The sequence below is a fragment of the Aythya marila genome (assembly GCF_965140915.1).
Source record: "Aythya marila genome assembly, chromosome: 11".
Taxonomy (NCBI): Eukaryota; Metazoa; Chordata; class Aves; order Anseriformes; family Anatidae; genus Aythya; species Aythya marila.
Genome location: NC_139052.1, coordinates 21671629 through 21950240, shown reverse-complemented (window position 1 = coordinate 21950240; position 278612 = coordinate 21671629). Strand labels below are relative to the sequence as shown.

Below are 278612 nucleotides of genomic sequence, written 5' to 3'. Positions count from 1 at the left end.
AACTCCGCATGAAAACATCTTTTCCCATTACTGTATTTTTTGCACTTTTTTAATTTTTGTTGTTGTTTTACAGGGTATAGGATTGTTATAAGAAGGTTGTTGGACTACATGACCTAGAAGACCGTGAAATTAACATTTTGGTGTGTGCATACACTTGTGTGGGTCCCTGTTTGTCTAGTTTCCACGTTACTACTCTTTTGACCTAAACAGGAAACACAGTGTCTATTTGGAGATCCAGGATGTAAGTTAATCAAGATAGCAGGCTCTGAAATTAAATTTTAACCCTCTCTAGATTATAGTCTTTTGAGGTGAGACAGCTCATCAACTACACAACAGACAGTGTGTAACAAACAGGGTAACTGTTTGTCTCAGCGTGCAGTGATGAACTTAATTTTCACCTCAGTGCTTGTGACAAACCTCTCCCCTCAACACATAAAGAAGGCTTTAAACTAAATATTACAAAGATGGCTTGAACATAAATGTTTTACTACTTGCAAGGTTTTCAGTACTAGTCATAACAAAAAAATCACAGTCCCTTAATGAAACTGAAAGCAATTAATAGAAAATTAAGATAGCTGCTGGTAGTGAACCTCACAAGGAGTTACCTAAGAATAAGTCTGCTTAATTGTGCTATTTTCAAAAGCTTAAGTATCTTCACTCCAGATTATAAATCAACTAATACTTTCTTGGAGAAAGGAGAATTAATTACCCCAATTCTCTGTTCACCTGAAATTTTTGTTACACTCAGTCCCAGTCTTTTATCACTGCTAAAAGACACTTATTACCATAAGGACCATTTAAAAATAGAAACGAGGAAAATGCATAAGTTATACAAGAAATACAAGTTCGGTTAACACCCATTTACATTTCTCAATTTGTAACAGAAATTTACTTTATGAGTATTTAAGAAATCTGGTACTCATACTTGATGCAAATATTTAGAAGTTCTATGGATTCCATACAATTAGTTCATATTAAAAGGAAACTTTTTTTTTTTTTTTTTAAACAAGTCAGAAAGTCATTTATCAGTCATTTCAGGTTTTACAGTTCCTGGCTGTAACATCTATTGGTCATACACAGCCTTAACACAAAATGAAAGCTTCTAATTTCCTTACAGAACTAGATGTAAACAAAAAGCTCTTAAAAGATCAGCACACTCCATTTCAATTCTAACTTGAGATTTGGGTCGCAACATCTGGAACTTATAATTTCAATGGCAAAACTGGCTTTTTAAGCCAAAACATTTGAATAGAGATTCTGGACTAATCCTAGATACTGAGGGCAGATCACATATTTTCCTAATGAAAGGGTAAAAATTTGGATTGGAAAGATTAACATGGTGTTTGGAGACAACGGTTTTCAATACCAGAAAAACTCCTGGATGCCCAATCTCTCCATCAACAGTTCTGCTGTCAAGACCCCTTTATCACAGACCACAAAATCTGGCTCATATCTTCCTAGATATCAAATGTATTGCTCAACCATAAGCCAATCAACAACTTTCTGTATTGGCATGCCCCTACTTGTGGGGCACCTTATGATCTAGGATCAGCCTAGTATGAATCAAGGTAAACTTACGTTCATGTTCTTCGTGCACTGCTAAATTCACACGATCCACACACGACTGGATATCATTCCACGTAATAAATTCATTTCCCTCTGCACGTGTTTGAGATTTCAGCTTTAACAAATCATCGATGTATCTATCAAAGAACAAAAAACAGAACTGTCAAGTGTCATGAAAAGCTAGCCAGGGAACACACAAGACAGCATGACAGAACTGAACACAAAATGGACAGAGAACACGAGGGTTGAAACTGGAGCAAACATGAAAAAGGGGGAGGATAAAGAGGAAAGCCTGTGTGAAAGATGTCCAGCCCAAGTGTGAAATAATTGCAAAAAGCACTAAAACACTAAATGAGGGTCCAGGGCAAAAAAAAACACTGTGGGTGAGCTAGCCTAGTGTCAGTGACAACCCAGTAGTATCAGAATGTGGCTTTAACTTGAAAGCATGAGAAAGCTTCAAGAGAGCACAGAAACAAGACTAGTAAGAAATGGTAATTTCAAAGAGAAGATACAAGTGCCAACAGAGAAGAAACCAATACTGTAGTAAGTAATGAAAGAGCCTGAAGTGTAAGAAGAAAAAAATACCACAAAATATAAGCAACATCAAGGACAGACAAGATTCTTGGAAATATCCACCTTTGAGAGTTCTCATCCTCAATGTTTGTGAGCCCTGTGACAGGACTGCTCAGTTGTTTCCACACAGTATTCACATCCCCTGAATCCAAAGCCCTATTAATCAGGGCCACAGAAGACAGCATCTCTACAGCAACAGATAATTCTGGATGTGTGAGGTTACCCTGCATACAGAGAGGACAAATTAATTCTACTTTCTCTTTGCAAACTATTGCTTGAAGAATCTTGAAGTACTAAATAGCTCAAGATTTAGGGATTAAACATCATATCAGAACAGACAAAGTATCAATACAGTTCTATGAATGCTCAAGACAGGCACATTTTAATGAAACAGACAAGGTAGATCTAGCGATGCATATCGATTTCCAGAAGTAAGAGAGAACGTTACTTACTTCATGACTCTGTTGCTGCAAGGTGGACAGCTCCCTTTGGTAAAGAGCTGCAGCAAATACATAAACTTCTGGTAGTTGGGCCTCTGGATTCATCATTTCTGCCACAGTCTTCTCAGCATCACCCATTCGAATTGCAGAATTAATTTTGGCCACTGCTGCCAGCCCTAGAAATTCCAAGAGGTAGCAAAAGGAATGAGGAAAGCAGGCAGTTGAGTCTCCAGTAATGACGGCGCTTTTATTCTACTCAATTATCAGACCCCTTTCACAAAAAAAAGTAATTCCTTTAGTGGCAGGAAATGAGTGAAGCTCTGTGATTCACTTTTCCCCAGTTAATCTTCCATTCTTGCAAACAACTAAACTATATAATGCCTTCTTTCAAATAAGGCACATTTTTAAAACAAGACTCATTTTTAAAACCAGTCCACCTTTTTGCCTGATTCTCAGAGGACTGTTTCACTAAGTCAGTCTTTCGATGAAAAGAAGTCTCATAATTGCCAATTTTTTCCATGGGTGATTAATAAGGACTTTTCCTTCCTGTGTCTATATAGGTCAAAGAAGTAACAAGCACTCGATAGCAGATGCACTTTGGCTAACTTTAAAATAGCACAAGTAGATAAGCAAATGCCAGGCTCTATGCTGAACCAGTAAGATACTTTGATGGTAGCTTCCTAGTTATTAGACATTCATTATTTTCTTGTAATCTAAATTCTCCGTACCCATGCCTTTCGTAGCCTTTTTTCTACATATTACAAATTGAACTAATTGCTCTTGCACAGCCAAAACTGAACGTTCTTCCCCATTAGAGAGCTCTACCTGATGTCAGAAGCACTGATCAAAAAACAGCCATTGTGATCTGTATATCATTTGCTACTTGGTATTTAGAAACAACTAGGCATACAAAAACAGCTGAAGTTCTGTAGCTCAAACCAAGTAAGACTTACATCAATGGTCAATAGATAACCTAGCTTTCACACCTCACGCAGTAATCCAGATTTCCTTCACAGATCCATAAAACTACATTAATACTAGCTGACTGGGAAATTTGTTCTTTAAGGTGGATGCAAAAATTTCACATTGCTTAGTGTTTCAACTAATGTGCTGTTTTCTCCAGCAGTATTTTAATAGCCGGATAAAAGGCACTACAGACGGTTGTCATGATTATTTTTTTACTGTTTTCAGTAGCCTTTAAGTACTTAAAGAACATTCATAATAGTCTGAAAGAAACCTGATGTATCTGCACATAAACACAAATATTATGCTCTCATCCTTCTGATGACATCCCACAGCTACTTTTTGCTGCAATAATTTCTGGTGCTCCTTACTTTGCTGATATTGTTGTGCTGCCCTGTTAGCAGCATCTACTCCCAACTGCAACTCTTCCTTTTGCAGAAGACCTGTAAGGCCAGCCTGAAAAAAAACAAATTGGTAGAGTGAAACAATGTCAGCTCATTCACTTCAAAAAGTTCTGCAAAAAGAAAAAAAAAAAAAGGCAGCTTTTCCCTTCTACAAAGAATGCCGCATGCATTCAGAAGACAAAACACTCAACAGATTCTCAGTTCCAAGCTGAAAGAGTACATGTGTACAACCTGATCCCTTTTAGAAGTGCAGTCCCATGAAAACAACGATTATTAAATGCAAGACCCCACTTCCAAATATTTTGAAATATGTAAGACAAAGGAGACAACTTTGTGGGGAAAAGATTTTCTGTATGAACTGTGTGCTGCAGGCAAGTTAGTATTTGTGTAGCTTGCCATGAACATACACATTAACTCATGTTCCATTTTACCTCCAACCAGTGAAAGAGCTATATGAATGTCAAAACCAGACAATATCCATTTTATGGCTTATATGTGATGCTTCTTGGACTATACGGTATCACATGAATAAAAACAGAAAATGAGACTGTGGAGCAGGATGGACAGAATAACTTGGGTACTACCTATACAGGCCATAACCCTTCATTATAGTTCACACAGGTAAAGATTTTTGTCCAGAAGCACCAACGACCATATTTATATATTAAGAGCTTTCAACTACTTTCTGGAAGAGCATGCAATCTGACTTTGCAGTTCAGAAAACAGCTGAATCTTGGTTTTGCTATGACTAAAACATTTGGTAAAAACCTTCCTGGTCCTATTTCATCCCTAGAGTTATCTTTGGAAAACTATGAAGAGTTTCTGCCACCCCAATGCTTGGTAGGACTTCAAAAAAGCCCAATTTTTTTCCTATCTGAAATGTAGCTCCCAAGAAACATCACTTGCAAAGTTATTTTTTTTTTTTTTCTTCAGAGCTAAGCGACATATCTTCTGAATAGCAGCAGCTGCTGAACTAAGTCCTATTATACCCACAGAAGAGCTTAACAGCTACACACATAACATACTTCAGTTTCATCTTTCGTGCAGAATCCCAAATAAGAAACACTAGCAAAGCATAGCAGTAGACTACTAACTGGTTGAAAGAGCATCCCAAAGCAGGACATTCACTTTAAGAAATTATTCTGAGGAACATCATTTAACTGTTCACGAAACAAAACTGGCATTTATAAAAATAAGTAACTCAAGAGTAACTATGAATTGCTGTTGTATCCCCTTTAGATCGAGGGATCCTTCTAAACACTAAAAAGCTGCTCTCCAGTAGAAAAAAAAAAAACTTTTAACATTCTATAAAAGAGAATTATTACATACACAGGCTAATCTACTGATCACAGATTGACATTGAGGGGGTTCAAGGAACAGAACACATTAAATTAGCAGAACAGTATGTCCTAATAAACTCTGTGCAGACCCCATCCAAAGTGGGAGCATAAATCAGCTCCCATACACCTTGCACTGCAAGTGCATTCAGTCCTGCTCCTGAAAAAAATACATACATAACATAATTGTTATATGTATTATAAAATAATGAAACAATATATAAATAATATTTGATGTATCAGAGTATATAAATATTTAAAGAGAAGACGTAAAGACAAACAACATTACAACACGTGAAGATGAACTGTTTTATTTGCTACATCACCTTCCCAGAGACTGATGTGAGGCTGACAAGACCTGCAATTCCTTAGATTCTCCTTCTTGCCCTTCTTGATTACAAGAGGGACTTTCACTCCCTGTTCCTCAGGAACCACCCCCAGTCTCCATGAACTTTCAGAGACTGCTGAGACCAGCCTCACAATCACACTGGTTAGCTCACCTCAGCACTCATGAACACAGTCCACCAGCTCACCTGTCCAAGCTGTTTAAGCATTCACTACTACAACCTTTGTGTCCCCTGTCACCTGCTCAAGTTTTTCCTAGTATTCCTTTTGCTGTTGATAAATACATAGTACTTCCACAACGTACAAGTACTTCTTGTTGCCCTTCAACATCTCCTGCTCAGATTCAGCTCCAGCGGGCTTTGCCTTTAACCCTGCCTTCATGCTCAGACAGCATCGCCGTGTTTTTTCTGAGTCACGTGACCATGCTTCCATCCTCATCCTCTTGTATGCTTCCTTCTCCTGTTTGAATTTTGTCGAAGGTGCCTTGTTCATCCAGAATAGAGCCTCTTGCCTCTTTTGCTCAGCAGGACAGGCATTATCAAGTTTGGAGGAGATGAGCCTTGAAAAATCAGTAAGCTCTCCTAGATCTCTCTTTCAGGACCATGTTTGTGCTTTTCTTCCAAGCAGTTCCAAGAACAGATTATTAGGCTCTCCTGAAGACTCCAGTAAGATCACAGCTCCTCTGAAACTGCACAGACCCCTAAATGCCTCCTCTTTGTTCCTCATCCTACATGCTTTGGTATACAGGCACTTCAGAGAAGCATCCAGTCATGATGCCTTCCCAGGAAGAGGGTAAGAGCTTCCCATATAACATTCTTCTTCTGGCACTTCTGACACTAGAAATAAGCCCCCTTCAGCCCCAATTTGTTGACTGTAGGGTCTCTCTCATCCATATCACTCTACACACACCCTTTGCTTGTCAACCCTGTCCAACACATCCTCCATCCAGCCTGGCCTTGAACACTTTCAGGGATGGGGCATCCACAGCCTCTCTGGGCAACTTGTTCCAGTGCCCTCACTACCCTTACAGCAAAGAATTTCCTGCTAATGTCTGATCTAAACCTATCCTCTTTTAGTTTAAGACCGTTCCCCCTTATCCTGTTGTTATGTACCTGAGTAACGAGTCCCCCTCCATCTTTTTCATCTTTTTTTTTTTTTTTTTTTTTATAAGACCCCTTTAAGCACTGAAAGGCCGCAGTGAAGTCTCCCCTGAGCCTTCTCTTCTCCAGGCTGAACAGCCCCAGCTCCCTCAGCCCTTCTTCACAGGAGAGGTGCTGCAGCTCTCTCATCATCTTTGCGGCCCTCCTCTGGACTCGCTCTAACAGGTCCCCATCTTTCTTGTGCTGGGGTCCCCAAACCTGGGCACAGGATTCCAGGTGGGGCCTCCCAGGTGGGGCCTCGCGAGGGCAGAGCAGAGGAGGACAGCCACCTCCCTCGACCTGCTGATCACACCTTTCTTGATGCAGCCCAGGACACAGTTGGCCTTCGGGGCTGCAAGCACACACTGCTGGCTCACATCGAGCCTTCCGTCCTCCAGAACCCCCAGGTCAACCCTGCAGAGCTGCTCAAACAGTTCTCCGAGTCCATACTCCTGTCTGGGGTTGCCCCGACCCGGGTGCAGCACCTTGCGCTTGACATGCTGAACCTCACGCGGTTCACGTGGCGGGCCCGCTTCTCCAGCCTGGCCAGATCCCTTTGGATGGCATTTCTTCTTTCTGTCGTACCAACTGCACCACTCCGCTTGGTGTCATCTGCAAACTCGTTGAGGGTGCACTTGATCCTATCGTCATGTCCTTGATGAAGATCTCGAAAAGCACCAGTCCCAAGACAGACCCCTGAGGGATACTGCTCGTCACCAGCCTCCACCTGGCCATAGAACCATTGACCACTACTCCCTAGGTATGGCCATCGAGCCAATTCCTTATCCGACGGATGGTCCACCCTTCAAATCCATATCTTTCCAATTTATAGATTAGGATGTCGTGTGGGACTGTGTCAAAAGCCTTACAGAAGTCCAGGTAGAGGACATCGGTCGGTCTTCCCTTGTCAACTGATGCAGTCACTCCATCGTAGAGGGCCACCGGATTAGTCAGGCATGATTTGCCCTTGGTGACGCCGTGCTGGCTGTCTCAGATCACCTCCTTGTCTCGCGTGTGCCTTAACACTGCCTCCAGGAAGATCTGTTCTGCGATCTTGGCTTGGAGCAGGTAATTACATATGATTACTTGATACCTGACACACAGTGTTTGCTACTTGCCCTGACAATATAAGACTTGTACTATCAATGATATCAGCTCCAGTACCTGACTATTTAGCACTTGAAAAATATAAAGCACTTATGCTCCCCAGAATTCAACATAACTGGTATGTTGTCTGTTCAAACCTGACATTTATCCAGGACCTCAGTGTAAACTGCCAGGCCCTACTACAGATTCAGATCTGTAACAGTTCTCTAACTACTTCTACTTCAAACTGTGATTCAAAGGTCTTATGAACAAATACATTTCTCCAGCCTTTTACTTTATCTACGTGTTCTGAACTTTTGGAAACTTTTTAATACTCCAACAGTGCAAAAGCTGTCTCTTTCTCTCTGATGTGTTTTCCAGCAGCCACTGTTGAGTTATATCGTAGCATTTTCTACTTATAAGTACATATGTATCCACCACAGTGCCCAAGATGTAGTTTGCTGTAACTGTACAACTGACTTGTCTGCATTTTTCCTGGATCCAAATGCATGCAATACCTTGTCTACTCGGCTGTAGCTTTTCAAAAAGTAATTCACTAAAGAAATGCAGTAGTAATAACCATCTATATAGCAGCATATTTTCCCCTATTAACATGATGACACTGTAACAATTGACACAACACTTTTTTTTTTTTTAAATCTATTTTGTGAATTTTATAAATAAAATAAGCATAAAATAAGCCAACCTGCACCTAAAATCCACTGGAGCTGGCTTTAAGTGAAAATCTAGTATCATTTTTGGTTATGGATAGGATTTTCCATAGTGAAAGTAGAATAATGCTTATCTGGATAGGTATTTATAAAACACAAATATCCACACTATGTGATCACTGACAACAGTAAAACAAGAGGAAAGATGCATCTGTATTATACTGTTCTGTGCATACACATACAAGTGAGTATTTTCAAGTTTTGTGAAAGCATTTTAATCTTATATACCTATATATAAAGTGTTACACTGGCCTTACATATGCAGAATTAAAATTAAACAATTATGTTTACTGTATGATCTGCCTAAACAATTATGTTTACTGTATGATCTGCCTATTAGTGCTAAGTTTTTCAAAACAACACTAAACTGTAATACAGGTACATTGCAAGCAATTAGTATACTACGGACAATGGTATGTCAAAAAAAGAAGTAAAAAAAACAGCAGTGATCTAGGCTTCTCCATACCTCCTTCTTCTGCTGTCTATCACTCAAAAATTGCTTGAAATACCAGTCACAGTTTTCTCGTAGCAGTCCTCGGAGTCCCAGGGCTGGCGTTGCCAAAGCTTCATAAAGTGCTAACGCATCTCCTTGTTCCAAAGCTAGGCCAATCTTTGATATGGCTGCATGTGCTAGTGACAGTAAAGTACAATTTTTAAAGAAACGTTAAATGAGAAAGTCCCATAGGTTATATAATCTACTGCTCAGAAAGAAATACTCCTAGACATGATGTGTGGCAAGTTAGGTATGTGATCTGAGCGGTAGACTTCCAAACCAATTGCAAAACAGTATTTTAACAACGAGCTGAAGGATGGAAATAACACACATTACTCAAGATGAATTGTGGGGCAGCAGAGTGGTATGTGAGGCTCCAGAAGCAATACAGGTAATCCATCCCCTTAAGGAAGAGCAGCAGAAGTCAAAATAAATTCATCTTACGACTATGTACCAATAGCACATTTAAAAAAAAAATAAAGAAGCAAAAAACAAACAAACAAAAACAGCAAGGGAACTGCCTTCCACTTCTGCTAGCACTACAGCAGCTTTCTTCTTGTTATAGAAAGCAAGGAGGAGGAACACAGGTATCATTTTAAAGTATTCTTTTAACCAGGACTATTACTTTAGCATGATACCTACTGTTCACTTTATTGATGTTTCCCTGAATCTCAGCTTGAGTCAGAAGTTCTTCATACACATCTCTCTCTCTCTCTGAATTTTCTGAGGCAATCTGAAAATGAAATAAAAACTAGTTAGTGTTTCTATGATCTCCTTTGTCTTCAGAGATCGTTCATAATCCCTTCATGTAAATAAGTCAGTGAGCACAATTGTTCATACAGAGCTGAGATGGGTCATCTATCCATGACCTACACATGCTAAAAGCCCTAGAAGTAAACACGTGGCATAGAAACACCATATTTCAATTTATGGACTCTACCTGAACACACGGCAGAGCTCCAGGACACGGAAAGCAGAAGACATACCTAGGCATTTGATATATAGTGCAATAAGCTACCTTGAACCCTACTGGGAGGGTCAATTGGTTATGCTCACCATTTCGTTGATATAAAAGTGTATTAATACAGTTTGAAGATAGACGGATAGCATTCCCAACATATAAAGGATGACATGAATGCTGCGTCTACATATACAATGCGTAATTCAGATAGCTGAACAGTGTAAAGCAACTAACTGCCGTCTTCTACCATAGGAAGATGGGTTACTGGGTGCCATATTAGAATATCATCAGGAATAAATATTAATAACCTAACACTATATATACAGGACTGTAACACATTCTGTGAATTCCCTCACAGCTTAAGCTACAATACATAATTGAAATGCAAACAAATAGATGAATTAAAATAATTGATTTACCCTGTTTTTAGCATTCTCCATCTTGTCTTGTTTTGCTCTGTAGAGAGTGTCCTGGTAAGTGGATTCCAGCTGATCATCAAGATTTATCAGCATGGCATTAGGGTTCTTCATTGCCATAAGTGTGTCAGCTGGAACCTGGTGGTCGATTGCTTCATTAATGGCAATGACCGCAGCATGTACTGAAAAACAAGCCACAGCCTGAGAGCCACAAACACAACAGCCCTGCTAAAAATTGAGAACTTGACTGAAAATAAAAGAATTATCTGCAAGTTAACCGGAAAGCAAAACCAGCATGTTTTTGTGTTCCTGACAGAAAAGGATGTCTTACTTCTTAGTAGTGTATTCTAGCAGAAAGAATTCACATGTAAACCCTCTTCCCTCTCTTCAAAAAGACCTATAATGTCTTAAAACAAGGTGCATTAAAACTGACCCTTATTATTTAATATGCTGATTTGAATAATCACATAAGATGACTCACATGCTGCTTCATCCACAGAGAGCTCATTTGCCAGAATTCCTCCAATTTTGCTGAAGGCAGGCATCTGAATACCATACTTCTCCAGTTCAAGCCTCATATTACTGATTTCTTCCTCTAAAATGTACATTAAAAGTGTTATATAGGCTAAAATGCACTAGGAAACAGCTATGTATATCAATACATATGATAGGAAGTCAGGAAAACGCACAAATGATACTTGAGCATTCCTTTTTCCTGCAGAGAGACTGCACTGAGAAAAGGGGATATGGAGGATATGAAAGGAAAATGGAAGATATTGAGACACGCTATTGCAAAACACCACATAACTCAAAAACAGTGCTGTTAGTTTAGCCTTTTATAGGTATAATCAATAACTGGTTTGCAGGAAAATAAAGCATTTAAATCTAGTGTGTGTCCTCAGGCAGTAATTTTGAAAACGCAGAACACACAATTTGACACTCCTGTACAAATCAAGTAACTGAAATCTTGATGAGGCATAGGGACATAAGCAGCTCTACTTTAAACTCTTAAGGGAACTCAGAACTGCTTACCAACTTGAAGATTAAAACTTCTCCCAATGGGATGAAGGCAAGCCTAAAGCATCCTACACCAACAGCGGTGAAATATTAAGCAACTGTTATTTGTGAAAGTAATGATTAGTGAACTAATGACTATTTAACTACCTGTCTTAGAAGCACTCAAAACAAATCTTTTGCTTTAACTACTGGAACTTCTCACAGCCACTAATATTGATTTTAATTTGCATTTAGGACTCCCACAGTAACAACCCTTTCACTGATCTATATAATGCCTACAACACAACATCAGCACAGTTTTTCTTTTTACCTGTAAAGTCTACCTTCCCATATAGGTCCTGAATCTGCGGGGCAAGACCCAGTTTGAACAGGTACAGGCTGCAAAAGAAAATAATCAATCAGAACTAGTAATTTTTCCTCATGGTTCTAACAATTTTAGGAAATAAAGATTTAAGGAACCATTCAGGTAAACCAGCATAATACATCACCAACAGAATGAGAGCTGACTCTCTTCTTCCTCCCTTTTCAGCTGCACGTGACTTCACTAAGCTGATCTAACTTACTAAAATGGTATTAACATATTAACTCAGTCTTTTTTCTTTAATTTCAGTGTATTGATCCAACTCACAAAGGAGCCTGACAAGAAACGGAACTGCTACTAAGGGGGGATAAATCCACACAGCTAAGGATAGCTAGGACTGGAGAAAGAGAAACAAGTTCATCCTTCTTGCCTGTCAGGCTGGCTCAGCACAGCTCATGTACCCTCTAGTAAAATATCTAATTATACAGGAACATTAAAAATAAATTATTTAAAAAAACATAACCATTCCTCAGGCTAAACTCAGTTCTGACTTGCATGGCAAAGAAAGGACAGACAATTTCACCTTTTCACATGACCTAAACTCATAAAAATCTAAATCTCCAATCTTTACAGATCTAAGCAATATTTTATTATTTTTATTAAACACAAGCACTAGGCAGAAACACCTATGACTTATGGAATGTGAACAACACAGTGTTCTACGTCTTTAACCAGAAAATAGTGGTACACAATGCCTGAAAAAATAAGAAGCTTTTTTTTTTTAAATATCCTTTTCCAAGTTTACATGTACATGGCATAACTATTTCTCTTTTGATGGTAAGCAAAATTATTTAAAAATCACAATCTTGAGAAGTCTGCCTTTGCAGAGAAACCAGCTATAGAACATTTCAGATGAAAGAGGTTGTTTTTTTTTTTCCAATTAAGTAGTAAAAAGGTATTATTAAAGATTATAAATTCTTCAGCTTTAACTTAAATACTATTCAATTTCCTCCCTGAATTATTTTTCTTTTCCTAAATATGATCTAGAAAGACTTCAGCAGCAAGCCTAATTTTCTAACTAAACTTGGTTATCGTCCACCATTCTGACTGCTGTATAGGAGGAAAAAAATAGAAAATGGCCAGGCTCTAACAAGAAACATGTAACAAGAACTTGTGCTAGCCAACTCTAGGAATAAAGTAGCTACAAAGCTGCTAGCAAGGGAGAAACTTCAACAGAACTTAAACAAAAAGGAACGGATCTCTTGATAGCAGCAGCATACCCCATCACAGGTCTACACAAACTCTTGAGTAACTTATTCTACAGTGATAACTCATTTTAGATATAATCTTGAATCAAGTTCATCATTTCTATAAATAACAACTTGATCTAAAACAATCCAAATAGCATTCAGATAAATGCAAGCTATCTGTATGGATTGTGCATTGGCAACAGATCAAACAGCAGAACAAGCTGTTCTAGAGAACTGAAACTGAGCAAACAGATGAAGATCCAAATGTATGCAATCCAGCATTAAATCACCCACTATATTCTACAGAAGGAATCCTTCTTATGTAAAAATCACATCTTCCAAAAGCCATCCAAACCAGGCTGCCAGGTGCCAGGAAGGGAGGGGGAGGAGGCAGAATCGGGAAGCCTAACGTGTCATCCCATCAAATTGGGAAGTATCAACAAAGGGGCCCCTACCAGTTTCCTCAAGGATATAAATTATCATACACTGTCTATGTGAGATTTTAAAATTTAAGAGACCTTTCAGCAACAGTTACTGCTTGATCACTTACTGTGATACACATCAAGATACACATACTACGGTACATAGCTGTGATCCTACTAGATTTTGTTCAGTGTACTGACTGATCTCTGAATAGACCAGTATGTTCTTTTACACAGCTTTTAAGGCTTCAAACTTTCCTTTATGCCCCCATATTTTATTTTATTGTTAATCTCTGGCTCAGAGAGTAGAGAGGAAGGGGAGAACTGTGTTGGGAAGGTAGTAGTCACAACATACTTGATTGGTTATTTTTCTCCTCAGCATCTGAATTGGCCACTGTCTGAGACAAAATACGGGCTACGTGGATCTTTGCTCCAATCAGGTACAACAGTTCTGCTAAAGAATTTGTCCCCATCTACCCTCCAGCTCAGCTCTCCACCCCTTAGCTTTCAGCTTTTTAAACAGATTTCAGAAGCAATTAGACTTCTGCCTAGTACACCTTACCTGAGTGCATGAATACAATAGATACAGCGTGGCATGTTCTTGCGATCATAGATATCTGTAGTTTCTGGGTAGAATATCTGAAGATAAAACAAAGTTAGCAGTCTGAACAATACTCACTCTATATACCTCAATGTCATAACTGTGATAAGCCCAGGTCTTCTGCAGTACATTAATGAAGCAGCCCACCAAACAAAATTCTTTGAGCTTCTCTGCCCCTAGCTCAACATCTCTCCTATTTTAAGTGTCAATCTTTCCTTTTGTTTCTTTCACCCAAACCAAGGCTTCCTTCTCCCTGCCCAAGTTCTACACACGTGAAAGCATACAATCCTTCCTTCGTGTGCCTACCAAGATACCAGGCCATAAGATGTTAACGGGGACTTTGGTGAAAGCTAAAACGATGAAAAAATACTTGCAGTAGAAGAGAGAATGAGGATTTTGTCTGGACAAAAATACTTGTCCAGGTCCCTCTGCAGGGCTTTCCTATCCTCCAGCAGATCGACACTTCTCCCCAACTTGGTGTCATCTGCAAACTTACTGAGGGGTATTTCGATATTTCCGAATCCCAAATTTATTCCTTTAACATCATCAAAAATCCCAACAAGGCTCAACTACTAAACCTCAACAAGTTATTTGAAAAACTTTGCCAAATATAAAATAACCAAGTTGCAAGCATATATCCAAATAAAACACAGCAGATTAAGTTATGCAACGCTTGCTTTGGTGATACCGAGTACGTTTTACAGAAAACAAACAAATAATACACTTAGAATCCATTAATGCAACTTGGTTATCAGTGCCGAACTACCACAGTTCCATATATGTTCAGACAATAGCGTTTATTGAACTCCTCTGAGGTATCAGGCCATTCTTTCCTTTAGTATAGCCAATAATTCATATTTAAGTTACACCAGGAACATATTTCAAATTAATTTAAAAATTTCATAGGCAAATCTGAAAAAATGGAGTATCTACTGTTTTCTGGTGCACTGCTTCTTTCAGTGTAGGTTTCTATAAAACTACCACAATCTAACTGTAGCTCAGAAATTGCTCGACAGAATGCAGATGGTATGCCAGACTTGTGATATGAAGGATACTGTACAGAAGAACAAATTATTTTTCTCCTAATCATTCTCTCACAGCAGAATGAAGTATGTCAGCATATTTTAGGATGGACTTTCTATAGAAATGCAAATCTAGAGAATGAAGAACCAACTATATAGAAGACTGACGATTTTAGTTAAACAGCAAATGCTTCCACAGAATGTAAAGCTTTTTGGGGATTATATACTTATCAACACATACAACATAGGAATTACCTTTGGGAGACCGATCTCAGCCATGGCATTCAGCCACTGAATTACATTATCAGTGTGCCGGAAATGAAGACCAGTTGCCTGAAATAAAAATAGGCAGAAACAAGAGGGAGGGCAGACAAAATATCACAACTGACAAGACAGATGGTGGAAACCATACTCTTACAGAAAAGGCATAAGAAGTCTTCTATGTACAATTATATTGCTTATTTATAATAGGGCAAGTTCTTTCATGAACACAAGCACAGACATAAAGCTAAGAGTCCACTCCCCTCACTTACCCAATGTTCTAAAGTGAAGGAGGAGTTTTTCAGGTAACACTAAAATAACGTAACTTTCTGCTTATTCAGTCCGCACATCCACGTGCACGTTTTCCTATTGTAAAACTATACCTAATCCAATACCCAGAGAGCAGCTCTCACCTTATATCTAGTTTGTTCCCTATCATAGATTTTCTTCACAGAAACGACTTTAGGAGAGAAAAAGTTTCCAAGTTTGGCCAGGTAGACGCCATTTCTCAAGCCTTCTTCGAGTTCTGTTGTGGGGGGCAGCTCCTCATTCAGACAGGCCTCCATCCATCTGTAAATGCAAGACGAACAAAGTAGGTCACTTAAATATAATTCTAATTTGTGAACACAACTCTATGCCAAGTAAGTGCCTTGCTGTTACCGCTATGTTACTCTCCAGCATACTATTTATTTAGCGCAGAGGCTGAAAGTCGCTATAGCACTATCGGAAAGTGTGTCATTAAGATACTAATCAGTAATGCTTCAGACAAAATATTAAGCCTCCTCATAACAACTGATTTTCTTGTTGCCTTCTGTCTCATTTAATTTAATGGTGCTATTGCAGTTCAGTCACACCACAGGAGGTTCAGACTGGGCATTAGGAACAGATTTCTTTACCACGAGGGCGGTCAAACACTGAAACAGGCTTCCTAGAGAGGTGACTGATGTCTCCCCCGTGTCCGTCAGTGTTCAAAAGGCATTCAGACAATGCCCTCAATAGTACGCTTTAACTTTTTGCTAGCCCTGAAGAGGTCAGACAGTTGGACTTGGTGATCTTCATAGGTCTCTTCCAACTGAACTACTCGATTCTACGTAAATCTGCTTCTGAATCTCCAATTTTCAGTCCAGCATTCAAGGAACGCTCAAGGGAAAGAGCTAAAAATTACATAACCTGTAACAGGTGAAAACATGACAAAAAAAAGTGATCTCTTGAGCTTGAGCAAGAAAATACGTGATGATTTCTTTGCATTAACTAAAATAAATACGTTAACAAACATTTATTTTCAATTTTGGCGATATTTTTGCACAGTTTACTCTTGATTTCAATTACAAAACACTGTAGAAGTAGCCTAAGGAGATGAGATGCTTCCGAATTCACCCGGGCATTTTTTATTCTCTCCTGAAAAGGCCAGATAAGGCAGTAAACTGCATTTCTAATTACCTAAGGCAGGTAGGCACTTGTGAAAATGGAAAATCTCACAGGCTGCAACATTTTAATGATCAAATGAAATATAACTTTGACTAGTGCAGATACAGAGTCTTAGGTAGTCTTCTTAACTGTCTTGCCTGCATTTATTTTCAGCTATTCCTAAGGCTTTCCTTCTTTTGTAAGCTACCACAGAGCCACCCTCTTCTTCTGTGACAACTCCTCCATTTTTAAGTCTGCTAACATAAACAGAATATTTGGGAAAACAAATTTCAGATAAACTGTACACCTTTGCTACTAAAACTCAAGAGGAATGCCAGTCAAGTTCTCACATCTGAATCTATTTTTTCTTGGTCTCTACTTGAAACATTAGTATACAATGTTGTCTGTCAGTGCATAAAGTAGCCTTCTGCCTTTTAAGATAAACAAGCCATTGTTCTTTAAAAGAGAAAGTATAACACTAGTGCTTTGTTCTTTGCTCAAATTCTGTGTTTGATTAAAGGTACAAGTCAAATAGAAAAAAACATCTGAGGATAAGTAAATATCATCTGTGAATTCTGTTGCCTACACCAAAGAGCATCTAGAAAAGAACCATAAAGTAAATGCAGCATTAAGTCCCCACATTCTTAATTCATACCTCCTGCACTTCTGTTTGAGTTTGGGTTTTTTCTTCCTTCAAGATCTAGTCCCAGACGTTTTTTTTCCAATTTGTGGATTCTTCAGCAGAGAGCTATTCTGACGGACTCATTATAGAAAGGATTCTCATGATTCAATATAGGTTTTATAAACAGCTTGATTTTACTGTTGTTGCTTTGGTTATTCACATTATTTTAAGTATCTGCATTTCTCTCCAGAGGGCACACACTGTGAAAACCTAATTCAAAAGGAAACTTATGAAATTTTCACAGCTGCTCATCATTAAGTACCTAGAATAAGCCACTGTTACTGTCCCCAAATCTTAGTTCTACTGATTCTTCCATCTGAATGAAAACAACTACGTAATTTTAAGGTTCTTCCTCTTTGCCCAGGAAAGCCTTTTCTTCACAGTTGACGCATCTACAGCTCCAAACAACTGAGGTGACACCTCTGAAAAGCTAACACAAGCAAGAAAAAGTGCCAAGAAGCTTTTCAATGAGCTTGCCACACTAACTGATCATAAAAGCAGGACAGCAATGAGATGTCTCCAAAAGTGACAATTTCAGCAGAGCATGGAATGATGGGGAAGGGAAGGGAAACCACATTTCTCAGGAACTAGCACTCACAAAACAACATCAAGAAAACAGTTTTATGTTCCTGCTGGCAGCCCTCCCATAACAGCAATAGTTCAAGGGAGTGGTTCTCAGCAAGAAATGGACAACACACCAGAATCTTCCAGCTTCTGTCAACTTCTCATTCTCCAGCCTCCTCACCCACTTCTAGTCTTTCTCACGTTCCCAAACTTAAGTTTCTTAATAAACCATTAAAAAAAAAAAAAACTCTTTAGAAAACGTACACCATGGCAGTTGTCGTCTCTGCTCTGAACATTCAGATTATAAAAACTCCGCATGGAGGAACTTTCAATCAGGAAACAAGTAGCTGGTTGGAGTAGTTGTGACAAATTACACAAAAATGACTAGACTCGAGCACTGCTTGAAAAGTCCCTTGAAACAGGACATTGCAACACCACATCCAGAAAGGGAAACACCTTTTTCCTCCATTCCAAAAGAGTAGATACTCTAGAAATACAGAAGTTGCCTTCCATGTTCTGGAGAAGCACACAGAAGTTTTTGGAAAGATACATAAATACAACAACATTTCCAAGCCTCAAGTCTCTTACGCTTCTTGTCAGTTTTACTTGCTTTCCTAAAAAAAGAAAAAGAATTACTTGAAGTCAGAGGACTGACTTATATGACTAACTGGAAAACAAATACAACCCAAAGGTCATGTTAAGGGAGTAAGAAACTGAGTAAAAGTACGAAAATACAAATTGCAGAAAGACAAACAGTTCAACAAGTTTTGACATCGGTTTGGTATTCGATATGAACGGCTTACAAGTCTTATGTAGTAAAGGGATATGAGTGCAGAAGGCATCAACTCGGGACACATACAAGTCATAGACAGAGACTACACATGAGAAAAGACAAAAACCAAAACACCCTGTCTGTATTAGAGAAACTTTCACAACGCAAAGGATGCTCAGTCTCTCTAGTACAAATTTAACAGAACTAATAATCTCAAAGTCTCAGCTACCTTCTACTTATCACATCAGATATGGTGCACTTAGATGGTAACAATTTTGAAGTGGAAAAAGTATATATATATATAGCAGGTTGCTAATTTGAGTCTAGTCTAGCATGGAAAGCAAAAGCTTTCCTGTAAGCTTCTGAACAGGCTCCGATAGTGAAAGACCATACTTTCCTTTCTGATGTGAAATAAATGCAGTACTTTGAGACTTAGACTGCTGTATTTCCTCAAGTACTTTTTAAAATTAAGAATTCAAACACTACCAAAAAGATTAAAAGCATACTAGTCACCACATCTTCTTGAACAGAATGTTCTCAAGGCTGCTTCTGCTGCAAATCAAGAATTGGGAATCAAACAGTAAGACTGGGAGAGCACCTCAAATCCCAAATGAGACATATTACACTGTGGAGGGCAGTCTGAGTCTGAGAAAAGGTGGGGCTTCCAACTGCAACCAGTATATGGAGACTGGAAAAAGCATCAAGGAATAGCATTACAAGGAAGAAAAGGTTTCTGGGAATACCTGGCCAGCTTCCATATGTGAGCTAAAAAAGGAAACTCATTTTTTTGCAACTACTAAATTCCTGCTTTTTGCTGCTTTCTTCTCAGAAACTTTATTCTTCTTCAAGTTCTAGAAAATGTGCAAAGCAACTGAATGAGTAATAGAAAAGACATGATGTAAGTTTAAAAATTCTGGCCTGTTATCCAAAAGATATTGTAAAGCAAGCTCATTACTATCATTTAAATTATGCTCTTCCCCTATCCCACAACACACAGCTGCATTTCCTGTGCTACTCAACTTTCAGAGTCTCTGAAGTTGGAAGGGTCTTCTTGAGATTATCTAGTCCAATCTCCCTATAACCAGCTCAAGCAACCATCTTTTCCCTTCCTTGTGAGTGGGACAAGAATTTTCTTTATTGTGAGTGTGACAGCACTAGAACAGGTTGCCGTGAGAGGTAGTGCAGTCTCCTTCTCTGGAGATATTCAAAACCCGCCTGGATGCCATCCTGCACAATGTGCTCTAGGTGATCCTGCTCAGCAGGTGGGTCAGACTACGTATCTTCAGAGGTCCCTTCCAATCTCGGCCATTCTGCGATTCTGCAATGTCACTTACACACCTTAGATCATTAGAGCCAAAGACTCTTGAGAGGACACTGAGTCACTTGAACCCTGGAAGAGTCCAAATGCTAATAATAAAGCTCACAATTCTCTTCTGAATAACCTTGGGAGTGGGGGGAACACTCACCTTGCTCAAAGGTAGGAAGACCTAAAAGGAAAGAGGGAGCATACAACCACCTAACTTAACACCTTACTGAAGAACACAGTTGCAGCAAGTTCTGCTTAAGCACCTCCATGAAGACAAATAATGCGTAATGAGAACATAAACTGTCTCCATGTTCTAATACCTGTTTCAACAAGTTCCTAAGTGGGTGTTAATGTAACTACAAAACCAGAGCAATTTACATATAATAATGCTCCCCCTTCTTGCAGCATAGTTTAACCCTATGCTAGACCTGAGGACAGAATGTTTGTGAAAAGCATTATGCAAAAGCGTTTGTATTTAAAACTTTTTATGCTCATGTTAAAACTAATACTTATCATCCTTAAAAAAGACAAAAATAAGTGAAAGGCAAGCATTTTTCAAGTCTCATTGAAAAAAATAAACGTGGTTGATAGGCAGCAGTGTTTAGACATTAGAACACTATGCCATCAATAAGGTTTCCACAGAAACCTTGTTTGGTTTTTTTTTTGTTTGTTTTTTGGTTTTTGTTTTTTTTGCTTGTTTGACTGTAGTTTAACAGCATTTATTCAGTTGCTGTATTAGGCTTATGTGGCAAAGTTTAGGTAGCAGGGGAGCTGCACGGGTGGTCTCTCTGAGGAGAGTCTAGAAGCTGCCCCACATTAGATAAGAGCCAGTTCCAGCCAGCTCCAAAAGGGGCCTGCTGTGAGTAAATGCAGAGAAAAACAATTCCACAGACACCAAGGACACTGAAGGAGGGGAGAAGGTGCGCCAGGCACTAAGGCATAATCACAGAATGGTTGAGGTTGGAAGGGATCTCTACAGATCATCCAGTTTGACCCACCTGCCAAGCAGGATCGCCTAGAGCACGTTGCACAGGATCACATCCAGACGGGTTTTGAGTATCTCCAGAGAAGTAGACTGCACAGCCCCTCTGGGCAACCTGTTCCAGTGCTGTCACCCTCACAGTAAATAAGTGCTTTCTCATATTCAGTTGGAACTTCCTCTGTTTCAGTTTATGCCTGTTGCCTCTTGTCCTGTTGTTGGGGACCACTGAAAAGAGAAAAGTTCCCCTGCAGCTTGCAGAGAGGTCCATGATGGAGCAGGCTATCCCCCTTGTGGAGAACAGTCAGATTTGTTCAGATAAGCACCAGCTTTAAGTGAAGGGGAATTAAGCAGTTTTTCTCTCTTATACAAACTTTGTGGATGGAGGTCTGCAAGCTTCATATGAGAGGCTGCTGAGGAAGGAGTCTAGTATTGGTGAGACAGCCCTATTTTGGCAGCAGAACAGAATCTTGAGGGCCCTAGTACCCTAGTGAAACCTTTTGATTCGATGTGTAAAATGAATATTGAAGTTCACACCCCTGAACATGCTAATGAGCTTAAAGAAGCATATGCTAAACAGATATGACTACAGTACTCAACTCTTCACCCAAATCATCACCACAGGGAGGGAACAGATAAGGTCAGGATATAAAAGAACATTAGGAGTTAGTGTAAACAGATTAAAAAAAGAGAGAAGATGAAGTTAGAGAGAAGAAAAAGGAAAAGCTGGGGCGGAGGGAAAGGAATTGGAAACCTAGAAGAGGCTGTGACTTTCTCTTCCACCAAGACTGAGGTCAACTGCATGAAGTTCAACAAGGCCAAGTGTCGGGTCCTGCACCTGGGGCGCAATAACCCCAAGCAGAGCTACAGACTGGGAGAGGAATGGTTGGAGAGCTGCCAGGCAGAGAAGGACCTGGGAGTGATGGTGGATAGTCGGCTGAATATGAGCCAGCAGTGTGCTCAGGTGGCCAAGAAGGCCAATGGCATCCTGGCTTGTATCAGGAACAGTGTGACCAGCAGGGCTAGGGAGGTGATCGTCCCCCTGTACTCAGCTCTGGTGAGGCCGCACCTCGAGTACTGTGTTCAGTTTTGGGCCCCTCGCTACAAGAAGGACATGGAGATGCTTGAGCGGGTCCAGAGAAGGGCGACGAAGCTGGTGAGGGGCCTGGAGAACAAGTCCTACGAGGAGCGGCTGAGGGAGCTGGGCTTGTTCAGCCTGGAGAAGAGGAGGCTCAGGGGCGACCTTATCGCTCTCTATGGGTACCTCAAGGGAGGCTGTAGCGAGGTGGGGGTTGGCCTGTTCTCCCACGTGCCTGGTGACAGGACGAGGGGGAATGGGCTTAAGTTGAGCCAGGGGAGTTTTAGGTTAGATGTTAGGAAGAACTTCTTCACTGAAAGGGTTGTGAGGCATTGGAACAGGCTGCCCAGGGAAGTGGTGGAGTCACCATCCCTGGAAGTCTTCAAAAGACATTTAGATGTAGAGCTTAGGGAAATGGTTTAGTGGGGACTGTTAGCGTTAGGTCAGAGGTTGGACTCGATGATCTTGAGGTCTCTTCCAACCTAGAAAATTCTGTGATTCAAGACAGGGACAACTTCTTGGTAACCTCTGCACCTCCACCCTTTGGTGAGGAATATCAGGGATAGCATTTTGCTAGCACTATTATCATATATTAGCACTACAGCGGTAAGTGTATTTATCAACAGCAATTGCAAATCTGTTATATCTGTTGCCTTATTAAATACATTCAACTTTGTGAAGCTGTTTCAGTGAAAGCTCTTAGCAGGGATCTGAAACAGGCAAATGCTGGACTCTGATAATCATCCTTTAACTCAACTCCCCTGCAGCCCATGGCATACCACAGCAAAGCAAATCTCCACACTGGAGCCTGTGGAGGTGGCGGTATAAGAACAGGCGATCTGGCAGGAGCTACCACCCAGTGGGGGTGTGGACATGACAACCCATACTGGAGCAGTATGCTCCTGAAGGAGGGACCCCGTGGTATAGACCCATATTGGAGTACTTCTTGAAGAACTGCAGCATGTGCGAAGCCCACGCAGGGTAAGTTTGAGAATAACTGCATCCCACGGAAGGCACCCCATGCTGAAGCAAAGAGATGAGAATAAGACTATGCTAGAACAGAAGAGGAAGTGTTAGAGACTGACCACAGCCTTAATTCCCCTGCACTGCTCAGAGGGAGGCAGAAAATGGGGGGGGGGGGGGGAGGAGGAGGCGTTTTTTGTTTGCTTTTAGTTTCTCACTGCTCTAGTCTGTTATTAATAAGCACTTAATATTAGTCTCACCCCGCTCCTTTGAAGAGGGGCAATGAGAGAGAGGTGCTGCCCATCAGGGTGAAACCACTAGAGGCATTACAGTCTATAGAATTCCCACTCTGGTTCCTCCATCTCCCTAGCACAGAAACGATCATCTTTAAGCCAGAGTTAACTCTCCAATCTCATCACACAACCTCATGGGTAATGTAGGCCTTCCAATTTTACTGAAGCTTGTCCAAATTAAATACATTCACCTTTCTAGTCAGTCAGCATAACTAGTATTAAATGCATACTCCCCTCCAAGACAAGATCCTTGAGTATCTACAGGCAGCTAGTACCATTATTTGCACTTTAGAACCAGGCGTTCCTTCAGAAGACACAAAAGTAAATATCTAAACAACAGGTATTGTCAGGCAGCCAGTCTCTCAAATAACGTTATCTTCAAATTTTGAAATAAGGCATTGTTCCACTAGCAATGATTGGGGAAAAAAAAAAAGAAGAAAAAAAAAAAGCATCAGTCTCTCACCTACTGACTTATTCTCTCCCCCAGCACAGTATTATCAAGGATTGTGACATTATACGACAGAAAGAAGAGAAGCCATCCAAAGGGGTCTGGACAGACTGGAGAAGTGGGCCCACATTAACCCATCAACATGATATTCATATCATTTTAGTTGCCCTTTAGGTGCCTTTATGTTCTATAAAAAATGATATAAACTACCCAGTCTGAATGGGATATTATATTGTAATATGATGGGGAGGTGGGGTAGGGATAAGATTTGTTCTTCAATCACCTCCCACTGTCTGAACAGACGTTGATGTTAGAAAATTCACCTCTTCGGCTTCTGAGAGTGTGATGTGCACTAGATACCTTGCTCCACTATTAAGTCTCCTCAGAGATATAGCTTCATGTGAAAATCTCTCACTATGAAAAAAGATGAGAAACTCTCCAACCCATACCTAAAGCTGAGACACTGCCATTAGCAGCACAAGCAAAACGCTGCAGTGCCTAATTCACACATTACATCTCAGTTACACTACCAGCAAAGAAGTAAATACAGAAAATCTCAGGACAATTACATAAATTTTAAATATAATAAACTGTTTGAATTCAAGGTGTTGTTTTTTTGTTTGTTTAAGTTAAAACTCTTTTCCAGCAATGCAGCCCAAAGCCCTCTTTTTGGCTATACTAGCAGTAATTCATAACAAAAAACAAAAAAGACAATTTATAAAGACTGCTCAGTAATGAAAAACATTCTTGGAAATAGAGCATGAACTCAAGCCTGTCTGCTCTCACCTGTGTATTTTAATCACTAAACAAAGGACTCCTGATTCTTTCCTTCTGGTCATGCAATCTTTAACTCTTATGCAAAGTGGTATGGCTTCAGCTATAGGAGACAGGAATTCCCTCGCATGTGTATAGACAGCCTGTAGGCCATTAAGCAAAGTAAGTGCTCTGACTGCCAAAGTGGGAGACTGTATTACCGCTACTTGTGTTTTGAATGACACATCTGTCACTCCCTTCTTCGAAAAAGATAATGTCAACAACTAGGCTTGTCCCTGGGACAAAACAGGAAAAACATAATTCCTGACAAGGTGCAGCAAAAACAAATGCTTAACCACTCAGCCTTGTCAATGCTGAGGCAATAGCTGGAAGCAGACGCAGGACAGCCAAGAAACTTTAGTTAAAGATTATTTATCCAAAGGCTAAGTAAGTCTCCACGAATAAGCATCAGCTTAATGAGAATATTAAAGCTGTGGCCTGTATTAGGCATTTTTGCCTAACTTTCTTGTCAAGTCTGGACAAAGAATTGAATAGAATACAAGCATCTCAGAAAGCATCCACTCTGAAGCCAATGTCTAAGTGGTTTTTCTGGGGCTCATTCAAGCATGCATGGTGACTTATAATGGCATTCATCTCTCCCTGTAGCTCAGCATTCGATCCTAAAGATTTTTTATTCAGAGGGACAGGGTGATTTTGAGATACATTTCTATCTTTCTCACTAGTCCCACCTCATCCAAGTCTGCATGGAGAGAAAATTATTATCTGCTAGTACCTAAGCAACCTCTGTAGATGTGCAGTAGTGACAATTGCTATGAAGTACCTGAAAGACTATAGTATAAGCGGAGTCCTCCTAGCCCCTTCAAAAGTATTTTACAGCGGCATGAACTATTAAAATCCTGGAATGAAGTACTGAAAATGAGTCCTCCTTTATACTCTGCCAGCACTGATCTTGTACAAGATCTGTTTTCTTTCCTATAAACATGAGCCACAGTGTGCCCTGGCAGCCAAAAGGGCAAACTACATTTCGCGGTGCATTGAACAGCATAGTCAGCCAGTCAAGAAACATGACTTCCTTCCCTGCTGTATTTAGCACCGGTGCGGCCTCATATTGATTACTGTGTGCAGTTCTGGGCTCCAAAATATAAAAGGGATGTTAAGGTCCATGAAAGCAACCAGAGGAGGGCAAGAAGGCTGGTAAAAGAGCTGGAAGGCATGTCCTACAAGGACAGGCTGAGGATGCTTGGGCCATCTGGTCTGGAGAAGAGGAGATCAAGAGAGGACCTCATTGCTCCTTGCAGCTTCCTGAAAATGGGAAACACCAAAGGAGGTGCTGGTCTCCGCTCCCCAATAACCCATGACAGGACATGTAGGAACAGCAGAAAGTCACACCACAGGAGGTTCAGACTGGGCATTAGGAACAGATTTCTTTACCACGAGGGCGGTCAAACACTGAAACAGGCTTCCTAGAGAGGTGACTGATGTCCCCCCCGTGTCCGTCAGCATCCAAAAAGCATTCAAGACAATGCCTTCAATAGTATGCTTTAACTTTTTGTTAGCCCTGAAGAGGTCAGACAGTCGAACTTGGTGATCTTTGTAGGTCCCTTCCAACTGAACTACTCCATTCTATAAAACACTGCAGTGGAACACGTCTGTCTTGCTGGGGGAGACTTATACAGATGCTCCAAAATATATCACCAGTCAGAGGAAGAGAAAGTTTTCTGGCTCTTAACCTGTACCATCTTTCAAATGACAGACAGAACTATTGAGCAAATTCTAGTTAGAACACATTTTTTCATGTTCCTTACTTTTCTGCTGCAACAGAAGTTACTTTCTGTGTCATACTAGCTAGATTGCCTAGGTCTTTGTGAGAACAAAGAAACTATGTTCACAATTCGTTTCTTGACTAATTACAAAATGCAAACTGAAACACTAGCATTATTTTTAAGTCTTGTAGGAGTCACTAACAGAAACATTACCTCACCTCTTTTTCTTCAATCTTGTTCTTTAAAACTTGCCTTTAGTCGCAATCTCAGTTTCAATAGTCATTAAAAATTCAAGTAAAAAAAATCAATTTATACAAAGGCATGAAAAGACATCTGTCAGGAAAGGAAACAAATAGGCAAACTGGTCTGTCTCATTCCTATTCTCCACATACAGCATATAGGATTGAATGTTTGCAAGAAAGATTTTGAGAATATTAACAATAAGACTTCACAGATTTGTTTTTAGTATTAGTTTTGTGGTTTTTTTTTCCTTTAATAGCAAATACATAGCATCTACTATCTTCTGATCATACTTTCATTTTGTATGAAGTAACACAGCATACTTTCACGCTTACTAAACATGAAGATGACATAAAAGCTACATACATGCTGGAGGCCAGGAATAAGTTCAACATTTTTTTCAACATATTAAGCAAAAAGTCAGAAAAAATAAGTTCAGTAGTAATCATTCCCCTCACCAAATATCCATTTATTTATTTATTTATTTATTTATTTTTAAATCACCAGCAATTTCAGTCCTTCTTCTTCTTACCTCTTTGCTTCCTCCAGATGACAAAGGTATTCATATGCTACATTCTGGCGTCGTCTTTCATCCATTTCCTCTGCTGTTAATCTCTCATTATCCAAGACAGCTGCAAATAGTCAAAAACACATTGTCAGGTGGTTGAAGACTGAATGCAGCCAGACAGGCACACAAAAAAATCATATCCAACCCTTCCCCCAGGAACTCACCACACGTTTTATTTGATTCAGAAAAATGAGGGACCAAACACACCTGATCTTTGCAAGCAACAGAAGAGACCTTGTTTCCTTACCCTTCCTCCCTCATCACGTAAGTTTGATGTCTTCCCTCTGCCTGATTTCCCCATTTGATTCTGAGCCCGCTTTCTCCCCATCTTCCACTGAGCAAAGTCTTCTCTTTTCTTTCTTTCTTCTAGCTTTGCCTTCCTCTTTCTCAAAGGCACATCAGTGACCACGCATCTCTCCACCTATCTTCTGTTTTAGTACTCAAAGATTAAAGAAGGCTAACAGCATATTTTCACGTCATATAATCTCTTCTATATTGTCATACTTCATCTCTAAAAAGATGGAAATGCTCATGGACCCTTATCTGGAGGTGAACCTTTCAGATCCACAACCTGCATATCATCTTTTGATCAAGCTGAGGACCTACCTACGGGCATATGCCTAAATCTTTCAGATTCTATACATTCAAAGCCTTCGTGATATAGCCTGTCCTTTCCACTCTTACAACTAAGTACCTCATCCATGCTCTCATGAGGAGAAAAAAAAAAAAAGCACATTTTTTTAGGTTTTACAGATCAACTTGACAAATAGGAAGTGTCTCATACCACAATTAATCAAAGACTAGCTTACACCTAAAATGCTTTAATAAAAACAAACAAAAACTGATGTGGTAGTAACCATAGCATTTGGGACCAAGCAAGACCTTGGTTGAAACTGCAAAGCAATTTCTCTCAGAAACCTGTCCGAAGTACCTCAGAAGCACCTTCCTGCTTCCATCAACCCCTCCCAAAGCTATAAAAACCTGCCCCAAGCCACAGAGTAACACCTAATACCACGGGAAAGTTCTCCCTCCTCCCGATTCCCCCTGCTCCGTCCTTCCTTCCGACAATACACCGAGTGCGGTGCGCCCCGCCCCGTTCGCGGGACTCTACCTGCTGCTGCCCTCCCCGCCCGCCCCAGGCCTCGCCGCGGCACGGTCGGCACCGCGCGGTCCGACCGGCCGTCGCTTACGCCATCTCCCATCCGCCTCACAGCCTCTTCCTCATCTTTACTCATTCTTGACGTGACAGCTTGCACAAGCAAGCGTACATTTCGGAACCCTTGAGCTAAAGCCTCCCTCTCTACTGTGAGCGCGTGTCCAAGGAAGTGAAGGCGTTCAACCTAAACGCTTCCGATCGCGTTTCGGACGGTACGTCAGGCACCTTTACCGGAACGAACAGGAAGGCAGACGGAAGGGTCCGCCACCGCGGCGGCTCGCCGCGCCCCTTCCCTGCCGAGACTCCGCCGCCGCCGCGCCCCGTCCCGTCCCACCAGAGGCGCCCCCGCCCTGCCGTGCTCCCCTCCCCGCGGCGGACATCTTGGGCGAGGCGCGGGACTCGCCCGCGGGAGGCGCGGGCACCCCCCGCTCCCCGACGGCAGGAGACCGCCCCAGCGCCGCGCGCCCAGCACCTTCTCCCAGCGCTCTGTAGCGCCCGGGGAAGAGACGGCGGCGAGACCCTCGGCGCCCGCCCCGTGGGAGGCGCGGCGGGCCGCGCCCAGGGGCCCTCGCACCCCGCCGGTAGGGCCCGCCGGCCAGCAGCAGAACCGAGACCCCACGCTCTCCCCGCGCCTGCGGCGCCGCAGCCTCCGCTCTCAGCACCGGTCCCCGGGAAGGCACGGGCTGCGCAAGCCGGGCTGGGCGTCGCCGGGTAGGATGTTACTTGGCGGCCCCGCCGATTCCCGGACCCGAGCCTGGGAGCCCCGGTACTCACAGCCATAATGCGGCCGGGATATGGCCAGCCCGTCCACCTCCTCCGCCGCCATGGCGCTGCGCTGGACCAGGGCCGGCCGGGACCAGGGCGCGGCCGTTCCTCTTCCTGCCGCACCGGGTGTGGCGGGGGCGGAGCCGCCGCACCGCGCTCGCTCCCTCTCTCCCCGCCCCGGCCGCCTCCGCCAGCCTCATCCGCTGCCGTGGCCGGGGTGAGAGCCTGCCCCGTCTCGGCCGCCGGCTCGCCCCTCCTGCCAGCCTTGTGGTTTCAGCCGGACTCAGCGACCGGCGCGGCCCAGTCCGCATCCTTCAGCCCTGCTGGGACTTCGGTCCGCCCACTCGCAGAGCACTGTGCTCCCGCGGGCCCCACCCTGCCTGCCTCGGGGTCCCCCTCACAGGGGACCAGACTTTGTCCCACTTGTAGCACCCTGAGATTTCCTGTCAGCCCCGCTGGCAACACTCAGCTAATCCCTGGCCTGCCAGCCCTGTTACATGGGATGCAGCCTAGGTCGAGCCAGCCAGCACTCCACAGCCACCAGGCCCAAAACTTCCAACCCTTACACACGCAGCACTGCCCTGCAAGCCCCAGTGGACAGATACACTGCAGCCAGATAAAAATCAGCCTTGACAGTTATCCCACCCCTCCCCCTTACATACACTCCGCCAGGCCAGGCTTACGTAGACTCTCTTGTGTATCTGTGTGTTTGATCTATTGCCTCTCCTGTTGCTTGTCCTTTTTTTTTTTTTTTTTTAAATGTTGAATATTTACTAGTCAGCCTTACAAACAGCATTACAGAGATACCTATTTTTTCCTTTTTTTTTTTTTTTTTTGAAACTTTTTCAGTTTCAAAATTTCAGCTAGATTTTTTTTTTAAATAGTACTTGGCCTTAATGCCTAGTCATTAGTTCTTCCCTGAGGAAATGAAGAGCTCCAAAATTCAGTCCCTTATTTAAACTACTATTATATGTTCTTTTGAAGGTGTTTATTTGTCACTTCCTTTACAAGATAGATGTCTATAAATGGTGCTGGGAGAAAAAAAAAAAAAAAAAAAAAAAAAAGATTTTTAGAAAACCTGAAGATTCTGAAGCTGCAATTCTATAGTCACTTCAAGACAACCTAGCTGCAGGCTATCACTGAAACAGAAGGTATCTCTAACCTCCTCTGTCCTCCTCCAAACAGTATAGTATATACAATTATTCCACCCGCCTGTGCAAAGTATTGTAAGGCCTTGCATTCCAAGAAAGACTGGGAAATAATAGCCTATTCAAACAGTTTTCCACTGAAGAATTTTTCAGACATATCCTAATTTTTAGCAAAATAAAGGCTGAAGAGGGAGTAGGATCTGCTCTATGTTCCATTTAGCACTAAGAATTCTAAGTCATCACTTACTCTCTTTGTAGTACACATGGAGCCGGCCCAGATCGCTGAAATAAAAATAACATCTAGTGCCACACCACATCTTAGCAGCCTTCATTCTGATGAATCTTCTCATCTTCATTAGTCATTTTTTCTTAACATTATTTTTTGCACCTCATGTGTTTACAGACATATGTGACCTTTCCCTTTAGACCACATTCATTCAAGATACGTTTAAATCTTATCCTCTATACCTGTACTGAGGTTTAGGTCCGTATTCGTTTTTGTTGTCTTCTCTAATTACCCAGTTTAGCTACATTCTCTGTTCTTACAGGCCCAGAATGCCCTGCATGAATCTGACAGAATTGCCTCAAATGACCCAGTGTATGTTTTAAACACACATGCATGTGTGTTATATACACACACACACTTAATGTGCACGTGCGTATATATACACATAAAATGCATGTATACAGCCGGGAGCTGCCTGGCACACAGCTCTAGATGCACACAGTCTGCAGGACTCCTCATGGAAGACTGAGAGCAAGCAACAGACAAGGAGGAACCCTAACCCTGCCCAGTCCTGCTATAGTCAGGACATGCAGCTAACACACAGCCACAGGCTGATGAAATAGCAGAGGAGCACTTACTCTTTGTAGGAAGGTGAGCAATCTCTCCATTCACAGAAACCATCATGAAAACCTCTCCTTTTCCCTGTGACAGTGCAACATGGGCAAGCTGGCAAGAACACTTCTTGAACTGCAAACACTGTGTACTTGTTTCCAAGCACCAGGTACAATTTCTTTCACTTGAAGCATCTGTAAGGTCCAGGGAAGCCCCACAGCTACCTAGAGGAAGGAAAACATGGGGCGATTCAAAATTTATTTTGTCTGTGGCACAGACATCCTCCCCTTCTTTTATTTTTTAACACCTTTTAATGTTTTTTTTTTTTTTTTTTTTTTTTTGCCTGTACTTGTTCTCATGTAGCCTACCTACAAAGGCACTTTGAGAACCAATAAAGTAATTTAAGTCTTAACCAGCCCACTATATTTAGTGGAGCTCAAACCCATACCTCTCACCATCAAACAAGAAATTCCAATGACAAAAAAGCTGCCATATCTCTATTTCAAATGCTTTCATAATTAATTCTAGCTTTACTTTTAGTATGACTCACTTCCAACAAATCACTAACTTTACCTTCCCAAAAATTAGCTTCCCCCCACCCACAACTGCAATAGGCAAACGTTCCCTCTGCAGAGGGAAATGTTACATCATTTCCTTCTGCCTTGTTCTCAAGAAAGACACCTGACAGTCGCACTTTTTGTGACAGAATGCTACTATAACCTTGATTTATGGGTATAGAAGACTATTATGTTCAGATTCAAGAGTTCCCTGTCAGATTAAATTAGTATGTATTTACATAAATAAAAGCACCATGTTATTAGCAATGTACAATATACCACTAAATTATATATTCGGCATTTACAGGCAAAGCATTCTAGGGTCAAATATTGAGCCATCACTCCCCACATATTTAACTATATATAATCTTACTATAACATGATTAGCTTTATAGTCAGTTAACAATCGTATTTCAATTTAGCGTTAATCATAAGCCGCCTGTTAGCACAGAACTTTGAGTCAGAAGCATGGGATTGAACCACAGCCTCTAACGAATACGGAAGGACTGTGACTGCTTTCAGCACCACAAGACTGAAGCTAACAGTGCTAACCCTCAAATACAGCTTCCTAAAAGCAGGAGTATCACGTAGTTTTCCTGGCACAACTGCACACTGTGACATTCATGTCAATGATGAACAATTGCCTAGCTAAACTCCAGTCTTTGTTCAGCCAATAGAAGCTTTGTCAATATAAAGAGAATGGTTTGATTGTATTGATACACAATAGAACAATACTGTTGGAGCTCCCAGTATACTGCAAATATAGCTATAGGAAAATAAATGCATACATGTCAGAGAGGGTATTAAGAGACAATTTTATTTAGATAGTTAGGCTACGTACTTGAACATTTTTCTTCCCTGTAGGAACATAACATGAGAACTTTCTCCTACAAAACAGAGCACACTACGACAAACTGATCACAAACCAAACACACTTGGACAGTAAAGTTATTTATCTGTTGCAAATAGTAAACATTATGCTTAACGCTACTTTCTACTGAATGAAGACATAATGAGTAAAAACGCACAGGAAGAAAAGCAATTCGGTTGTCCCTCAAGTTTCTTCTTCTCTAAGTTGAGGAAACCAAGTGACCTCAGCCGCTCCTCGCACATCTTCCTCTCCAGCCCCATCATCACCTCTGTTGCCCACCTGCAGAGGCTAATATTTTAACGCCCTCCTTATGCTGTGACACCCACAACTGTACACAGTACTTGAGGTGAGACCAACATATAACAGGTAAGACCAAGGTCAAACTAACGTGGATAGAACAATGCCACACATCCTAAGAAAACAATAAAGAAACTTGACAAGAAATGCCAAAAACAAAGACGAGAAAACAACCTAGAAGGTTGCGAGCTTGCTGCTGTTCTGGAAGGGCCCTTCTGGACCAACACTTGCCACCACAACCACCCGAGTCACTCAGCCGTCCTCCTGCGGCCACGCCAGAGCGCCCCAGGAGCGGAGAGGAGGGCACCGGACTAGCCCGGCCCAGCCAGCTGCTCCCGGGGACTCTTCCGGAAAGCCGGCGCGCTCGCCCATCCTCCCGTTACTTCCCGGGCCCGGCGGGGAGCCGCCCGCGGAGCGCGCCCTGCCACCGCGCCGCGCGAGGCCAGCGGCAACCTCCGCCGCTCCCCGGGGCCGAGGCGCCGCCCGCGACCCCTCCGGCGGCCGCGGCGCAGACGCGCCCTTCCCGGCAGCCCTCGCGCCCCTCCCGGCAGCCCGCGCGGCGGCGCGCAGCGGGATGATCCACGAGCTGCTGCTGGCGCTGAGCGGGTACCCGGGGGCGGCCTTCACCTGGAGCAAGCGCGGCGGCCTGCAGGTACGGCGGGACCCGGCCGGCCCGCCCCCGCGCCCGCCCTCCCGCCCGCCCTCATCGCTGTCATTCCCCGCAGGTGTCCCAGGAACTGCCGTTCTTGCACCCCAGCGAGACGAGCGTCCTGAACCGGCTCTGCCGCCTCGGCACCGACTACATCCGCTTCGCCGAGTTCGTGGAGCAGTACACCGGGCACGTACAGCAGCAGGTGGGGCCGCCTGGCCGCGGTTTTCCCGGGGCGGGGCGGGGCGGGGCGGAGCAGAGCTGGGCGGGTGCCGCTGCGCCCGAACCGCGCCGGGCACGGATGCGCCGCGGCGCCGGCCGGCACTCGTCCCAGCGACCGTGCTGCCTCGAACGGGGCTCCGGGAGGCTCCGCGCGGTGAAAGTGAAGGAGGGTCCGCGACAACCCATGTGGAAAGGTGGACGGAATGTAAAAATCTCGGTCCTGGGGAAACATAACGCGCTAATTCGCGATCGCTGCAGATTCTCCAGGGTTTGTGGCGACCCTTGCGTGCATACACAGAAGAGCTAAATGAAACTCTGCTGTTTCTTCTCTGGGCGCTTTCTGGGGGGTTGAGGTGCATTTCAAGATGCTGCGATCATTGGATGCTGGTGTAAAGCTGCACAGAAATTCCATCACTCTTTAGACCTGCACTGAGGAGCTGATGTAGATTTTATTGTTTGCTTTTAGGACCATCATGTATCTCAGCAAAACCAGGGTGGATTACATGGGATTTATTTGCGAGCTTTCTGCACAGGTCTTGATTCAGTATTGCAGCCATATCGACAGGCACTACTTGACCTTGAACAAGAGGTAAAGGAGAGAAAGTTGGAACAAGAGGCTGTCCTGCTGCTGACAGATTGTGAAAACTTGTCATTTCTGCAATTAATGGGCTATGTGGTAGGAGTTAAAGAGGCGACAAGATAGTTTTCTTTCCCCTTTAGGAATGGTTTCCAAATTATTCCTGTGAGGTGCCATTATAAATGACTGTTCATTCTAATAAGTAGTCAGTCCCTTTTTATATACAGTTCAGTAGGTGCCTCAACAGCCTCAGAGCCCATTGCTGTCTCAGACTATTGTGACTTCTGTTTTCAGTTGTGAGGGTTCTGATTAAACCCTTGGTGGCTTTGTAGCTGTTACACCTTTGTACAGTCATTGTGCAGTGGTTTCATTAAAAGTTACAGCCTAAATGGGACATGACACAAAAAAGCCGGGGGGAGGAGGGGGGAAAGCTGTCGGAACTAAGGGTATGGAATATAGAATCAAACCTGCTTTTTTACTTATCTATAACTTATTTTAATTTTCATTAATTGCTTTGTTCTTACAGTTTTTGGCTGACCCGCATCTTTCCATCTCACATGTTAATTATTCCTTGGACCAGGTATGTCATGTTAATAAACATGTAGTATTCTTCGGTTACTCTTTCCGCTCTGTGATATGTCTAATGAGAACATGGGTGGGATAAACAAAGTTTATTCTTTCATGTCATGTCACTTCTCTTTAATGCCTCCAAATTTGTAGTCCCCTGATCATGTTTAGAGGATTACTTGCACTGTAACACATATCTTAGGTTTTTCACTTTTACCCTTGCATATTCCTTGCTGCTTGTGCTTAGTCTGAACTGCAGCTGGAATGCAGTAATTTAGTGCATCTTGATCCAGGCGAGGGAGTGTATTCTTTCCGGTGATTTTCAGATCACAGAATGGTTTCCGATTTGTGGGGAAAGCATGATGATGGCTTGGTTAAAATACTGTAATCAGGTGCTGTCCGCACTTACCCAATCACAATTTCTCTCTCCCTTGCATAGCAAACTAATTCAACATTTTGTTCCTTGTTCTGCAGTTTCAGTTACTCTTCCCATCTGTAATGGTAGTGGTGGAACAGATCAAGACTCAGAAGGTACAGCAAAATTGTAGCTAGTCTCTCTTAACAAGTTTCTTCCTTAGCTGATAAAAGTATCTTCTGACCTCACACCACAATAGAATGCTAGGAAAGAATCTGGTTTCAGTAATGGGTGCCCCATTCCTAGTACTACTGTAAGTATTGAACGTTTCACAAATCCATTTAGACTCAATTTAACTCTCTTTTCTGTTTCATTATTAGTAAGATCTCTGACAGATATTCTAATCACAGCACATTTCAAAGTACAAGATGCTGCTAACTAGACTTTCTTCTTTTCTGAGCCTGTTTTCTCTCCCACCCTCACCAGAGTTTAATAAATAAAATAAAATAAAAGGTGGAGGCTAATGTTTTCAGAGTTACGAGATGCTTATTTTTTTTGTTAAGGGAATCTTTTGAGAAAAAACTTGGGTGTGCAGCCTCACACAGGCTCACAAAGGTCATCACCTCTTTTTTCACTATATAGAGTATGTTTCATCTCTTTCTGCCAGACTTGTGCAGAAAATGCTTTTTCTAAATGCTTTTTCTTTCTGCAGATTCATGGATGTCAGATATTGGAAACCGTCCACAAACATAGCTGTGGGGGGTTGCCTCCTGTTCGCAGTGCTCTTGAAAAGTATGTAGATGCAATAAAACTTCTTAAGTAGTAACTGGAGTTAGTGTCAGTGTGTTATCTTTCTTGTAAAAGCAGATAATACTTCTCAAAATAGGACTGCATGATCTAGAAATAGGAGTAGCATGCAAGGCAAATTGTCACAGTCCCCGTTACCTATCTAAAGCAGGTTAATGGCAGGAATTAAGGCTTTCTCCATAATTTCTATTTTTGGATATCTTACTGAGGTATCAGTGCTGAGGAAAGTTCAGATCCTATGTTTATTCTTCTTTTGAAATCTACGTGAAATGTTTTCGATGTAGCAGACCTATTACTCTTTTTTTCCATCCTTCAGGAAGATGTATTTCACTGGGTGGATGTTGCTATGTTTTTGTGTCTTTGGTGAGAAAGTCAGGCCATTGGCTCTTAAGGGATGATTCTTTTCAGTGTTCACGCTGAAATAGTAATAGAGTAGAAACAGCAGAACTGGGAAGCCACTGTATATTATATATATATACAGATATATAGATATATTTGCTGCTTTGTTTGTTTGGTTTTGTTTGTTTGTTTGTTTGTTTTTGAGTGATCAGTTCATCTTTCTCTGATTAAAAAAATTAAAAAAAAAAATCTGTGTTAGATATTTAACTAACTGGACTTACCAGAATGAGGCACATTGAGGTTTTGATTAGTGCATGCAGAAACTCACTGTCCTATTTCTCTTGATCTCAGGATTCTGGCTGTGTGTCATGGAGTCATGTATAAGCAGCTATCTGCCTGGATGCTACATGGATTGCTACTAGACCAACATGAAGAGTTCTTTATCAAACAGGGTCCGTCTTCTGGAAATGTCCTTGGCCAACCTGAAGATGATGATGATGACCTAGGAATTGGGGGACTTACAGGAAAACAGCTACGAGAACTGCAGGACTTGGTAAGGCTGCAAGTCATGGCTTGGCACCTTTGTTCCGTAGGTAACTAAAGAGGAAACGTATTGCCTTGTTTCAGTGCAAACTATGCTGGACTCGTCATTATTGCGACCTGGTGTACTGGGTCTGGCAGAGATGCAGTTCACTTTCCCCACAAAACAGCACTGATATTACACCGGTGTTTTGGCAGTTGCTAAACAGTGCTAGCACAGCATCAACACTCTCTCCAGCCCCCTCAAAGCCAGGAGGCTGGGGGTGGGCAAGAGGTGTGGGGAGGAGACATTGCCAGGGCAGATGACCTAAACTGACCAAAGGCATATTCCATACCGTATGACTTCACACTTGGCAATAAAAGCTGTGGAAGGGGAAGGAGAAGGGGGGTAGGGGGAGTCTTGTTTAAATAAAAAATAATAAAAATAAAAATTTTTTTTTCTTTCTTTTTTATTTTTATTATTTTTTTATTCATTTATTTTTCTTTTCCCTCTTTTTTTCCCCTTAATTAAATTGTCCTTATCTCAACCTGTGTGCCTTTTTAATTCCTTCTTCCCCCCTCTTCCTATTAGGAGGGGAGTGAGAGAGCAGTGTGGTGGAATTCAGCTGCCCATCAGGGTGAAACCACCACAGCTGGTAGGATGGCAGATCAACAGAATATTGTCATACGTTGCAGCTAGGCATAAAGAAGAGAGACATACTGGTGGGCATAGCTGGATAATCTGGAGGCAGAAAGCCGTATTGATAGAATCTGTGTAGACGCTGGTGTCAAGTAATTTCAAGTGTGGTACTCACCCTGCTCGACTCTTTTCTGATTCGTTAGTCAACTCTTTGATTTTCTCAACCTGGACATAGATGATAGCATGAACAATTGCAGGGGAAAGAGTGTAAGAAGCTTTGGTGTAGTTCGTTTGCACCCTTTCTGGTGGTAGCTGGCTCAGGTACTTATTTTGCACAACCATTGGTGCAAATAAGAGTGGAAATGTTACTTAACAGGGTAATGCCATTGACACTACTGGGGAAAAAATTGCTAAGGAATAGTCAAGAGACTGCTAACATGTCCAGGGTGCTAAGTTAAGCAAGGGGACAGCCTGCCAGAATACTGGTGAAATGCATTAACTCCTCATGTAGATGGCATACCATTAAATTGCTCTTGTGCAAAGCAGATTTCCCAATGGAGTGATCTTCCACGCTTTATGCGTCTGAATATTTTTCACATCAGGTGCTAGTGAGGAACCACTCTGTAAATTCACATTCTCTAATTTACTGTGAGAAAACATTTAATGGGCATCAATGGTGTTAGTTTGTTGCATGTAACTCCAGCTGTGAATGCATAAAAGATTCATCCCCATTACAACCTGCCTTGCGTAATTATTAAGTGCCTTGTATAAACAGTCTTTGCTGAGGAAAGACTATACACAGTCATAAACAAGGAAAAACTTCAGAAGACGACAGAGAATCAGCCATTTTGCTGTATTGGATGTATGATCTATGTGAAAATTGGTAAGTCTTCTAGATCCCTGGTGGCAAATGTATGCACATCAAGAAGATAACAAGAAAGCCTAACTAAATCTCTTGTTCAGTATTATTGACTATTGATGTTGGCTGTTCTGCTGTCACATAGTAAAATAATAAACCCTTGGTGCTGATGGGATAGACCAATTCAAAATTCTTGGGTATCTCCTCATCTAAAAGTGTCAGAAGAATCTTAAGAATTGCCAAGCTGTTAACATCCATATGCAAACTCATACTGAACTCTCCTGTTAAAATGAAGAATTCATTCCCAAAACAAACGTTCTCAAAAATTTGGTACAATAGTGTTTTTTGATTATGGTCTAACGAACCTAATTCTCCAATAACAAGAAAACCAGATGAAATAATCCGTATTGCTATGATTGCTTCTCTGAAAGAAAATATAGCATCACTACCTGGAGTTCTAATATTTACTTATACCTTCAGGAGGAAGTTAATAACATACTGTGTCTTTGAAGAACGTTTTGCAGGAAATAATTGAGAAAATTCATATACGTAAGCCTTCAGATCCTTAAGCTGTCTGTTCACTAGTGGAGGTATTTGTGTTTGTGCATCTGTACCACAAATGTTCTAGTTGTGCTAAAACATGGGAATAGGGATAAAGGAGGATTATTTTTGCTAATGCTAATTAGCATTGTTATGGCAGCGAAAAACTAATGTGATGCACTTGCAAGAATAATTCATTTTGCTGTTGTGGCATTATCCTTTGGGAGAGCCAATTTACTGCTGTTCAACAAAGGCTGCACTTCATTTTTCCCCACTACCCCCCTTTCTGATGAAAACATCTTCTGTAGAGAGATCTGCTAGTATGCCAGAAGTATCAAGAAGTTTACAGCCTTATTGAAATTAGGCAGACCAGATCTGCTACTTTTCTGGTTGCTTTTAATGTACTCTGTTTAATTTTCAAAAATTTTAAGCCTGTTTTTCTCAACCTTTTGTTTCTTTTGCCTCATGCTCTCACTTTTTTCCCTGGGGTCTCTGACAGCGCTTGATTGAGGAGGAGAACATGTTAGCTCCATCTCTAAAACAGTTTTCTCTGCGAGTGGAAATGCTGCCATCATACATTCCTGTGCGGGTTGCTGAGAAAATCTTGTTTGTAGGAGAATCTGTACAGATGTTTGAGAATCAAAATGTTAACCTGACCAGAAAAGGTGAGAAACCTCTTTCTTGTTTTCTTTGTTCACCTGTGAATGACTGACGAGTATCTTCCAAAATGTTTTATGAATGAATTCCTTAACAGTTGCTGATGATCAGCTGATACTCTTCAGAAAGTATGGATGTCTGTGCCAGGTCAGACCAGTGGTCTCAGCGTTCTGCTTCAAAGTGCTAGGGAAGGATGTAAGGAATGAATGAAAAAAAAACACTCTCCAAACATCAGTTCCAAGTTCCCAGCAACAACTCACCATGTGCTTTACTCTGAGTAAATACAGATATCGTAAATGTCATGTTGCTTTTTCAGTTTGTATCCCTGTCCCTGAATGGTGCAAACAGGCACAGGAGCACATCTGGCTCTGAGTATGTATGTTGCAGGATGTGTCAAAGACTCGTAGAATCATTAGCGTTGGAAAAGATTCTATGACTCTCTGATCGGCCAGAGGGTAGGAAGGCCCTGCACAGGGACCTGGACAGGCAGGATCGATGGGCAGAGGCCAATGGGATGAGTCTCAACACGGCGAAGTGCCAGATCCTGCAGTTTGGTCACAACAACCCCATGTAGCACTACAGGCTTGGGGCAAAGTGGCTGGAAAGCTGTGCAGAGGAAAAGGATTTGGGGACATTGGTCAAGCTCAGCGGAACATGAGTCAGTAGCGTGCCCAGGTGGCCAAGAAAGCCAATGGCATCCTGACTTGTATCAGGAATAGTGCAGCCAGCAGGGCCAGGGAGGTGGAAGGGGTCTGCAATTTTCCAAATGGTATTCCTTAGTATTGTCCAAAACACTTTTCTTACTTGCACAGGCTCCATCCTAAAAAACCAGGAGGACACTTTTGCAGCGGAACTACACCGACTCAAGCAGCAACCACTCTTTAGTTTGGTGGACTTTGAATCTGTGGTTGACTGGATACGGAGCACTGTTGCTGAGGTAAGGATCCCAGGAAGGATAACTATACAGTCTGGGAAGCTTTAGAGTTTTGTGAATGACCAGAGGAAGGGAAGAACTTTACAATTAGTGATTAAACAGGAGCGTGGAGGCTGCAGGTAGCTTTCAGGTTCCTATGGGACTCAGAGTGTTGTGTTACTCCAAATTCTAATGATAAAAGGACACTAACAAGTACCAGTCATTTGCATGGAGAAAAGCAGGGAATTTGTACGTAACGGTTGTTTAACTCATGAAGACTTTTCATGCCATGCTTTTGATGTAACAGTTGGCCTTTTACTTAGACAAATGCTTTGCATTGGTGCTTTTTTTTTTAATTTGGAAAAATACCAAAAACTGGAGAAGGTGGGGAGCTTAGAAAAGTGAGAATATAACTAGGATGGGAAAGAATTCATAAGATTTCACTTATTTTTTGACCTGAGGCTTCATGTTTTTTGCTGGTATGCATCAGCAGTGTTCTAATTAGTAGCATGGGTTGACTTCACAGTGTGTTCTTGTATTTTATATGGGTGCTTTTTTGTGTGAATCTAAAGTATTTTAAGACAGCTACTGATCTTAGTTAATGGGTTTAGATAAATCTGAGAAGTGGTTACTTGTGTTTTGTTTGTTTCTTCGCTAGCATCTTTGGAAACTGATGGTGGAGGAATCTGATTTACTAGGACAACTGAAGGTAATACCAATTCTAGCTTGTTCTTGCTAAAGCAGCTTAAAATTAGTGCTGTAGGTTTGTTGTTGTTGTTGTTGCTTTTTTATGGCTATTCCCCCAGTAAATTCTTTACCGTCTTAGGTTCTGCATTTTTTTATTTTAGGTAAAGCTATTTTCATTTTCCAGATCTCAAGAATGAGTGCGGTGATAGAACTTGGTCAGACAGAGTTAGAGGGTTTTGTGGTTTGCCTCTTGAAGCAAGGCCTTGTAAACCTTTTGGGCAGTGGATGAATTTCAGAGCTCTCCAGCTGTTTTGAAATGGCAGAAGTTGTCTAGTAATAAATGTTATCAGTTAGGACACCTAGTATTTGTTAGGTTTTTGATATGCTTATATACAAAAACTTATCTCCACAGATTATAAAAGACTTTTATCTTTTGGGAAGAGGTGAGCTGTTTCAGGCTTTCATTGACACTGCACAGCACATGTTAAAAACACCACCTACGGCTGTAACTGAACATGGTGAGTGCTGCTTATTCACGTACAAACTGTACTCTCTATGGTATAGCAGGCAGATGGTTAGCTATGTCCAATACAGAAGAGCTCCCCATCTTATCTTCTAAATGTCTTCATTAGCTTTGAAAGAGCAGCACTTCTGAATTAAATTGTCCCACAGAGAGAGTAAAGAAAACATCTTTTAGAAACTTTCAGATGGCAGGTTTCTCTCCATATCTGTGAGTGGAACTAAATGAAAAGGGTATAAATAGTGCATCGCTGTTGTCTTTTATGTCCCTGCATAAATAATGAATGAGTGCAAAATTAACACTAGCTGCAATGTCATGAGTATTTGGTATCTGTGCTCTCTCTCTGTCAGATGTCAATGTTGCATTTCAGCAGTCTGCTCATAAAGTACTGTTAGATGACGACAACCTTCTCCCTCTGCTTCACTTGACCATTGAGTATCATGGAAAGGAGCATAAAGGTACCTACTTGCATGTTCAGTAATGAGTAAAGAAGAAACATGATGATCATGTTTTCAAGCCTATTAATTACCCTTCTTTGGAGTTAAAAAAAAAAAATAAAAATTAAATCTGTTCCCTTCACAGCCCTCCGTGATGGCCTAGCTTGCTTTTGCTCTTCTCATTCTGTTCTCTCCCCTTTTTGTCCTTCTGTGGGCTGCCTTGATGGAGAGGAAGACTTAATTCAGTACCATATTTGTTTTCAGATACTCCTCAGGCTCGTGAAGGGCCTACCCGAGAGTTATCTCCACGTGAAGCCCCTGCATCTGGCTGGGCAGCTCTGGGTCTTTCTTACAAAGTTCAGTGGCCGCTGCACATTCTCTTTACTCCTGCTGTTTTGGAGAAGTAAGTACTAGGTGTGGTCTTTGTCTATGTCTGTAGGCTCCCTGATCTCAGACACTCATTTTTTCCCCCTTCTCCTGAGAGAAAGGTAGATCTATAACACTGTAGCTTGCTCCCTGAAATTTAAAATTACTCTTTCCACTTAGTCATATTGAAGGTACAGTTGTTGCTAGTGACAGTAAGATCCTGGCAGATCTGTCAACAAAATAGATCTGTCAAACTTTGACAGCTTTTCTCTGCTTATGGTGAAATTACTTTTTAGGTTAATAACCAATACAAATAGAAACCTGTTACTCTGCGACGGGCCATTTCCTGATCTACCCTATTGGCAAACAATCGCATCCCATTTCTTTTTCCAATCTTGCACTGTTATCTTCTCCAGTACCTGTACCCAAGGAAGAGTTCCCTCTTCAACAACTTTGTATTTTTTGAATGTAGGTACAATGTTGTGTTCAAATACCTGCTAAGCGTGCGACGGGTCCAGGCTGAGCTACAACACTGCTGGGCTCTCCAGATGCAACGCAAACACCTGAAATCTAACAGAACTGATGCCATCAAGTGGCGTCTGAGGGACCACATGGCTTTCCTTGTGGACAATCTTCAGTATTATCTGCAGGTCAGGATTATACAGAATATTAAACCCATATCAGTTAATCAGAAACTGGCAGAAACTCATGGTGGGAGCACTGAAGTCCTAAGCTAAAACTTATGAGTTCCCAGATTCAGTGCTACAATTATAGTTGTTTTTTTTTGGTTGTTTGAATCAGTAGAGTTTTTGAGTGGTAATGGAAATGCAAATGTTACGGCTCTCAAGTGCTACTAAGCATTTGTGAGAGGCCCCACTCATCCCTGAAGTTGCATCATTAAGGTACCATCCTATCTTCTTCCCTTGCCCTGTTAACTGAGTTCTAATTTCAGTTTATTTTTATCTAAGAATTGAAAGAAGCTGTACTCTTGACCTTTTGAAGTTAAAAAGAGATGTTTCAAATCTAAACACTAGTTAGTAGCAGCATAATTTTGTGAGAATCAATTTAATAGCAACAACAGCTGAATTGAGGGGGCTCGACTTTCTAGATTCTACACTAACCTGGCTGAGCTGTTGCACTGCAGCCTTTGCCCTGAGCCTCCAGATAGCATCTCCCAGTGTTCCAATTCAGAAATGAAGATAAATACCTTTGTTTACGCATTAGCTGTACATTTTTTCACTAGTTAATCTTAAAGAAAGTGACCAATTTCTTTTCTACTTCGGTAATACTTAAGCATCTATTCCCCCTCCCTTATATTATTGTACTATTGTGGTATATAGGTCTCCATTCTGGGGGCAGAGAGAAGGTGATGCTCAGCCTCTTAATCTAGGAGTAGCAATAGGGAGAGTAAGTTTCTTAAATAAAACTTGTAGCTGGTCTGAGGTACTCCTTATTCCTCATAAAGGAAGATACTAATGAGATTTTTTTACATATCCATCAGGTGGATGTACTGGAATCTCAGTTCTCACAGCTTCTCCAACAGATAAATGCCACACGAGATTTTGAGAGTATTAGACTGGCTCATGATCATTTCTTAAGCAATCTGTTGGCTCAGTCTTTCATCCTCCTAAAGCCTGTAAGTAGATCTTCACTTCTTTTCTATGAGTTCTCCAATTGCCCCAGGAAGTAGCTTTGCAAACAGATCAGACAAACAGTCTCCTCAAAAAACAGATCAGTGGTAATCTCCTGCAGAGTATAGACTGCAATTCTAAGAATAAAGCAGGTATAAACTAGAAGAGATAAGTTAATTAAGATCACTTAAGTTACAGTTGGTGGGAGTGGTGAACAATTTGCCTTAACTTGAAAAACAAAAAATGTTGCTGTGTTTTTCTCATGGGCAATGGCATTGAAGAGGTACCAATTAGCATAGTGCTGGGAGCTGTACTCCTGAGGGACTCATAGAGAAATGCATTAGCTAGGGAAAAAAATCCCGTCTCAAACTTTAGGAGGATAAAATATTTGAGATGTTCCACAGTGGACTTCAAGAATGGTCTTGTATTGTTACTCTACTCAAAAGTATATTAAAATGTTGCTTCTGTTTTTATTAAATACGTAGCCTCACAGAAAACATCTAGAAAGATGGTTGGTGCCAATGAGACTCCGTGATATCCTGGGTCTTGTCTCTTTCATTATTTTGCTCAGTGTTTGAGGTGGTAACATACTACATTTTCCAGTCTGGAACTTACAAATATTCCAGTAGTCATGCATGTGAGGTGTTTAGGCTTTTTCTTAACATTCTTGAATGCAAATTACCTTGCCCAATTGACATAAGACATTCCGAGTTTAGCGAACAGTAGAACTAAGCCCTTGAACTATATCCCTTGCTGTTCTTTAGTCTTATTCTCAACCTTGAAGCTGCAGTGGTGGCCTGCTGGTTGGATAGGATAGCCAATGATCAACTTCTGGGCCTATGTTGATGGCTGGTAGACTGATGCCAATGACTGTTTCCCCAGTGACGTCTGCAAAATGTGGTTGTTTTGGGGGTACAGGACAAGGGGAGAAGATGTAGTGCATTGTGCAAGTCTTATTTCATTCAGGAAAAAGGCCTTAAAATGCTACAGCTGCTTTATCATCTTCCTTACTGATTGTTTAAAAACACGGTATTAGTAACATCTTAAGTTATGAACGCTGCAACTTCTTAGATACTAAAAATGTTCTCTGGGGCTGAGCTGCATTTAACTGCTGTCTTGTACTTCTTTTTCCATGCAGGTTTTCCACTGCTTAAATGAAATTCTAGATCTTTGTCATAGTTTTTGTTCTCTGGTGAGTCAGAATCTGGGCCCATTAGATGAGCGGGGAGCTGCACAACTCAGTATTCTGGTGAAGGTGAATCTATATTTATATGTACGTGTTTGTCTCCCATGCAAACATCTGGCAAATAGTCATCTTGGCTTTAAACTTACTTTTGTTCTACAGCCGTTAAGGTGAGATGAGACTTTCTGAATGAGTGCAACAACTTTAATTAATCAATAACTCCTGGGTAGAAAAACTACATATGCACAGAAGGGAAGAATGTGGGCAGTTATGCAGAAATCACTCTATTGAGTAGAAAGGAGGTGTACATCAGATTGTACCTTTCTCCCTCCTTTTGGATACCCAACACCTAATAATTCTTGTGGCTGACAACTTACCTTATAGTGGACTGCAAGCATCAGTTCTTCTGCAGTGATTCTCTTCTTCAGGCTGTTAAATGTTTAGGCAGGACAAAGAGCCTTCCTCAGCATGCCTTGAAATGACTTCCTGTAATTTGTAGGGATTCAGTCGTCAGTCATCGCTGCTCTTCAAGATTCTCTCTAGTGTTCGAAACCACCAGATAAACTCTGACCTAGCTCAACTGCTACTACGCTTGGATTATAACAAATACTACACCCAGGCCGGAGGAACCTTGGGCAGGTAGGAGTATTTTCAGGAGTGCTCACAGCATTATTATGAGACACCTGAAACACAAAGTGATCTAAATGATCATTAAGATATTTTTATCAGTTAAGCTATAATTATTAGAAACAAAACATTGCTAATACCCATGACAGAAAAGTAACAGAGCCAGAACGATTTAACTTACAGTTTCCATGTGCTTTTTTCGCCCTGCAGAATTTTACCTGCTATTTAATGTTGGCTGAAAAATGGTGATGTGGGTTGTTGGTAGAGGGAGCTCCTTTCAATGTAGCTAATACAGTATCCTTCTCTTGCAGTTTTGGAGTTTGAACACCAAGACCTTTTCTTCAGACTGTGACCAACAGCATGACAAGCAGTGATGCCTCTGGTGCTCTTGGAATTTTTTCCTTGTAGTTGGTACTTGCCTGATGAGCCACTGTTTAAGTGGCACTTCCTGCCAATTCTGTACAATTGCCTATTGAGTGCAGAAAGCTTTTTCTTTTACTCTGAACTAGTAGAACCATGCTTTCTGCAGCTCAGCATCTACTCATAAATGCTTCTAGGGAGGCAGTCTGTGCTTCTTCTGAAAGTGGAGAAAAAACAAGAATTATGATGTCAGAATTGCAATATCTTAACTGGAGCTGGGCTATGATCCGTTGCAAGCTGGAATAGGGAGGAAGTAGTCCGTTCTCAACTATGACTGAAGTTTTGTCTGTCTTCAGAACTTTCACTTGTGCAATAAACTGACTTACAGGAGACAGTGTCTGCTAATCAAATACATACTTCTCTGTACACGAAACAACTGCAATAGCAATTTGAGGTAAATTGGGAGGATTGAAGGAATGGATTTTACTAATTTCCCTCAGCCCTCAGCTGAGTGAGGCACATAAATCCAAATAAAACAGGAGATCCAGTAGCTACCACAAGAGATTGAACATTTATTTCATGATAAAAGTTCAGCAGATAAAACTATATACAGTAATCCATGCACACTGTCCAATTACACAAACATTTAAAATCTGATTAAAACAAGCCTGCACAACAATGGAACAGGAGGGCAATGCTTCAGTTTAGTCGGGGACATAGTCATGTTTATATTTCGGATGCTTGTTGTAGCCTACTCTCTCCCCAGAAATAAGGCTCTGGATCACCCACTCCTGCGAGACAACAGGCAGATGTAATGCTTCTGCACACTTCAAGACAACAGCTGGGCAGGAAAAATCAGTCACCACCACATCATAAACACCCAAAGCAATATCTGCACAGGAGGAAAGAGGCATCGGTCAGGTTAAATAAAAGAAAAAGGATCTTTTAGCAGCAGATCAGTGTGTTTCACTACTATGGATTTCTCTACCACCCAATCTCTCTCATTCCTAGCCCATGAATTCTCTTTGTTAGAAGACATGCTCTCTAGCAACTCTGACCTTGCAGGTACATTTGCTCTAGTCCAGATAGAAATTAACAGAAAACTAGTAGCCAAGATTACTGACAGGAGTAGATAACTACAAGTCCTGACTGGAGGCTGCATTTACTAGGGCCTACATCCCGTATGGAGAAAAGACAGTTGGGTATGTACACAGGAATTCAGAAGGATATGGAAACTCAATTTTAGTGGCCTGGAGAAGGCCCAGGAGCGACTCTTGACTAAGTTTTCCCTTTTAATATAAGCTGGAGGCTGATGGTTTGTACCCTGAATCGCTGCAGCATATCTTTTCACTGGAAGGTAGATCTTCTAGATGCAAGCTTCTACATCACATTCAAGCAGCGAGCTAGTGTCAGCATTTTGCCTTCTTTTATAGACATCATTGCAAGCCATCATAAAGGTTTTAAAACCATACTAGAGACCACAGTGGCAAAGAATTCCCAACTACTAGGCCTGAGAAAGCTGATGAATACCTTTGTTGTGAGCATTTGAATAATGCTGTCTAACAGATGTTGCTCCCCCTGTCATAAGGATTTCAGACCACAGATCCAGGAAGTTCTGCTGCTGGTCTGATACCAGGAGAACCTTCAGGTTATGAAATGGATTTTCTCGTGGGTGCCTGTGGAAGAAAGGGAATTGCAGATTGCTACAAATACCTGATAATCTGAGCTTTTATTTGAAGACCGTTATCTACTTCCCCTTGTCACCTTACTGGCTCCCATATTAGTTCTTTGAGTATCTTGTATACAGTGACCTGCCCTCTTACCACCACCCCAAAACACCTGGAACAATTCTCTATTTATAGGTAATAAAAACAGAGCTAGACCACACTGGCAACGTGCATGGCAGCCTAAATTCAGAGTTAGGCTAGCCTACTCCTTGATCCTGAATCACCTTTCCTGTGCATGTCCAAAACATCTCCACTTTGACAGGGCTGAGCAAGATGATATCAGTCTCCTGCCCAAAAGCCTACGGGGATTTGAAAACTGCTTTTGTCTGTTCCTCACCTTACCTGAGAAGTTTGACCTGACATCTGTTCTCTTCGAACAGACCTTCCGGATTAAATTCCACAGAAAATACAGAACCTGACTTCAAAATGTGCCAGCTCTCCTTTGTCCATTTCTGAGCAATTAGAGAGGTCAGCCAAGTGTGTGGGAAATCTTGCCCGATTCTTCCTTAAGAGGAGACTGAAATCTTTCTTCCCAGGAGACTTTTTTGTGTATATGGCAGCCACCTTGGCATTAGAGGTAAATCTAAGGAAAGAGGTGGAAATGCTGTTTCTATCTGGAAGGGAAAACAGGGGGAGCAGTACTAGGGACACCTTCAGAACCTGCAGTATTCAAGAGCCTCCCAAGCATAACGCTTCTCTCTCCTTACTTAAATCCTCAGCCTGTGCACTCAGATCACGGTTATTACTTATGGCACTTACCATTCTAGCAGTTTTTGCTCCTGGAGGCTATAACCAGCTGGCAAAAGGTAATTCCGGTAATTTTGAAGCTGGTTAGCATGACAGCTATCATGGACCCAGATATGAGACACACAAGGGATTCCTCTGGCAAGGCACAGCAAGTATTTCCGAGTTCGACAGTGCTGGTCCGCAATTAAAAGACACTGATACGCTGCATTACACTTCAGGTGAGATAAAAAAGACATGTAAACTGGAGACAAAGTGCTTAGAAAAAAAAAATCTGTTGAAGTTATCTTGCTGCTAAACACTAAGGAAGAAAACAATCAAAACTCTGCTTTCACAGCTATATTATGAGAAAAGAGAATTAGATAAACAGATTCTGAGATCAGAAGTACCTATAATAACCACCTATTCAAAGCTATGGCTATGCAGTACAGGCAAAAACTACCTGGTAAAATTTGTATAACTGCCTGCCGCTTCAGATAAAGGAGGAAATTCATCATTTAAATTGTTACTCTAAGTCAGTAGAGAAGACTACATCTTCAGGCAAAATGCTCCAAGAACAGTTTACCTTTTTTATTAAAAATCTGAACCTTATTTTCTGACTTGAGAAAAAGTACGTGTATAATAAGTAAAAAAAAAAAACTACCATCTGCCTCAAAGTCTGGCTTTGTCTTTCTGGCTTTGTCTGCTATTTTATGTTCTCTACATAAAACTACAGGAAAAGACTTGTTCTGGAAGCCATCATTACTTGTAATTTCATCATCACTACATCATACAAAGCTTCGATACAGGTGTGCCCACATTATTCATGCCTACATGTTTCACATATTATCTAATCTGACCCATGTGCATACCAGATCCCTCTTCACAAAGAGGTTTGCTGCCTCCACAGGGCTTCAGGGATGCTACTACGAAGTGTCTGAGCATAATACAACCTTCAGACTATTACCCTCTCCTTTTTCAAGTGGGTACCAAAAACATAACAACAGGAAGTCTAAGGTCTATCAGGAGGGACTTCAGGGTGTTGGGGAGAAAACTAAAGGACTCAGGAGCACAGATCATGTTTTCCTCAATCTTCCCATAATAACAGGGAAAGATTGGAAAAGAAAGTAAGTCCAGGTCATCAATGCTTGGCTCCAAGACTGGTGCCTCTGCAAGAATTTTGGGATTTATAATCACGGAAGAGTCTTCAAGAACAGAGGTTTGCCGGGGCCTGATGAGACCCACCTGTCTTGTTGAGGGAAATGTTTCTTGGCCCATAGCCTAGTGAGACGGATTGAGAGGGCTTTGAACTAGGATCAGTGCAGGAGGCGAATACCATTAGGAGCACTGAGGTTAAGCCAATGGATGGTGCAGCACTGTCTCCTGGTGGCAAGGCTAACAGGAGCATCTATGCTGCTCCAGGGAGCACTGTGGGTTCAGGAGCACGTCTGATACACTTGTATACCAATGCAAGCAGTATGAAGAACAAACGGGACAAGCTGGAAGCTTCTGTCCTGTCCCAGAGCTATAATATATCTGGTATTAGTGAGATTTGGCAGGACAAGACCCACAGCTGGAGTGCTGGGATGGAGGGCTATCAGAAGTTCAAGAAGGATATGCAGGACAGGTGAGGTGGAGGTGTTCTGCTGTATGTCAGGGAGAGATGAGACTATATGGCCATTGCCGTTGGGGACGATGCCATAGAGAGCCTCTGAATGAGGATTAAGGAGACAGATATCAAAGACACCGTTGTGGGTGTCTACTATCAACCACCTACCCAGGACAATGGCACAGATGAACTACTCTATAGGCAATTTGGGGAAATTTCTGGATCAGTTACCCTCATCCTTATGGGACACTCCAATTTCCTAGGCATAAACTGGCTATATCATACCACCACAGCAAGCAAGTCTGGAAAATTCCTAAAGCATCTTGAAGGTAACTTCCTGTCACAAGTACTGAGGTTGCCAACTCAGAAAATCGCACTCCTAGATCTGTTTGAAATTAGAGATCTTCTCATATATAAGCTAGCTGTTGACTAACTAATCATTCTTCAGATGGGAGGGAATACTTTCAGCTGATTCTTGAGGCCTGGTCAGATTCTGACAGAATTGTTTTTCATCATACAAGTAGTTTACCAGTTGTAAGTCCGTTGCTTTTCAGTTTCAACTGCTCTGTCTCCCATACCATATTGTAACAGGAGCTATTCTGCGCATCCCATTTTACTTGACTCCTATTTAGACTATGCAACATTTCTCAGGGAGACAACACTGAAAAATGCTGAACTGTCTCTAGTTGCCCAAATCCCCCAGGAAATGCCCTAGAATTATTACCAATAAATTACAACACACTGTATTACATGAGAAGTATAAGTTACTCTTTCCTATGAGAACTATGCTTAATTTACTCATAATTTACCTGCCATTCATCAGAAGTACCAAAAGAGAGGAAGATGAAAAAAGGGGAGATGGCTCTATAGGAGCCTTCCTGTACATCCAGTTCATCTCTTCAGCTTACTTTTACAAAGCCAAACACTGACACGCAAGAAACACTTGTATGTATGGAGAAGCGTAAACGATGCTTAGCTTCCCCACCATCTATTCTTGCCTAAAAGAATTCAGTTTTTCAACATTCTACTGAAAAACATTGTAGACGGTGCTGCTTTTCAGGAGGGACTCAACAGGCTGGAAAAATGGCCTGACAGGAATCTCATTAAATTTGACAAAGGGAAATGTTAAGTGCCACACCCAGGTAGGAGTAACTCCATCATCAGTATGTGCTGGGAACTGACCAAGTGAAAAGTAGCTTTGCAGAGAAGGACCTGGGGTTCTGGTGGAAGACAAGATGAATATGAGCTAGCAGAGTGTCTTTGCATCAAGCCAACCAGCATCCTTGTCTGCGTTAACATTAAAGCAGGTCAAGGCTGGTTATCCTGCTGCTCGCTCTGTCTATCTATCATACTGCTCTATTTGCAGCACTGGTGAGACCACATCTGCAGAACTGCATCCAGTCCTAGGTTCCACAGTATGAGAAAGACATGGACAACCTGGAGCAGACCCAGCCAAGAGCCATTAAGATGATCTAAGATTTGGAGCATCTGATCAAGAGACTGAGAGAACTGGGTGTGTTTGGCTCCAGAGGAGATGGCTTAGGTAGTCTTACCAGAGCATATTAGTAACTGACAGGAGGGTGTAGATGGAGCCAAACTATACTTCCTGGTATCCACTAAAAGGATGAGAAGATACAAACCTAAATACAGGATTTTTTTTTTTAATTTATTTATTTTTTTAAATTGGGGGTGGTCAAACACTAGAATAAGTTGCCCTGTCAGGCTGTGGAGTCTCCACCTTCAGGGGTGCTCAAAAACCAACTGGACAAGGTCCTGAGCAACTTTCTCAAGTTGATTCTGTTTTGAGCAGGGGGAGTAGACTAGATGATCTATAGAAAATTCCTTCCAATCTCAATTATTCTGTGACTATCATCCTAAACTATTACCCAAGTCCTTACCTGGGTTTCATTAAAGTCTTCCAAGATATAGCCGGCTCCTGCTCGCAGCTGTTGTGCTATATAATGTTTGTTGTATGGAGTCATATCTAAAAATTCTAGAACAGAAATAGAAGGTTAAATTTTTGGCTATAACCTGTCCATGTCCATACCCTCCTCAGTCTTCACAACTCATCCATTCTAATAAGGGATCCGCTCCCCTTTCTCCCAAGTACATCTACAAAAATTCTCAGAGGAGTCCAAAAAAAAGGACATCAGTAAAGGCAGCGCAGCAATGGCCTAATTAGCCAAGTGAGCACTTGGTGGCTTTCTTCATGCCGCAGTTAACTGCATGAAACATGACTTCAGTGAAGGTAAACTGCTGCAATCCATTCATGCTTTCAAGTCCTGTTTCTCAGCACTATCTCTTTTCTTAAAACCTTCTTTCTTATATTACACTAGTGATATATTCAGAGTCTGCTGATCCTTCTGTCATACCTTTCTTATTTTGCTGAACAGCCTTATGATCATCACTGATGTTTGCTACATTTCAGGTTGTAAATTCTCTAAGAGACTGACAGTTATCTCCTTTCTGCAAAGGATTAATGAGCAAGAGAAAAACACTCACACCAATGCCTGATCAGACAAAATCCATCCCTTTTCCCAAAGCAACAGCATTCCACTTGAAAATGTGATGGGTAAGGTTCACCTCACCTTCTTCTTCTTCACTACTCCCTGCAGGACCATCTGATGTTTTCTGGCGATTGACCAATTTGTCACTGGGTGTTGCCATGGTGAGAAGAAAGGCATAACCCAAAAAGAGTGTCTTATTGTGGGGCAATGGTCCATGATGGTCCTCCAGAACTGGGGGATCTACAGTGTCTACACCTTCACAGGTGCTCACAAACTCTCCTGCTCTCACAGCCCCTGTGGGAAGATGGAAGCACCATGAGTCTCACAAGTCAGGTTCAACACAAAGACCTGAGGAATGATTTGGGATATGTTCAATTTCAGTTGTTTTACTGGAGAAGAAAGGGAGGCAGGACTTCGTTATGATTAAGCTAGGATAGGTTGGCATCTTTTACCCGTGTAGCTGGAAAGAATCTTTAAATCAAAACCCTAGCGACTAATAGAACAATGTTTGGCAGTTTGTCAATATCCTGAAACAAAGGGACCCTTCACAGCATTAACTGTGAAGGCGTATCAGGACTGACTAAACAGGTAAGAAAGAAGAGAGGCATTACGGTCAGAACAACATGCTGCAAAGAACACTTCTAAAAGGCAGAAATGAAAAGATGGCAGACAAACACTCAGACTATGCTAAAAATATCTCTGGCTACTGAATGTATCCAGGGATAATCTATCTCAAATCCTACAGGCCAAATAAGCAAAAAGTAAGAAAGATGCTTGTGTGAAGTGGAAAGACCAACTACAATAATATATATATATTATATATCAAGGAGGAAAAAAAAAAAAAAAAGGCTAATAAAGATTAAGAACAGAAAACAATGTTCTCACCAGGCTTCATTGTTGCTGACTTGCGGCCACGTTTAGCTGGGGATCTCTCTTCTTCAGAAGCGACAAGCTTCCTCTTACCAGACAGCACACCTGGTGGGATGCGTGGACTCTCCAGACCTTTACGAGTGGGAGTTGTGCTACTGCTGGAAGTGCTGGGAGAAGCAAGGTTACTACGTCGCTTCCGCTTCCCCTCCACAAGATTATCTGTAATACAGTATGCAGAGATTATAACAACTGATTTTCATAGAACATCTGAGTTGGAAGGGACCCACAAGGATCACCGAGTCCAACTCCCTGGTCCCCAAAAGACCACCCAAAATAATAATAATTAAAAAGAAAAAAAAAATCAGAGCATGTGTCTGTCCAAACGCTTCTTGAACTCCTGCTGTTACCTACCCCTATCTATTTGTCCAGAGATGGCTACACTCAACAGTATCTAGCAGGTACATACTACCACCCTCTGTTAGAGCAAAACAGCAGAGAGGAAAAAACAAAAACAAACAAAAAAATCCACCCTTGCTTGCATGTCTCTTCTCTCAAGCCAAGTACTCTGCCAGTCTCTTTTCCACCCAGCATAACCGAACAGTTTATATCACAGCAGTCACCCTACATACCAAGTGTAACTGAGTACAGTAGGCACCACTACCCTGGAAGCAGGTTGCTCTCCACAAGTCAGTCAATACCACTATGTTTCTGAGCAAGAGATACAAACAGGAAAAGGGTCTCAAAGATCTCATATATTCAACAAACATGCTGTCACAGGAAAGCTGAATAAGTTATTTGTATGTGTGATAGAGAGGAACTTAGGGATAATGGAAGAAAGATGAATTAATAAGGTAATCCAATGCTTAGCAAGTCGTATCAAGGAATTCAAGTCTGGAATTGCTAAGTTACAAACAGCTGCACGTAACCTGTTGTTTAAAAATCACCTCCATACAGAGGTACACACTATAGTACTAATGAAACATTTTCTTAGCACCTCCAGCACAATCCAGAGAACTACAAAATGGTAGCTTTGTGGCTTTTTTTTTTGTACCAACAAATTCACTGAAACGATAATAAGGATCTGGTAGATTCATGAAGAAGTGACCTGGTGGGAAACAAAAACTTATTTGTATTTATCATCTTGAATACATTAGCATTCTTTGAAAGAATCAATGAGAATATGGATGATGATTGATCTGCATGAGTGACTGAAGAGTTGTTGTTTTTAAATAAAATGTTTATGTGTATGTATGTGTGTGTGTGTATATATATATATATATATATATATATATATATATATATATATATATAAAATGATCTTACCAAAAGCTTCTCTATAACTTAAGCTACTAAAGCAAACAGGAGCAATGTCCTCTCATGTGTTAATAACCGGTCATCACAAAGGATGATCACTGGGCAAGAATACATGGAACAAAGTTACTTATATAGCACTTCAAGTATTTGTGTTCAGGCATATACTGCTCAACATGCTAATAAGATATTTAGAAAGGAGAAAGAATTGTGAGATAAAGTCTACTGATGACATAAAATTACTTAATGCTTATCCAAACTAAAGCTGACTACAACAAGCCACACTGACTGTGCCACTACAACTCTGTTTTAATGCATCAGACAAAATTCAGGTCTGCTGCTAACCGATAAAAACCATGGTCCAGAAGCAGCCTCTGATCCAAAAGATTCAACAGACTTGACTACTGAAAGGCTGTATTAGACCAAAGATCAAATCCAAACTTGCTTTTCCTGTGTGATCCCCCCTAAGATACACAAAAAGCTGCTGTTTGAGGCAGCACACAGGGTTACAGGGTTAGATGGATCTTGACTTGGCTCAGTGCAATTTGTAGGTAGTTGTCAATGAACTCCATGAACATGTGAGGAGCTGCTGAAGCTACTTGGTTTGCTCAGCATGAAGAAAACAAGACCGAGGGGGGACCTCATCATGGTTTACAGCTTCCTCACGAGGGGGAACAGAGGGGAAGGCACTGATTTCTCTCTGGTGACCAGCAATTGGACCTGAGGAAATGGCTTGAAGCTGCAACAGGCAGTTCAGGCTGGTTATCACAAAAAGGTTCTTCACAGAGAGGGTGGGTCTGGCAGTGGAACAGGCTCCCCAGGGAAGTGGTCACAGCACTAAGCCTACTGGCGTTCAGTAAGTGTTTGGACAACACTCTCAGGCACATGGTTTGATTTTTTGCATGGTCCTTTGGGAACCCAGGAGTTGGACTTGATGATCCTTGTGGGTCCCTTCCAACTTGGGATATTCTATGAACTCTGAAAACATTTTCGAATATCCAGAAAGATATAAAACATGGGTAATTGGGATTAGGAAGCAGAAACATCTCAAAGGCACAAAGATGTGTGACAGCATAGCCCCGGAAGAAAAACAGGAGCACTTCAAACTACATAGAGTCAGCAGCTCAATGGCACCTCCCCTTACCAAGACTGATGTCAGCTGCCTTCGTCAGGGGGGTGACAGGTTCGTAAGGGCCTAGCCCAAACTGCTCCCGGAGCTTATTTCCTTGTTCCAGAGACAGGATAACAGCCATTCGTTTATACCACTTCCGCTGGCCTTCCTTTTCAATGCAATAATATAGCTCTCCTGACTCTTTCCGGTGTCCTTTCACTACACCTGATAAGACAGCAAATGACACCTGTTAACTACACCTAGGCTTCCCATCCTCCTGAACAAACACCCATCTTCCATTGGATTCAGCACCTCAAGAGAACTCAGGAACTGACCTCAAGCACTGCTCTTACCTGCACTGAAGTACTCATCCTCTGAGAGTGCAGTCACCTCAGTTTCCAGTGGGATAGGGTCACACAGTAGAATATCTTTTCCTAGCACATCACATTCATACCCATCATCAAAAAGCAGCTTGTACTTCCCTGCCCCAACATCTTGGGTTATCATTCCAGAATAGAAGTACCCATTTGAAGACCACTTTGCTACAACCCTGAGGCCCACAAAGCTGCTCCCAGAGGATGAGTCTGCACAGTCTGAAGGACCAGTCACCACTTGTAACGGGATTTCTGGAGAGTCACTTCGACGTAAGGCACAGAAGCCAGAAGTGTCAGATTTCTCCCCTCCATCTGGCTGGCGAACTGCACGAACAAATGATTTCTCCTCAGGTGATGCTGTAGTTGAGAGATCCTCTACACCTGGAATTCCAGCTAAATCTCTGTAGAAAAGACAAAAGCAGACCCAGAAGGATCAGGAAAAACAGTTACTAAACAAAGAATATTTAGGACAGATTCTTGCTGCTGCTACATGCTATCACCAAAAACTAACTCCTGAAATACTTAACTCTCCATTTTCTCTGTCACATTAATACAGCAGGCCCCCCTTCTCTTCCTTGACAATATTAAAATTACAGAATCCTTTTTCCAGGGTACCTTGTTGCTGTTGTTCGAGATGGTGGGCGGCCTCTTCTTCCTCGCCCACGAGGTGTAACAGGTGCTCTGCCACCCTGACGAGTACCAAGCATAGAGTCCTCCTCTTCCTCACACAGAAGCGCTCCTGTCTGGCTAACTCTGAGAGGAGATGCTGGCTGACCAGCTCCTTTCCTAGGGCTAGAGAATTCATGAGTTCAGTTAACCATTCTGAAAAGAGTTATCACCTTGCTATAACACCCCATTTTCCCTGTGATCTGCCAACTGGACAAGAACTTTGCCTCATCCTTCCTGAACTGCTCAGAGCAAAAGCAAAGCTATGCATCATAAGGAAACAACCATTACTCCTTCAGGAAGAAAAGATGGGACTACAAAGACTGTTCCTTATTTCTGTTCATCAAGACAGATCCTTTCTTGAATATTCTTGGTTTGGGGTCTACCTTGCTTCACATTTCACCCAAGCCAGCTGTTGACTTCTGCAAAATACCTTCTCCATTCTCAAAGCTCTGCACATACCTTAGTTTTCCTAAGATACCTCTGCCAATGGGTAAAACAAACTCTCCAGTTTCCGCACCACACATTTTCCCTTTGACAGCTCCAGTTCCTCGTGCTGAGCTGCTGCTGTGTGTTGCAGAGTGACCACTGCTTGCTCCACTGGATGTGCGGTGGAGGCTTGAGGCCTTAGATGAGAAGGAGCTGACATCACCAAGGTCCCCTGAGGTCAGTGATGAGCCCACTGCTGTTCTAGAGGAGGATGTGTCTGTCTCACACTCCTGGCACTCCACTATAGGCTCCTCAGTTTCCTTAGAAGAAAAAAGAGGCCACTTCAAAGGTGATGAACTTGCTAGATGGAAGCTACATTGTAGAAGCATCAGACACAAACAAGCTGAGAATACATTCATGAAATTGAAGACAGCTACGCAGATTGAATCTGGACTAATCAAAGGCAGACAGCAGCTCTCTCCCTACAGGCCTGTAGCTGTGCTCCATATGAAGAAGTCACATTAAGAAATCAGTCACCAAGACAGAGCTTGGACGGCTTTGATTTCAAAGCCAGAAATCAGCCTGGCTTTGAATGATTTCCACCCTTTTAGAGCGTAAGAGTGCAAGAACTACATGACACACTATCAGCCTTTGGTTACTAGTAATACAAGATCAAAATCAGATGGTTGGTCATTTGGAGCAATTCAAGTTTTATGGATATTTACAGGTCTGTCAACACAACACTGATATCAAACGTAGGTAGATAAACTGGACATGGTTATACGATTACGATTACATAGCCTGTGAAAACACATTTAAGAAAATCTAATTCTCTATTTTAATATTACAATAAGCAATTTTGTGTGTAGTGTCAGGTGTGAGAGCGTAAGTAACTGAACTAATTTATCCATTTGTACCTTTACTCATTGCAAAGAGTAATTACATTATTCACTGTAACAAAGTTAGCACAAGACACTTATGTTATTTACCTGTATAGCAGAATAGCAGTAATATGTTACTACTGCAAGCAGGCTGGTATGTTTACCATGTATATCATATCAGCATTTGTTGACTATTCTTTGAGTTTCCCGAAAGATTTTCCAATAAAGGAATGGATTGTACAGCAATACAAGCATAGTAAAAATAGGCTTGTTTATTTTTTGATTTCGAGATGCTTTTTGGAGATCTCTTACAGAATCTGGTCGACAGGACTCAAAACCCCATGGACTACAGGTGAAAGATAACACTGAATTGCAAAACAGGCTGAACAGTCTTATATAGTTCAATTTTACAGATAGAAATGATTTTTGCTGACTAATAGAATTTCTGCCCATTCTGAAATCTCTGCTTTGACAAAAACCCAAGAATTTTACAATAGTTAGAAGCATATTATAAAGTCTTTTGTCCATTTTTGTCTCCCAGAGAAGTGTGTCTTCAGAACGCAGTAACAGGAATGAAATACACCAGCAACAAACACACAGCTTTCAATATGCACTGAATGGTCTATATGTTCACTCATTGAAAAAAAAAAATTGTCATCACGGCACACTGGTTTGCCCACTCAGCTCACGTTTTCTGCAGCCACAATACAATTTATTTTTTCAGCCAACATATTAGTATATTTAGCCCTGAAAACAGGATCTTACCTCAACTACTTTTCGTTCTACCTCTGCGCCATTTACATAGTAAACATCTGTTATAACACGGGTAACAACAGTGCGCACCTCTCGAACAGTTCGCATGTGGCGACGTTGAACCTGGCCTCTAGGTGGATGAAGAAGGTTAAATTCCTCCTCTCCCTGTATAAACAAGACAAATTAAAATGAAAACAAACCACATCCAAAAGCAAATAATTTCTGTGAACAGCTATCTCTGCAGTACAGTTTTTTCTTATCGCATTTGAGTACTGTCGTAGGGAACCTTTCAGTATCTTGCTGCAAATTAGATGCAACAACATGAAAGACCCCGAACAAGGGAAAACTGAACACATTTTGCTCATTTGTTGAGGGGCAGAGGAAGGGAAATCACAGCAGTCCAAGGAAGAAACACCAAACTGTCTTAGTATAGCTTCTGATAGTCATTCAGTGGGCTCTCAGATCTCATAACTATTACAGAGTGTATTTATGGCCCTCTAACCTCCTATTTCTCAGAGGAGGCACAGTTCTTATTTCAAGTCTAGAAAAGATCATTATTCTAGTCCTTATATTCATAAGAAATATGCAAGCTCTAACTTCAAAGCAGTTATTTTTCTTGAGTCTGCAGCAAACTTTCTGAAACACTAGTTCAAAGCTAATTCATCTTATTAGAATGTTTAACTAGAGGAACTCTCCCCTGATGTGTTTATCCATTGTATTCTGCTGCTCCATCCAGTGAAAGTGCCAGAAGTTCACTGGTGCAAATAGGAGACATCAAAGCATTCCTTCCAGATTTCATACAACTTCCTCCTCCATCCAAAAAAAAGTTTTTTTTTTTTTTTGTTTTTTTTTTAATAGCGTTAACTACATCTAGACATACACAGACAGACACAAAATCACTTGCCGTAGTTTCTCAGAAAATATCAAGACATTTACTTCCCAAACTTACTCTGTCCACTGAGTACTGCAGTCCCTTAACAGCTGCCTACAGTTGATAAAGGAAAGCTTAAGCCATTTATGTTTTGAAGAGGTCTCTTGGCTTTTTTTTGACAGAGGAATTATTGTTAGTGAATTTATTGGCTGAAGGGATACTTCACTGTTCTAAAGCAGTAAAATTAAATACAGGCAGCCTTCATCCCACCTGACTGTGCAGAGAGTCTGTGTCTTCTCCAGATGCATTCACAAGCTTTTCCCCACTCTCCTCAGTTTGGATGTTCGCATCTTGTCGACCAGGTCTTTGCCCAGACATACTGGTTCCCACATCCACTCGCCTACAGATTCCTTCTGCTGTTTGTGTTGCTACTGTAACAGTTGTTGGGGTAAAATGAGAGTCTGCTGCAGTTTGAATCCCTTTATTATTAGTATTTGCTTGCTTCTCTTGGCTTTCATTAATTGCAACAGCTTTACTTGGTTTCTTCTGCGTTCTTGTCCCTTCTTCCATCTGAGTGCTAACAGTACCAGTCTCCACACACTCCCTCTCCTCTGCACAGGGAGGTTGTTGATGGCAGCCCTGTTGCATCCTCCGAGGAATTAGGAGCTGTCTACCACTGTCATCTGCTCTGTGTTGCCGGCACTGCTGACTGGGATTTTTACATAATTCATCATCTTCTTCTGTGCCAGGAAAACTGAATAGATTCCCCCTGCAAACCAGTTATATATAGGTCAAAATTATTGATTAAAAAAGCAGGAAGGCCAATATTCTGCTACTCAGGTCAAAGCACTATTCAAAATACAACAATGCATTTTTTCAATTGCTTCTTAAGCTTACAAAGAACTCGGTGTGTTTTCAAATTGTAAAACATTTTGCAACATCTCTCAAGTGATCCATGTGGTGGCAGGAAGAATTGCTGACACCTATAGAAAACTAGGAGCTTTTGCAAACACTAATAAAGCAAGGTATGCTCCAAACAACAAGGACCACATATGCGAAATGCTTCTCAAAGTCACGCCATCTTGAAGTTGCTACAGTCTGCTTCAGCACTTCCTTGACCTGAAAGAGTTAATCACACCTAGGAAGAGGAGGCAGGAGTGTGAACACAAATGCTGTTTAACACTTTCACTAGGATTTCTCTTCCCCGTCAATAGTCTTACCAGGTTTTATATGGGACTGTATACCGAATCTTACTAGAAGTACACATTTATCCTCCCTCACCTCCCTCATACCTGAGAGGCTTTGAGGAGTGACTGTCTTCCATTCTGTCTGTACACTGCCCAGCGCTAGAAGTTCCTGGTCATCGCTGTCTACAGTATAACCGTTCAATACTCTTGCAATATAAATTACTTTTTCTTCATAGGTCAAAACTTCAATCAAAAGATAGAATTTCAAAATCCTCCTGGATGCGATCCTGTGCTATGTGCTCTAGGTGTCCCTGCTTGGTAGGGGGTTGGACACTGTGTACTCTCCAGGGTTCCCTTCGAACCTCAACCATTCTGTGATTACCATGTGAGATATAGACATACAGTACTTAATATATTCATTCCATTGTGCCCAACCTTTTAAGTCATCCAAAGACAAAGAGACTACACTGAGTCATTAATGTTAAAAATGCACACGTGTGTAAATCCAAAATCTAACCAGGACTGGCAGTCAAAGACTGTAAGTAGTTACCTATATGGAGAAGCTGAAAGGTCATGGCCTCTGGCCTCATCCTCTCGCCGAACTTCACAGACACGACTGAACACAGATGATGCTTTCTGGGAGCTAGCAACGCAGATTAAAAAAAAAAAAGGCATTAGGGATTGTGAAAATACAGCATAACGAGTTTTCTAGCCCCCTGGGAAAACAACTACTGGCATTAAACATTCAAATTGAGTTTGCTGATGTAGGCAACAAGAAAATGAGTGTGATGGTCAGACACTCAAAGGTCAAGAAATTACCCACAATTATATAAGCACTTCTATTATTTCTGCAGACACTCTCACAGCCAAGAGCAATCTAGCAATTCCAGAAAACGTAGGGTGAAGAACTACAGCACCATCAGGAGTTTCACCATCACTATTTCTTGCAGCCACTGGGGAACACCATTAGACCATTTATTGCTTATTTAAAATCTTCATGACAGAGCAAAATTATGGGGAAAGACTTGTAAAGCAGACTCTGAGAGATCAAGTTCAACCTGCACCTACAAAGGCAACCCAACATCAACCAGTGAGGACTGATGACCATTCATCCTCAGCACTGAGGCATAATTACCATCCAGCACCTAATTCTGCGACAAGAGGTACTAAGTTTATTTCAAAGTTTTCTCACTGCTTCAAACCCTTATACTTCACTCAGACCACTATAGATAGTGTCTTCTCACTCAGATTCTTATTAGTACTTACAAATCATACAGTCTAAAAGACACAACCAAGCAACCCTAGGCGATGTGGGAATACAGTACATGATAACAAGCCTGTTTCCAAAACTATTTTTCTTACATGTGTGGTAAGACAGATACATACAGATTAAAAGATCAAGGAAGAAAACTTATATTTTGGTCAACGCGTTAAACTGTGATCTCAATCCGTCAGTGACTTTGTTATGTTTCTATCAGCCTCATATCAAACAGAATTTTCTTTCAGAACTCCTCAGAGCTGAGACTATTTGCAGAAAATTGCACAATAACAAAGAAAACCACGTTTGAAATTTCAGAGGTTGATAGTGCAGACCTGCATTCTGGACTGCACAAGACATGAATTTCTGCTCTGACTATAATCAAAAGGAGGTAAAATGCTGATGTTAGTAGGAAAGCACAAAGCCTACAGCAAAACAGCAGGTAGGAAACCTGCTGTTTTGGACCCACCTCGCATCCACATCTACTCACTTAAAACCTGATGCAAGAACTAAAGAGTTGATGCTGTTGCTACCTTTAAAAGAGCTCCCTACTTCTATGTCTCATTTTAACTGTTATTCCCCCTTCCACTGGTAATGAGCAGAAAAAGGATCTAACCAGACCTCTGTGTTGACTCTGCACAGCAACAAGCCCAGTTACCTGGCAGCAGCAGCAGATCCATTTTTCCTGTCACTGGCTGTAGGCTCTGAAACAAGAGGGAAGGGAAGGACAATTTCAGTGTCACAGTCTCTCCTGTCCTTCTAAGCACCCCACACCCAGTGAGCTGAGAGGTTGAGTAATGTCAGACAAAGAGTCCTCAGGCCTCCCCACCCAACTTACCATCACAGCCCTGAGCCTATATACATGTACATATGCAAGTTTTAGGCTATTTGACTGAATGTCACTGTTCTGATTAAAATGCTATCAAACTTGTTCATTCAGATCATACTTTCAGTATCTTTTCATTCCTTAACATAACCAAACTCTTTTTCTGTCTTGTGATTACATGTCTCACAGAGCACCCACAAACAATTGCAATGTACATTGCAAATGCACATCACAATTTTCAGTCTGCTGGAAATATCTTTCCCCCACAACAGAGGCCTCTCTTCTCACTGCCCAAGAAGAAAAACTGCAAGATTTCAGAGACCATCTCAGGGAATGCCATGGAGAGATTCTAAGTCAGGGTGTTGAAGTCTAGTACAACCTGTATGTTCCAAGGTTTCAGTCTCTTACTTTCCAAGCAGAACCGCAGGGATTCCTCACTCCCATCATTCACAGGGGTAACAAGGTTCATTTGCAGAGAGAGTTTTGCATCAGCCTCAGGAACTACATGAGAATCTCCTTTTTCACACACTTCTGACACATCTGTTGATACCACTGCACTTTCCATGGTGACATTGTTGGTCCCCATTGTACCCTCAGCTGTAACATCACTAGTTGCTATAGTGCTGTCTGGACAACTATCAGCCACTGAAAATAGGAAAACAAAGAAGTAAAAATGGAAATAGCCATTGTGGTTCCCACTGCTGTGGTTCAGGGCCCAGTTTGGTTTTGAAACTGCTTCACTGCATGCATTATTAGTGATAGCGCAGTAGTGGAAATTCCTCTCTGGTCATCCTAGAGTTCTGAGAGGATCAAAGTTTTTTAGCACAAGTATCATCCATAGCTTGTGATGAGAGCAGAATGATTTACTATTTACCAGAAATATGCAATTCCTTTTCTCCAACACATGCAAGCTGTTATTTTGTGAACCCAGCAGAGAAAGTCTTGCAAAACGACGAATGCTGGGAACAACCTTCTTTTAATTTAAGTGCTTTCACTACTCAAAGGGATCTTCTGCATTCTTTAATGGAGTTATATATGGGAATGCAATGAAGGAAGGTATGTTCCATACAACCCCATACTAAGGTAGCAAACATCTTCATTACAGACCGAGGAAAGAAAAAGAGGGATGAACCCTCCTCAAACAGCAGCAATGTTTTTTGCCAAGACAGGTTTGAGTTATCCTATGATCCTGCATCTAGAATAAAAAGTTCCAAACTGAAGAGAACCATTTGGGTCAAACTCACCAATTGGCGTGCTGTGTCTTCTAGGTCCCATTTTAAGCTGGCCAGTAAGAGGTGGTGTTATGCTGGTCAAGGGCTGAATGATATCACCCTCCTTTGGCAAAGTAAAATGAAATGGGGTTCCTAAAAGACAGGGAGAGCCAGGATTAGTGATTTCAGGAGTGTACTCCAGTCCACGTACAAAAAGCAAAAGTTCACTGCAGTGTGGAAATGAGGAAAAGCATAACCCTTGTGCTATCCTGTACAAAAACTTCCTGAACAGTTAGTGGACTCAGGGTTGCTGCTCTAACTGATCTTCCTCACTTTTCATGTGGAAAGTCTCTCTCGGTCGAAGTCTGGACTGTGGTCTACTTTGACGCAGTTGTCTCCAGAAGCTAGATGAAAGCGAGACTAAATATCCTCATGTGAAAAGGACTTCTGCAGAACGCAGGTTTTCTTGAAAAGTGCTCAGGATTTTGCACAGGGAACAGAAACAAAGCCAGAAACAAAAATGAAAGATAGGACACAACTGTATTGGCAGAGCTATGTGTTGCCTGAATTCATAACCTAACCTTGCACAGAATGGTGTATTATCATCATGGATAACAGAAGAGCAACTGACGTCATCTACCTGGACTTGTGCAAAGCATTTGACACTGTCCTGCATGACATTCTGGTCTCTAAATTGGAAATACGTCAATGTGATGGATGGACCACTTGGTGGGTAAGGAAATGGCTGGGTGGTTGCACTCAAATAATTCTGTTCAATGACTTGACATCCATGCGCAGACCAGCAATGAGCAGTGTCCCTCAGGCGTCGCTACCGGGACAGGTGCTCTTTAACATTTTTGTCGGCAACATGGACAGTGAGATCGAGTGCACCCTCAGCAAGTTTGCAGATGACACCAAGCTGAATGGTGCAGTCGACATACCGGAGGGAAGGGATGCCTTCCAGAGTGGCCTGGACAGGCTGGAGAGGCTGGAGAAGTGGGCTCACGTGAACCTGATGCAATTCAACAAGGCCAAGAGCAAGGTCCTACACCTGAGTTGGGGCAATCCCAAGCATAAATACAGGCTGGGTGGAGAACAGATTGAGAGCAGCCCTGAAGAGAAGGACTTGGGGCACTGGTTGATGAGAGACTCAACACAAGCTGGCAATGTGCACCTGCAGCCCAGAAAGCCAACTGTATCCTGGGCTGCATCAAAAGAAGTGTAGCAGGCTGAGGAAAGTGATTTTCACCCTCTGCTCCGCTCTTGTGAAACCTCATGTTTAGCTGTGGGGTCCCCAGCCTAAGAAAGACATAGACCTATTAGAATGGATCCAGAGGGCTGGAACACCTCCCCTGTGAAGACAGCTGAGAGAGCTGCGGTCGTTCAGCCTGGAGAAGAGAAAGCTGTAGGGAGACCTTATACCAGCCTTCCTGTACTTAAAGGTGGCCTGCAGGAAAGATGGGGAGGGACTTTTCATCAGGGTGTGTAGTGACAGGACAAGGGACAACAGTTTTAAACTAAAAAAGCATAGATTTAGATTAGACATTAGGAAGAAATTCTTCACTACGAGTGTGGTGAGGCACTGGAACACATTGCCCAGAGACACTGTGGATACCGCATCCCTGAAAGTGGATGTTGGAAAAGTGGAAAATTGGATGAGGCTCTGAGCAACCTGATCTAGTGGAAAGTGTCCCTGCCCATGGCAAGGGTTTAGAATTACATGAGCTTTAATGTCCTTTCCAACCCAAATCACCATATGATTCTAAATAGCTAGCCTTGGGTCAGCAGATATACCCCACTTGGACATAGTCCTGTGCAACCTGCTCAGGGTGATCTCAACTGAGCAGTGGGTTGGACCAGATGACCTGCAGAAGTCCCTTCCAACCACAACCGTTCTGTGATTCAGATAGCTACCTATGAGCTTGAATATATAGCAGCAGTCAATGAACAGTTACACAATAACATCGGAAACTTGCCATCAGAGTAAACTTTTAAGGGAAATAACAGATATTGCAGTATTATAACCAGCTGACAGCTGCCACCAGAAGGACATTAATATGCAAGCATCAGTCTTTACAGATTACATGGAATTTTTAAATAAGATTAAAAGAATAACCATTTCCTCCCCCACATTATGGTCAAAATTGGTTTTCATCATCTTTAATCCTAACCTTCGTTTTCACAAAGCATTGCTCAAACAATGCAAATCACATTATAACTTCTAATTTTAATAGGCATGTATTAAAAAATAGCAAAACTAAACAGTATTGGAAATTTTCTAGTAAAGGTTTCAAGAGCTAGCACCAGATACTCACATACAATTTTTATTTATCGCAAGACATAGTGTATCATTCTGCAGTTACACAAGATGCTCACATATAATATACACAACTGCCTTGGGGGAAATTATGCCATAAATACATGACAAAGACATAACCCACTCATGGGGGAAGGGGGAGGGAGAAAGAAAAAAAAAAGATAGCCTGTAAAAAGTTATTTACTGTCCTTTTGGAAACTCATCTTCACCATCAGCCACTATACCACCACAGGTTTTGAAGATATGGTTCAGCAACTGCAATATCCTTAAGATCATCTTAGGGACTCCAGAGTGTTTTTGCAGTGGACAGGTATTTCACAGAACAATGATATTCATACTTTGTGGGTTCACTGCATATCAAAAGGCCAATTACCATTCCTCTCAAATGGCTTTTGAATGCCTGACCTGAAAAAATGCATAGTATGCCTGAAAGCTTAATTACTTTCACCTATCTGTACCAACCATTCAAACAATGAAAGGTTGTATTTCTCTAAAATCTTCTCCTATATCCTTAAGACCATCATCCTGTAACATTTGCTTTTATCTTTCAACATCAAAAGATCCAGTCTTTCTTTGGCTCACTTTGCCGCTCTCCAGTTTGCTAATGCTAAGGTATAAAAAATTTCAATTTCTTAGATAACTTTCACAGGGAGAGTTGGATGTTTTACAGCACAGTGCAAATAGCAACTACCAGCATAGCACAAAACTACACCCTTAGGAGACAATCGATTCTTCCAGCTGTGCATCAAGCTAAGCAAAGCAGATTTGTTATCCTCTTCTCCTGTAGATGAAAATTTAAGTCTCACTCCATTTTCTACATGTGGTGATGCCTCTTGCACACTATTACTGCATAGATAGCCAGCCTGAAGCTCAGGCCCCTCTGCTCTACTTCTTCTCCCTACCCATCACTTCTAAAAGGGATGTGGTGCATACTATGGCTCTCAGCCACATGAAGATGTGCACAGAAGACTATTAGTGGATGGCCATTTTGTCTTCTGTGCACACATCTACCCAATCGCTCTTACAGATCGTGCTACAGGATTATTTTCAAAAGAAGAAAGCAGAGAGGAAAGACCACTATGTGGAAGACCTAGGAACATTTTACTATCTAAGCAGCTAATAAAACTAGAGCAATTACTTATATTCAAACTGGTACAGTGTGGGGGAGGCAGGGCCAAAAATATCCATAACCAACACAAACCATGACTTACATTTAAGAACTTCCGCTTTCTCTTTCAAAAAGCCATCTCTTACCTCTGCTCTTAACTCACTCACTAGTGCTGCTAGACAGGACAGAAGCTTGATTACATCAGTGTTCTCTGTTGGTATGTTATACCTACCTGTGATACATCAAAAAGGACTAGATTAGCAAATAAGAAAGAACTGTATGTACTTCTAGAAGCCTTCCAGATCATCCCTTTTCTCCCCCTACTCTATCATATTCCATCCTATGAGTGTTTGGGGTTTTTTTGTAGAATAAATGAACAGTTCACTTAAGCTCATTCAAGGCAACTTCATAAACAGGAGGATGTGCCCCTACCCACCTCACCATTGGTTTCTACTCCTGCTTCTTGGACTCTTCAAGATCCTTCTAGTCCTCACCCAAAGTTTGTGCATACTAATGTATGCTTCATTATCTGAGGATTTGCCTCCTGTTGGAAATAACTGTTATGAGAACAAACCTGCTTAAAGAGAAGTCGGATGATGCTTTAAAGCTCTTCATACCTTAGTCAGTGTGATGGCAACAACAAAAAAAAAAATTACGATGCATACTTTTCCATTGCAGCGCAGGAGTCTGAAGGCAGCAGGCAGAACATCTCAAAAGCCTCAACTCTCTCGTAACATAGAGCAATCCTACGTGATCTCAAGGGACATGGACCTGGCTAAGAGCAAAGTCAGGACCCTGAACTTTAGAAGAGTGTACTTCCACCTGTTCGAAGAATTAGTGGATGAGATCCCATGGGACAGTCTTTAGGGACAGAGGATCCGATCAGAGCTGGCAACTCTTTAAGGATATTTGCCTTAGAGCGCAAGAGCTCTCTATTCCCATACACAATAAATCAAGCAGGGAAGGTAGGAAACCAGCATGGTTGAACAAGAACCTTCTGGTCAAACCTAGGCAAAAGAAGGAAATGCACAGACGGTGGAAACAAGGCCATGTGCCCTGGGAAGAGTACAGAAATACTGTCTGGATGTACAGGGATGGGAAATGGATGGATGTCTGGATGGGGTCAGGAAAGCCAATGCACTGACAGAAGTAAACTTGGCAAGGGATGCAAAGAAGAGCAAAAAGGGGTTCTACAGGTACATTGGACGCAAAAAAAAAAAAAAAAAAAAAAAAAAAAAAAGACTAAGGAGAGTGTTGCCTCTGACAAATGAAGACAGTGAACTGGTAACAACAGATGTGGAGAAGGCTGAGATACTGAACAACTTTTTTGCCTCAGTCTTAACTAGCAGTCAGGCTTCCCATGTCCCTTGCGTCCCCAAACCTCTACGCGGGGGAAAAGAGAGCAAAGTCCCTCCCACTGTAAGTAAAGAGCAAATTCAGGACCTCCTGATGCAATATGAGTAAGTTCTGGGGAGAATAAGTGCTTTATATTTTTCAAGTGCTAAATAGTCAGGTACTGGAGCTGATATCATTGATAGTACAAGTCTTATATTGTCAGGGCAAGTAGCAAACACTGTGTGTCAGGTATCAAGTAATCATATGTAATTACCTGCTCCAAGCCAAGATCGCAGAACAGATCTTCCTGGAGGCAGTGTTAAGGCACACGCGAGACAAGGAGGTGATCTGAGACAGCCAGCACGGCGTCACCAAGGGCAAATCATGCCTGACTAATCCGGTGGCCCTCTACGATGGAGTGACTGCATCAGTTGACAAGGGAAGACCGACCGATGTCCTCTACCTGGACTTCTGTAAGGCTTTTGACACAGTCCCACACGACATCCTAATCTATAAATTGGAAAGATATGGATTTGAAGGGTGGACCATCCGTCGGATAAGGAATTGGCTCGATGGCCATACCTAGGGAGTAGTGGTCAATGGTTCTATGGCCAGGTGGAGGCTGGTGACGAGCAGTATCCCTCAGGGGTCTGTCTTGGGACTGGTGCTTTTCGAGATCTTCATCAAGGACATGACGATAGGATCAAGTGCACCCTCAACAAGTTTGCAGGTGACACCAAGCAGAGTGGTGCAGTTGGTACGACAGAAAGAAGAAATGCCATCCAAAGGGATCTGGCCAGGCTGGAGAAGCGGGCCCGCCACGTGAACCGCGTGAGGTTCAGCATGTCAAGCGCAAGGTGCTGCACCCGGGTCGGGGCAACCCCAGACAGGAGTATGGACTCGGAGAACTGTTTGAGCAGCTCTGCAGGGTTGACCTGGGGGTTCTGGAGGACGGAAGGCTCGATGTGAGCCAGCAGTGTGTGCTTGCAGCCCCGAAGGCCAACTGTGTCCTGGGCTGCATCAAGAAAGGTGTGATCAGCAGGTCGAGGGAGGTGGCTGTCCTCCTCTGCTCTGCCCTCGCGAGGCCCCACCTGGGAGGCCCCACCTGGAATCCTGTGCCCAGGTTTGGGGACCCCAGCACAAGAAAGATGGGGACCTGTTAGAGCGAGTCCAGAGGAGGGCCGCAAAGATGATGAGAGAGCTGCAGCACCTCTCCTGTGAAGAAGGGCTGAGGGAGCTGGGGCTGTTCAGCCTGGAGAAGAGAAGGCTCAGGGGAGACTTCACTGCGGCCTTTCAGTGCTTAAAGGGGTCTTATTAAAAAAAAAAAAAAAAAAAAAAAAAAAAAAAGATGGAGGGGGACTCGTTACTCAGGTACATAACAACAGGATAAGGGGGAACGGTCTTAAACTAAAAGAGGATAGGTTTAGATCAGACATTAGCAGGAAATTCTTTGCTGTAAGGGTAGTGAGAGCACTGGAACAAGTTGCCCAGAGAGGCTGTGGATGCCCCATCCCTGAAAGTGTTCAAGGCCAGGCTGGATGGGGCCTTGGCCAACCTGACCTAGTGGGTGGCATCCTTGCCTATGGCAGGGAGGTTGGAACTAGATGATCTTTAATGTTCCTTCCAACCCAAGCTGTTCTATGATTCTATGACAACTCTACTATTTAGTGTAATATAAATATGCAAGATACAACCACAAGCATTAATTTTCAAGTTAATTTTCTCCAAACATGGCTCATTTTACACCTCTCTTCGGAATGTAAATCAAGCTAAATGTGATGTTTTTAAGTTGTATTTAGATTTATCTAAGAAAAGATGTGTTAAGTATGATATGCAAGAGAAATATTACCTCAAGCTAAAAGAAGTTTTATTCATGCTCTCTTGAAAAAGAAGCTGGGGATTGTGAACTCAATGAAACCCCATACAGAAGTGGAATATAACGTTCAGCTTCAGTATATAATTATAGCTATTCATCTTTATCATCATTCCAGCAGTGTCCTGCCAAACAGTTTATTTAATAGAACCAATACTCTTGTCAAATTCGAAGACCTATACTGTTCTCTTGACCATGCCACATCATCTTCAGAGATATCCAGTCCCAGCATAGCAAATGCCCCATGCTAGTTAACATTAAAGTCTTTTTTTTTTTTTTAATTCAATTTTAAAAAATGTATTTTCTTCTACACAAAAAGTTATTTTCCTTCTTTCAGTTAGAGGAAATTAACAACACAGTATCTAAAACATCATCACTCACCTTCATGTTAAATAATATTTGATCTCCTCTGTATCTTTACACTTCCCTAATATCTAAAATGGCTTAATAGAAAGGAAATAGGTTTTACTATACTGATATCAAGTACCTTCATTCTTGCCATATACAGGATTCTACACAAATTGAAGTTATCAGATTTTTAAGGTTTCAGAATTAGGGGTCATCAAATGAAACTAATACCTGGTGAAATAAAGACAGTTGGGGTATTATTTTTTTAAAACTCAGAATATAATTTAAGATGTCAATCCTCCTATTGCAAGAACCTTTGATGCCTAGAACTTTAAAGAGGTTAAAAAAACACAGTGAGAATTTTCATGGAGGGAGAGAAGAACACCTATTCAAGAAAAAAAAAGTTCCTAAACCGTACATTTTTGAGTGATGAAACAGAGGCTTCTGGAGAAGTATCTCCCCACTACATTTTTGCTCTTATATTCATCCATATGCATCTGCCATTCAATATTGGGGAAAATACAGGGGGAAATTGTATACCAAAGTAGACTGATTCTCTTCTGACTGGTTAATTCCTCAGTTCACAGAGAACATGATTTTCAGTCTTTAGTTTAGTACTATTACATGGGCACAATGAGCTTACTGCAAGCCCCTAAATGGGAAGGACCAAAGAAGGGAAAAAAAAAAAAAGAAAAAAACCACAATAGAACATCCATACCATTAAATGGCAACAAAATAATCTAACAAAGAGGCTGGTATTATTGGTCCACAGAATATCTAAAACCCTGGAAATGCAGATTTTGTGCAGAGCCTCCAAAGTCTGATACTGATTGCACACAGGAACAAGCTCCCCAGGGAGGCAGTCACTGCACCAAGCCTGTCTGAATTTAAGAAGTGTTTGGACTGTGCACTTAGTCACATGGTCTGAACTTTTGGGCAGACCTGTGCGGTGCCAGGAGTTGGACTTGATGATCCTTACGGGTCCCTTCCAACTCGGGATATTCTATGATTCTGTATTTTTTTCCCCTAATTTGAAAAAATGAATCATGATTAAATCAGACCACTTTTAAACAATAGTGAAAGCTTTCCCTAAATCTCACTGAAGTGGCAGCCCCCAAACTTTGTACAAGAATTTGTGGAATTCAGATGTACCACAGCAACATACCCTAAATCTGAAACTGATGACACTACTGTCTCAGTTGACAAAACAAATGCTACCAAATTGCCTCCAGCATGCCATTTGCTTAGTGCTTGGTTCCCCATGCAAACAAAGACCTTAAGTCAGAAAACACATGAAATCATTGCATTTCTAGTTAACTGAAACGCTCTTCTTTCTTGCTCAGCAACAGCCAGAATTTTGTTATAACATTCTGAAAGAAACTGTTTGTCGCTAGTTATGGGATGTTAAAGAAAGCAAAACCAAAAAAACACTTAAACGCTTCATTGGTAAAACCGCATTCAGAAGAATGGGTGCAAAAGTTACATCAGTTAAACTGGTATGATAGCTGGCATACTAAACAGTGCTCAAAAATACAGACTGATTCATATGAGTTCATTATTGAGAAAGTGGAGTTTTTAAATCTAAGCAAAGAGATCAGAACCCCCTAAAGCAAGGGAATTTTTGTATGACTAAACATATACTTAGCTCAAAATAAAGCAATCATGGTAGAAGTGTTTCTCAGATGTCAGTGATATTAAAAAGCTATGGCCACAAGGCTCCATGTGGCTTGAAAGTAATTTAAGCTTTATTTTGCTTTAAAATAGGTCAACAGATATTAATAGTAAAGTCCAGCTTGAAAAATGCTACTGTCCTTTGCTGGAAATCTCTCCAAAACTGATGACACACATAAGCATTCAAATCTCTCTTCTCTACCGCACTGTAATCTAACTTCTACAGATATGAATATTTACCTGTCATTTGTAATTTACAACGCAAAATACCTTCATCCTATTTTTGAGTATCTCAAGTTTTTGTTACCAGACAGTTCCATACTATTAAACAGCTTTTTGGGGGGTATTTTCCAAACTTGTCAGAAAATTTGGTATTAAAAGCACACAAGTATTACACTCAATCCCTTTTCATCCAAATCTCCATCTAGCACTTCAAAGTCATCTCACCTACGTCTGCTCAGACATAAAGAAGAAAGCTCTTCATCTTGTTCCTTTCTGAAATCTGCCATTCTGACCTTTCCGAACAGGATCACATGTTCCAGAAGTCAGCACGGTTCAAGGTCACAAGAACTGAAGAAAAGGGGAGGGAAGCATATAAGAATGCACTCAAAAAGCTATCAGGAAGAAACAGCCAAAGCTGTCATAAATGGCAGGATCAGTTCATAAGTGGAAAAAGTAAACAAGTAGTTCAGAAAATAGCAAAAAATATTGGACTAGTGAGACTGATCAGAGAAGTTTTGAAGAAATATACAGGTCTTGATAAAAAACAAACCGTAAGTTGGCAGAGGACATAAGTGAGATATCCCCCACTGACAAAGAATAGATCTCTCGGTGACAAAGAATAGAAAATTGCTCAGACCAGTTATCAGCTCTGAGTCCATAAAGGGAAAAATAAGACTGAACATTAGGAAATATGTTTGAGCTGTATATCTTACACTAATTTCTCAAAATAAAAACAAGAAAACATTGAACAAAGCTCTGAAGAACAGACTATAGGACAATACTACAATACCACAACCTTCAAGTGCTAGGAGTGATTCAAATCTAGTCCATGGTTGTATAGGTTCCATAAAACAAGATCATAGACTGGTCAATCTGAATCTACCAGGTGGTTCATAAACATCTTCCCTGTTGAACATCTCATTTAATTTAAATAGCACTCCGCAATTATATTAATCTTCTACTGTACTATAATTGAATGACTTAGATAATTCAGAGCAAAAACTACCCAAATCACTGTAGAGACTTAAGTAAACATAAACTAACATACTGGTCTGCTCAGATGTAAAGACAATCACCTATTGAGAGCTAATGTTTCCACACACTCAGCTTTTAGTCACCAACTTCAGGAGACAGGAAGTTACCTACTGCCATCACAAGATGGGGAAAACTCTCTCCTCTCCTTCTCTCTGATCCTGCAGTTTATAATGAAAAGTTACATCACAAAAATGTGTATGACTTAATACCAACTAAAACACTGTCTTCTATTATTTTCTCATTTGAGGAGAACAGAACTGCTTTAAAACAGAGCCAACGAAGAGGCAGAATCTCCACAAAACTCAGGTACAGCGTTCCAGATTCCTTAACTACACAACAGCAAGTTAAAGAGGTTTCAATACTGAAATGAAACCACGGTAACATTATAAAGAGTTCATGGCTCTATTCAGACAAACACTTTAAGGCAGCATTGTTGGGGTTGCTCCCTTTCATTGTTTCCAGACACTTATTTCCCATCCTTGACCAGCACCAGCAGTTATGCAGAGCTGCATGGCAAAACATGAAAAAAAAAAAAAAAAAAAAAAAAGCAAAAAAAAAAAGCAAAAACAAACAAACAAACAAAAAACACTTTTCAATCTGTTGTTGGTTAAGCTTCAGACAGAACTGTTCCTTATTCTATCTCACTTCAAAAAATCTTGTCCCAGATTTAAAAAAAAAAAAAGGGGGGGGGGAGGTGGGGATACACAAGGATACGTGCAAAATAGGTTAAACTTCTGTCAGTTTTTACTTTGCTTCATGACAATGCCTACTGAAGAGCAGCTTATGTGAAAATAAAAAGCATTCATCTTTAAATTACTCAAGATAGATTTGCTATATTAATGTCTCGCTTAAAGCTGCTCTGTATGTCTCCACAAAGAAAATCCTCCCCTGAGAATGAAAGGAGAAAATAAATAAATAAACAAACAAACAGTAAGGACACCTAAAAGGGAAGTATAGACTACCACAGACCCTTTTCCTTTCAAGGACACTACCATTGTTGCTTCAGGAAAAAAAAAAAAAAAAAAAAAAAGCGTTACAGAAATCCATCAGCATTGCCAAGGTCAGAACATTCCAAGTTTTCAAAGTTGCTCAGAGTTTCTACCGTAAAACAGGAAGGGGGTGTTAGGAGTATGAATTACTTTTCATCACTGTTGCCTGCAGCAGTGCTGCAACGGTGAAAAAGGGAACAGCACCTTACACACGTTAACAGTAACTTTCACTGCTGCTCTGAAGATAGGCTGTTCAACATCCATTCAGAACCAGCGCTTCCCAAAAACTCTGAGGACTGTACACAGCCCCCTTGACATTATTCAAAGTATACACATCTACAAACTACTAACCTAAATTCACTTACCATTGGAAGGACTGGGAGACTTAGCAGCTACCCTCTCCTGTGGCTGCATCTTCTCTTCTTGCTCCAGATTCCTTGTCATAGCAGTATCCTCTGTACTCTTCTGTATACAATTCTCCTGCTGAGCCACAAGCATGTCAACCCCTTTCTCCTGCAGTGGTGTGTGATTCTCCATTTTCATTGCCTGGTCTAATTCTGAACCATCTGGGTGGCTTTTCACACACAATACCACTTCTGATGGAATGTCAGTCTTTAATCTAGGAAACAAATTATTATGCTGTTCCATTAACTCCCCTACAGAAGGCTTAGATAAAACTTTACTGAGTTTTGGCATGTTTTCTGAAGCAGCTTTAGAGGACAGTTTATCCATGTTCTTTGCCTCTCCAATGCCAGAAGTACAGTCTTGTAAAGTTTCTTTTACACAGCATTCTGGTCCAACCTTTCCTAATTCTTCGGTATGACCAGACAATTTTTTGCTATTTTTACCAGAGCCACCAGCAAAATCCACTTCCATGTCTTCATGACTCTGTACTTCCCTTTCAAGGATAAACCTCTGAGAAAGGGCTATGTTAACAAGAGACTCATCTTTGTTTATTTGTTTCTCTTCTACTTGCAGCTTTTCTTCTTGTTCTTCACATTGAGTCTCAGGAACTGCCTCAGGTTCAGAACTCTCTTCCAATGGATAACCCTGAGACCGTGCTTCTCTGCCCTGAGTACAGGACAAAATCTCAGGCTGACCAGACTGATGTTCAGCAGCTTGACTTCCAGAAATACACCCATGATCCTGATGAGCTGTAAGGGCTAGTGACTCATTTCCTGTTTCACCTGCACTAACTAACTGCATTACAGGCTTTCCTGCAGTTTTTATACCCTCTTTTTTTGCTTTTTCACAGTTCTCAGAGAGGGCTTGATGGCCTGCATCCAGTCTCAGTTTTGTGTTGTCATTCTCCACAGCACAAAGGCTCAAGTCTGAGGCCTTGCATTCAGGAACCTTCTGTACCCATAAAGTTTCACTATCTTGGCTAGTTTTCAGAGAGCCTGAACTGACTTCTGCTTTTGTAGACTCGCTACATTCACTTACAGAAAGGATCAGACTACAGGACTCAGAAGGCTGTGGCACAGAGTCCCCCATAGGCACCTTTGACAAAACATCTGTGGTTCCAGAGAGGTTTCCTGGTAAGCACGAACAGGTCAAAGCAACAGTTTTTTCTTCTCCTTCATGTCTCTTCTCTGGGCTCTGAGTTGGAACAAAAATATCCTAAAATGAAAAAATTGGCATTCTGAACATCAGGTTATCCCAAATTGGGCTGTTTATTATTTCCAAAAGATGATGCTAGATTACAGAGCAGAGCAAGCTCAGAACAAACCTATGGATTAAAACAAGTTTTGTTTGTTTGGTTGTTTTTTTTTATCCATTTAAATAAGTGTTAACTGCCACATTCTTGCTACAAGAAATTATCATCATTCATTGCTTTTCAGTACCTCTGCCAGTCAGACATGATCCTTGGCTCACCTTTCCTACTACCAAATCATGAAGTACAGGGCAAGTATGGCAAATCAGTAGCTGTTCTCAGTCAGACAAACAAGGGTTCTGGAAAGATTCTCTATAATAGTTATATTAGCATGAAGACCACTTTCAGATAAGGAAAAAACTCTGCCTCAACTACTGAAGTCTACTTCAACCTGTATTTTCTGCCTTAATTTAATTAGATTTGTTATATTGAGCTATAAAGCCACCAAGTGTCTGTTAAATCCCTTTGAACAATATTAACTTCCAGAATCAAAAAGCAAACAACAGATGGTAAGAATAAGCAACTTAAAAGAAATTTGCGCTAAGCGAGATCAAGCCTTGTTCAAGCCTTCTCCGTGACAAATAACGATTAAATCTATCTTTGTAGAAGTCTAGTTTCTGACGCAGTTTGAGATGCAGAATGCCTGGTTCAGCATGAGAAAGTAGAAGCCTTTCAAAGAAAGGAAGAAAAAAAAAAAAGCACAAGGAAAGTTTTTAGTGTAGAATAAAAGACAAAAAATCTACATTCAGTAACTCCCTATGCCCTCTTAAGCTGTTCTATATTTTCTCTGCAGGATAAACTGCCACACATATAGAGAAATATCATCAACATATAACCGTGACTGGTAGGAACAGAGAAGCTCATGACAATCAGTTTAGTAGGGAAGCCCCACACAGAAGCACAGAGGTTCGCTCAAAAATGCATTTTCTGCAATACCCCCCCAAAAAAAAAGTCGGGATAGATATTTACATGAACCCTCACATGAGAGAACTCTGGTTGTGATGGTATAGGTAAAGATCCAGGAAAGAAGGCTGGGGCACTCTGGGATACTGGAGTTGAAGCCTGTGGGAGGACAGAAGGTCCTGGTGGGATACATGGGATAGCTATCTCCACTAGCGCCTCTCCCCTCTGCTGCTCCTGCATCAGCACCTCTCCCTGCTGCTCCTCCTGCATCAGCTCTCTTGCTTGTGATGGGATAGAGATATCCATCTGTTCATCTGGATTGAAAGAGCAGAAAATAAATTACTAGCAGATCTCTATGTTGTACCTACTTTCCAACATTCCATTAAGAGATTTTTATCTGCAGTGGTTTATGCAACTCTCTCATACTTCAATGGGTGAACCTGAAATCTTGGGGCGGGAGGGAGGAGTGGGGGTAAACAATAAATAAATAAACAAACAAACAAAATTAACACAATTATCTGTATCTTTAAATGAACAGGGTGAAGGGTTGGGGAGAGTTCATAACTATTTTGCTACCACAGGTCTACATTTCTACAATTAGAAATAAGTGTCTAAAATTTATACAAATTATTCTCTGAGGACATGTTTTTGGTTTTTGTTTTGCTATTTCTATTACAACGCAACCAAATTCAGACCCCACTAACTAAACATCTATTCTAAAGGTACTTCAGATTTTGTGCAGCAAATGAGATGGCAATCTTGCAGAAAGGAATGGCGATTTGTACTAGAAGTTCATGGATACGTTAACCCTGACAGCGAACGGGTACTTAGAGAAAATGTGCAAGAACCAAGGTATACAGAACAAGCTGTCTTTTGGTATGACCTTCTAGAATACATACATGTAACATATAAAAGCTTTTTAAAATATTGTATTAGCCATTTCACTTAGGGTAAGATGACTTTTATGACCCAGTTCTCTTTCCTACTGCCCTAACAGCATATATTTAAGCCATACCTACCTGTAGCAAAAGAATGGCTTGCCCCTAAGAAAGGAGGACAATGGCAAGAAGCACTCTCTTTTCCATATGAAGTTTTCCTCATCTTTCATGTGAAGGAAATTTTATCATGATAGCTATGCAGGAAATACTGACAGTATATTGGGATCTGAATTACAAATACAGATCTCCCTGCATCTGCCTCTTTCAGCATTCTCAAACCCACTTTACACTTTAAGTGTAATTTAAACAAGTTTTGAAAAGGCTAAAGGCTCAGACTAAACCACGAAGTACAGAAACAACCACAGGTGAGTATGCAGAAGACTTTACCTTTTGCTTGCTCCTGTTCAGTAGGACTGCTAGGGACAAGAGCACTGGATCCAAAGGCAACAGGAGATGGAACGACTAGGCCTGAAGAGCCACTGCAGAAAAAGGTAACATGGAAAAAGAACGTATATCACTAGAAAATTGATTAACTTCTCAAATGTAGATCCAGCTTGTCACATTAGGAGTCTTCTCACAAGAGCATGTCAGGTATTCTCTAGCAAAGTCTTGTTTGTTTGTTTGTTTAATTGTTTGAAAACAGAAATGCTGAGGTATTAACAGGCCAACTCCTGTTCTTACCCTTGCCGTCAGAGTGGATCCAAAGAGTGTTTATCAATATGGTGATAGGTGCTTTATATATATGTAAATATATAAAGACCTGAGAAATCATCATTGACCACACAGGCATCATTAGTTGATATCCCTGTTGACTGGAAGCTGGCAAATGCTGTCCCAGTTTTAAGAAGGGTGGTCCGTTTAAGAAGGGCAAGAAAGAAGACCCTGGTAATCACAGGCCTGTCAGTCTCACTTCAGTGCCTGGTAAACCAATGGAAAAAATACTCTGGGAGTTATTGAAAAACACACGAAGGACAATGCACCCACTGGTCATGGCCAACATGGATTCACAAGGGCAAAGTCCTACTTAATTTATTTAATTTCCTTTTATGACAACATTACCCACCTCGTTGAGCAAGGGAAGGCACTTGATGTAATCCTTTTGGATTTCAGCAAAGCTAACAATATTGTTTCTCACAGAATCCTTCTGGACAAGAAACTCAAGCATACAGCTAGATAAATGCATAATACGATGGGTGAAAAAATCAGCTGACTGGTCAAGCTCAAATGGCTATAGTAAACGGAGTTACATCAGGCTGGCAGCCAGTCACTAGTGGGATTCTCCAGGGCTTCATTTTGGGGCCAGTTTTCTTTAATGTTTTTATAAACGATCTGGATGCAGGACTCAAAGGTATACTAAGTACATTTGCAGATGATATTAAATTAGGAGGAGCTATTGACTCCCCTGAAGGTAGAGAAGCCTTGCAGAGAGATCTTGACAAATTAGAGCCTAGACAATCACCAACCACATGAACTTCAACAAGAGCAGGTGCTGGATTCTGCACCTGGGATGGGCCAACCCTGGATATACATACTGACTGGAAGACAAGAGGCTGGAGAGCAGCCTCAGGGAAAGAGATCTGGGGGTTTTGGTTGATGGTAAGTTTAGAGTGACTCAATGGTGTGTCCTGGCAGCCAAAAGGACCAACAAGCCCAGCATTGCTAGCTGGTCGAGGAAATTGACTGTCTCGCCCTGCTCTGGTGCAACCTCAAGTACTGTGTGCAAGCTTGGGCGCCACAACATAAGGAGGTCATAAAACTATTAGACAGTGTCCAAAGGAGGGCAACAAAAAATGTGGTTGGTCTTGAGGGGAAGACATGAGGAGCAGCTGAGATCACTTGGTTTGCTCAGCTTAGAGAAGAAGATACTGAGGGGCAACCTCATTGCAGCCTACAACTTCCTCACAAAAGGATACAGAAGGGCAGCCAGGTGCTAATCTGCTCTCTCTGGTGACCAACAGTAAGACTTGAGGGAACAGCATGAAGCTGCACCAGGAGAGGTTCAGGTTGGGTATCAGGAAAAGGCTACTCAGAAAGAGAGGAACCTCACCACTAAGAGGTTGGTCAGGCACTGGAACAGGCTCCACAGGGAGGTGGTCACAGCACCAAGCCTGCCAGAGTTCAAGAGGCATTTGGACAACAATCTCAGACACAGGGTTTGATTTTTGGATGGTCCTGAGTGGAACCAGGAGTTAGACTCAATGATCTTTGTGAGTCCCTTTCAACTCAGGATATTCTATGATTCTATACTATAATTGAGGAAGACAAAGCACTTATTTGAGCTCTGGCTAGGAAATGATGATTAGAAAGTCACCTGACAACACAAACTTAATGAGAAATTGAGGAGACAAGACTCTGTCACTGCCTGCAACAGCACTAGTTAACATGTCAGCCATGGCCCGGTCATCTAACGCAGTTATTTTGAGAGCACCTCCTTGCTCTCCACATTGTACAGTACGAAAGAGATAATTACAGATAATTGCTACAGTGTATTCAGTCAACTTAGAGATAAATAATGCAGTAGCTAAGAAAGTACAAGTGTCAAGGGCATGGTTTTAAGATAGGAAAGACAAACATACACTGATAATGTGTGTGACGGGGAAACTGGAAAGTGAGGATCCTCCGGGGGAGGGGAAGTAGAGAGAAAGGAATAACCTTCAGGCTTCATTGTTGGTGGGCTGTGTGGGGAGGAAGCGTGAGAACACCACACTGAACATGAAGAAGAGAATTTTGGCGGGTGTTCTCAAAAGAACAATCAGCAATTTAGGTTCAAAGGTCACAGAGACCTTGCTAGAACACAAGCTGAACTGCTTTCTGCTTTGACAACTTCCACCTAAGACCATGCACATGCAAGAAGAGGGAGTAGACAACAGAGAAAGAGCCAGCACCAACTGTGAGACAGCAGAGCAGGGCAAAAAGTCAAAGGCAGAAGAACGTACATAATATCCACTATCATTAAAAAAAAAAAAAGAAAAGTCATCACAACAGGGTAAGTCAAAGAAAGAATTACCAACAGATAGCTGGTGCTGGAATAGAGCTGATAACCCCAGCAGGAATCTTGTTGAGGCAAAACAGTTAAGCAAAGAGCTCTTTTCAAGAGTTGCCCCGGGGTTACAAGCTAGAAGCCGCAACTTCATTCTATATTCAGCTATACATACACCTTTATTCAGTGAACATAATCAAGGACACCACAGTAGCAAGATGTGAACACTCTCTCCTAGCTTACATGCTCTCCTAAGCGCTTCCACACAATTTCCTTATGCCACACACACATTCACAGTCGAAAGCGAAGATCTCAGAGTTCTAACAACAAAAATGCACTATCATTCACTAGACCAGAACTACGGTGATGACCTTTAAATAACAGAATTCATTCCTTTTGCGCATAATGCCCTCTCAAATACATCTTCTCTGTAAGATCTACTTATTAACCATAAAATTTTCTATCCTATAACTGACACTGTAATTTTTAACTATAGAACTACACGTTATAATCTGTAATACCTGTTCAAATCATGTGCACGGAAACTTGAGAACTCTATTTAACTACGTACCAGCTCCAAATTGCAAGGTACAAACACAAACAGGTGACATGGAATCCAAACTAGCTTAACTTGCTTTTGTTGCACAAATTAAGGTAAACAGATAGCATTAGCAGTCTTTGAATAAAAGAAAGCATGGTGGAAATGGTACAGAAGCTACTACAACATAGTTTTGTGTTTTTGGGGGTCTTTTTTTTTTTTTTTTTTTTTTTTTTTTTTTTTTTTTTTTTGCTTACATGGAATGACTCTGCTGTACAAGAGATCCCTGTCCAGAGAGCTGCAGGAGGTGCAGACTGCGGGCAGGGGTGCATGCCAGAGAACTTCCCTCTTCCACCCTGGTTACAGGACAGCCATTCCCTGAAACAATTTTGAACAAAAGGAAGTAAGATTAGAAATCTGGCCATTAAACAAGTTGATCAGAAAGTTTTGATGAATGATGTACACCTTACTGTAAAGTCACAGCCTATCCTTGTCTGCCTTTTTCACACAAAGGTGGAGAAGGACAGCATGTAGAAGTCCAGCATGTGAAATGTGATCATCATACAGTTCAGACGATAAAGGTAGTTTATAACTACAGAATAAATTTTTTTTCAGACCAAAATGTACATATCTTTGTACTTGGTAATTAAAAAAGAAAAATTCCCAATGGCTCCAAAATTACCCCCCCTCCTTCAAAGACATCACATTGACCAGAGATTCAATTTCCGTAAGCGGTTACTGAACCTTCCGGGTACAGGAGGTTCACACACGAAAACATACTAGCATAATCACAGTTGTACGCAAATTAAAGCTAAACAAAAACCACTAAGTGAGACTTAATTTAGTACGTGCTTTGTAGACTGTGACAAGCTTCCCTGTCAAAACTTTTATTTTCTAGACCTGTAACTATAAGCATTGCTAAGAACCCTACTACTTCTTCTCGAACCTTTTAATTATGGATACCAAAACCAGACCTAGACATCCTCATACCATGATAATACAGCGATGACCTCTTTCCTGATGCAATTTCATAATCTCTTCTCTTTCAGGAAATGAACACTAACCTAGGTGGCAAGTAAGATCGACTGAAAGCATGGTAACATTTTGGTTGCAGGGTACTGTCCTATCCCAAACAGGAACACCAATGATGCTAAATGATGCAAAGGAGTAAGGTGGAAACTACAAGAAGGATATTGAGTTGCTAGAGCATGTACAGAGAACAGCAACAAAGCTGGTGAAGGGACTAGAGAAAACAATGCTTATGAGTAACAACTGAAGGAACTAGCGGTGTTTAGCCTGGATAAAAGGAGGGATGAGCAGAGACCACAACACTCTACAACTAACTGAAAGGAGACTGTAGTGAAGTGTGCGTCAGTCTCTTCTATCAGGGAACAAGTGATCAGACATGAGGAAACGGCCTCAGGTTGCACCAGGGAGGTTTAGATTGGGTATTAGGAAGAATTTCTTCATAAAGAGTGATCGAGCCTTGGAATGGGCTGTCCAGGGAAGCGGTGGAGTTCTTGTCCCTGGAGGTACTTACAAGACATGTGGACATGACATTAAGGGACATGGTCTAGTGATGGGACTCAACAGGTGAGGTCGATGATCGGACTTGATGACCCTGAAGGCCTTTTCTATGTTTTGCCCAAGTTACGCAATGTAAGGAAGCCTACAACATTTGCCTACAGTATTTAACCACACTTTAGATTGTGTGTCACTACAAGGCATGAGCATCATTATTACCAGTTTCAGAAGACCTTTTTATTATTATTACTTTTGTTCTTCAAGGGAGACGAGAAAGGAAAGGAAACATATTTAACAAGCAACTGTCACTGTTCTATCAAGAAGTGACATTTAGACACTGCTCCACAGTCCAGTGAAAGTTGTGGCCTTTCATTTCCAGTGTTCTCGATTTTATTTGAAATTATGTGAAAAGTACTCACAGCACTCCACACCCTAAATACTACACAACTGAAAATACCAAGCAGGAATGATTATGATGACCTCTGGGATGGACATTCTTGCTCTATTTGTCTATTGTTACCTGTTACATTATTCTCAGGAAACATCTCCTCCTGAGTTGACAAGATATCCAACTCCTCATGACAAATACCAGAGGATTTCTCACTTTTAAGTGGATCAGAGACGGGCATTTCTTTCGTGGTATCCTCTTCCCCTTCCTGCAGAGCTCTGGGAAAGTAGGACACAGTCACTGGCCTGAGAAACTCAACATATCAACTGCAAAACTGTAAAGTAAATTTACTGGAATAGATTAAAGCTATGCACTTCTATATACCAGTCAGAAAAGTGGAAAAAAAAAAATCAGAAGTCAAAAAACACACACAAAACAACTTCTGGAATTCCAGCAAGAGAAATACAAAGAACAGGGACTGTTTTACCTTTCAAACTCCTCTGGCTGGCTCTCCAAAGCAGCATGCGTTTCTATGCCTGAGACAATTTGCCTGTCATGCACGTTCAGTTCTAGCAAGGTAAAGAAAAAAACAGAAGAACATTTGTCACTCAGAGGTCAACTGGACTAATACAGAGAACACGTGTAGCTCTCTAAGTTATGTATGTATATATAAAGACAAATTTTATATGAAAAAGATTTAGCATTGAACTATCAATAGAACAAAGAAAAGGATGGAATGAGGTTTCTGCCAGGCATGGAAGTCAGTATCTGATTGTCTGAATGTTTGTTCTAGAAATAAATTTGGAAAGACAGGTTCCAGAATCAGTGACAACATTTGGGAAGCAACAAGCAAACAAATAAACTAGCCCAAAGTAAAGACAAGACAAAATTCTATTCAACTAAGAACTGTGAACTCATTGTTGCACACTACCAATATGGTATTCAGAGAATCGTAACATCTATTAGTTTAAAAAAAAAAAAAAAAAAAAAAAAAAAAAAGCTACAGAGCAACAAAAACACATCTAAGATCATTTTCACATACCATCTTTAGAATCACTCTTTGAAGGTCTGGAAGAAGATGGGATAGCAGCTCCAGAGCGAAACTGATGCCTAGCATCTTCTTCATTGGGCACAAAGTCACTCTCAAAGTCCTGGCTCTGTGAGAGCTCTAGAGCTCCAAAAGGCAGCTGTGACATGCCTGTATCTAACATCAAACATCCATAAGTAATATATGTACCAAAAAAAAAAAAAAAGCCATTTTTGCCATGGCAAAAGATACGCTAAGATACTGCCAAAGCCCCAAATAAACTAACAGACTCTCAATTCAGCTGTACCAATTAAAACTATAGTAATAGTACAGGGACAGCGACCATTACATCTAAAGCCAGTGTTAACTAGCAAGGTCTTATACAATGCCATTGGGTACTACTGTATATTTGGATACCAGAAAACAATCCTGATAATATAGATTCTGTCCCTGAAAGTCCTTTGATGACAACCATTATGCCAGTTATCTCCTCTGCCATAAAACGGCTCCATCTCCTAGTGGTCACCACGCATATTCTAAGCCATCCCTTGTCTCCAAAATCCTTGGTAACGATGATATTAAGTCCTCACGGATTTTCAAGCTCCAAAGCATGCAGACCAGATGCCAATGGAAAAAGATAACAGTAAGATGCAATGGAAAAAGATGCCAATTTCTGACCAATTATTGCAGGCATGACTACCCTGGTGGGACAAGTGAGGGAACAGAACTGAAAGCTACACAGAAGATTGATCAGATTCACCACCCAGTGACCTGAGGCAGAGAAGATACCTTCTACACATGGCGAGGTAGGACAGTCCTCAACATCGCTTCCAGCTCTTTCTTCAGTCTTTACAGGGGCACTGCAACAGAAAGACCTACTCACCTCGGGGGTTCCCGCGGGCTGCCTTCCGACAGGCCGCTGCTGCTCCAAGGAGCTGCTTCACGGCGGCAACGAGCCCGGCGGCTCCCGAGCCCGCCGAGGAGCGCAGCCCGGCACGGAGGCAGGCCCCGCGCGGCTGCGGCGCCGGAGCCCCCGCGGACCCCGCTGCCGCCGCCCGTGCCGCAGGCCGCTCACGGCGCGCGGCCGCCATTTCGTCGGGCGAGAGCCCCGCGAGGGGGCGGCCGGCAGCCGGCGCACCTCGCCTCGCCTCGCCTCGCCCGGCGCCCACCTGCTCTCCCCGCCGGGCGGCGGCACCTCCTCAGCGACGCGGCTGCGCGGGCCGGCAGCGTCCGGGCGGGCAGGGCTCTCCATCGGCTCCGCAAGCACGGCGCGGCCCCGCGCCCCGCTCTCACCTGCGGGTCGCTCCCTGTCCGCCCCGCCGCCCGCGGGCGCCCGGCTGCCGGCAGGGCCGCGGACGATCTCCTGCAAGACAGGGGCACGCGTCGCGTCAGGGCCGGGCCGGGCCGGGCCGGGCCGAACCGAGCCGGGCCGGGCCGGGCCGCCGCTCACCAGCACGGGGCTCGGGCTCCTTCGGACCGGCAGCCGGCGGGCGAGCACGCCGAGGCAGGCCTGCTCCGCGTCCTCCTCCGGGCCCGCGCTCTCGGGCTGCGAGTCCGCCACGATCAGGCAGGGCGTGCCTCGCTGCGAGAGGCCGGGGTCCGGCTGGCTGCCGCCGGGATCCATGCGGGGCGCCGCGGGAGCAGCAGCGCGCGGCGCAGCCCACCCGCCGCGGCCCTACGGCGCCCGCCCGCCGCCGCCGCCCCGCGCCACGCTTCCCGCAGCCGCCATCTTGCAGCGCGCGGATTGGCGGCGCGCGACCGGCCCGGCCCGCCCCGCGCCGCCGTTCCGAGGGAGGCGCCGTTACCAGGGAGACGGCGGCTGGGGCGCCGCGGGACGAGCGGCAGCGGAGATGCCGCGGCCCCCGCGCCCTTCAGCGGGAGGCGCCGCGCACGCGGCCTCTCCGTGAGAACCGGGGAGAGGGGAGGGGCGGGGGCAGGACAGCCGGCCCGCCAGAGCCCCCCTGCCGAGCGCCCTTTGTCGTTACTGGCACGCGAAAGCCCGGAGCTCCTCCAGGTCCGGCACGGAACTGAACGCCGCTCATCCCGGACAGCCGTGATGCTGTTCTATGTAAAATTCTAGGCACCCGAGGGAAGTGAAATGCGATTCATTTTCCTGCGTTAATACCAACGGTTACTGGAGAAGCTTGGGCGCAAGTTAAGACCACGTGGTTGTCTTTCAGCTGTAGAGCTAAACTTTTTGCTAAAAATTAGTTTGAACAGACTAATTCAAATCCTCTTTTGCAACTCTTCTTTTTTACTGCTGCATCTCTCCATGTGTTATAGATGAGAATTCTATGTATTTTATTTAAAAATCTGTTGTAGAACTGAGAACAAAGAAGACTGAAAAATAATACCTGGCCTGGAAAAAACTGGTAGTATTCAAAGTTATAGGCGTGAAGTCGCACATGGTAAAACCCTGAAAATAAGAGTTCATGTTAACAAATTTAACATGTAATGTGAAATCCAAGCTTGGACACTCATGTTAAGAATGTTAAACGAGCTATAAATATTTACAGTTCTCACGGAGGAAGGATGCTTTTTTGGCTGGCTGTTCACCTCTCAAAAGATGCTCCTTTAGCACACATTAAATTGTGTTAGTAAAGCTTTTTCTGATACACTAGCTTCCAAAATATGTACTACTTTGGATAGCGTGTGAAGTTTGTCCTGATGCTGAAGCACGCCGTGAGGCCTCTGACTACTAAATCCTCTTGAAAGCTGAAGTTGTTGATAGGCTTTTGCTACCCATCTAGAGAAGCCAGAGTTCATCTTCACAACATGCTTTATCCCAGGGACCCAACAAGAATACCAGGTTCCTTAAAGGACGGTTAGCAGTCTGTGATCCCTAAGTGGCTCAGAAGTTTTAGAATGGGCTCTTGCAGTCTGTTCATTTTTTTTTTTTCATGCAGAATTCTGCCTCCATCAGACTGAAAGCATTTTAGATGGTCTTCCTTTGTGCTTACTCTCAACATTAAAACCGTAAAATTCCACAGTGTTTTGGTGAAGTAGAAAGTAAAGCTGCCTTCTAAAGCATAGGTGTTTAGCATGAGCCCTCATCTTTGGGGAAAGTTTGTGGTACACCACTACTGATCCCAGCTGGACTTACTAATGTTTCTAACCTTGCTACTGTGTTCCACTTCAGTGTTTATGAATATGCTCCTTTTCTTATAGACAGAATATTACACAACTGTATCTTTCCTCACATCATCTTTTCCAATTCTATCATGCCAGCAGCACTTTTTTTATTAGCTTTTCCTACAGAATACATGTTCTTCATTAGAGCACTTGAAATGTCTACCTAAGCCAAGTCCTTCTTCAAAATCCAGACCTTCATTTGAAGGTGCTTTTACAGTAGATACAGTTAACACTAACAGGGAGGGAAAGTCAAAGGAATTGTGTTGTAACAACAGAAGTACATGTAAGTGGACAGAATTTATCTCTGGAAAGAAAAAAAGGGCAGAAAAAACAAAGAATGGATCTTGAGAAACAGACAACAATAAAACGGTAACTGGCAGGAGGTAAGATCTTATGCCACAAAAGAAGTTACAAAGGGATGGCAGTCTTTACTAAAGGTACAAGTGCAAACTATCTTAATACAAAGAAAGGATAACCCTGTACACCACAGGAAACTAATTTGACTCAGGTATGACATGCAAACATGGAGGAAATCATTCTGGCTTTCGTAAAAGATCAGTGTAAAAGAACGTCAGAAGCATATAGGGACAAGAATGAAAAAAGCAAAGGCCCAAAGATAGAAACGGTCCAAGAGCAAGAAGAAAATTATTTTATGGACATATTAGCAGGAAAACAACAACCAGAAGAACCATTGGTCTGCCATTTTCTGAGGGGATGCTGCTGGGAGCTCAACGTCAAGAAGGCTGAAGCATGTACTGCTCTTCTCTAAAATGGTTATCAGAGAACAGGAGCTAGCTCAGTTAAAAGACAATGACAATGGCCAAGACTTCACCCTTAAAGCCAGGATGAAACTTTTTAAAGAGTGCTTATCTAAGCCAGATACTTTAAAATCTGTTGAGTTTTCATTTTAAAACATGTTGTCTTAGCAGTTACCTTCTAGAACTCCTGGAGGATAATGGGGTATCTGAAGACTAGAAGTGTCAAATGTACCAGTCTCTCAAAATTCCTTTAAGATCTCTGAAAACGTTGATAACATATCAAACAAATTACCTGTTTGTACCTAGAAGGTAATAAGGAGATGAGTTAGCAACCAACATAGATTTGCAAAGACAAAGCATATAATACCTGATTTATTTTCATGCCAGAACAGGCCTTACAAACAGAAGAAAAGTGGAAGAATAGCAACTTGACTATAGTACAACTTTCAGCAATATCTGTATGGGGTGATCATAAGCAAAAAAGGGATGCATACCTGTGATGAAATTTCAGTAACATAATTATAAAACTTACACTTTGACATTGATTCCATGTCAAAATGTAAGTAAGTTAGGATGAGAGTCCAAACGTAGATGTGCTGTGAAGGGATGAAAGACACAGACAATATGTCCTCGTTGGAGTTCTTGAACCAACTCCTGCAGCGCCGCGACCTTATCTCTTGTGAGTGGCCATTGATCCACCCATACTGGAGATTCCCTTTTCCATGCGAGATGGAGCATCAGTTGAATTTCTTGTATCTTAGAGAGTTTGCAATGGACAGTTGAAGCTATAGTTTATTTTATTCTGAGCATTCCTTTCTAACATAGTCTACTAATTGGGATGGAAAAATGAGAACCAGGTCTCCTAGTACTCATAATTACTTTCACTTTGAATCTATTTCTCTGTGTCTCAGAGCAGCCTCAGGTCCTATCCTCAGATGAGGATAGTATTCAGATGGAGAACACCGAATTTCCACAGGTATCTTAAAGGTGGCTGTAGCGAGGTGGGGGTTGGTCTGTTCTCCCACGTGCCTGGTGACAGGACGAGGGGGAATGGGCTAAAGTTGCGCCAGGGGAGTTTTAGGTTGGATGTTAGGAAGAACTTCTTTACCGAAAGGGTTGTGAGGCATTGGAACAGGCTGCCCAGGGAAGTGGTGGAGTCACCATCCCTGGAGGTCTTTAAAAGATGTTTAGATGTAGAGCTTAGGGATATGGTTTAGTGGAGGACTGGTTAGTGTTAGGTCAGAGGTTGGACTCGATGATCTTGAGGTCTCTTACAACCTAGAAATTCTGTGATTCTGTGCATACCAGATCTTGATTTCAAGTGAGAGTTAGATACAAGAACTAAGGCACCTAATAAGATACCTAGGCTTACTAAAGGACTAAGGGTGTTACCTGTCTTTGAAAATCTAAGTTTAAGTATCGTACTCTATTATCACAGTTGCTATTGTTCACAAGGGAAAAAAAAACAAACAAGTAAACAAACAAAACCTGCCTGGCCGATTCCTATACAAATTATCCTTTGCTCTACTAACCCGGGAGTAAACACTGCATAGTCTACAGCATTCTCAAGGCCTGCGAGTCCGACGGCAAATAAGAACGCCCGGTATGCTACAGACCCAGAGGTCACTAAAGGCTGCCGTGCTGTTTAACATGGAAGATGCCTGGAGCTAACTGGAAGCCCTTGCGCTTACAGCTGACCTGGGGCAACTGCAGAGGCAGCGCGGTCACCGCCGTCTCCGCGTGCACGTCCCACAGCTCGCTGCTTGCAGCGCGCGGGTCAGCCCTGCTCCCCCCCACGGGCCGCGTCCCCGCGCCTCCGCAGCCGCCCGGGACCCGCCCCCGCGCAGAGCGCATCGCGCCCGCGCCGCGCCCTGGCCGCGTCCCTGCCCCCCCGGCGCGGCGGCCAGGCCCCCTCGCGCCCCCGGCCCGCCGTCGGAGCTCCCCGGACAAGGCCTGCGCAGCGCCCCGAGCCGCGGCGGCGAGGCCGTCCGGGGCCGGCCCGGGCCCAGCGGCGCCCCGCAAGCGCCGCCGCGGAGCTGCTCCGCGACTTCCGCGCGCTTCTCACGCCCGCAGGGACGGAGCCGCCCCGGCCGCAGCACGGAGGTCGCGGCGGCCGCGAGCGAAAGGGGGCGACGGAAGGGGGAGGCCGCGGCGCCGCCCCAGCCCCGGCCGCCTGTACCTGGTCGCAGCCGGGAGCCCGCGAGCGGGGCCAGCGTCGGCGCTTCGGTCTGGGTCTGAGGCGCCCGAGCCGCATCCCCGCCGCCGGCTGGACCCGCCCCGCTGGCGGTAGGGGGCTGGGCCCCGCCCGACGCCCGACGCCCGCACCGCGGCTTTGCGGCTGGGGCCTGGGGCGGCCGGGGCGCTCAGGCGGACGGCGGGGCCCGGCCGGCCCCGAGGCCCGGAGTAGCGGGGCCCTCCCCAACGCCTCCGAGCCGCGGCGGGCAGCAGGGAGCCGGGGGACGTACCCGGAGGCTGGGGCCAAACGCCAGGCCTGGGTTCACAGGAGCTGGTGTGGTCTGGGCAGCTTGGGGCGTGTGGGTCCTGCCGCAGGCCGGCAGCCCTGCCACCTCTACTGCAAACACAGGCCACCAGAGCGGGAGGCTCGTCACCCAGCAGAAGGTCTCCGAAGCACTAGAGACGCAAAACAGACCGTGTCTGCCTTCCCGCATCAGCATGGTGACCCCAGGGCCGGCAGCCCCCAGCACAGCACTCTGCTCTGTGTCTTTATTATCTGCCAGATGGCAAAAGAAGAGCCAGACCGAGTACTTCACAACTTACTGAGGTGACAGAGCCAGGAACTTGGTGCTTTCCTCCAGGGTTCCGGAGGACATGCTGAGGCACAGCAGCATCCTTGGTCATTGCCCTGGCCTGCGACCAAAGGCCTTGATGCCATCCCCACAGTGTGGAGAGTCAGTGAGCTTTTACAGTCTTGGCCTGTACTGGCATCTCACCAGCACCACAGTGCTGACAAAGTGGCACAAGCTGACCAAGAAAAATGGAGGCATTTAGGTATGGGTGTGGGAGAGGAGCTTTTGGAGAGCTGATAGAATTTTAGACGTGGAGTCCCTCCTCAGAACACAGAATCAGAAAACACAGTGTATGACATCACACATTGCACATTTGATCCCTACCAGAGCCTGGAACTCTACTGTTTGTTTCCTGAGCTAAAATACCTTCATCATTCTTGGAGGCCATGGCTGAAAACAAGGTCATGGGTTTTCTGATAAATTTACGTGGGAATGTGGGAGAAGGAAAGAGATCAGTGCATACGCCATTTTGGCCACTGTCATCCCAGAAAGCCACATGCCATCCAGCCATGGATAGTGGACACAACCCATACTCATCCCATCCCTGTGCTTTCATTAAACCTAGTCATGCCAGTACCCAAAGGGAGTTGCTCATGGTGGCAGCCAGGAGTGACAATCCCCTCTCAGCTGTCTCACCTTTAGCCTCATACCAGCTCCCTGCTGCACTGTCCTTGTCACCTCCTCCAGGACCATGCCAAAGCTTAATTAATAATTAAGAATGATTAACTTGGCATTTGTTTTTAACATTAAATCAGTTTCAGAACAGTGTACAAAAATTACACAATGGCCCCTAGAGGGTGCCCTGCTGACATTGATGTCCTTTTTTGTTGAGAAAGATTAATTCTGGATCCTGAGAAAACGCTTCCTAAACTTCCAGTGGCTCGATTCAAGAGTAATATATGGCCAAGTGACACTATGTTTCTATCAAACTTTAAAGGAAAACTAAGATAATTTTAAATAATTTCGTACAGATGGATACATGACTGCACGACTTAGACACATTACTCTGACTTGTGCTATAGGATAAATATATGTAAACAATTACTTTCCTTGTGTTACCTTCTGAGACATGAAAGTGGAGGACTCTGCTTCCCTTGATGTATTTGTGGTATCATGAACTCCTTAGGCAGCAGGCCTGAGGACCGCTTCCTTAGGTCACAGCAATGCCCACCTTGCAGGATGGTCTCTAAGTCAGTCCCAGAGGGTAAATGAAACAGCATTTTTTGTAGATACTCTGTTCTGATACCTTATTCCTTATTGCACTTCTTTGTCAAACTTAATTTTAGTCAGATATTTCTTTATTTAACGTTGGCTTATTTCGCCTTTTGTTAATATTGAATTTCAGTGCAAACATAGAAGAATTGATCACTTAACCACTGTTCAGAGGCTGTGTACTCTAGAAGTAGTAGAGCACTGAAAGGTATACAATGGGACAAGTGTCAAGCATTGGTATTCAACAATGCAGTTTCTTGCTCTCCTATGACCTTCAGGCAAAGGGCCTCAGCATTAATCCAATATATGTATATTCTTAAGTTGTGAAAAGACTGACCCCAAAGATGTGCTCATCACGTGAATGTAACCAAAGAACAAACAAACAAACAAAAAGGGTGGGTACTTAATCATGTATGCCGTACATAGCTAGCAATACCACAGCCAATAAGCTTCCTTCTTGGGCATGCGTGTTAGTTATTGGCTTACATATCACTTATGTTAGGCATAAATATGCCTAATATTCAGTAACATAAAAAGCACCATGTAATACCGAAGTTTAACTGTTTACCTGCAAGCCAGGATCACACAGTTTCTCTGCTCCTTCTTCTGGAGAAATCTTAGTATCACAACCTGGCTTTACCAAGCAAGGGAAATTGTGAAAGACATGCACAGATATGGTGGAAAGTGTAGTATCATAATTTCTTTGCACTGTTCAGTGAGGTTGCTGGCAACATGTACAGCTCAGTCTTCAAAAATCTATTCCATTTCTGCACATTTTTTATGCTTGTGCTTTGCCTGACTGTTTCAAGTACATTATTTTAATTGTTTTTAATTACGAGGAATGATTAAACAAAGAGGTAAGAATTCTGGCCACTTTGTATTTAATATTTAATGCATTAAAAATCACCTTGGGTTCAAACAGGAATTGCTGCATCAGCACAAATTAGTACCTTCCTTGGTCTGATAAACATCTACTTTAATTCAAAAGCTCTGCATCATTGGAAATGACACAATGAATACACAGTGATAATTTTATAGGTAGGTAAATCCCTGTCTTGATCAGAGCTGCAGTCATTCCAAATTTCACAGGAGACATTCAGTATCTTGCAAAGCCTTCTGTACAACAGAAGTTGGAAGAAAAGCAGGACTGCTCCAATAAATCATCCAGAGGGCTGAAGAGAAGCAAAACATATTAATTAAAAATATATATCAAAAATTAAAAAAAAAAAAAATGGTTTGGTCAAACTGAAGGGCTTAGCTGTCTGTTTCTCTTTCTGTATCTTACAATACAACTTGGAAGTGTCAGTATAAATGGCAAAACAGTTCCATCTCTACAAGGAAGCATTATGAATGCCGGGCTCTTCTGCTCCAAGGACAGCTGTGATTCCTGCAGGTGAGATCAGGACCTTTATAAAGAGCAGAGTCCCTTTAGGAAGTCACCTATTGTTCTCTGCTACACAGAAAGGTCACAGCCAAAATTAAATTATATTTTACCTTGGTTAAAGGCAGTAGCCTTATTCAGATACTGCCATAGATCTCTGGCTCCCAGAAGTAATTTTATTCATATGGTCATTTTTAGCTAGGGAATAGAGAAAGTCAGCATTCCAGGCTAAAGGACTAAGATAATGAAATTAAGTAGATTGTTCTTCCTTTGATATTATGAAGATCCTATTTATGCTCTTTTGAGCCTGTTTTTTAAATCCATTTTTATAATGGTCATTTACCCGTGATTCATCAGCTACCTCTGTTCAGAGATACTCCTGTCTGCTTTTGCAACCTCTCATTCTGTCAGCACCTGATGCTTGTCAGGACCTGTGGTATCTGCACTCAGCCCCAGTCAGCTTGTGATGCTTCACAGGGGTGCCTATTACTGCCATGGTGCTTGAAAGCAGAAATTTGCACGTTAATTGCTCTAATCTATTGGATGCATCTAAAATGTGGATTTACAGGGAAAAGGAGGAAACTCTTAGGCTAGAAATCCCTCCTTTCGCTACCTGATGCAGAGCACACACACTAGGGCTGATGAAATGTAACACCAGTATGGCTGCACTGCTACTCCATTTCTGTTGTGACCACAGAGAGATCCGATTTACATCAGAAAACAACAGAAACGACGTGATTCTATCATTTGCTAAAGAACATGCATTGATCACGCTATGAAAACGCCTTTCTTAACTGTCCTCCCAAGAGGTTCTTGTCACTATGGTACAGGACCATGCTTGGACGTTCTTTTTAAGCTTTCACTATAGTTTGCGTGCCTCCTGTTTCTTTTCCCCTTGGCAGAAAGCCAGCTGGAGGAGTCTCTCTGCACTGCAGTGGAAAGCTGCAGCTCTGGAAAGCTACCATGTCAAAAATAAGCAGCAAATGTTAAGACTGAATCACCTGAAAACAGAAGGCATTTCTACCAGCTGGTGTAAAAATCTCCAAAAATCTTGCATCTTCATATTTGCCCTCCGTGATCTACAATCCTACTTTCAAGATAGAATTTATTGTACGCTGATGTTTATTTGCAGGTTTCTCTCTTTACTCATGTATTTACTTGCTTCCATACAATCCCTTGAGACAAATCAAATTAATGATGTTATGCAAGGTACAACACACAAAAGTAAGTTAAACTGTTCTGATGCACTAATTCTCTATTTGTAAGATTTATTTATTAAATATCATAGCCAGCCACGTCGCCACAATGTAATGTAAAAAACAACCTATTGCAGCATCCCCTCACTCATCTGTTGAGAGTGAAGATCTCCTTTTGAGTAAAGATCTCAAACTGAGAAACTGTGTAAGCTAGTTACATCTCCAGTAGTCCGCAGAAATAACTGTTCTGGATTTTTCCCTCTTTCTGTGGCTGGCTGTTTTCCCAACTAGCTTCTCACAGAGGCTTATGACAGTACGGATTTTCAGATTAATATATGCTTGCCAAAATGCTGTCTGAACCTTCTGAGGTTTCAGCTGTGTCCCCTCGGCAGGCTTGGCAAGTCACAAAGGAACAAAGCAGGACAAGACACCGGTTTATCGTCAAGCCTCTTAGACTGTAGCTCATCTCTGTGGAAATCTTGCAGACTGCAGGGGGCAGAACCTGACGCTGCTTTAGGAAACACTGCAGATTATTTCTGACTTCAATCTTGTTTTAAAGTAGCTGGGATGCCTTTCCACTCAGCTTCATCAGCACAAGATGTCTCTCCATTCCTTCGTCACAAGAGACATGGATTTTACTACTTTCCGGTGCTTCTCCCTCGCTCGGCACACCGAAGTCTCATACTCTGTGTTTGCTTGGTTGTTCCACATACTGCACTGAAGTGCTTTCAAGATGTGGCTAGCTAGAACAGATTGTTAGGGTTGTGGATCTGTGTCCTGAACTAAGGCCCTCTCTGGTCACTCTGCATGTTAAGAAGTCCTGTCTACACAGCAGGTGACTGCTCACAACCACTGTTTTACACCCGAGGGTAAAGTTCAAAGAGATTTTTCTTGTATACCCTGCTTCTGGAATCTAGGAAAGCTCATCATGTACCACTGGAGACAAGTACACGTCTGCAACTGAATAGGGAAAAGAATCGCCAGGAGACAACGATCTCTCTGTTCTGTTTACTACCGCGGGACAGAGAAGAAGGAAAAGTAAATGATGGCAAGCCTGGGCATCTTTTAGCACTGCTGGCTTCCATGATTTTATTGTGGATATTGCAATAACCCAATACGGGGCACTTAACAACCTCTGCGGAGTTTAAGCAGTACTTAAGCAACTCTCTCCCGTCAGATCAACAACGATTATTCTTTCACAGGCCGTGAGTTCGACTCACGGCTCAACCGGCTCACGGAGCGCTGCTGCGCCTGGCCGGGGACCGGCAGCCCCGCCGCCCTGCGGCCCGGGACAGCTCGCGGCAGCCGCCGGCCGGGTAGCGACGGCGCCGCGCTTGGCGCCTGCGGACGGCGCGGGTTCGGGCAGGCCGGCTGCGCGCGGCCCGCGGCACGAGCTCCCCGAGCCGGCGAGGAACCCGGACCCGAGGCTGATCCCGGGCCGAGGCGCGGGGCCCCGGGCCGCGGAGGGGCGCGGCGCCGCCGGGCCCGGCTGCGGCCTCGGAGGCCGCGCCCCCTGAGGCCGCGCCCGCGTTCGCCGCAGTAGCGCAGCAGCGCGCGCCGGCCGGGCCAAGCGGGGCGGAGCTCGGGGCTCTTTAAGAGCCGTGCGCCAGTCACGGCGCGCTGCAGCAGCGGCCGCCGGGTTGCCATGGAGACGACGGCCGGGCCGGTCGCTATGGAGACGGCAGCGCCCTGGCTGCCGGGCGGGCCGCGCGGCCGGGAGGCGCGGAGGCACGCGCTGCTGGCGGTGATCGGCGAGGTCGGGACGGAGCCGGAGCGCGGGGCGCTGCGCGGCGCCCTGGAGCGCGGTGAGGAGCGGGGCCGGGCGCCGCCGCCGCCTGAGGGGCCGCGCGGGGTGCCGGCCCTGCCGCCGCGCCGCCGGGAGGCGGACGCCCGGCCCCAGGCGGAGCCGCCGCCGGGTCGCAGAGCTTCGTCCTCGGCCCGGGGGGACGGGGCGACGGCGGAGCGGGGGGGCAGGTGTCGGCCGAGGCGGCGCGGAGCGGGGCGGGGGGGCCTCGGCGGCGGGGCCGGGCGTCATCTGCGGGCGGGAGGCGGCCGGGGCTCTGCTGCTGCTGCAGGCTGGCGTGCCTGCGGGCGTTCGGGCCGCGATCGGCGGGGGTGCTTGCCCTTTTTCCTTTTTCCCCTCTGCGAATTCTTCTACTTGCGTTAGCCAAATGCCTTCAGCGCTGTTCGCAAATGTCCGGAGTTTGAAGGCGTTCCGTGGTTCTGGAATTTCCACCTCAGTAGAGGAGCGGTAGACCGGGCCTTGCTCCCCTCGCCCCCGAGGTTCCTCCTGCCGAGGCTTTGTCTCGCCCGAGTGACTTCTGCAGCTGCCGGCGGGGGCCTGCGGGCGGAGGGGCTGCGGGCGGCCAAAGCCCGGCACATCGCAGGGCGAGGCGCGGTGCCGGCCGCCCGGCTGCAGCTGGCGATCGGCGCTGGGCGCTGCCCGGCGCCCTTGGCGAAGGGTCGTTGTCGGTGCGATTGGCCGCGGGGCCGTTCCAAGGGCCGGGGGCCGGGCGGTGCGGCGGGACGGTAGTTCTTGCTTTGCGGCAGCTTCTGATGGTTCCGAAGGAAAAAGAGAGGTTGGATTGCCGGCTCCGTGAGGACCTTGCGGCGGGGGAGGGGGTCCTGTTTCATCATGCAGTTTAGCGCATCACTGAGAAAGGAGGGGTAGCTCATACGCTTGGAAGTTGGTATGCGCTCCCCTCGTTTCCAAGGTGCGTTGTCTTAAAAGATGCCAGTGATGTAAATATTGGCCAAACTGCGCTATTGGGAGATACTTCTGTGGGTGTGTGCCTTTTGACCATCAACAGTACTAAGGGACAGACAGACGGTGTGATTTAAGAAGGGGGTGTAAAAACGTCGTGCCGTGTCCAGTTTCTCCACTTCAGCATCTTTACCATCCACCCGTCTTTGGCAGGCCACTTACCAACTACTGACAGTGCTTCATTCCATTTTCCGAAGGACAACTCTATTCAGCAGGGATAGACTGGATTTTGACCACTTAGGCTCTGAGAGGCTTTGAAGGGCTGCTCCTGCTTTCTGCACATCAGGATGGCTTTATTTGCTTGGGACTTCACTGAAATGGTGTGCCAACTTCCATCTCGATCTCATTTTTGAACGAATCTTTGAAATAGTGGCTGATTGGACTGTAAACTAATGGATTGAAATGCCAATACCCTAGGAATTCCAGAAAAAATAGATGCAAATTTTGCAATGCAGATTGTTAAGTGCCATAACACATACAAATTCTACAGTTAATTGTGTCTGACCAGAAATGAAATCCTGTCAAGTGCAGCCATCTTTTGGCATAAGAGCTATTTAAGCAGGAGTATTGGTACATCTCTCCCAGTAGAAGTGAATGCCTTGCTCAGTAGCAAGTGAACTGCTGAAGAAGGTAGGAACCTGGATTACAGGCTTCCTTTTGTCACTGATGGGGTGCATGACCTCCAGCAAGCCATAGAGGAGTTTTCTCCACTGTGGAAACTGAGGGAATGGCCTCTTCTTGAAATAGATTGAGATCTGTAAGTTGAAAATTGATATAAATAACAAGAATCATTAAAATGACTGTGTGCGTGTCTTGAGATCTATCAACACACAGCATGTTATAAAGGTGGAGGCAGCTATACCCTTGGTCAGGGAGTTCTGGAAGCATGGAAACAGTACAAAAATGATGTATCCCATTTCTTAAGGGTAGCTTGCTGAAGAGGTTTCACATGAGGCTTGTGTAAGGGTAGAACAGGCTGCTAAGCAGAGGATTTGATTTCCTCAGGAAACAAAGCAGTATAAATAACAAAATGCTTTTGCCCTTCACAAAAGCATTTTTCTGCAACCTTGCAAGCCTAGGAAGAGGCTTATAGATCCAGTGAAAATCAAATTAACAAAACTGGCAAATAAAGTTGGTAAGCCAAACGTGTCTATCTATCTATCATTTAAGGATAAAACAGTTCGTATTTTGTTTCTTTCTGTTGGCTGTGGGGACCTGCCTGCACAAAAACTTACTGGGAGGAGATACTTGAAAAGTAAGTGAATAAATCTCTTACTCTGGCTGAACCAGAAAGTGTACTTTCCCTTTTCTTCTTGGTTCAGGAGAATGGAATAATGAATATAGGATACTGTGGGAACCTGCTTGTTCTCACACTTGGTGCTTCTTATGCAGTGGCATTGTGTATCTGTGGAAAACGTGAACAACACCTATTCTAAAATGCCGTCTAACAAATACTGGTCTGATTTCTCTGTTGCTGTGACTCTTGTCCAGTTATAAAACAACATCTGAAAGACATTCTATGATATTAGAAGGAAATGCCAAATCTTATGAGCCAGTTATGTTGGCAAGAAATAAAGAAGTTTACAAGGGCATTAGGATAGAGATGGGAAACTGAGTTCCATGGTACCTTACCCAAGCTGTGTACGTGTGAAGAGCGTGGGCACCTATAAACCTTGTTACGGTGTAGTCCACACTCCTGTATCTGGAAACAGGAAGCCAATCAGCAAAGACAATGTTCTGACTGTCCTGCCATGGTATAAATTGAAACTGTGGCAAGGGGAGTGAGATTCCTTTCCTGGAGGGGAAGGAAACATTGAATAAATTGTGACAAGTAAAATAATGAGTGAAATGAGAATTTCACTTCTCCCTTTCCTTAATCTGAAAGAGTGTCTCTCCTGTCTGTGTCTTAGAGGAAGTAGCAGTGCCTCAGATATCATCTATCTCTGCAGTAGGACACCAGGACTCTGGCACAGCAGCTAAAGTCAGCAGGATATGCCCTGCAGAGTGCCACCTTGCTCCTGTTTGGGTCGGAATGCTCATCAGCACTGCATTAAGAGGCACTTATATTTGACATTGGTTTAATCCATCATGCTTTCCAACGGTATTTCATAGGAAAACATTCTTTTCACCTTTTTGCTCCTTGTCTCTTATTGCACATCTTACTTTTACCTATTCCAAGGCTACACAGAAAGGAATAGATGTTCTGTGACACTGAAAGTGGCAGTAAGCTTTTTTGATGTTCAGAGGGTTTACTTTTTTATGCTCTGCTGTGCAGACTGTCGGTTGATAAGCTGCATTCCTCTGTCAGCTGCCACCAGAAAGAAACTAAGATCAAAACTTTCTTGAGTTTCTGTGGATTTTACAGGCCTCTCGACTACTGAACTGCGATGCAATGCTTACTAACTCTGTCTTGGTTTTGTGTACAAAGCTGGAGCTTGTATCCTAGAAGGTACTGTTTCCCACCAGTAGTCAGCAGCTCTTGTGTAACATCAAGTTACGGTGCTGGAGAACAAAAACTGCAGTAACTGGGAATGGTATCTGCATGAAAAGTCAAAGTGCTTCACTTGGAAAGAGAGCAGATACTGGATGCACAAACAATAAAACTTTTTTTCTTTATACAAGAGAGGACAGGTTTCCAGAAAATGGTGGAAGAATTGTCATCAAGGACCCCCCAAAAAATGGAGCTGAAACTCTTGTTGCAATAAACTCTTAGAAGTCTGTGATATTGTTCTTCAACAGCTGTGCTTCTGCAACCAGGAGCATAAGAGGCCAGAGTAGTGATTCATGGTGACTTTCCATTTCTGTTCTGTGGTACCACAATGTAGCATCACACCATCCAGGAGAGGTTGTTCCTTACTAGTTTGTGAAGAAGATCTGATCTGTAGTGTTTGGTGTCATCTAGAATGTACAGCTGCTCACGCTGAAGTCTGAAGGTGACTTCCCAGCACAGAGTGGTGCCATTTGCTCCGGGAGCAGACACTGTTTCCTGCTGATATGAAGGCGATTAGCTTACAAAGATTATGTAGATTAAAGAGCAAACTCAAAGGGTCTTTGAGTAGGATCAGGGGCTTTGAAGGAGTGATTAGGCAGAGGGAGTTGGGGGGGGGGGTGAGAGGGGAGGAGGCTCTTGTGACTTGGAGGATGCTCAAGCTATAAGAGCATAGAAACCAGAGTGACTGAGGTGTTGAGTAATTGAAACATTCAGTAGCCTGTCTCTATATGCAACCAGTGCTGGATAATGCAGACGATGTAAAGATAACATAGTGTAATTGCCTTGCTTGGGCAGTCGAGTAATTTAGCCACTATCCCTTGAACTTTTTTATTAGTTTCACTCATTTGAAGCCTAGGTTGAATGACGAGTTGCTTACTGCATGTACTCCAGGGATAGATGTGTTATGGAAGGGAAACACCTTCTGACCCTCTGATTCTGAAGACTTTTTCTCAGCCTGAAACATAGAATCATAGAATAGTTTGGATTGGAAGGGACCTTAATGATCATCTAGTTCCAACACCCCTGCCATGGGTAGGGATGTTTGGAAGACCATCATTGGTTCTTATGTGTCTTGTTAATTTCTGTCTCCTCTTCTGTTTCTGGAGTAAAAGTAACAACAGTTCACTGTTCTTCTTCTGTTGGGCAGGAATTCGTTCCTGGAATATTAACCTTCTCTCCTGTGACCTGAATCAGCAACTGCGACTCTTTGTAACCCGGCACCTGGCTCAGTTTTCTTCAGAAGTCAAAGGTCAGTTGTTAGTTTATCACCATTAACTTTTACTTTTTTTCTTTCTAGATTAGAAAAAATACAGAATACAGTTGATTTTGATTTAGAATGTCATAATCATTTAGTGAATTGTTTGCTCAGGATTCTGCAGGCAAACACTAAAGAAGAAAAACAGTCTTAAGGATCTGTTGGATGTAAGGAATTTAACTTAATTACTACTGAGAATAGAGTGAATACAAACGTGCCGTGTAAAAGTGTATTAACCTAGTTAGAATTTGTCTGTCTTCTGTACCTTATTCATATGGCACAATATAGTGTTACTTGAGTTATGTACTATCTACCTCTTCCTTTTGGGTTTTAGAATGTACTTTTGCATGTATAAAATGTGTTGCAAGGGGTGTGTAAGACTAATCAAAGGGCTTTCTGAATCACTTTTTTTGGAGGCCTGTTTCCTCCTCCTGAGAAGAATAATAAGTAAAAGCATTTTGACAGTGTCATTAACAGTCAAAGCTTGGATTCTAGTTATGCTCTTTATAATTTATGTAATGTATGTTAAAGTTGCTGTAATAAGCACTAATGATGCTGTTGCAAAACCTTATAACAACTCTCTTATAACTCACTGTTCCTTTTACACTCTTGTCAAAGCTTCTTGAATATATTTTCCCCAAACTGTTCTCTTAATGGATAGCTGTGAAAGAAGGTACTTAGACTCTTCTCAAATCTGCCACTGACTGAGGTCTCTTAACTTACTTGTGACTCTTTTAATATGGGGATAGAAAATCTCCCTCCTTGCAAAGCAGTGTGTATATTATGGGGTCTTTTCTGTGTGTGTATTAAAATACTGTTTATTAAACTTGCAAGCCAAGACATGGCAGAAGATCTGTCTGCATTTAAAGCAACTATTACAGGGGTTATGGTACAAATAGATTCAAACAAGGTAACAAAGTATAACGTTCACTGAAGAATTCTTAACTAAGGGTTGAAATATCTGGATTAATATTAGTAGCGTGTATTCTCTCACCTAAAACTTTTTCTTTCCTCCAGAGCAAGGGGGTGATAAATGCAATGCCAGTCTATAAAGAAGGTTCCAAGAAGGATCCAGGGAACTGCAGGCCTGCCAACCAACTGCTAATTCTATTGGGCAAATCAGTAGAAACTATAATAAAGGACAGAATTAGTGTCAATCTGAAAACAGTACCCACCGATTCTGCAAAGGGAAGTCCTGCTTGTAGTTCTTTGAAGGAGCCAGCAGACATAGATAAGTGATTTTTTTCCACTTGTCAGTGTTTTGGAAATCAAAGTCCATGGAGTCTGTTCAAGGAATCCTATTAGCCATAGAACAAGGGGCAAGGTTCAGATCTCTTGTCTGGATATTTTCCCCTATAACTGAAAATATTAAGCATATGAAATGTAATACACTTTCCAGTTACCATTATTTCTTCAAAAGTGATATGCCAAACAAATGAGCTGTTTTCTATCAAATATAATAAACTAATCAAAAGGAAGCGATTCTGCTTCTGCATACTGTAAAAGTAACTTCCGGCATGAATTCCTAACCACGTTTAATATGAGTGCACTATTGTAGCTGTAATGAGTTGGTTACATTTTAGGCAAGAGCTACAGGAAATACTTTTCTTTGGTAAGTTGAAGCAGGGAGAAAGGTAGGTGGTGGCCAAATTCCTTTTTCCTATGAAAAGACAGTGTGACTTAGAGCTATTGAAGTCTCAGCAGTGGGAAATAGTACTTAAATCTCTTGCCATGTTGCTTTTTTAGTATTATGGTATCACTAAGGATAATGATCATTTTAGTCATCCTGGGGTGAGTCCATTTGCACAATCTCAGCTTGGCTTGTTTCATTTCACTGAGGAAGTTGAAATTGCCCAGGCTTTGAAATTGAAGGCTTGCAGTTTAATGTGGTACTAGATATAGTAGCACTCTTTCTTAAAGCCCTTCTCCATAAATACACATCTGCAGAATTTCAAATAGATCAACACGTTTGTTTTGACTCCACACAAAAATCTCTTGCTGTAGTACTCCTTTGGGAAGGGAGAAGTACAGCTGGCCTTCAGCTGTTCCTGCTTGTGTGATGAAGCTGTCAGCAGTATAGACATGAGATTCTGGTTTGGTTATCTAAGGATTGATCTTAGGAGCTGATTAGTTTCCATAGGTGGCTACTTGGTTTGTTGCAAGTGTGTGCAGCTGGCATATGACTTCTCTAATAGTCCCCTGGCAGCACTTAGAGCAAGAACAGCCAGGTAGAGACAGTCTTAGGGGTTATGGAAGTTGAGAGAGCAGCTTTGCATCAAACTAGAACGTTGCATGTTCTTGTTGATCAATTCAGTAAACATGTTAGTCAAAATGCAGCAAGATGATTTCTCAGAGGGATCGCTCTGTGGGATCAAGAATCTTGAGGCAAAAAGAGTGAGTGTGAGGATAATAGCCACAACTTAAGTTGTATTAAGCAACTGCCTCGAGCTGTAGACAATGATGACAGTTCATGTAGTTCAAGATTATTGCAGAAGATAATGTAGCTTAAAGGTGAATGCCTTTCAGCTTGAAAACCGAGGAGTTAGGCTATAATACCATCATTTATTTGAAGGTGGTAAATCTTGAAGTGTAGAGAGATTTCTGGTGGTAGCTAGCAAGAAACTGGTTATGGTATGGTTAGGAGGAGAACATAGGAAAGATTGCAAAAACAGAAATTGCAGGTCACAACTGACATGATAATCTAGAAAAACTTTAAATGTGACCTGGGAACAGTCTTTATGCATTACATATATGCCATCAGATCATACCCTCTGGAAGATAATTGCTATCTTAAATGTTTTTAGCTGTGCCACACTTGTTTGAGCAGTTTTTTCTATACTAAGTACTTTCATGTTTAAGAATCCAACTTATTTTCTAACTTCTGTTTCAGCTTATTTAGAGATGAGGAACAAATGAGTCTAAGATGTGGCTCAAATGAGAGGAGATAAGCTGAGGGCAAAACCAATAACGGTGAGGCAGTCATAAATGATACCTAATCCACCTTACAAAAGGTGACTGTTTTGCTAACCTATCTTGCTGGCTCACTTCTGATTATCACAAACAACACGACTTTTTTGCTCTTGGGGTAATTGTGCAGCATAGTTTGCAGGAGAGAGCTATGGATGGTAGGGACAGCATGAAACAAAATAAGCGTCTGATGATGAACTGTCTACAGGGAAAAGGGATAGTCCTGATTGGCAGCAGAATAATGGAAGAAGGTAGGAAGAATTAGAAAGGATCTTGCATGACAAACTCTCCGTGTGTTATGGAGAATCTGGAAGCTAATAAATGTCCTGAAGGAGGGAAAGGGTAATGTGATGAGAAAAATAACTGTCAAACCAACTCAAGGTGAAATATTGAAGGCTTGTGTGCCCTTATGGTGAGGGTACCCCTATGTGCACTTTTGTACTGCTGTCAGTTGCCATTGGCTGCCATAAGTACTTGATCATGTACACTGTCTGGATGGTAATAGTTCTTTGCAAAACAGAGAGACTATGCTTTTCCAATAGAAATTGACATGTGGCAATGTAAAATGCTCAGAATAATTACTTCTCAGAACATGATAAACCTACTTCCTGATCCTTGTTTGAGTTTGTTTGGGAAAAAAAACAGTTACATTCCTGTAGAAAGCAGGAATAAAACAACAACAACAACAAAACTTCAGAAATAGTAGCAGCTGCTTTCGGCTAGACTGGTAGTTTAAGACAGTTGAATAGCTATACTAGTAATCTTTCCTCTCAGGTTATATTCTGTGGTAGTCTTCAGAAAACTTGTTATAACCAACTAATGACACAATTGAAAGTCAAGCTAGGCTTAAATAGTATAATTAATATTTCATAAGGTGCATTATATCAATATGATGTTTGAGGCTCTGACAAGCTTTTTTTGGCTTTATTAACAAGTAAGGTCCTGTAATGACATGCTAGTTGTTATTCATTATATAGTCCATGTAAATCCTTACTGCTGATAGGCTGTCCAGTTTTCTAGGACTTAAATGCCAGAGTACTAGATCTCAGGTTGGAAGCTGATTTCTTCTTAGTCAATCTCTTAGTTCTTATATAGAAATAATCTGTTTGTACAGACTGTTTAACACTATCACTATTTCTAAATTTTTCTTTAGAATAGAAATTGTTTCATTCTCTAAAATGATTTATTCCAAATACATAATAAATTCACTGAATATTTCCAGCTTTATTCAACCTGTAGAATGAGAGACATGTCATACAAATGTTATGAAGTCGTAAGACTTTATTTCAAAAATACAGCTTTTACAATCTTTAACATACTTCTTTCAATACTAAGTGAGCTCTTTTTGTAAAATAATACATCTTCAGGATTGTCCCTGATAATAATATTGGGCTTCATCTTACCTGTTTGAAGCCAGCATAATGAACCTTCTTTGTTAGGCCAGGTTAGGAAGTTATGAGGAATATTTTTTGTTTTACCTTAGTGTATTTTAAAGTGTTGCTTTGTTCATAAAGTATGCGTTTTAGTTCTTACTGTGATAGCCCAACAGACTGCTTGATGGAAAGTAAGAACCCAGAGCTCCAATAACATGTTCCTATATTTGAGCTAAGCAAAGGTTAAATGAATGTTGATTTCTTGTTTTCATGCTGTCGTATCCAAATGCTGGCTACCGATTGAAAGGGTAAATAGTGCTTCTCTTGCTCCAGAATTCTTATAAATGTTTAACCTGCATTTTACAACTGACACTTCTGTACGTATTTATTATATACTTGAAACTACTGAGGATTCAGTAAAATCATATAGGATTCACTCATGTGAAGTATCATTACTATGAAAGAAATTAATTTTCAGAAATGCTCTGATTCTGTTCATCTTCTCTACTGTATAGTAAGGTAAGAACTGAAAATTCTATTCAGTTTATTAAAAATGAGTAAGGTCAAAGGAAATGCCATACTGAATCAGATCAGTGGTCTATGTAGCCTGATATTCTGTCTCAAGAAGCAACAATAAGAGATGTATTTCAGGGAGAGCATATGAGTGTAGCTGCTTTTGATTGTCCTCTTTTCCTCATACTCACTCACTCTGCATAATGCTTGGATTTGGGATGTTAAAGGACATGTCCACAGCAACTCCTTTTAGTTAAAAAAAAAAAAAAAAAAGTTGAATCCCTTCTGAATACAAATACTGTCTGCATTCACAGCTGTGTAACAAGTTACTGAAATTACTGCTTGCTATCAAAAGAAGTTATTTATTTCTTAAGTTGATTTAGCTTCACTGAGCGTTTCCTATCATTTAGCATTTTAGAATTTGGTGAGTAGTGACCTGATCTATGACTGATTTTTTTGTAAGCCTTGAATGTATTTCATGCTCTTGCCCTTCCTCTCCAAATTGAAGGATTTGGGACTTCTAAGATTAAGTCAGTTGTTCAATCCCTGTGATCATTTTGCTTATCTAAGCTAAACTTGAATGGATAGGCGCACTACTTCACATGCTTTTGAAGATAACGCTGTGCCTTCTTAATTTATTGTTTGCCCTTTTAATAATGAGCGATTCATGAAACTATGCACCTAAAGAATGTGGGGGGAAAAAATCATCCCCTTTGAACAAGATCTATCAGATAAGAAATCTAGCAAAATACTGGCTTTCCCTATTTGAATGATTTCTTGGTGTTATTGCCTCTCTATAATTGCTGACCCTATTTGTAGTATGCTTCTTATGTGACTTCTTGTAGTACTTGAGCATTCAGCTAAGACTTCCAGTTCTTATCTTCAGCTGCTGTTCATGAGTGACATCACCACAAAATAAAAACACCTACCTGCACTCCAGACTTCAGCATCCTCTAGAATATGACTTGCTTCCATAAAATTTGGCTGAGGTCAGTGCACTACTGGCTCAAGTTCTGAGAGCTGGGTGCCTTTTGCTGGAAAGCTGAATTGGCTGTTAGGAGTCAGCATTTGCATACTGAGAGCAGTGTCTTTCATGACCTTGGTGAACACCCAGTTCTATTGTTCTGACAACCCAGGCATTTCAAGTGTTGCAGGCACTGTTTTTAGCAACTTATGTAAGGCTTTTTTTTTTTTTTTTACTCATCAGACAACTGCTATCTCTTACTGTGTAACCTATTTTAATTCTTTCTATTTTTTGCCTAGAATAGCACTTTTTTTCTTGACTGTCTGGCCTTATTCTCTTATCTCTACTTTTCTGAGCTGTGTTTCTTATTTAAATAAGCATTTAACAGCTCTGAGTGAGATGGCCAGTTAAGAAGAAAGAAGGGGCATGTGATTGCACTCAGCATCTCTGGAAAAACAGCAATAAAAAGTCAATACTATTTTCTCCATTTCATAAAATGAGCAGCTTTCAATTACTGGATAACTGTTTATGAAGGATCTATATGCTGCAAAATAGTTATGTTAATTATCTGTTCTCAAAGACAGGCTTGATGCTACTTTAAACAGTGCTCTGGTAACTAGTTCATGTTCCCTCACAGTGGCTACACACAGAAACTTTGACTTGCATGTTTTTCTTGCAGTGCTGTAGTGACACTTCTTTAACTTGACAAAGGCAACATTCTCCTGGTGGCTGTGCGCATTGTAAGCACAGCAACTACAGTGACAGTGGCCTCACAAATAAGAGTAGCTCTAGCACGCTCTTTTTTTCTATCTCCTACCCTTTGGGGAATTTCATGTTTGTTTTAGCAGAAATGGTGGAGCTAGATGTAGCTATTACAAGTTAATACAAGCTCTGGGTGACTTTGTACAAATGATGCTGGAATCCCAGCCATACTTGGAGATTGGTAACAAAAGCTTTGTTAATGTATTGCTAGTGTATTATTAGCTTACTGTGGCTATGAATGTTTCTCCTTTAGTGTCCCTGCCTTCAGTGGCTTACAGTAGGCTTTTCCAATCCATGTGAACTGGACCTTGCTAAGACATAAGATAGGCAAAAGGGAAGGAGGATTAAGTATGAAAATAATCCTGAACATGTGACAACAGCTGTGAATAACTTTCTGACAGATTTCTTGGTCTGTTTCACTCTACAGTAGTTTCACTCTACCCTGCTATGAATTTCTTCCTTTGCTTTTAAAGAATTCCTAGTATTGGCATGGGCTTGAGGAGGGAGCATCTGACCAGCAGCTCTCAATTCCTGTTTACCTGGGTGGTGTACTTAAACAGTTGGAGGTAAGTGGCTTAAGATGTTTCAGTGCCTTCCTCCTAGGAATGAGCACCTGGGCTGAGCCATTTGGACTGTTACTCTGCCTGAGATCATGAATACATCTAGAGAAGCTTGTTTTTTCAGAACGTCCCAGGATAGGTTCATAAAGTGGAAGGCATCGTTACTTACAGCCAGCAAATGTATCCTATCTCACTTCCCCACCGGAGGCATTAACGTGTAAGAAATGAGCGATGTCATCATCTTCCCATACTGGTACACGTGCTCGTGTGTTGCTCGGAAATGTTGTCCACCCATCAGTCTGCAGAGCGGCAGCACTGCTTCTGGCACTCTGTTGCATCCAGCTTGGATGAAAGAACTTAGCAGAGCTCGTCTGAAGTGATCTTTTCTAGGATTTTAGCTGCTATTTCAAAAAATATTTTTTCCCCTAGGTGTGGACTCAGAAAGCCAGCACTGAAGGAGCCTGTTAATCCTATTTTGCCATGAGATTAATTGTTGTCATGTGCTATTGTAATTTTAATGCCATAAGTCCAACCTCCTTAGAAGACAGATGTCCCTGACTCTGATTTGGCTCCATTCCAGGATTTTGTCTTGCCCTGTTAACCATGGTGTTGCCAGAGAATATGCTCTTTTTCCTCTCTGTAAGAAGTTAAAATTGCAGACTGGAGACACTATTTTCCTTTCCTGAACTGGTATTGCTCCGTACATGGGGAATCTGAGATGACATGCTTTCTATTTGATCCTGAAAAATTATAAAATTCTCTGAGCTATAAAATCACGAAGTTTAAAATGGACTTAATGGGCATTGGTAAAGACTGTGTGTCTAGAAGCATCTTCTGAAGTAGCACCTTTTATTCTTTGTAATGGAATGTCTTGCTACTTGATTTGGAAACTTTAGGAAACTGCAAAAAATACTCAGCTTTTCTTTATTTCTTGATAGAGCAAACATGTTTCTGTATGGTGTCCACACCACACACCTATTCCATCTGATTTCTTACATATTGCCTTATTCTACTAGCCTATATGAAGCAAAAAATGAAGCAAATTAGTCAATTTCTGAATTCAGGCTTTAGAATGCTAAGAGAACTGCAAGGAAAAGATATTTACTACCTGAAGACAATCTCACTTTTTTTTATTATTATTATTATTATAAACAAAGCAAATGTTTTAACTATTTTTGTTTGGTAGGTGAGAGTGTTGTGATTTTTGTATTATGCAGACAATTGTATTAAGGTGAGGTGCACTATGTATTAAGATGAGGCATTGCTTTTCATTTGAATGCATCAGGTTACAAGCAGTCTACCATAAACCATTGGTTATTACTTTCAGTGGTTATAATTGCCAGTGGTTAAAACTGTTCCTCACATCTAGGTTGAATTCATTTACTGTGCTTTGCAGTCACTATATTTCATTCTGACTGTATCTGCTATGTCTGAGTTCTCTTCTGGAACAAATTTTACTACCTGTAGATGCCTTCTCCCCTTCCCTCATAATGAATCCTTTTGTATAAATCAAACTAATTTTGGGGAGGGAGGGGACTGTTGACCTCAAGCAATACTTTGTGTTATGATACAACAAACAATCGTGTTACGATCTCTTCAGTTTAAAGAGCCTTAGAATCTGCTTTTCAAAAAGGAAACCAAAAACTACAAACTGTAGTGGTCTCTGACCATCCTATTGATCACATTCTTGCTCTTAACTAATAGCCTGCAATATATATCTACAGCTAGCTCTCTACCATGAACTGAATTTGTGTGTTCTCAGCCATGGTGTTGCTGTTTTCTAAATGTAACCAACATGGCACAAGTGTGATATAAATTCCTTGCTTTTTTCTATAATGTGTCTAGTCTAGTAGAAAGATCAATGGTTTTGGCACCAATCACAAGTTTCAGTTAATTATTAGTTATTTTAAATATTAATTATTAATTATTTTCTTGCAAGTAACTGAAGTCTTGATCACAAGTTATATGGAATTCCCTTAGAAATATGTTGAACAAATCTCTGCTCATCAGCTGTTTGTCACTTAAAACTGACTTTAATCTTTCTGACAGTGATTTCTGATCTAGTAGAACGTATAAATTTATCTTTTCTAACAGAGTAACATACAAATGCATCAGACCCATCCAGCCTTCTGAAAAGATTTCTCCATAGAGCAATGAGTTGTAGTCCCAGATCCTGTGTATTTGTTGTTGTTGTTGTTTGTTTGTTTTTGTTTTTCTTCAGGATGCTCAATGACTTGAGTTCAGGGATAGGGTAGGTCCTAAAACTGCAGGACAGCTTCTTATAAAAAATTTCTTGGGGAGCAGGATTATGCTGCGTACATGAAAATGATGCATGCATATGTGGTTTCTTGGGCTAAAATAGTAATGTAAGAGTTCCTACATAGTCCAATAGCTGTCACAAGATCACTTTTTTTTTTTTTTATTGCAAGTGTGATTCTTTGACCTTCTTTACCTAAAGTAAATGGAGTACTGCAGGCACACAGTTTAATTGAAAGAAAAAGTTCAGCAAAATTAGATTCCTGTTCTCTTTGGGGATGGGGTGAGGGGTGGAAATGGTAGAGGAAGTGCTATCTCCCATTGGTGCTGTGATGTTCACTTACTCCAGAAATGCAATACATGTAAGAAACCACTCTGATCAAAAATGTGGCCAGTATAGGTATCTATTTTGCTCCATCCGTATCCTTTCCTTAATTATCACTTAAGGCTGGTATGTATGGGAAGCTTACTAACAAAACTGTCAGTACAGTGCTAGTAGGTGAATTCCATATGCAGGCATACTTAGTCCAGAATAAACCTCCATTAATCAAATAGTGTTGATTGAATTATATAATGAGAAATAGATTTATATGGTTATATTTTGTACTCTTAACTAGTCTTAATACAGAACAGACAAAAATTAACACTTGGTCTGTTCTGTTCTTTCTATTTTCTGCTTTACCTTCACGCATACCTCTAATTTTCCAATTTTGCCAGTTTATTAGATAAAGCTCCCAAAGCCGAAATAACTGAAGTTGTGAATATTCACTGGTAGCTCTTCTGAAGTTAGTACTTGCCCTACTAAACTATTATTTTTGCTTCTAAAACTAAGTATCGTGGTTTAGTATTGTTGGTAGTTTGTGGAATTCAAATTCTAGAAATGTATATGGCATATGTGGAGGTAAAGAGTAAATGGGTGGGTTCGTCATGAAAGTCTTTTTTGAATTCTTCATGAAAAATGAAGGTAGAACAGTTCTGTTTTATATTTCACATGTAAATAAAGATTCCAGGTGTCAAGATCTGTTTGAATGGAACTAGAGGGATGATTAACACTTAAATTTGATAGAAAAGGAAAACTAATAATGAAATTGTTAGTAAAAGGTTGGTTATTTGTTCAGGACACAGAATGAAAGAAGCATATTGTCATTGTTGCATTTTCTTAGTACTTCTTGTCCCAGTGGATGTGGGTATTGTCTTACTTGATTTATTTTTAAATATGAGAATGCCAAGAAATATTAAATGCAGGCCAGTCTGTCCTTGAGGTAGTAGTGTGAATAACTGATTTGTATTTCTCAATCCTCTTTAAATGTGTTTGGTGGAATGCATTTTAAATACATCTAAAACAGTGTCTTTTTATCCCTACTGGTATAGGTCTTTATCTGTAGAATTACTGGGCAGACAAGCTGGATGAGACTAGAATTTTTCATGGTTAAAAATAAAAAATGAAGACAGCAAAAAGTCCCCAACCAATAGGACACAGTTATATTTTGCTTTCAAATGACCTCTGTTTAGCAGTTCTACTCATAGTTTATAAAACCGAGGCCTGGTCTGGATTTTGTTTGCTACACTTTGATGCTTGCAATCGTGGAAACTGGTTATGGCTGTTCAGTTACTTTGCCTTTAGGTAGGTGAATAGTGTGAATTTTACCAAAGCCTACAACTTTGCTTCTGAAACTTTGAGTATTAATGATTGTGCAGGAAAATCTGCAGTAGACAGTTTGACTCCTATAAAGAATATTCTTCTGTTCTGAAGATGAGACTTGCTTGTACTTTTACTCATATTTCATGGAGATTAATAATTCAGAAGTGGTTATTGATTTTTCCTTCCATTTGTCTTTTTTCGTCTTGGGTTTCATCTGAGCTGCATCTTTGCAAGAAAGCACGTGCTACAGTGCTCATCCTGCAGGATGGCATAAAAGCAGGAGGGAACAGTGCCTAAAATGGATGTCCTATTTGATTTCTGCTAAAAAAAAAAAAAAAAAAAAAAAAGCTTATTTCACATCTTTTCCTTTCTTGACTAGTAGGCCTTACAAGGAGCAAATAGCTGTTTACCATAATGCCCCCTACCATGCTTGCTATCTACTAATGCTAGTTTGGAGGAACTACATTTTTACTATTCAAATTTCAAATATGCCTCACAGAACAGTTTCTGTTCTGTAATCAAAGTATATGGCTGTTTCCTGTAGTATCTTTGCACATAGTAGCAACTAAATCCTCTCTGTTTTTTTCTTTTTTGCTTGTCTTTAAACTGCAATTCATTGTGAGAGAAGCTTCCATATGATGGCACTTAAATCTGAACACTGATAAGTCACAGGTTCTGCATTTTTCCAGGCATATGACCGCTGTTTTATGTTTCTTAAAGAAAATGCCTACATTTCAACATCTCAATGTTTTCCGACTCTAAATATCACACTGAGGAGAAAGGTAAAGGAAGACAGGTATGGGTTAACAAAAACTCTCTTTTTGAGAGTCTTCAGTAGTCTTTTATACTGAGTTGCATAACAGAAATGACAGGATATTGCAAACTTTCCCATGTATATTTTGTTCTGGAAATCTTACCTATGCCACTGCCAATTCTAAAAGTTGTTCTACCTTCTCCCCAGCCTTTCTTTTGCTTTGTCTATCAGGCTTAGCTTCCCATCTTCAGTTTGCATAATCTTCAGTCGCCACTGCTTGTTGCAGGTTTGCCCCTAAGGATCCTGCTGTGAATTTCAGAACTGTCCTACAGGTGTCCTCTATAACATTTGTTATCTGGACAACCGTATCTGGTAAATCAGTGCCTCTGATCTAATAAATACTCTCCTTAAAGATGTCAGCAGCCTTTCTGTTTCTGTTCAAGCCTAGGAGGCAGTTGAAAAAGCAGCAAGTCCCTGGGAATCTCATCCTTCTCAGGGTAGCTGTTGTCTATTACAAGAGATAAGTGGCTCTTTCAGAGAAAGAATGAGATAAGAAACTGTTAAACATATCTGGAAGAAAAAGATGCTCTCTACAGTAGGAAGGATCTTGCACCATAGTTTGGTTCTTGCAGCTTCTCTCACACTGCCTTAGGTATTTCTTTGTTACTTTTCAGTGCTAGACCTGGCTTATATCTTCTGTTGTTCTCAACATATGCTGAGACATGTGAAAAGACATGATGTGCCTCTGGCTGGAGAAGTCTGGTGGGTGTTAACTGGGTACTAATGCTGATGAAGGCTGCTGAGGATACACAGGCAGCATGGACTCTGTGTGTGGAAGACAGGAGTTTTTCTTCAGGTAGACGTATGCTACTTATTGGCAACATTTGGAGCAGTCTTTCCTTGAACTCCTTGTTATAAAACCAACAGGATTATATCCTAGTCCCTCCTTCCTCTCTACTGCATTAAGCCACCCTTTTCACAGAATGGCTGAGGTTGGAAGGTACCTCTGAAGATCATGTAGTCCAACCACCCTGCCAAGAAGGATCACCTTTTGGGTGCTATGAAGTCATCCTTTGCTCATGCAGGCTACACATTGGTTCCTACTGTGCCCCAGTATTTGCTTCAATCCCTCTTTATGTTCCTTCTGGTGTTTTAGTACTGCGCATGTTTGCTCCAGTTTTGCAGCCTTGATTTTTATGTCTCTTTATCTTTTCCATCGAGAGCTCTAGACAGGTCATCTTCTGTTATTTTCCCTAAAGCTTTTGAGTTGCTGAGTTAAATTAGGATCACCATTTTTAAAACCTTCTTTTCTGGGACAAGAGAGACCAGAGTGTTGCCAAAGAACTCTCAGGTTTCACAAATTTGTTTAAAGTAGGAATTGGAAAAGAGGTTGATAACAGGTGCTGACAGTCTCTCTGGACCTACATTAAGAATGCTATTTGGTGAAGAAAATGATAAACAGACAAATGTAACAGATGATTTGGCCTATCCACCTGTGAACTTTTTAAAAACCACAAGTCAAAGTCTAAAGAAACTATTTCTCAATAGCTCAGGTAATCACTCATTAGGCCCTGAGGCATCAGAAAGATGAAAAGATTACTCTCTAATTAAGAAGTGAGCATAAATGCCTAACAATAGTGGACCTGCAAAGCAGCTGAAAGAATAAAATACTTAAGGGATCAAATGTTTCTTGACAACTAACAAGGTGTGACTGCTTTTCAGATATAGATACTTTAAAAATATAGTCACTCAACAAGAGCACGAAGTAAATACTTAGTCAGAATTTAAGCAGTCATACAGAATGGAAGGGTACTCCTATTTGTAAGTAAGAAAGAAAGCTGGAAAGACACACAAAATAGTTACACAAAAAGATTCAGGTGTATTTAGCAAAAACAAGTATTTAAAAAAATCCTGGTAAAGCCCATAAACAAGAGCAAAAATCAGTGTACCTGGAGAGAAAAGAGGATAGGCAAGAGGGTTGTAGAAGTGATTTTCCAAAAGCTTGAAACAAGTAGTCAGTTTTTTTGTTTGTTTGTTTTGTTTTTTTAAGAAGAGAGCCTGTGGAAAAGTCAGTAACTGGGTAGTCAAAAAATAATCTTCCAACAGGATGGATGCAAACAAATCCTTGCACAACTGTGGTCTCCTTCATACAGTATGCTGCGGAGGTATCCTGCTACTTCTCTAGTAATTACATTGCCAGGCCAGTCTTCTGTAATGAGATACCAGAAGTCAGAATTCTTTGCATTGTAAACTGTGTGCTTTTCATTTAGAGGTGCTAGGAAATACCTGACCTTACTAATAAAAACAGAACTCAAATTAAAAGCATGGCTATGGCTTGGTGTATACATGGTAATCCTTTGTTCCACCAATCCAGATGTTTGTATGCTGTTTATTAGAATCTCTAGTCTCATTAAAGACTTGGTGTATGGTTATGAAGGAAAATCAGGTGCATTTGAGCCAAAGAAGCCTATGGAAGATAGCAGGCAATTCTGAGCCACTGTCTGAATATTTACTGTAAGCTCTATTCAGTATTATGCTTTAGCATAATGTTCTTGGAATTCTAATATTTCATCAAGAAACTCAGCCTTCACTTTATATAAACTTTTCAACATCATAGTATAGAAAAGCATGGAGGTGCGATCCTGGCTGTAACCTAATACTTGAAAATAACAAGAAAAAACATCTTAAGAAGTCATTTTTGTTATTTGTGCAGGCCTGGAGAAATAGCCAGTTTGTGACTTCCAAGTATTTATGATCAAGAACAATCCTATCAGTGCGATACAGACTGAGGTACACAGTGATGATAAATGTTCGTGTCAGTAACAGTTTAATTCCTTATGTAATTCTATGCTCTAGTCAGTGGAGATCTATACCTTATATCTCAGGAAGTTTCTAGGCCCTTTCCAAGCCCAGCAGACAGGGACTACAGTTTTCCAGCATAAAGAGAGGATCTTTGTTTCAAACCCTGGTGACTTGGTGGCTGTCATTATTTGACTCATTAAAGGAGAGTTTTTGTTAGTGTAAGTGGTAGAAACTCCATCCCTTCTCTAATTCTGTTAAAATAAATCTGTCCTTGCATCATAGTGTCCCTAAATACCAGTGTTCAAATGGTTCTTGGAATGGAACATCAGTAAGCCTTAGTTAATACCAAGAGCACTAGTTTTATTTTTTTTCCCCCCTCAATGTTTTGTGGTCCTGATGTTTGTGATGTCTTATAGGTGACAAGTGAAATGTACTTATTTCCTGAAAGAATGAAGAAACTGTGATGATGTTGATCATAGCTCTGTAGGTCTTTCTGGCTTTAGAAAGTAGGAACTGGAAGCTAGAAAATGGCCTTCCCTTTAGGAACTGGAAGAGACTTGAAGTTCAGTAAGTGCTTTCTTTCTTAGTGCACCTTTTCTTCTTTCTTTGACAGCTATTCTTAGGGGGTTGGCTTTTGTTTTTTCTAAATGATAATTTGTTGATCTCTTTAGAAGCTAAAAAGAAGAGGCTATCTGCAATTGTCATCTGATCACATAAAGGCAGGAGGGCTGCCTCAAAGAACTGTGCAGAAAGAAGGCTTTTTAGGCCAGTTAAATGACTGGTTTGTGGTAAAGGCAGCAACTGTTTTAAGAATCCCTTCTGCTTTGAACAAATGTTTTGCTAGTCAAGCAGCACAGATATGAGCTGATTGTACGCCATGAATTTGTACTTTGTGAAAACTGCCTTAACTCATAAGTAATTCTTATTTGTAAGAACACTTGTGATAGACAAAAACACAACCCTGCCTGCCAGGGCATAATCATATAACAAACTGGAAAGTGAGGGGGTAAATTAGAGGTAAGAGATGCATCTGTCTCCTGTTCATTCATTTAACAGAGAAAAACATTTCTGATATAAACTCTCAACAGCAACTGGAAGACTCAATTTTTTTTTTTTTGTGATTTACATGGAGGCAGATACATTGAGACAAAAGAGATAAGATCATGTTAGCATTTCTCACTTTATAGATTTCTCACTTTATAGAAAAGGCAGAGGAAAAGCACCATTAAAGACATGAGAGTATGGACGCACTAGTGAAAGTTAATGGGAAATAATTCTTTTTATTTTCCTCTCCTGAATTAGGGAGTATGACACAAAATCACTGGCCAGAAGTTACAAATCAAGTACGTAGGAGGAAGAACCTTTTGTACATGATGCGTTGCTAAACAGTTGCCACAGTTGAAAAGTATACATAGATTCAGAGCGCAATAGAGAAATCTTCTAAATGAAGATGGAAACAACCTTTGTTGGAGAGCGAGGGCTCCTAAGCTGGTGTCTTCCAGAAACTAAGAGGTATACTCACCGGTATACCAATCTGTCTTGTATCTTATGCTCTTGCACAAACTGGTTGAGTTTGGAAGGGACCTTTGGAAGTCATCTGGTCCAACCCCAATGCTTAAGCAGGGTCACCCAGAGCAGGTTGCCCAGGACTCTGTCAGAGATTCAGAGATCTTCTGAAGATCTCCAAGGAAGGAGACTCCACAACCTCTCTGGGTAGCCTGTACCACTACTCAGTCACTTGCACAGTAAGGAAGTGCTTCCTGATTTTTAGGTGGTACCTCTAATGCTCCAGTTTGTGCCTATTGCCTCTTGTCCTGGCACTTGGCATCGCTGAGAGGAGCTGGGCTCTGTCCTCTCTGCACCCTCCCTTCAGATGCTGATGAGATCCTACCTGAGCTTTCTCATCTCTAGGCTGAACCGTCCCAGCTCTCTCAACCTTTCCTCGTGACAGATGCTCCGCTCCCTTTATTATCTCAGTGACCCTTTTCCGAACTCCTTCCAGAAGCTCTATGTCTATATTGTTCTGGGAAGCCCAGAAATGGACACTCAGCTCCAGGTGTGGGCTCACCAGGGCTGAGTAGCAGCATGACCCCCTGGAGTATCAGCTGCTCCACCCAATTTTGTGTCATCTGCAACCTTCTTCAATCACTTAATTGCAGTTGTTGCTATTTCTCTGTGGCTGGAATGTTATGCTGTACTGATGATTCTGGTGACTGGAAAATAATTGTGCCTCCCACCACTTGTTAGTTGCCCGGTTTGACTGTCAAGTGCGTAGCTGGGCACAGAGCGACAGATCAGAACTGCTCCTTGTGGTGACTTTTACTTTGAAGGTGAAAGCAAAACTTAGAAGGCCCTGTCCTCACCTAGTGCTTGTCACAGGCATTCCTAGCCACCACAGTACGCTTACTGGCATGTGCAAGTAGCTGGTGTCACTGCCTCTGTGTTGGAACTGTCAAGCAGCAGACTGGGATGTGGCAGGTGTAACAGAGCAATTCAGCAGCTCCCATTGCACGAAACTATATATATATATTTTTTTCAATATGCAGCTGAAGTTTGTCTCTTTGAGTTCCTATTTAAAACATATTAAAAAAAAAAAAAAAGCCTCAGATGTTAGATTCCACTGTGTTAATGTTTCCTGAGGTTCACAGATATTAACCACTGATTAGCATCATCTGCAAGCTAGGGAAAGTAAAGTTGTAATTTATTGTTAAAATGCATCAGAATTTGGTTACAGTTCTATTCCTGAGCCTTCCATTGTCTCAGAAGGTCACCGAGAGGGACACTTGCTGTAGGGCAGGCAGGACGCCTTCGGCTTTCCTAGTTAACTCTGTAAGCTGGGACCTTGTGTAAGGCAAGCAGGACCCTGGTAGTGGTTTTCAGTGCTTGCTATGGATAAAAGGTTACTATTGGCAATTAACATATTATGGAGTAGTTACAGGCCCTGCATGGAGTGTTCCAAATACTGGGCTCTCATTCCTGCTCTGCTGGGCTTAGAAGCATGCTTCCCCTGCCTCGCAAGTCTAACAGATCAGGCACTGTGATATTGGTTAAGAAATGAGTTGCGAAGTTCTTAGCGAAATGCTTAAATCATTTTCTGAAAACCGTGCTGGAAATAATCTCCAGAGCTCAGGTTGCTGGCATTCTCGCGTCGCTCACTCAAACTCTGCTGCTAGCCAGGCAGCACTGTCACCAGCCAAGCTGCTCAGGCTGTACCGGCTCTCTCCCTCTCGGTTCACGGCTAGCCTGGCGCAAAGCCCCCCCTCAGACGAAGGGGGGAGTGCCGCTGCTCAGGGGCACCGCTCCGCGGAGCAGCCTGACTGGAGCCCGCGGGGGAACAAGCGTTCCGGCAACGCGGGGACCCGCTCGGCCCCCGCCACGCACCCGGCCTGCCCGCGCCCACGAGCGGCCGGCCCCGACGGCGGCGGGGCGCTGCAGCGGCGGGCAGCGCGCAGGGGGTTAAGGCAGCCCCGCGCGGGGCCGCGGGCGCGGCGGGGGCCGGGCGGCTCCGCCCTCGGCTCGCCCTGACACAGCAGCTGCCGCCGCGGGCCTGCGCCGCGCATCCCCGGCTCGCCCCGCGCCCCGACACGGCCGCCGCTCCGCGGGCCGCGCGTCCCGGGACACGATGGTATGTGCGCGGCGCCCGCCCCGCCCGGCCCGGCCCGGCCCGGCAGTCCCAGGCTTGGGCTGGGCTGGGTTGGGCTGGGCTGGGCGGCGGGGGGGCGGCCGCCGTCAGGACCCGCCGTCAGGACGGCGAGCCCCTCGCGGGGCCGGGGCAGCGCGGCTTTGTTCTGGGGCTGATGCCGTCCGCTGCTGTGGAGAAAGCTCGTCGGTCGGGGGAGGACGGGTTCCGGGGGGTGGGGGTGGGGGGGTACTGGAAGTGCAGGTACCCGGCCCGCGGACCGCGCCCGGCCCCGGCTCCCCGGCCATGGCCGTCCGCTGGCGGACCGGGGGGCCGGGGCCGCGCTGCCCTTGCGGAGGAGCGGCTGAGGGCTTCGCGGAGCAGGCTGCGGCGGCCGCGTTTGGCCTTCCTTGGAGTCTTATTGGAGCCGGGGGCCGACCGGCCGGTGGTCGAGGGGGCCGGGGTAGCGACAAGAGGGCGAGGGGGCTGCGGATGGCGCTGGTCGTTTATGACCCTTGTGAAGACCTCGCCCCTTTCAGCTGCTCCTGCTCCCGGGGTGTCGGGACAGACTGGATTCCCTAGCTGCTCAGCTGTTTACTGCGCTTGTGTCGTTAGCTCAGGCACAGAGAAGGATGCCCAGTGAATCTGGAGGAGGCTCTGGAGAAGACGGTCTGCCTGCCGGGGGCTGCCGGAGCCAGCGCTGCGGCGCTATGTCTGATCCTGGCGTGGTCGTGCCTGAAGATGCGGCGCTCGGGAGAGGGGCGGCGGCGGCACAGGGCACCTCGCGGGCGCTCCCTTTCGGCAAGGCTCGGTGGAAGCCGGCATTAATGCCCGCACCGCCGTCCAGCTCGGCGCTGGTGCTGGAACGAGGCTAATGCCTGGCAGGAGCCGGGAGGGCTGTAAAGGGGGACTGTCGTGCCGCCGATTAGATGAAAGAGAGATGCGGGCACCCTCCTGCTATTTCTCTTTCCTTCAGTGCTGCACACCCACGCACGAGTAGTCTCGGAGTAGCTGAAGTCTGGCTTTGAGCTGCTCAACGCTACATTCTTCCGCTACAGGAGGCCAAAAAGCATTCCAACTCTTCCAGTTAGTGGGGTAGGAAAAAGGGAAGGTTCTTGCAAAACGCAAGTGAGATGCAGCTTTTCTAGGGCAGCGGAGGAGGAGAAGAGATGTGGCTAGATTTGGAGTTGAATTTTGTTATAGTAGGCTACAAGGAGGCATTTTGTGCTTTAGAAGTGAAAACGACAAAGTGCTTTCTTTTTCCTAGTAGCAGTCCTTTGTCGTCCCTTCCCCTGCTGTGCTTCCCCGTGTAGCACAGTGGTGTATGGGGCCAGCTTTTCCCTTTTTGAGGAGGGGAGAAGGTGCGTTACCGCTGGTGCAGTGTGATGACACCTTTGCGGTCCATGGACACACAGGGATCTGTTTTTTTTTTGATATCTTTGTCCTCCGTTAGTATTGTCTGTAGTAAACATCTTGTTAAAAGTGTTAAATCATCTATGCTAGTGCTAAAATGTATTGAAGCATCTCAAAATAGGGCTTTTTATCTACAGCGTCCGGAGCTGGAGCAGGGTTTAGCGTGGTGCACATGTCAGGCTACATGACTGTGAATATCTATCGGAGACTGCTGTTTTGGCTGCGAGGAAGAAAGAGAGGCAAACCTCTTTGACTGAGGAGGGAGCAATTAAAAGTCGGTACTGATGCCAACAAAAGCTTTTTTAATAGAAAAGAGAGGGGCCGCTGTGGCTGGGGGCTGTGAGCAATCGGGCTGGGGCTCACAGTGATGTAGGAAGGAGAAAAAGGAGGGAGCTGGACATATTTATCGCACAGCGGGCTCGGAGGGGAGGAGCGTGGCTGCTGCACACTCACACGCAGAAACGCGCACACACACACTGCGGCAAATTCTGCAGCTGGTGCCTGCTGGCTTATGACTGCAGAAAAAACAAGCTCCAGTTTAAACTCTCTGATCTCAGAGACGAGGCGTTTCTATTCCAAGTATCTCTGGTTCCACTGCGAAAAGCCCTGCAGGCTGGGCACTCTTCCAGAAGGACAGGAATTCCTTTTCTTCTGATGGGGCAGGGGACCTTTGACTGCATAAGGTCAGTATCCTCCCTGTCTCCTTGACAGCTCTGTACTGCTTGGTTGCATCCAGATTGCATGTCTGCCCTTACACTTCCTCCAGCAAGTCGTGGTTGTATACAGGCCAGAAACTCTTTTTCTCTCCCCTCCTTTCCTTTGATCTGACAAGGCCAGGCTGTCAAATCTTCCACCTTGCTCCCATTTTGTGGACAGAGGGATGTGTAGATTTGCAGTAGTTTCTCTCCTGGCAAAACAATCCACGAGAGGAATGTCGTTCACATTGTCTTTGCCATTCTTCCACATGTCTGTGTTGTCAGTATACCTTAGTCATGTCCTCAGCAGATATGGAGGTAAACAGACGATGGACTTGAGCAGAGGAATACAGTCAGCAATAGCCAGCACAGGCTCTCCTTAGTGAAAGCAAGGAAGCCGTCTGTACGTAAACAAGAAATGCAGCGTGTCTCATTCAAAGGAAGGTGGCTGGGCACCAGACTAGGGGTAGAAGAGGGGTTCTACAGCATGAGCTTCTATGGGGCATGGTCTTGCATTCTTCTGTCTGTCTTCATTCACATACCATTCTAGGTAATTCCTGGGATGGCTGCATCTCTTAAAAGAATAAGAAACTGAGAACCAAGTAAGGATCCAGCAGTATGTCTTTGTGATAGGTGTCTGAGATCCCAGTTGGTTCTACTGCTGGCCTCTTGGCTAGCACAGCCAAATGTGCTATGTGCATTATCACAGGCTTTCGTTTGTGATTGATGGATAGGAAAGAGAGAGACCTGCAGGCCACTGAATGCTATTGGAGGACAAAGAGGACAAGGTTGGTTAATATCCAAGGACTTCACAGTAATAACTAGCTCAAAATGAAGGGTGTACTTTCCAGACTGTGAAGTGTTTGTGAAGCAAAACTACTGCGAAGGGAAGGAAGGGAGGTAGTATAGTTACTGGGCTGATGGATTGTCTCTGTGTATGGGAAGGAAAGAGAATAAGTTACATGTATATGAAAGCTTAGAAAATATTCAGGGGAAGATTCACTGCAGTGAAAAAAGAGGATTTGTTTTTCTTTCCCCTCAAAAATCCTGAATTAGTTACAGGTCCATATCATTCTACAGACACAAGTCTTGCTGCTGTTGAGAGGAAAGACTAGAAAAGGTATTGAGCTACTTCGGTTCTAACTTGGTTGGTATTTGTTCTTTTTCCATCCCCTTTGAATTGCTTGATTGAATTATGTGAATTAGAGCAGCTTGGATGAATTCTGTGGACTCCTCTTACAAATACACATTTTTCTTTGTCTAGGACAAACATTTTCCCCCTTGCTAAAGCATTCAAGGTAACAAATTTCTACAGGTTTAACGAAAACTGTGGGGCAGTAGAGGAAAGTGATCCAACTTAGTGCCTTCACTGGGACAGTACGTATTCTGTTTGGCCTGCCATCTGGGCAGTCAGCACTTATGCACCAGCTGGTCAGACAGTGCACTTCTATCTCTGAGTGTGCTGCCCCTTGACTAGTTGGTAGTTATGACTCATAAGAGGACATGAGGATATTGCAAGGAACGTGGAGGGTAGCTAGGATTATTACAGTGCGACAGTGCAGTGTGGACACATAAAATAGTCATTAATTGCACGGCTAATGGAACAACTTAATTGTATATCCGGTGCTTCAGGGAGCCTTCCTAGGCTTTATTCACAGATGAACTTGAACATTGGTGTCCTTGGCCAACAGGTTCTTAGTTCTCCTGAGACAGGCCTCTAAGTCTTGCTGAGTCAATCTTTCAAATGGATAGAGTAACACTGGGTTGGACTATTTTTATGGGAAGTGCAATATGGTTTCCCTTCTGCGTTCCAAAAAGACATCATCATGCAAATACCTATGTTTTGAAATAAATCAGAAAGCCCGTTCTTAGCTTCAAAAATAAAGGTTTGGATAGTTCCTCTAGGAGGATGAAATTTGAGAATCGCAAATGAAAGGAGGAGTGTAAGTCACAGATGGGATAGGCTTTAACATGCACGTCTGTTATCAGTATGACCTACTGAACTTGAGTCTCTTTGTATGTATTACTGTCTTTCATGGGCCTTCTTGTGAAGCACCAAAATCTCTTGCAATTTGCTAGAACCTACCTTAGTGTCCTGGGTTCTCAGTAGACCAGGTATGTAAGGTTCTTGGTGAATTTGGCATTCTGCAATACAAGGCATCTTTTTAGTGATTTTTTACTGGCTTTTGAGATCCTGGAGAGTAAGGTGCAACAGGAGGAGAACTGAACTATAGTCACTGGTCAGTGCCTGGGGCGTTTTCCCTCCATTTCTTTAGTGTGAAGCAAAGGTAAAAACAAATATCAGAGCTCAGGCACGGCAAGACTGCCAGACCATTCATGTGTGATGTCTGAGCCAGTTCTCCTTTATCTCCTGGGATCCACCTAAATGCCTCAGGCAGCAGTGGTTTAATAAATGGTTGTTACTGAATATGTTCATAGAGTACCTGACCTGAAAGTCTTTTAGCTCTTTTAACCTTGGGAAGGAGAGACCGTTCCTGTCTCAGGGGAACTGGACATGGTAAGAAAATAGAAATACCAGGTGGCAGGACATAAACAGCACAAGCTATAGCCTTAATCCTCACCAGGAGGCTTGTCCAAAAGTTGCATGGTACCACTGCTTGGGTGGGCTGACATTTTCTAGCTCTGTTTTTCAGGTATCTTGTTAGTCTTGAGAAAAGTCCTTCTGGTTCTTTCCAATGAAAAGATTAAAGCTGTAAAAACTTGGTTCTGTTTTTCACAATATGCTATAAGAAGAAACAGATTTTAAAAAAAAAAAAGTCTGGAAGCATAACTGGCGAGTCTAGATCATTTGTTTCCTCTACTAACTTTCAAGTTAAGAGATTCTGTTAGGAAATTTTGCAAAATTGTTTTTCCACTTCCTGTAGCTAGCCAGGGATTTCACTGGGATATAGCCATCTCACCTGTGCCATCCTCTGTTAAGTGCCCCTGCCAAATTCTTAAATAACTGAGGAGAAAGATGGGAGGAAAAGGCCCTTATCTCCATTTTGAATGTTGTCTGAGGAATGTCAGCCTGTCATCAGACACTTGTGATACTAACATCTATCTTAGAGGTAAAATGGGCAAGAAACCAGTGACTTCTTGTGGGCTAGATTTATGTTCTGAAAAGCCTAAATGGTGTGAAAGGGGTGGACTGCAGTACTTGGACGTAACAGAGAACATTGCCCAGGTCATATAAGAAGTAAATTGCTTCAAACAAGTACGTGGCATCTTTTTGAAGAACCAGCTTGCAGGCTGGTAAATATGAGTGCAGTTGGTGTTTTGGCCCAGTTCCTGACTGACAGATTTGCATGAGTGTTTTAATTGTTAGGGGTTTTCTTTTCTGCTGCTGGTCCATGTTCAAAAGCAAAGGCGGAGGAAATGGAATGCATGGGACTGTGGAAGGGGTCTGTGCCTGCACGACTCTGAGGGAGCCAAACAAGAGAGAGGCTCTGAGACAAAAGTATTCGTGATCTTAGAAGACTGTTCTAGTCCTTTTTATTCTTCCAAGTTGGTAAGTTCAGTCCCTGATTGCAGCATAATCTGTGAACTGAGAGAGACCTGGCTAACTGCATGGCATTAAGAAGTAGGGGCTCAGGCAACTTCAGTGCAACTTCAGTGAACTCAGTGCAAGGCAGACTGGTGAGAAACAGTGGCTGAGTTGATCTGTCACTGGTATTGACAGAAGATGTCTCTACTCTGACACAAGCCTCCCTGCCTTCTCTCAAATACTTCTCATTGTTGACCAGACAAGCCTTTTATTTGCTGGCAGAATGCTCAGGTGGCCTGGAAGCTCTGCACCTTTAAATAACTTTCTGTATCTCTTTCATTGTCACCATACTCCATGCTGTAAATGAAATCCCAGGAATCCAGACCATGTAGAGAACTTATGAAGTGGCAACTAGATCCAAGAGTGCAAAGTCAAAATACAGCAAGGAAAAATGTTGGCAGAGGACAGCTGCTTTTTCCTCAAACGCTGACAGAATACAGCCCTTCTGTGCTTTACCACTGCTGTCACACACAGTCCACAGCTGGATTCATAAACATGTGTTGAATAGAGATCACATTCAGCATGTCATCTTCAAAGAAAGCAGGTGAGAGAGAAGACGAGCTACTTAGAATGAGACTGTTAGCTTTAGGGCATAGGAAGGAAGTTTGAGGAGTCTAAACAGATGCTAGAAGTCAGGGGCAAAGAGCTTGCTAGAAACTTGGCATCTGGGTGGGCCAACAAGAGGAAATCTGAGATTGATTTGTGTCCTTATTTGTGACAGTTGTCCTCTCTCCGATACAACTAAGTTCTCTCTGCCTCAGGCAAGATCTTGCTTACACAAGATCAGCAGTAACATTTCATATTGATCAGTTGTCCAAAACAATAAACAAAAATCAGGGAGAAACAGGACAGATCATGAGCTATACCTCCAAGTCAGACAACTATCAGCCAAATACTTCAAAACTAGAAGGACATAGCGAAGATATGTTATGTTCTGCTTGTACGAACATGTAGTCTGTTACTCATATTCTTATTAAAATTAAGAAATTGGAAGCTGCCCAGCTCTGCTACTTACAGGAGTCTTTAGCACTGGTATCTGGAATGATGCATCTGCCTCAGTGACAAAGAGTTTTATGGGAGCCTCTGTTCAGGGACTGGTGGCAAATCACAGCTGAAATTCTACTGACAAGGAAAACGAGAAAAATTAATTTGTTTTCCAAAGGGAACATCATTAGTCTGTCAATAGTTGGTGGAGTGAGGACAACAGATAAGAGGGTGTTTTAAGGTGTTCTTAGGTTTCCTTTAGTGGATTTAGCTGGAGACATTTAAGAAGCTACATCTCTAGCTCCTCACAGCTGGACAGAATGCCCGAATGCAGAGTTGTGTTCTTGATTCATGTGAATGCCTTACACTATTTCACAGCAAAAGAGACAAGGAGAGCTTCAGTTAGCAAACAACTCCAAGAAGGAGAGAAGTTTCTCAATGGGAGTTTGAGTCAGCTGAAAGGAACAGAATCTCTCCTGACTGATTCTGCACCTGGCAAACTATACAGAAGTGCTCATCTTACCCATTATTGTAGCTCAGCTGTGGTGTAACTTCCAGTTCAGGGACGTTTAACAAACTGTTGCTGGAACAGTAACTTCTGGAAATAGATACAGCTGTTTCCAAAGTGAACATCTGTGTCTTCAATTAGAGGTTCTAAAATGGCTGAGTTGTCAAGTTGTTCTTTAGTATAAGAGTGAGACAGTATGTGCAATTGAAAAGCAATTAGATGGTTGCTATGGTTGGCATGGTATAGAAATAAAAGTTGTCTGGGAGAGGAGCTGTAGATGGCATGAAGATATTAGAGGCAAGGTATGGAATACAGAGGAAAATGATAGGAGGGTGTATCTCCTGGGATGTAGCAAGTACCCAGCACCTCCCATACCTTATAAAAAAAAAAAAAAAAAAAATCTCCTCTCCTTGTTCAGGCGCTGGCTTACCTTCGTATTTCCCCAGAAAGTTGTCAGGCATTCTGCACAGTCTGTTCTTATCCAAAAGTGTGACTGAATCTCCTGACGAGCAGTAGCAGTACGGTAAGGTGAGTTATTAAACATCTCTAGCAAGGTCCACAAAAGGAAAACTGAACATTCCTTCAGGCACCTCAAGCCTTTCAGGGTGCTGTGTGGTGCCTGCCACTCTTCTCTGTGTCAGTGCCTTGCATCATGAAACCCTTGAACTCTATTAGGCTTTAGTGCACGAGGTGTTGTATTCCTGAGGGGGTGCTCTTCTACCCTCTGCCCAGCTCCAGTCTAGCAAGAATACAAGTAATAATGGTAAATATGCCACGTATACATAAAATTCCCATCAGTCCGTGTCTGGGATGTTACCAAAACTAAAACCAATACAGGAAACTTCCACAGCTCATTATTCTCAGCTGCTGAATCATGCTAGAAAGCTAAAACTACAGCACTTTTCTCATAATATTTTTATTATATTAAGTAATTACTGTAACTGTCACTGTTTACATGTGTTGATAGTGATAGGACAAGGGAGAATGGGGGAATGGTTTTAAACTAAGACAGGAGATTTAGATTGGAAATTAGGAGAAAGTTTTTCACTCAGAGGGTGGTGGTGAGGCACTGGAACGGGTTGCCCAGGGAGCTTGTAGATGCCCCATCCCTGGAGGCATTCAAGGCCAGGCTTAATGTGACTCTGGGCAGCCTGCTTTAGTGGTTGACAACCCTGCCCAGAGGAGGAGGGTTGAAACTAGATGATCTTTAAGGTTCTTTTCAACCCATGCTGTTCTATGATTTTGTGTTGTGAATAGAAGCTGGTGGAGAAGACTCTGGGACAGCCCCTTTCAGATGTGATCCAATCCATTGAGTTGATAGCACCCTTTGCTTCCCTCATCTCTGGAAAAGAAACAAAGAGTTGGACATACCCAGAATTGCTGGGATCTCTACCTTTCTTTAGGCACCTGAAGCCAATGATTGGGCACTATTTTGCACTGCAGCCTCCCACCTAGCACTAAAAATATCTCCTAGTCTTTACTGAGCAGTTTACAACAAGCTCCAGCTTTAGTCTTCACCTGATTTTTCTCCACTTACACTGCATGAAAATCTCATGTCATCTGACACAATACTACCTTTTAAGAAAAATGAGCAATAGAGTGGGAAACATCCCCTTGTGAGGGGATCCACAAGCGGGTCCACTGGCACGTTAGCGATCCTGCTTGAATTCCTGAGCTGGAAGAAATGCACAGATTTAGGATTGCACCAAAGCAAAGAGGTCTCCCTAACCACAGGGCGCTGCCAGTACCAGTGTGCTCTTTGTGTCCCCTGCTGAAATAGCTGTGGCTTGTATAATTGAATAATTATTCCTTAGAGCTGTTGGGTGAGGGAGAAAAGACACTCACTGTACAGTCTGGCGTTTGGGACACAGATGTGTCACGATCTGTTCACATTTCTGTGCCTAGCGAGTGTTTCAACTATGTATACAAAAGAGACTAACTTCAGCTGGAGGGACCAAGAGCAGCTCTGTTCCGTCTCTGGCAGACATGGAACCAAACAGAGGTTTGTTCATATCCCGAGGGAGTCAGCCAAGAGCAGACCAGTGGCATCTTCCTTTGGGTTCTTTGCCTTCTACAGGACTGCTAGATACAAGCCTCCATGTGCTTCCAGATTCCTTAATACTTCTCTGTGGCAGATCAGGATCGGGATGTAGGCAACACCTTGATTGTGGGCATGGACAACGATGAATTGGAGGGTGTTTTGAGCAGTCAAGAGGAATAAAAAGGTAACTCCGACAGCCTGAAGAGCAAAGTCTCATGGCAAGAAAAAACAAAGTGGTTTAAACTGGCAAAGAGTAGTGACCCTATCTTATCTTCTCAGTCAAAGTGTACGCTGAACCCAATACAGCCATTTTTGTTTGAAAAAAGAATGAGTCTGGGATTTTATGTGCGTGAATAGAGTATCCTGCAAATAATTTTCTGAAAACTTTTAAGGGAGAGAAAGAAAAGTAAAAATAACTGACAAATCAGTGCAAGTTTAAGAAAAAAAATCTTTATCTTTTATCAATAACTTTAAATGGTATTTAATTCTGGCAAATATATTCTGTTGCAATCTAAAAAAGTGAATATTTTGCTTTGAAATTAAAAGTTTTTTAAGAACAGCTCATTAGTAAAATGATTGTTTTAATATAGTAGCGAATATGAGCACTACATTAGCTATGGAATCTAATTTACAGTCTGTGGAAACTGAGACTGTGGGTCATCTTCTCTCTTCAGAATCTGAGGAGCTGGCCAAGCTCCTTTCCTTGTGCTTGGGTGATTCAGTTTGGACGTGGGATGTAACTCTGAACATGAAGGTGGCTGCCTCCTATGTGGCTAAGTTCCCAGAAGTAGAAGCGGACTATTTTGCTAAGCCAGGCTGACACTAGCACTTTCTATGCTCCTGTTTGCCCTCTAAAGGTCAAACCAAAATGAGATATAGCCGTTTGCTCTCCATGCCATGTTTGTGGCAGTGGCAGTTACTGCTGGTTGTGTAGGGCCAGGCATTGTTGCACAGATGCTCTACTTACAGCAGCTGCCTCCCTCTGCCAAAAACTTTAACTGTCAGTTTTCTTTAAAATAGAATTTTCCCCAGATCTTTCCTTTCTAGATCCCACCACAAACGTCCACATGCTGTTCAGAATCTCTTCAGCCAATCCATCTGCAAAGGGATTTCTTCTTACATTTATTGGGGATGCTCCTCTTGAATGTGTTGAGCTCACAGGCAGCAGGATGAGTGCGTGCAAACTTTCCTATTGCTGCTCACATTTTAGTTCATACTGCCAGTGCTGTGGTTACCCACAGGTTGCCCATGCTTCTGCTCACAACTATGAAAGCACCAAAGCATGTGTCAAAGGTTGATGTAGCCCCCTCACATGCTACAGCAGGTCAGGGATGTTATTCCTTCAGTACAGCAAGGATACCCAGGTACAGAGATGCACAGGCAGTCGGTAGGTAAGGAGGTGCTGAGCTGTGATTTTGCGGTTGCTGGTTTGTGTACTGGCTGCCAAAGCAATCTTTGTGTTTATTTTTTAATCCCTGAGCCCATCTGACTAGCTGGCAGAGCTTCAAAATCTCCTCCAGCTAGAGCTGGTCCTACCAGCTGTATGCTGCTCAATCTGCATGCTGGAGGAAGGAACTTCAGCAGCTGCGTGCCCTTCAGGTGGTGGTTTTAGGACATTGCTTCCAGCAAGAGTGCACTCGCTCTTCTCCCTCGCTGCTAAACAATGCAGGGCTTCCTTGGGCTTGCTGGTAGGGTGGGTCTGTATTGCAGTAGAAGGTAGGAATATGTTTTTGCACAGAGGGGATAAGAAGTAATCTGTCTCTCAGTAATCTGTCTCTCTTCCAAGGAGCTGTAGCTTGCTGCACTCATTACAGTGTTGGAGTGTTTGTGAGGAAGACAAAGGAGGTAAAGAGGAATAAATAATATTCCCTGGATGGGGGAGAGTTAGTTTCTATGTGGTCAGATGAACAGCCTGCATTCTCTTTTTGCCAAGGTCCTGCTAGCTCTGTAGCACAGACTTTGCACGTTCCCATCAGATACTTTTCCAGGCTAAACAGTCCCAGCTCTCTCAGCCCTTCTCTCATCAGAGGTGTGCCTGTCCTTTAATCATTTTTGTGGTCCTTCTGTGCATCTTGCTTATTAAGGTTTGATGTACCAGTCAGAACATCATGACTGACTTTAGCACAGTCTCCCTTGAAAGATGCCTCTGTAGTGCTCTGGCCTAGGTGATTGTATTTTACAAAGATGAGAACCTGGGTACACTGGCCTGACAATTGATCTCTTATTTCAGGCAAGTGCGTTGTAGCTGTAGTTTCTCCAGTTCTCATCAACAGAATAATAAGACCTCTGAGATTTGGTGGTCTGAAAGATTACAGCAAATGACAGCCAACAGCCCTTGCAGCTATACTTGTTAGCCCTTCAGATCAGCCCAGAAATTATTATTCAGCTACAGTTTTTTATAGGTGCTTTCAATTAGAGTGGCATTGCACATTACATACAAGGATCTTATTTGGCAGCAAGAGCAACTTTTCTGCCTCCAGGGCCATCTGTCTGCTTCTGGGATCATCTCTTTACTCGACATTCTGCTTGTCACGTAGTGACCCTAGACCACTGTCCTTTGTTTTAGCCTAGACTGATCTTCCTGCATCGTCCTTTTTGCTTGACTGCTGATCACTAAAAACAGTGTCAGGTCCTTCATTCTCTCACAGTATGTGTGTTTGCGTATGTAGACAGCTGTGGATGGGTAACTCGCACCAAAATCTATATGGTTTTGCTCATCGCTTGCTTTCCTCCAACAAAACCAAATAAAGTCTACATCCAGTGGGCCACATAAAACAAGCAAACAAAACAAACAAAGAACACTTTTCTCCCTCATCAGTCACGATCCTCAAATGCAGCCTGCAAATTCTGAAATGCTCCTTAGTACTAGCTTTAGAAGTTCTGCTATTGCCTAGAAAAGCTGTTCATCACGTCTGGGACATTAATGTATAATGCTTCCCTGGACAGTTCCTGCTGACTTCTATTCAGAAGGCAACTGCCCTATAGAAAAAGAGCTTTATGCATGCTATCTGTGGTCCTTCAAGATGGAAGTGGCATTGCTTCTGCACAACGGTAAGTATTGTCATCTATGTAGAGGAGAATACCCCTCTCTGAACTTTCAGTGAAGTCATGAATGAGGCATTTATATAGAAAATCTTTACATATCATATACTGCAAGCAGTTTGTGCAGGTAAAAAGCAACTAATACCATGAGTAAAAAACTAGTTAAGAGACAGAAAAAAAAATATGTGGCCAGGTTTGTGCCACATGAGGGGGTGAAATATAAGGGCTTCATGTTTTCCTACTAAATATAAAGTTGATCAATACAGCAATGACCAGAAAAGGGTTTGGAATGAACACGGGGGTGGATCAATTTGCAGATGATTCAGTTGCTTATATCTAGAAATGACTGTTAGGAACTTATGCAACTAAACTGTACAGTCATCATGATATCCCATTAAATTTATTGTCAAAAAATGCAAGATCAAGTACACTGGAAATATTAAACCTTCCGAACTCCTTGTAAGAGCTCAGTTAATTGCATCATGGCAGGATGAAATTTGGATGTCACTGTATACCCCTAACTGAAAATCCTTATTTGATGCAAAGTTAATGTCAGGTTATGTTATGATGCCTAAAACAAAACAAACAAACAAACAAACAAACAAACAAAAACAAGATAGGGAATAATACAGAAGATACAATAATTCCACGCTGCGTATTTTTTGTGCTCCTTCTTGTTTTGATACTTGCACTCTTACTTATCATAAGGGCCGTAGCAGAACTAGAGGAGTTTCAAGAATTAGTGACAGTGGGATGAGAAACTCTAGAGAAACTCTCCTTTTAAGAAACAGATAGCAAAGACTATGATTCTGTGATTCTGTGACTAGGGCATTTCTGCCTTGGTGGGGATATAATAGATAGAAACATTCTTTGTAAGTGCAGAGGCATTGTGGTTACTGCAGTAATTAGTGTTCCTTAGCACACAAAGTGAAGATTCATGTGAAAGGGGGATTTCAGTGTTAATGAAATTTACTCCCAGAAATACTGGGGGAGAGGAGATTTTGTTTAATGTATGCAGCAGGTGAGCATGGTTTGAGAGGGCTGAGCAGGGATGGGGATCCATGTTCAGAATGCACCTGGAGATCTGTAGGCCTCAACCTGTGCTCAGATGTTTGTGCCGGGCAAGTTGAAAACAGCAATTTTCATGAGCCGGAGAAGGATAGTCTTCATACTGTAAATGTATTTAAAGTTTTTTCCCATTTGCAGTGAGATTTCCAGGCGTGCAGTTCACCATGCTAGGGCTCTAGTAAGGATCATGGCTATGACCCAAACAGTGTGCTTTCAATCACTGCCCGCAATGTAAGCCACACTGTTACTCATTTCTGTTGCAAGTAATTTTTGTTAGTAAGAAGAAGGATACCAGTCAATGTGTTTAAATCTTGGGCAGGCCTGTGCAGAGGGAGCTGCCAGCAAAGGGCTCCTCAGACTGATGAGCACTTGTATTCAAAGAGGCTTTGGAATGACTGGCATTCCCTTAGCTGCCAAGCCTGCAGCCACTTGACTGTAGGTCTGAAAGGAGTTCAGGAACAAAAGCCCGAGGGCCAATACTCCACAGTCTGACTGCTTTGTCAGACTTTCCTGCCAGTGTTGTGGCCCAGCACAAATATGCTGTCTTCCTGGCCTGTTCTCTACCTTTTGCCTCTTACTGGCCTTGTTCTACCATGGTTCTGTCTCTGAGCAGCCAAGGCACAGTTTCCTCTTCCTGCTGACTTCTCATCTGACTAGTGAGATACTGTTTGTAAAATTATTTCCAGACCCAGGAGATACCTTTTGTTCTAGAAGCCCACCCTAGTTATAGGCTTGCTTTCAGCTGATGTTTCCTTTTCTGATTTGTTGTGAGTGTCTAGGAAAACTACTATAAAACAAGTTAAGCAAAATTTTACCTAAAGTAAACTTTTTATTTTCCTATTCTTTTAAAAGAAAGTTGGTGTTCTTTCCTACTTTCTTCCCCTCTTTTATTGGTAGGATAGTGAATTCTAAACTCATGGTTCACATATCAGCCAGCTGTAGGAGAACCTCTCATCAGTTTGGCGTCAAGGTTCCTAATCCTGGTGAAATCCTAGGCCAGTGGGTTTCCAAAAAGCTGCAGTAACTGATTTTTACAGGTTTGCTGTGCGCATTCCTGCCTTAGGAATGTTCCTCTGGATGTTGAGTCCAAGCCAGATCAGCAAGCCCCTGAGTGGCAGCAATTGCTGATCTTTCGTTTCAGGGATACAAAGGGGAAACAATACTGATGATTGAAGTAGGACCTTGAGCCCTGCTTCTCCCAGTAAGCTACTCTGAAAAGGGTCCTGTTGTATCTTGGGCAGTCACCTGATGTCAGCACAGAACCATCATGGCAGGGGAGCCAAAGAAAGTATCACCCTTCTGGCTGTCCCAGCAGCATCTCTCATGTGAGACGTTGTGCCAGTAGAATAAAGCATAGTTGGGCCAAAGGAAGGGTGCTGCAGCAACAGAGGAATAGTGGTGCTGCAGGGCTGGACAAGCACCCCTTCTCTCCCTCAAAGAAACTTTTGTTTCTGCAGCCTGACACGTGCTGACAGTACCTGGCAGTCCAGTGCCAGCCGTGTGCAGCTGCCACAGCCCAGCCTTTGTTCCATCCTGGGCAGGGGTGCGGCTGTTGCCAAGCTGGGCCCGGGGTGCTGGCTCTGAGGGGCTGACAGGCCGGGGGGGTGGCCGTGTGCCACCTCAGTCACAGCACGCGGTTCAGCCAAGAGCGTGTGTGCTGGTCTGATTTCTCTCTGAATTAAGTGCAAGAACCATGTTGGGTTTTGGTGTGCATGCATGTGTACAGTGATTCAGTGTTTCTGGAATGGGCTTGTCTATGTGGTTATGCTCCTGTATCCTTCTGAGAACCAATTGCAGCCAGGAAGGCCAACCATATCCTGGGGTGCATCAAGCACGGCATCGCTAGTCGGTCAAGGGAGGTGATTGTCCTGCTCTACTCTGTGCTGGTGCGGCCTCACCTTGAGTACTGTGTGCAGTTCTGGGCACTACATTACAAGAGGGACATTAAACTGTTGGACAGTGTCCAGAGGAGGGCGACGAAGATGGTGAAGGGCCTAGAGGGGAAGATGTATGAGGAGCGGCTGAGGGCACTGGGCCTGTTCAGCCTGGAGAAGAGGAAGCTGAGGGGGGAACCTCATCACAGTCCACAACTTCCTTGCGAGGGGGAGTGGGGAGGCAGGTGACCTGTTCTCTGTAAACACCAGTGATAGGACCGGTGGGAACGGTGTTAAGCTGAGGCAGGGGAAGTTTTGGCTGGACATCAGGAGGGGGTTCTTCACCGAGAGGGTGGTTGCACACTGGAACAGGCTCCCCAGGGAACTAGTCACTGCACCAATCCTGTCTGAATTTAAGAAGTGTTTGGACTGTGCACTTAGTCACATGGTCTAAACTTTTGGGCAGACCTGTGCGGTGACAGGAGTTAGACTTGATGATCCTTATGGGTCCCTTCCAACTCGGGATATTCTATGATTCTATGAATTGCTGCCACTGGAGAAAGGGAATCCACCCAAGAGTGGGTCAGGAGCAAAGCTCTGGAGGACTGCACTGCTTCACAAGGTCACTGAATTGTAGGTTGGAGGGGACTTCTTGAGATCACCTACTCTGATCCTACCTACTCAACAGGGTCAGCTACAGTGGGTTTCCCAGGACCGTGTCCAGTTGGGTTTTGAGTATCTCCAAGGATGGAGACTCCAAAACCTCTTTGTACAACCTGTTCCAGTGTTTGACCACCCTCACGGTAAAAAAGTGGTTTTTTTGCATGTTCAGATGGAATTGCATGTATCTCAATTTGTGCCCATTGCCTCTTGTCTTGTCACTGGGCACTACTGAGAGGAGTCTGGCTCCATCTTCTTCATTTCCTACGATCAGGTATTTATAAATATTGATAAGTTCCCTGTCTGGCCTCTTCCTCCCCCCCCCATTCTTTTCCAGCCTAAACAGTCTTATTGTTCTCAGCCTCTCATATGAAAACACTTCAGTCCCTTAATCATCTTCGTGGCCCTTCATGAGACTCAGTACTTCGCCATTCTTACCTTCCATCTGCCAGCAGCTGCTGGCTCCACAGCTTGAACTCTTCTCTTTCTTTCAAGCATGAAGAGGACTGCCCCTCTGTGGGATGGGAGGATGTGAGCAGACTGCTAACCAGCCATGCTTTGTTTACCAGTCTCAGCAGTGACAGCTCAGCTGCTTAGGTTTGAATGACAGAAATGGCAGAAAGCAGCAGTATTTTAATGCCTGTTAGTCCTGCAGACTGGCCCCTTTCCCTCTATGACTGGCATTGTCTGTTACAGAGCCATTAGGCTGACATTGCCTCCACAGCACCTTAGTACCTGGCGCCTGGAAGGATGCCCATGTGTTGGAAACAGTGACTGCTCTCTGGGCCTGAGAGCCCTCTTCATGCAGCACAAGAATGAGGCTACTGGCCTTGGTTCTCTACACCAAGTTGTGTTCTCCAAGTGATGTGGATAACAACTGCCAAAAAGGTCTCTATAAGCAGGAAGGTGGTAAAAGTTGAAGCAATGGGATTGTTTCCATTTCTCAACTGTAGGCCTGGGACAGAGTGGAGTAGATTGCTTCTGCACTGAGCAGCATGAGTGGAGGCCCAGGTGTGGGGTGAGCTGTGCAAAAACTTCCCAATGCAATCAGTGAGGAAACCAGGTACTCCTTGTGTTCACTGATGGGATCTAAGCAACACCAAAGTATCAGTGCCTTTACAGTTATTCTTACTTTAAGATAAGAGTGCGATGAGTGGATGAGTATTTTTTTTTGGCTGCAGTGCATGCCCCAGACACTTCCTGGGCCCTTCTCATATGCTCCACCTGCCACCCCACATACCACTCGCCGTGGGCTCACTTGCAGAATCCCTTCTTTGTGCAGGGGCTTGTTTTCTAGTCTGGCAGAAATGCCACTGAGCTGAGCGCAGACATTTCTGTTGCACAGTGATTGGTTTTGTTTTAGTCTGGAGGGACCATTTCAGACAAACTGAAAAAAATACAAGTTCACAAAGCAGATAGAGAAGCGGAGTATAAATAATTCTGCTCAGAGCTTAAAGCCTTTGTCATTTTGGTCTGAAAGATGCATTCAGGGCATTTCTAGCTGGTTTATACTTAATTGCTGGCAGTAAAACATCCCAGTAAACTGAGTTTGGTTAAAGCTATGCTAAATATTTGCCTTCCTCTGAATTCTTTCTTTTTGTGTCCTTTTGGTACCGTTCTTTGAAATACCAGTTTCATTATGTTATTTTAGAAGGATTGCAATCTGCCCAGAAAGAGAGATGATGGGAGGCTGTGGAATAAAGAGGGTGGGAAGAACAACACTGACAGAGAGCAGCAGATGTATGGAAGATGAAGGATTAAAAATAGAAATAGATGTCCATTTTCAGTGAAGATTTATGTCCCTCTAGACTATATGAGAAGCTAAACCCTATGAAAGAGTTAAACCCTATAAATTATAAATTTCAACAGTTAAGTTCTAAATGTTTGGCTTGTAGAGTGGATGTAATATCCAGAGATAGGTATTTGCAAAGGCCAGAATGCAAAAACTTGTATACCACCTGCATTGTCACAGGAAATTCTGCAAGGAGGGTCTTTTACATAATCCCGCTTCACAGAATTGTTTGACACAGATACAAAAAGATACCTCTGTCCTTTCCTTTCAGGATAGCAGGCACTTACTACTGTTCTTTCTAAAAAAATGAATAGGGCCCAGGCATTATGTCAATATTTTGTGAAATTTGCATGTAATGCCCACATTAAGTTGAGCACACAAAGTGTTTGTTTTACACTACTAGGCACTTGTTTGCTCTTTGGCTCTTCCCTTTCTGCCTGCATACAGAGTAGATTGTCACCTGGGTGCCTGTTTGTGACTCTCGCAGAAGGAAGACAGGAGAACAAGCATTTTAGATAGCTCCCATAGCAGCAGTTCACATCTAGGAGTGCAGGTTTTTTTAAAAAAAAAAAAAAAAAAAGCCTTACTAAGGAAAAAAAAGCTCACTTAGAATGACAAGAGTTTTGGTATTGGTGCTGCATGACAATAGTGAAGGATGAGTTGGCACTGAGCTTCTTGGCACCAGCTGGCTTACAAAGGACTGTGATGACTAAGGGTTGGACAATACCCATAGATACCTCTTCATGGTAGCTGCAATGACGGAAGATACTTCTGTCTGGGTGGGATAATCAGTCTGTGCCAGTCTGTGTGGGGCACAGTTGTCTGGCACAAGCAGGCAGCTTGATACGTCTGGCACCGTGGACTTCAGAACATGTTGAGTTCAGATGCAGAGAGTGCTGATCCAGAGCTAGGATTTTTTCCTTGTTACCAGAAAGGGCTTGCTTTGGTCTGTCAGACCCAATTAATAAATTGGGTCTTGAAAGTAAGTTGAAGCCTTGCAATCAAAGCCATGCTGAACTGGAATTTTAGAAGCTAAAACATTAGTAGACAAGACCCTTTCTTACCAACTTCTCCCTTCTCGTTTAATTTCTTGCTTCTCCCCAGGCCAAAGAACCCTCCATCACCGGAGTGATACCCTGGAGACAGTGATCCTGGTAAATCCCAATGTGGACAGCATCGTGTCTGAGGTAAGGACACTGTGTTTTCTCCACATCAGATCTCTGGCCTGTGCTTGACTTAGAGGGCCATGATTATCACACTTGGCACCTTCTTGACCATGCTACTGGTCTGCTGCAAGGTGTGGTGAGGTTACTAAGCATTCTGGTCTTGCCAGTAAGATATACGCTGTAACCAGTATTATTTGGCACAATTTACTGCTAGACAAAGAAAGACACAAGAATGTATGGTTCCTTGTGTGCCAGCCTGTTGTGGTTTAACCTGGCCGGCAGCTAAACACCACACAGCCGTTTGCTCATCCTCCCCCCTCCCTCTCTGGGATGGGGGAGAGAAACAGGAAAGTGAAGCCTGTGGGTTGAGATAAAGACACTTTATGAAGACAGAAAAAAAAATAATAACAATAATAAAATAATAACAATACTGATGATAATTGTCCCACTAATAATAATGTGTACAAAATAAGTGATGCACAATGCAATTGCTCACCACCTGCTGACCAATGCCCAGCCTAACCCGAAGCAGTCCAGCCCCCCACCCCAGCTAGCCACCCCTATATATTGTTTAGCATGACGTCAGATGGTATGGAATACCCCTTTGGCCAGTTTGGGTCAGCTGCTCTGACTCTGTCCCCTTCGAGCTCTTGCTGCACCCCCAGCCTGCCCATTGGCAGGACAGAGTGAGAAGCTGAAACGTCTTTGGCTTGGTGTAAGTGCTGCTCTGCAACAATTAAAACATCAGCATGTTATCAGCACTCTTCTCATCCTAAGCCAAAACGTAGCACCCTACCAGCTACTAGGAAGAAAATTAACTCTGTCCTAATTGAAACTAGGACACAGCCCTATGGCAATGAGCTGCTTCCTGGAAGAATTAGTGCCTATTGCTTGATGTTAACTATTTCTCAGGAGATTGTAGAGCTTCCTAGCAAACATTTTCTCTTAAAACTAGCCCACTTTCCTAACGTGAATTGTGATGTGGAGCTGTGTCAGGAAGGCAGTAGCATCATCTTCCCTTTTCAGAAACCTACTCTCCTGTATATAGAAAACTTAAGTTTTGGCTATTTGTAAATTAAATGAGTAAACATCACCTGGAAGTTTTTGACTCTCCATGTGGTTGTGTTTCTGGGTACTGGTGAAGAATATAGGTAACTTTTTGACTGCAAATCAGATTCATGACAACATTGTCTCATGGCAACAGGTTCACTCACTGTTGTGTGATTCATCAGCCCACAAACTACTGATCTTCTGTGGTCAGAGCTCAGACCAGGAAGGAGACTTGATCCTGCAGACGGGGACCTTCACTTACCAGAAGTTTGCTGAGATACTTTCAGACCCAGAGGTGAGCATGAGCAGTAAGCCAGGATGTCTCTTCCTCTTCCCAAAGAGCATGACAGAGCACTGGAACAGGTTGCCCAGAGCATTTGTGGATGCCACATCACTGGAAGTGTTCAAAGTTGGGTTCAGTGGGGCTTTCAGCAACCTGATCTGGCGATGTCCCATGTCCATGGCAGGGAGTTTGGGCTGGATGTTCTTTAAGGTCCTTTCCCACCCCAACCATTCTATGAGTCTATGACTCTGTGAACTCCAGCAAAATAATTGCACATTGTAAATAACTTATGGTGTAGTTGTGGGCATCTTGCTTTACTTCCCTGGCTTAAGTTTTCCAAAATTACAGGCATAGGTGATGCCACCTTTAAGTGCACAGCTTGAGACATCCTTCCAGACCAACTCTGCAGTGGGCAGACACTTAAAATTTCTTAATGCAGGTTTTAAAATATGTTCAGGTGACTTCCAAATAATGTCCAACGGAGGCCATTGTCAACCTAGTAAATGTTTCTCTTCACTTCACAGTCTGTCTAGTGAGCATAAGCTGTTCTCAAGGTTCAGTGTGTTCATTAGCGGGGTGTATAGCTATATACAGAAAAAAAAAGTGACAGAGAAAGCTTTGAATTCATTGCATAAAGATGACACAGAAATGACTAAATGATGATTAAGTAACTACAAATGTAGTTATGTAATCATACAATTGCAAAATCATTTAGGTTGGAAGGGAACTTGAGAGGTTTGTAGTCCAACCTCTTGCTTAACATGGGCTCAGCAATAAATTTAGACATGATTGCTCAGGACTTTGTCCAGTATGGTCCTGAAGACTTTATAGGATGTCTCTTAACCTTGGATCTCCTGCTTATTATCTTGGCTAGCTGTACTGTAGCTTTCCTCAGAGGCCTTAAGCTTTCTTACTATTGGAGCTCATTGCAAACACATATAGGCTTCTTCAGGTTTTGATAAGCCTAGCTTCCACTGATGATTGTGTGATAGACATTTATAATGCCTCCATTGGATTGAAAGTGCAGTTGCTGCAGGAATGGCTCATTGATTACTCTGACCATGGGTAACATTGCTGCTGTAATTATATCAGGAAATCTGAATGCCTTCAGTTATTTTAGGTTGATTGTTTGAGAATATAATGCAAAGGAGGAATGTTCCAACCTCATTCCAGATTCTTAGTAAGTTTGAGTTGTAATGCTTCTTTGCTCAGGATATTTTCTCCACAGCTCTAAGGAGCCTTGAAAGTGATATCTACCTTAGCTCTAATTACTAACCATGTATCATGTCCCCAGCCCCATCGGAGATGGAGTCCTGACTTTTTAAAATAGGCTTCAAGAAAGAAAATGGATCTGAATAGAAGAGAAAGTCCCATGGTACTGAAATGCACAAAATGCCATACGATTGTTCAGTAGCCAATAAGTGAGGATAAGTTCCGACAGTGATGCCTAACATTGAAAAGGGTATTTCAGGGTTAGAATTCACAAATCAAAAAGAAACTGCTATTTTTGAATCAAGCTAGAGACTGATATCCCAGGTTGAATAAGAAGAAGTAAAGAAAGAGGACAAGGTGGCTTCTGCTTCTGTTCTCTTTCCTGAGGTATTGTCACTGTGCAGCCCAAACAGTCAGGAAACAAAAAAAAAAAAAAAATCAACATGAAGAATTTCAAAAGAGAGCAGAGTGTGGCTGCATGCATTTATGCTTTTGGAGTATTTCATCTGTTCTCAGCATTTCCTCTCAGTAAAATGCTCGTGGAGTCTTTGCAGTATTTCTGCATTAACTGGCTATTTTTAAAAGAGCTGAATTGGTCTCAGAGCTCTGTTTGACCTTTATTTGTCTGTGCCTGTCTCAATAGGTCACCCAGATTCTTAGCAACACTGACTCAGATATCAAGGCCTCCCTTACTGTATCGTGTTTGGGAGAAGGAGACTGGAGCAACCTTGGGCATCCTCGATTTCAGGATATTATTAATCTGAAACTGAATCCTGATCCAGTTCTGCCAGAAATGGATGGGGTGTCTGAGTTTGCAGAATATGTCTCTGAAACAGTTGACGTGCCATCTCCATTTGATCTCCTGGAACCACCCACCTCAGGGGGCTTTTTGAAGCTTTCTAAACCCTGCTGCTACATATTCCCTGGTGGAAGAGGTGATTCTGCTCTCTTTGCTGTCAATGGGTTTAACATCCTTGTAGATGGTGGCTCTGACAGGAAATCTTGTTTCTGGAAGCTTGTAAGGCACTTGGATAGGATTGACTCTATTCTTCTGACCCACATTGGTGCAGACAACCTACCTGGTATCAATGGGCTGCTGCAGAGGAAAGTTGCTGAACAAGAGGAGGAACAATCCCAGGGCTCTACCAACTACAGTGACTGGATGAAGAACCTAATTTCTCCCGAGCTGGGGGTGGTATTTTTTAATGTTCCTGAAAAACTGAAGATGCCTGAATCATCTATGAAAGTAAAGAGGAGCATTGAAGAAGCCTGTCTGACACTGCAGTATCTCAACAGACTTGGCATTAAATCAGAGCCTCTGTACAGGGTAGTGAGCAGTACCATTGAACCTATCACGCTTTTCCACAAAATGGGAGTGGGTAAGCTGGACATGTATATACTGAATCCTGTCAAGGACAGTAAAGAAATGCAGTTTCTAATGCAGAAATGGGCTGGTAATAGTAAAGCAAAGACTGGCATAATTCTTGCAAGTGGAAAAGAAGGTGAAATTTCTGTTCCCTATCTCACATCCATCACAGCCCTAGTGGTGTGGCTGCCAGCTAGCCCAACAGAGAAAATTGTAAGGGTTTTGTTTCCTGGAAATGCTCCTCAAAATAAAATACTGGAAGGTCTTGAGAAACTCAAGCACCTGGATTTTCTGAGGTACCCCGTGGCTACTCAGAAAGATATCACTTCTGGAATACCTCCACCTGTGCTGAAGCAGACCAAAATTAAACAAAGAACTGACAGTAAAGAGAGTCTTAAATCTTCCCCCAAGCCGTCTGTGACAAAGCAAGCTAAGAAAGAAGAGGCAGTTGAGGAAGGGATTAAGGAGGTAAAAACAGAAGTCGTAAAGGATGCTAAAACTGAGAAAAAGGTTAAAGAACACTCTGAGAAGATTCCTGAGAAACCTGTTAAACATGAAAAGATAAAGACAGAATCAAGTGATGTTCTCAAAGCTGAGAAAAGAAAACTAACAAAAGACAAAGTAGGCAAAAAGCACCTCAAAGAGAAAGTATCCAAACTGGAGGAGAAGAAAGACAAAGAAAAGAAAGAGATTAAGAAGGAAAAAAAGGACTTAAAAAAAGATGATGGAAAGAAAGAGGAAAAAAAAGATTCAAAGAAAGAGGATAAAAAGAAAGAAATCAAGCCAGAGCCCAAAAAAATGTCTAAACCAGACTTAAAACCATTTACTCCAGAGGTAAGAAAAACATTATACAAGGCAAAAGTTCCAGGCAGAATCAAAACTGAGAAGATCAAAATCAAACCTGAAAAGGAAGTACCTACTGACCTAAGGACATCACCAATGGAGAAGATGCCAGTAGAGGTGGAGCCAGGAGAGATTTCCATAGCTGAACAGAGGTTAGTCCTGTCTTCACCAGAAGATCTTACAAAGGACTTTGAGGAGCTGAAGAATGAAGAGAAAGGGAACTTGCAGGGGGCTCAAGAAATTTGTGATACAGAAGTAAGTGATAAGGTTATGAGAGTACCTGAAAAGGAGATGAAAGAGTCCAGTGACGTGACATCTCAGAGTCACCTGGAAATGGATACGATTTTGAAAACAAACATTCCTGATCAGAGAACAACTACTACTGATTTGGAAAAAGAATCCCCAGCAGAGGAAAAAGCAGTCCATCATCTAGAACCAAGAGCAGGTCAAGCTGAAAAAATAGAGGATGAAGGAAGAACGTTAGATGAAAATCTTGATATGAGATACTGCAAGAGAAAAGCTGAGCAGTACAAGGAAGTTCAGCTGTTGCCAGACAGAGAACAGGTACCAACACACAGTGACCTCGTAGCAAAAGCTGTTTGGTCACCAGCATACAGAGATGAAGACAAGGAAGAAGAGGAAAAAATCTCTTTGGACAGAAAACAGAGGGAAGCAGAAACAAAGACCTGTGAAAAGTATACTGAGGGGACAGAGGCACAGGAGGAAGGTCAGAGGGAAAAGAGAGAGGATGTGGTAGAAAAGGCAGAACTGGAAGAAAAGGAAGAACAGCAAATGAAGGTGGAAAAGAGTAAAGATTTCTATGAACTGAAGCAGGATGAGAGGGAGGACAAAATATTTACCATTAAAGAAAATGAAAAAGAATTTAGTGACATGGGTGAGAAAAACAAGTTAGTTGGAAAAGAGGTAACAAAGGAAGAGTCGTATCTGAGCAGTCTGCCAGTCCCAGCAGGAGCAACAGCAGAACATGTTTCATATATCCAAGATGAAACTATCCCAGGATACTCAGAAACAGAGCAGACGATTTCTGATGAAGAAATACATGATGAACAGGAAGAGAGGATCCCACACTTGAAGTATGATGTCAATGCATATGACATTTCTGTTCCTGACCACCCAGGCTCTTTTGAAGCAATACATGGAATACAGGCCATGCCTACTGCAGATCTTGCAGCCAAGGGCTATGCTGGCCAGGAGTCTGAAATCCTGGCATATCCTACAAACATAGTGGCAGCTCCGCTAGCCGAGGAAGAACATATTTCTTCTGCTACCTCCATTACAGAATGTGATAAGCTTTCATCTTTTGCAACTTCAGTAGCAGAAGATCAGTCAGTTGCATCTATAACAGCACCACAAACAGAAGAGACTGGGAAAAGCTCTTTACTTCTAGACACAGTAAACAGCATGCCTTCCTCTCGGACTGAAGCAACCCAAGGTCTTGACTATGTTCCCTCTGCTGGCACAATCTCTCCTACATCATCCTTGGAGGAAGACAAATGTTTTAAATCTCCGCCTCCTGAAGATTTCCATGCACTAGCAGAAGGAGAGAGAAAACTGGAAGCTCAAAAAAAGGATATTCATGAAGAGGCAGAAGAGGAAGAGGAAGAAGAAGATGGGACTCCAAATATTGAAATGCCTGACAAACTCAGAGGCCATTACAGTGCCCCACTGTTCGCTCATCAAGAATGCACTGATAATATGTTAACCGGTGTCCCCACAGAAGTGACGCATACTTCTGGTTTGCCATTATCCACTGAAGAAACACCGTTTTCCCAGGTTGACTCTGCAGAGGCTGAAGAACGATGCATGAGTCCTGATGATAGTACAGTCAAAATGGCATCTCCCACCCAATCTGGTCCCACTAGTGCAGGACATACACCTTTCCACCAGTCTCCAGTGGAAGAAAAGCTAGAAACAGTAGATTCAGAGCTATTTGAAAAAGAAGAAGATGCTGCTACTAAGAAATTGGAAGATCGAACTTCTATTGTGGTAAAGGGAACCAAGCATGAACTGCTCAGAGATGATGAGGTGTCTGCATCTAAGTATAGACATGAAAAAGAAGTGTCTGGACCTGTACTACATAAGCTGGAGGCAGGCGCTGATGTGCAGGTATCTCCTGGGGAGGAGGTGCAGGAAGCACCAGTGAGGAAGGAAGAGCTGCCCTGGCTCTCTTACCACAAGCAGGACACAGTGGTGATAGGGGAGGAAGAAGAGCTTCCTGCACTTCCGCATCCCAGCACAGATGTGTTTCTGGAGCCTGAAAAAGAGCTAGAAACTAAATCCATGGCAGAAAGTTTAACAGGATTTTCAAAACATTTGTCCTTTGAGCCATTCTCTACCACAGAAACATCTGTGGGAAGTGTGGCTCCTCCATGGTTCACAAACCAAAGCAAATCTGAAAGTGAGAAAACCTCACAATTTTCTCCAGATGATACTAAATCACTCTATCTTACAGAAGAAAATCTTGCTAAAGAAAAATCCCCAGATATTTCTGTTAAGGGGATGGCTACTGAAGAAGGAAAACTACTCTATTTCACAGAAGACACCTCAGAAGAAGAAAAATCTTCTCAGGTTTCAATTAAAGACATTTCTCCAGAAGAAACTAAATCTATTTCTCTCACTGAGAGTCCCAGCAAGGACATCTCTTCAGACATTTTTGTTAAAGGTATTTCTCCAGAAGACATCAAAACTCTTAGTTTCACAGAAGAGATACCCGTGAAAGAAAAATCTCTGTCTGACTTTACCGACAAATTCCCATCAGAAGCTGTTGGATCTATGGATTTCACAGAGCAGAGCCCAGATACATATGAAAAATCACCAAACATTTCTACCAAAGTGCTCACAAAAGAAGTGGCAAAATCGTTTTCTTGCCTAGAAAGTATCCCGGTTAAAGATACATCACCCAGAGATACTTCAACTGAAGAAATGTCTCCCGATGATAGCAGTTTATTTTCTGTAACAGAAAAAGCCACATCTAAGGAAAAAACTGCAGGCTTCTTCTCTCAGGAAGTATCTCCAGATGCAAAGGGCTTATACTTTACAGAATTTAGCCCAGTTGAGGATAAAACATCATCACATGTTTCTGCTGAAGATGTAAAATCTTGTGGGTTCAAGGAAGCTAAAGAAGAAAAATCTCCAGAAATGGATGATTTTTACATGAAAGATTTAGGTTATGAGAAGAAAGTGTGGTTTCCAGAAGAAGTGGAAGAGATTCCTGTTCAGGGAAGGCGGCAGATATATGATAAGGAGAGAGAGAGCACATTCTTGGATGAGGTACCAGAATATGAAAAATCCCCTCCTAAAATGGGAGAAGTGGAGATCCCATCTCCTGTACTGCCTGGCAGTCATACCTGGAGAAAAGTAGAAAGTGAAGCATGGGGCTCTGCTTATGAGTATCTTCAGGAAGGAGGAGACACTGGAAGAGCAGGGCAGTTATCCCGTGAGGAGGATGAGGATCTCTGTCATGCCAAAGACAAACCTGTGTTACTGCAAGCAGAAGCAGAATGTTTAAAAGTGGAATCATGTGATTACAAAGAAGAGACACTGAAGAGTGCCAAACCAACAGCAGAAACAAAGATTGTTAGCATAGCTCCTGCTGACATCACTTTCCCAGACAGTTCTCATTTGGCTTCTCAGTATGTCTCTGGTGAGGAAAATCAGGTTAAACCATTAACTGGAAACATAGAAAGGCAAGAATTGATGCTGACATCCAAACAAGATTACTCCTATTTAGACGATGAGGAGAAAGCTGTCCTGGATATCTACGCAAAATCAATAGACCAAGCACTGAAAGCATCTCCCCTGCCAGTAACAGCTAGCCCTCTGGAAACACAGACTGGCACAACACTAGAAACAGAGAGGTCTTACAAGATAGATCTGTGCAAAGCACCGCAACAGGAGGAAGTCCCATTGAAGGATACAGAAAAGAAAACAGATGTTAGTGGTTTGTCTCAGGAAATGGACTGTAAATACAAGATAGATAGAAAGCAAGAGGATGACTACAAATCCACGGAGGCTCATTATGACTCTACAGGAGGCAAAGAGCAGGTGGCAGCAGCATCTGCTCTGTTCCAATCTACAAGACCAGCAGAATCTGAATATGTAGCAGCATCCTCAGAAGAAAGTCCTGCAGGGTCAGGGCAGCATGCACACTCCCCTCTAGGAGAAGTCCCTCCTCAGAAAAGCAGTGCTGCCATTGGCCATTCTGAGGCTGTGGGTTCTGTGAGCCGAGTGGCATATCTTCCTGAGTCCTATTCCAGGAGCCCTGTGGACCCTTGTTCCTATGAGGAAGGGGTCTGCAGAACCAGAGGTGATGACGATTCCATGAGACAAGAGCAAGAAGAAAGAGAACCAACACCCTATCCTGATGAAAGAAGTTTCAAGTATGCTGATATCTATGAGAAGGTAATTGTGTCTGGAGTTGGACTCTCCCCCTTCACATCCAAGGATGCAGACATCTCAGGTCACACTGACAAGGTGCTGACAACAGCACTGAGCTCTCAGAAAGATCAAGGTTTTCATGTCTCTGCGAAGGAAGAAGAGTCCTGCCTTTATACCTCTGCTGAGAAGGAGTTGTCATCTCCAGCATCCCCTAAAGATAAAGCAGATGCAGCCTTTGAATATACAGACATCCATAAAAGATACTTGCCCTTGTCTGAAACAGATAAGCCTAAGATATCGAAGGGACAGGAAGAACTGAATGTGTCCTGTGCTTTGCCAGAAGAAGTGGACTCTGAACATCATCCATCATCTGCAGGCACAGCATTTATCTCTCCCACTGACATATTTTATCAAGAAAAATCAGCTGCCTATATTGGTGCCACTTGTCCAGATGAGAACATCGTTTTGTCTGGCCAGGAGCAGGTAACTCTGTCCCTGAAATCTGAAAGCCAAAATCTCAAAGATACATACTATGACAAAACAGGGCAAGGGGAAGAAAGCATGAGTGACTCAGAGTTAGAGAAAGGTGCTACAGAGAGATCTGAAAAGGAGTCTAAACTGCATAGCCCTGACCAAGCTGCAGGCACAGTCTATGCACACATCTCAGCAATGGAGAAGTTCCATGTAACAGAACCACTTCTGCAAAGCAAGCATGAGGAGTCCAATTCACCCCCTTCTACTGCCTCTTCACCTTCTGATCCAGTGTGGAAAGAGGAATATGGAATTATGAAAACTGCATCAGCCACAGCTGTGGGAACATATGTTGCTGGTTACAGTGACTTGCCAGACATAGGCAGAGATGAGCAGGCTTCAGAAATGTGCCATTTAAGCCAGGATTCCTTGCAGAAGAGAAAGGATGCTGAAAAATCCACGAAGGAATCACATTTCCATGTAAAAGATTATCCAAGTACAGAGGTTGTCTCAGCGTGCTATGACCAAGCCATATACTTGAAATCTGATTCTGAAAAACAGAAAGAGGAATACAAGCAGGGGCCAACAGGAGAAGGCAGAGTGATGGAAATCTCTTCAGGATTTGAATGTTCCCTGCTAGGAAAGAGTGAAACATCTAGTGTGTTCAGACATGAACAAACCTCAGCAAGCCATTTAGAAGATATCTCTCTTCCTTTAAAGGTTTCTTGTGCTTTGTCCTCAGGTCAGGGGAAGAAAGATGAGTACTTGGAGGTTTCTGAGATCAGCAGCCATACCTCATCTTTAACTAAATTCTCACCACTGAGTCCATATGAAGAAGATAAACTGTTCTCCAAAGGTGTGGAAAGAGAGTCTGTGCCCCAACAGCCACTGAAAGATGACTCTTCTAGCCTGTCAGAGGAACCATCATCTGAAGCAACTACTCCTGTAATATCAACTACAGCAGAAAGTTTTTACTCCCATATGCTTTCTGCATACACAAGTGCAGGAGCAGAACCAAGTACCAAGAGTCTTTGGGATGCATCTCCACAGATTCCAGATAATGCTATGAAAACCCATACAGCTGAAACCAAAGACTTCACATTTGCTGAAGAACGTGGTTCTGCATTCAGTAGTGGCATGGGTGAGAGCACTTTGCCATGCAGAAAGGAGTGCCAGAGTTCACAGCCCATACCACACTCTGCAGAGAAACAACAGCAGCCCTTTGTAACTAGCCCAGAGCAGAAAGCACCATTTACAGAACAGCTGATGACATTAGCATCTCTCCCTGATGTATTGACATCTTTTCCTCATCATCAGCATGAAGATGAAACCACAGCCAATGGTCCAACAGAGGTGAGCACCAGTCTGCAAGCTTTCCAAAGCACATACCATGCAGCAGAGACAAAAGATGAAAAAACGTGCCCTGATTCTGACAGCAGTTTTTCTCCATGCACAGGCAAAGAGGATACAGAGAGGCAGAGCCGTCCTTCCTCTCTGATGTCCCCTGAACACAGTTTCCAGCCCTTTTTCCCAGATGTGCAAAGGGCTGGAAGAGCAGAGGACCATGGAGATGCTTCCCATGAGATGGAGCCACATTTAGAAGGCATTTTTGACTGCAGACAGAAATTCTCCTCATGTGAATTCAAGCACAGGAAGGGAGAGCTCTCACCCTCCTTCATTAACCCAAGCCCTCATGAGCTCTCTGAAGATAGTGACCTCTCACAGGAGGAGGGTCATCCTTCAGTGCAAGGAAGACCACTCCACACGAGTAGTAGCCCTGTGCAAAGTGCCACAGCAGAGGAAACCCCTCCAACATCAGTGAGTGATTCTGGAACCTCCCAGTCAGACTCAGATGTTCCACCTGAGACAGAAGAATGTCCATCCATCACAGCAGATGCAAACATGGACTCAGATGAAGATGCTGATTTCCTCCCAGTAGATAAAGCTGTTGGAAATGCTCATCATGCCAGTTCTAGGTCCAGCCATGATCCTCAGCCTATTCCAATGGTAGATCCCCATCCTCATCCTCCTCACCCTGATGTCTGCATGGTAGATCCTGATATGTTGGCAAATGAGCAAGGCATGAGCAGAACTGATAAAATTTCCAAGAAGGACATGAAAGAAAAGAGCAAAAGTGTGAAGAAGCCTTTGAGTAAACCCAAATCTTCCTCTCCTGCCCGGAAATTAGATGTGAAAGGGAAACGATCACCCACACCTGTGAAACAGCCATCTGACAAATCCCCAAAATCTGCCACTGCCAAAAAAGAAAAAGATGGAGGAGAGAAGCCCAAACCACGTAGTGTGCTTGTGCAGCCTCCTCACACAGAGGATGAACTGGCTCGGAGTAGTCACAGCAACCCTGGCAAGAACCTTGTTAATGGCATCAAAACAAACCCTGGTAAGAAAGTCTTCATTAAACATGCATTTTTCTCTTCAGGTTCAATAAAAAGAAAAAACACTAAGTTAAATGTAGTAGAACAGAGTTTCCCAGTCAGGCATAAGCAGTGAGAAAGCAGAGAGGTTGTCATACAAGTCACATAAAAAGATCAAAGCCTTGAGGAAAGCTCTGAACCTCTGTAGAGATGAATCCAACCACATCTGCAGAAAGCCCTGTGAGACCTAATTCAGAACTCAATAGACTAAGATTCAGTTCCCCCTGGGGGCTACAGCTGTGGAGAGGCAGTAGGTATTTAGAGTTGGGTGCTGTCAAAGAAATACCAGCAACTGAAGGACAAAATACATCTGTGTGTAAGAAGTGGTGTTCACCTTTTGGCCTCTAAGTGGGGTAAGTTGCACAGGACAGAGATAAAGCTCTCATGTAGAATAACAGGAACCACTATGGTCAGATATTTTCTTTCCTCTGAAATATTAAGTGGAGGTGGGATGGGAGCAGCCCTCATGTCTGAGTACCACGCTGTAGGGCACTGAATGAAGACGTGAAAAGGGTACTTTGCTGCAAGTGTCTGTACAAACCATGGCCTCCTCTAAGTGTTCACATGGAGACCAGTGCTCTACTAGTATGCTAAAAGAGGACACCAGTTTTAGGTGATACAGTGTAGCTGCATTACCCCCATGTCCCTGCTGAGAAGCTGCAGTGCCAGGCTCTATGCAAAACACGGACTGATTTTTAATCTTCTGTTCCAGACCATTGATACTGAGCGTAAGACAAGAGCCAGCAGGAAGATAGTGTCAGGGAGAATGAAGAAAGTCAAAACAGTGCTGATGGGCTATGGTCTCAGCAGATGCCCACTGAAGACACTGAGGCAAAGAAAGGGTTTGCAGAGGCTTTACAAGGGGCTCTTCTTGAGTAAGAACAGCTGAAGAGAAAGACCTGAAAAGAGCCTATATGTGTGCCTGCTGCAAATACATGTACAACTCAGGTGAGGAGATTGTTGTCAGATGACACACAGATGGTGTCACTGACAGCAAGAGGGATGTTCAGGCTGAGTGGTTGATGAAGAGTCTGCTCAGTGTAGTGGGGAGTGAGAGGAAAGTAGTGGATGGAGTAATGAAGTGGTCACAGTGCCAGCCAAGGGAAAAGTCTGCAAGGGAACGTGGCCTGAAAAGTTTCTGAGCCAGCTGACTTGTGAGTAGCTGACAGAGAAATATGGTACAGTCAAGAGAAAGCCTGCATGAGGGTATTAGTAGTGTGTCTGTACAGAGTGGTCAGGTCCTGAAGGCACTGCACAGAAAGAGCTGTCAAGATGGAGTGTCTGGACACGTAAGCCTGAAGGGAAGGTTGAGACAAAGATGCATGATTTCTGTGTTTGGAGCAGTGCTGTGGGTTGCCCAAATCACACTGGGGATGAGGAATAGACATCAGTAAGAATGGCTGCAACAAGAAAGGATTTTTTTTTGTTTGTGCCACAGCTAGCCAGCACAATTAGTTGTCCGTGTTGGTGGCTTTGTGCTCACAGAAGAGAGTACCCAGAATAGGAAACGGAAGACAGAGGCCTCTGTGACTCCACAGAGAGCAGGAGGGAGAGAAGGGACAGTCCTTCCATGGGTTTTGTCTGTATATGCCTATTTACTGCTGAGTATAACAACTCCTTTGACAATCTCTCATCTCATAAATATAAAGAGCAGTAAATGAAGAAAAGATGTACAAAAGTTACAGCAGTGTTGCTAGGAAAGAGCAATAGTCCACAGAATAGCAGTGATTCTCAGGGATGGCAGAAAGCCAGGGTGGAGTTTCCAAAAAGACCACTGCAATACCCTAGGATATAAACAGATACAGAGGCCACAGAACAGTTGTTTGTTTGTTTGTTTGTTTGTTTGTTTGTTTTTTTAAGCAAAAATAGATTATTAACATACACAAAAAAAAAAAAAGGTAGGACAAACTATTGATTGGGATGGCAACTCTGCAAAAGCTAATAATGGAGCTTTTGAGTCCCTTCTTCAGGAAAGACTTGCGAGTCTCAAGCCTTCCAGCCCCCCTTCATTAACCCCCAAGAACAGCAGAACTCACTCCTTTTTCCTCCCTTTCTTTCAGTGCTGGCTCAAAATTCCACCCAGATCTCCTCTGAGCCTGGATAAATGTTAACTTGTTTGCTGAAGGGAAAAACCTTTCTGGAATCCAGTTTCTTCGGTGTTAATTTGAGTGCCTGTGCGTTCCAGAAGGGTTTTGATAGTCTCTGCTTTCTTTTTTCCAAAGCTTCCAATAGTCCTAAAAGCAGTTTGGCTGTGCCCATGGGTCCACCTGTCTATGTGGACTTGGCGTACATTCCCAACCACTGCAGCGGAAAGAACACAGATCCAGAGTTCTTCAAGCGGGTTCGAGCATCATATTATGTTGTGAGTGGGAATGATGCAGCCAATGGAGAACCAAGCCGTGCAGTGTTGGATGCGCTCCTGGAAGGGAAGTCTCAGTGGGGGGAGAATCTGCAGGTATGTCACGGAAGTGCCTGGGAATGTATGTTTCTCCTTGTGTCATAAGCACTTGGGGGAAGGTGCGTGTCACAAACAAAGTACATTAAGAGGATACAAGTGGTACTGGGCATGTATTGCTCTGCAATCTCAGAGGAGTAACTACTTGTACTCTTGAGAAGGGGGACACTCTCAGAATGATGGGAGTCGTGTTAGATGTGTCCTCCATTCCACATCTTTCTGAGAGGAGGAAGCACTTAGAGATTATACATTGCTTCTCACCTGCTGCAGGATGAGCCTATCTGAAAGCAAAAACAAGCACTGTCACAGGCTGAATATTCATCAGTGTCCCATGCCCTGTGGCATTTGTTGCTAGCCTTGCTTGCTTAAGATTTTTCTTTCTATTATACTGGTAATAAATACTAACTTTTATTAGAGATTAAAAAACAAATGGAGCATTCTTACTTATATTTCTTGTGTAGTCAGGTTTGCAGGAGATTTTGGGTAGACGCTGTTTCTGATGACAGGTACAGGAAGTGTGTATGCTCTTTCAGATGATGCACCCCCCGATTTCAAAGTCCCTGAGCTGCACATTGGGTCAGTAGGCAGATCAAGTCTATAAAATCAATAACAGTAATACTCTCAGCATTGCTCCTTTTCACACTGAAGGATCTTTCTAAGGCTGTTTCTGGCGCACAATAAAGAGAGGCTCTCCCCTCCACTGCAGCCATTTTCACCATTATTGGGGTAGTACTGCTAGTGTACAGCCAGCTCAGAGCCCCATTGTGCTGGTACTGCATAAAATAAAGCACCAGCTCTGCCTTAGAGAATGTGACATCTGAAAGGCATTAAATAGAACAAGCAGTACCAAGGGGACAGTGTTCCAAAATTAATGGGAAATTTTAGCCTCAGCTCCTACGGGCATTGTTTACCAGTGCAGTTGTTCTCGAACAATGATGCCTCCTGCTTTCTTTCCCCAGGTGACATTGATCCCGACACATGATACTGAGGTGACAAGAGAATGGTACCAACAGACCCATGAGAAACAGCAGGAGCTAAACATCATGGTACTGGCAAGCAGCAGTACTGTTGTGATGCAGGACGAATCTTTCCCAGCCTGTAAGATCGAATTCTAAATCTCCCAGCCACACTTTGCGTTCATCCATTGACTCTCCAATCACCGATGCAACATCAGAGACACCATCTAATCACAGTCCAGTTCTCTGGTTTAGTCCTCTACATGGTTCCCATTTGTCAGGCAATCGGGTACCCATCTAGCTCAGCACTGGATGCTATGAAAAAGAAGTGCAGGGCTCTGTAATATTCTGGACTGAGCTAAGAGTTTGTGCAAGAGCAGTTGCAGGCCAGGGGCACTTCCACTTTCCCTGCTTTATTCTGCCGCCTGTACAGTTTCTGTAGACTATCTTGGCTGCCTTGCTGCTGTGAGAGCTTGTTCTACTCTCTTCCTGGCTGCCTTGCCATTTAACTTGTAGCACCATGAGCCTCATCTTTCTGGTGAGGGCTGAAGTGCTGCTGCTGCATGTTGACAGTGTTTGGGGGCAGGGAGACAGAGAAAAAAACTAATTCACAAAGCAAACCTACATGATGAGGGAAGGCCAAACCCTCCAACTGTAACATGACAGTGAAAGGCATTCTTCCATCTTCTATCCTGAGCATACAGGTGGTGTTCTGGGTGAGGGGGCCTGTACTCCAACCGGGCAGGGCCACCATTTGCCACCTCTGCAGGCTTCTATCCCAAATACTTTGGTTACAGACTCCTGCAACACCTGCTCGCTATGCTCAAGGAGCTGGGCTGAAGGACATGTTGGTTTTGTGGGGGGGAGGGGTGGCAGTGGGAGGGGAGAGTTCAGCCTGTTGCTCTTCGCTACAGGGAGCACATTCCTAACCTGCTAACTTGAGTTTTGCACACTAAGTGGGTAACTTACTCCTGCACATCAGCAGTGCGACAGGAGGAGGCACAGAGGGGCTGTTGCCTGAACAGTCACACTCAGTATCCAAACGCACAACTACAGCCCCCTCTAAAGCAGAAGGGCTGAAACAACCCGGCCTCTGTTGGCCTATGATAGTTGAGAAACCTCCCTGCCCTCGTAAACCAAAGGCTTTCCTGAGGAGTGTGGTGAGGCAGCTGAGGAACTCGCATGCTGTACTGAGATGCTGTTGTCTGGCCAGCGTAGCTGATGTGTGCCAGTTCTGCAAGCAGCAGCAGTTTCCTTGCTACATGTATGCCAGTGGTCCAGCTTCTTAGCTGTGTTCAAGCTTTTGCTGCCCTCCCTAAGTGTGCCCAGGATGTGGGGAATAGAACCTGTGGTGTGAGGAAAGAGAACCCCTTTCCCAAAAACACTTGGGAGTAGTTTAGCAATTGTGTTAGCTCATAGATACTCCACAACTGTGGCAGGAGCATGCATAGCTGCCTGCACAGAATAGCTGCTGGCAAGGCTGTGCTGTGCATACCCTGCAGTTGCAGCTGGCAGCCTGTTGCTTGCACATCTATTGTGGACTTAGGTCCTTGCTGTATGGCCAGCCTGGCAGAGATGTAGCTGTGTGCCGTGAGTGCATCATTGCCACTGAACAGTCACCTAGAGGCTCCTTGGCATTCAAGCCCATTCCTGCTGTGGGGCTGCCAGCCCTTGCAGCGAGAGCAGCTCCAGGAGTGCTAGTGCTCAGGCATCTGTTCTGTAGCACCCGGGGAGCCTTTGCCACATCCTAGAGCACTGCAAGAGAGCCTTATCACAGGGATAACTTAAACTTTCTGTGCGTGAAAAAAGCGTGGTGGTGGGCTGTGAAAGAGACATGAGATGGAAAGCAATGCAGCAAGGCTTGGCATACAACTCAAAGTATTTCCATCTGCTGTGTTACCCGCTATGCTTGGCCTTGAGCCAAGATCTGATTCCATAATAAGCATCCCAGGACTATGTGCTGTGCTTGCCGGGGACACTTCAGTCTCTATGCTAGCATTTTCTAGCAGCTGATAGAAAGAAAATGCTGCTTAGAAGCCTGCTCCTAGACTAAAATGGAGTTTCTAGGGAAATGGTTTATTTTGCATTTAATTTATATATTTATTATTTTATCTTAAGCTGCATTTTGTTTGGATTTTTTAATTTATACGTGTTAACTTGACACTATGTGCTCTTGGTGTCAGCTCAGAGGTTTCTCAGTACAAATACTTAGATGCTGCAATTTAAAGAAGAACAACAAAAGACCACAGAGAAATGGGCAGAGTTTTTGCTGGCAGCAAAAGGGGGTCTCTGCTTGCAGCCTGCAAGGCTGTGTCTAAAACCCAGCAGCTGCAGGACAAAGCCTGAGGCCAGAAGCCCCTCCCCGAGGAGCAGCCAGCCCTTTTGATGCAGCCCTTGGTAGGAGCATGTGAGCTTACTCAGGGATTTATGAAATCCCTGCCCTGCGCTGTATTCACATTAACCATGGAATCACAGTGTGTCTGCCAGAAGAATAAATGTCATTCTCTGTAACCCAATGGGGTCAAGTGTCTATGAATGTCGGGTACAGCAAGCAATTGCAGGCAGTAACAGACCTGCTCCTGTTTTCCCCAGGCACTGCTCTGGGGTTTTGCCTTCAGTGCTTTGGGGAGACCCTGGCTCACCTGCCAATAGCACTGGCTGGCAGCCAGCTGCAGGTGGAGGATGCAAAATGTTCAGTGCCAGGTAGTCAGAGCAACAAACGTGACATCTTCAGTGACTGGATCCCTGGATTCCTCAGTGTGGCTAGGGGTAAAAGCTAATGCACTAACTTTATACAGACCTACAAATGAATGTTTCTCAATTTTAAACTTGAAGCAGTTATGAATAAGAAGCAGTAATGGTGAGGCTTTGTAAGGTGCCTGCATCCTCCAGGAAGGAGTGACATGTTCCAGCAAAAACACCTGCCCTCCATGTGCTGTGCTCCAGCACTCCGCAGCTACGCTGCTTGGACTGCTCTATCCTACACCAGTTCATTTCCCTGTCTTCAAGACTCCACAATTTATTTATTTTTTAAGTCTTTTGTGGAAGTCTGTTGTGCCTCCAGCCTCTCTCTCTCCCATGAAATCTTCTGAAGCCATGGGGGAAAAGGACTTGTAAAAATGCCAAATTCTGAAGTCTGACTCCGCTCAGCCTGCAGGAGCCAGCAGAACCCATCCAGAGCCAGAGGTAATACAACACTATAGAGAGAAACAGTTAAACTCTGCTTTTGCTTGTTTCTGCATGTGGGCAACAACATGTAATCTTCCTGTATGTAATAGGTACAAAATACTATTTTAAACCAATAATTTAAAAAAGTGAACGTCTCAACTGTATTGAAATGGCAACTTGTGCTCCCAGCTTCTATGCTAAATGTTTTAAAAACGGAGCCCTGATTCTTTTCTTCAGCATCATGTTTCTATTTGAATTTAGTTTCTTGACCTCTGTCCTTTTGCCCATTTCCATGTGAAACACTGTAACTAACTACTGTCAAGAGAGGAGCCCAACACATCAATAATAAAGCCACATTAATTGCGAACAAGAACACTTCCAGCTGTTTCAAACTGTTCTTTAAGTGAGTCTATCCTGTAGGCAGGGGGCATGCAGATCCTGCTGCCACACCAGCAGCCTTCCCTCGATGCTGGCCAGCTACTGCCCAACCTGAGTTCAGGCAGGCCTGGGTGATTGTGCTTATGCCACAATTTCACTCACAGCTGCTAAAACCTGTGACCCTGCCAAGAGGATACCCACGCCAGCGGTACAGACCTGCCTGGGACCCCGTCCTCCTTCCTCAGCTCCAGCGGGGTTTTTCACTGTTGCAGCTTTCGAAGATGTTTCCTGCCCATGTTTGGTTGGCCAAGGGCCAGGATGCAGCCCGGGTGCTTCATGCACAGCCACTCCAGTGGACACTGCAGGCAGCTGCCTCGCAGCACTAAGCCAGGCTCTCCCTGGTGGCTTCTGCACTTCTTGGGAATCACCATTCTGGCCAGCATTCCTCAAACTGGTAGCATCCCCAGTCCTGTGGAAGGCACATCACAGCAGGGCCTGGCCAGGAGTCTGGCGCAAGCCAGCCAGGCAGGGCACCAGCATCAGGGACTCAGCTCAGGGACTGTGGACACTCAAGGCACTGACAGGGCACCAGGTGCTGCCCATCCTTAGCTCAACAGCACACCTTTGCACTACTGCAAAATTCTGCAGCCTCCCTCTGGAGGGAAAGACACTCTGTTTCAACTCTTCCGCTACTCAGCAGAACACTACCAGAGCAGCCTTCTGCCCTGCCTGTGCCAGGCAGCAGTCAGGAGGGGCTGATGCCCAGTCAGCTCTGCTCCTGCCTGGTGGTTCCCTGGAGGAAGCTCAGGGGCACAGTTGAATGCAGGGGAAAAAGAGAGCAGGGATTGGGCTGCAGACTCAGAAGGGGGGGGCCACTGTGGCTGGGGAGCATATCACAGCTTATGCAGCTGTCACGGAGAAATGTCACGGAGAGCTTACAGCAGCCAGCACAGATTTGAGGAGCCAGAGCTGGCTTTGGCAGGATTAAACCAAAAACATCAGCTCCTAAAATTGTATCCAGAAATTATGCGCGTGCACACACATCCCAACCTCTGCTTTGTGACTCATAGCACTCACACCACCCATTTGTCTGGAAAGGTCTGGCTGGCCATCAATCACTGCTGCTTCTTAGTCAAGAAAAACACACTAAAGACTGCACTAAGATCAGACAGTTGTGCTCAGGTTTCACCACACACTCTGCAGGTGTTCAGGTGGAAGTGTTTGAGCACCATGAAAAACCACAAGCTTCTTGACAGAGCAGCTATTTAGCAGCTCTTTTAAAATAAAGGGCACTACTTGTTTTTAGCCTACCTATCAAAGGGAGTAGCCATAGACCAGAACCCTGTTCTGGCGCCACTGCAGGTAGCCCAGCTTCCTCCTTGGTTGCCTGTGGAAAGGTACCTGCCTTTAAGGACAGAACATTTGCCTCCAAAACATACACATAAGCATTAGTCTGTACAACTAACCAGACTGCTTCCCTGTTACCCTGCCCTGCATCAGGAAGTCCTGTGATCCAACAAACTGTCTGGAGAACACCACTTAACAGGATTACCAGTATGCAAAGTACCAATGCAGCCAGATAACTGCTGGCTAGAGGACACCAGGAACCAAAAGACATAGTCTGATGTTGAAATTAGACACTAATGAGAATTGGTATACATATTTGCACTTAAGAGAGATGAAGTTTTGTATTTTTCATCACAAGTACAAAAACCCTGTCTGGGCCCAATCTCTCATTGAGCTTGAGAGCCACAGCAGAGCCACAGCTGCCAGCTGCTTCCAAAGTGCTGCTCCCTTTTTATTTCCAGGTGAAGAAACAGGCTGAAGATTGGGGACCATTCTAAATAGAACTGCTTCTTTGTGAGTGGGAACAATCTATCTGGGATTTCAACCACTGCTGCACCCTGCAATCCCCTCTTGCAGGACCCGGCCTTCAGGGATGTGCCATAAAGGCCATCTTCAGTGCTTAGATGACCTGGTGTGTCCTGCAGCACCAGCTCGTGGGCAGTGCTACCACAGCAGTCACCCTGCCCAGACGTAGGAGCACAAGGAGACTGCAGGCAGCAGTCACTTTCTCTGGGGAAAAGGGCTCCCAACTACAAAGCACCAAGGCCCAGTTCACTGCCTGCGCTGCTTGTCAGTGTGGCAGGCAGGCAGCCAGCACTGAGCAAAGCCACTGACCATATTCTGGCAACGGGGAGGGAGCAGACAGGCAGACCTTCTAAGAGACTGCTGCGGAGTGAAACCACCCCACAGCAGGCTCCAGGCCCCTGAAGCCCATGCCAAGCAAACACCCACTCAGCCCCTGCTGCGTGACCCGGCAGCCGGCATCTTGCTCAGCCCCCCCTGCCAGCAGCAGGTGATGGCGGGGCCTGCCCAGGCCACAGCCTCCGCTCCGCAGGTGCTGTCCCCAGGAACTGTCGGTTGCTGGCAGGAGCCAGGCCCCAGCAGGGCCTCGTCTGCGAGAGCGAGGTGTTGGCAGTGGCAGGACCACGTGCAAGCCTGGGGAGGGCTGCAGTGGGGCCACACAGCAGGATTGGTGCTTGGGCATCACCCGAGGGGCCCGTGGGGTCTGGAGAGCTACTCTGCTGCCAGCTCTCCCACAGCCAGCTCTTGGGGCCAGGGCACGCTGAAGCCTGGCAGCCTCAGTCAGACAGGCCAGGGTAGCTGGTCGGCAAGTCTTGACTTCAGGGTTGCCAACAGAAGCCAGAGAGCTTCTGTGCAGCATGTGGAAGGCCCTTTTCCCAGACCCCAGCACCCAAACCTGTAGAAAGGGGAGCTGGGTTTCCTCTTGGCACAGTGCTGCACTAAAAGCCACTGTAAGACTGCTGCATTTCAGGTACAAGTAGACATCACCATACTTAAATATCCAAACTTGCAGGGAGGGTTTATCAGGCACAGGAAAGAGGACATGGTATGCAGGACATGCTTGGAACTGAAGGAAACATTTAGACCGGAGCTCCCATCCTACAGCAAACTATCATGGGCCCTGGGAAGCCATGACCTCTTCCTCAGTATGACCAGTTCTTCAGAGGAAAAAAGGTATCTGGCCTTCTCGAGCAGAGCCCCATGCCTGTGTGCTCACTTCATTTGTAACTAGTCTTGGCCACAGTTCCTCGTTCCTTCAGGGTGGACAAGAACAAGCAGTGCTTGCTGCCCTGGGCATCTGCAAGCTCTGGCACACACACACTGCTGCACTAGTCAGCATCAAAGGCAGACACCAGACCCACAGCAGAGATTTACTGTGAACGTACATCATCACAACACAGCGCAGAGATCTTTGGGCACAGCTTCACAAAAACATAAATCCTAGCTATAGACAAACACACAGACTTGTCCATAAATGCAGGAGGCGCAGGAAGCACAGTCCTGGCCTGCACTAAGGATGTAGCAGGGAAACCTGTGTCAATGTTGCCCTCAGGCTTGTGCTTGCAGGTCATTTACATAAATATGTATTAAATACTTTTCATTTTATATATAATAAAGATTTCACCTTATTGGTTTCTAACAATCCTGATTTGCTCAAATAGCAGTTTCTCTTAATTTCTGTCACCAAGACTTCAGAACTTTACCTTGCCTGACCCTTGGGGACTAGAAAAAACCCGTGTGTGCTCCCTGTACACCCCTCTCAGGCTGGATCTCCAGGCTTCTGCCTGCCCCAGCCCAGCAGAAAAATATTCAAGTCCACTCCAGAGAGATTTCTTCTTGCAAGTGGCAGTCTTGAACCTGTTCCTCTCATTAAATTCTTTCCCACGCTCATTCAGAATGATTTCTCCTTTTCCTATTCTTCCCAACATGGACTCTCTGGATCTGTTTTTGGTGGCCAATGGTGGGCATCAAGAGAGGAAGGAAGGAACAGAGGAGGGTGGCGGTTGTGAAGAACCCAATTACTTTGGACCCAGAATGCCTTTCTCTGAAGGCTGTGGGCCAACAAATCTCTAGGGAGCATTTATCCCCTCTGGACTTACCACCCCAAAAGCCTTGACTCTACCAATCCTCTAACTCTGCTGTCCCAGCAAGCAAACAGCCCTGGGGACACCCTGCACCGATGCAGCGCCACATCCCTACTCCATGGAGGTGCTGTGCCAGTACTGAGACTGCATTTGTTTGTTTAACAGGGCAGATGGGGTGTTTGTTATCTCTTGCTGGTTGGCAAAGAGCTGGCTTGTGTCGGAGCGGAGCAGACTCTTCCACACCCCAGAGTCTTGTGGCCTTGGGATATGGCTTGTTCTGTGCTGCAGACAGCCAGCTGCATGAAGTGTTGTGCAGGAAGTTGGGCTGCCTCCAGGCTAGAAGCGCTTGCAGTGTACTGTCCAGCTAGCCGCTAGTTCTGCTGACCCTCCTGACGCATTGGCTGCAGCCCCTTCACGTTTGTCTCAGGAGGCAGTGGCTGCTCCTGGCACGGCTGAGCAGACAGAAGCTGGCCTGGCAGAGCGCTGTCCCCCAGTGGCTCCTTGCCCATATGCTCTGGGTCCAACACCTCTCCCAGCAACTCGTCTTCACAGGGCACCAAGATGTTCTTGGACAGCCCTGACTGACTCAGGCCAGTCATTCCCCCTGAATACCCTTCACCTGGCTCTGCTCTCTCTCCAGCTGGCCTTATCTCAGACTCTGCATGACACTTTGGTTTCCCTGTGTTACTTGGGTCTAGCATTTTCCCAGATGATTCTTCTTCATCCAGCGCCAGCACACTGTTCTTCTCTGGGTTAGAGTTCTTGTCAGCCAGCTCCTTGCACAGCTCCAGGACCCCACCTGGCTCTGGGCCCTCACTCCAGGTCAGCATTTCTGGGGCACTTGGCTCAGCCACTGACAACCCAGACACCCCCTCCTCCACATCAAGCCCTCCTCTGTCAGGTTCTCTCTCTCCTTGCTCAGGGGACTGGCTATTCAGCTGCTCCTCGCTTTTTGGGGGACTGATGGAAAGTTTCTCGGTGAAGCTGAAACGAGCACAGCTGTCCGAAGAGGTTGGGGAGGACGGGCCTGCACTGGAGACGGTACTGGAGGGACCACTGCTGTCTGCAAAGAGGAAGAGAAATCTTAAACATGTAGTTGATATTTCCCCAGCCCAAAGCCTGAGCAAACCCAAGCTGTTGCAGTCCCACAAGTTCTAGAAGCAATGGGTGAGGGTCACCTACATGCCATGCACCCTGGTAGGTGCTTGCAGCTGCTGTTAGGTGTGCTTCTGGCAGCTCAGCTGATGAAAACACAAGCACAAACACCACACTTACATCTTGTCATACAGTTTATCTATAATGCCAACACATCACATGTGAAATCTGATGTTGGGCTTTGAGCTGAAAAGCAGTTTCTTTCATTCCTTCATTATTATGGGACACTTTAACTTTGGTGCCCTTGCTACCTGAAGCACAAAATCCCTGAATGTTGAACTAGAGTTGCCACTGGAAGAAGAAATATTGCTTCACCACCAATGTTTGGCTTTGTTTTGTTTCTTTTGTTGTTGTTTGTTTGTTTTCATTGTTTGAGTGAAACCAGAGAAGAGATTTAGATTATATCTAGTCCAATGAATGGGGGAGGATTAAACAACTGTACACCGGATCAGTTTCTTGGCCTTGCTCCCTACACAGCTCAGTACACACTACTCCTGGAACAAGGAGTGTATGGCAAGAAGAGTGGAACCGCCCTTTCAGTGGCAACACTGACTTGTGTTATTAATGCATTTGCTGTGAAACCGTTTGATAAGCCCTTTGAGTTCCAGCCAGATTTGCAAAAGGAATTAACAACAGTCACTACCTCTGCAGAGGCTGTGGCAAGTGAGGCTCAGGAGCTACAGAAAAGCCCGTAAGTGAAGAACTAAATGACAGGCTGTCCAAAGTGGAGTTCTGGGTGAGGCATGTATGTGTTTGATAGGGTATGGAAGGTGCTTCCACATGCTGACACTGAGTTGGACACGTGTCACAGAGAAGCAAGGAACTTGAGTTAAAAATGAAGTGCATTCAGGCTATGTCCTATTGCACTCAGGAGAGGATGCCTGGGGAGAGAGCATCTATCCAACAGTGGATTTCCCTGTGATATACAATGCTATATATAGAGTTCCTTTTTCCATCTTTCTTTGGTAGCTTTCTTACAGGGCATGAGACTTCCTTCCCCTTTCTGTTTTTGTTCCTTCAAAGCCAAAGCATAAAAACCCTGAATACCAATACGTGGCTTTCAGCATTTGGCACCCTCTGCTCCCCTCTTCATCCCCGATCAAGACGCAAGCACACTCACACCAAGGGGGCTTATCCGAACGCTGGCGCAATGGGAAAGAGGATGATGACAGGATTCGCTGAGACATAAAGGGGTCCCCTGGTATCTGGTTGCCAATCATTGAATCAAACAAAGCTTCAAGAAAAACAAACAAACAAACACACACACACAAACAAAGAAAAAAAATATACAGATCAGTAACATTCAGACAGAGAGATAAAGGAAAGGCCACACTGGGTCAAACCAGAGACTACATAGCCCAGTAGCCAGTAGCACGCATTCAGGAAAGAGCTTAAGAGTGCACATTCAGAGCCATGCTTGCCCCCAGCCCCTGGGAATCCAACCCTCAGATTTAACCAGCTGGAGTTTGTATCCACATCACTGTATTTATCAGCTGCAGACAGACCTGGCTGATCACTTATTGCCAGTCCTGTCTGCAGACTGATCTGCCCCAAAAATGTGAAAGACCAGAAGGCCTTAACTGACTGCTTGCCTCAGCTCTGCTCTGCCCTACCCATAAACAAGCCCACCTCATCAGTACCTGCGGTAGACTGGACATGTGACTCACTGCAACTCCTGCACACAGCCGTCAGGAACTCATTGACCTGTCGCAAAGAGAGGGAGTTGTGCAGGGTCTCCAGGGGATAAATGGTAGGAACCATGGAACAGCCTTCAAAACCTGGAAAGAAACCCAATCAGAAAATGAATTGAGCAAACAACAACCCAAATCCATGCAGGACTGCTCATGGCTTAAGGAGCTTGGCAGTCTAGGAATCAAACAACAGCCACTCTCAGGCCCAAAGTCACCTTTCCTTTTCTAGGTCAAGAAAATCACCATTAGGCAATCACATGCAGTAACAGACCTGAAAGCAAGCATCCAGGCACACGCAAAAGGAGAAGGAGAAGGAACCATATCTAGCAGCAACAACCTTTGCTGCGATACTCGTGACTTTTTCACTAAAATATCTGTTTATGACAGAGAACTCGGCATAGTTCCCCACAGTTTGCAGAAGCTAAAGACAATTTGAGTGAAGTCAACATAATTTCCATGAAGATTCCTGCCATTAGTGATACTCCAGCCTGGGACACGGTCCACCCCTCTCACTATCAGTGAGCTAGAGCACACTGCTACCAATGCAGGGAGTGGGAAAAGAACCTCCCTCTCCCACAGCAGGCCCTCCAGTGTACACCTGACAGAACTCTCCCCCAAGGAAGGGCTGGGCAACAGTTTGAATTTTTTGTCCCATAAAGACTGCATTTCCAGCAAACCCAGAATTACCAGAAATAGGTATCTCAACATTTAACAGACACTTGCTTACAGCTAAGCTACATCACAGCCACTGACAAGAAATTCTTTGCTATTCAAGCCAGCAGAATATTATGGCAAAGCGTATCCCTCTTCATCCAAGCTTCTTGGCAATGCTTTGGGGCACCAAGCCAATGTGAATCTGTCAGAGGAGCAAGGAAGAAACACATGAGGCTCTGGACACATGGGAATGCCTCCTTTTGCTCTGCCTCTTGTGTTTAAAGACCTCTATACTTATGCTTAGGTTTCCTATTCTGTGACTCCCCAAACTCCCTCTGAGAAGCCCAGAAAAAAAAAATGGTGAAGGAATCATATCTGTATATCTGTTCTTACAGGTAAGGAAGATTGCTTAGAAAAGCAAAAAGAGCAACAGCTTTTGATGCACTACTGTGTCAGGACTGCTGCCCAGCACACTGACAGGCTAAAATTGGTCCATGCAGCTTGACAGCACCTGCTAAGAAGATCAAGAGTACCTGGAGTATCTGCTAAAAGTAGACATTGTTCCAATCACTTCCAGGTTTCACTGGACGCTCTCTGCTCAAACACACTCACCTAACCCAGTTCTGCAAGAGGCAAGGAGTGCAAGCCAGCAGATGGTATTTAGAGTGAATCTACATACAATACAAGGAGGCTACAGACCAGATCATCACCAGTTTGCAGTGCTGCAGAGACATTCACTACCATCTTAACAGCTACTGGAGATAAAGAACCCTACAGCCAGCCTGGAGAGGTTACCTATGCCACAAAGAGCCTACAAACATTAATTCGAGACGTAAGGATAACAAATCTCTGACTGGAACAAAGGAATGTAAGACAGAAAAAACACCATTGTCTTCTGTCCCTTGCTGAGAAATCCTTTGAGCAGAAAGGCTGAATAAGGAATATTGTTTACTTAATTATTTTCTGAAAAGCATCCTGGAGACAGATCTAAAAGGAAAAGGGTAAGGTGAAGACTTAAAAGACCAGAAGAGTGGAGATGGTGTTGGAGCAGCACAGGAGAGGCTAATGTCAGTTCACAACAGAACCTGATTTAAGAGAAGCCAAAGCCAGCTCAACTATCTAGGTCTCCAAAGAAAAAGGGAAGAAGATTAAATATAACATAGGGCAAAGCAATGTTGTTACAAGATACGTTGGAGGCATCGACAGGGATGTGAGTGCATGGGCATGCCTCTAACATAGAGAAGAAATCAAATGTCCAATGTCAAAGGAAACATGTGACACCGACACCACCACTGATGTGAATCAATACACCTAGATCCCAGAAGTGCCAAATGCCTGATAGCACAGATCTGTCCAGCAATATGTGATCTCACTGCTCTCAAGAAAGTGGAGGAAAAGGTGGATCTTTCCGTTCTTAAGGGGAAGCACTACATTTACAGTTTTCAAGCAAGCCCTCTCATTTATATATGGCAGCCCACTGCCCTGCACACTTCTCTTTACCTGCCGCTTTGCTGTGGTGAGGCCAACAACAGCAGTTTCAAGCAGAAGTTATCGTTATAGACTATAGTTCTTGTATCACAACAGTAGTAAGAGTCTAAAGCAAAGGCTCTGACCACTGTTGCATAACACATGCTTAGCGAAGAACTGGCACCTTGGGGAAGAGGCAACAAATAAACAAAGCACGAGTGGAAAACACATGAACCTTTCCAATTTGACAGCTACTCAGTGCTGACAGCTCAGCTTCTGATGATACTTCCTGAACTCTTTTTCTTGGGGCCTGCTGGGCAGGAGTTTGTGATGGGGACGATAGCACAAGAAAGTGAACAGAATTTCATTCATTTTATACCAAACAGCAGCCCACAGCCATTTTTCATTTAATTCAGGTTTGTCTACAGTAGCTGCACTAGGGATGCAGACAGTAATCTGCTTCCTCCAGTTAGATCTACCTGCAGAAAGAGGCACATGTCTGGGCTCTGCAGACCAGAGTAGCTAGAAACAACTCCCAAGCTCAGCTGTAATCTCCTCTGGGCAAGAAGCACAGCATGGCTATGGCTCTCAATTTTCTGTTCAGTAAAATAAAATAAATTGGCTTTAAGAGTTGAGTAAACAAGATTTGGTAATGGAAAAAAACTTAAGATACTCAAGACAGAGGAGTCTGCATTATTTTGGATGTCCAAGGAGACTACATGTGATGTGGAGGAATCTGAATGATAACACAGGAGCAGCCTGACACAGCAGCAGAGAGCACAGGACTGCCCCAAGAGCTGTTCTACAGGTAAGAGCACTGGGAGGTACAACCCAGTGCTCTTACAACAGGATTACAAGTCCTGTTTCAATTCTCCCAGCTATGCTGATGCCAAAGCTGAAAGCCCCATCACATTACAGCTGAGTCAACAACATTCCCATTTCAGCTCTCCCCCTGGCAGTTTCTTGGCAAATGCGCACATCACCACACTCTGTCAGAGCCTCTACTCTATATAACTACAGTTTATGAAGAAGTCTTCCAATTGCTGAAGGAGAGTGTGACTCTCACCTTAGAGTAGGGCTTTCAGAGCTGCCCAGTACCAACACACAATGCTTTAAAAGACTTTAATAAAATGACGACTTGGGTATAAGGACCCTTTTGCAGAGATTACCAAGCACACTACACTATATAAAGCCAATGGAGACCTGAACCTGTCTCACGTCCTCCATTTAAACCAGAGAATCCCAGTTTTCTAGGAGATTCCAGCAGGCAGTAGGAACACAGATGCAACTCTTGTGAACAGTTAGCAGATGACCCCAAAGAAAGGGTCAAGAAGCACCACCTTTTGTATGAACATAATGATGAATTCTGAAGCAGCCAACACCTACTTTATGATTACATGGCCTGAACTCCAGGCAAATACATCACAGATCACCGGGTGAACCCTCCGTGCTGTATTACTCTACTGCCCTTTCACTGCAGATCCAACAGGTATTTTTCATCTATCGAGCTGTATCTCCTCCAGTCACCCTGAGGTCTATATAATGGAAGAAGGGAGGAACAAGAGAGAAAGAAAACAAGACTTTGAATTCACAAGCATCTTCTTGATTACTACTGATGTCCCAGTCTACAAGAAAAAATAAAAGGGCAAAACCTTGAGTAAATCAACACCATTTCATTAAGTGGAAGCACCTGATTTGACTCAAGGTAACACAAAGTTTCCTAAAATATGTGTGTGTTCCAAAGAGACCAGCAGAAAGTTTACTGTTCGATATGAGTTCGGAAAGTTGAGTTTATATGGAATGCGTTTCCTCACAGAATGAAATCGGCACCTGTGTGATTACCCCTTAGAACTGGTAATTCATCAGCTCACCTGGGAGCCAGCAGAATTTGTGGCTATGTCACATAAGCAGTTTTCAAGTAGTCCAAATGGCATGTTCCTCAGCTTTACTAAGACTGAGCTCAGGTCCCAAATATGGCAAGCATCTGCACTAACAGAGTAGGCTACTTAAAAGAGAGAAGGCACTGGCTGCTCCAACAGGCTGGTAAGTAGAAAGCATCCAGACTGCTGTCAGCCAACACAGACAGAGGCCAGAGAAGGCTCAGGTAAGAATTCTTTTGGTCCAAAGCAATCCTTTTTGAGGATTATATTTTTGTCTGAGTTCTGAACATTAGTATACATTGATAAGCAGAAGTTACCAAGATACTACGCATGTCTTCAGTTGTGAAATCTACGTTGGAGGGGAAGGAGTACCTATTCCTTTGCAGCGGAGATCCGGAAAGCAGGAGGCAGACCAATGGCACCAATACATCCCCAAATGGTCTCTATGCCAAAGGTCTGTAAGTCAGCTCTTCCGGAGTAAAGAAGCACTCGCCTCAGTCTTAGCAAAGATCCTGAAGGGGATGGGAGAAAGAACACTCGGCAAGTTCCCCCTCCAAATGCCCGGTCAGTCAAGCTTTACTGTGTTGGGGAGCTTCAACATGGCACGTATATCTGTATGTGTTCATATATGCGTACATAATACGTACATTAAATACATTTTTCATGTCCATACCTACATGAAGGACTTTTGCTAAGCAGCCTTTCTAAATTTAAGCCTGTGCAGTCAGCCTGAAGGTCTATTCTCGTTCAGTATCTCTCTGCCCACAGTGCCAGAAGTGGATATTCACGATGGCAGTATGAGACATGACAGCATGTAGCGACTCCTTCCCCAAACACTCCCCCAACCTCCAGAGACCTGCGGCTCAGAACTGTTCTGAACCTAATGTGTCTCTTCCAAGACATTCTCCAGTCTCCCCTTAAACTCAGTTATGCTTTTAACACCCCCATGAAGTGCTGTGAGGAGTTCCACTCTGTGAGAAAAAATCACTTCTGTCTGATGTGCCTCCTACGTAGTCTATTAGAAAACTCGTAGCTCTTGTACTGGAGCAGAGACTGAACTGCAGATCCCCCTACCACCTCTCTCCAGACCATCCAGACTACTATTAAAATCACTCTTCCCAGACTTTCTACCTTTTCCGTATCTTTCCCGGTGGTGATGGTTAGCTCAGAGCCCATCATTTTATGTATGAATTTGGGTCAGTTTCTCCCTGTTATTCTAAATTTATTTACAGTGAATATCACCTGCTGTTTTACTGCCCAGTCACTCATTATCACACGGTCCTTCTGTGCGTCTTCACAGCTGATCTTTGCCCTTACTACTGCTGTAATTCAGTACCAACACAAGCTCACTTCACGATCTTCCTTTTTTTTTTTTTTTTTTTTTTTAACTAGATGAGCACATGTTCCCAGACCAATCACTTCAAGGCTTCACCATTGATCTCTCCAACCACAGATGCTCGCTACAAACTTCAACTCCCTGTTTCTTTCTTTTAATTCTTTTGTGTGGACAGAAGTACAGTTGAGAGATGAGAAAAAGTTGATAGGAATACCTAGTTTTTACAAAGGGGGGAAGTAGAACTGTCAGCTACAGAGAGAGGAGAAACTTTTCAAGGAAGAACCCCAGCAGGAATTCCAAACATGTTAATTAACTGTGGGCTGGATGACGCTCAGACAGGGAAAACAGCAGAAAAAAAGAACTTAACGAGCGCAGAGATCTGATTTCCTCACAGGAAAGCTCTTATGTCGATGCGCACAGCTCACAGCTTGGCTGCATTAGGATAGGTGGCACAACCCAGCATCAGCCTGCAATATTTGGAGTATCACTGCCCAAAGTGCTGAGTTCATTTCCTCTCTCTCCAGGAGCTCACAGGAGGTGGTTGAGATCTGCAGCAGGGGAAACTCAGCTTTGGCTTTGGAACAGTCTGCTTTGTTCCAGCATTTCATCCCTTCAAGCAGTTCTGATCCTCTTTAGTACTTGTTGCTAGGAGACCAGGGATTGTCCTAATTATAGATGAAAAGCAACTGCCATCTCCGAATTGACTACTTTACAGAAAGAGCCATATCAAGAAAAAAATAGACCAAATATGAAAAACTCTCAGTTCCAGGCTCTGAAAATTGCTTGATCCTGGTGCTTCACTACATAAAAAGCTATACTAGGTCTACCCTACTCCTTCCACCTATGAGTCTGAATGAAAAAGGAAGTCCATGCATCACACCACACAGCTCAGCAAGCCACATGCACCAAGCAGGTTTTATGGTGCAGGGTGAACATTAACAGCCAGCCCTAGCTAGCTGCCCCTCTCAGAGAGGAATCTTTTTACTTTTCTCCGGAGCAGGGAGACGTCAACGCATCAGACTTCCCACCCATGCTAGATGCTGACAAATACCCAAGAAATAGTAGCAGACTTTGATTTATAACATCTGGATTCAATAGTGAAATCACCTACATCTTCCCACCAGACACATGACACGCTGCAAACATCCTAACAGGCAGAACAGATGCCATGCAATGCAGACAAACAGAGGCTCGGTGTCTACTCTAGCTTAACTTGGTCTCTCTATAAGTAACACAATCCCACAAGCAGTCACTTTCCCTGAATTTCCACACCAAGTTCACCCTGCATGTGAGCAGCTGCAGTGCATCCTTAATCCTTCTTCCCACACTCTTATTATCCATTTTGGTTCCTCCATTAATAATGGGACACCAAGGAGCACCCTGCTGAGACCTGGAGAGGCATATCATGTCAGCAGGGCATCACACTGGTAGAAGCACAGCATTTCACTTGAAGGAAGCTTATGGGCTTACCCTAGCTAAAGGAAGGAGGCAATGAACAATTGCCTAGGATGGAAAGAGCAGAGTTAGAGCTACACAAAGAGCACTGGCTCCACGTGAAAAGGCAACTTCCTAAAGCTCCAAAACCGCTGGGTGCAACAGCCCACACGCCTTGCTGCAGCAGCCACCCAGAGATTTAAGGGATGCAGTGAGGGAAAGGCTTTCCTTTTTTAGAAGCAAAGCATACTTTGCATTTCCAAGCAGACAGTGGTCCCTACTCAGCTACAAGAGCACGGGACCAAGGCAGCTGCAGCGTGCAGTACCGTAAAGACACTCCAAGTCATCCTGCCCTGAGATCAGCCAGCTCCTGAAGAGGCGCAGGTGGTAGGAGCACTGCTGGAGGTGATGGGCTAGAGTGGCATCCAGTGAGATGTTCCGGCTCGTGGCATAGTCAGAGGAAAAACGGCGCAGCAACTGGGCAACGTGGTGGTGCTCAAACGCATCTGGAGGAAAGGGGGCCATAAAGAGTGAGAGGAGTGGGGAGGCGCAGCTGCGAAATAGAAAAAACGTAGAGATGTGGGGAATGGAGCGGAGCTGCCAGCACTGGGGCTGCTGCATGGGAGATGACCCTCATCACACACCGCAGCCCAGTCCCTCCCACAGTAAGCAGACCAGGAATACTCTCAGTGCTACATACCCCAAATCTTAATGCAGCAGGGCAGACTCCCAGCTGGCCCAGCCTCTGCCAAACACGACTGCAGCGCACAGGCAGTCCCACCACAAGCAGAACAGCAAGGCTTCACCTTTTTAAGTGGAAGTCTGACAAATGAATAAATTCCACAACATATTCCAAGTCCAATACAGTTCAGGTTCAGCAGTATAAGAAAGACAGGCCCAGACTCACCCTCCCAGAGGAGACAAGAACTCCAAACTGCCAACAAAGCACAAAGTTCTGCATCCAAGTGCAGCCAGTCACTTCAGCACATGGAAGAGAACAAATGACCTGGCACCAAATGACTGGAGGCTGTGCAAGATACACTGTGGGGACAGCAGGGCTTGACTGAGAACATATTGTTAGTGTGTGTAGAAAAACAGAAGCACTGACCTTCCCTCTCTAGACTCTCAAAACAGCCCTGTGCAATCTTTTGTGATGTCCTTGCCATTGCATGGCAGTCCAGATACTAGCCAGTATCTGCTAGTACTAGATACAGTACTAGCCAGTATCTAGCTAGTACTAGATACATCTTCTCCATGCGTTCAGCCTCAGGACTCATACTGAGCTCCCAAGACTCGTGAGATCAGGTCATGCAACATCTGGCTTGACACTGTGCTTGGCCATGGCTCTAGTTCACCCATCCCATCTCACCAAGTTGAGGCAGCTCTTAAGAAAAAAAAAAAAAAAAAAAGCAAAAACAGATTTAGGGCTACGAGTAACTTCTGCGTCCTCAGGCAAGTGGTTCATGCAGCTAAATGTCCTTGCTGTTAAAAAGATGCTTAACTTCAAGTTCAGACCTGCTGGACCTCTGTCTTTGTTTTCTTGATTAAGAATCACTTTACTATTAGAAATATTCATTGGGTTGTTGAGAAAATCTGATGCTCAGTTTCGTTTTATTGTATTTTTTTGTAGGGGGCAGGTGCTTTACAGTGTGGCTTGGGAAAGACCAGTACTTGGTATAAGTTTTGTTGGCAAGATAGAATGACACATCCTGCTGACGTACACCTTGTTTTCTCAGATGGTTTCCACACATACAAATTGAGCAGTTGGCCACTCTAGGAAAAATAAACCAAGCAAAGAGAAAATAGGTTCCCTTTAGATATGTGAAACAAAGCCACAGTTAGTTGTCCCCTCCTCTTTCATCTTTCCCAGAACTTTGGTCTTTGTAACAGTCTTCTAGATTTTCTTCATCTTCCAGATCACAGAGAGCAGAATTTCTTCGCATTTACTAAGCAACAAGATTCCAGAAGCAGCCATGACCACTTAAGACAGAAATACTTAACCTGGTATCTTTCAGTGATGTGCTTTGGATCTAACTTGTCTCAACAGCAGGAGCCATGAGGTATGGGTAGGAGTGGTGCTATGAAACAAACCTTTGCAAAAGTTTCAGGGTAAGCTATAATAAATAGTAGCTCAAGGCATCTGCTACAACCCATGTAGTGGTCTTTAATCTCAGAAGACTCACAGTTCAGGTGTTAGGTTACTAGCAATATGAAGCAGAGATGGTGAGTAAATATAAGCACAGTCAGATATCTTTCCCTACCAAGCCTCTTCATAGCTACTAGCACAACAGGAGTGAATATGGTCACATCACCCTGCGTGGCACATTGCTGATCCCCTCCTAGTTTGGGATGACACCAGGCCCAAGCCAGCACTGTACACCATCAGCAGATGAAATACCTGGAGAGACATCATTTCCAGGATAACGTCATCAGGAAAGGTGAGACTACTCCCACCAGCACCACCACGCTTGGAGTAACCAAGGGACCACCGTAACAAACAAGTTTGCAAATAGGAGTACCAGTGACCTCATGGCCTCCTAAGACCCCTGTGCTAAGGAATACAATGTGCAGAAGGAATCTGCTTGCAACTCCTGCTCTCCCACGCAGACTGCACTTTTCAAGGTGACACACATGTAGCTCCAGGATATCCTTGTTTTGATCCTTAAGATCTGCTCTGTAGAAACTGAAGACCTAAGCTGCAGTGCTCTTAGGATATGGAGTAGATATTCCCACACACCCTCAAATCCAAGAGCATTCTCTCCACCCCCTGCAAGGCAGCACACGAGAAGGCCTTAACATCAGCAGTGGAATTAAAGGCTGCTTTAGGAGTCCATTCACAAAGCCACTGCTGTTGCTTTTTCACACAAATGTCTGGGGGGGAAAGCAGCCTGACAGATCTCCCACAAACAGCACGGGAACCATTGTGCAGTAACAGCAGATGAGTGAACAAGTTAGTCACAATGAGACAATGGGGAAAGGTGAAGCATGTTTGGACACCAGATACACAGACACGCAAAAAAACACAAGGCGGCTGAAAGGAGAGCATGTGCAGAGAGGAGAACTGAATGTGAGCATGGGGTTAGAAGTGTGAGGGAACGTCAAATCAAGGAAGCAAACGTACCATTAGTCGGATGCTTTGCAAACGACACAGAAAATCGTTTTACGGCTGGCATAGACAAGAGCTCTGAGGAAATAAAAACAGATCATCTCAGTTAACAGCCTACCTCTAAGGATCCCCCAGCCTTCATATGCTTGCAACTACCCTTTCAAGTTCACCTCCTGGCTTGACCCCCATAACACATGCTCCCACTGGCATTGTTGTAGCACCCCAGGCACTTTCTGCCCACAGGTCTGACTGAAGCTCTGAGGTTCCTTGGACACTGTCAGCTCCCCACCTTCCTTGCACTGTCCTACCAGTGGCTCCCCTGACCCTATAAACTCCTTGGTCACACTCCTTCCTATCACACTTCCAGCCATCTTGATGGAAAGCCAGGCTCAGTCCAGTGAAAGATGCAAGTAGGCCATGCTTGCAAGTACAAAAGCACATTACCGAGCAATCAGCAGCACTAGAGAATACCCTGAAAACCTGGAACCATAGTCCTCAGGATTCACCTCTGCTCAAGGAAAACACGCTGTTCTACAGAGGAACTGAAAAGCTGTGGCACTGGAAAGAGCAGCTCAAAACATCCTCTTAATGCAAGTTAAACATAGCTATTTGAGAATTTAAAAGCTTAATCAACACCCATGAAGGCATGCCTCTGCAGTTCTGTTGCTCAAAGCATTTCAATACGGAAGACGTTTTGGGATACACTTGTCACACTGGTCCTCAGGCTTCTCTTAGAGCCATGGAGCAAATCAGACCAAGGTCTCTTACAGAAATCAAACATCAGAAAGACAGTTAGTGCAAGAATAGGCTCTATGCATCTAATGAGGCACAAACAGTTGACTTTTAAAACATATGGATTACTCTCCATATGCGCAAAAACAAAACAAAACAAAAAAAAACAACCCAAAAGGATGAAAACTTCAGCTTATTCCCACTCTGGGAATTCCTTGGCTATCACAGAATTACTTAGGTTGGAAAAGACTTCTACAATCACCCAGTCAAACCTTTAACCTTGAACTACCACGATCACCATTAAACCATGTCACTAAGCACTACATCTACATGTTTTTTTGAAGACCACCAGGGATGGTGACTCAACTATTTCCTTGGGCAGTCTGTTCCAATACTTCACAACCCTTTCAGTGAAAAAATTTTTCTTAATATCCAACCTAAACCTCACCTGGCACAACTAAAGGCCATTTCCTCTTGTCTTATCACTGGGTGCTTGGGAGAAGAGACCATTCCCCACCTTGCTATAGCCTCTTTCAAGGTAACTGTAGAGCATGATAAGGTCTCCCCTGAGCCTCCTTTTCTCTAGGCTGAACAACCCCAGCTCCCTCAGCTGCTACTCATCAGACTTGTTCTCTAGACCCTTCACCAGCTTCGCTGCCCTTCTCTGGGTGCACCCTAGCATCTCGATGTCCTTCTTGTAGTGAGGGGCCCAAAACTGAACACAGTATTCAAAGTGTGGCCTCACCAGAGCCGAGTAGAGAGGAACAATCACTTCCCTAACCCTGCTGGCCACACTTGCTGATACAAGCCAGGATGCTGTTGGCCTTCTTGGCCACCTGAGCACACAGCTCTGCCAGGCAGCTTTCCAGTCACTCTTCCCCCAGCCTATCATGGGAAAGAATGGTCTAGACCACCTGTATGTATGACTTGGTGTGAGAGCCCAGCCAATCATATCTTTTGCTACTATTTAGGAACTGAGGATGTCATTTCTATTTCTTGTTTCATGCATCCATTCCACCTAGTCTGTATGCCTATCACTGTACACCAAGGTTAGGGGTCTTACATACCAATTTATGCTGCCACACCCCACGTTGTATTTCTCTATTTACACCAACTGACTTGCCCATATAATATATTTAAAACAACTCTAAAGGCTGCTGCAATTTCCTTTTGCAACGTCATAGCCCTAGAATTTATTTTTTTTTCCTCTTTAAACTCAACAGATAGATGGCAAAGCTTCCCTACATGTGCATCCTCTGAGAAGTGTCTGAGTCCTAGTGCTTCAGTCAGTCAGCTGGTAACCATCTCAATCTTGCCAGGGACACCAGTCCTTTATCAGGACATCAATTTAAATGGTGCTGCAACATAGGCTGCTGGACCACTGGCTTCAGACAAACCAACTTCAAAGCATCACCATCAGTGGACCTTCCCTCAACCTGAGCTTGGGACACAACTCTCCACTGAGGTCTTGCTTAACCCTCTTTCCAGTCCCAAGCAAAAAGACATAAGGGCCACTTAAACTTCACTTGAGCAAGTCTATGATGAAGTGCTATAAGCCATGCATCGTATCCTGAAGCATCAGTCATGAAAAATTGTCAGAGTTCATGCAAAGACATGCTTCAGAATCTGAAGGCTTTTTAAAGACTATTAGCCTGACTGCAAAAAAAAGCCTTGATACAAGTGTACTCCCAAGAGACTGCTGTAGCTGCTATGTCACTTACTGCAGTCAGTTCTAGTCATGTTTGTTTTAAATGCCAATGTTCATCATTTCATTGGTACTTGTTTGAGTAGAACAAACAGATTAAGGGCTTATTTCACATTCCAAACTACCTTCCCCAGAAGATAAATGTCCTTCTGACTCCTATTTGTTTTTCCAACCCTCCCAATTTCTTCTTATTTTTGCAGCAGAGCACTGGTGGCACAGGGTGCCATAGCACACTACGAAATGTGAAAAATGAAACGTACCAACAAGATGAATAATTCTGCATTATGTTAGTCACATATTAGTTAAGTAAGTCTGACTTTTAAATACTTGAATACACAGCTGCATCTAAGCACACAGAAACCTTGTTGCAGAATTTAGGCTAAAGCAGTAGGTGTCTGCTGTGGACCTTGACTGCAAGAAGCCAGCTGCAGGCACAGTCCCACTACACAGCCTATGGAGGAAGGCAGCGCTGCACCAGGACTGAACAGAATCTGTCCTGTTCCCAGTTGAGCACAGAGCAAGCAGTCTGACAGTTTTCCCTGAAAATTAGTACTGCCTTCGGTCCACAATGCTTGCACAGTTGTGGAAGAAAATCAGCCAGAGCCCTAGTTGGCCTTTTCAAGTGGCTTTCTTGGTATCCATATCCGTCTTGTGCCAAACACCATGAGCTTACTCTGGGATCCACAGGTCGCCAGCACTCAGGCTTGTGCAGCAGGGTTTAAAAAAATCCTTCCAGTTCATCCTCCTTGACTCTATCACACAGCCTGTTGTTTGCTAGGGAGCTCCCTAAGGAGGTGAAAAGCAACACCATTTTCTCTTACACTCTGCAAAACTGCACAGAAAGCTGGTGTACCTAATGGTCTCAATACAACAGTATTCAGGGGGTTCCAACAGGTCTGTGCATTGGATAACATCTTAACACCCTGATTGGCTAGAACATTTTCCTTGCCTTAAAACAAAAATCCAAACGAATCAATCTCCTGTTTTCCCCAATGCCACAAATTATAACCTTAGTTATCTCCCCAGCTTGTCACATACTGGTGTTGTGTTCATTGTGATCCCAATAAGAAAGGCACTCAGACACAGTAACAAATAATAATCCATCCAAATGCTGGGAAACCCGAGTTGTGAAGTACTGGATGGATTTCCAACCAATGCACAGCACACTGTGCAGACCCCATCCATGGAGAGGCTTGTCCAATGCTGCATAACTCAGTGTTTGCAGTACCTGAAGGGACATATAAGATCATTTGTCCTCTCTCCCTTCCTGTGTTACTTTTGACCAATGGTCTTGGTTGGAAAGGACCCTTAAAGATCTAGTCCAAGCGCACTGCAGTGGACATCTTTCACTGTATCAGGTTGCTCAAAGCCCTGTCCAACCTGACTTTGAACACCTCCAGTGATGGGGCATCCACAGCTTCTCTCAGCAACCTGTTCCAGTGTCTCACCACATTAGTTGCAAAAAATTTCTTCCTTATTAAAAAAAAAAAAAAGTCTCTCTTTCTTACAAGCATTGTTTATATAATGAAAGGCCACAATAATGTCCCTCCAGAGCCTTCTCTTCTCCAGGCTGAACCACTGCAACTCTCTCAGCCTGTCTTCACAGGAGAGGTGTCCAGACCTCTGATGACTTTCATGGCCCGCCTCTGGACCTGCTCTAACAAGTCCATGTCTTTCTTGTGTGGGGATCCCAGAACAGTATTCCAGGTGGGGTCTCAGGAGAGCAGAACAGAAAGAGATGTCCTATTTTTGACCATGATAGAGATAACTTTCTTCATAGTAGCTCGTATGGTGCCATGTTTTGGATTTGTGACAGAAACAGTCCTGATAACACACCGATTTCTTACTTGTTGCTGAGCAGTGCCTACACAGCATCAGGGTCTTTTCTGTTTCTCACCTGCCCCGCCAGCCAGTAGGCTGGGGGTGCAGAAGAAGCCGGGAAGGGACGCACCAAGACAGCTGACCCCAAGTGTCCAAAGGGATATTCCAAATTATATGCCATCATGTTCGGCAATAAAAGCTGGGAAAAGAAGGAGGAACGGGGAATGTTTCGAGTTATGCTGTTTGTCTTCCCAAGAAACTGTTACCCATAACAGAGTCCTGCTTTCCTGGAAATGGCTGAACATCTGCCTGTCGATGGAAAGCAGTGAATAAATTATTTATTTTGCTTTGTTTTGTGGGCACAGCTTTTGCTTTACCTATTAAACTGTCTTTATCTCAACCCCTGAGCTTTCTCACTTTTACTTTTTCAATTCTTTCATCCATCTCACTGCAGGGAAGTGAACGTGCAGCTGTGTGGGGCTTGGCTGCCTATTGGGGTTAAACCACAACAGGAAAGAATCATCTCCCTTGACCTGCTGGCCACGCTTCTTTTTATGGATGTTGTGGATGCCTCATCCCAGAAAGTGTTCAAGGCCAGGTTGAATGAGGCTTTGGGCAACCTGGTCTAGTGGGAGGTGTCCCTGCAGGGGGAATGGAATTAGATCATAGAATCGTAAAACCGTAGAATGGTTTGGGTTGGAATGGGCCCTTAAAGATCATCTGGTTACAATGATCTTTATGAGGCTATGTTTGGCTTCCTGGACAGCAAGTGCACATTGTAGGCTCACATTCAGTTTTGAATCCATCAGCTTTCCCCAGGTCCTTCTCTGCAGTGCTGCTCTCAATCAATTCATCACCTAAACTGTTCTCATCAATACTTTACAGAATCTGAATGACCTTCTTACTGGGATCATAAAGAACACTTCCACTGATGCATGACATTCCTACAACTCCTCCAGGATACCTCAGCCTTTTCCTGTGCTCCAGTTTCCTTGAAAGTAGCAATAGACTCTCTGCTTCTCAATACATAATACACTAACTGCAGATCAGTCCTCAGCTGGCAACACCCCTTCATCCATGCCCACTGCACAACATTTATACTAATGGCCCAAATACATTTTACCAGGCCGTCTTCCTGAACTATACAGCAGTACAAACTAGTCACAATAACTAAACCTTACAGTCCTTTTGCGGTATATCACAAGCATATCACAACTATTACACTTGCTTTCTGACAGCTCTCTCAGACTCTTTTGTGTGCCTAGCGCACAGATGGGGTCTCCAGCACTCATCTTATTCCACCCAGCACATCACACTGCCTTTGGGATGGCCCCATCTTCTGTACGTTGAGCATTACTATCTCAAGAAAACATTGGCTTAACATCAGGAAGATCACCAAGACAAGCAAAATGATTTGACGTGCTGGATTTCAGTCACAGGACAAACCTATTTCCTATCCAGACCGATAATCCCTCTTCCACGACAGCAAGTAGTATTAAAATACAAGAGCAGAATCAGACACCAGCATGACCATACACCAGCATTACCATACATCAGCATAAAGCTCCTCACACAATGTCAGCTCCTGTCTTGTCCTAGCAGGGTTCATGATTTCCTGGGATATGACAAAATGCATTACTGTAGATGCGGCGAATATACACATTCAACCGTGTCGCTCGTCTTAATGGTCTAAGTCTCTGCCTTAGTAGTATCCTGAGACACCAAAGTCCACAAATTAACCTGCTGCACAGAGAACACACATACCGTCTTTGTATGTCAGGCTGCTGGCAAACTTTTTGCCATGGCTGCGTGCGTAGTCCTGGAGGTTGGGGGCACTGGAGGAGCCTCCCAGCACAGTGGTGCTAAACAGGCCGGTGCATTGTGACCCTGGAAAGGCATGGAAGGTGTTAGTATTACATCTCCACCACATGCAACTACAGAAAAGCAGGGTTAGTCGAAGAATGAGGAATAATCTGCCTACTTCACAGGCACCTCAGGAAGAAACTGATGCTAGGGGAGCGTGGGGAGGCAGTAAACCCCATTCTCAATTCAGCAGTGACAAATGCACATCAGGTAGGCCCAATACTCAGCTCCAAGAAAGTTCCTAACTTCTTCCAGTGGTTTATTTCCCTCTGGCTCTTCCGTCCTGGTCTAGGAAAAACATCTTGACATCTGCCAGTCAGCAAAACTAAGTACTCATATCAGAAAAGCCAGGATACAAATCACTGATGTTCATGTCACATGTTTCTCTTTGTTTCCTTCTTCTGCAGGGCACTGAGGAGAAAGGGTTGTCTACATCTAATAAGTTTCAATGTATTTAATCTGTTGCTGTAAATGGAGATTAATTGCTCTGTCAAGCAGTAAGGAAAGCAATACGACCAGAGAATTTTCTTTCTCAAGCTGCTGCCTAGATGATATTTCACATCCACATGGTCATGCTTTGAGTCCCGAGTGGGTCCAAGTGTTCCATGATCTACATCCACAAAGCACCAGATGCCCCCACAGTGTGGAGATTTGCATAACCTGTGGCAATGATTAAGGTGTTCAAAATGGTCTCAAGCACAGAAGGGCAACCTAAGACCAGTGGCTTTGGAAAGTGCTGGTGTTTCCTTCTGTGAAGTACAGCATTTTTTACAGCAACTAGACTTTATGTGATATTTAAGGAACTTGTGGGCATTAGAAACAGGACTCTTTTGACCAAGAAAAGCAATTGTCCATGAGGAAAAAAAAAAAAAACACAACAAACTTCTTGCAGGCCAGAGAAACTACTGATTGTCTATGAATTCTCTGTTAAACTGTCTTGATACTACCGTCTGTACTGAGAATACCAACTACTAAAAAACAACATTACTCCCACATACATTGCTTCCAGAAACAAGCAGGTTGATCTTGCTCCATCTTATCTGCCAGGATGAAAACCCTGACATACTGCCTTCTAGCATTATGTGGAACAATGCAACTGTTACTACTGTTAAAAAGATTCTGCCTATATTGCAAGCAGCTCTTGGCTCTAAAATACAGCACAATTTAAGTTGGAAGGAACCTTTGGAAGCTTCTTTCCCAATCCCCCTAGCAAGACCAACTTGGATGAGCTTGCTAGGGTTTGTCCAGTCAAGTTTTGCATACCTCCAAGGAAGGAGATTTCCCCACCTGTCGAGGTCCCTGTTCCAGTATTTGGTGCATTTGTGAAAACTGTGCTCCTCGTCACTAATTGGAATTTCCCATACTGCAGCTTCTGCCTGTTGGTTCTCATTCTATCACCATGTGCCTTGGAGAAGAGTCTGTCTCTGTATTCTCTGTAACCTCCCATTTAGGTGGCTGAATCACATTAAGGTCTCCATCCTCCATTCAGTTTCTGACACACAGACTGCACAAGCCCAGCTCTCTCGGTTTCTCATCAACTGCACACTCCAGCTCCCACCCACCTCCACTGCCCTGTGCTGGACTTACATAAGCCTATGTCCATGCCCTTCTTGCACTAGGGAGCTCAGGACAGGACAGCAGTACTTCAGACAGTCTCACAGATGCTGAACAGAGAAGAAAAAACAGCTCCCTCAGCCTGCCTGCTACAGTCCTGTTAACCCAGCAGAGAAAGCAAGCCATTGTCTTCCTCTGGTGGAAGGGTGCACTGCTGCCTAGCGTCCATTTGTTGCCAATGACGATGCCAGCCCTTTTTCTACAAGACTGCTTTTTAGCTGGAGCCTCTGGAGAAAAAAAAAAAAACACAGATCCTGAGCTTTGAGTTATTCAAATGTAAGCTCAGCCTCAACTGACAGCACCTGCTTCTTGGAACAGTGGAGGATGATAAAGAGTTCTCATATGCACTGAACCTTAGCTACTCCACCATGTCACTGCTGATAGCTTTTCCAGCATGACAGACTAGCATGTACACGTCCTTCGACAAATAGGCAAAGAACTCTTGCCTGCAGGGTGACTGATACACAAGCCTTAGAAAATTTTCTCTTAATGCCTTAAAGTGAAGTTCAGTGGTGACTCAGCATGAACTGGAATCTGTCAGAAAGCAAACAAGATTTTGTCGAGTGGCAGCCAGCATGATGTTCACAGTCATCCTTCTACGGTTTAAAACAAACAACATCAAAAACAAGGCTCGTTTACCAGCAAATAAAAATGTAACAGAATATTTTTATCACTTACTATCTTCTGCAATCTTGCGTCAATAATCATTAAGCTAGGGATACCCCAGTGGTTCTGTTCTGCTACAGTACAAAAAGCACTCCATACGCACCCTTAAACCTGAATAGAATTTACAAGGATGACTGTGGATGACAGCAATCATCTATGAATAAACTCTAGGAGTTCACTGTAACCAAAGTAAACAAACAAACACACATCCTCAAAACATAATGGTATACTAGCAAATTGGTTTTAAGATGTAGCAACACTTGCCAGAAACAGCAGCGTGTACTGGATTATTTTTGTATATTTAATTTTCAGATGTCTATTCAATGTTTCAGATGTTTAAAAATGGACATCTCCGGTTTCCCTATGGTAAAGGGAGTCTCAGAACAAGGCTGTCATCCCCACCAGCAATACACCACCTCTTACTCAAACAGCAAGGAGAGATTTAATCCCATTTCAGTGTCCTTGCAATCGAAGAAAGACATTGAAAGATCCCTAGGCTTCTCAAGCCAGAAACATGCAAAATACTGCAGACAATCCATAATGATGCACTTGCTCTTGCCCAGAAAAATGAGGCATACTCCAAAGCATCACACTACAAAGATGAAGCAAGCTGCTGCTCTCCCCTTTTCCAAACAGCCATTTTAAGGCATTTTTTAAAATACTCTAAAGACAGAATTCTAGCAGGTATGGCAACAGGGCTATTCTAGGAGCTCTGCCCTGCTCCCCTTTCCTGTATGCCTCAACATATAAGGTTATACCTGAAGAGATGGAAATGTTCCCTCGGAGATAAATAGCCAGACACTGACAAGGTCAGGCAGCAAGAGAGTAAGCTCAGCTTCAAAAAAGCTCAGAAACAGTGGTAGCAACTGAATGAACCACCTCATAGCACAGCTGCTGAGACAAGTATTAAAGCCAAAGTTCAAGCTCACATGAGTTCTATATTCTTTCTCCAAGAGAGAGCATGTCAGATCATAAAGGGGGAAGCAATTAGATTTCTACAAAATAAGCAGGAATATTCCTTGAAGAGCTTGACTTTTAAAGGTAAAGAGGCACCATTCTTTTCAACAGTTCTCAGGCTGAGAGAAATTCACAGAAACAGACATCCTAATAATCAGAGATTGTGCAAGCTGGTGTTGCACCACAAGTCTCTTCTGCTCAACCCTTATTTGCATGCAGCTGCAAGTCTCTACAGACTGAACTGAGTATCCAGCTGTATCTACTGTCACAGATCTGGTCAATTCCTACCCAAAGTTTTGCCTCTGCAGAGCTTCACAGTTGGAAGTCATCAGCAAAGGCTTTCCTGCAAGGCAAGTCAGGCAAGAACCTGGTATTAAACCTGATGGGATTACATTTTAAATTTTGCTGTCAAGGAAAACTAGTCCTCTGCAAGAGGACTAGTATAGCAGTATAGCAGTAGTCTTCTCTCCGGTATAGCAGTAGTCTTCTCTATCCCCAAAACATATATTCCTCAGAATCCTCGAAAACGGTATAATATCTATGCTGTAAAATCTTCTTTCCAGAACACATGCCTCCTGGCACTCAGAAATCCAAACATTGAAGACAGTTTGCATGTTGCATTTGATGTATTAATTTTTCAAACAGATGTGCTTCATTGAGTGAGTGCTATCTTAAAAATTCTCATATTAACTCACATGGATTCACAGATTAACCACAGGTTTCCTCAAGCCTCATCAAGGCAGTTTATTATAGCTTACTTAATCCTGCAGGTGGTCTGCGAAAGGCAGTAGATATACCACACTCAAAAACCACTATGGCCAAAGTTATTACGCCTTTAAGAAAATAATATGCATCAGCATTACTTCTTACACTTTTCCAGCTGGCTGGAGCTATAGGTTGCAGACTCCATGGATATTTCCTTATTATTCCAAAGAAAATTCAATTAACTTGGCAAGAATTAGTTTCCAAAGAAGCAAATCATTCAAAAATGACAAAAAAAAAAATAAAAAAAAAAATCAGGCCTTTCAGAAAACCCTTGGCTGCAGGATGCCCACATAACAGAGAAAAGAACTGGTAAATCAGAACTTCTGCAAGGAAATCTGTGGCCATGCCTCAAAGCCAAAATGTAAAAAATGACTTTAAAGAAAAAGAAAGTGAGCATAACTTGGGCACTTCCACCTCCTGGTGCTTATTAGTAATCTTCAGGATCTAGGTTTCTCAGCTACTTTAAACCTCATGACACCAGAGACTGCTATTCACCTTCCAAACAGATCTTGCTTTAGCAAAAATATTTCAGGAAAAAAATCCACTATTAACACATAGTTTAGCTTAGGTTGGCAGAGAATGGTATCCTCAAGAACACATGGAGAACACCAACGGCCCCAAAATATTTTCTGCCACTGGCTACCATGCAAAGAACAGCTAACCAGTGGATCCTAGCTCAACTGAAGCTGTCAAAACATTGCAGCAGATGACAGAGCTGTTCCATACAAGAGTTCTTTATGAAACAAAGGTAGAAATAAAATAGTCTTACATGAAGAGCAGCCTTGTTCACAAATTACCGTTCTTCAGAACAGAAAGCATACCAGTTCTCATGTGAAATCACCTCTTCCTACCAAGGTTAAAAATGGTGTAACAAATGATAACAACACAGAAGCAGAAGTCCAGTCTCTAAGTACACAGCTTGCTCTGTTGTTTCGTGCTATAAAAGATGACAGGTGCATCTTCTGTTGCTAGAAACTGAAGGAAAAGATCATACACAAAAGGTATTACAATAAGATAGCCTTTATAGCAGTTGAGGCAGTAGCACTACAAGAAGAGATAACACATATACACAGACATACAAGGAACTTAAGCCAGATGTATATGGGAAGGAACAGACAGATGCACGCAAAAATACAGAGGTACAGGTGAGCAGGCTGAGTATAGGTCAAGTACAGTACCTAAGCCACTTTGCTTCATCTCAGAAGACTGCCTTGAGTAAGTGCTGAAGAGGCGATAACCTCCTGATTTGGAAGAAGATTCAGAAAGCACCTGCAAAAAGAGACAGTATAGTTAGTGGCATGCCCTAAATTACCCACTGATGCCAAAAGCCTTTATACACCCATAAAAAGTAAAGTGTCTCTTCCTTAAAATCACAATTTTCAAGAAGCTGGTACTTTTCAAGAAACAAGTACATACTGGTACTTGTATGCTAAGCTTGTGACAGTGTGTGCTCAATTTTAATTTCATGTTTGTGTCGGGTTATGGAACAGTAGAGATTTCAGAAGTACAAAGGGATTCCTGTGCTAAGCTCCTTATATCCCAAAACTCTTGTTAGAAACACTGGGACATACAGTTCCTTCTTAAGCAGCAGAAAAGTATGTCCCCTTAAATTTAGCATGCGCCCACTACAAAGAGCCCCTGCGTACTGCTGACAAAGATTACACCACAAGTGACACAGAAATAAAAGACAGCTAACAAACATCTCAAGCCCTAACTCTGCTTTCACTGGCTCAGAAAATAGATATTAAAAATGCCCATGAAGCACCCTGAAGGTGTCAGCTACCTGCTGACTGTGAAGCTAGCCTTATGGCATACAAATAGCCATGAAAGAGAGTAGTAAGATCAGTAAAATCAGTATCTGTTGCTTTAGCAGATCAGAGACTGTGACAATTCTAAACCCTATGACAGAATAAATAATAAACCCGCCAGTTAGCAGGGAGCTCTGATTTGCACAAGACCATAGACAGGAAACAGGAACAAGAAATGGGGAGCTAAATTGTAAGATGCAAAGGCTGGAATCTAAGTGAACACAAAGATAACAATGTGGCAAGGTGAAGAGGTGAGCAATCTGGCAGCTGGAACATGAATGCCTCTACAGAGTACGTAATCTAAATATACTTGTGTTTTTCAAGCATTTCCTTACTTGCTCTTCCTCATCAATTCCCTCTTTGCTCAGTGAGGAGTTTCGTAGGTCAGCTTTCTGAAAAATCCCTGTTCAATCCCATCCCCAAATCAATCCACAGAATCAACTCATACTCTGGCATGTTAAGAGGAATCTCAGGAAACTAAAACTAGGCAAAAGACCTTCACTAGAACAACCTAGACTGCCCGTTGCACTATTACCTCCATGGACCCTGTCTTCCGGTTCCTGATCAGTGGTGATCTTCGCTGAATGCTGACTGGCTCAGAGGGCTGCGGAGACCTTTGCTGTGCACGATCTGGCTCATCAATGGCCTTCTCTTTGGAGAGGTCCTCCAGGCTGCCTTGGTCTGTTTTCTTGTCCTCATTCTGCAGTACGAAACACTGACAGCTCCAGGCACGTGTCCTTACCAGGCACTGCCCAGGGCATTTACTCTAGGCTCATATCTCCAGCTCTGCTGATAACTCACTGAATTTAGCATTCTGCTTTCTCCTTACACAAAGACTGTCCTGAAAAGCCCATGAAGTTAGGCAGAGAACATAACCCACTTAGAATCCTCAGGCACAAGACTAAAGGCCAGAGGAGAACATGCTGCTGGAGACCAGATAGGGCCCGGCAGAGCAGTATGGGGTCTGACAGATCCATGCTCACCATGTCCCCAGCACACAGGGCACAGTGTCACTCTTGTCTAGGACAATGTGCTCACCTCTGCTGATGCAGGCCGAAAGCCAAATCCCGTGGGGACATTTCTGTCTTCCTCACAGCCTTTCACACCAGGGCTGAAATGCAGCTCCACATGGAAACGCTCTTCTGAAGATGGGTCCTGTGAACAGGAGTGATAGGGAATAAATAAACGAATAAAAATTAATCCCACTGTCAGCACAGGCCATGATCTGGACTTAGGTCAGCCCACCATGCTGGTGCAGCACGCATCCCAAGCACATCCTTTCGGAAGAAAGGCAGAAGCAACAAGGAACCACAAACATACTGGCTCTAAGTTTGTCTCATCCAAAAGGACAGCCTTTATTAGCACAAAGCTGAGGCATTCAAACTGTTGTTATTTTGTGATAACAGCCACCAGAAGACCAAAACAGCATCAGGCTATATGTATATATACAAACCTAAAGCATAGCCCCTTTCTGATCCACTCCTGTTGCAAAATCAGAACTTACTGGCACAGGGAGAGATGGGTTCCCTCCTATAACTTTAGTCAAGTTACTCCAAGATTTAAGTAACTGTCTCTCATATTAATTTAAAACATATATATATATAAAACTTATTAAAAACTTATATATATATTTATTTTATATATACATATATATATATATTTAAAAGGTAGCCAGAGCTTTTACAGGATCTGGCACTAATGAAAACCCAAAGTTTTATCATCTCAACTCACTAACAGACTTATACCACAACTCAAGATCTCTATTCTACCATTAAAATCCCACATCAACTCTCTGAATACAAAATTCTAATTCTAAAGCTTACAGAAAAAAGGGACTGCTCCTCTCACCCACTATGACCTCCTGCAGTACAGGTCACAAAACCTGGGATTCAGTATGTACAATTCAGTGTCAAAACTATTTATGGTCATCACTGTCACCTTCCATATTCTATCTGTTTTTTAAGTGATTATCTTTACTTCCTGAAGATATCAGTATATACTTCCCTATCTATACCAGTCTATTTTTAATAAATAAAAGTTTATGAATGTGGGATTTATGGACATTTTTTAGAAATATTCTGAATAAACTGTCAAATATAATTTGGTTTTATTTTGTTTTTCTTATTGTTCATTTGTAATTAATAGTAAGAAACACCAAATGATTTTTCTTTAGGACATGCTTTACAATAGCTAGTATCAAATATGTAAGTTTGGTGTTACTGATCAGGATGGCATCCTGCTTACGTGTAACAAACATTAACTGGGTCACTTCCTCTCACCTAAAAATAAGAACTAGTGGTTGTGTAAATGATCCATCCATCATTATTCACAAGGTGAGAGAGCTCAGGTCACAAACTTCCCAGCTGAACACATCTCTCAGGGGACTGTGCCTTGCATCATGGCAGGAAGGATTTTGTCCTACAGCTATATCCCTCACCTTGTTGTTGTCCTCGTAGAGCATGATAACAATCTGGGTCATGTAGTTCAGCTCTGAGATAGCACTCAAATAGTCCATGGCTCTCTTCCACTGCTGGTCTTTGTTCTCCTGATATATACACATAAACAGTCGCATGGAATAAGCAACAGCAGACACCTTGCAGCATTCAGTGAAATGGGTCTGAGAGACTTAGCCTCTCCACGAGGTAACAGCATTGTCAGGACAAAAACATCTTGCTTAACTGCATGAAGAGAGATGACCTTGCAATGAGGGCAGGATGCTTACAGTAAGGAGCAATTGCATAGAGGGATACTACAGCTACCCATACAATTCACGTGCAGTTCTGAGCACATCCAGATGCAAGCCCCCTATGCCATGCTGACTGAAGAAAAGCATAACCCACAGCAGTACCCAAACACAGTCATTCTCAGTGTTCTACAGAATGAGTATCTTAGAGAAACCACAAAAAAAGCACAAGGAATGAACTGGTAAATAAAGGACTGAGTGAAGCTGCTTGTACACAACGCTGAATGACAGAGCTACACTGGAGCCTTGGGCTCCACAAGGCAGGGCAGCCCACCCATAATTGTTTCCCAGCACTGCTGGGGATTGGCCATAACTAAAGTGCCACTCATGCTGCTGTGGAGTGTCCTACCACCTTGATGGTCATGAAATGAACCCCATCGGTACATATAAACTGAGATGCAGCTTAACATTCTTATGCTGGCAACATGGCATCCTCTGACACTTGCGTGGGGAATAAAGCAGCATCTTATGGAGTGAGCAAGTAATACAGAGGTACTTGCATGATGGCTGCCTGCAGATATATGTAGCTTCCAAAGACATCAGAAATCACACCTGCTAAACAACCCCAAACTCTCAAGGCTTTTGAGAACACCACGCTTAAAAGCAGGTAGATAAATCATAGTATAAAGCAGAGCTTTTCTCAGGGCCTGCATGATGATTCCTTGAGGAAGCAGATTATGAGAGCACAGGAAGAGGCTGGATTGGATAAGTTTGTCCCCTAAAACTGTGTTGTCTGTCCCTCTGGTAGAGAGCACCCCCTATGCATTTGCAACCCCAAGTCAATTCTTCTGTAAGCAAACTGATTTTCTTGACTTAAAATTGACCAAAAAAACAAGAAATAACAGCGACTGCATAACTTTTTAAATAAAGAGCTGAAGGAGGCAGGAAGAAATTCCTGCATCACCACTGCCTCATATTGCTATCTTCCTACACAGGCAAGTGGTCTAGACTCATCTAAAATCAACAGGAGAACTTTTGGAGAAAACATGCCTCTGCACAAGCAAGGCAGGCAGTGGCAGGAAAGAGGAAGACCAATCCTCCTCCATGCCAGAAAGGCAGGAAGCTGCAACATGCAAACACAGCAGAAATGGAGCAGGCCAGAGGCCACTGATGCACATCATTACTGGGAACGCTGGCTAAAGGGGCAACCTGCAAACACTGTCTACCTTGGAAAGGGCTACCAAGAAAAAGCAGGGAGGCTTACTCTGTGAGCATTGCTGGAACACTTACATCCAGGAGCCCCCCATAGCGGAAGATGCTGAGCAGAGAGTGCACATGGCTCTCACTGGTGAAGTATAACCGTGTCCGAACATGGCGACCCGGTGACAAAACTCCTCTTGAGTATCTAAAAAAAATGTTTAGCCCCATGTTACTCACAGTCTGCCAGTGTATTAACATCCACCATACAGCACCATTTCTGTTTACTTAACAAGGAAATCATACACTGGGAACTGTCAAAGAGACGCACAAATAGAACAAGCAGAGTGAGCATTAGGGACAGAAGCAGCAAGTTTTGTGGTAGACACACAGGCAGAAGTGCCTACGTCACACTAGCACTTGCCCCTTGCAGCGAAAGGAATGAAGGTACCACCATCCAGCTACAATTGGTTTAAGCTTCTTCGGCACCTTGGCTCACTCTCAGCAGTCTCAATGTGCCTTTCCATTTCCCTTCCACTTCAAGGAGCATCAGACAAACCAACATATGTCCAGTGCCTCCTCACACACCAGTACACTCTTCTGCATGGCTCCCACACACTGCCCCAAAGCTGGCCCAACCCACCAATAACAGCATGCAACAGTCCTTACAAAGGATGTAGTTTGTTGACAGACTCATCTTCATGGGTTCTCTGTAGGTCCAACTGGATCTTTTTAATGAGAGGAAGACAAAAGCCAATAGCAATCTCCAGTTTCTCCTCCTTATTAATTCCATATTCCTGCAGGAAAACAAAATGAAAAACAAAACAAAACAAAACAAACAAACAAAAAAACACAATAGATATCTTTGAGCCTTTGTGCTTTGCCACATCTTCAGATGAAAGGAGGCTGAACTTCCACAGTCCTGTCCACAAACAGAAGTGCAGTTAAGCAAGGCCAGAAAGGGAAACACCTTCCACATAAAGAGGCTCCTCCAAGAATCCCAGACTGCCTGGACACAACCATCAGTAGACTTTCAACAACTGAGAGAGACAAGTACCTGACAGGGAGCTTTCTCTCAGGACGAATACAATTTGATGTATGAACACATATACCCAGATCTGTCATGAGTAGCAATGCAACAACTGCTATTTGCAGCGATAAAACTTGAAGAGCCAAGCTGTAAATGGCCAAAGGATCTCTCATCAGGAATAGTCTGGGAAAGCTTAGAATCCCACTTCTGCCTTACATGGGCCCAAGGCAACTGGACCCTGCTGTTAGAAGCTCATTCCATATAAATGAAAGATTTGTGCCTCAAGTGGGACAGAACAATGGTGAATAAAGAGAGCTATTGCAAATGGCCCTCTTTTCCCCTCCCGTTTCTACACGCAAAAAATTTGTGAGAAGCAACCCAAATTTGCAAACTCAACAAGTCCTAGTTTAACAAGGACATTAGATCCACCATAAAAAGCCTTCACTTTAATGCAGAAAACCCTATCCCCAGGTACAATCTTGCATGTGGAAGATGTGATGTTGTACAGAGCACACACTCAACTTGAAGCTGTGCTACAATGCACTGTGATGATCATGAGAAATCTGCTGCATCAGCTGTTGATTGCTCTAATGCTGTTAGAATCCTCATCCATGAAGAAAGCATTGCCATATCTTATGTCATATATGGTTTTGGCATTATACAAACAGTAAAAGAGATACCTGAGAAATATCTGTGTTACACTGCTTTAAAAGTTAATGTGCAGGAGACACAAGAAAAAACAGAGAATAGGTCATAAAGTGGCACCACAGATATCTTCACACAGGCAGGACAGGCTATACCTGGGGTATGATCACATCTGCCAGGGCTTTAGAGAGTCTGAAGAGCTCAGCTGTGCCTTCCAGTTTCAGTGCACAGTTGTGCTGTACATCATACTTGATGCAGTCGTAGATATCGGGGATCTTGCTAATATCGTAACGGCCACTCTTCATGCGAAAATCTCTCTCCAGCTTACTCCAGCGTTGCAGCATCAGTTCCAAAGTCTCACTGTGGTACAGCTGCAGGTCTAAACAGCAGAGAACACAAAAACGCATTCATATCCTGCCTAATTCCATGTAGATTTCAAGTGACAGCTACACCTGACTTCTCCCAGCACAGAAGGCATTATGCCACCCACAGGAATCTGAGCCTGGAAAAGCCATCGGACCTGTTGCAATGCATCTTAACCTACAGCAATAAATTATTTCTGAAATATCTGGAAAAAGTGAAACTGCTTTCCTTACAGCTTGTCTACCATAGAATGTGTCCATGATCCACAGGTGCCTTTATACAGCCTCTGCACTGTTATAAGGAAAACTCTCAGAGGTTAGTAAGTCATGACCCAAAGAACTTGCCTACAGCCTTGACCTACCCTCCAAGACATTCCTGAAAAAGCCAAGCATATCCCTCCAGGCCATAGTGCTGCTGATTATATTCCTTCTAAAACCAAAATACATCTTACATTTCTGTTGCATTACAGCTCTCTTTACCAGTAGCTGAAAGCAGAATAGGAGCCTTCTATATCAATAGCACACACAAAATTTCACTCTACAAAATAGATTTCTTCTTTGCTATAGTTATATATATAAATCACAGTGATGTTTGGGAGCTCTGAAGACAGAAGAATAAATGCATCTGCTGCGGACTCTTCCCAGCTCTGATACTTACCTGCAGATTTTGGGTCTTCCAGACGTTTTCGTATCTGGGAGGTGAGATTCTCAATCAGGGTGAACACCTGGTTACAGATATCTACTGGATTCTGGATAAAGGTCATGGAGTTGAGCAGAGAAGCACTACCTGTAGGTGCCAGCTGAGAGAAGATAACAACAGAGATTAGTCAGTAGCTTTACAGACTGTGAACACAAAATATCTGCCTTCTTCAGCTGCCCTGCTTTACAATTAGGTACTGAAGTTGCGTTCCCAGCCAAGTGTAATAACCTGGTGTAACGCTCAAGGTAATTAAGCATGTTCTTAGAATCAAACTCGGAGCAAACAACTGCTCCTGTCAGATCAGACCTTCCTCCACCTACAATATCCACTCTTGGCTTGCTTTGCTTCTGTGCTTGAACAGAAGGGCTCCACAGGTGTTTTACGTATTTTTATGAGGTGATAAATATATTCCTTAATGGTAATAGATTTCAGTTCTGTAAACATATCTCAGAGTCTGGGAAAAAAAAATATTCTGTAATCGTATCTCAGAGTCTGGGAAAAATAAAGTGTCTAGGGACTTGTTGGAGAGGCAGCTACAGTGCTGGATGTAGCATGTGCTCTCTACTCTTCAGTTACCAGACACTGACAGGACCACGTAAGGGTTTGTATCCAAAAGATCTGTTCGTATGTGCACAAAAGATCTAGAATCTGGCAAAGGTGAATTGCCCACCCACAGCAACTTGGATTGTTTCAGGCAGCATGCAGCAATGCACCCAAATCAGGGAGCCCCAAAGAAGATAAGGACAGAACAGTCTTCTTGCTTTATGTCACCTATATCACTGACATGTGGTTTCCTGTAAGGCCAGGATAAACAAAGCCTATTGCATTTGGCTCTTGTGCTTACAGACTTAGTCTCTGACACAATCTTATCCCTCCAAGTCATGAGCCACAGCATACAAAAATAGGAGCTCAAAGATTCACTGGCTTGAAAACCAAGCAGGAAGATTGTGGCCACCTAGCCTCACCACGTGCAAATCACAGGCTCACGCAGCAGTCCAAATCCAGAACTTCTAGTTGGACTACAGAAAGGAGATTTTTCCAAAGACAAACTGGCATCTGAAGCATGTTCAGCAAGTTTTGTATCAACATAGACCTTAATGAAATTAGATAGTGAAAGGGGAAAAAAAAGTCACATGAAATACTGTCTCTTCTGCATAGAGATCACTTACAAAAGATAGTTACTTTGGGTTTATAGATCCAAAGTTCACCCTACTCCATATCAAGTTGTTTCAAAAGTTCATCGTAGTTCCTATTGAATCATGTTTATAATTCTCTCTGCTGCAAAACATACTATTTTTAACCCCTAGCTGGCACAATCAATCTGATTTAAGTAGCAAGCAACTCACATTGCTATGCATGTGATTCCTACACTGGGGCTATCAGGTGCAGTATACAGTACATGTAGCATACAGTACAGTATACACTTGGACAGAGCTGCTAAAAAGCCAGATTCCTGGTTAGGGGAGAAGGGAAAGGGAGGGAATAAACCAGTGAGAGCTACCACATTGGCAGGCTATTCTGAGACCACTTTCCCATCCTGCAGAGAAGCAACCAACTGGAGAGGAATTTTCTCTTACACAGAAGCGGCAATGTCTTTTGCAGCTTTTCAGCTGACTCCACTGCTCTTTTCATCATCACTCCCCTTCTGAATGTAGTTCTCATCCTCTGCCCTAGACCGGCACATTTTCCCTACAGTTTTGTGCAAGAGCATACATAGAAGGTCATGCGATCGTGGCCAGCTTATTGCAGGACCCATTGTTTTATAAAAAGCCATTTAGTTTTTGACACTCCAGCATCAATGTTGGATAGTGTTTTCTGTACACCACTGAAGAAAGAGGTTTTTGTAGCGTCCTCACTAAAAATTCCCCCAGATCTATTTTTTTAAATTTTAACCTGTATGAGACATAGTTCACAAGACTGGAGGAGCAACTTCTTCCACAACAGCTTGGAGCTTTCCTCTAACAAGGGATACATTGATTTCACACACTGAAAATCTTTGAAAAAAATGCCAAATGTCAGCCAATCGCATATTTGTGCATGCATTTATAAAACAGGTTTGTCAAACCCATTTTATTCTGGCATAGTAATGAGAATAAAATGCACTGGGACTTCTAAAGGGAGAGAAAGGTACCATGATGATGATTCTTGAAGCGGACAAGTGGACACCGGAACAACTGTGAGGATTTCCACTTGGAGAAATACAGGGATTGTTACTCCCCAAAATCCTTCCTTTGCCATTCCTAAGCTCTGTTCATATCCTGCAATTCTGACTAGAGCTGATCTGAGACTAACAGAACTACTGTTCACATCCCAGCCACCCTCACATATTAAACCACTCTAGCAACACTATTCTCCTTCAAGACACAGGAAGCTCTAAGGCTATGCAGGTGCTTTACCTTCTCATAATCTTCTTCACAAAACTCAGCATCCTTCTGCATGATTTCATGCAGTCGTGCCTTCACTCTGTGTTGACAGCTGCTAAGAGAATCACTGTCACTGTCCAGGAGACCATTCATATTGGCACTTTTCACCATTTGCACCAGGATGGGGGTCAGCTCTCCTTCCAGGGCCAGCAGACCCTAATACAACAGAGGACAAGATTTCAGCTATGTGCAACCCATGCAACAAACATTTCTGTTAGTTTCAAGGCCAACCTTCAGTCAACTTGAGTGAAATCTCAACTGTCCTTGAATAGCATTTTTACAGCACCAGCATCTACTTTTTCTAGCATCAGCATCAGCCATTTTTCTAGGCAAAACACCATCTCTGCCTGCAGCAGTCCCAGATTTGTCTAGGCAATCCTTAAGCAGGCAAGACAATTTGCTGGAAAATGTTGATAGAGCAGAGGCTCTGAAGAACAGCTATGGTTACCACAGGATCCCCCTTGGCAGATGAATCTGTCTCTTCCCCAGCCTTCACCCCAAAATGCACCGAAGACATCTGGTGTCTGGGCACCAAAGACATTTGCCTTTGGGCTGGGCAGTCAGAAACTTTCATTTTATAGGCAGTTAATACTCAGCAAAAGTGTTCTAACATTAAACACCAGCAATACTCTGTAAATAACTCCTCGAGTCCTATATTGGCCATAATACCAAAGACAACATACATGTGCAGCTACACTGGGTTTCCAGTGCTGCCCCACAAACTTGCTAATAGCATAGTGTACCACTGCCCTCCCAACAGGCACGTGGAAACTACTAGGACAGTTCCTTCCTCATCACCAGAAGTTTTCTTTAGAATTGTCATATTCTAAGACCAACGTAGCAGAATGTAGATGCCCAAGAGACGAAGAACCTTTGCAAAAGCTGCTGCTGTCATCTGAACTCGTCCCTCATCGGAGGCATAAATCTTGAGATCATGACGGTATGTGCTGTGCAGTCTGAGCAGGCCACAGCCAGGGAAACCAGCATAATCACCTGGAAAGAGAACAAGGTCAAAATAGTATTCTGACATCTTCAAGACTATCAGCTGAGTATACTGCAGAATACCACTACTTTAGACAACTTCCTTGCAGTAACAAAGTTTTGTAGAGAATTAATCACTTTCGCAGCTAGCATTTAGTCTGCTCCATAACAGAGAGCTCTAGCCAATACATGAAGCCTGAAAATATGTTTCAGGTTAAATTGGGAAAGTTCATTTTGAGAATGAAATTGAGGATTCACCAGTAAAGGTCTGATGCTGTCTAAATGTTGCAGCAACCCTCTCCCAACAGTCCGTAACTGTTTTGCTAGCTTGAATGCCCCTGTGCAGAATAAAGCAGCACAACAGAATTGCCTCCTTCTATTTGTTCTCTGCACAAAAGCAAGTACTGCTGCCATCAGAACTGCAGCCAGAGCTAGCCAATAATGAAGCACCTGGCTTCCAAAGCGTATCCTGTATAGCTACAATTATCTTGTGGCATGAAAAATAGTTTATTTATGATGGCTGAGTCAACCAGAGGAGACAGATCAGTAATGAGAGAAAGCAACTCATGCAGCTTTGAGTCTGACCCTCCAAAAACAGTACAGTGGTGACTCATTTGCTATCGGATGGAATCCCATGATGAATTTGTACAGTACCCAGTCACACAGCATGAGAAGATGGGGACATGGCTCCCAGCTCTGAGCTCATAATTCAGAGAAACAGTCTGCTAGATAAGGACAGACATTAGACAGAAGTCAGCTGTATATCTGTACAAAGCTGCCATGTACCAACTGCTCTCCGGGAACTGTGACACAGCGTCTCACTGCAGATTAAGCTCTCTCTCCAGGTGTGGGACTTTGCATTTTTCCTTCTTAAACTTCATGAGGCTCCTGTCAGCCCCTTTTTCCAGCCTGTCCAATTCCCTCTGGATGGCAGTACAACCCCCTAGCGTATCTGCTGCTCCTCCCAGTTTTGTGTCATCTGCAAAGTTGCTGAGGGTACACTCTGCCCCATCATCCAGATCATTAATGAATACGTTAAACAAGCCTGGACCCAATATTGACCTCTGCGGTATACCACTAGTTACTGACCTCTAACTAGGCTTCACGCCATGATCATCACTCTCTGGTCCTGGTCATTTAGCCAGCTTTTGGTCCTCACCACTGTCTGTCCATCTAGTCTATACTCACTTCATCAGATTCTCTGTGAGGATTTTATGGGAGACTGCATCAAAGGTCTTACTGAAAATACCCACTGCTCTCCCTTCATCAACCAAGCCAGTCACTTCATTGCAATTTATCAGGTTGGTTAATCATGCTTTTCCTTTGTGAAGTCGTGCTGCCAACTCCCAATCAACTTCCTTAATGTGTTTGTAAACAGTTTTGAGGATTAGCTGCTCCATCACCTTTCCAGGGATCAAGGTGTAGATGACCAACCTGTAGCTCTCTTGGTCCTTCTTCTTGCCAGTTTTGAAGACAGGAGTGGCATTTCCTTTCCTCTAGTCTTCAGGCACCTCCTCCAGTCACAATGATCTTTCAAAGATAATCTACAGTGGCCTTTCAATGACATCTGCTGCCTCCAACACTCATGGGGGCATCCCATCAGAACCCATGGACTTGCATACGTCCATTTTGTTTTAGTATTCTGTAACCTGATCCTCTTCCACCTAGATTAATTCTCCCTTATTCTATAAGAAAATCTTTTCCAATTCACCTTAAATTATCTTAAGTAAATAGGTCTCATCAGACCAATATAGAAGTATATTACTTCTGACTCTTTTACTTGGATGAGAAAGGCAATCTCAGTCTTTTGTTCTTGTTGTTGGCAGGGGATGGGCTCCTAGCTCTGTACTAGGTGCTTTTCACAGTCACAGAATTAAGGTAGAGAAAATACAGGTAAGTTACTTCACTATTGCCCTGTCCCAAAACATAATTATCAGTTTTCCAAGATAGATTCACTCTGTTCTCTACATCTGACCTAATTTAATTCTTAATAAATATATAAATTTTGAATAGTGTTGCTGCATCAGGATTACTTTGTTAGATTTGCTTGATTTTCTGAATACAGGCAGACTAACTGAAAGAAGCTTTTCCAGCCTTAGTGATTCTATGTCCCATACTAAAACATTCTGAAGTTTAACCGCTGCAACAAACACTGCTGGCTAGCTTAGCTATCTTTGGTTGCAAAGCCTGCTTGAATCCTTATCAGGTCAACTCAAAAGAACAAAAACAGTGATGACCTGAATCACAAAGGCTGCACACAACCTACAGACATATGAGCATTCCTCACACTGGTGATTACCTAGGCTGAGCAACCTGGTACAGTCACAGGACAGGACCTAAGACATATTTAAAAAGCTTACCTTGGCCACCAGGGTACATACAGCGAAAGGCTCGCCCCAGCTCTTCTGCCTGGACTCTTCCTGCTGGTGTCAGTTCTCCACCCCACTTCAGCACCAGGAGAAGAGAAGGAGAAGACTCTCTGCGACCTTCTAGGAGACAAACAGGTACTCACTATGTCAGATCTCAAAGCTGAGCTTGCACTGGGAGAGGATGAAGGAAGAAGAAGTTGTCACCAGAGCCTTGCAGAGAATTCTCAGCACAAGTCTGACCCAGAATCCACAAGAATCAAGCCAGCAAGTACCAAATTAAGAACCACTACTTTCAGATGGTATAGGCTGACATTCACTAAATTGGAAACATAAGCCCTGTGGCACCATCCAGGGTGTACTGGTACTCTACATTGTGTATCACTTCACCCCTTCTTACGATGGCAGCAAAGACAGGACATGGGTCATTAATTCTGCTTGTATATCCAGAGGTCTTTATAGGTAGGATAGCTGTACACACTCTTAAACACCAGGCTTTAAAGACCATGGCAGCAGTGTCTGATTTCTTTACCTTCATCTTCACTTGCAGCTTTTGGATGTCCATGAGGCAGATAGGTCAACTGCACCTTACGGTTAATGCCAGAAAAATGCCCGTACCTATCACAGTGAGAGGGGGAAAAATTAAAAATAAACCATCCCCATTCACCCTGTATCCAGAGGTCCCTAGACAGCACATAGCAAAAATACACAGTACAAACACTGACTTCCTGTTACAACACCGACTGCTGTGGAACACGAACATTTTTGACATCTATCTGTGACCCAGCATGAACACACACTCAAAAAAAAAAAAGCTATATAACCTCCCTAAATGAAATTCAAAGACCCATTTACTTGCTTGCTCTTCAGTTGACAGCATTTTGTGCTCTCATACGCCCACAAGGACTTTAGTCAACCCGAGTTATTCTTTATCTACGTCTTTAGCAAGTGAATTAGCGGGATCACAGAAAAAGAATCTGCCAGCCACTCTAAGTGTAGCCACACCTCTAATGAGCAGAGAGAGCAGGGGAAGGAATCATGGTAAAAAAATAATTTTCTGTGCTCCTCAGACACGATTTAAAAACAGACACCACCTGCGTATGCCACAGTGAGAGGAACCTTCCTTTTGTTTCTGAGATGACACCACCACCACGCTGTCTTTTATTTCAGCTATATGCAATCTAAGGGGATGCAAACTTCTTTTCATGTTTTCCAAGCTGCCCTTTGTTAAACTTTTGTCACCAAACAACCTTATTTAAATCACATTTGTTCCAAATTTATAAAAATGCTTCGTATTAATATGGTCATTACAGGACTCCAGCTCCTTTCCCACAGCAAAGGAAGCTCAGTTTTGTCTCAAGTTGTTTAGACAAACACCAGAGACACTTAGAATAAGAATCAACAGCGGTTTTGATGCTGAGGAGAAAACATTAACAGGATGGCACCTTTCACATATAGCTTCTAACAAGGGACAGAGTTCCCTGAGTTCTGGAGAACTAGCTGCTTAAGACATCAGCAGCCCAATTTGCTTCTGCATCACATGCTGACCAAGGCTCTGAGACAGACTCACAGTGCCCCAGTATATGAATCCTTACATCTCCAAGACGCTCTTCAGCTGTTCCAGTTTGGATTTCCGCTCCTCAATCTCACAGTCACTGTGGGTTCCCAGTTCCACCACAAGCTGCCGTGCAATGTCCAGCACTTCCTGTTGGAGGGCAGACACTGTCTCAAACACACAGCAATTCTGCCTCTCACTCACCACCATAATCCTACAAGGCCTCCGGACAGTCTCACCCACCATCAGGGCCATACATACTCCTTAGAGGCACGTCACTTCGTAAGACACAACTCAGGGAGGACAAACTTTCACACTGCAGTTTGCTGCATCTTCACCCTGTGCTCCAGCCCCATTTAGAACCCAGCAGGTGCCTCAAACTTTCCCCAGCCTGGAGCTGTCTCTCACTGGAGGCAACCACAACAGATGGGCAAGGTCATCCTCGTTCTACAGTCTTCAAATCATCCAGGAGCAGTTTTCACTATGCTCTCATACTATTACCCTGCTGAGTGCAAAGTGGGTGGAGAATGAGAAAGGGAGTGTTTGTGCAACAGACTGTTGCCTTTCTGAGGGTCTTCTCACTCTCAAAAAACTGCCTCACACTGGGATCCAAATTGCCTTCATCCATACAGTAACCCCAGAGAGGGCTCCCCTCACCTGTAGCTGCTCTGGTTTCTTCAGCTTCAACTTCCCTGTCTTGTAACCATCATATTTCTCAAATAACTCAAAGAATCTGTAGAGACAACAAAGAACCCTGGTATAGTTTCTGTTGTTTCAGCGCTACAAATTTCATCCCTACTTATGGATTCATGCACTATTCTTCAGGAAGAATCAGCAGGCCCACTGGGTCCTTCAGAAATTCTCATAAAAATTAATGTTTCCAGGCTCATTTAAGAAAAGGAAGTAGACACTATCTTGCAATTTAGTGGGGTACTTCACTTTGAAAGGTGTAGCAGCCTTCACTCTTTCCTTCAGTGTTCACAAAGAAGGTGACTAGATTCTTATGGGGAAAGAAGACTCTCTCAACTTAGAAGAAAACATTTGATTGAATAGAGCCAGGAAAAAGCACTGCTTCCAATGTGCTCTTCTGCTGTGCTTCTTAATTCAGCAAATGGGCCCTCCTCACTTCCCAGCAATGCAGCATCTCTGAGGCTCGGTAAGAGCCTTGACTCTTACCGAGGATGCTTAACTTCCATCTTCATCTTCTGCTTCGGGGTACGATCTCCATGCCGGATGACTGCAATAACACAACGAAGCTCCATCCTGGGGAAACAGAAGATATACTTGACAAATGTGTCCCTTGGAAGGTATTTGCACTTTGTCCCTCATGTAGCCTCCAGGGGCATTCATTTGAGAAGATGACAAGTACTCACATGGTGCCTGAAGTTGTGGGGACAATAGGAATATCTTCTGCCTCTGTTGGGATAGACCAGGGAATATGAAACTGGGGAGCCAACTCGCGCATTATTATGTTTCTGGAAGAAATCAGAACATAAAACTCACATTCCCTTGGTTCTCCATCTCCTGCCTGGTGGTCCTGCTGAAAGATTTGAGAACCACAAACAGATCATCTCCTTACCTTCCTTGCAGAGACATCTAGCACACCAAGGACTAGTTAGGGCACCCCCCAGGGGACACCAATTTCCCCTCACATCACCAATACTGCATCTGGCCTTAGCAACCAATCTTAGATGTATCCTGTAGGATACTTCCAGCTATAGAAAAAGACAGCTAATGCCAATGCAGGCAGGAGTTCCAGCTGCTATACATAATTAACCCCTTCCTCCCAGAGCCAAGCTTTCACCTTCTGAACAAATTTCCCTAGCTGAACCATCCACAGATTTCTATGTCATACTTATCATCTCCATTCACTATACTTTGCTGTGGGTTCCTTTACCCTTTTACATACCCAAGGATTTTGGCACAGTCATCATAATACTTCATAGAGTTCTTCACAAAACTGAAGCCGTTCACATCACAAACAAAAGAGTGGCCATTTGCCCGCAGGAGGTCAAACCCACACACTGTTTGCTGCATGAGGAAACACAGGACACAGGATTCATAAGCACATTGGGAGGGAGTACAGCAAGCAGGACAGCAGATGCACAGCCAAGTACGGCTGACACACATGCCCAGTTAGCATATGCTGCCCAGTTCAGCTCCACTGGTGCCTCCAAAGGCACCGCTGCTGCAGCACTTCTACGTTCTATGCCTGCCTCACTAGTCTTAAAGCGGGAAAATATAGCCACAAGTTAGCAGTAAGAGGCCCTCTACACAAACTTATACAGCTTCACAGCTGCACCAAGAGCCCAGCCCATGAGCTCCTGGATTAAGCCTATAGGGTCCAGCCCCCCTGCTCCACAGAACACTTAAGGATCAGAACAGGGAAGCTCCAGGCTCTCTCGCTCTTGCCTCTAAACTCAACGGTTCTGAAGCACACTGAAGAAATACAGACAATAAGTGATGAATTCACAGACATCCATCAGTATGTGGAAAAGGCTGTAAAATGGAACAGCTGTATCAGCCCAGCTGCATGGGTTGCAAATTGCAGTGAAGCCAGGAACAAGTAGTCAAGTGCTGCTTCTGTTGACACTGCTGAACATGTCATGTAACTACACCTAGACTTGCATACATCCAGCTACCTACCTCTACAGTACAGCACAAATGTGCACCAAAGCCAGATTAAAAAAAAAAAAAAGCAGAGGAAATGAAGGTCAGGGTCTCTACACATGTACAACTAGGAATAGTAAAGGAGGGACCAGCACATATGACAAAGCAGCACACTCAGAATATGATATTAAATGCTTAGATGTGCACTGGACACCAGCCACCTGCCAGCACAGAGCACATTTGGCGGAGGCCCTTCTGCTTTCCCAGTCATCTCTGACCAGCAAACTGCCAGGGCCAGCAGGACCAGCTGTACCCAGCCTGCAGAGATGGCAACTGGCAGCAGTCATGGAACACGGTGGGGTAACAGAACTCAGGCTTTAACACTGCTTGAGATACAAATCAGACATTCATGGAGTATCCTGCTTGTGTAGAGGAGAAAACAGGCAGACCTTAAAGGCTACACAGACTTTCCGTGCAACGAGTTTCTCCATGGCAGTCAGCATAACTGGGTAACGAATTTCTTTCCCTTCACTGTCCCGTTCAACCTTCCCATCCAAAGCAGGAGATTTGCGAGCCTCTGCATGGGCATAGTCTGGCCCAACAGTGTACACCTAGGAAGAGAAATAGATACACCTGACATAACCATCTAGAGTAACTGCATCTTCCAGAAGGTTCTACCACAGACACATGGAAAAATTTAGATGGTCTCACACTTTCTTCCTGTTATGATCTACAGAACAACCACTCCCCAGTTTGGGATCCAAGCTGCACAGACAGCACCTCACAGCTTAAACAAACACTCCAGAGTCAACTGAGGCAGGACTGCCCAACCTTCAGCTATCCCAGGCTTGGAGACAGTAGGAGCAATTCCAGGCTTTCCATTACCTTTACATCAGTGCCATCTGTAGGCATGAACTCCTCATAAATGTATGACCCTGTCTTCCTTACACTGCTCTCTGGGGAGTACACGCTACTCCGGCTACCAATCTGAAAGCAAAGAATAAACACGTCAGGGAAGTCAGTGGGGTTTGTTTTCTTATATGGAAGAACAAAAAGCATAAGCTTTGTCCCACAGGGAGAGAATGGGCTGAACACCTCTCAGAACCCCCAGCTGTTACAGCACAATTATGGAGGACAAAAAAGACTCTAAAAGGCAGACAATAGGTATGTCCTTTTCCAGGCCTAAAGAGGAGAAAAGTTATTATAGACCTTTAGGTTGACTCCAATTGCTACAAGGATACGCAACAAAAAATAGTAGATAAAGATGTGTAAAGTAAGGAGACTAGTTAATAAGGAAATGATAATAACTGATGGCAGTTCACAATCAGACCAGCTTTACTTCTTTCTAGGACAGTATGACAGATCTTATGGACAGAAGATGATGTCATTTTAAGTTTTAGTGAGTCTTTGGATACAATTTCAAATGGCATGTCTGTACACCAGCTAAGGAAACAATCTGTCTAGATTTACTAAGGGCAGATGTGTAAGTGATTGGAAAAAAAGATACATCATAGCTTTTAACTGTTTGCTGGCAAAGTAGAGGAAGTGAGTAAAGGCAGATTCTCTGTGAAATCTATGAATAAATAGTGCATTTACTATATTTGCAAGTAACACTAAGCTGAGAAAGGCAGCAAGCGTGTTAGCAGACAGGAACAGATTTTAAAAAGGATCATCTCAATAAACCAAGGAAATGATATGGAAAAAAAACAGTATGTAGTTCAGTAAGGGACACATTTCTCCGTAACTGCTACACAGGACACTGGGCAGACATAGGATGACAAAGGTGAAGTCAGCATTACCACCAAAACACATTCCTCTGGAATTCCCAGCTGTTTAAGGTTCAACTAAAATTTCTAAGAAGTTGTGTTCCCCAACACAAAACCTTCCTTTCTCCTTCACCTGCCCCAACACTCCCTCCTGAAGCCACATGCATCTTTCAGACCCACAAATTTGTTGGTCTCAACACCAGAGCTAGAGATCCTCTCACCTTCCGAAAGAGCCGCTGGCTGCCCCCACCTGCTGAGGTCGGGTAGTAAATATACACATTATGGTCCTCAGCACTGACCGGCTTCTCTACAAATGGCTTTGGGAAAACAGCTCCATTTACTTCCACATGGTCCTCTCCTTCCACCAAGTTGCACTCTGAAGACAAAGCAGAGCAGCAGCATGTTAGGAAAAGTGGAAGCAGCCCCTGTGCAGAGCTGAAGCCCTTCAGTCCTGGCCAGTAGGCACAACGGCTTTTCTCCACCAAAGTCAATAGACTCTCGAATCAGACCTGCTTGAGCTGATTATCAGTGCCCAGCCTCTGCAGAATATCCTAAATAGTACAGTACGTGCAAATGGCTTTCTGAAGAGCCTGGGCACTTACCTTCTGGTCTATCGGGGTCTCGATTGAGGACAGCATAGCGGGGCAAGTCTATTCCCTCTTCTTGAAGGATCCGATACACTTCACGCCTGGAGAGGACAGAAACAGTGAGATTCAACAGCATGGTCTGGAATGGGGAAACTGAAATTCTTTCAGTACAATTACACCTCGAAGTACCTGTCAGCACCTGCAGGAACACTGCACACAACCCAAAAATACGGTGGGAGGTTTGGCGTCTAGTATTAGCTCTGCCCATATACAGCCAAAGCAGTTTGTATGCACCGAGGTACATGACTACAAGTTAGTTTTACTAACTGGCTAAGAAGCCTCTTGAAGTGCCTCACCAACATAACTTCCTTAGGGTCTGACCTGGCCTTGCTGCCCCCAGTTTCCGCCCCAGAACGCCATCCCACTACTTGGCTCTCCTACTAAGAGGGTAGTCTTTTTGTCTTAGGCATGATAGTCTCATCCCATGAGACCACTTCCACATCCTTCTTCATTTGGCCATTCCTTACAATGCATTTGAACCAGAAGACAAAACATGCCAAGTATCAATGGGTTTACCCCCAGATCTACTCCCCTTCATGTTACGGGGAAACAACCCCTAAAAGCCTTGCTAAAGTACCCTTCCTTCCCATCTCATTTGCTTGTGGCCAGGAAGAAGCTTGCACAGCATGCTAAGGACAGAAAGCGGACAAAGGAAGAGGGAAGGAGCTTTATTGGATCACAGACACTTACCTGTCCTGGATATAATACTGCATATCAAGGTCATTAATTAAAAATGGCTTGCACAGCTTGGCATATGCAACTGCTTTATCCAGAGGGAATCCTGAAATACAGAAAACAAAACAAAAAGAATGAATGGAAGCTCCCTTGTCCAGATCTTAGGTAGGCTAAGGCCTGCTACAGACTCTTACCTTTGGAGTGGAAGGAGATTAGGCAGTCACAGGAAGGCCAGTTCTCCACTGGTTCATTCAGAATAACATCTTCCCCCATAATCACAACTGTGATATATTCAAACTTGCACAGACGCTCCAGAATTTGTGTCATGGGCTTTGACTTGGACTTTTTGGTCATGGCACAGATTCCAACCACAATCTGCCGTTCAGGTGGCTAAAGGAAAGACACAGACTGTTTTAGTTCAGGATTGGCTACTTTACTGAATTTAAGCTCTAAGTGTGCAAATGCGGCAATACTGAACAAACACAGGATTTTCTTCCAACCTTAAGATCTCACAGCCCTTCCTAGACTCAGACCCTACACAGTCCCAGCTCCCACTAGATTCCACTGGTGGATGTCATTAAGGAGCAGCCCAAAATGATTGTTTCTTTGCTGGGCAACACGTACCTCCTCCTTTTACAGGGTCAGAGAAAAAATATCTGGCACCTGAATAAGCAGCAGGGACTGGAATCCTCCCTCATATTCTCTCCAGGACTCACCAGGACAAGTGGCAGACTTAAGAAGACTTACAGAAGAGCTGCATATGCTTTATGGCAAAAGACTACAGCAGGAGCTCAGTCTGTTTTATCTGAGAGAAAATGAAGGGGAGATCACAACAGCAAGTAGTTGTGAGTAGAAGAGAAACAGTATTAACAGCTCTTCCATATACTTGACAAAGGTATAGCAAGATCCAGTGGGACAAGTGTAAGTTGAATAAGGCAAGATAGAAGGCCTGTATTCAAAAAGTGTTGGTAACTGTAACAGAAGAACAGGCTAAGGTCTGTGTTGGTCTTTCCATCACTGACTGTTTTTAATTGAAGACTGGATGTTTTCCTGATGAAGTAATTCTGGTCTAAGCAAGTTCAAACTCAGTAAGGTCACTTGAAGTGATACACACAGGACTGTGGGTTACACAGCACATGCAAGTGTGGCTTCGAACTATAAACTGAGACTTCAGAAGTTACCTGCACTGACTTGCAAAGCCAAGGGCTCAGGTTCTACAGCAAAAATACAATGCCACAAACACTGGGCACTCCCATCACTGGGGCATCAATACTGTATCAGTGTATCCTTCCTAAAGCTGAGTCCCCATGTGCTGCAGATGTATTTGATATTTCAAGGCAATCTCTGTCAGGAATTCACTAGAGGGGCTGGCAGCAGAGGACTGTGCAACACCCTAAAGCATCTGCATGGGGGAAAAGCAACTTCTCATAACTTCAGAGGAGGAAATGTCACTTAATGTGCCCAAGGCACCTAACTGTTTCTCTGGGATGGACTAGTGTTTTCCTCAGGAATGAAGCAAGGGACATTCCACTCCACTCTAGAGTACTTTGCTCAGCCCATTCTGAATTAAAACAAAAAAAAAAAAAAAAAAAAAACACGAAAGCTATCACCAACTTAAACAAGTCCCAGCTCAATCACCAGAATGAAAGGTCAGGAGTTCCTCTGCCTCATAGCAGTGCCCTTGCCCACGAGTCTTGCAGAGACAAGTTCAAGCTATTCACTGGTTTCTCTGCACTGTCTTTGGAAATCTACTTTCCCATCCTTAAAGAGGAGGTCAGCATATGCTGCTGATGACCTTTCTTAACTGTGCTAGAGGATCTACCTGTATTAGCCCCCATGGGCTGCACAGAGACAGGATAACAGCTGATAAAAGTTCTGCAAGGTCCCTACATACTGTACTAGGAATAAGATTAAGTCAGAGCAGTTCACCATGTGAAGGTCAAAGGCAAGATGATTTCAGTGGCATGAAGCTCCTCTGAACAGAAGCCCGGTACAGAGGCCATTGTGGGAACTGAAAGGGTGGGTTGAATAGAGGCCAAAAGCAGTCAGGAGCTGGAGATCATTCTCCTTTCTGCAGCCTGTTCTTGGAGGCTACAGAAAAGAGCAAACGCTTCCTCCCTGCAGACACTTCTCTGCCCTTATTCACAGTTCCTTCAGTTTTCCTCAAGAAGTTCCCTGGTAAAGCAAAAGGTTTACAGCAGTATCAGGGTTAAGTTGCTAGGATAAAGAAATCTGCTGTTGCAACTGGAAAAGACCTGCAAGTGGAAAGGCCAGAATTTACTGCAGCGCGAGGCACTGAGTCTGGCAGCATGTCAATGCAATGCATCTTCCACATGGCTGTGCCACACAGCCTGATGCCATGTTCCCCACAGTCCTGACTGTCTGTGGCCTCAGCAGGAACCATGCAAAACCTGGCTGAAACCCAGGAATTCTGCACAGATGCTCCAACCCAGAATACCAGGACTTCCTTACCGACTCCTCCTCTTCATCATCTTCAAAGAAATCGGTTTCATCCGTCTTCATGTTTGATTCCAGAAAGTCTGTCTCATCATCCCTGGAACCGACAACAAACCTGGGAGTGGAGTTCTCTCTCTCACTGGAGGTCGTCAGGGACGACATGGCAGCTTCGGTGGCCGACCATCCCGCTCTGGAATCACAGTGCGCAAAAAAGTGGTAAAGAAGGGCCTGAGCCAGGGCTGATGCCACTGGAAGCAGGTGAGGGTGGGCAGGGCAGGGACTGAGCTAGAGTGAACATGTCCAGGGACACGCTGCCCAGGACAAACAGGGGGAGCCAGGTGAGATGAAGAGAGCCTCTAGGCAGAGGTATGCAGGAAGAGACCCTCAGGGTGGGAGGGGATCCAGGACCCAGAACCATTTTAGATAGGCAGCTCCATTGTGCAATGAGCCCTTTTGCACCAGCTGGGAAAGGGAAAGTGTTGCTAGCACTGAAATAATTTAAACCTTACAATGATGCATGCTCCAAGCCTCTGTTTAAATCATGGAATGGGACGGTAGACTTGCTCGCAGCCTTGTACACCCAAACTGGGACTCAGAAGTTAGGAGGAAGCTTAGGAGAGTGACGGTGACTTTCCAATTGCCAATTTTCATCCTTCTAGCTCAAGAAGACCTAAAGTAACAGAGAGAACAGTTTGAAAGACATATGAGTTTGCAGGGGAGAAGGGAAAAGGAAGGACAACTCTGGCAGGTAAAGAAGACACAAAAGAAGCAGCGGCTTGCAGGTCAGGACTTTTTACGTTTTGCAAGCTTGGCTCTGATTTACTCTTTGACCATGGAGTCTGGTTATCCAGATACAAGCCGTTCTTTATAAACACTAGGAAATGAGCACATCTTACACAATCGCCTACAGGAGCAGCACTGTCAGCCACACAAGCAACTGAGTTGAATGTACAGTATGCATGACCTGTACAGACCAAGGACACAACTGTTCAGCTCTGTCCATAGCTGTGCACACAAATGTCAAGTGGTTGCCCTTTACTTTGGTTTCCCCATGGTGAAAAGCTTTCCTCCCTCTATCCCAGCCAAAACCAGTACAGGAAGTGCAACCTCAAGATGACTTTGTAAACACCTCATGCTAATATTTCCTACAAACGCACACTCTGCCGCTGCTTCTTGTACTCTCACGTGATCTCCACCCTTTCCCAGGCTGACAGTTACTGCACTTCCTCTTCTGAGGCACGCTTGGCCTTAGAGCCAGCATATCACAGGAGAACGTACCACCACGTACAACTGGATTCCCAGTCCTCCCTGACAGCTCTTCACAAAACAGAGGAGATGCACCCAAATGCCACCTGCCTGCTGCCAGCACAGTTTCATGGTAGGTGCAAATCCCCTCACTGAGAACAAAGGAGGGAGACTGACTTCATCCACTCGAGCAGGGTGGGAACAGCCAAAAGAAACAAACATACAGAGGGCAATCCAGCTGCCTCTGAAATCCCCGGGGAAACATGGATAAAACTAAGGTATGCCTCCATGCAGAAAGGCTGCAGACTCCCAGAAAGGACAGGAGAGGTAAGAGCTGGGCACTCACAGAAAGCACTGGAGCAGAAGCGTGCCGGACAAGTGCCCAAAGCCACGCCATGAGGCGCAGGCTTGACAGCAAGACTGTCAATTCGTGAGCCAGATCTGCCAGGGGAGCCCAGGCCAGCAAGAAGACACAGCAAGCCCAACTCACAGCGGTGCACAAAGGCCAGTGCTGCCTGCTCCTATGTGCTGCGTGAGGCACGGGGCACACCCAACACACGAGCATCCAGATTAGCGAGAGTTAAAGCTTTAATCCACCACCCATGCTCTCTGCTGGCAGCAGCAATAGTACTGGCAGACCAGGCCACACAGGCATTTCTACCGTGTGTGCCGTGTAATCCTGCTACTTCCACACAAGGACAAGAGGAGGATTCCCAACATACTCAGGAACCGTTTCTGTTCCTTGGCCCTGCTGCCTCAGCATGCCAGCGTGGAGTAAGACCTTAGCAAGTTCACTATCAGCTTGGTGGCTGCTGACTTACTGAAGTAAACCATGCAAGAAGGGGAGGAGGACTGTTTTCACCAATCGCATACTCTCCCCTCCCTCCTGGAAAAAATAGACCAAGCAGCAGGAAAACCTTTGGCCTAAGAACTAAGAAAGCAACAGGTTCTCTACATTCCTGCTTCTATCCCAGAGAAAAAAAAATAGTAAAAAAAAAAAAAAAACTTCTACTTTGCTCTGCAACTATTTCTGGAGGCTATGACATGCCATACTAAAAATAAGTGAAAACCCTGAGCCTCAATGAAGCCAAAGGCCACTGATACATCCAGCATCCCCTTGGTGTTAATGGGATAAACCTCATTATCTCAAGTTGTTTCTGGTGAGAGGACAGGAACAGGGTATAAGCAAAACCTTTTCCAAGTTTCTGTTTAAAGCATATCCCTTCTCTGACTGGCTTTCTACCAACCAAGGCTACAGTCACTTGAGGAAACAGCATAACTAAGGTACGCAAAATTTGGACAGATTGCTGCTGTTAAACAGGCAAGCGAAGTACCATTCTTGTGTAACAGACTGATTACATGAGGATTTGCCACCATGCCTGAACCAGCTCTAGAGCTGGGATATCAAAGAGTTTATATGACAGGAGGAGAGCAACGCCTGTTACAGAAACAGTACTAGCAAGCTTCCTGTACGGTGCTCAGCCTACATCCTCCCTGCCGCTTTTTTTCTTCAAACCTAGCGCTGTGAGAGATCCTGGCAGTACAGGATGTCTGCTTCTCACACAGGTGTCTGATGGTTCTACATCACTCTCACTGCTCCCTGGGCTAACTGCTCCTACAGCCCATACATTCAGACCAGCTCCCACTTGCTAAGGGTACTACTGGTCTCTCACCTTCCACAAATCACAGCAAGAAAATTAAGCATTAATGCTGCTGGCTGTACCATCCAAGAGAATCAAAAGCCTTGACACGACAACGGCACACACACGCAAGTTGAGCACGGTTCTTATTTTGAAATATTCATGCTCATCCCATCACAAATACATGAGGAAGTACGTACCAGCCACTCCAGCTAAAGACATCCTTGCACTCTCCTCCAAGGACAGCTACGATCTGCTACACAGTCATACCAAAGGTTAATGTAATCACCTAACGGCAAGCAGAAACTGCTGACACACAACCCGGAACTGAGATTTAAACTTTGCCTCTCAGTGTTCTGGGACTAATTCAGCTCTCTGGACTACCTTGCGTTAGTGATAAGAAACGAGATGTAAGTTGTTTCCAGGTTCCCCAGCAGATGAATCTGGTGGCGTTCTGATAAGGACGTTCACAGCATGGAGAGATTTATTCTTTGTGCCCAACTTCTGAAGTACCAGAAATTTAAGTGCAGAAAGCATGATCATATATTGCATTAACTTCACACCCAGCATGGCATTAACAACTGAAAACTATGTGGGAGGGGTGTTCTTTTTGATTGATTAGGTTTTTTGTTTGTTTGTTTGTTTGTTTTTAAAACAAAACCTGTTATAGTTGCAGAAGCAGCACTTGACAGCACAGTCTCTACAGCAGAGAGCCAAAGGACAAGGACTGCTGTGGTTTTGGCACGCAGTGACCAATGAAGACCAGTCACATCGCCGGTGGCAGCAGCCACAGGTGGCTGGGAGAGGCTTCTGCACCCCAGGGAGCCTGGGGGAAGCAGCAGAGCGGAGATCAAAGGAGTGTGTGATACCACTGCACGCAACCAGGCTGTGAGGATAACTGAGTTTACAGAACCCCCACCTGACTTAAGCAAGGTCAAGAACCTGACATATGACAACCTTTAAGAATGCACATAGCTGACACTTTAAAATAATAAAAAAAAAAGCTTATGCCTTGACCCTGAATGTATGATCAGTGAAGTAATTTTGCCAAAGGGGTCATTTCCATTGTCACAAGGTCTATTTGTATTAAGGTTAATTACACACTTACATACAAAAGGTGAAAGCCGTACTCTTATCAAAAATCAAGCCACAAACTCTTAATTGCTTCAGAAAAATGAAACCACATACCTATTTCAGAGTTAATAATTAAAAGCTATTTGTACTTGGTGTATTAAATAAAAATTTCCATGTTTTATTAACAAAGAAGTTCAATGTCTTCAAAATCAGGCAGCTGAAGTCATGCTTCTAAACATACTGTTCTGCCTGTTTGAGCAGCACTGTCAGTAACTGCAAATCTATCAACAGCTCCAAGCCCAGAGACTGCAGCAATGGTTAAAACACGTTTCCTGACTAGGAGCTCCTTCTCCTACCCAATGCCTCTGCTTGCAAGTTTAGCAAAAACCTGTTGGCTCATCTCCCCTACATTTGAACAGCTGTTACATTGTTCACATAGCAAATGCAGGAGTAAGATCCACTCTTGGCTTACAAAATTATTTTAGGTGCTTTTTTTTTTTTTTTTTAACAAGATTTATGAGATTGTTAAGTGTGAAGCTTTACAGCATCAGAATTTCTGAGCCTGTAACCGTTAATAAAGATTTATTAGCAACTTTACACGTAAAATAGTATTTCCTTTTTTTTGTAAAGAACATTATGAACAAGATAAAGATGTTTGAACTTTTACAACGCCACTTGTTGTGTTCGTCAGCTTTGGTGTATTCGCGTACAGCCTGTGGACACGCTAGCACTTAACGCTCCTTTTTCCCCAGCCCGGGCCGCAGTCGGGCCGGTGACGGCGGCGGGGGCAGCCGCCTACCCGCCTTACCCCGTCCTCGCCCCGGGCGCGAGGCCGCCGCTTCCCCCGAAGGCCCAGGCGGCGCCGGGGCCGCCCCGCAGCACGGCGGGGGAACGCCGGGACGGGGCCTGGCGCGCGGGGGCAGCGCCTGCCCACGAGGCCGGGCTGCGGAGCCCCGCCGCAGGCCCCGCGCCACCGGAGGGACGCTCGGAGCCGGCGCCCGGCCCGCCGGGGCACGGCCCGCCCGCAGCGCGGGGGGCGAGGCCCGGCCCGCTCCGCCCGTTCCCCCCCGCAGGGCCGCGCCGCGCTCGGCCGCCGAAGGGGGGGCCGCGGGGAGCCGGGACGGCGGCCGAGCCCGCGCCGAGCGGCGGCCGCGACACCTCCACACCCACACACCCCCCCGCCGCCCCCCCCCGCCGCTGCCCTGCGCCCGGCAGCAGCGCCCCCGCCGCGCCCCGTCCCGGCCGCACAGCCCGCAGCGGGGCCGCCCGGCCGCAGGGAGGGGAGGGGAGGGGGGGGGCGGCGGCAGGGGGCGCCCCGCCGGGCGCCGCCATTTCCCCCCGCTCACCTGCGGCCTCCGAGCGCACCCTGCGCGGCCGGCGCGGCCGGCGGCCAATCGCGACCTGCTGACGGCCGGCGGTGGCCAATCGGCGCGGGGGGGCGGGGCCGGCCGGCCGTGGGCGGGCGCGGCGCAGCGGCCCCTGGCGGCGACGGGCGGCGCCGCGCGAGCCGCGCGTTACCGCGGCAACCGCGCCGCGCGGGCAACCGCGTCCCGCCGAGCCGGGCCGGGCCCGCGAGCCCTGCGCCGCGAGGCGGGGCGGGCCCGGAGCGGGCGGGCGGCGCGGCATGGGCACGGCCCGCGGCGCTGCCGGCCCGCGGGGTCCGCGGCGGCGGAGCGCGGGGCGGCCCGAGGCGCGCACTCCAAGCCCCGCGGCTGCCGCGGCCGCCGGGAGCGCGGCGTTCGCGGCCGGCTGCCCCGGCCCGGCCGCACCCGACGTGCGAGGGCAGCGGAGGGGGATGCCCGGCCGCGGGCAGCGGCGCGGGGCGCCACGGTGACAGCAGCCCCCCCACCCCCCCTCGCGGCCGGCCCGCCCGCCCCGGCACGCATCCCGGGCCGCCTCCCGTCCCGACACGGGGCCGTCGGGGCGCTGCGTCCCGGCATCCGCACCCCGCCGCCGCCGGCTCCAGGTGCGCGGACTTTGCCCCGGCCGCACCCTCGCAGTTCGGGCTTCGCCGCGCTGCGCCGTGCCCGCCTGTGGCGGCGGGTGCGGGGCGAGGGGTCCGGGCCGAGGGGTCCGGAGCGAGGGGCCCGAGCCCAGGGCTCGGGGCGAGGGGCCCGGAGACCGGGGCCCGTGCCCGGGGCCAGGGCGGGTCGGGCGCGCGGCCCCGCCGGCGCTGTCCGGCGCTTGGTGCTGAAGGCGGTGGCGGCGGCCCCGGGGCGGGGCGGGGCGGCCCGAGCAGGTGGCGGTGCCGTCGCTGCCCCCCCCGTGCCGCCGGCTCCCCGCCCCCCGCGCACCCTCCCGCCGCCGCCGCCGTTCCCATTCCCATCACGTTCGCCGCCCGGCCCCCGCCGCGCTCGCTCCGCCGCGCCGCCGCTCCGCGATGGCCAGCACCTTCGCCCGCGCGCTCTCCGCTCGCCGCTCCGCCGGCCTCCTGGCCATGGTGGGCGCCGGCTCCCTCGCCGCCGGCTTCCTGCTCGCCCGGGACACGGTCAGAGCGGGCGACCGGCAGCGGCGGCGCTACCCGCCCAGGTACCGGGCGCGGGCGGCGGGGGCGCACGTGTGGGGGGGCCGGCGGCGGGCGGCGGGCGGGGGCCGGTCCCGGCGGCCACGGCACCGGGAAAGGGCGCGGGGCCGTGCCCCCCTCCCCGTCCCCAGCCGGGAATGACCGGGACCGCGGGGAACCGAGCCCGGGGAGCCGGGCGGCGGCGCGGGGGAGCGGGCGGCGCGGCGGCGGCGGCGGCGGGGGGCTCGCCCGTGTTGGCCGCCTCCGGCGGGAAGGAGCGGCTCCGCCTCGGGCGCCCGTCCCCGAGCCCAAGGGCACCGGGGCCGCCGGGCGCGGGGGGCGGGAGGGGCGCGGGCCGCGGCGCTGGAGCCTCCGCTTCGAGCCCGGCCTCCCCGGGCCGGCACCGGCACCACCGCCTCGCACGGCCGGGTCGGGAACCGGGAGCGGCCGCTGCCGCGGCGGGCCCGGGGGCGGGCGGAGCTGGACGGGGCTGGGCAGCGGAGCGGGCCGGGGGCTGGGGCAGAGCTGGGACCGGCGGGGGCGGTGAGTCCGTCCCGCGGGGACAGCGTCGCGGAGATGTCAAGCAAAGAAATGCCCCGAGCTTGGCCCGGTTGTCGCAGGAGCCAGGGGAGGCTTGCCAATACCCTGGTGGGAACAGGACGGAGCAAAAGGAAGGCTGCATTTTCTCTCATCCTGGCAAAATACCCTGGAGCTCTGTCTGTGAGGGCCTGTGCTGGAGCAGAGGCTTCCTGGCTGCCCCGGGGCTGGCTGTGGCTCCTAGCCTTTCACCACTGGGCTGTACCAGTGCCTGGCGTTGGGACAAGGACTTCTCCAGGGCATTAAAGAAAAGGTTGCCTGACAGTCCTCACTCTCCCATCTCATGGCAGATTCTAAAGGGAGAACTGGAAGGGCCCACGGGTCGCACTAAGGCTGAGCAGTTCTTCCTGTCCTCCCAGGCAGAGCTGTGCTGGCAGATGGGGGGTGAAGATGAGCCCTGAGATGTGTGATTGGGACCAGGCACGTGCCTGGAAGGTGGGCGCAGGGCTGAGCTGGGCCAGGCAGGTGCGTGCAGCCCAGTCTGGCTAAGGGGTGCTTTGGGGGTAATGCTGGCTCTGTGTGCAGGAGCTGCTGGCCCTATTTCCACAACCTGTGCTTGATCCTTTAAGCCAGATAAGTGTCAGAGCTGCGGAGCAGTGCTAAGGTTCAAGCTCCAGCACAGAAGTTTCCGTGTCCTCCCCCCACCCCTTCAAACTGCTCTCTGCCAAGGGGGACCAGGCACGTGGCTGCCCCCAGCCCTGGCCATGCAGAGGCATTACCTACTGCTCCACTCACCACCGCTTGCTTTAGCAATGAGGAAGAGGAGGTCTCAAGGCCAGGAGCAGGGTGGCAGCTCCCTCTTGGCCCCCACGTTGCCTGGCCCTGAGGAGTGTGGGGACAAAAGCACAAGACGGGGGGCAGAGGGCAGAGCTGCCTGTGCCTCACTTGGGCAGGGCAGGGCAGGGGAGAGGGATGCCGTGGCTGCCAGCAGGCCCTTCCCCTTGCGCTGGCAGCCTGGCACAGGTCAGATGCAGGTTGGAAAAGCGAGAAGAGGTGCCCCCCCCTACCCTGATGCCAGCAGGGACTGCGTGCAGTGAAGGAGCAGAGCGGGGAAGGAGGCGGCGTGTCGCTGCTCCAAACACATGCGGCTGCTGTGATGCCTGCACCAAACACCGTGTTGTCAGCGAGCGGTGCTGCTCTGCATTGCAGGCTGAGAGCTCTGCTCGTGCAGAAAGCTGTGCTGAGAGCCAGCTCTGGTGCTCAGACGTGCTGGGTCGAGCCATGGAAACAGGATGGAAATGGAACGAGTTCAGGGATTGATGAAGATTGGATGTTACTGGTTATTCATCTCCTGAGAGGATTGTGCTTTCAAGCTTTCTGAATGACTGAACGTCTTTACTGAGTGAGGATGGGGAGGAAAATCCACCGGGACCTGTGAGACCCACCTGGTGTGGGAGAGGCAGGCACTCTGCTTGTGTTCTGGCCCCACAGAGGTGTGCTGGCATCTGCAGGCAGCTGGCCTGTACCCCGCTGAACCTGAACACAGAAGTGTCCCCTTGCACGCTCAAAACACCTGCTGGGCGGGGGGGGCAAGCTGGCAGTGCTGTGAAGATGTTGCTGTGGCAGCACCAGCGGGCTGGGGGAAAACAGCAGGTCAGAGTTAGTGCTGAAAACAAAGACGGGGCTGGGGGGAAGAGACAGGCACCATCCTTTGGAAACAGAGGCTGAGATGAGTCTGGGGGAAATGATGAAATCCAGGGCAGGGGATCTGTCAGGGAAGCACTGAGAGGAGCTTCCCGGGAGGGTGCATTTGGCTTTTGTGATGATGCTGACACTTGGAAAGAGCCTGGACAGAGCCCCAGGGTGAGCCACAGCACCCTGCTCTGCAGGGCAAGTCACCCCACCTGCGGACTTGGCCCCTCCAGGTTTTAAGTCAAACAATGAGAGGCGCTGGCAACAGCCTTCAGAGGTCTGAGCATCGCACAATGGTCAAATGGTTGCCAGAGGCACAAATGACCGCACTCCGGGGGCACGGACACCCCCGACAGCTTTCTGACACCTCGGCGTAGAGATGCCCGCCGCCAGCAGGGTCCCGCAGCAGCCACGTTTGAGCAGTCAGGCGGAGAATCCCAGCCCCTGCCCCCCCCGCGTGAGCAAGCCGCATGCTGCGCTGCCTGCCGCAGCCTCGCCGGCACAGCCCCGCACAGCCCCACGCCTCGGGGGGGGCCCCGCGCAACAGGGGTGGCCTCAGCGGGGTGTCCGCGGAGTGCGCCTGCAGAAGCAGCAGCCGGTGACGCCAGGAAGGGCGCCGGAGGCTGCGGGATTAGCCACAAAGAGTCACGGGGAGACGCACGGGCTGCCGCTCCGGGACAGCGGGTGGGCTAATGCTGCCTGTTGAGCACTGTGCAGGTCTCCTGGGTGAAGCACCCCTCGTGCAAGGGCAGAGAGGACGGTCACTGCAGGCAGCCGGGTCCCAGCGGCGTGGCAGGACCGCAGTGCTGAGCTGGCTCTCGCAGCAGCATGGCCAGTAGCGAAGTGCCCGCTCCCAGCCGCGCTGTACTGGCAGGCATCCACCTCCTGCTGGAAGAGCTCCCAGCCTTTGTGGCCAGGGAGCCTGACAGGAATGCACCTCGTAGCTCAGCATTGGGGCACTGGGAAAGAAAAGCCAGCTCTGAAGGGGGCATTGCTTTAATACCGTTTTTGGGGAGCAGAACCAAAGGGCAAGGCAACTCCAGGAAGACCTTCCTGCTTGTGGCAGAGGAAACCTGGACACCCAGGAGAGCAGAGCGCCTGCTCCCCTTGTCCTCCCCACACAGCCCATGTGGGTGGAAGGGCAGTGCCCTGTGCAGCTCAGCTCTAGGCTTTTTGGAAGTGCTTGTGAGCACAGCACTAAGAGCACTAAGCATGTAACACCTTCATCCCCTGCACTGGCCTGCTTATCCTGGCACCATCCTGCTTAGTTGGGGTTCTCTGGAAAGGCTGAAAAGAGATTGCCCAGATTTGCTGGCTGTGATTCAGGGCTGTTCTGGAGAAGGGTGTGTTCGGGCCAGCAACTAAATCAGCACTGCAGCAGGCACAGATCCTGGGGCAGGCTCTTAGGTTTTAGTCTCTGAACTCTGCAGTGGAGGTACAGACTGGCCACAGCAGTCAGTGAGCCTAAAACTACAGCATTGTTTTCTGCAAGCAAGCTTGCTCCCCTTAGCAACCTTTTCTGGCTCTCTGGATGTAGTCCACTGACACCAGGAAAGCAGAGTGAGCTTCAGCCCTGGCATGCCAGGCAGCACTGGGGGTAGGGAAGGGACGTGTCCAAGTGTCCCATTCTGATCAGTGAGTGTTTTTTATGAGGATGTCTCTCCCCAGGGAGACGTGGATCCGTAGCCAGCCGATGGCAGGGGCAGGAGCAGCAAGGAAGGCTGGGGCAGGATGAGTCCCATATACAACAAGCCATCCTTTGAGCTGAAGCATCTCAACGTGGCAGAGAAATGTGCGTGGGCTGGGGGAGCAGCCTTCAGCCAGACAGGCCTGTGACCCGTTCCTGCCTGGCGCAAACTCCTCCTTGCACGGGGCCAGGCTGGAACTGCCAGTGCTTCCCCACACAGAGCGGCAACGAGAGCCCAACCTCCCTTTCTTTCTGCAACCTCCGGAAGCCACAAGCAGCAGCCAAGGCGTAGGCGCGGGGCCAGTGTGCATTCCCCGACCTGCAGACGCAGGGGTGGGGGCAGCGGTGGTGCTGTGCACTGCAGCACGGGGCTGGTTGCTGGCAGCCAAACCCGCACCTGTGCCGGACCTGGGCGCCTGTGGCATGTCAAGGCTGGGTGGCAGTGACGGTGGCCGTCCTCTGCCACAGACCTGGGCCTGCCTCTAGCACCCCTCTTCCCACGCAGCCCCCAAGCTGCCTGTGCCACCCTGAGGGAGAGGGGCTGGGTGTCCCCAGGGCTGCAGGACCCCTCCTGTCCCACTCATGCAGGCAGTGGCACCTCCCAGCAGGAGGGATTTGGCCAAGGAGAGCATGGTCATAGCTGAGGTCCTGTCCTGCCAACACCCCACCTCACCACCCCCCAGGAACACAGGACAAGCACAAAGCCCAGCTAAAGTGGGAATGAGGTCAGGAGACGGCCTCCCACTAAGCTGATTAGAGGGAAGCATTCCCCTAATACAATAAACTGCTCCAGACTGGTGCAGTTCCCACCAGCTGCAGATCGGGGTCAGCCGATTTCCTGCCCCACGGTGCCTGAGCTGCGTGGGGTCAGGGCCCAGGGGACAGCACCGAGTGCGGGCAGACCTGGGACAGGGCTCCCAAGGGTCCCGTGCCCTGCTGCCCCGCTGGCTGCACGGACGGGCTCGTGCCCCCAGGCAGAGCCCGGTGCTGGGAGCAGCCGCCCCTCTGCAGGAGAAGGCGAGTAAGAGCCCCCACGGCCTGGCCAGCTGGCAGCTCCACACCCGGACCCTGCGCTGGGCTGTGGCTGACGTGGCAGCCCAGAGCCCAGGAGCCCTGGTACGCAGCTGATAAGGAGCCGCACCCTAACAACCGGCCCAGGTTTGCTGGTGGACTCTTGTCCTTGTGGCAATATCAGCAGTCATCTTGGGCTGTTCTCTGCCCTTGCTGTGTGATGCCAGCGGCTGCCTTCCTGGGCAGGCAGCGTGGCTTTCCCAGCCGCCCTGAGCTCCCCTGCACATGCCTGCCCTGAGGGTCTCTGCGGGGCAGGAGCGCTGGGACCCGGTGGCAATTTGGCAATGGATGGGCAGCTCAGCACCGCCACGCTGCTCTCACTCCCACTCCTCAGGGGGAAACAGGGAGAAAATACAATGAAAAAAAGCTCGTGGGTTGAGATAAGGAGCAGTTTAATGAAAGGGAAAAGTCACGCAGAAGCAGTAGGAGAAAAAAAATATTCTCTACTTCCCATCAGCGGGCAACATTCAGACATCTGTTGGGAAGCAGGGCCTCAGTACATGTGGTTGCTTGGGCAGACAGACGCTTTCATAATGAGACTCCCCCCTCCCCCCTTACTCCTTGTTTCCCTCCAGCTTTTGTCACTGAACAGACTGTCATACAATAAGGAATATCCCTTCGGTCGGTTTAGGTCAGCTGCCCTGGCATTGCCCCCTCCCCAGCTCTTGCCCCCTCTGGCCTTTGGAAGGGGTTGGAGGCAGCCTTGATGCTGTGCCAGCACTGCCCAGCAGTATCCAAAACGTTGGTGTGATAGCGATGCCGTTCTAGCCATAAGTGCAGAGCACGGCACCATGTGGGCTGCTGTGGGGAAAGTGAACTCCGTCCCAGCCAGACCCAGTGCAGACCCCCTGGCCCCAAAGGCTCATTGCACTCTTTCTCTGCAGTGCCGAGTACCCCGACCTGCGGAAACACAACAACTGCATGGCCAGCAACCTGACGCCAGCCATCTACACCAGGCTCTGTGACAAAGCAACCCCCAATGGCTGGACCTTAGACCAGTGCATCCAGACAGGTGTGGACAATCCCGGCCACCCCTTCATCAAGACTGTGGGCATGGTGGCTGGCGATGAAGAAACGTATGAGGTGAGTGATGGCCAAAGCCCTGCTGTGCTCCAGGCTCTCTAGGGTGGCTGCAGCAGCCATGGCAGTCACGGTACCTTTGGGATGTGGTGTAGCTCTGGCCCGATGTGTGCTGTCTCTTGCTGGCCTAGACCCAATCCCTGGGATCCAGCAGCCTGAAGCATTAACGCTCACCTCCTCCTACTCAGCTCAGGCAGCTGGAGCATGTCCCCATGGGGACACAGGGCTCCTGTAGAGCAGCTGTTCCCAAAGCCCTGCAGCCTCCTCCTCCTTGCCCCTGAGCCCTACTTGTCTGGGCAGTGTCGGCCCTGTGGGTTGCCATTGTGCTGCAGGATGCGAGGTGACCCCAGCCACCCTCTGTGGTCCCCTGTGCTGCCATGTGCAGCCCCCGTGCTGGTGGCAGGGGCTCTGTGGGACTCTGGATCTGAAGAGCTGCATGCCGTCCCGTGTCCTTCCAGGTGTTTGCCGAGCTGTTTGACCCTGTGATCCAGGAGCGACACAACGGGTACAACCCACGCACCATGAAGCATGTCACGGACCTGGATGCCTCCAAGGTGGGCGAGATGGGCAGCAGTGCCACATAGCCCTGGCTGGGAGCAGGGTGCCCTTCCTGAGCCTTGGCGGACAGGGCGATGCTCAGCACAGGCACCACCCCACCAACACCCCACGGCACCTGTCTGTTCCAGATTAAGTTTGGCCAGTTTGATGAGCGCTATGTGCTCTCGTCCCGGGTCCGGACGGGGCGCAGCATCCGTGGGCTGAGCCTGCCACCAGCCTGTACCCGTGCCGAGCGGCGGGAGGTGGAGAAGGTGGCCGTGGAGGCACTGAACGGCCTCTCTGGAGACCTGGCAGGCCGGTACTACCGCCTCAGCGAGATGACGGAGAAGGAGCAACAGCAGCTCATTGACGTGAGTTGGCACAGCACCCGGCCAGCCCTGGGACCCCATCCCAGGCATCACCTCCCCAGGAGGCCATGGCCCCCTTCCCCAGCCCCATGGTCCTGTGGGACCGGGGCTCCTTGCCCCAGTGGTGCAGAGGCTGCTTAGGGCACTTCTCAGCCCTCCTGGGGGAGGACGGAGCTGGCTGAACATGGCCCCAGCAACTCATGGGCCCCTCCAGCTCCTGCCCCGTGTCCCTGTGTATGCTCAGGGGAAGGCAGGACCACCAGCAGCCTCTGCCTGCCTGGTCAGGAAGCAGGGACTCCTGACCGCAGCTGGGACAGCAAGCGAGCTCACCCCACCAGGGACAGCTGCGGTGCATCTCCTGCATGGCACACTGGGACCAGAGAGATGGGGTGCCCCAGCTTTGGCTGTGCAGCCCCAGGGGGCATTTTGACTCTCTGCCTCCTTCCAGGATCACTTCCTCTTCGACAAGCCGGTGTCCCCCCTCCTGACAGCGGCAGGAATGGCCCGGGACTGGCCCGACGCCCGAGGGATCTGGTGAGGATCTTCCCAGCCCTGAGCAGCCAGCAGGGCAGAAAGGCAGGGGGACGCTGCTCCGTCCAGCTGCCCCAGCCACACTGCCCACACTCCCCTCACTCCCTGCACTGCAGACCCCGGCGCCCCCAGGCTGCCATCGCCCCAGCTCCGTGGTGGGGGCAGCTGGGCCCTCCCTGCCCACACCCAACCTGGGGTCCCCTTGCTGGCTTCAGCCCCTTGAGCTGTGCAGTGGTCAGAGGGTGTCTGCTCCTCACACAAACCACAGTGTCTCGCTAAGTGGTGTGCAGCCTAGGAGCCGGCCATTTCAGGCCCCTGCTGTCAACTCTGACCGCTCTTTCCTGCCTATCGCCACTCATTCTCTGGGCTGCCAAAAACCTGTAACTGCCTTCTGCTCCCCAGGCAACCCCCAGTGCTCCTTCCTGCTCTCTGCACACCCTACCTGCCCCCAGACTTATCTTGCTACAATTGCTTGTTGCCGCTCGCTCCCAGCATCTCTGCACACCCACACAGCATCCCACGCACCCGCGGAGCAACAGCCGGCACATGCGCTTGCCCACACCACCCTGGCAGGCACAGCGCTTTTATAGCAGCCTCAGGGAAAACACCTCCATGTCACACACGGCTCCAGCCCCCCCAAAACCCAGCGCTCCAGAGTGCACCTCACACCTCGCAGCCCCTCCTGCAGGAGCTGTGTCCCTGCCCCAGGGTCAGGAAGGGCTGGCACCGCGCTGCTCCTCCCCGGCAGCGCTTGCCCGTGCCCAAGGCACAGGAGCCAGCATTCATCACCCACAGCAGTGCGTGAGGATGAATGCCGGCCCATCTTTGGGTGCATCTCCTGGCTGTCTGCCTTACTGCCATGCTGTGCTCTGGCAATATGCTCAGCTGCGGGAGCTTGGATCCAGGGGCAGCATGGGCATCGGGGGGGGGGGTGAGCAGGGCACTGCTGGGCTGGCACAGGCAGCTGTGTGCACGGGGGCTCTGCTGGCTGCCAGCGCAGCCAAATGCTGCCCTGTCCCTAGGCACAACAACGAGAAGACCTTCCTGATCTGGATCAATGAGGAGGACCACACACGCATCATCTCCATGGAGAAGGGTGGCAACATGAAGCGCGTCTTTGAGCGGTTCTGCCGGGGCCTGAAGGAGGTGAGCACCCACCGGCCGTTGCCGTGCCAGACCCACAGACAGGTGGACAGGGGCACACAGGGCCATTGCAGGCTTTGTGTCCTGTACTGTCCCAGGGCTGGGCAGCACCCAAGTGGCAGGAGTGCCTTGCTGAGGGCAGTGCATTATGCAGTCGGAGGCTGAACTGCTTTTCGCACCCAGGTGGAGCGGCTAATCCAGGAGCGAGGCTGGGAGTTCATGTGGAACGAGAGGCTGGGATACATCCTCACCTGCCCCTCCAACCTGGGCACCGGGCTGCGAGCAGGAGTCCACATCAAGCTGCCGCTGCTCAGCAAGGTAGTTACCACGGCTGGTTTTGTGGGGAGTGAGCCTGGGGCTGTGGCAAGCCTCAGCTGCCAGCACTGGGAGCCCAGCCTCGTGGGGAGGCGCAGGACTGCATGGGACCAGCCCCGGACCTCGTTCAGGCTCACCAGGGCAGTGAAGCATACAAGGGGCCGGACCTGCGTGTTGAGCTGGGTCTGCTCAGGGCAGGGCCCACAGACGGGGCTGCGCAAGGTGTGGGAGGGCTGCCCCAGGGAGCAGTCGGCTGCAGTGCCCTGGCTGCCTTGCTGATGGTTGCACTGAGCACTGACATGTTCTCTGGGCACTAGGACAACCGCTTCCCCAAGATCCTGGAGAACCTCCGGCTACAGAAGCGTGGGACAGGCGGTGTAGACACCGCCGCTACTGGCAATGTCTTCGACATCTCCAACCTGGACCGGCTGGGGAAGTCAGAGGTGGGTGCTGGACAGAGATGATTTTGCAGCAGGCGGTTTGGAACACGTGTGCACAACAGGCCCTCAGCTCTGGGTCTGTGTGCTGGGGCTGGCACGAGGCCTGCGGGCTGTACCACTCTCCTAGAGGAGGCAGCACGTGCCCTTCTTGCAGCGGGGTGGCCGGGGCCCTTGCTGGCATGGCTCAGCAGAGGCTTGGCTGGGGCCAGGACAGCCCCCGGGTGAGGATGTGTGTGTGTGCCCCCGGTGCAGGTGGAGCTGGTGCAGCTGGTGATAGACGGCGTGAACTACCTGATCGACTGTGAGCGGCGGCTGGAGAAGGGGCAGGACATCCGCATCCCCTCCCCGGTCCCGCAGTTCCGGCACTGAGCTGGACCACGGCAGCGCCAGCCCTGCAGGACCCAGCTTCCCGCTGTAGCTTACACCATCGCTGTGCCCAGCATGTCGCTGCGTTGTTACCCACGACGCGCCAGGCCCGACCCCATAAACGTGCGCTGCTGTAGCTGTGTCTCGGTCTGCTCCTTACTCGAGCCCCACGGCACACCCAGCCCTGCCGACCGCCCCACCCAGCCCTGTGCCTGCAGAGAGGCACCCAGACAAATCTTCACCTTCCTCAAGGAGCTTCACCTTCCTTGAGCTTTCTCTGTGCCACCACTGCCCTGAGGAACAAGCCTGAGGGGCCTCTGGGGCTGCCCGGGTCTGGGGGCTGCGAGGGGCTGCATGTGGGAAGGGAGCTGGGGAGCAGCAGGCTGCCAAGAACTGCTGGGACAGGATGAGCTGCAAAAAGGAGCTCTTGTGTCACTGCAGGCAGAGCTGGGTTCCCATTGCCACTTTGTTAGAGGGATGCTCACAGAAAGCTCTGGGGCAGGCAGAGGAGGAGAACAAAGGTGAAATCAGAGTGGAGCCCAGCTCTGTTCCTGCCTGCAGGAAAGAAAGTGCTTTCAGAACAGAGCGTGTCAGTCCTGGCACTCCATGGAAAGGGCTCACATCCCTGCTGCTGCTGTGAGCCCTTCACAGTGCTCGCACACACACACACTTGCGCACATGCATGTGTGCACACAGCTCTGGGCAGGGAGTGGGCCGTGGCTGTCCCTGAGCTCGCCACCCACGGGACGCCCACGGCCTCTGGCGGGCCCTGCCCGGGGCCCGTGGGACGACGACGGGGGGAGCTCCGGCTCGTGGGACGACGGGGACGGGACGCTGCGATAGTGGCCGGGCCAGGGGCTTCGAGACGGCTGCGAGGTCTCGGGGCACGGAGCCGTTCCGTCCCGGGACAGCTCCCGCAGGGCAGGCGGGGCCGAGTTGGGCGGCTGGGCTGCAGCCTTGCCCAGAGGTCGCGCCCCCAGCGTGGATCTGCGCGTGGGACCGTGTCCGTGCTGCCCCCGTGCCCTGTTCTCTCGCCCCCCCCGCCCCGTCACCACGCACGTTCCCAGAGCTGCCCGCACACAAAGCGTGGGGTCCGCCCGGCCCTTCACGCCCAGCACCAGGGGATGGGCTCCCACGCGGGACAGGGGGCGGTGGTGCGGGACGGGTCCCGGGCACGGCCCCGTCTCAGCGCGGTCTGCGCTCACTCGCCGGCGCCGGGAGCCCGCAGCAGCAGCAGCCCCAGCCCGACGCCGGGCCGGGGAGCCCCCATCCCCGTGCTCCGCGGCAGCCTCCGCGCCGGGAGCCGGCGGTGGCGGGGGCTCGGCCGCGCTGTGCGGACACGAAGCGGGGGCAGAAGCAGCCGCTGGGGATCACTCGATCCCCTTCTGCAACCCGACCGCTACCTGCGCCTGGCAAGGACGAGACCGGTCCGGCCTCACCTTGCACCGGGACCGTCGGGGCTGCCCCGAGCAGAGCCAAGGAGGGACCGGCGGGCGCGGCCCGGCTGCCGCAGGGCTGCCCGCGGTGTCCGGCTCCAGCCCGGCCACTCTCGCCCTCTGTGCGGCCGAGGGGATGCGGAATGGGCTCGACCTCCTCCTGGGCTCGGCGCCGGCCCCCTCCGCCGCACGGCGCCCGGCGGTCCCAGGGAGCCCGCGACAAGGGCGGCGGCGCCTCCTGCCGGCCCCGCAGTAAGGCGGCAGGCGGCTCCCCCCGCGGCTCAGGGCTGCCGGGGGCACCGGGCAGCTCCGCGGGCGGTCCGGCAGCCGGGGCCGCGCTCCCGCCCGGCGGCCGAGCGGCGCAAATCAGCGCGGCGCCCCCGGGGCTGGGAGAGGCCGGGGCCGGCTGCGAGCACCTCGGTGCCGGGGGCCGGGAGCGCTCCCGCGGGGTCTGCGGGGGGGCCGCGCCGGGAGCCTGCGGCGGGCGGGAGCACCGCCCTCGGCTCGCCGGCAGGGCTGCTCGGCGGCAGCACCGGGCTCTGAAGGCGCCGCAGCGCTTCCCGCGGCCGTTAACGGAGCCGAGTCCCCCACGCCCGCCACCCCTGCCCGGGCGCGGCCGCGGCCCCGACCCGCCACCGGCGCCCGGCACGGCCGGACTGCGTGCGGCGGCTCCGGGCCGGGCGTGGCGGCGGGGCCCGGCGCTGCGAAACGGAACGGGGCGGGGCGGGGCGGGGCAGGGCGGGGCGGGCGCCGCGCTGGGCTCCGGCGGCGGGGCGGAACCGGGGCAACGCCGCGGGCCCGACGGGCCCCGAGCCCCAGGGGGCGCTCCCCGCGCGGCCGCACCGGGGTGGGCGGGGACGGCCCAGGCCCCGCCCCCGGACCCGCCCCCGCAGAGACCCCGCCCCCGCAGAGACCCCCGCGGCCGGGGCGGGGCCGCCGCAGCTCCCCAACGGCCCCGCGCCGCAGCCCATTGGCCGCGGCTGGCGTGACGCGAGGCACGGCGCCCAACCGGGAGCTGCCACACGGCAGATCCGGCTGGCGAGGCGGGACTTCCGGTCCGCGGCCCCCGGCGCCTGTTCCTCCGCCGCCGCCGCCGAGCAGGGAGCGCAGCCCCGGCCGCCGCCATGTCCGCGCCCCGGCCGCCGCCCGCCGCGCTGCTGCTGCTGCTGCTTGCCCTCGCCGCCCGGCCCGGCCGCGCCTCCGACGTGGTGGAGCTCAGCGACGCCGATTTCGAGAGCGGCCTGGCCGAGCGCCCGGGGCTGGTGCTCGTGGAGTTCTTCGCGCCCTGGTGAGGGGCGGCGGGGGCGGGGGGCGGCGGGGCCGGGCCGGGCCCGGGGGGCGCCCGGCGGGGGCGGGAGGGCCCGGGCGGGGGCGGGGCGGGGCGGGGCGGGCGGGGGCTTCCCGGCGGGCCTAACCCCTCCGTCTTCCCAGGTGCGGGCACTGCAAGCGGCTGGCGCCGGAGTACGAGTCGGCGGCGACCCGGCTGAAGGGCATCGTGCCGCTCGTCAAGGTGGGCGCTCGGCCGGGGGCGCTGACCTGCGGGAGGCTCCCGGGCAGACTTTGGTCAGGTCGAGGCGTCGGGGGTGCAGCCCTCCGGCAGCCTCCGCCCATGCGCGTGCCTGGCCTTCCGTGGCTCTTCGGAGCCCTGCCAGGCTGCTCCTCTTTGGGGGCTCGAGCACTGGGGAGCGGGCTGAAAGCCGACGCCTGTGAGGGCAGGGACCCGTTCCGTTGGCCCGCAGAGTGTGAAATGGGCGTGCACCGGTGCCTGAGAGAGGGCCCTCCCAGGCTGGGAGGAAGAAACCTGTGAGCTGCGTGCGCCTAGTCCAAAAATTAGTGTGCAGTGTAGTCACAGTGTTGTCCCGTGGCTTACAAAGTAAGGGACGTTGTTCAAGAGTGTTCTGCCAGAAAACTTGCGTGGTTCTGATAAATGAGGGTTTTCCTGTTCCTTTGTGGGAAGTGCTATGGACTCCTGTTTGCTTCAGGCATGGCAGGAACCTTTAGGGTTGGTAATGTGCTAAGAATGGTCAATTCCTGTTAAGCCTGTCATTGATTGCAAGAATCTACTCTTTCTAGGATTTTTTTGCGTGTGGTCATGTCAAACACACAGCTATTTAATCTTCCCAGTATTTCCTCAAATATTTTTCTGGGTCTTCCATTACATCTGTGCTGTTACACCCGTTACATCCTTCCTGTTAATGATTTATGGACCAATTGGACCACTTGGTTGGGTGCTGGGCCTGGGTTCTAATCTTCTACATGTGAGTCACATAGATGCTTTTCAGATCTTTACATTTTGTGTGGAAGGAATCCAGCCTTGATTAAAAGTATGTGAGAGTTTTCTAGCCATCAAACTTCCAATTTATGTCTGATGGTGTGGGTAATGGCAAAGCTGCTTTTGTTTGGGTATACGGGTTGCTAGGTCACTCAGCAGCAGTATTTCTATTCCTTTAGGTTGACTGTACAGCAAACTCAAACACCTGTAACAAGTATGGAGTCAGTGGATATCCCACCTTGAAGATTTTTCGAGATGGAGAAGAGGCAGGAACCTATGATGGGCCCAGGACAGCGGGTAAGAGCTTGTTAGTCTCAGCATTTTGCTCGCTGAAATAGTGCTGGAAGGCAGGCGCACACTGAATAGGCTTGTATCAGGGATGTTAAATGTATTGAGAGATACAAAGAAGAATCCCACCTACATGTACACATTGCCCCTCCCAGAGCTCTTTGTGCTGTGAAAGTCCTGGATGCTTAGGATCCCTTAAAACTCTCTTAAAGGTGAAGGTTTCTAGATTGTCTTTCATCCATAGTACCCTTGATGGGTCGTGTGCAGAACATGCTTGAGTGGAAGACCTCATACAGATAACTTCTTGTTATGTGTAATTTGGTAATTAGTCTCTGAATTTTTTACCAGTACAGCTTTCTGTAACGCCTAACAGGCGTACCATGCAGCTCTTGGTATGAGAGCATTAAAAAAAAAATCCTTTTTGTAAGGGCAATGCCCTGAAAAGCTCTGCCTTTCTTATGTTAGTTTTCAATGTGATAGCATGGAAATTCTTAAGAGAAAGTGCTGATGAATCTTTCAATTGATATCATATTTATTACGTGGCACCAGGGGTGTGGATTCTGCGGAAACAGCTTTTGTTTTTAGTAAGCTTGAGAAATGTCTTTTAGAACTTTGTATTCATCCCTTTAATCATTTCATTTGTATTTTAAGATGGAATTGTCAGTCATCTCAAGAAACAGGCAGGACCTGCTTCAGTGGCTCTCAATTCTATGGCTGATTTTGAGAAATTCATCGGTGATAAAGATGCTTCTGTAGTGGGTGAGTAGAATCAGTGCAGCGCTGAAATGAGTGGACATCTGGCCCTGGAAAATCTATTGGGAATATACAGGGAAAGGATGAGAGGCGCTATCAGACTGTAGCAAGGGAAGCAGCACCTGGATGTGAGCAAAAAAGTTTTTCATGGCAAGAGTGAAAAAGTACTGGAACGTGTGCCCAGAAGGGTTTTGAAGCTTTTGGTCTTGGAAATTCTTCAAAACTGAGTTGGACAAAGCTCTGAGCAACCTGACCTGTCCTTGAAGCTGGTTCTGCTTTGAGCAAGAGATTGAACTCGGTGACCTCAGGGAATTTGTTCCAAGTATTTATTTTTTTTTCTTTTGATTCTTTGACTGTCTTTCAGGCATCTTGGCACTATAGTGGTTTTTTTGTTTGTTTTTTTTAAGCTTGTTGCTCTTTTGGCTGACTGACAAGAGGTAGCTTTCTTTTTCTAGAAAGTACACTAGGGTGGTATTTGTCAGCATTGTATGAGCTGATCATGGTTTACAAGTGGCAATAGCAGTTTTTCTTTGTCTAGATCAGCTGTCATCATACAAGTGGAACGAAATGAGTATTGATCGGCAGTCCTGAACTTAAGACTGTTGTTACCACTAGTAGTGTCTCATGTGGTTGCAAATGGAAATCTTAGTGCTCAGAGGACATTTTTCTTTTAGATGAATGACTAATTCTTGAGTAACATCCTGCTGATGGAAGGGAGGGAATGTTTCACTAAAAATGGGGGAGAAGCTGTCAAAGACAGGCCTGGACATGCATTGAAGGACTTGATTCAGAAGACACCTTTCAATGCATTGTAAAGATAAATGATGAGAGCTGCACAGTAACTGCTGCTGAGTTGGTTTGGGGTCACCATCTGTGTTTCTGCTGCAGGCTTCTTTGGAGATGCATCTGGTGATGCTTATTCTGAATTCATGAAAGCTGCCAACAACTTAAGAGATAACTACCGTTTTGCACACACCAGTGAGGAGCAGTTGGTGCAGAAGTATGAGGAAGATGGAGAGTAAGTTGTTTAATGTAAAGATTTCTTGTTATTGAGACATCTGCAACAAATTAATGGATTCCAGTTCTTGACTGGATTAAGCTTCTGAACATAGTTTAAGGTATTGTTGCTTTTCCAAATGCCAGTTGTGTGTGTGTACATATGTAGTTTAGATGTCTGGAATTGAGGGTTGCAGGATGTGGAGAGTTAGTGTTTGCCTCTGAGTGAGAAATGTCTCAGCAGAGGTGTTTTGCCTCCCCGTTGCTTGTTATGGTCTTGTTAGTTTCTCACTGTAGAAGGCCATGTCCTGTCTGAATAATGGAAAACAGCCTGACAGGTAGTTATAATGCAATAGTGCCACCAAGAAAGTAGCCAGTCTTGCTGCATCTATGCACATCGAATGGGAGTAGTCACTGGAGATCAGGTTTTTGCTTCCTCTAGCTGCTGCCCTTTGGAAGCTTAGGGACATCTTGAACTAATTCATGATATCTGCTTCCCCTCAGGGGTATAGTCTTGTTCCGTCCTTCACGGCTCACAAACAAGTTTGAGGACAGCACCGTCAAGTACACAGAAGATAAAATCACCAGTGGAAAAATCAAGAAATTTATCCAGGAGAACATGTGAGTGTTTCCTTACTGCAGAACATGATAGATGCATCTATTTGGAACTGGGTTCAGACCTGTCAGAACTCATTTTTTCTCTACCTGGTGTTGCTGGGGCTTCCTGTTTAGTTTCCATAAGAACTGTCTTTCAGGCACTGTGTCCTTTGGGATATCTCCCTCCTGTCTGGAAATCCTGGCATGGTTGTTGGCATCTACTCCATAATCTAGCAACTATACTTGTATTTAAAAAACAGTAAACTTCCTGAAAAGTATGCCAAATTTGGCCTTAATTAGGTCAGATATGTTAACTGATGTAGTGTCTAGAGATAGAGATTTGACTTGGTACATGAATAGGCAAAGTGTTTCTTACTTGGGTCTTACTGCTTACTGGACATTCTTGGGTGTGAAACAGGAGTGTACTGTATCAAAACAAGGTTTTGGACAGTGAAATCAAAGCTGCTAACCTCTTTTTCATTGGTAGCTTTGGCATCTGTCCACACATGACTGAAGACAACAAAGATTTGATCCAGGGGAAGGACTTGCTGGTGGCATACTATGATGTGGACTATGAGAAGAATGCAAAGGGCTCCAACTATTGGCGTAACAGGTACGCAGTGGCCAGGGTGGTGTTCATCTGCTTCTCTTATTTGGTCCCCGTGTTAGTGCTGTTCCAGAGTTCCATTTACAGAGTTTCTTAAAACTGTTCATATGGGAATTATTTTCTCTCAGAAAAATTCCAGGTGGGTTTCTAATCAAAACTACCAGGCTGGCTGCTGCCTGCAGAACCAAAGGCATTTATCACTTGGAACCTCACCATATTTGCTTTTGGATCTCTAGTCCCTTGACCTTAAACTGAAATTTCCTTGGTAAGGTTATACGGTATTCTGTCTTTCTTATTCACCCCTGCTTTAGACCTTAGTGATCAAGCTGATGGTTAAAAGATGAATGCACCTGGTATTTGCACAGGCTTCATTCAGAATAAACACAAGTTTGCTTGCTTACTCTGCTTCTCAACGACACTTGTGTAGGAATTACCTATGCTGAATGTATCACTTCACACTACTGAATTCCTTGTCCAGTGTGTACCTCAACTTGAAAGGAACAGCATAATGTTCCAGGCAATCATCTTTGTTTTGTTTTGTTTTTTTTCTCCTCAGAGTTATGATGATCGCAAAGAAGTTCTTGGATGCTGGCCACAAACTGTCATTTGCTGTTGCTAGCCGGAAAACCTTTGGCCATGAGCTGTCAGAATTTGGTCTAGACAGCAGCGTGGGTGAGGCTCCTGTTGTTGCCATCAGAACAGCTAAAGGAGATAAATATGTCATGCAGGAAGAATTCTCGTAAGTTTTTTGAACTTAGCAATGTTGCCTCTCTGTTGATAGACTTTTGTCTAGGGTTCTGTGACCAGATCATACTTCATTAGCTTGGAGGAAACAGGAAAATTGGATCTTCCTGATGGAAGAAATGACTGCTGGGTCAAAATACCTTAGCTGTCAGGTGTGCTTTCCTACCCTCCAGAGAGCTTCCAAAAAAACTCTGTATACAAAGGTACAGAATTAAATTCAAGTTATTTAATGTCTGGTTTGGAAGTAAGATGTATTAAAGGGTAAGGGTGGGAATGGTTATACCTTTTTTATTGAGAAAAGAAGAAACTTAAGGGTGTTGGAAGGCCTAAAACCTTGAATGGGGTATGCATCCAGCCTCCTGTCAAAACTCTAGTGTTTTCTGTTGTGCTTGTTCTTGGGTCTTCTAAGTTGGCCCCAGACTGGTGCTCTCACAGATGCAAGTAGCATCTGTTACGTGGGTGGAAGGAGCTTATTTCAGCCTTGAAAGTTTTTGTCTCTCATCCTGTATGTGTCATGGTGGCTGTAAAATGTCACTTTGCTTTCAGCCGTGATGGAAAGGCTCTGGAGAGATTCCTGCAAGATTACTTCGATGGAAATTTGAAAAAGTATCTGAAATCGGAGCCTGTCCCTGAAAGCAACGATGGTCCTGTGAAGGTGAGTGCTGTATCAAGGGTAGCAGCAGCTCCTACTAGTGGCTGGAGAACACTTCAGTGGCAGCTTCTACTCATATGCTAGTATCCTGTACTGTGAGTGCTGTGTTGTGGCATCTTGAGAAGCCTATCCTGTGATAGATGGAAAAAAGATGGAAAAATAATTCACTCCTTTTTATGTTGCAATTTTCTGAGGTAAGGGGGAGATGCAGCTTTTGCAGTTTTGATTCCATACTGTTCTGTCAGCACAGTAACTGCTGCTTGAGCACACTAGTGATTTGTCCTCCAAGTGTAAGATCATCACAATCTACGGGGATTCTGCAAAGGCCTGCTGTCTTGATTTGTGCTCCCCCATGGCATGGCTTTCGAGCTGCACCATTCCTAAAGAGCTACATGTTCATCTCATCAGCTTAGGGGAATGGTATAATTCCTACTGTACATTCATCCCACTAAATTCTGCCCTGAAAGAAAGTATTTCCGTGGTTTGGCTTTATGATTAGGGTGTTATAAGGGAATGAAAGGCACTATTTTTATGTGTGCATAGGGATGCCCTGGCCAGTCTGGCTAAGCTCATTTTTCAGCCTGGAACTAGTGGAATTAAAAATAAACAACTTTACCATCCTCCTGCAATGTTACCAGGTCCAAACCTCACCTGCAGGTGGTGCCAGTATCTTACGTCTTTGGCCTGCAAGTTAAAGATGTTACAGCTTGGTGAAGAGCTGTGTGTTTGGTCATTTTGATGCTTGCTGTGTAGGTGTGGTGTGAATCCTGCTGTGGGAGAGCCAGGCTTCCTGGGGCGTAGCATATGGAGTATGTCCTGTTACCTCACTGCTGACTTACAAAAAAAAAAAAAAAATAACTTGTCTAATTGAACTCTGTCAGGTGGTGGTTGCTGAGAACTTTGATGAAATTGTTAATGCAGAAGACAAAGACGTCCTGATAGAGTTTTATGCACCTTGGTGTGGCCATTGCAAGAATCTGGAGCCCAAATACAAAGAACTGGGGGAGAAGGTAGGTCTTAGGACTCTGTTGTAAGAACAAACTAGAACTTTGCAGCGCTAAACAATCCTGCAGGTTCTGTCTGCCTATCCTTCATGATAACAGGGCATAATTAGTCCTTCTTGAGGACTTGCTTGACATTGCCTGTGAATGCAGAAGTGTATTAGCAGGATCTGGAGCATGGTAGCAACCACACTGTAAGGTTTAGCTTGCTCTTTTTGCTCTGGCAAGTAAATATTCCCTGATTCCCTGCCCTCAATTGGCAAAGTTCCTTTTTTAGGTCCTTTCCCTCTGAATGATTATAGTCCCTTGTCTGGTGAAGGATAACAGTGCCCTGTATATTTTCAGTAGTGGAGTAAATACAGTTATTTTCTCAGATCTGTCCAGTGTTTTCCTATTTGATTGTCAGGCACCTTTCCTAAATCTAAAAGATTGAAGGTAGGTGGTTTCTCTGGGGTCAGCATTCCCCAGAAGTTATACCAGACAAATTCAGCAGGTGCCTTTGGGAGTTGTATGCTGCATACAGCTGAATGAGGAGGGACTTATTTCTTTGTGCCCCTGTTGAGGCAGAAGAAAACCGCACAAACTTACTGATCTTTTTGTGTACAGTGTGTATTGTGATCTGACATCACTCTTTGCTGATGCTTAGTTCCTGGTGTTAACTACTATGGATTGGTTATTAATATGCTCTTTCTACTAACAGCTCAGTAAAGACCCCAATATTGTCATTGCCAAAATGGATGCTACAGCCAACGATGTGCCTTCTCCATATGAAGTCAGAGGGTAGGTGTTACTGCTGTTGTAGCACTGCATCAGTGGACCAGTTCAGGCTTCTGTCTCTGACCAGCAATCCCTGCAGAAGTGCTGAAAGTGTCTCCTGGGGTGGATGGGAGCACAGGGGCAATTAGCATACAACTGTTAGGCATTTGCTTAGTGTGAAGAAGTCATGTGGGGAAAAAAACTACACGTATCTGTCACTCTCCTCTGGGATTCTGGTGTCCTGGCCATGCTTAAAGGCCTGTCTCACACAACCCCTTGCTCTGCTTTTGAATCTATGATTCTGGTCTCAGCAGTGTAAGAACAACACTGGAGTTGCTTTCATGAAAACTGTTTAGCTTGCAAAAGTAGTTGTGCTCAGCCAGCTGTGCAGACAGGAGCAGGCTTTTGGAGGTCATACCTTCTGCCATAAGAGCTGGTGAAGCTGTTGCCGTGCTAAACCAGAGCAATGCAGGGTGTGAGTTCCCTCAGTAAGTGTTGGCTTGATAGTCTGGAAGGACAGAGCCTGAAGAAAATAGCACATCCTGAGCTCAGACATCTATTCTGTTTCCCCAGCTTTCCCACCATTTATTTTGCTCCAGCTGGCAAGAAGCAGAGTCCAAAGAAGTATGAGGTGAGTGTTTTGCTTCTCCTGGGGCTTTGTAAAAAAGGTAAAGTAGAATCCAAGTGTTCAAATAATGAGGAGTCTCTCTGGAGTTGTGCCTGGCACTCTGTTCTGTTACCCTGGGAACACACCTGGTGGTACCTGCTGGGAATGTTCTGCTGCATGCTGCAGACTCATGGGGGAGAGCTTCACTTACAGTTGCTTTGGTCTCCTGCCTGGCACCTGAACACCACCCCCACACACACCCAGCAAAGGGAAGTCCACAGGGAGATGAGGCTCTGCCTTACTGTCTTGTGCTTCCTGCAGGGTGGCAGAGAAGTGAGTGACTTCATCAGCTACTTGAAGCGGGAGGCAACCAGCACTCCTGTGCTGCAGGAGGAAGATAAAACCAAGAAATCCAAGAAGAAAGCAAAGGAGGATTTGTAAAGTACCCACTCACCATCTTGTCAGGATGAGCTCTGTGTGAATTGGGGAAGCACTGGGCAGACTGGGGCCAGTTCTGGGTTGTGAAGAGCCAGTGACCATGTGGGCTGAGGGGCCCCAGCTGCTGTATCTAGTTCTGTTTAATTTCCTGCCGTCTCTTAGCTGCACTGTTGTGGGGCTCCCCAGACTGGTTTGTTTTGTGGTTTGGGAGGGGGTGGGAGCAGGGTTATTTTCTAATTTTTTTTGTACATTTGGAGAAGTGAAACAATAAAATGACCCCCTTAAACCAAAGTGTCTCTGTCATATGTAGGTCTCTCAAACACAACATTAGGCTGCTGCTGCTGCTCTTTAGTCAGCACCTTCCTACTGTGAGTCTAGTTTACTTCAGTGAGCCTTTAGGCTCAGCTTTTAGACTGTTTGTCCAGATATGGAATCCTCCCAGAGTATAGTAGCAGCAACTGCCCCAATGGGTCGTGCTTCAGGTGCAGCAGCTGTGTAGATTTGGGGCTCAGGGACCTTGTTCATAAATGCTTTTGCTGTCTGCATGTTGCCTGGTAGGGTAATAATGCTGCTTTGGTGACTTTAGAGGTACATAGTACTTAATGTGACTGCTGGATCTAGACATGTGGACTTACACAGCAGCATATCATCAGGTTTGATCAGCAGCATACCAGCAGCAGCATAAAGTAAGCTTTTAAATTTTGCAAGATTAGCTGAGTGTAGGGAAGGAGCACTTGTAACAACATATTCAACCCAAACACAGGTAAAGCCAGTGATGGTGTTTTTCACAGCCTTGTTGAAGATCTGTTGTCTGTACTTCGTGTGAGGTTGGGACACTTAAGACTACTTAATTGTGAGATCTTTTTTATGGTAGAAAGCAGGCTGTAGCAATGCCTCACCAGGAGAGGGATGCAATCCCATTCTCCAGTCAGATGGTGTGGGCTGTGACTGACCATCTTGGTACAAGCAGTCCTAACTTCCTCTGTCCCAGAAGGCGCTGATTGGAAAGGTCAGGAGTGCTGTGGTGGGTGAACAAAGATAAGCTGTTGCCCTGGATATGAGTTTCTCAGGATGTGTGTGGATTAGAACAAGGAACAGCAGACTTATGAGGTACTACTATGGTGCAGCAGTTACCATGGTAAGAACTAGTGCTTTCTTTGTGGTTTCTTCCCCCATGCCTCCAAAAGGCAGCGTACCAGTCTTTTATTTCTGCTGAAATCTTCCAGGTACAGTAGATCATACAACACTTAGCACATAGTTCTCTGGCTACAGCAGCTATGCAGTATCAGTTCTGAAATACAAGAATCTCTACTACATCAGTATACTAAACCACATCTACCTTCTCTACTCTGCTGCTGGCTGCCAAGTGGTCTGTGTCCAAGCACAGGTATCAAGACCCCTTTTTGGTGGTGTCCTAGAGCAAAATCTGACTCCTTTGCACCTCAAGCTGGTAGGATCCCTGAAGCTGGCTGCAGATCCAGACACTACTACAAGAAATAGGATTACAACAGGACCTATTTATCTTCTGTAAAACCACACTGGAGTGCTGGTTCCCAAACGGACAAGGCACTGTCCTACTCTGGGTAAGAAGCAGCTTTTCCAATCCTTGCCATCTGGTCTAGTCTGACTTCAGAATCAGTGGCAGCCAGGTACTGAGCACAGGTGACATTCTTCTAAGAGTGTGGCTGAGTGCCTGCTCTTGGTGAGTGTTACTGCTTGTGCCCAGGCCACGTACTTTGTTGCGGAGTAGAGAAACACTTCACAACTGGCAATGCAGCATGGCAGGCAGCTGGGACAGCTTGTTTCTACAGCAGCCTGGCAGCTGGCCCAGGTAGCGACTACCCCAGGGCTGTGGGACATTCACCAACATTACCCTTAGTCTAATGCATTTTTGGGGGCCTAATTCCTCCAGCTTTTCCCCTGTTCCAGGAAGAACAAGTCCTGAGAAGCAAAAAAAAAAAAAAAAAAAAAAAAAAAAGGGAATCCCAGCAGTGGTGTGCTTAGGAGTTTCCTCTTCCTTCAAACTGTAGAATCAGACTTTTGATGTGGGAGAGCTTCTGGTGCAGGTATTCACAGCGGTTCTTCTCCTGCTGGTAATTAGGATAACTCTGAAAGGAAAACAAAACAGAGAACAATAAATAAAAGAAAAACACACACAAAGATCAGCTCCTGGAGGGCCCCCAGTACCTGTTGGGCACGCAGCCTTACCTTCTTGAAGTGACTGTACTCATACACAATCTTAGCTTCAAGTGCCTGAAAGCCAAAAGCAGGAGATGAGCAGAAAACAGCACAGCTGTGTCACCCATGGCCCAGCTCTACTGCTTGCCTGGTGCTCCTCTGTTCCTTGCTTCAATGTCTTCATTCTAGCTCCCAGCTGAATGAATTTCTGGCTCACACCACCAATGCGAGCGTGCAGGTAGCGGTACTCAGCATAGTCTGCATTGAACGCTGCCTCATAAGACCTGCATTGCTCTGCTGAGCGGATGGTATGGTATTTTCTGCCACAACAAGGAGAAAAGGCTTGTTTTCCCTGTGTCTTCGAGCAGGTGACAGGGCAGGGGCCTGGCCATGCTATGTTGTCTTGCCAATGCCCTCAGCACGAGCGGCAGTGAGCACACGGCTGTCACACTGCTGTGCCTGGGACCTGGCTTGCAGCCTTTGCTGCTGCTGCCACTGGAGGCTGGGCAGGCAGTTTGGTCTCAGCCTGTCCCATGCTGTGGGGCTGGCCCAAATTGCCCAAATCAGGATGATGGTGTGTGGTAGGCAGTGGCAAACTCAGGGTGAGGATACGATGCTGTGGCAGCTAGCACCAAACTCTCTTACCGCAAGTAATCTGGGATCTCTGCTAAGGAGGAGCTGCTGGGCTGGGACCTGGTGTCTGACAAGGAGAAGACGAGTGAGGATTGAAGCCTTCCCAGAGCCTTCTCCCACTCAGCCAGAACCTGTCCAGCACTCTGTCCTAAACCAAGCTGGCAGCTGCATGGCTCCACTGGGCATGGGGGCCACGAGGCTGGGCAGCACATCCAGGCATGCATCATCCCTGTGTTTGCCTTGGTTCCGCAGCCAAAACCTCTCTGCTTACCAGAAGTCCTGTTTTGGGCCACCCACCCCCCTCCCAAGGTATCCTAGGGTCTAGTTCTGCAACACAAGCTGGCCAGGGCCTGGCCATGCCCCCCCCCACCTCTGGGTGCAGAGCAGTGCTGCTCGGGGCATGGGGCGCCCTCCTCCTGGCCATTTTCTTCCTCTTCTCTGCTCTCCCCCCGTTCTGCACCCTGCAGCTCCCTGGTGTCGCTACTCGGGGGCAGAGGCCCAGCCTGCTGCTGGCCCCATGCTCCTGGCTGCCTCGTGCCAAATGTCCGCAGGCAGCTCCGGTGCCTCTTGCTGACTCTTGGGTTGGAGAAATCCAGCAGTGCCAGGCGCTTCTGAAAGAAAACTCGCTCTGCCTCATGCCTGTCCCAGACCCCTGCTCCAGCAGTTGGTGCTGCATGCTTCTGCCAGCTAGCCCAGGGCTGCGCCATCCCTTGCTTCACGTCACAGCCCTGGCACACCCCAGCCACTGGGCTGTGTCTGTGAGCCAGGAGCTGCAGCAGGGCCAGCCCCTGCTGCTACACAGGGCACAGGGGTGGCTGGGACACAAGGCAGGAGCAGAACCCAGAGCCCCGGGGTGGCTGGGCTCCATGGGAAGGGGACGCAGTGAGGAAGCAGCTGGATGCCTTCGGGAAGCAGACACCCAGCCGGGCCCTCTCCCCCTGTGAACCTGGGAGCTTTCTGCTGCTGGCGTCCACAAGCACTTACCACCCCCAGACGGTTTCCGCCAGCACCCGGAGGGGAGCCGCACTCCGGTGGTTGCTGCAGAGGCACCAGGAAGGACCGGGCTGCGGGGCCGTGGGGCTGACTGCAGGAGCACAAGAAGGGGGTGACCAGAGACCTAGGCTGGGGAAGTGCCTTCGGATGCCTGGTGCCCGGGCAGCAGAAGGGTGGATCCAGCTGTGCCTGGAGGGTGCTGAGCACCTGGCATCACACGCAGCGTGCCCAAGGCAAGACCCCAGCAGCAAACGTGCACCTGCAGCCCCCCTGCTCCTCGCACCTCACCCCGGTCCCCCGGCTCTACCTGTGCTGCAGCAGGGCAACCTGCCGGCGCTCCTGGGCCGTGTACCCCGGCCAGTCCTCCTGCACCCACCCCACCAGCGACTCCTTCAGGCGGTAGCAGCACTCTGTGGGATCCAGGTCTGCCACCTGTGCAGGGAGAGCAGCAGGCGCGTGTCCCGCAGTGCTCACACGCCGGAGTTGAGCTGCCCCAGTGCCCCTCACCTCCTCCAGGGCAGCCAGCAGCCCTGCCCAGTCGGGCCTGCCTGCCTGCATCCCCGCCAGCCGCTGCAGGAGCTCATGCTTGCGGTGGGGCCGCAGGGCCAGGAGCTGAACCAGGCTTTGAGCAGCGGCCCTGAGGCTGGCCGCTGTTGGCCCGTGGCTCTTGCCCTCGCGGACATGACAGAGGGAGCTCTGCTGCAGCAAGCTGACCGTGCCTGCCTTCTCGGGAGCCGTGACACCTTTGCCTGCAGACACACCCGGAGAGAGCAGTGTCAGCACCTGGCAGAATCACACCAGGTTTCGTCCCCCATCACACCCAGTGCAGCCCCTGTGCCCCCAGCCAGCGGTGCCCACCCCACCAAGGTTGACAGGGCAGGAACATGGTACCGCACTCGCAGTGCCACTGGTGCCTCCTGCTACCTGGTGTGGCCCAACACCCCCCAGACTCACAGAGCTGTTGCCCCTGGCCATGGCAAGCAGCTGCCACATCCCAGAGCCAGCAGGTCCCAGGGAAGGCAGCCCCCATCTCCTGGGGGGACAGCAGGGGCCCTGCAGCCATCACACCCTGGTGGTTTGCCAGCACGCCAGTGTGGGTGCTCGGTGTGGCCTCAGCCTGAGAGGCAGCAGAGGCTCAGCACCCCCTGCAGGACCCTGCTCACCATAGCCAGGCACAGCCGCATCCGGCTCAGTGACTGCTCTGCTCCAGGACTCCTTAGATTGGGACACACGCTCCCGCAGCAGTGGGTAGATGCCCTCTGAGGCACAAACTGTGATTTTTTCCTGGATGCTGCCCACGCTGTCCAGCCAGCTCTGACCTAGTCTGAGAGAAGACAATACCTCCCGCCAGCCAAGCCCAGCCCATGCTCTCTATCCCATGCAAAGCCCAGAGAAGATCTTGCAAGGCGGGCACCCCAAGAGAGGAGGCAGCCTGTCCCCAGAGAGGCCCCGTCTCCAAGGCTGCTGCTGCTCCAGCATGCTGAATGCCCCTGCAGGGACTGTGGGCTGAGGATGCTGCGAACAATGAGAGGCTGCTGGGGATTTTCAGCCCCCAAAATCCTGGGCTGCCACTGGAGACCGTGAGCAAGATAGGACACAACTGGGGTCTGAACAGTGATGGGAGGTACTGCTCATGGGCAGTGCTTGCACCCATGGGTGCTGCAGCACCATCGGCAGTGCCAGGGCTGGGGCTGACACCGTGCTGCTGGCACAGGTCGAGTGCAAAGGTGACCAGGAGAATAGGAGAGGGCTGGCTCCGGGGGGGTACGAGTGAGCAGCCCCACAGCCCACCGGACCCTCGGCTTGGCGGCGGGGGGCTCACCGGGGCACTGCCAGCCGCACACACTCGAAGCTGGCCTGCGGCTCGTCCCGGCTGCAGCGGGAGAGGAAGAAGGCGAAGAGCCGCGGAGAGGTCCCGGGGCCTCCCGGCACCGTCAGGCACTGCCGGCGGGGACCGGCTGTCAGGGCCGCGCCCTCCCCGAGCCTCTCCATCCCGCGGGGCGCGGCGGCTCCACCCCGCGGCACCGCCCGGCTCCCACCGGCACCGTCCCGCGGAGACCGTCCCGGGGCGCTCCAAGCCCCCCCCCTCCCACGCCCCGGCTGCCGCGTCCCGTCCCGTCCCTCCTCGTTCGCCGGTGCCCCGACCCACTCACCCTCGGCCACCCCGGGCGCCCCGGTGCCCCCGAGTCCTCCCCCGCCGCCGTCCCCAGCCCCACTCACCCCCTGGCTCCCCTGGAAGGCGATCGCGGGCCCCGGCGCCCCCTGCAACACCGCGGGACGCCGTGAGTCCAGCACAGCGCGGTTCCCCCGCGCCCCCCGGCCAGCCCCGGTCCCACCTGCCGCCGCTGGCAGCCGCGCAGCGCCCGCGCCGCCGCCTCCGAGAGCCGCACGTGCAGGAGGCTGAGCCGCGGGCCCCGCGCGCAGCCCCAGTACCGGAGCCGCCCGCGCAGCTCCGTCCGCGCCCGCGGCATGGCCCGGAGTGCGGGACCGCGCCGGGCGGCACCGGGACGGGGCGGCACCGGGGCGGCTCCGGGGCGGCTCCGGGGCGGGGCGGCCGATCCCGGGCCGGTCCCGGCGGGACCCCCGCGGCAGAGCTCGACCTGAGCCGGCTATTTTTGCCGGCGGCTCGCAAAGCTCTGCCGTCACCGCTAATCCCCTTAGCGGCTTCCGGGCATTAGGTAACGGCGCGGCGGGATGCGCTCGTGGGCGCCCCTGGCTCCGGGCTGCCCGGGGCAGTCGCGGGGCGGCGGGGCCGGAGGCGGCGCGCCCGGAGCGGGCTGGGGGCTGCGGGAGCCCGCCGCCGAGCCCCGGGGAACGAGGGCCCGCCCGGACCGAGGTCGGGTCACAGCTGCGGGGGGGGAGCGGGGCCGGGGGCGGGCATGCAGGGACCCTCGGCAGGCGGCGGCTCCCCGGAGCGGGAGGCGGGGGCCGGCGAGCGGCCGCGGGGGCCGGGCCGGGGCAGGAGGGTCCGGTTCCGCATGCCACACACCACCATCGCGGTGCCGTCGGGCCGCGAGGAGGAGCAGCTCTTCTACCGGCGGCTGGACGGACTCGCGGCGCTGGGCCCCGCCGGTTTCACGCCGCTCTTCACCGCCGAGGGCTGGAGCGACCTGACGGGTGAGTGCCCGGGCGCGGGGAGCCGGGGCCGGGAGCCCCGGACGGGGCGGCGGTGCCCGGGGGGCGGCTCTCACGGGCCGCCTCCCGCAGAGGACCGGCTGCTGCGGAAGCGCGTGGTGCGGGACGGGCAGGGCGGCCCGCCGCCGCGGCCGGGCCAGGAGGTGTCCGTGAAGGTGCTGGGGGCCCTGGAGGACGGCGGCCTGGTGGAGCGGGACCCGCGGCTCAGCTTCGTGCCGGGCCAGGGCGACGTCGTGCAGGTCTGCTCCGGCGGGGGCGCGGGGCTCGGGGCCGGCGCCCGGCGATGCCAGCCCATGCCCCGTGTCCGCAGGCGCTGGAGCTGGGCGTCCCCACCATGCAGCCCGGAGAGGTTTCCTTCTTCCTCGCAGCCTTCCCCTACGGCTACGGCCGCGCGGGCAGGTGGGGCCGGGGGCGGGGGCGGCGCGGCCGGGCGGCGCAGGGGGCAGCCGGCGCTCTACCCGCAGGGAGCCCGACGTGCCGCCCGAGGCGCCGCTGCTCTTCGAGGTGACGCTGCTGGAGGTGCGCGACAGCCCCGACCCGGGGCGGCTGCCGCCCGCCGCCCGCCTCCGCCTGGGCGCGCAGAAGCGGGAGCGGGGAAACGTCCACTTCGCGCGGGGCGACTTCGCGGCGGCGCTGCGCTCCTACCGGCTGGCGCTGCGGGCCCTCGACGGCGCCGGTGAGCCGGGCCGGGGCGGGGCGGGGCGGGGCGGGGCGGGGCCGCTGACCGCCGTGCCCCCCGCAGCCCCGGCCGGGCCGCAGGAGGAAGAGGAGCTGCGGGAGCAGCGCGTCAAGTGCCTCAACAACTGCGCCGCGGCGGCGCGGCGGCTGCAGCGCGGCGAGGAGGCGCTGGCGGCCTGCGAGGCGGCGCTGCGCATCAGCCCGGATAACGGCAAGGCGCTGATTCGGCGGGGACAGGTGCGCCCCGCGCCGCCCCGCACCGCCGCGCCCGGCCGCCAGCGCCCGCCGCCATCCCCGCGTCTCCCCTCCCGCAGCTGCTGGCGGAGCAGGGCCGCGACGAGGAGGCCGCGCTCGTCCTGCGGAGAGCGCTAGAGCTGGACCCGGCCAGCAAGGTGCGGGCGCCGGGCGGGGGGCCGCGGCGGGGTCGCCCCCGCGCCGCCCCGCTGCAGCCCGGCCGCCTCCCCCCGCAGGCCGTGCACGCCGAGCTCGCCCGCCTGGTGAAGCGCCGCGCCCGGCCCGCCGCCCCCGAGGAGCGCCGCGACCGCCCGCGGAGCCCCGGGTGCGTCGGCGGGGCCGTGCCCGGCCCGGTCACTGCGCGGCCGCCCCGCGCCGCCGGGCCCCGCTCACTGCCGGCTCTGCCCGCAGGGCGCCGCAGGAGGGCGCGGCCTGAGCGGCCCCGGCCCCGCCCCGCGGGACGGCGGAGGGGCGGTGGCAGCGGCGGACCGGAGTGGGGACTGGACCCAGCCCGCGCCTCGCCGCTCCGCGAGGGGGCGGGGCTCTGCCAGGCCCCGCCCTCCCGGGCAGTGGGCGCGGCTCGGCGGCCCTCGCGCCTGCGCCGCAGCTCTCGGTCTTTTCGCCCCCGCCGGCAGAACGGCGGTCGTAGCCCGCGGCCAATCAGGCGGGGCCGAGCCGGCGCGGCGCGCCAATGGCAGCGTGACGGGGCCGGGCTCGGCGCGGCGATTGGCTGCGGCGCGCCCTTAAAGAGCGGTGCGGGGCGGGGCGCGGGGGGGCAGTGCGGGACGTGGCGGCGGAGCGCAGGGCGGGAGGGAGCGGCGCCATGACCCGTGAGTGCGGGCCGGGCGGCGGCGCCGCGACCCGCCACTGCGGGGGGAGGGGGCCGGGCCGGGCCGGGCCGGGGGAGCGGCGCCGCGCCCGGGAGTGCGGGCCTGGGGGCCGGGCCGGGGGCGCGGGCTGGGCCGAACCGGGCCGGGCCCTGGGGCTGGGCCGGGGGCCTCGGGGCCGGTCTGAGGCGGCCGCGCCGTGGCAGGCGGGAACCAGCGCGAACTGGCACGGCAGAAGAACCTGAAGAAGCAGAGCGACTCGGGCAAGGGCAAGCGGCGGGACGACGGGCTCTCGGCCGCCGCCCGCAAGCAGAGGTGAGCGTCGGCCGGCCCCGCCGGCACCCCCGCCCCGGCCCCGGCCCGTGCCGGCGGTGGTGCCGATGCCAGTCCGGCGACGCGCTCTCCCGCAGGGACTCGGAGATCATGCAGCAGAAGCAGAAGAAGGCCGACGAGAAGAAGGAGGGCGCCAAGTAGCCCGGGGCCGGGCCGGGCCGCTGAAGCCCCGGGGCCGGGCCGCCCGCCGGCAGGATGCCCAGCGCAGCCCCGGGGCCGGGCCGCCCCGCCGGGGACCCCGGCAGCAGCGCCCTGCGCCCGCCCCGGGCCCCTCTCCTATTAAAGTAGCTTGTGGAGCCCTGCAGGCCCTGCCTCCTGCCTCCTCCCTCTCTGCGCCCGGGCTGGGGGGGCTGGGGCCGCCCGGGGGGCGGGATGGGGCCGTGCCGCGGGGCTGCCCGGTGGGGCCGCGCCCGGCGCTGAGCGGACCGGGGGATGGGGCGGGGGGGGCAGCGCCGCGGAGCGGCCGCAGCCTCACGCTGAGAAACAAAGATGAGGCCGGGAGGGGAGGGCGCAGCCTGCCAGGTCTCCGCGGGCGCCGCCTCGGGGGACACCGACCGCGGCTGCGGGCGGGCGGGCAGGGGGGCCGGGCCCTGGCGGGGCAGGCGAGGGGAAGACGCCCGGGGGACGGCGGAAGGACGGGGATGCGCTGGAAGCCCGGAGGAACGAAACCAGCGGAGAAATGAAACCAGCGGAGGACGGCGTCTGGGGTGGAAGGAGCTGTAGTGGGGGCCGAGCAGGGAGGCGGCGCGGATGCGGGGGAGCTGCGGGGGCAGCGGGCGGCACGGCGGGCCGGGAGCCGGGGGGAGCTGCCGGGCGGGGGCGGGCCATGGCCTGCAGCCCGCCCGCTCCTGCGCTAGGCCCTGCAGCAGCCCGGGGCTGCCCTCGGGGGAGGGATGCTCGCATCCAGGCGGACGCCGCGGCCGCTGCTCGAGCCCGCCGTCCTCTTCACCTCCCTGCGGGGCCAAGCGCGGTGCCGTCAGCCAGGCCCGCTGCCCGGGCGCTGCGCGGCACAGCCGGCACGCAGAGCTGCTCACCGGGCGAGGTGCAGCACGGCCTCCACCACGTTGGTGCCGTCCTTGGCGCTGGTCTCGCAGAACAGGCAGTTGTGGGCCTGGGGGGAGAGCAGGTGAGTCGGGGGGAGGTCCCGGCCCGCCTAGGCCCCGTCCTGAGCTGTGGCTGCTCACCATGGCCAGCTTCTGCCCGTGGGCCGTGCGGACCCCCAGTGCCTCCGGCAGGCCGGGGCGCAGGTCAGTCTTATTCCCCACCAGCATGAGCGGGAGCGCTGTCTCAGCAGCCTGCTGGAGCGAGGGGCAGCTCATGGCTCGGGCACGCAGCCTGGCTGGAGCAGCCTCTGGGGCTGTGGGGCTCTGCCCTTTTTGTTCCAGGTGCTCCCCAAGGCCTGGCTGGCCCCAGGCTCTACGGCCCGGCTGGAGCAGGTTTGCGGCTGCTCCCACGGCACCATGTGGGGCTCAGCACAGCCTTCCCCAGGGCTGCTGCCCTGCCCCACGGGGGCTGTCAGATCCTCCCCTCTACCTTGATGTCCTCAATCCACTGGCGGATGCTGATGAAGCTGCTCTGGGAGCTGATGTCGTAGAGGAGCAGCACGCCGTGGGCCTTGCGGAAGTAGGACTGGGCGATGCTCCGGTACCTGCAGCCAGGGCTGTCACTGCAGGGGGGGCAAGACCCCTGCCCACCCCAGGCCAGCTGTGGGGACCTGCTAGCCCTGCCGGCTGGGTGCCGGAGGCAGGCATGGCTCCTGCTGGCTCTGCTCACCTCTCCTGCCCTGCTGTGTCCCAGATCTGCAGCGTAGTTTGCTCCCCATCCACCAGCAGCTGCTTTATCTGGAAGTCCACCCCTGCCAGGAGGAGCAGTCAGGCCCGGCTCCCTGTGCCCCTGCCCCTCCACCTCAGCCCTGGTACCTAGTGTGGCAGAGACGTCTCTGAACTCATTCATGCACAGGCGCATCAGGAAGCTGGACTTGCCCGTGCCGCTGTCACCTGCCAGCACCAGCTGGTACACGGGGCAGGGGGGCGCAGGCTCCTCTGCTGCCCTGGACCCCTGGGGAGAAGGGGGGAGGAGGGCATGGGGAGAACGGCAAGGCGGGGGTGTCCCCGCTCCCCTCCCCAGCTGGGCTGCGAGCACCGGATGGGGCGTTGCTGGTTACCTCCGGAGGGAAGGCAGGGAGCTTCCTCTTGCAGCAGTGCTGTGCAGGGTGGCAGCAGCCTTCTGCCGGGGGGACGGGGTCCTGCAGGGTGGCAAACATCACAACAAGGCTTCTGAGCCCGTGGGGTGGGCTGGGGGCCACGGGTAGGCAGAGCGGCATCCCCCTCCCCGGCTGGGGCACCGGGCAGGGCCTCACCTGGGTGCCCCAGCAGGGGCTGGGGGGACGCGCATCCTCTGAGCTCCAGCTGCCGGCGTCGCTGAGCGAGGCTGTGTCCGAGCTGGAGGCTGAGCTCTGCCGGGGGCCTGTGGCGGGGAGCTGGGGGCGTGGAGAGCCGCCCCCCCTGTACCTGTGCCCAGGGCAGCGCTCAGGGAGGGGCGGCCACGGCTGTCCCTGCTCCTCCGCACCCGCTCCTCACCTGCCGTGGGTGTCCTCAGGGAGGCAGCGTGAGGGGTCAGAGAGGGGGCTGCGGGGCTGGAGGGGAGGCCACGGCTGCGGGGGAGGCATCAGTGCAGAGGGGCTCCTGGGGGGGGGGTCCACCGCTCCCAGCACCCAGGGCTGCGGCAGGACCCTGGGTGCCGGCTGCAACCCCCGTGCTGGACGCGCCTGAGCTGGGGCACGGGCAGGGCGAGCGGGGAGCCCCAGCAGCGCCCGCGCCCCTGCCCTCCCTGCTGCACCGCGCAGCACTCACCGCTCCAGGGCCCTGGCAGGAGCCCAGCAGCAGGGCTGAGCGCAGGCTGCTGTTCCTCTCACACAGGCTCCTGTTCGTCGCCCTGCCCGGAGGAGCAGCCTGAGCCCCAGGCTGGCAGGGACTGGGACAGGCGCTGGTCCCGGCAGCTGTCCCCTGCCACCGCTTCCCTGCCAGGCTCCTACGTACTGCAGCATCCTAACGTAGCTCGTGAAGACCAGGTTCTCCTCTGCCAGCTCCCGCAGGGCCTGCTGCTCTCTGCAGGGACACAGCACCCTCATGGCAGGGCCTCCAAAGGCTGGGGCTGCCCGCAGCTTTTCAGCCCCGGCCCCGCAGGGCTGGCAGAGGTGCTGGGACGGCCCCAGGACACCCAGTGTCACAGGGGCAGGTAACACCAGGCCGGTGGGGACGTGCCAGCTGCTCTGCACGGGCTTCCCAACGGCTGCCGGAGCTCACAGCACGGCTGGGTGGGCAGCACTTCCCGACGGGAGCCTGGCCCCGGGCTGCACCGGGGCCGTCCCGGCTATGGCCAGGGCTGTGTGGGGCACCCGTTTGGCAGAGCCGTGCCGAAGCAGGGGCTGGGGCTGGGGTCCCTCTTCGCCCCCCGCCACTCGTCCCTCGTCCCTCCCACCTCGCCCCCGGTGCCACCTCGTGCGCCGCTGCGCCCGCTGCCCGAAGTCCTTCCGCAGCCGCTCCAGCTCTGCTTGCAGCTGGGAGACGCCGGCCTCGGCCTGCCGCAGGGTGCGCCGCAGCCGGGCGTTCTCCTGGCGGGCAGAGTCCCGCTGGCACCGGCGGCGCAGCCCGGGGCCGCAGCCGCCCCCCCCGCCCCGCGCCCGTACCTGCGTGGCGGCCCCGAGCCGCTGCTGCAGCCGCGCGACGCCCGCGCCCCGCCCGCGCCCCTGCATGGCCGAGGGAAGGGGGGGGCACGGGCGGCAGCCCCCGGGCAGCCCCGCTCCGGTGCCGCCCTCCCCGCTCGGCTCCCGGGGCCGGTGGGCGCGGGGCAACGGCGGACCCGCGACGCTCCCGGTCGGGCGCGAGCCGCCGCGCGGGGCCCCCGTCGGGTGGCAGCGGGGCCCCGCCGGGGCCGCCCCCGCCGTGTTTGCTCTGCGGGCGGGGCGGGGGCCCGGGACCGGCCCCGCATTCCTGCGGCCGCGCTCGTACCGCGCCCTCCGGGCGGGTGCCGGGGGCAGTGTCCGTCCGTCCATCTGTCCATCCGTCTGTCCATCCGTCTGTCCATCCGTTCTTCGGCTTGGCCACGGCGAGCGGAACGGGAGCATGGCGTGACTGCAGTGCTGGGAGAGGGGCGGCTGTGGTGGTGGCGTGGGGTGGGACAGGACGGAACGGGACGGGGTGGGATGGGAGTGGAGTGGACACGGGGATCGGGTGCAGATGGGGACGGGAGCAGCCCTGGTGCCAGGGCTGGGTGCAGGGCCTGCTGCTGGCTGTGGGCTGGGGCAGGACCAAGGGCGCTCCCTGGCTGCTCCCCGTCAGGCCAGGCCCCTGCCCCCTGCCCCCTGTCCCGGCAGGGCTGGGGGCTGCTGGGGTATTGCTGGCACCTGCCATGCCCGGCCCCACAGCTGCTGTGTGCATGTGGGGCAGATGGCATACGCTTCACTCAGAGCTTTACATTAAAAAATAAAATGTATTCAAGGAGCTATTTACAATAACCACACGGCCAGGCAGGAGAGCTGAAGTGGAGGTGGCCAGCACAGACGCCGCTCTCCTGGCAGGCCCCGGGCCAGGGCAGGAGCCATGCCAGAAGGGTGCATGGGCAGGAGCTGCCTCCCTAGCTGGAGGGGCTGCAGCTGTAGCTGAGGCTGAGCACCCGCCACCCAGGTGGTCTCAGGATGGCCCCCGATGGCTCCAGCTCAAGGCAGGAGCAGTGTCCCTGCTGGTGTCGCAGAGCGCACACCTCCTGGATCCTCCTCTGGTGCTGCCTTTTCCCGGGACACGAGGTCGGGCGGGGCCCGGGCACAGGAACAGGGCACAACCCGAGCACGGGGCCGGGCGCAGTCCGTCCCAGCAGGGACTACGTGGAGACACTGATACGGTGTGGGGCGCGCCGCCGCCGCAGGACGCGCAAGGCTGGGCTGCTGCGCCGGTGCTGGGGGGAGCTGTGGATGCAGAGGGGGCTCAGCAGCAGCCACAGGTAGAGCAGGACACAGGCCCAGCACGAAGCCACCTTCACCCAGAACGTTGACCAGCTGCCGTGCGTGAAGGTGGTCTCCAGCACCGCGTTCTCATAGCTGGTGGGAGAGGGCAGGTGTCGGCACCCGAGGGACACCAACAGGGGTGACCCCGGGGATCGGGCAGGGGCTGTTGGATGGAGCAGTGCAGGTCTGCAGGCACAGAGCCCTACGCCTGCCTGGCACGTGACTGGACTGCTGACAATGGCCCGACGTGGAGCAGCCTGTGACAAGCACCAGGCTACGGCCACACCGAGAGCGGGTCAGAGCTGGTGCTGACAGTGCTGGTGGGCAGCCTGGGCAGGGTGGCTGAACCAGAGCTGGAAAAGGAGCAAGGGTAAGGCCAGCACCCTGGGCCCTACCTGAACCAGTTGGTGAGGGTCATCATGACGTAGAGCGAGGCAAGGAAGAAGACAAAGTGGAAGGCTGAGTAGCTGTAGACCACCCGGTCTCGCTCGTCCTGGACAAGGCACTGTCCCCCGGCAGGCTCCTCTGGCTCACACGTCTGCTCGGCACCTGGGAGAGTGCAAGATGACAGCAGCTCCTGCACCCTGTCCTCCAGCACCCCTGGGGTCTGATGCTGGTGCCCACGTTTGTGTGTTCCTGCAGCCTCTCCCCGACCTGCTGGTACTCACCTCTCAGCTCCTCCTCCATCTTCTCTGGGCAGCAGAAGCAACAGGAAGGTTTCTGCAGAGAGCCGGAGAGGCGAGCTGGTGATGGTGTGGGGTGAAGGCAGGGACCTGCGGCCACCCCTCCCTGCTGCTGGGTCAGCCCAGCCCCACAGCCGCTGCCCCACTTGGGCAGCCCCGCAGCATCTGGACTGAGCTGGCCCTGCTGGTGCCATGGCTGCCCGGCTGCAGGGAGCTGGCGCAGACGGGGTAAGCACAGGAGAGTCCCCAGCGGAGCTGGGCAAACCTGCCTCTGCCCCGGGGCTGGAACTGGGGCTCAGGAGGGCTCTGGGCGCTGCGGCTGGGTGCCTGTGGCAGGAGGATGTGGGGCACAGATGGGGGTGGGCAGCGTCCGTACTCACTTTAAACTCGAAGCTGTAAACTTTGACCATCCAGAGGGGCCCGAAGATCTCAGCAAGATAGGAGGCTTCATTACTGTGCACGGGAGAGAGGCAGAAGGCGTAACACACGGGAATGCGCCAGCCCCAGCCCACCCCGCGGATCCATCACCTGGGATCCTCACAGCAGCAGCAGGCTTGCTGTGCCCGGCGTGGGGAGGTTACACTGCCCCCGGGTACAGCCCAGCGCCTCCGGCCATGCCACGGGCTGGGGACAGGGTCCCCGCACGGTGCTGAGCTGGCTGTGCCCAACAAGGGGCAGTTCTGGGTGCGCTGTGACAGTCAGGATCCCTTGCACCCCGTAACCCCGGGCACACGCACCATGCAAAGAGCACGCAGGCGTACATGATGGCAGCCCCCAGGACAGCAACGGTCGTGTCCTCTGTCTGCAGCTCATCCTGCCGGGTGCCGGGGAAGCAGACGGTGAGGTTCTGCCCCTTGTAGAGCACTGCGGGGAGGTGGAGGTGAGAGGGGGGCTGTGTCCCAAGGGCCGGCTGTCCACAGGAGGTGGCACCACTCACCTCTCTCCGGAGGGCGGCTGGACAGCGCAGAGAAGGTGAGGTACATCACGTAGCAGCTGATGATGGAGGACTGCAGCAGCCCTGACCGCGGCTGCTCTGCAAGGAGAGGGGGCAGAGGCTCCAGGCGGTCCCCTCCCGTGGGGCTCCTGCCCAGAGCCCTGTGCCAAGGCACTGAGCGGGGCCAGCAGGAGCTGGGGCCTCCCCAGGTGCCCACTGCTCTTGTGCTGAGCTGGGGGCTCGCAGCTGCCCTCCCAGCGCTGGGATGCTGCTAGCCCTGCCCCTCAGCAGGCAGTGCCGCGCTGTGCCGTGCCGCGCTGTGCAGTACTCACTGAGCCGCACGCAGGGCGTGATGGAAATGAAGGACACGATGCCGCAGAGGCTGCCGTTGACGGTGAGCAGCGCCTTGTTGAGCTGGCAGGCAGCCGGGTGGGTGTAGTACTTGTAGAGGAAGGAGAAGGCGGCGGAGGCGAGGGTGTAGAAGGCGGCCGTGGCCAGCAGCACGGCCAGGTACCAGCGCTTGTCCTGCGCAGCGCCTGTCAGCCTGCCGGGACAGCGGTGAGAGCCGGGGGCACCTGGGCACCCAGGCGGCCGCAGCGCCACTCACCAGTTCTTGTTCCAGGTGTGCGCGAAGGCGGTGATCAGCACCAGCTGGATGAGGATGAAGGCAAAGCCCCCGCAGATGCCCGTGTAGTGCCAGGCTGCAGGGGGAGAGGGCGGCGGTGGGGCTGGCACGAGGCGGGGGCACTGGGGGCTACGGGCGGGGGCTGGCTGGGCGGGGGACGCACCTCGGATGAAGCTGTCCTCGGGGATGAAGAAGCTGGCGGCACAGAGCCCCACCAGCACCAGCAGCTTCAGGAACCAGAACCTGCGGGGCAGCGAGATGCAGGACGGGGGGGCCCGGCAGCCCCCAGCCCCCAGCCCCTGTCCCGGCCCGTACCCGTTGTGGAGCTGCGCGCGGCAGTCCGTGCTGGAGCGCACGTTGAGGAGCAGGGCGGCCTGCAGCAGGTGGAAGCAGGCGGTGCCGAAGCAGACCCGGTACACGGCCGAGGAGCCCACGAGCCGCTCGCAGTCTGTGCCGCCAGGCAGGTGCTGGCACAGCACGGCCGAGAAGGGCACCTGCGGGCACGGCGTGGGGCTGGGGCCGGCGGGGGGCCCCTGGCACCCCCCGCACAGTGGGAGCCCCGATGCCCCCAGCACTCCCAGTGCCCTCCCCATCCCCATTAGCCCCGGCACCCCAGGGATCGCTGGCACCCCCGCGCTCCGGGCAGTGGCTGCATCTCCCGTGCCCCTGGCTCCCCGTTCTCCTTGGCACCGCCAGCACCTCCGCTGCTCCCAGCCCCCCCAGCACCCCCAGCACCCCCAGCACCCCGGGTTGCCCAGCTCCACCAGTCACCTTCTCCCTCACGGCCTGCGCCACGGTGCGGGACAGCATGAGGCAGCACACGGTGGAGGCCAGGACGTGCAGGAGGGTGTAGAGGACGCGGGTGCCCGTGGACACGCGGAGCCGGCCGCAGGGACCGCAGCCGCAGCACAGCTGGGGGGGCAGCGCAGTCAGCGGGGACCCGCAGCCCCCCGCCCGGCCCCCCGCGCGCCCCGGGGTCCCACCTGGCCCAGCAGCGAGTGCAGGAGGCGGCCGCGCGCCCTCGTGCCCGCCATGGCCCAGCTCAGCCCCGCTGCCCCGGCGGGATTAGGGGGATTGTCGGCTCGGCCCGCCCCGCCATCTGCTCCTGGAGCGGGCCGGGGGGGGATTAGCGGCTGAGCCCCCGCACCCCTCACGCACCCCTCACCGCGGGTCGCTCACGGGCACCGCGAGGCCCTGAGGGGCCGGGGCGTGGGGGCTGTGGGGGGGGGCTCTTTGTGTGGGGGGCTGTGGGGGGGGACTTTGGGGGGGGGCTGTGTGTGAGGGGGGCTGTGTCTGGGGGGGTGTTTGGGGGCTGTGTGTGGGGGGGCTGTGTGTGGGGCTGTGCTGGGGGGGTGCTTGGGGGGGCTGTGTCTGGGCGCTGTGTGTGGGGGCTCGCTGCCCCCGGGGCCGTTCCGGTGCCGTGGCAGTGCCGGGGGGGGGGCACCGGCTGCGGGGAGCAGCGCGCGGCCCCCGCGGCCCCCCCCGGGCCCGGTGCGGGCGGAGCGCCCCGGCCCGGCCCCGCCGGCCTCCCGCCGCCGGGGGGCGCTGTCCCGCCGCGGGGCCCCGGGGGCGCCGCTCCCGCCCGCCTCGCCGGTCCCCCCGCCGTGCCGGGGCCGGAAGCGGGCGGGCGGCGCGATGGCGGCGGAGGGGGACGTGGAGCTGGAGCTGGAGACCGAGCCCAACGGCTCCGGCGGCGGCGGCAGCGACGGGGCGGGCGGCAGGGCGGCCGAGAAGCCGCGCAAGCACGACAGCGGGGCCGCCGACCTGGAGAGGGTGACGGACTACGCGGAGGAGAAGGAGATCCAGAGCTCCAACCTCGAGACGGTGCGGCCGGGACGGGGGCGGCGGGGGGGCCGGGAGGGGCCGGGGGGGCCGGGGGGGGGGCCGGGAGGGGGCCGGAGGGGCCGGGGGGGGGCCGGGGGGGGCGGGGGGCGGGGTCCCTGCACCGGGATCCCTGTACCGGGAGGGTCCCGGGGCCGGGAGGGTGCCGGTGCCGCGCCCCGCCGTGACCGCGCTCGCCCCGTCCCGCCAGGCCATGTCGGTGATCGGAGACCGGCGGTCCCGGGAGCAGAAGGCGAAGCAGGAGAGGTAACGGAGCGGCCCCGGGCCCGGCAGCGCACCCGCAGCGCTCGGGGACACGGAGCCGTCCCGCCGCGGAGCGTGCCCGGCCGAAGGGGGAGGCCCCCCCTCAGCGGCGCTGCCTCGTTGCAGGGAGAAGGAGCTGGCGAAGGTGACCATCAAGAAGGAGGACCTGGAGCTGATCGTAAGTGGGGGCGGGGGCAGCACGGCCGCAGGCCCGGGGCTGGCACCGCCCCAGCGGGGGTCCCGGCGGGGCGGGGGGCGCTCGCTGGGGTGCCCCAGGCTGGCGGAGCCCTGCCCGGGCCGGGCCCGTGGCCGTTGGGTGCCCGCTGCAGCGGGCGGTGCTGTTCCTGCAGATGACCGAGATGGAGATTTCGCGGGCGGCTGCAGAGCGCAGCCTCCGGGAGCACATGGGCAACGTGGTGGAGGCGCTGATCACCCTCACCAACTGAGCGTGGGCACCGCGGCTGCGCTGGCGCTGCCGTCCCCTGCTCCGGGAGCGGCCCCGGCCCGACACAGCCCTGGCTGGAGAGGACGTGTGTTAACTTATTGAATAAAGGCACCAGCGGGAGCAGGCCCTCCCTGTGGCTCGTGCAGCGCCGAGTGCTTCCCCTGGGGGCAGGTTCCAGAGGGTGCCTGGCCCCAGCGAGCGCGTGGGGAGGGTGCGTGGGGATGGCACAGGGGGTCGGGCTGGGGCTGCCCCATACCCCGTGACCAGAGAGCAACCGCTGGGCCCTGCTGCAGAGGAGCTGGCCTGCCCTGGGGCTGGCAGGAGCCCTTCCTCCTGGGGACAGGAGGGTCTGGGCTGCTCCTGAGCAGGGAGCACACACTCCAGGCTGCACGGGGCTCCAGCAGGGCACCGCACCAGTGCTGCTTCCTCATTTGTGAACCCAGCCACAGCTGGAGGCCAGAGGTGCAGGCGGCTGTACCGACCTGTAAACGAGCCAGGCCATAAGCAGAGAGGGCAGAGGCCGGCCTGGGACAGCCCCTGCCTTGGCCCCTGGGCACCTGCCCCACCCCGAGAGCAGGAAGCCCAGACGAGCGCTGACAGCGTCACCTGCATCCCACATGTTAGCACAGGGCTCTCCCCCTTCCTGGGGAGGGGAGTGGGAGCTGGGGGAACGCTGCTGCACTGTGGCTGCGTTGCTGCCCTGGCAGGGCAGGGGGGGCACCTACGTCTGTGCCTGGAGCAAGGCACAGGGCAGCCGAGCTCCTCCATGGACACCGCTACCACAGTTCTTAAGAAAACAACTGCTTTAATCAAAACAATCCCCTCCCGCTGCCCAGGTACAAAAGCCAAGCCCCGCAGAAACAGGGTTAGGAAACGTTGTTACAGCTGTTCCGAACCAAGAAGAGGGCCCGCTGTGGTGACGGGCCAGGTACAGGGCACAGGGACACACCAGGGAGCAGAAAGAAGTCCGCGAGTTCCTCCGAACGCGGGGCAGGGGGCGCCGTGCTCCCGCACAGCCGGGCCCGGCTCTGTCAGGGCGGGCGGGCGGCAGCCTCCCCGCGAGGCGGCGTGGAGGAGGCCGTATCTGCGGGCACAGTGCCGCCGTGCTGCCGGGGAGGGTGCGGGGCAGGGGCACGGGAACGGCTTGTCACGGCAGAGTCCTGGCAGTTCCCTCCCCTCTGTTCCTGCTCAGGCTCTCGGGCAGCTGGCCCGGCAGCGCCTTCCCGGGACGCCTCCCACGCCCGCCTTAGGTCGTTTTCCGCTTCTTGGCCGAGGGCCGCTCAAAGACATCCCGCACGCCCGCTGCCTTCTGCTTGAAGAACTTGGTGTTCTGCGCGCTCTCCTGGCCCCAGGCAGAGTCGAACGAGGTGGTGTCCTGGTCTACCAAGTGCGTGTACTTCGTCCGTCCCGAGCGCCCGAAGTTCTTGACCTGGGGGCGGGAGGGAGAGCTGCTGAGCAGCCGCTGGGGGAGCCGCGGGGACCCGGCCCTGACACACGGCGCCTCCTCCCCCGCCGGCCGCCCCGCGCACCCACCTGCATGACTTTGGGCAGGATGGTCTTGTTGAAGTGGTCCTCCAGGGTCGGGGCACTGAAGTCCCGCTTGTACACCTCCTCGTCTTCATCCTGCGGAGGAAGGGCACAGCTGCTTGCGCTGCCAGTCTCCGACAAGTGCCAGCAGCAGAGAAGAGCCCCCAGAAGCCGGTACCGCCGCAGCGCTGCTGTGCTGCCCAACCTCGGGGCTCGTGCAGAGCTGCCAGGAGGCAGCAGGAGCAAGGCCGTGCTGCTGCTCACCCAGTCCGGGCTCTGGCCGCAGCACTCACCATGAAGAAGGCGCCGCGGTGGTAGTACTTCTGCAGGAACTTGTATTTGCCCTTCACAGCCTTGTTGGTGATGACCTTGCCGTTGGCGCGCAGCTCGGCGCGGCGCTCCTCCTCCGTCAGGTTCCGCATCCGCTCGATCTCTGCCTTCTCCTTCTCCATGCTGCGCAGGAGAAAAACCCTGAGCCCCACGCCCCCAGCACCCCGCAGACAGGAGAGCTGCTGCCACGGGGGCCTGCTGCAGGCTTACAGCTGCTGGCTCCCAGAGCGAGAGCAGCAGAGTAAGGGCACCCCGAGGGATTTTGGACACCTTGTCTAGGCCAGAGCACACTGCCCAAATGGAGTCATGAGGAGAGGCCCCAGCTGTCCGCTCCCTGCGGGGCCCAGGGCTCCCCTCGTGCCTGAGCACACAATACTCACGCTTCTCGCTCCTCACGGTCCCTCTTGATGCGCTTCAGCTCACGTACTTTCCAGGCCTCATACTCCTCCTCGTCATTCTCATCATCAGTGTCCAGAGCATCCAGTGCTGCCAGCGAGCGTTTGTTCTCCTCCAGCTCCTTCTTCGCTTCCTCTTCCACGATCTGGAGGCAGGACCGAGCTCAGCCCATTGCAGACCCCAGCCGTTGCCCCGCACAGAGCCCCGCCAGCCCCATGGTACCTTGAGCGTGTATTTGCGCCTCTCCTCTGCCATTCTCTTTGCTTCCTGCTCCAGCTCCTTCTGCTTCAAGGCTTCTGCTTCTCGCTCCTGAACTGTGATTCGGTCCTTCCTGTAGGCACGGACCACAGAACTCAGCCTTTTGGCGAGCTGCTTCCCTTCTGGTGCTGCCCAGCCCAGGGCCCGCTCCCCCTGTGGCTGCGGGCACGCACAGGTGGCAGAAGGTCCTGCCCGTGGCTGTGCAGCACAGCAGAGCTTGGTGCTCGCTTCCCACTGCCCTGCACTGCCCAAAGCCCCGTCAGGACGCTGCAGCTCTCTGCCCTCCCCTCCCGCAGGAGCAGGATCTGTGCGTGGTGCCCAGCTGCCCGTTCCCATGTCCCCAGCCAGGGCCGCTCTGCCACCTACTTGCGGATGAAGACGGGTTTGAGCCGCGGCTCCATTTCATCCTCGCTGTCCGTGTACTCCTCGTACTCGGACTCTGACTCGGACTCCTCTCCAGATCTGCCCTCGTCTTCCAGCTCCATCACCTCCAGCTCCTCGGTTTTCCTCTCCTGCGCTCGCTGGCGCATCATCCCACGCCGACGCTCGATCTCCTACCGGAGACGCATGGAGCGCAGTCAGCCCCGCTCCTGCTTCCTTCTCCCTTCCCCACGCAGAGTGCAGTGCCCCGAACTCGCTGGCTGTGAGATCGCCCACCCCGCTGGGTGGGGCGGCCTCCCCCAGTGCCCCGTAACCCACACACCAGCATCACACTGCCGCCAGCTGTGGCTGAGGTGCCGGCCCTTGCTTAGTGCCCCCAGACAGCTCCCAGCCGTATGACATCCACTTCCAGCTGTGGCACTCAGGGGCCTCTCTGGGCTACCCCCGGTTCAGCAACGTGATCGTACCTCATCGTCGATCTCCTCCTCCTCCTCCTCGCTGGTGTCCTCCCGCTCCAGGCGCCACGCTTCGCCCTCCACCTCAGAATCGCTTTCTCCAACCACTTCAGGCTCCACGATCTTACGGTGCCGTGCCAGCCTACGGTGGAGCCCAGTTACATTCAGTACTCTGAGTGCACAGGGACGGCAGGAGAACTGCTCCCGAGGGGAGCCTGCCCTTAACTGGGACTGACAGCTGAAGGCACTCCATGGCAGAACCCAAACAGCACTCAGTCCCTCCCTGCCCTGGGCACGTTTTCACAGAACCCCATCTTTCCATCCACGCTGAGCTTTAGCGTGTTATGGGAACTTTCAGAGGCCGCCTGTACCACCCAGAGCACACCCAAATGCGGGGCTGAGCTCTGGCGCCATCCCCACAGGCTCTCGGGGCAGCTCACGGTGCAGCCCAGCACAGCAGGAGCGGCTCCAGCGCAGCCTCTGGGCTGTCCTGCCACCCGCCTGCAGCACAGCCCTACCCGGCCCCCCGCCCCGCGCCCCCCCCCGCTCACCGCTCCTCCACGTCCTCCGTGACGCGGTTCTGCAGCCGCCGCAGCCGCGGGTCGTTGGCCACCTCCTCCTCCTGCTCCTCGGGCTCGGCCTCCTGCTCCTTCGCCTTCTTGATGAACTGGAACTCCTCGTCCTCCTCCTCCGAGGACTCCATGGGCGCGTAGTCGGGCCGCTTGCCGGACACGTAGCGCTTCACCTTCACCTTCTCCATGGACAGCTCCCCTGCGGGGCGGCCGTCACCGCGCTGCCGCCGCCGCCGGGCCCCCCGCCGGGCCCCCCGCCGCCCCCCGCCCCTCGCCGCCCGCCGCCCCCCGCTCACCCTTCTCGTTGCGGACGGGCACGGCGCCCGCCGTGGACTGGATGGGCGGCTGCTTCATCAGGGCGCTGGGCACCGCCATGGCGGCGGCGGGACCGGGACCGGGGCGGGAGCGGGACGGGCCGGGACGGGCGGCGGGCGATGGCAGCTGCCGGCGGCGCACCGGAAGCACGGCCCCACTTCCGGCGGCGCACCGGACGCGGAAGCCTCATCGCTCTGCTGCGGGTGGACGGAAGTGACGTTCCGCGCCGCCAGGGTCACTTCCGGCGCGCCGCCGGGGCTGCGGGCGGGCGGGGGCGGGGCCGGGAGTGGGGCGTCCCCCGGGGCTTCCCCCGCTGCGGGCCCCCGGGCTCCTCCCCCGCCGGCTGCGGGCGCAGCGGGACCGTCCCGAGGGGCCGCCCCCTGCCCCCCGCCCCCCCGCGGTGCCGGTGCGGAGGCGTCGGGAGGCGCCGGGGGCGCGGCCCCTTCGTGGCAGCCGGGGGGGCTTCGTGTGAGCCCCCGGCCCCGGCCCCTGCCCGGCCCCAGCCCGCACCGGGCGGGGATTTCTGCGAGGGCTGCGCCCGGCCGCAGCAGGCACGGCTTTGCCCAACTTCAAGTAAAGCCGCGCCGCAAACACCGCGGCAGCTGCAGCTCCGCGCCGCCTTCTGGAAAGAGAGGAAGAGGTTTGAAGAGGTTTCACCTCCCGGAAAGTCAGCGCGGGGCTGTCTGCGGCACATCCTGCGGCGGGGCTCTGGGAAGCAGCAGGACGCGCCGTGCTTTAACCACAAGTGCCGGTGCCTGCTGGGCCCCCACAGACACCCCAGGGGTTGTTGTGAGCGGTGGGCTGGCTGCTGTCTCTGGTCCCGCAGAACCACAGCACGGCTGAGGCCGGAGGCACCTCTGGGTCCCTCTGGTCCGACCCCTGCTCCAGCAGGGCCACCCTGAGCAGGGTGCGCGGCACCATGTCCAGGCAGCTTTAGAAGATCTCAGAGGAGGAGACCCCAGCACCTCTCGGGGCAGTCTGTGTCAGTGCTCCACCACCCACAAGGCAGAAAAAAAAAAAAAGTTCTTCCTGGTGTTCAGACATTCCTGTGTTCCAGTTGTGCCCCTTGTCTCTTCCTGGCACTGGCTGCCACAAGAAGAGCCCAGCTCTGTCCTCTGCGCCCTGCGATCCCCCTGAGCTTTTCCACCTCCACACTGAGCAGCCCCAGCTCCAGCAGGAGCAGAGCTGATTCCCAGCAGCTGCCCTGCCCCGCTCTGGGCCCCGCTCCTTGGCGGCAGAGTCCCCACGGCAGCCACAGGGGTGTGAGGCTGGGGCCGGGCAGGCTCTGTCCCGGGAGATCCCTCGCCCCAGGCGGGTCAGCAGCCCCCGCTGGGTGACCCTGATCCTGCCGGTGCTGCGGAGGGAGCGCGGCTGCTGACCCACCAGAGGTTCCCAGCCCTGGGGCCGTGCAGTGCCAGCCCCTCCCGCCGTCTGTGCCGAGCATTGAGCACTGCCGGCTCCGTCCTTGCTGTGGCTCTGCGCACGGGCACTGCCTGCAGTCTGTCCGTGTGGGCATCTCCTACAAACCTGCTCCTGCCGAGCGGGGGGAGCTGTTGGCTCTCCCCAGGGCCCCGACGCTTCTGCTGCGTGTGCGGGCGCTGGAGGAGCTGCGGTGCCCGGCCTGGGCCAGGCTGCGGCGTCCCCCTGCCCTGCAGCTCGCGCTGGGCCCTGGCGCCCCGGCACGGGAAGCTTTGTGCTGCTGCAGCAGCCCGTGCCCGGGGAGGGCAGGAACCTTCTGGCGTTCCTGCCCCTTTTGTCTGGATGACAACTGGAGCTCCAGGCCAGCTCCCTGCTCCACATTTGATGATCAGATGAGATATTACTCGCGGGGTTATCGCAGTGTGTTCCCACCTAATGAGTCCTGTGTCACCATGGCAAGGAGCGAGCTCCAGCACATGGCTCAGTGGGTGAAACAATTAGGAGCAGCAGTTAGAGGAAGGCTTGGGAACCGTGCACAGAGCACAAAACGTCCTGATCAGGTGAAGCCAAGCTCGAGGCCTCGGCAAACAGGGAAATGCGTTCCCTGGCTGCCGTGCTGTGACCGCAGGGGGTTGGAGCCGTGGCAAGCAGCAGCCCTAATCCTGTGACGTGCCGCTCTCCCCGTGTCCCCAGGGAAACGCAGCCACCTGAAGGAGCCAGATGCAGCCACTGCAGGAGCCACAGTGGGCTGGGGCTGACCCTGCAGGTGCAGGCTGTGGGGTCTCCCCGGCAGGGCCCTGTGGTGCTGTCCTGGGCCCGGACGGTGAGCCCATGCCGTGCCAGCTGCAGTGGGGTGCTGCAGCTCCACGGCTGTCCCCGTCACCCCTCTGGGGACGGGGAACGCGGGCTGGCAGCAGAGCTGAGCAAGCCCTCCTGGCCCTCTGCAGCACGCAGGGTGAGGGCAGCCCCGCTGCAGGCTGCGTGTGGGCTCTCTGCACGGGTGTTCCTGTGGGCCCCGCAGCATGCTGAGCGTGCTGAGGACGGGTGAGAGCATCTCCCTGCCTGGACAGTTGGGCAGGAGGTGGTGGCTGTGACTCACAGCCCAGAGCAGGGGCAGCAGCACGGCAGGCTGCAGTTGTGCTGCCTTGGCAGCCTCGCTGCCCTTGATGATAAGGGCAGAAGGCAGATAAAGTCGCAGAGCCGCGCTGTGCCGCCGCTGTTTGCAGGCTGCACCGCGGGCCAAGGTCAAGGGTGTCTGGGCTGGATCCCCAGCCCCCCCGTGGGCACAGCCAGACGTTGTGTCTGCGAACATGGCTGCGAGCGGAGCCTCCTGAGCCCTGCAGCACGCAGCCCCCGCGGCTGTCCCAGCTGCAGCACCGGGGCCCGGAGCCTGCCTGGCGCGGGGCTGCTGTGCAGCGAGTACACACTGCCTGATCGACTGGGAGCCCCTCGGTGTCCGCCTGCCCTCGCTGCCCTCTGTTTGGTTTTCTCAGCTGTGTGAGGGTCCCAGCCCCACCTCCCCAGCTTCTCCGCTCCACTGCCTGTTTTCTCCCAGCACGGTGGTGGTCCTGCTGCGCCCCGAGCCCACCTTCAGGCTGGAGGTGCCTGCGGACAGGGGGGGTGCTGCCCCACCACTGCACTGCCCACCGCAAAGCACTGGCCCATGGGCAGTGTCACCGGTGGAGCTTGTGCAACCCCTGCAACAGAATGCCAAAAATTGACCTGTTTTTTTCTGTAAAAGTAGGTTTCTGCTGATTGCAGTGTGTGGCTCAGAAGGGCAAGCCATGGGACATTGTGTGGCACAGGACATTGTGAGGCAGAGGATATTGTGTGGCATGGGATGCCTCGTGGGCAGCTGCTGGGTGCCGTGCACTGGGAGTCACACACAGAGCTCCTGGCAACTCCTGGAGCGCGCTGATGCTACCAGGTAAAGGCCACCAAACTCAGTGCGACGTTTGAGAGGAGGGTTTGTGGTCCTCACAGACCCTGCCACGGCACCTACTGCACCCCTCCACTGTCCCCGGCAGGCAGCAGCTGAGGAGGGAGCACTGAGCGGCTCCCCAGCTTTCAGGGGGTCGGCAGCTGCTCCGATCCCGAGGGGCTGCTGGCAGCAGGTCCCGCTCTGCTGCTCCCGCGTGAGTGGCGTTGTCTTTGGCAGGAGGAGCGATCGGCTGCGCCTGTCCAAAGCTAACAGTTTGTGCAAGAGAGAGGTGCTTCCTGCTCTCCTGCCTCGGAGCACCGAGATAAGGTGACAAGGGGTCCTTTGTCAGCTCCTGTCCCCACAGCCGGGGGTGCCACAGGGCCAGGCGGAGCAGCTCCGTGCCCGGCCTGGGGACAGCCGGGGCTCCTGGAGGAGGCACCTGAGGTAAGGCCCAGGCAGGGGCAGGGGCAGACGCGGGACGTGCCAGACCCACGTATCTGGGCCGCACACAGAGGGCCAGGGGCAGCAGGAGGCTGAGCTGTGTGTTGGGGCTGGGAGTGAGGCCTGCAGGGTGCGAGGGCCCCGGGCTGCCCCAGCCCCATGGCTCGTGCGGCCGGCCGGGCCCCTCAGGGGCAGTCACGGTGGGCACCGGGCGGCCTGCAGCCCCTGCTCCTGGCACCGGGCCGTCACCGGGCACTGCCCTGCAAAATTAACCTACTTTAGCAAAGAAAAGTGCCCTGTGCCAGGTTTTCTGGGCTGTTCTCGGCATCTCAGTTACCAAGGTGACTGTTTCCTGTGCGATTGCTAACGCTTCATATCTCGATCATGATATCTGGGTGACTTCCTTTCCGTGAGATGTGCGTCCCGCTCCCACCCTGCGCTTCGCCAAGCGCCTTCTGAGGCTCAGGACTCAGGTCAGTTGGGGCTCTGACGCCTTTTTTCTCGCGCTGCCTTTCGCATCGCTCCTGGGCACGCAGACCCCGTGTGGGCAGCGCAGCGGCTCGGTGCCGGGGCAGCAGCGCGGCGGGGCCGCCCGCCGGTCGCTTCTCGCCTTCCCCCCGGCTCCCGGATTGTTCGAGGGCTGTGCCCGGTGCCCTGCAGCCCGAACGCGGCCGCGGCCCCGTGGCTGCCCCCGGTCGGTTTCTCCGTGGGGCCGCTCGGCGCCTGCCCGGGGCCGCACCGGGGCGCTCCCAGCCGGGCCCGAGGCCGCCCCCGGACCCCCCCCCCCGCTCCCCGGGCCGGGCCGAGCCGCTCGGGGCCCGGCGGCTCCCGCACACCGGGGCCGCGGAGCAGCCGCCTGCCGGGCGCCCTCCACGGCGGGGCCGTGCCCCGGGAGCCCCCGGGCGGCGGCGGCGGCGGGGCCGGGCGGGGGCTGCGGCCGCGGCGGCGCCCCGGGACCCGTCGGCGGCGCCGGTGCGGGCGGGGCGGGCGGCGGTGACGGCATCCGGCGGCGCCCGGCGGAGCGGCGGCCGAGCCGGGCCGGGCCGGGCCGAGCCGAGCGGGGCCGCGCGGGGCCGGGCGGGGCGGGGCGGCGCTGACAGCTGTAAACAAGCGGCCCCGCGGCCGCCCCGCCGCCCCTGCCTGGGCCGGGCCCGGCTCCGGGGCGGGCGCTCGGGGCTGCCCCGCGCCGTGACGCTGCGCCGCCGCCAGAAGGGCCGGGCCGGCGGGACGGGAGCGGGCGGCGCCGCCGCGGTGAGGGCGAGGGCCGGGACCGGGAACGGGAACGGGGCCGGGGCCGGGCTTTGACAGCTGGGGCGGGACGCGCGGGGCCGCCCGGCCGGGAGCGGGGAGCGGGGAGCTGCCGGTGCCGCTGCCGGTGCCGCCCGGTGCCTCCCGGCGGCCGCTCCCCGCCGCCCGCGGCCGAGGCGCCGCAGCCGGGGCTGTGCTGTGCTGGGGCCGGGCCGCGGGGAGCCGTGCAGCCGCCCCGGGCTCGCCGTGCCGCGGCCTGCGGCAGCCGGGCTCCGGCAGCCCCGGCACGGGGCCGGGCGCGATCGCTCCGGGGCTGCGGGCTCCGGGGGCGGAGCGCGGCCCCCGTCCGCTTCCCGCTCCTGCCCGCGGGCACCGCGCAGCGCCGGGCCGGCAGCCCCCCGCCGGCGGGCACGGGCACGGGCAGGGCGCTGCGGCCGCCGGGCTTCGTCCGCACGTGGAGCGGCCCCGCAGGGAGCGCGGGGGGACCGCGGGGCCCGGGGACCCTCGGGAGGGGCCGGCACGGAGCCGTGCCGTGGAACGAGGCGTCCCCTCGTGCTGGGCAGCGTGTCCTCGCCGCCCGTCACTTCCCGTCCCCGGGGCTCAGGGAGCCTCCCCCGCTGGAAGCCGTGATTCGGGCCGCGGCACGGCCCGGGACTGGGGCTCCTCGGCAGCCTCCAGCGGGTGCTCGCCGCTCTGGGTGCCGTGGCAGGGCCACCTCTGGCCTGTCCCCACCAGGTATCTCCTGGCTGCGCTGTGCCTGCCGGAGGTGACGGCGAACCCCTCTCCCGGTGCTTGTGCCCGTTTCCTCTCTGTTTTGGGGATGAGTCAGAGCGGTGTCAGCACCCTGTGCTCCTGGGGAAGGGCAGTGCAGTGACAGGCAGGGCGCTGCTGCCAGGCGCGGCTGGGGCCATGGCTGGCAGATGAGGTGCTGGGGTTGGGGCTCTGCAGACCAGGGAGCAAAGGCTCTCGCTGGCTTTGCTCCTTCTCACCCCTCATTTACCCCTGCTGCAGCTGGTGAGGTTCTGTACTGGTGCCCCACATGTCCGGTAGCCCCAGAAGCACCCCGCTGTGCCCAGAGCTCCCCGTGTTCAGCCTGTCTGGGCCTGGCCCCTGCTCACAGCCCACAGCTCAGCCCCAGGCACGGCGGGGTGCAGCTCGCTGCCAGCGCTTCCCTCTGGGGGCAGGAGCCGCAGCCCGGGGCATCTCCTCGTGCCCCCCGTGGCACCGGGCAGGCAGCGCTCCCCTCCCGGTTGCTCAGAGCTCCGTGCCCAGACCGACCCCTCTGGGCTGGGGAAGGGGCTCCTGTCTGCAGCAGCCCCAGCAGCGGGAGGCACGGCCTCCATTTCCTCGCCTCCCTCCGCACCCGGCTCCCCTCCCGGTCTGCCTCCCGTGTTTGCAAGCACAAAGCATAAGTACACATTGGGCAATAGGCGAGGTAAACAGCAGCTCTGCGCTGGGGCCGGCCGCTGCGGAGCCCCGCGGGCAGCCCTGGGGCCAGCAGGGCGCTGCGTCGCCTGCAGCCAGCGGAGCCCCCAGCGTGGCCCATGGGCGAGGAAAGCGTCCCGGCCGGCTCTGACCGCTCTCCGTCTCCCTGCAGGTTGTGCTGCTGTCGCGGCCGCTCCACGCCCGCAGCTCCGTCCCCATGGTGTGTCGGGCTGAGCGGGGGCTGGCGGGGCAGAGCGGGGCCGCGGGGATCTGACACGGGCGGACGCCGGACCTGCCGCTGCCTGGACCCTTGTGCTGCTGGTAGAGGAACCCCGATACTCTGATGGATCTGAGGCCCTGCTCGCTGCTCCTGCTCTGGACTCTGCTGGTTGCCTTTGTTCTCCTGGCCCAAGAGGTGTTGGCCCAGCGTATTTACACCAACACCTGGGCCGTTCTCGTCCCTGCGGGGCCCCAGGAGGCTGACAGGCTGGCCAGGAAGCATGGATTCCTCAACCTGGGCCCGGTAAGTCCCTTGCTTCCCTCTCCCACAGCAGCTGTGTCCCCGCTGGCTCTGCTCCTGCTGGGCAGGGGCTGGGCTCAGCCCCACTGCCGGTGGGTGGCTCTGCCTGGGAGGCCGGGCCCTGTGCTTGTGCTGGTTCACTGCAGCTGCCCGGTACCCACGGTGGTGGTGGGGGCTGGATGGAACCGCGGCTTCCCCGTCAGCAACACGGTCTGGTGGCACGGCACGGCACGGCATGCCCTGCCTGCTGGAGGTGGAAGGAGGAAAAGCCCATCTCGGGGTGAGGCAGCTGGGAGAGCTGCGTGTGGATGGAGGAGGGAAGGGCTCCTCATCTCCCAGATCCTGCCCATGCTCCCCATGGCGAGCGGTGCCTGAGCGTGGCGCAGCCTCCGGGCTCCGCTGAAGCAGAGGGATTCTGACAGCAGCCATGTGTCCTTGGCCCTAGAGCTGCCCTTCACAAGCCCTGTGTCAGCAGGCCCCCACCGCTCTCGGCTTTCTCTGCCATCAGCCAGTGCAGGGGTGGTGCTGTGCTCTGCAGTGCCGTGGGCAGGACGTGTGGCCCTGCCGTGTCCTGTCCCTGCTGGCTGGCCAGCACCTCTTGAGCTCAGGCCCAGCTCGCTGCCCTGGGGGCCTGATGGGTCTGTGGAGCAGGGGGCTGGCTCCGGGACAGCCCCCACAGGCTAGCAAAGCTCTAGCAAGGCAGAGCCTTCGTGGTTCTGCCGGTGCCCCGCCGTGCAGTGAGGATGCTGGGGCTGCGAGGGGCTGCGGTGCTGTGAGTGCCCCCAGCATAGGGACCCCGCTGTCCCGGAGCCCCGTGAGCCAGGCGGTGCGCCGGGCCATGCTGGTCTGGCAGGAAGGAAGCAAGGGGTGAAATCCCAGAGGAAGTTGCACAACTCATGGCTGCGGTGTCAGGACCTCGCTGGGAGCCAGCTGCTGGGAGCGTGGGGAGGGTGGCTGCTGCGGGAGCCAGCGGGTGCCTCATCCTGCTGCCCGAGAGCAGCCCTGGCACAGCTGTGGGGGCAGCAGGGCTCTGGGTCAGGGAGCCCCAAGTCCTCCAGGGTGTGTGCTGGAGGACAGGGGTGCCTCCTGCTCTATAAGAGGAGATTTGGGCATGTCCTGCTGGGCCAGGTCTCTGCCAAGTCTGCTGGGAGTGGGGCACAGGGCTCAGCTGCCCTCCACCATGGCATTTTCTGCCGTGCTGCCCTTGTACCCACCCTGTCTGCTGCTGTGGGGCCCTGGGACCTGGGCCGGGGCCAAGGAGGCACCAAGCTCTGCGGCCACATCTCTGCCTGCCTGGGGATGCCCCACGGTGTGCTGGAGAGCCTGGGGCTGTGTTGGGAGGCTCAGCACAAGGTCTGGCTGGGCAGCACCCCCCACCTGCCCCGCAGCCAGAGGCTGGCTGCTTTCCCTGGCCCTGCCAGCCGCTGAGCTCTGGCGGAGCGGGAGCACGACCCCTGTAGAGAGCCGTCAGCTCGGGCTGCAGCAGGGGGTGTGGGCCCGAGCACGTTTCTCCCGTCCTGGAGCCTGTCCCGGGGTCTGCGCTGAGGCACGAGGCCAGGCTGGCCTGGGGGGCCGGCTCCCCACCGGGGGTGTCCGAGCGGGGCCTGGGGAGCTGCTGTGGCTGGGACAGGATGCGGCAGGAGGAGGCGGGGAGGAGCGGGCGCTGCTGGCCCTGCCCCAGGGAGAGGCCCCCGGGGTCCAGATCTGGAAGGCTCCCGGCCTCCGCGTGGTGCCTGGGCGCTGTCCGCAGAGGCACGCCGGGCTGGAGTCCTCCCTGCCCACGGAGCCTGGCGGGCAGCGGCCGCAGCTCTGGAGTCCCCTGGGCCTGCGGGGTCTGGCAGCTGGCTGGAGGTGCTGGGGCCTTGCTGTAACTCGTGGCCACTCGCCCAGCGAGAGGGGCACGGGAGGCGCAGGCTTGAGCAGGAGATGGGCAGTAACGGGGGGAGGCACGGCTGCTGGGGCCGATGGGGTGGGTCGGCACCGTTCCCATGGGGTCGGCGCTGCCACCCAGCTCGTGGGCGTCACGGGGACACGTGGGGCTGGGGGCGGCTCTGCCCTTGCTGAGGACAGGGACTGCGGGGGATTAGGGTGTCAGCATGTGGGCTGGCCGGCTCCTGGCTGCTACCGCAGCATGTGTGCAGACCTAATCCAGCCCAGTGACCGGGCAGAGCCCAGATCTGCTGGCAGAACAATCGGGGCTCTGTTCGTGGCCCTGGAGGGGTGAGGGTGCTGGGGGAGCCAGCCTGGCGTGGAAGCTTTTCACCCCAGCACAGCCCCAGGTGCTACGAGCAGTTGGGCATCCTGGGCTGGACCAGGGGGCACAGAGCCCCGTGGGGATGTGCCTCCCCGTGACCCTGGGGGCCCTGGGGGTGCGGAGCCGCCCTTGCAGGCAGGAGCAGCAGCCGGCTGCCGGTTGGTGCCAGGGAGCGAGGCCCCACGTCACGGGCACCGTGCCTCGGGGTGAGCTGTGGCTCCCCTGGATAGCTCCTGGGTAGCACAAGCTGTGCCCCTGCTGTCCTGTGCCACCAGCACGGGGCTGCCACAAGCTGAGCCTGTTCCCAGTCCTGCCCGTGGGCTGGTGCACGGCGGGAGGCGATCGCTCCTCTGGGCAGGGGTTTGTGCTGCCGGCACTCAGCCCCTGGGCAGGAGCAGGGGTGGCACTGGCCCTGCTGCGGGTCGGGGATGTGTTCCCTCACCCTGCAGAGCACCTGGGCAAAGTGAGGGACTTTGGGATTGCTGCCCCGGGGCTGCGGGTGCCTCGTGGCTGGCAGGGCTTCCCTCCTCCCCCCGCTTGGTGTGGGCTGGCTGCATGGTGGCCAGGACCGTGTCACATCTGCAGGGCTCTGATAAGCTTTTGGGCTTTCCTTAAAGGTAACCAAGTTGTTTTGCCTCAGTCTGAGGGTCTGGAGTGGGCAGAGGGGTGGATGTCCCCTCCCCGTGCTCCTGCAGCCCTCGCCAGCCCAGGTGGGGGCGTCCTGCCCGCAGCTCCCAGGGGGCCGGGGGCACGTGGCCCCTCTCCCACCCTGAGCAGGCGGCTGGGCTGGGAGGACTGGGCTGCTACGGCCAGGCCAGCCTCTGGGACGTGCAGGAGGGGATGAGGAAATGGCAGGACTGGAGAGGGCTTCAGGGTTTAAAAATAACCCGCGGGGAGGCTGTGCGGCCTCCTGGGCCAGCTGGGGCTGTGCTGACGTCCTGTCCCTCCCCAGAGACACCCCCTCGTGCGTGGGGCTCTGCCCGGCTCCTTGGCCGGTGCTGCCTCCTCCCGGGGGGTGGTGGGCAGAAAGGGCTGTGTGATACCCACACTGGGCTCTGCTGGGGTCGGTCACGTCCCAGGACCGACACGGGTCAGAAACCAGCACCCTCCCTGCCAGGGCAGCAGCTCTGTGGCACCATGTGGGACTTACTGCCCCTGGGGCAGGGGTGCCACGGGCAGCCCTGGGGTGCAGGTTGCTTGGAGGGACGGAACCGGGGAGGCTGTGCTCTCGCGTCCATCCTGCTCCTCTCTCTGCTCCAGATTTTCGGTGACTACTACCACTTTCGGCACCGCGGCGTGGTGAAGCGCTCCCTGTCTCCCCACCAGCCCTGGCACAGCCGCTTGGCGCGGGAGCCGCAGGTAGGTGCAGCGTGGCGGCCGGCGGCGGGGCAGGACGGCGGCGATCACCGTGCCCTGGCTGCGGCCCAGGGGCCGGGCACGCTCACCTGGCGCCCTGAGCCCTGCACAATGGGCGCGCGGCCCGGCGGCTGCCGGGCTCCTGCTGCTCAGCAGAGCTTGGTGCCCTGCCCTGCCTGCTCCGCTGGAGCGGGGCCGTGGCGGCGGGGCTGGCGCAGCGGGCGGGGTGGCCGGGAGGAGCCGGGGCTGGCGGGCCCCTGGGATGCGGTGGCGGCGATGCGGGGAGGTGCCGGCGGCTCCCTGGAGGGCACGGGTGGGAGGAGGGCAGGCAGGAGCCGAGGGAGCCCCATGACCTCCTGCCCTAGGTGCACTGGCTGGAGCAGCAGGTGGCAAAGCGCAGGACCAAGCGAGACGTTTTCATGGAGCCCACTGACCCCAAGTTCCCCCAGCAATGGTACCTGGTGAGTGCTGGGGGAGGCGGGGGGGTGGCACCCGAGGGAGGGCTGCCAGGCTGCTGCCCCCAGCCAGGCTGGGGAGGAGGAGGAGGGGGAGGAAGGGCTGAGGCCACAGCCCTACGTTGTGTCCCTGGGGAAGGGGATGCACGTGCCCTGCTGCGGTGCTGGCAGTCGGGGCAGCTGCCCCTTGCCTGCCTCAGAAGCTGGGGTCTGTGCATGCACTGCCTGCCCCTGCACCGAGCCCAGGTGCTGGCACAGGGAGCTGTGGCTGTGGGACGTGGGCACCCTCTGGGACTCAGCCCCATTTCTGAGCACTCTCGTCAGCCAGCCCCATGCTCTGTGCAAAACTCCCGTGGGCACAGCAGAGAGCAGGGCAAAGGCTGCCTTTATAGATGGGTCTGGAGGGGTCCGCACACCCCACTTGCAGTCCAGCAGTTGGACATAGCTGACAATGCCAGGGCTTCTTTTGGCAGTACAACACCAACCAGCGGGACCTGAATGTGCGTCAGGCCTGGGAGCAGGGCTACACGGGCAAGGGCATCGTGGTTTCCATCCTGGATGATGGCATCGAGAAGAACCACCCTGACTTGGAGGCCAACTACGTAAGTGTGGGGCAATCCCTGGGCGGTGCACAGGAGCCTGTGCAGGGGCTGGTGTCTGCTCACTGCATCCCCAGAGCCGCACGGCACAGGGCTCGTGCCTGCTATGGGGGTGTGGGGGCAGCAGTGGTGGTGGGACTGGAGCCCGCACCCTGCTCGGCTCCGTGCTGGGGCACGCGGTGCAGGCATGGCCCCAGGGTGGTAGGGCCTGCTGGCCAGGGCACAACCTCTGACTGCCGGGTCTGCCTTCCAGGATCCAGGGGCAAGCTTTGATGTCAATGACCAGGACCCAGACCCGCAGCCCCGTTACACTCAGATGAATGACAACAGGTGAGGCTGGCAGAGCCCAGATGCGGCAGGGACCCAGCAGGCGGCATCAGCCCTTACAGATTTTGGGAGGGTGCCGGGGTGATGGCACTTTGCCCCATGGAGACCCCCCTGCCTCCCTTACTGACACGAGCTGCGTCCCTTGGGGCTGCCTGGAATGGGAGCAGACCACTGAGTGCCCCCTGCCCCAGAGCTCTGCGGTGCCCCTCCGCGGGGTGGGCTCAGCAGGGCTTTATTGGCAGCCTGGTGTGGGGAGGGGTGGGGTGGAGGCAGCCTGGACGCTGCCCCCCAGCCGCAGCTGGTTCCCAGCGCCGTGTTCCTCGCTCCCCGCTGAGTGCCCTTGGTGCTGTTCTGCCTGCAGGCACGGCACGCGCTGCGCCGGGGAAGTCGCTGCCGTGGCCAACAACGGGATCTGCGGTGTCGGCGTGGCTTACAACGCGCGCATCGGAGGTGGGTGCCGCCCCGTCCCGCAGCCAGTGCAGAGCCCGCGCTCAGCCCCGCGGGTGCCTGCGACCTCGGCGCTGCTGCCAAGGCAGCGGACAGCCCGCGGCAGGGGCCGGCAGCAGGCGCGGAGCCGTCCCCAGTGGCACCGCTGCCCTGCGGAGCGTGGCCGCCCAGCCCAGCCCCGTCGCCCGTGACATCTGCTCTCTGGCCCTAGGCGTGCGCATGCTGGATGGGGAGGTGACTGATGCAGTGGAGGCCCATTCGCTGGGCCTCAATCCCAACCACATCCACATCTACAGTGCCAGCTGGGGCCCAGAGGACGACGGCAAGACTGTGGATGGCCCAGCCCGGCTGGCGGAGGAGGCTTTCTTCCGGGGAGTCAGCCAGGTGAGCAGTAGTTTGCCAGGTTCCAGCGGAGCTCCAACGCCTGTCCTGTGGCTCTGGGTGGCTGGGCTGTCCCGGCTGTCTCGGCTGTCCCACCGTGAATCGTCTTCCAGCCCTCTCTGGGATCAGGCTCTGTCGGTTTTTCTGGTTCTTCCTGAGCAATGGCTGAGTCAGGGCTCCTCCTGCGCAGGGTGCTCCCCCTGCCACCCGTGCTCCTGCTCAGGAAGTTCCCAGGGAACTGGTGCAGGGACCGTCCCTCCCTCCCCCCTGGCACCCCGTTCTGGTTCTGCCTTGTTCCGTGCCAGCTGCTCGCCCTCGCCTCCGCCTGTCCTTCCCCTCGCTGTCCTCAGCTGCTGTCAGCTCCGTCGTGGTGTGGCTGCGGCACAGCCCACGTGGCTCAGCTGTGCTGTGCTCTGCCTGGGATTCCCTGCACGGAAATGCTGGTGTACTGTGTGGGGTGTACTGGCGAATCCCCGCTGTGCTGTGCCAGCTCTGCTATACATGCTGTGAGTGCAGCCGTGGTGCTCAGGGGTTCAGCAGCCGGCTGGGAACGCTGTGGAGCTCCCACGGGGCTGCCGGGCAGCTGCAAGTCCCATGCGCACAAACCCCTTGTAGCCAGCCAAGCAGAAAAAGGCACCGGTTCTTGGAAAGTCCCCTGCTTGTGTTGCCTCTGCAGAGCTGCCTTGTCTGCCTCGTCCTGTAACTCGGCAGCAGCAGGGCATGGCTGTGCGGGGGCCCAGGCCAGCAGCCAGCTGGGAACATCCCTGGGGCCCCGTTGGCATCTGCTTGGTCTTCCTGACCCAGACCCAAGCTCTGCGGCACCAGGGCTGTCTGCTCATGACCTGGCTCCCACGTGGTGCCTTCTGCTGTGCTGTGGGGTGACGTGTGGGCACCCGTCCTCACTCTGCCTCTGTTGTTAGGGCCGAGGGGGGCTGGGCTCCATCTTCGTCTGGGCGTCCGGGAACGGGGGCCGCGAGCACGACAGCTGCAACTGTGACGGTTACACCAACAGCATCTACACGCTGTCCATCAGCAGCACCACGCAGTACGGTAACGTGCCCTGGTACAGCGAGGCCTGCTCCTCCACCCTCGCCACCACCTACAGCAGTGGCAACCAGAACGAGAAGCAGATTGTGAGTGCCCCGCTGGGGCTGCGGGGCTGGGCGTGCGGGGGCTGAGCCAGCGGGGGGGCACAGCAACCCCTACGGGGCCCTTCCTTGCAGGTGACGACTGACCTGAGGCAGAAGTGCACCGAGTCCCACACGGGGACGTCAGCCTCGGCACCCCTCGCCGCCGGCATCATCGCCCTTGCGCTGGAAGCCAAGTAAGGCCGAGCACGGTGGGGCCAGGCCAGGGAGCCCCGCACGAGCCCGGGGGGCTGGGCCCGGCCGGGCGCTGGCACCTGAGCCTCGCCTCTCCCCGCAGCAAGAACCTGACGTGGCGGGACATGCAGCACCTGGTGGTGCAGACCTCGAAGCCAGCGCACCTCAACGCCAACGACTGGGTCACCAATGGGGTCGGCCGCAAAGGTAGCGGGGTGCCGGGTGGGGGCCGCGGGAGGCGGGGAGGCCGCGGGGCAGCGCTCACCCTGCTCCTCCCGCAGTCAGCCACTCCTACGGCTACGGGCTGCTGGATGCCGGGGCCATGGTGAGCCTGGCCAGGAACTGGACCACGGTGGGACCGCAGAGGAAATGTGTCATCGACGTCCTCACAGAGCCCAAGTAAGGGCTGCTGAGCCCAGGCAGGCGCTGCCCAGCAGCCAGCGACGGCAGGGGCTGGGGTCGGCAGGGGGATGCTCGGCCCCAGGTGGGGAACGAGGGGGTTGCTTGGGGCTGAGCTGCGCCCCGAGCCCTTTGTCCCCTGGGCCACCCTCCTGTGGGGCTGGGGCAGGGCCAGGGAGCGCAGCTCGTGGCCGCCCGGCGCTGGATGCTGACCGCTGCTGGGCTGGGCCGGGCACAGCCGGGAGGCGTCCGCGCTGTGGTTTTGGGAGCAGCCAGCACAAGCCATCGTCAGACAGAGGGGCTTTCAGGGGTCAGACAGAAGCTCCTTTTATTCCCACTTGGCTGCTGCCGCCTCAGCAGTGTCTGCCCAGTCTCGTGTGCAGCTGGGGCAGTCCCGGGCCCTGGGGGGGCAGCCCTTGGGCATGGGGGGGCTGGGCCCCGACTGCGCCTGCTGCCCTGCCCCGTTCCCCTGGGACCCGGCCCCAGAGAGCGGGTGCTGGCCCAGACCCTGCCCGTCCCAAGCAGGCGGCCCCTTGTGACCGGAGCCCTGTGCCAGCACCGGGGCTGTGCCCGGGCAGCCGCACACAAGCGGTGGGATGGGGATGGCCGTGCCCATCCAGCCCTGGCTACGCTGTGCAGGGGTGGAGCTGGCCCCTGGCTGGTGAAGAAAGGCCCCATTCATGGCTGGCACAGAGCGGTGATTCAGCACGCACGCAGCAGAGCAAAGCCTCCGTGCTCCTGGCTCCCCGGGACCTGGGGCGAGCAGCGTGCGGCAGCAAGGCTGCGCTGCTCCCGGCCGTCTGCTTCCTGCGCCCCGTGCTGGCGGGGAGCTGCTGTCAGAGGGCAGGGAGCTGCTGTCAGCTGCTGCGTGACTCTCCAGCCCCACCGCCTGCTCGCGGCACCGCTCGGTGCAGGGCCGGAGAGCAGCTGAACGCCCCTGCAGTACGCGCACGGCCCTGCAGTGGGGAGCGGGTCCAGGGCGCCCTGCTGCAGCCTCCGTGAGGGGGGATTGGGTTCACTCCTGCCATTCCTTGGCAGGGACATCGGGAAGCGCCTGGAGGTACGGCGGAAAGTAGATGCCTGCCTGGGGAAGGCCAACTATATCAGCCGGCTGGAGCATGCGCAGGCCAGGCTGACGCTGTCCTATAACCGTCGGGGGGACCTCGCCATCCACCTCGTCAGCCCCATGGGCACCCGCTCCACCCTGCTGGCCTCCAGGTAGCTGACGGGTCCGCAGGATGCTCCAGAGCTGGCACAGGTGGGTCCCCAGGATGCCAACCTACACCTCTCTCCCCAGGCCCCATGACTACTCGGCTGATGGCTTCAACGACTGGGCCTTCATGACGACGCACTCGTGGGATGAGGACCCCTCCGGGGACTGGTTGCTGGAGATCGAGAACACCAGTGACGCCAACAACTATGGTAGGGGGGGGCTCGCTGCTTCGCCCTGAGCCTAATGTGGGAGCGGGGGCAACTCCGGTGCCTGGTGTACACGCGGGGGGGCCGGCGCAAGCCCTCCCCCTGCTCCCGTCCTGTCGGCACGGCGGTGGGCCTCACTCTGCCTCATTTCAGGCACGCTGACCAAGTTCACGCTGGTGCTGTATGGGACGGCCACCGACTCCCCCAGCCTCTCCAACCAGCTGGAGAGCAGCGGCTGCAAGACCCTGACCCCCAGCCAGACGTGCGTGGGTGAGTGCCAGGCCCTGGGGGGGTGGGGGGGCACACGGGGGGCCCTTGGGTGTGCTGACCCTGCCTCTCCCGCAGTCTGTGAGGAGGGGTACTACCTGCACCAGAAGAGCTGCCTGAAGCGCTGCCCCCCCGGCTTCGCGCCCGGCGTCCAGAGCACGCACTACAGCCTGGAGAACAGCGTGGAGCCCATCGCGCCCCACCTCTGCCTGCCCTGCCACCCCTCCTGCGCCACCTGCGCGGGGCCTGGCCCCAACCAGTGCCTGACCTGCCCCGCACACTCACACTTCAGCAGCCTGGACCTCTCCTGCTCACACCAGACGCAGAGCAGCCGTGCATCCCCCGCCCTGGCGGAGGGCGAGGGGCCGGCCGAGGCCCCCCCCGCGGCCAACTTGCCCATCCTCATCGCCAGCCTCAGCTGCGTCTTCATCGTCATCATCTTTGTCACCGTCTTCCTGGTGCTGCAGGCGCGCTCGGGCTTCAGCCTGCGGGGCGTGAAGGTCTACGCCCTGGACAGCGGGATCATCTCCTACAAGGGGCTGCCCTCCGACATCTGGCAGGAGGAGGGCCCCTCCGAGTCGGACGGTGAGGAGTACGAGGCCCACAACGAGAGGACTGCCTTCATCAGAGACCAAAGTGCCCTTTGATGAGCCCTCCCGCCCCTCCCTCCTCCCTGCCCAGCGCCGCGGGGCAGGGGCAGGCGAGGCCGAGGGGCCCCGGACTCTGCCCCCGTCCCCACCCTGCGCCGTGGCGGCCCGGGGCTCCCCGCCGCCAGCACCATCCCTCAGCCCCAGCCTGGGCGCCCAGGCACGGCCCTGCCGGCACCGTCCTCAGCTTGGCGCCATCCCCGCCTCGCACCATCTCTCACGGCCCCGTGTCCACCCCGCACCCCAGGCCCCCCCTGGGTTGGGTGACAGCGGGACCCCGGCGCCCGCTGGCTCTGCGCTGGCAGCCACCTTCCTCGTCCCGGGCAGGCGGCTGCTGCTGGGGGCAGTGCCCGGGCTCCCCCCGTTATCGCTGCAGCGGGGCCGGTGGCACAGGGGCAGCTCTGTCCCCGCGGGCTGAGCCAAGCCTGGGCCGTGGCACCCTCTGCACTGCCGCCCTGAGCACACCCCGGGGCTCTGCCTGCCACCCCTGTCCCCTGTTGCTCCCTGGCTCCCCGCTGCCCACCCAGGGCCTGTCCGCCTCCACCCGTGCCCGTCAACAGCAATAATGGCCAGGCCTCGGCCTCTGCTGCCCACTTGCCCGCTGCCTGCCCATCCCACCACAGCCGCGGCCACCTGCAGCACGGATGGAGCCCCCTGTGCCAGAAAGCACAGGCAGGGCAGCGCCTCCCCGTGTGCCCGAGGCTGGGCCCCCAGCGAGGGGAGGGACCCCCTGCCCTGGGGTCAGCCCCAGCCCCCCCCGTTTTGCCCCTGGGCAGGGCCCTGTGTGCTGCCGGCCGGCTCGCTCGGGCAGCGCCGGTGCCTGCCCGTGCCCTGGCTCTGCCTCGCGCTGCCTGTACCGGGCAGAGCCCGGCAGCCCCGGCCCCGCTGCTCCTGCCCCCCGACGTGCCTTGCCCCCACTTGGTGACAATCCGTTCTGCTCCCCGCCAGAGCCCCCGGCACTGCCTGCCCTCAGCCCCTTCCCTGCGGGGTGGGGGCCGGTGCCGCCAGCCCCTTCGCCCCCTGCCGCCACCGCCGCGCACCGGGGCTGCGGCACGGGCTCCCACCTGCCCCGTGCCAGCGCCAGTCCCAGCCCGTCACAGAGGGAGCTGCCGGCAGGGGGGCCACAGGACTATTTTTCTATAATAACTTTTTGGTGCACAGTAATTTTTTCTTGTAATTTAATCAGCCGGGAGCTGCCTCCTGAGCCTGTTTTTAATTTAATGGATGTGGATATAACGCTAGAGAGACTGAGTTATTAAATGTTCAGAACTATGCAAACCAGCCCCGCTGCCCGAGCTCTGTGTCCTGCCACCCTGAGGCAGCGGGGGGCCCTCAGGCAGGCACCCCGGGGCCCATGGAGGTGTGGGGCCAGGGCCCCCTGCAGCCCCGTGCCCTGCTCCGCAGCCCCACGAGGGGTCCCAGGGCAGATGCAGGGCAGGGAGCACTGGGCTGAGCCGGGGGTGCGGGGGGGCCCTGCTGGGACCCCCCGGCTCAGAGCACTGCGGAGCCCAGCTGCTCGCTGCCTGCGGCTGTGCTGCTGGAGCCCTGCAGCTCCGGGTCCCCCGTGGGCTCTGTCCAGGACGGAGATGCCCCTGGAGGCGAGGAGCCCTGCGGAGCTGCGGGCTGTGGCAGGAGCTGTGCTGCAGGGGGCCGCTGTCTGGGGCTGCGGTGAGGACGTGGCACCCAGGCGGTGACCGTCACCCTCACCTGAGTGACGGGAAGCAGCTGCTTATCGCAAACCCGCAGAGCAGCTAATTTTGGAACCGGCTCTAGTGAGCGGAGGGGGGCAGCAGGCTGGGGAGCTCGTGCTGCTTCCCTGCAGCACGCGGGCTGCGTCCCTCCACTGCAGCCCTGGGGACGGCTGAGCTCGCGCGCTGCAGCCCCCGTGCCCAGCGCAGCCCCTGCAGCCACGCGTTGCCTGCGGGCAGCCCTCGCTGCTAGCCCGGGCCGGGCCCAGCCCTGCTCCACCTGGGGCTGAGTGCGTGGGATGGCAGAGCCGGCCGGGGCGGCTGTCGGAGGGAGGGGGACAGCCCCAAGCGGGTTTCTTTGCGTGCTCGCTCAGGGGCTCCTCTCTGCAGCTGCCCTCGTGCCGTCCCAGCCGTGGCGTCTTCCTGTGGTCAGGAGCGGGTTCCCTGCTGCGTGCATGCAGCTGTGGGAGCTTTCCCTTTCTCGCTGCCCTGCCAGGCTGGGAAGGGGGCACGTCCCGGCTGCCCCTCGGCCGAGGGCTGCGCGGGGCAGAG

The 278612-nt window shown here is 48.7% G+C and overlaps 15 protein-coding genes across 35 annotated transcripts in view; 8 read left to right on the top strand and 7 right to left on the bottom strand.

Annotated features, from left to right (window-relative positions):
* IQGAP1 (IQ motif containing GTPase activating protein 1) overlaps window positions 1–31279 on the bottom strand; it is a 60533-nt gene extending 29254 nt beyond the window's left edge. Inside the window, exons 1-14 of one of the 2 annotated variants that reach the window (XM_082768721.1) lie at window positions 31099–31279; window positions 27130–27229; window positions 15742–15898; window positions 15323–15400; window positions 14007–14083; window positions 11782–11849; window positions 10936–11049; window positions 10458–10636; window positions 9720–9810; window positions 9051–9214; window positions 3914–3998; window positions 2592–2755; window positions 2203–2363; window positions 1579–1703 (exon numbers count right to left, since the gene is read on the bottom strand). In XM_082768721.1, coding sequence (XP_082624847.1) covers window positions 1579–1703; window positions 2203–2363; window positions 2592–2755; window positions 3914–3998; window positions 9051–9214; window positions 9720–9810; window positions 10458–10636; window positions 10936–11049; window positions 11782–11849; window positions 14007–14083; window positions 15323–15400; window positions 15742–15898; window positions 27130–27229; window positions 31099–31144 — 1609 coding nt within the window. In that variant the 5' untranslated portion in view covers window positions 31145–31279. Of the gene's footprint in view, window positions 1–1578; window positions 1704–2202; window positions 2364–2591; window positions 2756–3913; window positions 3999–9050; window positions 9215–9719; window positions 9811–10457; window positions 10637–10935; window positions 11050–11781; window positions 11850–14006; window positions 14084–15322; window positions 15401–15741; window positions 15899–27129; window positions 27230–29095; window positions 29348–31098 lie in introns of those variants that run through there. The other variant, XM_082768720.1, reaches the window with a different exon arrangement.
* A 1164-nt stretch (window positions 31280–32443) lies between these two features.
* TUBGCP4 (tubulin gamma complex component 4) lies at window positions 32444–46690 on the top strand. The gene is made up of 18 exons (XM_082768934.1): window positions 32444–33449; window positions 33523–33651; window positions 34135–34257; window positions 34772–34825; window positions 35287–35343; window positions 35880–35959; window positions 36665–36866; window positions 39371–39536; window positions 40341–40465; window positions 41100–41150; window positions 41541–41646; window positions 41999–42106; window positions 42350–42488; window positions 42924–43101; window positions 43953–44087; window positions 45221–45337; window positions 45765–45904; window positions 46204–46690. Exons 1-18 carry the CDS (start codon window positions 33372–33374, stop codon window positions 46214–46216), a joined length of 2001 nt encoding a protein of 666 aa, XP_082625060.1. The 5' UTR covers window positions 32444–33371; the 3' UTR covers window positions 46217–46690.
* Window positions 46691–46733: 43 nt separating this feature from the next.
* On the bottom strand, window positions 46734–87157 carry TP53BP1 (tumor protein p53 binding protein 1). Of its 5 annotated transcripts, none has more exons than XM_082768931.1 (27): window positions 86867–87157; window positions 86586–86779; window positions 86206–86276; window positions 85432–85593; window positions 84877–84958; window positions 84522–84667; window positions 82735–82855; window positions 79347–79438; window positions 78268–78335; window positions 78088–78180; window positions 75830–77084; window positions 64600–64719; window positions 63764–64000; window positions 63188–63233; window positions 61822–61914; window positions 60355–60853; window positions 59226–59378; window positions 57613–57899; window positions 57100–57276; window positions 56464–56885; window positions 56144–56335; window positions 53704–53907; window positions 52900–53112; window positions 52210–52304; window positions 48739–48938; window positions 47783–47928; window positions 46734–47144 (listed from the first exon to the last, which is right to left on the bottom strand). In XM_082768931.1, the coding sequence occupies exons 1-27, from the start codon at window positions 87038–87040 to the stop codon at window positions 46957–46959; spliced, it is 5730 nt and encodes a 1909-aa protein (XP_082625057.1). In that variant the 5' UTR covers window positions 87041–87157; the 3' UTR covers window positions 46734–46956. The 5 variants fall into 5 exon arrangements, with proteins under 5 accessions (XP_082625057.1, XP_082625055.1, XP_082625058.1 ...); XM_082768932.1 differs by having other exon boundaries at window positions 46736–47144; window positions 78100–78180; window positions 86867–87156; XM_082768929.1 differs by having other exon boundaries at window positions 46735–47144; window positions 78088–78335; window positions 86867–87156.
* A 10482-nt stretch (window positions 87158–97639) lies between these two features.
* Window positions 97640–155050, top strand: MAP1A (microtubule associated protein 1A). 2 transcript variants are annotated; one of them, XM_082769327.1, is made up of 7 exons: window positions 97640–97707; window positions 102305–102406; window positions 139353–139435; window positions 140619–140759; window positions 142603–151435; window positions 153692–153924; window positions 154884–155050. In XM_082769327.1, exons 5-7 carry the CDS (start codon window positions 142753–142755, stop codon window positions 155037–155039), a joined length of 9072 nt encoding a protein of 3023 aa, XP_082625453.1. In that variant the 5' UTR covers window positions 97640–97707; window positions 102305–102406; window positions 139353–139435; window positions 140619–140759; window positions 142603–142752; the 3' UTR covers window positions 155040–155050. The 2 variants fall into 2 exon arrangements, with proteins under 2 accessions (XP_082625453.1, XP_082625454.1); XM_082769328.1 differs by lacking the exons at window positions 97640–97707; window positions 102305–102406 and adding an exon at window positions 120573–120630.
* Window positions 155051–155061: 11 nt separating this feature from the next.
* Window positions 155062–214452, bottom strand: PPIP5K1 (diphosphoinositol pentakisphosphate kinase 1). 8 transcript variants are annotated; one of them, XM_082769336.1, is made up of 32 exons: window positions 214436–214452; window positions 209640–209800; window positions 209146–209320; window positions 206868–207063; window positions 206689–206779; window positions 205954–206039; window positions 205573–205727; window positions 204471–204572; window positions 204035–204196; window positions 202885–203006; window positions 202349–202450; window positions 202152–202238; window positions 201633–201708; window positions 201016–201125; window positions 199953–200038; window positions 199415–199543; window positions 196945–197066; window positions 196047–196229; window positions 193609–193750; window positions 192744–192967; window positions 191583–191710; window positions 191007–191121; window positions 189471–189578; window positions 188072–188188; window positions 187569–187733; window positions 186404–186494; window positions 181125–181247; window positions 175118–175180; window positions 165175–165312; window positions 164655–164768; window positions 163562–163620; window positions 163179–163442 (listed from the first exon to the last, which is right to left on the bottom strand). In XM_082769336.1, exons 3-32 carry the CDS (start codon window positions 209290–209292, stop codon window positions 163314–163316), a joined length of 3672 nt encoding a protein of 1223 aa, XP_082625462.1. In that variant the 5' UTR covers window positions 209293–209320; window positions 209640–209800; window positions 214436–214452; the 3' UTR covers window positions 163179–163313. The 8 variants fall into 8 exon arrangements, with proteins under 8 accessions (XP_082625459.1, XP_082625460.1, XP_082625457.1 ...); XM_082769331.1 differs by lacking the exon at window positions 163562–163620 and having other exon boundaries at window positions 160237–163442; window positions 199415–199540; XM_082769329.1 differs by lacking the exon at window positions 163562–163620 and having other exon boundaries at window positions 160238–163442.
* Window positions 214453–215455: 1003 nt separating this feature from the next.
* Window positions 215456–225457, top strand: CKMT1A (creatine kinase, mitochondrial 1A). Its single transcript, XM_082769477.1, has 9 exons — window positions 215456–215618; window positions 221464–221662; window positions 222118–222213; window positions 222346–222567; window positions 223013–223098; window positions 224118–224241; window positions 224422–224556; window positions 224871–224996; window positions 225246–225457. The coding sequence occupies exons 1-9, from the start codon at window positions 215470–215472 to the stop codon at window positions 225360–225362; spliced, it is 1254 nt and encodes a 417-aa protein (XP_082625603.1). The 5' UTR covers window positions 215456–215469; the 3' UTR covers window positions 225363–225457.
* A 2381-nt stretch (window positions 225458–227838) lies between these two features.
* Window positions 227839–236791, top strand: PDIA3 (protein disulfide isomerase family A member 3). The gene is made up of 13 exons (XM_082769250.1): window positions 227839–228083; window positions 228227–228305; window positions 229247–229364; window positions 230007–230114; window positions 230997–231126; window positions 231609–231725; window positions 232189–232314; window positions 232865–233047; window positions 233599–233707; window positions 234586–234714; window positions 235406–235485; window positions 236035–236092; window positions 236390–236791. Exons 1-13 carry the CDS (start codon window positions 227920–227922, stop codon window positions 236507–236509), a joined length of 1521 nt encoding a protein of 506 aa, XP_082625376.1. The 5' UTR covers window positions 227839–227919; the 3' UTR covers window positions 236510–236791.
* A 911-nt stretch (window positions 236792–237702) lies between these two features.
* ELL3 (elongation factor for RNA polymerase II 3) lies at window positions 237703–243437 on the bottom strand. 3 transcript variants are annotated; one of them, XM_082769396.1, is made up of 12 exons: window positions 243300–243437; window positions 242531–242572; window positions 242133–242251; window positions 241474–241634; window positions 240818–241059; window positions 240618–240742; window positions 240302–240461; window positions 239688–239928; window positions 239330–239384; window positions 238833–239004; window positions 238715–238759; window positions 237703–238614 (listed from the first exon to the last, which is right to left on the bottom strand). In XM_082769396.1, exons 1-12 carry the CDS (start codon window positions 243303–243305, stop codon window positions 238507–238509), a joined length of 1476 nt encoding a protein of 491 aa, XP_082625522.1. In that variant the 5' UTR covers window positions 243306–243437; the 3' UTR covers window positions 237703–238506. The 3 variants fall into 3 exon arrangements, with proteins under 3 accessions (XP_082625522.1, XP_082625520.1, XP_082625521.1); XM_082769394.1 differs by lacking the exon at window positions 243300–243437 and adding an exon at window positions 242647–242930; XM_082769395.1 differs by lacking the exon at window positions 243300–243437 and adding an exon at window positions 242647–242930 and having other exon boundaries at window positions 240302–240401.
* On the top strand, window positions 243072–244929 carry LOC309882369 (peptidyl-prolyl cis-trans isomerase FKBP8-like). Of its 3 annotated transcripts, XM_082769398.1 has the most exons (6): window positions 243072–243684; window positions 243756–243844; window positions 243910–244360; window positions 244438–244515; window positions 244594–244682; window positions 244769–244929. In XM_082769398.1, exons 1-6 carry the CDS (start codon window positions 243190–243192, stop codon window positions 244791–244793), a joined length of 1227 nt encoding a protein of 408 aa, XP_082625524.1. In that variant the 5' UTR covers window positions 243072–243189; the 3' UTR covers window positions 244794–244929. The 3 variants fall into 3 exon arrangements, 2 of the variants coding, with proteins under 2 accessions (XP_082625524.1, XP_082625523.1); XM_082769397.1 differs by having other exon boundaries at window positions 244438–244682; XR_014318279.1 differs by lacking the exon at window positions 244769–244929 and having other exon boundaries at window positions 243072–244121; window positions 244188–244360; window positions 244594–244631.
* Window positions 244930–245131: 202 nt separating this feature from the next.
* On the top strand, window positions 245132–245821 carry SERF2 (small EDRK-rich factor 2). Its single transcript, XM_082769399.1, has 3 exons — window positions 245132–245187; window positions 245391–245499; window positions 245595–245821. Exons 1-3 carry the CDS (start codon window positions 245181–245183, stop codon window positions 245656–245658), a joined length of 180 nt encoding a protein of 59 aa, XP_082625525.1. The 5' UTR covers window positions 245132–245180; the 3' UTR covers window positions 245659–245821.
* Window positions 245822–246267: 446 nt separating this feature from the next.
* Window positions 246268–249394, bottom strand: LOC309882410 (ras and EF-hand domain-containing protein-like). Of its 4 annotated transcripts, XM_082769493.1 has the most exons (12): window positions 249206–249394; window positions 249015–249130; window positions 248556–248624; window positions 248097–248451; window positions 247877–248027; window positions 247682–247762; window positions 247437–247575; window positions 247291–247372; window positions 247051–247165; window positions 246702–246815; window positions 246552–246628; window positions 246268–246470 (listed from the first exon to the last, which is right to left on the bottom strand). In XM_082769493.1, exons 4-12 carry the CDS (start codon window positions 248183–248185, stop codon window positions 246371–246373), a joined length of 948 nt encoding a protein of 315 aa, XP_082625619.1. In that variant the 5' UTR covers window positions 248186–248451; window positions 248556–248624; window positions 249015–249130; window positions 249206–249394; the 3' UTR covers window positions 246268–246370. The 4 variants fall into 4 exon arrangements, with proteins under 4 accessions (XP_082625619.1, XP_082625618.1, XP_082625620.1 ...); XM_082769492.1 differs by having other exon boundaries at window positions 248097–248624; XM_082769494.1 differs by having other exon boundaries at window positions 246702–246812; window positions 248097–248624.
* A 1001-nt stretch (window positions 249395–250395) lies between these two features.
* SERINC4 (serine incorporator 4) lies at window positions 250396–253795 on the bottom strand (the record flags this gene model as incomplete). Its single annotated transcript, XM_082769177.1, has 11 exons — window positions 250396–250612; window positions 250915–251068; window positions 251188–251239; window positions 251583–251655; window positions 251940–252066; window positions 252140–252235; window positions 252469–252680; window positions 252744–252837; window positions 252925–253255; window positions 253533–253673; window positions 253745–253795. 11 exons carry the CDS (start codon window positions 253793–253795, stop codon window positions 250396–250398), a joined length of 1548 nt encoding a protein of 515 aa, XP_082625303.1.
* Window positions 253796–254365: 570 nt separating this feature from the next.
* Window positions 254366–255418, top strand: HYPK (huntingtin interacting protein K). The gene is made up of 4 exons (XM_082768761.1): window positions 254366–254585; window positions 254794–254849; window positions 254973–255024; window positions 255197–255418. The coding sequence occupies exons 1-4, from the start codon at window positions 254397–254399 to the stop codon at window positions 255290–255292; spliced, it is 393 nt and encodes a 130-aa protein (XP_082624887.1). The 5' UTR covers window positions 254366–254396; the 3' UTR covers window positions 255293–255418.
* Window positions 255419–256082: 664 nt separating this feature from the next.
* Window positions 256083–259696, bottom strand: MFAP1 (microfibril associated protein 1). The gene is made up of 9 exons (XM_082768729.1): window positions 259507–259696; window positions 259190–259409; window positions 258651–258780; window positions 258169–258356; window positions 257767–257875; window positions 257529–257689; window positions 257112–257271; window positions 256825–256914; window positions 256083–256720 (listed from the first exon to the last, which is right to left on the bottom strand). Exons 1-9 carry the CDS (start codon window positions 259583–259585, stop codon window positions 256538–256540), a joined length of 1320 nt encoding a protein of 439 aa, XP_082624855.1. The 5' UTR covers window positions 259586–259696; the 3' UTR covers window positions 256083–256537.
* Window positions 259697–264338: 4642 nt separating this feature from the next.
* On the top strand, window positions 264339–277653 carry FURIN (furin, paired basic amino acid cleaving enzyme). Its single transcript, XM_082768893.1, has 16 exons — window positions 264339–264557; window positions 266152–266502; window positions 270014–270112; window positions 270475–270570; window positions 271038–271166; window positions 271417–271493; window positions 271852–271940; window positions 272149–272321; window positions 273239–273451; window positions 273542–273642; window positions 273744–273847; window positions 273922–274039; window positions 275078–275257; window positions 275337–275461; window positions 275612–275728; window positions 275804–277653. The coding sequence occupies exons 2-16, from the start codon at window positions 266323–266325 to the stop codon at window positions 276370–276372; spliced, it is 2370 nt and encodes a 789-aa protein (XP_082625019.1). The 5' UTR covers window positions 264339–264557; window positions 266152–266322; the 3' UTR covers window positions 276373–277653.
* Window positions 277654–278612: the final 959 nt, after the last annotated feature.

Excerpts from the sequence above, each read along its gene's own strand:
- MFAP1 (XM_082768729.1), bottom strand. The coding sequence starts at position 259,585 with ATGGCGGTGCCCAGCGCCCTGATGAAGCAGCCGCCCATCCAGTCCACG. Across the intron at positions 258,357-258,650 it reads AGGAGGAGATCGACGATGAG|GAGATCGAGCGTCGGCGTGG; the intron begins GTACGATCACGT and ends CGTCTCCGGTAG. Across the intron at positions 257,690-257,766 it reads GGCGCAAATACACGCTCAAG|ATCGTGGAAGAGGAAGCGAA; the intron begins GTACCATGGGGC and ends TCCTGCCTCCAG.
- CKMT1A (XM_082769477.1), top strand. The coding sequence starts at position 215,470 with ATGGCCAGCACCTTCGCCCGCGCGCTCTCCGCTCGCCGCTCCGCCGGC. Across the intron at positions 215,619-221,463 it reads CGGCGGCGCTACCCGCCCAG|TGCCGAGTACCCCGACCTGC; the intron begins GTACCGGGCGCG and ends CTTTCTCTGCAG. Across the intron at positions 224,557-224,870 it reads AGCTGCCGCTGCTCAGCAAG|GACAACCGCTTCCCCAAGAT; the intron begins GTAGTTACCACG and ends TCTGGGCACTAG.
- PPIP5K1 (XM_082769329.1), bottom strand. The coding sequence starts at position 209,292 with ATGTCGTCCCTGACGACCTCCAGTGAGAGAGAGAACTCCACTCCCAGG. Across the intron at positions 207,064-209,145 it reads ATGATGAAGAGGAGGAGTCG|CCACCTGAACGGCAGATTGT; the intron begins GTAAGGAAGTCC and ends TCTTTCCTTTAG. Across the intron at positions 165,313-175,117 it reads TGCAAAGCATCCGACTAATG|GTTTTGAAGGCTGTTCCATG; the intron begins GTACGTTTGCTT and ends GTTTCTTTCCAG.
- LOC309882369 (XM_082769397.1), top strand. The coding sequence starts at position 243,190 with ATGCAGGGACCCTCGGCAGGCGGCGGCTCCCCGGAGCGGGAGGCGGGG. Across the intron at positions 243,845-243,909 it reads GGCTACGGCCGCGCGGGCAG|GGAGCCCGACGTGCCGCCCG; the intron begins GTGGGGCCGGGG and ends CTCTACCCGCAG. Across the intron at positions 244,361-244,437 it reads CGCTGATTCGGCGGGGACAG|CTGCTGGCGGAGCAGGGCCG; the intron begins GTGCGCCCCGCG and ends CCCCTCCCGCAG.
- LOC309882410 (XM_082769492.1), bottom strand. The coding sequence starts at position 248,185 with ATGCCTCCCCCGCAGCCGTGGCCTCCCCTCCAGCCCCGCAGCCCCCTC. Across the intron at positions 247,373-247,436 it reads AGACGTCTCTGCCACACTAG|GGGTGGACTTCCAGATAAAG; the intron begins GTACCAGGGCTG and ends TCCTCCTGGCAG. Across the intron at positions 246,471-246,551 it reads GCCGTGCTGCACCTCGCCCG|GGAGGTGAAGAGGACGGCGG; the intron begins GTGAGCAGCTCT and ends TTGGCCCCGCAG.
- MAP1A (XM_082769327.1), top strand. The coding sequence starts at position 142,753 with ATGGATGGGGTGTCTGAGTTTGCAGAATATGTCTCTGAAACAGTTGAC. Across the intron at positions 151,436-153,691 it reads TGGCATCAAAACAAACCCTG|CTTCCAATAGTCCTAAAAGC; the intron begins GTAAGAAAGTCT and ends TTTTTTCCAAAG. Across the intron at positions 153,925-154,883 it reads AGTGGGGGGAGAATCTGCAG|GTGACATTGATCCCGACACA; the intron begins GTATGTCACGGA and ends TTCTTTCCCCAG.
- TP53BP1 (XM_082768929.1), bottom strand. The coding sequence starts at position 87,040 with ATGGATCCCGGCGGCAGCCAGCCGGACCCCGGCCTCTCGCAGCGAGGC. Across the intron at positions 64,001-64,599 it reads AAGACACAGCACGCCAATTG|TGGCTGATAGTTGTCCAGAC; the intron begins GTGAGTTTGACC and ends TCCTATTTTCAG. Across the intron at positions 59,379-60,354 it reads CAGACTCTCTGCACAGTCAG|GGAGAGGAGGAATTTAACCT; the intron begins GTGGGATGAAGG and ends TTGTTTATACAG.
- FURIN (XM_082768893.1), top strand. The coding sequence starts at position 266,323 with ATGGATCTGAGGCCCTGCTCGCTGCTCCTGCTCTGGACTCTGCTGGTT. Across the intron at positions 271,494-271,851 it reads ACTCAGATGAATGACAACAG|GCACGGCACGCGCTGCGCCG; the intron begins GTGAGGCTGGCA and ends TTCTGCCTGCAG. Across the intron at positions 275,258-275,336 it reads TCCACCCTGCTGGCCTCCAG|GCCCCATGACTACTCGGCTG; the intron begins GTAGCTGACGGG and ends CTCTCTCCCCAG.
- SERF2 (XM_082769399.1), top strand. Across the intron at positions 245,500-245,594 it reads GCCGCCGCCCGCAAGCAGAG|GGACTCGGAGATCATGCAGC; the intron begins GTGAGCGTCGGC and ends GCTCTCCCGCAG.
- ELL3 (XM_082769394.1), bottom strand. The coding sequence starts at position 242,781 with ATGCCGCGGGCGCGGACGGAGCTGCGCGGGCGGCTCCGGTACTGGGGC. Across the intron at positions 242,573-242,646 it reads GCGGCTGCCAGCGGCGGCAG|GGGGCGCCGGGGCCCGCGAT; the intron begins GTGGGACCGGGG and ends GCGGTGTTGCAG. Across the intron at positions 238,760-238,832 it reads AAGGAACAGAGGAGCACCAG|GCACTTGAAGCTAAGATTGT; the intron begins GCAAGCAGTAGA and ends TTTGGCTTTCAG.
- PDIA3 (XM_082769250.1), top strand. The coding sequence starts at position 227,920 with ATGTCCGCGCCCCGGCCGCCGCCCGCCGCGCTGCTGCTGCTGCTGCTT. Across the intron at positions 230,115-230,996 it reads TAAAGATGCTTCTGTAGTGG|GCTTCTTTGGAGATGCATCT; the intron begins GTGAGTAGAATC and ends TTTCTGCTGCAG. Across the intron at positions 231,127-231,608 it reads AAGTATGAGGAAGATGGAGA|GGGTATAGTCTTGTTCCGTC; the intron begins GTAAGTTGTTTA and ends GCTTCCCCTCAG.
- TUBGCP4 (XM_082768934.1), top strand. The coding sequence starts at position 33,372 with ATGATCCACGAGCTGCTGCTGGCGCTGAGCGGGTACCCGGGGGCGGCC. Across the intron at positions 41,151-41,540 it reads ATTTACTAGGACAACTGAAG|ATTATAAAAGACTTTTATCT; the intron begins GTAATACCAATT and ends TTATCTCCACAG. Across the intron at positions 41,647-41,998 it reads TACGGCTGTAACTGAACATG|ATGTCAATGTTGCATTTCAG; the intron begins GTGAGTGCTGCT and ends TCTCTCTGTCAG.
- HYPK (XM_082768761.1), top strand. The coding sequence starts at position 254,397 with ATGGCGGCGGAGGGGGACGTGGAGCTGGAGCTGGAGACCGAGCCCAAC. Across the intron at positions 254,586-254,793 it reads AGAGCTCCAACCTCGAGACG|GCCATGTCGGTGATCGGAGA; the intron begins GTGCGGCCGGGA and ends CCGTCCCGCCAG. Across the intron at positions 254,850-254,972 it reads CAGAAGGCGAAGCAGGAGAG|GGAGAAGGAGCTGGCGAAGG; the intron begins GTAACGGAGCGG and ends GCCTCGTTGCAG.